General features: G+C 38.0%; 9 protein-coding genes and 2 long non-coding RNA genes across 71 annotated transcripts; 7 read left to right on the forward strand and 4 right to left on the reverse strand.

Moving 5' to 3' along the window:
• Positions 1-14,142: 14,142 nt before the first annotated feature.
• On the reverse strand, positions 14,143-167,209 carry slc2a9l2 (solute carrier family 2 member 9, like 2). 7 transcript variants are annotated; one of them, XM_078948023.1, is made up of 14 exons: positions 163,302-163,432; positions 159,739-159,818; positions 155,903-156,004; positions 143,627-143,787; positions 135,459-135,583; positions 134,940-135,085; positions 121,212-121,344; positions 108,484-108,671; positions 105,135-105,245; positions 95,726-95,827; positions 95,396-95,471; positions 34,212-34,339; positions 18,227-18,288; positions 14,143-14,641 (listed from the first exon to the last, which is right to left on the reverse strand). In XM_078948023.1, the coding sequence occupies exons 2-14, from the start codon at positions 159,799-159,801 to the stop codon at positions 14,602-14,604; spliced, it is 1,437 nt and encodes a 478-aa protein (XP_078804149.1). In that variant the 5' UTR covers positions 159,802-159,818; positions 163,302-163,432; the 3' UTR covers positions 14,143-14,601. The 7 variants fall into 7 exon arrangements, with proteins under 7 accessions (XP_078804149.1, XP_078804147.1, XP_011473394.1 ...); XM_078948021.1 differs by lacking the exons at positions 18,227-18,288; positions 163,302-163,432 and adding an exon at positions 167,057-167,209; XM_011475092.4 differs by lacking the exons at positions 18,227-18,288; positions 163,302-163,432 and adding an exon at positions 166,602-166,917.
• LOC144992319 (uncharacterized) lies at positions 29,067-121,385 on the forward strand. The gene is made up of 3 exons (XR_013656189.1): positions 29,067-29,161; positions 39,634-39,770; positions 121,252-121,385. It is a non-coding gene; the product is annotated as an uncharacterized LOC144992319 (long non-coding RNA).
• A 1,127-nt stretch (positions 167,210-168,336) lies between the features above and the next one.
• On the reverse strand, positions 168,337-180,509 carry wdr1 (WD repeat domain 1). 2 transcript variants are annotated; one of them, XM_078948019.1, is made up of 15 exons: positions 180,304-180,509; positions 179,268-179,389; positions 178,967-179,057; positions 178,683-178,830; positions 178,270-178,450; positions 177,555-177,632; positions 174,717-174,797; positions 173,340-173,573; positions 172,863-172,952; positions 171,882-172,036; positions 170,959-171,043; positions 170,752-170,862; positions 170,398-170,571; positions 170,172-170,316; positions 168,337-169,180 (listed from the first exon to the last, which is right to left on the reverse strand). In XM_078948019.1, exons 1-15 carry the CDS (start codon positions 180,317-180,319, stop codon positions 169,074-169,076), a joined length of 1,818 nt encoding a protein of 605 aa, XP_078804145.1. In that variant the 5' UTR covers positions 180,320-180,509; the 3' UTR covers positions 168,337-169,073. The 2 variants fall into 2 exon arrangements, with proteins under 2 accessions (XP_078804145.1, XP_078804146.1); XM_078948020.1 differs by having other exon boundaries at positions 171,882-172,033; positions 172,860-172,952.
• Positions 180,510-183,270: 2,761 nt separating this feature from the next.
• On the forward strand, positions 183,271-191,799 carry idh3b (isocitrate dehydrogenase (NAD(+)) 3 non-catalytic subunit beta). Of its 2 annotated transcripts, none has more exons than XM_004068864.5 (11): positions 183,271-183,791; positions 184,976-185,149; positions 186,116-186,236; positions 186,358-186,418; positions 186,497-186,629; positions 187,348-187,481; positions 187,612-187,714; positions 187,848-187,994; positions 188,190-188,284; positions 188,425-188,485; positions 190,261-191,799. In XM_004068864.5, exons 1-11 carry the CDS (start codon positions 183,687-183,689, stop codon positions 190,336-190,338), a joined length of 1,212 nt encoding a protein of 403 aa, XP_004068912.2. In that variant the 5' UTR covers positions 183,271-183,686; the 3' UTR covers positions 190,339-191,799. The 2 variants fall into 2 exon arrangements, with proteins under 2 accessions (XP_004068912.2, XP_023810768.1); XM_023955000.2 differs by lacking the exon at positions 190,261-191,799 and adding an exon at positions 189,116-190,128 and having other exon boundaries at positions 183,635-183,791.
• A 350-nt stretch (positions 191,800-192,149) lies between these two features.
• ptpra (protein tyrosine phosphatase receptor type A) lies at positions 192,150-227,681 on the forward strand. 2 transcript variants are annotated; one of them, XM_023954648.2, is made up of 22 exons: positions 192,150-192,623; positions 207,159-207,205; positions 207,381-207,462; positions 209,215-209,634; positions 216,459-216,552; positions 216,725-216,798; positions 217,146-217,282; positions 217,802-217,892; positions 218,117-218,193; positions 218,290-218,326; positions 218,414-218,511; positions 218,677-218,796; positions 219,903-220,069; positions 220,145-220,280; positions 220,364-220,513; positions 220,610-220,703; positions 220,785-220,861; positions 220,998-221,132; positions 221,752-221,877; positions 222,038-222,189; positions 224,158-224,293; positions 224,574-227,681. In XM_023954648.2, the coding sequence occupies exons 2-22, from the start codon at positions 207,185-207,187 to the stop codon at positions 224,646-224,648; spliced, it is 2,499 nt and encodes an 832-aa protein (XP_023810416.1). In that variant the 5' UTR covers positions 192,150-192,623; positions 207,159-207,184; the 3' UTR covers positions 224,649-227,681.
• LOC144992183 (uncharacterized) lies at positions 221,963-223,539 on the reverse strand. The gene is made up of 3 exons (XR_013656053.1): positions 223,367-223,539; positions 223,201-223,292; positions 221,963-222,098 (listed from the first exon to the last, which is right to left on the reverse strand). It is a non-coding gene; the product is annotated as an uncharacterized LOC144992183 (long non-coding RNA).
• Positions 227,682-230,875: 3,194 nt separating the features above from the next.
• On the forward strand, positions 230,876-232,068 carry gnrh2 (gonadotropin-releasing hormone 2). The gene is made up of 4 exons (NM_001104671.2): positions 230,876-231,001; positions 231,312-231,434; positions 231,517-231,600; positions 231,772-232,068. The coding sequence occupies exons 2-4, from the start codon at positions 231,315-231,317 to the stop codon at positions 231,808-231,810; spliced, it is 243 nt and encodes an 80-aa protein (NP_001098141.2). The 5' UTR covers positions 230,876-231,001; positions 231,312-231,314; the 3' UTR covers positions 231,811-232,068.
• A 1,344-nt stretch (positions 232,069-233,412) lies between these two features.
• zmat1 (zinc finger matrin-type 1) lies at positions 233,413-239,040 on the forward strand. Its single transcript, XM_011475096.4, has 7 exons — positions 233,413-233,583; positions 235,167-235,273; positions 235,365-235,436; positions 235,653-235,788; positions 235,899-236,171; positions 237,373-237,463; positions 237,979-239,040. The coding sequence occupies exons 1-7, from the start codon at positions 233,451-233,453 to the stop codon at positions 238,832-238,834; spliced, it is 1,668 nt and encodes a 555-aa protein (XP_011473398.1). The 5' UTR covers positions 233,413-233,450; the 3' UTR covers positions 238,835-239,040.
• A 1,662-nt stretch (positions 239,041-240,702) lies between these two features.
• cd8b (cd8 beta) lies at positions 240,703-245,079 on the forward strand. Of its 2 annotated transcripts, none has more exons than XM_004068972.5 (7): positions 240,703-241,780; positions 242,627-242,977; positions 243,749-243,832; positions 244,021-244,107; positions 244,276-244,309; positions 244,423-244,474; positions 244,555-245,079. In XM_004068972.5, the coding sequence occupies exons 1-6, from the start codon at positions 241,726-241,728 to the stop codon at positions 244,439-244,441; spliced, it is 630 nt and encodes a 209-aa protein (XP_004069020.1). In that variant the 5' UTR covers positions 240,703-241,725; the 3' UTR covers positions 244,442-244,474; positions 244,555-245,079. The 2 variants fall into 2 exon arrangements, with proteins under 2 accessions (XP_004069020.1, XP_011473399.1); XM_011475097.4 differs by having other exon boundaries at positions 240,709-241,780; positions 244,018-244,107.
• Positions 245,080-250,144: 5,065 nt separating this feature from the next.
• cd8a (CD8a molecule) lies at positions 250,145-252,319 on the forward strand. Of its 2 annotated transcripts, none has more exons than XM_004068973.5 (6): positions 250,145-250,312; positions 250,410-250,736; positions 250,810-250,923; positions 251,008-251,115; positions 251,205-251,244; positions 251,742-252,319. In XM_004068973.5, exons 1-6 carry the CDS (start codon positions 250,264-250,266, stop codon positions 251,788-251,790), a joined length of 687 nt encoding a protein of 228 aa, XP_004069021.1. In that variant the 5' UTR covers positions 250,145-250,263; the 3' UTR covers positions 251,791-252,319. The 2 variants fall into 2 exon arrangements, with proteins under 2 accessions (XP_004069021.1, XP_011473421.1); XM_011475119.4 differs by having other exon boundaries at positions 250,147-250,312; positions 250,413-250,736.
• A 13-nt stretch (positions 252,320-252,332) lies between these two features.
• Positions 252,333-283,782, reverse strand: cast (calpastatin). Of its 50 annotated transcripts, none has more exons than XM_011475100.4 (33): positions 283,461-283,782; positions 268,410-268,478; positions 266,991-267,107; positions 266,164-266,289; positions 264,553-264,594; positions 264,365-264,466; positions 264,178-264,258; positions 263,854-263,898; positions 263,049-263,135; positions 262,054-262,185; positions 261,650-261,757; positions 260,567-260,671; positions 260,283-260,396; positions 260,068-260,181; positions 259,891-259,986; positions 259,713-259,805; positions 259,523-259,621; positions 259,313-259,426; positions 259,116-259,226; positions 258,766-258,876; positions 257,730-257,813; positions 257,509-257,607; positions 257,299-257,412; positions 257,102-257,212; positions 256,755-256,865; positions 256,356-256,439; positions 256,135-256,233; positions 255,869-255,985; positions 254,245-254,376; positions 254,054-254,140; positions 253,803-253,844; positions 253,508-253,608; positions 252,333-253,414 (listed from the first exon to the last, which is right to left on the reverse strand). In XM_011475100.4, exons 1-32 carry the CDS (start codon positions 283,506-283,508, stop codon positions 253,516-253,518), a joined length of 3,087 nt encoding a protein of 1,028 aa, XP_011473402.1. In that variant the 5' UTR covers positions 283,509-283,782; the 3' UTR covers positions 252,333-253,414; positions 253,508-253,515. The 50 variants fall into 50 exon arrangements, with proteins under 50 accessions (XP_011473402.1, XP_011473404.1, XP_011473400.1 ...); XM_011475102.4 differs by lacking the exon at positions 283,461-283,782 and adding an exon at positions 282,924-283,296; XM_011475098.4 differs by lacking the exon at positions 283,461-283,782 and adding an exon at positions 279,166-279,338.
• Between the last annotated feature and the right edge of the window lie 4,576 nt (positions 283,783-288,358).

Genomic DNA, 288,358 nt, shown 5'->3' on the forward strand with positions numbered 1-288,358 from the left:
TGTAAGTAGAGAGCCGCGCGCCGGCAAGAGGGAGTGAGAGGCGTGGCACAGGAAGTGAAGGAGAACAGTAATAAAAGGTGATGCAGTGCGATGATGCAGTGCGATGATGCAGTGCGATGACGCAGTGCGATGACGCAGTGCGATGACGCAGTGCGATGATGCAGTGCGATGACGCAGTGCGATGATGCAGTGCGGTGATGCGGTTATCGTCACACCCCTACCTCATCCTATTTTTTATTCATTTCCCTTCAGCTCTTGCCATCTCTGAAACCATCAGCATTTGACCCACAAGAAGTGTCATTTCCCACAGACTTAGTGCTGCTCTAAAGGACGACTCGTAAGCCTGTTTGCGGTGGTAGAATATCCCAAATCCATTCATCGGCATCAGATGTAAGTAGTAATACACTAGTATTAATGATACACAATATGTGGACTTGGAGCTAACGCATTCAGACAACCACGGGCAGACATTTCTCCATCTTAATTTTACTTAAGGGTGTCTCAGGCACGAAAACACACGGGTGACAATGAGCTGCATTGAGACCGGAAGAGAGAGCAGGAGCTTCTGGCAAACAGCTGACTCATAAAGGAGCTATCAGCACTAGGGCCCTTAAACTAAATCCCTGTTTTATTAGATGCAAATGTCAACAAGGGTACTAAAGCTGTAAGCAGCACAACAAAAATGGAATTTTGTTTCATAATTGCCCCACGCCATTGCTGCTGGGTGACTGAGTTCAAATGATCAACTCTCTGGTCAGCTGACCAACAGTGTGATTAATACCACACAAAAACATAAAAGTGCCCCAAGATGCTGGTGTGGGAGGTTGGGCCGCAACAGGTCAATGTTGTGCTGCCAAAGTAGACATTCGTGTATTTTTCTGTATCAATGAAAGTTCTTGAACGGAGTTTGCTTACATAAACTGTAACATCCCTGAAGGTGGACTATTTCTTATATTTAAAGAAACTTTTTCTGTCCGGGTAACTAGGACTTCAAAGAGAGAGGTCAAGTAAAAATATTGCTCATTATTCAACCTTTTATCCTAAAATTGTATCAACATTTTGTTTTCAAGTTCATCTTGAATTCATATTTTTTCTACAAAACTTTAAATGTATTATTATTGTAGTTACACTGTAAGGATTGTTTGCTGTCCAAACAGTGAGTGTACAGTAAGCTTGCAAAGTTATATGTTCTTATTGTATCTTTGATCTAGAGGATTTTTCCAAAAAATCAAAAATGAATCAGCTCCTATGGCGCGGAACAGAATAAATTATAGAAACAGGACACTGATCAACTTTTCTGAAAACATTTACAGAAGAAATCAACAGGAAACACACAACTGGGTCATGTGCTACTCTAGAATATTCATAGTGAATTTGTAGTACCTTGGATTTATTTTTCTTCTCTTTTTACACAAGAAAGGAATATCCTCACTGTATTTGATCATATCCACATTCAGCTCCAGAGAAGCCTGGCTGGGGGGGGGGGGGTATTGCTTGTTTTAGAAGGGGCAGAGTTATCACACGTTTTCTTCCGATATTTTTAAGCACTTTTATTTCAATGTAAATAACATTAAAAAGGAGAATTCATAAAGCATCACTGAAATTAAAGCAAATGTGATGAAATGTCCGCATAAAAAACAGTATGCAGCATGACTTTTTAACTGAAATTTATAATCAGGGTGTTTTGGTGGCACAAACTAAAGAAAGTGCATTTCTTTCCAGAGAAATATTGTGCTGTATCATTTTTGAGGTGCACTTGCTTGGGTTGAATCTGCTGCCATTCTGATGCAGCGAAAAAGGGAGAGGCAGAGCTAATATGGTCGTCACTGAGCTGCACTTGCCTCACCGATGCTAAGTAGTTTTAATAGTTTTATTAACCTTTGTGCTATCAGATGACCCCACCCTTACATTGACGTGTTATTTCTACCATGACAAAGGTGGATAAAGGTGGATAAAGGTGGAAAGATTTCATGTAATCCATGGACACCAGAAAAAAGGTTCAGCGCACTCTCTAGTGGGTCTAGATGTCCCCACTCCCAATATTTAAGTGGCTAGGATGTCATGACACTCGAGGGGGGAGGAACCCAGATGCTGTAACCCAGAAGGAGGACAGGTGAGTGTTTTGGCGAGAAAGGATTTATTATTTCTCCAGAGGTGAAGATGGTTGAAGCTGGAAGGGGTCCGGACTTGAACGTGGCGGGTCGCGTGGCTGGAGGGCTTGATGCGGTTAGCGGGAGCCGGGAGGTCTTCAGGTTTCTTGAGCAGTTGAATGGAAGGTCCACGCTGACGTCACTCGTGAGAGGTAGGTAATCCTGAGACAAGGAGCATAAGATTAGAACGAGAACGAGAACGAGTAAAAGCAAGAGCAACAGAGCATAATTTAGGACCAGGGTTAGTCACCATAAGGAGCAACGAACTTGCGTTGAATTGTGGCGTTGGGTCTCCTTTTGAGCAGCCGAAGAGATGAGTTGAGTGAAGTCAGCTGGTGGCAATCAGGAGGAGCAGAGCTGGAGGGGGGGGGGGGGGGGTCTGACAGGCATCGTGACAAAGGATAGCACAAGGGTTACAGGTTGTGCATTTTTTTTGTTAGCCAAGTTTATTTTCCATTTTTGGCCATTTTAGGGTACAACAACACTGAGTGCAAAGCAGACATGAACGACCCAGGGAGTATTTCAGGCAGGCAACTCGAGCAGTGCGTTTACCTGGTTACTCGTCCCTGAAGGGGGTTCAGTTTAATCAAATCACCTGTTCAGCGTCCTATTTAAGTTCCAGGTGTGCGGTTCATTCCTTCTCTTCCACGCTCTGCGTTTGTCACCCCGCCCTCCTTCCCGGCTTCCACCTGTGAGCTATGTTAGGGATAGTTTAATACCCTAAGATTTCCATGGAGATCTTTGTTTTATGTAACTGAACGGATCCTTATGCCAAACTAAAAGACATATGGAAATAAATTTCTTTACTGCATGAGTTGTCTGACGGAAAAAATACGGTGCCAACCTCTCCTGGGGGAGCCTGATTTGTATTCCAACTCTTTGGTGGAACAGACATACCAATAAAAGGTTGTTGGTGTTACACCAACTTGATCACTACTGATAGTCTTTGCATTGACGATCCAAATCTTGCTTACATAAAAGACTCTAAATGTGTTAAAAGTTGCTTTAATTTGTGATTAAATCTATTTAGTTTGAGACTGGGATGAACATAAGTTCTGTCTGAGAAGAGTTCATTGGCAGCTGTCTGCAACATGAACACCTGCTGGGTTATCACACTGCAAGCGCTGAGTCAGACTACATGTAGAGAAACAAAATGCTCTACTTATCAATGACGTGGCACAGCTGCAGAGTAAAGAGCTTCCTTCGTTGCAAAGTACTGCTATTTTATGAGGAAATTCTGAGAACAACATTTTATGTAAATCTTTCTGTAAGTTTTACTTTTCAAATCAAACTTCAAACTGACAGATTGAGACAGAGCAAACTATCTGCAGACATTAAAAGCTGCTATGGGATAAAAGACCTTTTTATTCCATTGAGACACTGTCAGAATTTGACACCAGTGGATCTCTGTGACGGACATATCAGTGAAGAAAAAAAGACAAAACATTTCTCTGTGGAACAAAGGAGCATGAACAAAATTTCAGGTTTAAGAGATGAACACATCTTCAAACATATAATGGTCACATGCCCGATGAAAGATTAATTAGTTGCCAAAATTGCTCTCCTTTTAACATAGAACTGTGAAAAAACAATTTTTAATATGATTCCAATATAAAACAAAGGAAAAATTCATGATGCTCATGCAAGTTAAGGCTCAGCTGAGGCTGTTTTCAAAAGTTACACCAACAATCTATGTCTATGTGCTCTTCCACAGAAACAAAGAAAACAAATCTTTGATACAGTTTTCAGTGAGATGGGGATTCTAGATTTTTGTCTATAGGGAATATCATGTTCATGTGTGTAAGAATGGTTTTGTTGACCTGTAACTGTCATTCTGGGAATTTGCTCTGGATAAAGGTGCTGTAACTAGGTCAGAGAAGATCCACTACAAAAGGGGTAAAAAAGACTGTTTCTTTAGAAGAGAAAGGAAATAACTGCATTTTTTATCGTCAGTTTTTTATTTTCCTATTGAAATGATGAAAAAAAAAAATTGTTCCAGCACCTTCATTTGAGAAAAAATTAAATAAAGAAGGATATCTGTTATGATACTCTCACTGGAGTCTGGTAGGAACCACAAGCCAGATTTCCGTTCCTATTTTTGGACACAATAGATCTTTGCACGGCCTTATTTGCATGTGAAAATATTGTTGTACATAAAGACACAGGAAAGCAATAGATATGTGTAATTTTTTAAATAAAATGTAACAATGGAAGTGCATTGTATTAAAAAAAACTGGTGATTTTCATTCAGATTTTTTGTTTTTCGTGTTAATTTTTTGAGAGCTTCAAAAGCAAAGAAATAATAAACAGAATGGGCACCAACTTCATCTGCTCATTAAAACCATAAGATGAATTACAAATTGAAAAGCCACAATGTGACAGTGCTATAGACATGTCTTTATTTGCTCGTCACGATATTGCCAGGCATTTACCTTATCCATAAATATTACAGAGAAAAATGTCGGGGAAGTATTAAACATTAACCAGTAAGAACTGTTTATTTTTGTTTGTGGTGCCGCAGAAAATACTTTTTTATTTTTTAATGATTTTCAAAAATCTTTTTTGAGATATTTGTTTTTAGCTTTGAATTTTTTCTGTTTTTTGAGATTTTTCTTTATTTTCAAGATAATTTTTATCCCGGTTTTTCTATATAATTATGGCCCGCAGCAGCAGTCACTGACTGCTTGTCTTCCATATCTGCTTGTTTTCGCAGTTGGAACGGCTACTTCGCCGCCTTTCAGCGAGAATGTGACCCCCGCCGCATGCTCGAAAAGTCACCAAAACAGGCACACACCTCGGATAAATTGCAAATGAATTTTCCACAAAGTCAACATCACCCCCCCGAAGACGATGACATCACGGCCAGCGATCCCGTCAAAAAAATGAATGGGCCGAAAATCGCGTATGGGGCCGAACAAAATGTACTTCAAAATACATTTGTGAAACCCAAACACACATGTTGGGGATATCCCAAAGAAGTTTTGAGATAAAAAGAGGAGAAAAAGCCCCTTTAGTGCCACATACAAACGAAAACTCGTCCTAGGAATTTTTTGCCATTGTCTCGTAACTTCTCAGGCATCCATAACAAGGTGATGTGGAAAACATGTTGGAATTAGAAGTTGTAGATTTTGAACGGCGTGCGCATGGTGGATTCGCAACCGTTGCCATCTTAGCTAGCTTGCACATTTTTTATCGGAATGTCGTAAAGAGAAAATGAGCAATTCCATGGCCCACGCTGAACAAAACGATGTCACGCACGACAAGATTGATAAAGGAATGTGGGCGTGGTAAGCAAAAAACCGTCGCAAAAACATTTGCTGACACGGCAAAAAAAAAGAAAAAATCTGGATTTTATTTTTAAGAATCGGCTAACGAAACCCAGATAACTTTGTCCGGTATACCCCAAACCGGTTTTGAAATCATTACGTGTAGGAGACACGACCTATGGTTTGGCGGCCATTTTGTGCCAAAATCTTCCATTTTGAGATTTTCGCGTTTTTACACAATATGGAAAAATGAACTTTTTTTCGAGCGATTTCATAAAATTTGACTCGCATGTCCCTAGCGTAAGTCTACAATAACCTCGGGAAAAGGCCGCCATCTTGAATTTTCTATAAAAAACACCTTTACCACTGGATTCAATCGTAAACTTGTCGTTGGAATTTTCAGCGATCGTCTCGAAACATTTTGGGCATCAACAGCAAGCTATTCTGGAAAAAATGTTGCAATCAAAAGTTATAGATTTTGAACGGAACGCAAGCTAGCAAAGTGGCGCACTGTTATAAATCTTATGTCTTTCAATGGAATACTGTGAAATTTGAATGCATGCATTCCTGCCTGAAACTGAATACATTAAAAAACACTGGATATGGACATATAAGGAATGTGGGCGTGGTTAACATGAAACCACTGCTAAGTTGCTAAGGACAACCAAAAGTTTACTTTTTCCAATCTGTCTAAACCTCACGTCATTTTGTTCGTCTTCCCGAGGCGACCAAAACATAAAATGGTTGCTATGGAGATAAAATCAACAGAAAAGCCGCCATTTTGAAAAAAGTGGGTTTTTTAATCAACTTCTGACATCCAGCTCTCACCAATGGAGCAATGTGTATTTCTGAGTCAGTTGATGATGTTGATCGCTATGCTAGCACTTTTAACCACATTAGCATAACTAGTATAGTTAGCATAATTAGCATCTACAGCAATGTGTTTTTCCGAGTCAGTTGATGATGCTGATCGCTATGCTAGCACTTTTAGCTAAATTAGCATAGTTAGCATAAATAGCATATGCAGTTCTAACTATCCTTGATCAAAAGTGGCTGGTCAGGGCGGTGGGGCCAGTGAGGGCGGCGGTGGTGCGTAGAGTTGGGCGTGGAAGGCGGGTTGCGTCTGCAGGCCATACAACGCCGCTTGCGGCTTTAATTCTTTCTGTTTTTTTAAATGATTTATTTTTAATTTTTTAGGTTTTTTTATTTTCGAGATTTATTTTTTGGTTTTCTCATGCTTCATTTTCAAGATACAAATACCTGTTTTTTTATTTTTTATTTAAAATGATATGCTTCCAAATAAAACTGAGATCATTGTAAATAAAATGATAACCATAAAACCTCCTTAATGACACATCTCACTTCTGGATTCACAAATAAACTGTTTAACCATAACTTTGAATACAGAAGCATGAATGGAGAATGGTAGTGGATTATTGGATAATTTCTGGAAGCAAAACTAGAATCTGTTTGCCTGAAATCACTGTTACTCTTAACCCTTGTGCTGGACTAGGCACTTTAACATTGGGAGTTGGGTCATCTAGACCCACTAGACAGTGCGCTGAATCTTTTTTCTTCAATGATTTGTGAACTTCACTGGTGGATTACATGAAATCTTTCCACCTTTGTCATGGTAGGAATAACACGTCAATGCAAGGGTGGGGTCATCTAAGATAGCACAAGGGTTAAGACTCATCCCTCTGTTTGTTACACCAGCTGCTGCTACACAGTTTAGCGGGAATGAACATAAATATTTAGAACAAAAATAAAACAGATCAAATTAGGCAAATATGACACATTTTAGAAACTGAAAAGGTTTTGTTTTCCATATTTGGTCAAATAAGGCTTAAATGTCTTTACAAACTGATATTTGAAAAAAAAAAAAGCCAAAACATCTTCACACAGTCTCTATCCTTCCCTTGTGAAGACAGTTTTGGGAGCTTGTGCACCGAGCTCGAGGTTGGATGAATGAATTTTTTCTGAGTGAGCCCAGCCGACAGCAAACGTATGTTAGATTTACACAGCACACCCTCCTGCAGCCTCTTCATAATTTGCATAATGGGAAGTTAATTTAACACACATCCTCAGAGGATATGTAAGTGGCGGCATCGGCACAGTAATTTATTAAGCACCGCACCATCCCGGCACACAGCACCATGTGCAGCATTTGTTGTTTGCCTTTGCTGTTTTCTGTATTCTAATTACTCTCCCACTAGCAATTTTCTGAAAAACTTTTTGTGAATTCTTCGCCAAGTATTTCTGCTGAGAATAAAATACCTCAAGATAAAGATGCTGAAGCAAAGATAAAGGGATAAAACCAATTATTATTCCCCCTATTCTGTTTCCTTCTTGCCAAGCAGGAAATCATCAGGAGTTAAGATTCTCCCCCTCTCTTCTACAACATTGTATGAAGATTTGGACCCCACTTTATCATGGCGTGACTTACAAGCACATCTGCAGCTCTGCAGGCAGCACAGTTTTTAATATTGGCGAGCAGCACTGCATGGTGGAGCAAACCATAGTTGCTGCTGAATGCAGAGCCTGTCTTTTCCTGTTCGGGTCACCTCATCTGCTGGCTCCAGCCATCTGGTGGGAAATAGCTTCAGATCCTTTTAGTATCATTATAGCTTTAAAAAAAATATTACTTCAACAGGGGAAATTAAAAATATAATCCTAAAGGGTGGGTTTCCAGCAACACAGGACTGCTAAACACCTTTACACTGATTTAGTTGATAGAAGCTATCAGGAAGAATAATTAACATATGTGTACATAGATAAATTTTTGTCTGGCTCACCTGAGATAATTTGATATTCACATAGCCAAGAATATTCAGATCTTCCAAACTTTAAATCGTGGCAGAGGGTAGGTCAGAGTGCCAGTAGAGAATCCACTGATGCATAGAAGAACATTTTCTGATCCTTTTTTTTCTACTCATTTTGTTTTTATATATATATATATATATATATATATATATATATATATATATATATATATATATATATATATATATATATATATATATATATATATATATATACATATATATGTATATATATATATATATATATATATGTATGTATATATAAATATATACATATATATATAGGAAAGTAATATTACTGTTTTATTATTGTCGTCACATGATAAAACGGTAGTGGATTAAGATTTCTAAACTTTCTTTGTTCGTTCATGAATAAATATTGATTTGGCGATATATTGAAATATTTCATTCGGTGATACTTTAAAATGCTATCAAGGTGATATTTATTCAATTATTTATGGACGTCCTTCAATGTCTGACTCTCGTTTTACGCCTAAACCCTGACCGCTACTTGGCAGCACAGCCCACTGACCCTGTTTGAGCAGCTCTGCACCGCACAAAACAACTGCGATCTCAGCGAGATCCAGCTCTTGTTAAATATTCAGCCTCCCGGTTTTTGCTGTTATGAGACATGCACTACCTACAGAACCTTATTGTTTGAGGCACATTCACTCTATGTTTTTTCTTTATAGTGAACAACATTTTGTTGTGTAAAATAACTGTTCCCTTTAAGAACAAAATATCTTCATTTACCAAAAGAAAAGCACCATGAATTTGCTTGGGTATGCAACTTGTATATGAGAGACTGTTGTAGTGCTTAACATTGTGATCATTAAATAAAATTATTTTTACCATATCATTACAATGAAAGGTGCATTAATATTCATGTAGAAATGTTTTAAATAAATTTTTTTGAAAAAATATTAAAAATTTGTTCTCGTACAGTCTTTGAATGCATTGCGATCACATTGTGAGACACATTTCGCTATGTGCATCAGGTGCCAGTCTCTTGCCAATACGCACACCTAATAAATATACAATCATGACTTATTTTACCCATTTACCCATTTTACCTTTAGCTTGATAATACCTTGGTTTATTGGGGTCTGATGAAACAAACTACATAAAACCTCAAGATTACTTAAATATAAAACACTGCTTTGCAGCTATGCATAAAGGACCTTTGCTCTTTACAAATTGTCATACACAGACGATTTTTTTTTTTTTTTTTTTTTAACTTGTCCTGTCCAACAGCTAGGCAAACAGATGAGAGCTGAGGGCCTCTTGTGTTGGACATATTTTATTTTAACAAGAGGGGTTATTCATCTTCAGACAAACCAAAGGTATGTCTGAATAAACCCCTTTTGTAATTGAGGCCAAAATTTATTAATTTCAATCATGTTTGAAAATCTTTGGTGTTGGACCGGACGGAAAAGGAAAGAGGGGAAGAAGAGAGAGGGACGTTAGAGAGAGGGGGGGGTAGGAGGGTGATAATAGGAGGGGAAGGGGGGTAAGACCATGAAGCAGCATAGAGCAGACAGGTTTACTGGTTGTTTATCGTTACGGTACGGTTCAAATGTAGTACAAAAAGGGCGGGGCCTGTTCACACACACTCAAATATTATCAACACACCTGCTAGCCGCAAAAATGTCCACATGTCAACATGCACACAAAACAGATAGTGTTCACGAACGCATACCTATGCCTTTAAACCAACTAGTGTGAAATCTTTCATTCATTCAATCATGCAAACTATTAGTGCAAAGGTGAGCTAACACCTGTGCTCAGGTGAGTGTTTATGTTCTTCTAAAATGGATGGTGGAATGTGAAAAGAAGGAGGAGGAGCGCCCAGCCACCCCCACACCCATACCCCCGCCGCAGCAGCAGCGGCAGCCGGAATTCCCCCAACGCCACACGGGAACAGGCAGGGAACAACCGCCCTCCGGGCGACCAAGACCGCCACCCAGGCCAGGGCCAGCAGGACCGCCGCGAGGCCCCCAGAGCCAGAGAGCAGGGAGGCGCAGAGGGAAAGAGAGCGCCGCCCCAGCCCAGCCAGGAAAGCAGCCCCCCGCCGCGCCGGAAGAGCCCAACGCAGGGCCCCACCGGAGAGGGACGCCCACAGCCCCAGACGAGCACCCCACCACCACCCAGGAGTTCCGGGCATCCCCCCGCCCCGACCCCAGGTACGAGCCAGGACCCCCCAAGGGAGACCCGCTCCGCACTCCAGGCAGCCACCCACCCGGCCCACGGTTGGTCCAGGTAGGAGCAAGGCAGGGGCCCGCCGCCCCCGCCCAGGAGGGGGGAACCCCGGGGAAAAAAGGGCGGCCCACAAGGGATGTTATAAATATGGCCCGACCAGGCTCGGCCATGTTGGAAGATTGGCGGGGCCCAGCGCCCAGGGGCAAGGACCAGGACCCACCCCCCAGGGACACAAACACCCCCGGCTCAGGTGTAATATGAACCCCCCCACCGCGCGGAGAGAGCACCGCCGGGCCCAGGGAGCCGGCACCCAAGGGACACGGCCGCCATCGCCAAGGGGCCCGCACCCCCCACCAGGGAAGGGGTAGGGGACAGATGGACCCAGGTCCCACCTTCCTTGTAAAATGTGTGTGCGTGTATGGGTGTTTGAGAGGGTGTTTGTGTGCATGTGTGTGTGTTTATGTTTGAATGTATATATTGAAGGGGGAGGGGTGTGTGTACTAAGGGGGGTGCAGTTAAAATTGGCGAGTAGGGCACTAAGGGGACATCTCCTGATTACTCACAGTGATGTCCCCTCACCCTCCACACCAAGGGGCCCTAAATGTCTAAGGTGCGGTTAAAATTGGCGGGTAGGGTGCCAGGAGGACATCTGCTGCTTGCTTGCAGTGATGTCCAAGCACCCCCCCTACCAAGGACCCTACATGTCTAGGAAGGGGGTAAGTTGGGGACAGCTGGTAGACTGTCCCCGGTGGTCAAACAGCCGTCCCCCAGCCCACCCCCAGCAAAGGGGCCAGGGCCACCCAGCCCAGGGGCCCACCCCCGGAGGCGCCGACACCCCAGGCCCGGCACCACCCACCCCACACAGAGAGAGAGGAGCCAGAAAGCGTCGCCCCCCCCCGGAGCAAGCCCAGGCCCCCACCCCCAGACGCCGGCCCTAGAAGAGCTCTGGTCAGGCCTCGACGGGACCGAGGAGGCCAACCGGCCGAGGCAACCACTGATTGCCTCAGCGGAGACCCCGACCCGCTAGCCCCCCCGACCCGTACTAATAATGGGCCCCCCCTCCCCCCCAGAACGCCCCCCCACAGGACAGGGCCGACAAGCCCCCCACCCCACCCCACCCCAGACCCCGCAGCCGAAGCGGGTGACACCCAGAGCGACCGGGGGCCCCGAGAGGGTTGTCCCGTCCCGCCCCAGAGCCAGGGAAGGGCCGATCCCAGCCCCAGGTGCAGATGGGCAGCCCATCCGGCGCCGCTGGGCCCCCCCCACCCGAGCAGGGCCCCCCGCCAACCCCCCCCAGCAAAGGCAAAGGGACCACCCCCCCAAGCCAAGCCAGACCACCACCCCACCCCCCCCACCACGCACCCCCACACCCAAGCCCAGAGGACCACGCAGCGCCCCAGCCCGCCCCACCCAGGCACCGGACCCGACCCCCCGACCAACGGAGCCCCCCACCGCCCCCGCCAGGCACCGGAAGCCCCGACCCCCACCCCATACCACGGCAGAAGGGCAAGGAGCAGCGACGACCAAGCCCCCCACCCCCTAAGTCATGGAGTCAACCACAGGAGACCAGAGAGACTGAATTCTTTCAAAGTTACTTGAGCTTTGGGCTGACATTTTTTCCAAGCTGATATGATCAAACAGCAGATTTCTGTGTTGACTTATGTTTATATTTTTCTTGTTTTTCCAATTTATTAAAATAGTTTTTTTGGCAATACAAAGAGTTATGAAAATGATAGATGCTAATTCTTCTTCTATATCGATGGCACTCATGTCACCAAGCACACAAAGTGACGGTGAGGCAGTGATTGAAACCTTAAGCCAGACTGATAAATCGGCACATACCTGCTGCCAGAGAGCCTGGACAGGAGTGCAGAACCACAGTGCGTGCATGTAGCTGTCGGGTAGATTATTATCACAGTGCTCGCAAATGTCTGAGTTACTGAGACCCATCTTGAACATCCTCTGTCCAGTGTAGTAAATTCTGTGAAGAGTTTTGAGATGGATTAGCTGCAGATTTGGACTTTTTGTCAGTTTAAAGGTGTTTAGACAAAGTTCTGACCAGAAGCTTTCATCTGTGCTGATGCTCAAATCTGCATCCCATTTTTTTGTTGGAAGGGCAATATTGTTATCTAAATTACATAAAAGTTTGTATATTTTGGAGAGAGTTCTATACATTGAAAAATTAATCAGAGTGGTAACTACATCTGGTAGCTTTAAATCGTCGTCTTTAATTTTATACTTTTTAGTAATACTTGATTTAAGTTGCTGATATTCCAAGAAGTTATTTATTCCATGTTTGTCCTGAAGTTCCTGGGGGGTTATGAATCTTCTATCAATAATTACGTGCTCTAGTTGTTTTATGCCCCCTGCTTGCCAAGCTGGGAAGTGAATCATTTTTTTGTTAATAAGGATGTCCGGGTTGTTCCAGATGGGTGTCATTTTGCACGGTTGAATTGATGATTTTGATATTTTGAGAAATTCCCACCAGGCTGTTAAGGTGGCATTTATATTAATGCTTTTGAAACAATCCTGTTTTTTAACTGTTTGGCTAATAAATGGTAGCTGTGACAGGTTGATCTTTCCACATAACGCCTGTTCCAAGTCTAACCATGAGTTGGTTTCTGGATTATTTTTTAACCATTTTAAGATGTATTGTAATCTATTTGCAAGAAAGTATTTGTGGAAGTTAGGTAATTCTAATCCTCCACAGTTTTTTGCAGATTTTAAAGTTTTTAGACTAATTCTTGCAGGTTTGTTGTTCCATAGAAAGCTTGATATGGATGAGTCTAATGTTTTGAACCATTTTAATGGCGGTTGTGTGGGAATCATTGAGAAGAGATAATTAACCTTGGGTAAGATTTTCATTTTAACCGTGGCTACCTTGCCCATAAGGGACAAAGGCAGGTTGGTCCAGCGTGTTAGATCGTCCTGTATGCTTTTCAGTAATGGGGTGTGGTTTAGCTGCACCAGTTCTGATAGTTTGGGGGAAAAGTAGATACCCAGATATTTGATATTTCCTGTTTTAACTGGAATTGTGAGTCTTTGTTCCATATTCCTGTTGAGTGGTAATAAAACAGACTTATTCCAATTAATGGAATAGTCTGATATGGAGGAGAATTCATTTATGATCATTGCTGTTTCATTTACAGAATGTAAATTCCTTAAAAACAGTAATATGTCATCCGCATAAAGACTAATTTTATGATGGCTGTGTTTGGTTTTTATTCCTATAATGCTCTCATTCTGTCTTATTGCTGCAGCTAAAGGCTCAATGAATATAGCAAAAAGAGAAGGAGAGAGTGGGCAGCCCTGTCTGGTTCCTCTTCCAAGAAAAAACCTGTTTGAAGTCTGTTTATTAGTTCTAACTGATGCATTGGGGTTGTGATATAATATTTTGATCCAATTGATGAATGCTTCTCCAAAACCAAACTTCTGGAGGGCAGCAATAAGGAACTTCCAATTAACTCTGTCAAAGGCTTTTTCAGCATCCAGCGATAGTACCGTCATTTCCTGGTTTTTAATGGTGGCAAAGTCTATTATATTAACTAGTCTACGGACATTATCATCCGAGTGTCTGCCTTTGATGAATCCAGTCTGGTCGAAGTGAATTATGTGAGGAGTGATTTTTTCTATTCTCTGTGCTAGTGCTTTGCAGATAATTTTTACATCTGCATTGATTAGAGAAATAGGGCGATACACAGACGATTTTTAAAAATGAATGACTTCTCTTTATTGCTTCATTTACTTTTCCTGTATTTTGACATAACTGACCTCAAAGTGCATTTGAACAAAAGATAAAACATTTTTATTTTTTATAATTTTAATAAAACATAAAAACAAATCATTGATGTACACATAGACCTCTTTCATACAAAGCAAGTACAAAAGCATGAATTACATTGTCTTTGATTGTAGTCATTAAATAAAAACATTTTTTCGGGTTGTAGCTCTATAGTTAGAGCTAAAAGAAACTTTCCATTTTTGTGACCTCCTGCGTTTTGCCATTCTTGTCAGGTGTAATGGACAAAGTCAGCTCAATTTCATGGCCCGGTGGAGGACAGGGCATTTTGTTGATCCTGGCAAAGCTCAGACTGATGTCCATAAAAGTTTTATTTTTGGTTTCAGGAAGGACAACACAGAGATAAATGGATCCCAAAATGCAGACTACAACAAACACCAGAAAGGCGAAGGACTGCAACTTTTCCTGCACAAACAGAAAAACACAGACAAGAAAAAAGGAAAATGTGACATTTTTCATTATATATTTTTTGATAAAACTCAATTATACAACAAGTCTGATACAAAAGCCATTTAAAAAACTTTTTTCCATTTATTTATCTTTACATAGTATAACAAATGAGGCCGTTTATACCCCGCTTTTCCTTTAAGCCTTCCTAAATTCCTGCCAAGTCCAGAGGGATGTCACAACATCTGTTTTGTCATCTGTGTGTCAAGCTGAGGACAGCATATGCTTTCATTATTCTGCCTTTCCAGGGGTGACACAGACCTGCGTGCAGAATGTAAATCTCTGCTCACATTTACATCTTAAAGCAGCAAAGTTTAAATTATTTGCAAATCTTTTTAGTATTCTTGTTAGCAAATAACTTGAAGCATTCTGTGTTTTACAAAATGAAATCTTTACATGAATCCATTTGTGTGTGAGTGTGTTCAAGCAACCAAAGTATGAAAGCTAACCTCGTCCAGTGAATTATGCCAATAACAGAGATTAGTGACAGATTTAAAAATACATGCAGACTGATAACCCTGAGAGAGATTTAGATTTAATGTGTGTGTGTGCTTTAGGTGGCATGTTTGTGAGTCAGTCGGCAATATTAGGTTGGCACGAGAAATAGAAAATCACAGAGTAACACTAGTGTGTTACTAAGCTGTGTGTCCCTGCTCTTACGAGGACAGGCTTGGTCACAGGTCTTCTGTGTAAAGCAGTACATCTGTAGCCTAATAGATGATAAGATAACAAGCTGGGTCCAAACGACCGTGAATTCATCTGACACAGTTTTCTGCGGAATGTTTTTACAAAAAAGAGCATTATGCAGAGGACCCTGACCCAGTTTCCAAGCCGTCTTTGTGTGACGTAATGTTTTTTTCCTCAGTTGTGCTCCTAAGAAGATGCAGACTTCAATTGATGGCTCTGGAATATGATTCATACAGTTGTACAAACGCTTATACATCCACTCCAATTGTCATTGGTAGAGTTTTTGTAAGCCCAGCAGATTTATGGGAAAAGGCTTTTCTGTTTCTGACACCCGGATAAGCCTCTGATCTGCTGTGGCGACACAGCCAAGGTCAGAGTGGGGCACATGCTAAAAAAACAGGCGGTCCAATAAAAGCCCATCTGCTTCTGAAAACTCCAAACAAGTTAAGATCAATAAAGTGTAAACCTAAGTGCTCACTCTTCATATTAGAGCATGAAGACAAGTGATGACAGTTTTGATATGGTTCATATTGGAAAAATATATATATTCCCATGTCCTAAGGAATAATTGATAGCTCTCGTTTCAAAAAAGGAGTATAACCATAAAATATTAAAAAATACAAAATATAATACAAAAATGTTAAGACAATATTTGCCTCTTAACACACATTAGAGCATCAGAACGGATGAATTATGTAAAAGTTCAAAATACTCATCAGCGTTTAAAATAAGTCCATCAATGTTACCTTTTCAAAAGCTTCAATTTTTATTCTGTCTGTACTACAGAGCAAACCCTCTGAAAACACACAGAGACCTGGAAGATTGTGGACACAATGTCTATTTAAGTTATCAAGTATTTTAGCAATGTTTCATCACAAATATAGTGAAAGAGCTCAAAAAAAGATTCTAAGAAGAAAGAACCTGCCTTCAAATATTAGGTCACTAGCTAGAACAGACAATCATTGTCATCCAGTCTGAATACACCCTAAGTTGTGTTTTTGATCATATTCTGTGCCGTCCCCTGTCAGTCACTCCATGTTGAAGTTAACAATCCACAGCTGTCTTCATTTAGTTAAGTATCCCCAGTGTATTTAAGTGTCTGGTTTTCATTTTGTCTTTGTCAGATCATCTGCTCTGCCTTGCCACCCTTTTGTTTCTATAAGATTTTTTTTTGGTCATATTTCAATTTATTTATGAATGTATTCGTTTTGACCACCATGCCTGCTTTTGGAGACTTCACCACAATTTCCAATGATACAATTAGAAAAACAAAAACTCAGATGCTTAACCTGCTCATTTACCACTTTTTCAAGTACGTGGGAGCCAAATCCATCTTCTGGAAATTGTCAGAATGGAAGGTCGAAAGGAATACACTCGGACTGATTTTATCCTGCCTCTGATTTTATCCTGCCTCTCTTATGAATCTATTGTCTGTTTTGTTTATTTGGAACTGGCACATCGCTTCGAACACAACTGAGCCTGTTTGTTCATGTGTTGTTCATACACATGTAAAATAAAAGTGTGAAATTTGAATAAGTGCAGAAGTAAAAGTTGCAAACTGAAGCAATAATTTTATTCATGCAGCATATAAAACCAATCGGAGTAGAAAATACATGCAAAATGAATGTTTTTGTTTGAGATAACTTGTTACTTTTATTGATGTACTAAGTACCGCCAAGTTCAATGTTGTATTTTCTATTTTTAAGAGTTTTTTTTAAATGATTAATCGGGTCCAAAATTAGCCTTAATTACAATTTAGGCTCCATGTGTGCTGGTTGCGTGAATGGTCAAATAACAGGAAATATGTGGATGCATGTGCAGGCTGCTGCAGCAGCAATGAGCCCTCAGAGGTGCGTGGGAATCTTGTGGTGTGCTGGAGAGAGTTAATTGCATGCGTGTGACTTTTACAGATTGTGCTGTGACTGGGAGACACACTCAAGGGCAAACTCTGTAATTCATCAAAGACAGAAATGTAACCCTAAGATTAAGCTGCCTATGCTGGACTGTTGAACAATTTGTGGATTATCTGGAGCTCAACAACATGAGAACAAACATTTTCAGAGCGCATCAATTTTTTGTTTTTTTCTTATAACAATCCAATCTCATCTTTTTATATCATGGGGAGACACATCCGTGAAGCTGAAAGACTTCATACTCATCAATGTTGAAGCATGTTGTTGTTTCTCACTTTCCCTGTCATGAAATCATGTCATGCATATATCCTTCAGTTAATCAAAAGTTACAAAAGCATAAAAGTCTTCCCCAAAAATGATCAATATTTCAGAGTGCTTTCACATTAAACTGTAGCAGATCTCAGACATTCTGATCAACAGTTTTTGTCTTAAGTCAGAGTAATGTGGGTGACTTTTTCTGTAAGTTTATCCTGTTCGTTTTCATAAAAAATGCATGGCTGGATTGTAATGTGAGCTGAAGGATAATTGTCAGCTTTACATTTTGCTCTGCTTCCAGAGATATATATGGCATGAGAAGGCTTTCATTCATAAATCTGGAATAATGAATGCTACGTCTCTGCTGTTCAAAACTTCATTCCTCCTCCAGCCCCTCCAGAGTATTTGCTCTATTGTGCTCATCACAATGACACAAAGAGGTGAGTTGAAACTTTGAAAAAAATAAAAAATAAAAGAGCAAAAGAGCCCTGTGAAAAGTTTATTACATTTTTAGTGCAGCTGCTGTAGATTTCCCAGTGCAGTGCCATCAAAATGTCTTAACAACAGATGATTGAAATGAGGTTTGTACTGCAGTGGATATTATTTTGTGTCGTTTCTTGTGGAAAAGGTGCAAGAAAGAATTAAACCATGAAATTGTTTTCACTGCAAGTAAGGAACAAAACCTTACATTTTGTGTATTGAGTTGAGAACCCTCAGAGGGATTAGTCGTCTCGCTTCACTTTCTGTTACCTAGAATTAATTTACATTCAATTATTAGTTTTTCAAAACAGTGAAATTTTAAAGTGAAGTTATGTTTCTACCAATTGTCAATGCTATAGTTGAGGAGAATTCCAGTAAAAATCTACAAACTCCTGAATTTTAATATAATGCATTCTCAAATTTATCAAGCTGACAGGTTTATCCAAACAAAGGAGAAAGTTTCAGCTCATTACACAAATGTCCCTCAACATTTCATTTGTCATTGTAAAGTAGAGATTAATATCTGAAAGTTGAATAAGGAAAACAAAAAGTGTAAATAAATTAAAAAAAGATATCATATCATTTAGTAACCGATTTTACAAAAAAAAAGGAAAAAACTTTTCCCTTGGACATCATTTAAATAGGGACAGATTTTACAAACCGAAGTCAGAGTCATATAAATGATATATCCATCAATCAACATTGTTAATTAAAATGCAGATTTTTAATGTGTAATTTTGAATTTTTTTTATTTTTTTTTTTTTTTAGATTAGATGCACCATTAAACCCCTTCAGAGTTTAAGATCCCTTTACCTGTACTTCCTGGTCTGAATCTTTACATAAACCGCAATTTCTAAACCAGAGCTATACAACCTGAGGCTCCATAGTGGCTCTCTGGCTGAAAAAAATAAAAATTATAGTGATTGTAAAATATAAGAGTTAGTCAGTTACTTAGCTTGCATTGGTTTTTAAAATCAAAAGTCCAATAGGGAGCCGCTTAGAAAATAGTTGTGTATATTCTTCACAGACCTAAGTAATTACAAGAGAAAATGCTATTTTTGTCTTGCGTTGTTTCACATTTTTCTTTGGAGTACATTAGCTTCAGTGGAATGATCCTATGAAGCCCTTTTAATTTGAAAAGGAAGTCATACAAGCCTCCAACAAGTGTAAAAAACAATTTCACATTTAAAGAGATTGTTTTTTTCTCTACATTTATTTTTTATTCATGCCAAAAAAAAAATGTAATTTCTGTATCTTTCAAAAGTAACTGATATGAATGTAAAGCAGTATAAAAACTTTTGAAAGGGTTAAGGAGTTTGCGGCTCCTACTAGTATCATTGAGAAACAGGCCCAAATGATTCTTTTAGTATTAAAGGTTAGGGAACATCAGTATCTAACAACGCAGTTTAGAGAAAAATCCAAAGGATTATTTTGCATTGTAATTCATTTTCTTGGCGTTTCAATTCGCTTTATAAAACGTGGATGGAAAGACAGAAAGTCATTGATGATTAAAAAAATACCTCAAACTTCATATCTGCAAAACAATAAAAATGGAAAGACAAACAAGTAGACCAAACTGCAGTCAAAAAAATTGATGCATGATAAAGAAATCTAGACCCTTTTTGCATGAAATGTCCCTTTTCTGCAGCCGTTATCAATGAATCCCTACCCTAATGAAAGCGGTTCTGCAGATGAAAGCCAAGTGGAGACCTCATGGTACTCTGTCATGGCAGTGACGGGATGTGACATTGCAGGAGCGTATTGTTTAAACAGAGGTCAGAGCTTGTTTCAGGTGCAAGTCAGGAACCAGTGAGTCACCGCTGTAATCTTGCTGCCCGGCGTGTCCCTGCGAGTAAGCGGGCTCAGCACATCCCAGTCAACACAAGGAGTACTGGAGTAAATGTGGCACCAGCTGCCTAAAAATATCCACCTGTCACTTCCTGTGTCTCACACTTGTCCACACCATCCTTGCCTCGGCCAGCCTTATCTTCTGGGTTCTTCTCTGAGTCTTCTACAAATTCATTTGTACAGGTCTCCTGGGTCATTACTGGCTTTAAGCTGTATGTTTTTACCATATGTGTAATGCCAAAATGAGTTGTAATTGTCCTTCCTGCTACTTAGATGTGTTGGAAACACTGCCAACCAAATGAAGGTCAAAGACTTCACTCTGACATGTTTCTGCCTTGTTTTATTTCAACACTATAACCACCATACATACAGCTTGGATGCTTTAAATATTCATCACTTTGGATCCACATGTCATTTGAACAGAGAAATCACCTTTCCTATGCTAATATACCTTGATATTGACTAAATCACAGCTGGTTCTCCAACAACAAAGTCTCCCGCTGGACAGTCATCTCCTTCCTGAGTCTCATAGGACCTCACATGTGTCATCTTTTACCAATGATCCCGTTTCAACTTTTGTTCTTGTAAGCCTGCCCAGCAACCACTGCTGTGATGTAAAGTAATGTCATGGAGGCATCTTTGTACAGACAGCAGCTCATGTGTTTCAGTGTCCTGAAACTTAAATCGTGTGATGTGCTTCCTTGTCTTGACATTATTGCTTCCATCTCCTCCATGAGTCACATTATTATAGCACGGATTATTTTCTGCCAGGACATAGGCTACAAACACATGCTTTGTTTTTCTGTCCTTTGAGCTGACCCTTCACACTCTGCCTTAGATTCTTGTTGCTAACTTGCAACACCTTCTTCAAAGCTGAAAACTTAGTGTGACATCTGTAGGTAGAGCATTGAGCTGTCTTCTTAAAGGTCAATCCCTTTAGTTTATTTATGTCACTTCCTTTTTGATGAAAATCCCGCATTAGTGAAGTCTAAATGTAATACGATGTTATCTATATCCTAAAAATGGAGCAATGTAACAAATTCTACACTGACGTCATCATATTAATAGCCTACTATTTTTTGCATTTTAACTCACTGAAAGCTAGCAGAAAATGTTTCTTGGGATATCCATGATCTGCAACACTTTTGAAAAAAAAAAAAAGAAAAACCACAAAAAAATTCATCTTCAAACTGTGGCATTTCAGTTGACCTGAAATAACTTTTTTCTACTCCTGAAAGGCAGCTGAGAAGCTGATTTCAGAACATTTCAGAAGCTCCCTTGCAGTTGGTACCTTGAGTTTTTCTCCAACCCTCACAGACAAGAAAGAAAACAAATAAACATTTTATTACCAAAAGTATTCCCATCCAAATTATTAGAATCAGGTGTTTCTAATCATTTGGCCTGGCCACAGCTGTATAAAATCAAGCACCCAGGCATGTAGACTGTTTTTTACAAACTTTTGTGAAAGAATGGGTTACTCTCAGGAGCGAATTCCAGCGTGAAGTGTCCTAGGATGCCACCACTCCTAGATATTCCACAGTCAACTGTCAGCTCTATCATAAAAAAATGGAAGAGTTTGGAACAACAGTAACTCAGCCACGAAGGGGCCGGCCACGTAAACTGCCAAAGAGGGATAATCGGATGTTGAAGCGCTTAGTGCAAAGAGGTCCCCAACTTTTTGCACAGTCCATTGCTACATGTGACCTTAAGATTAGCCCAAGTACAGTATGCAGAGAGCTTCATGGAATGTGTTTCCATGGCCGAGGAGCTGCATCCAAGCCACACATCGCCAAGTGCAATGCAAAGCGTCTTAGGCATTGGTGAAAGCACGCCGCCACAGGACTCTAGAGCAGTAGAGACGCGTTGTCTGGAGTCATGACTCACGCTTTTCCATTTGGCAATCTGATGGACGAGTCTGGGTTTGGAAGTTGCCAGGAGAACGGTTCAGAACATTTCAGACTGCATTGTGCTGAGTGTGACATTTGGAGGAGGAGCAATTATGAAGGAAAAAAAGCGACCGCCATTGCTCTCTGCCATGCACTACAGAAAAGGCTCAGGAAATCCTTCCCACCAAGTTCAACAAGACTTTTTAATAGAGCTAGGAGGGGAGGGGGCATGAGGAGGGTTCACTGAATGGTCAACTATTTTAATTCTTTTTTATTCTGTTCTTAGTGAGTTCGTTTGAAATTATTTTTATGTTTTTATGATTATTAATTATTTTTAATATTTCTAATATCTTTTTATGATCCTCATATTTAATTTATTGTGTATATTTGGAGCAATGGATGGACATGAAAGATCCCCTCTGGATCGATCTATCTTATCTAATCCATCTTATCTAATCCATCTTATCTATCTATCTTATCTATCTATCTATCCTATCTATCTATCTATCTATCTATCTATCTATCTATCTATCTATCTATCTATCTATCTATCTATCTATCTATCTATCTATCTATCTATCTATCTATCTATCTATCTATCTATCTATCTATCTATCTATCTATCTATCTATCTATCTATCTATCTATCTATCTATCTATCTATCTATCTATCTATCTATCTATCTATCTATCTATCTATCTATCTATCTATCTATCTATCTATCTATCTATCTATCTATCTATCTGGGGTTGTTTTAAAGGACATGGGGCTGGGCTTGAAATGAGCTTTGAATGCTTCCGAATACCAAAACATTTTGGCAATGTCCATAACGACATGGATGACAGAGTCTGGTGTGGATGAACTTGACTGGTCTGCACAGAGTCCTGACCTGAACCCAATAGAACACCTATTGGATGAATTAGGGCAAAGACTGAGAGCCAGGCCTTCTCCATCAACATTAATGTGTGACCTCATCAATGTGCTTTTGGAAGAATGGTCAAAAATTCCTAGAAACACACTCCTCAACCTCGTGGACAGCATTCCCAGAAGAGTTGAAGCTGTAAGAGCTGCAAAAGGTGGACCGATATCATGTGGAACTCTATGGGTAAGGAATGGGATGGCACTTCTCTTCACATGCAAGTAAAGGGAGGTGAGCGAATACTTTAGGTAATATAGTGTATTGTTGAAACTTTCCTTGTACTTTTATAAAAGTTTATTTTTTTATTTAATGACAGATTTTAAAAAAAGAGCCCATAATTTCTTTAAATTTTTATCATGTCTCCATCCTTTAACTTTAAATCTTTTTTTGAAAAACTGTTACATCTGCAACAACAAAAAAACACATTTATTTTCACAGCATCATATCTTATCTATAAAAGACATTATTTGATTTAATTTAAATTTGCATTTATCAACACATAGTTCTATTATATTTTATGGTAATTATATCGTTATTAAAAAAAAAAGCTATTGGTCCATCATACATGGAAATTCAGTAGTCGTAGTTACTGTAAGCAAACCCTCAGGCTTTTCTAGGATGATATGTAAAAATAAAACAAAATAAAGAATAAGCACTCATTCTAAAAAATAACGTTATTTCCCGGTAGGGAATTACCTTCATGATGTTTGATTCAGTGAGGACTTTTCTGTCTATTCTAATTTCAGTTTACGCTTAGCCTCCAACATAACACTCATGGTGACTGAAAAGACTAAATTTGGTTTATCTGGAGGGGCTGCACTAAAAGTAAGCAGAAAGCATTTGTCGGAAGGTCAAAGCAGCGTCATTGTTGCGCCCAGAGCAAAATTTTACTCGGATCTTTAACTGTTGTGCTAAATTTTATCCAAGTGGTTTTCTCTCTCTGTAATGTAAGCAGAACCTTTTGGCTGTGAGTGCTCCTTCAGCGTGTACTCTGTGTGTTTACTGCCGAACGAGCACAGCAGATCAGGAGGCCTGTTCTGCACTGAGGGGAAAAAAAATTCAACTGTTTTAGTGCTGTTCAACTGAACACAGACAATTTTTCTATTGTAAAATGCTAAAAATTATTTTATTTGATAGAATTTTAGGTTTAGCATCTCAATCAAAAGTTCAATAAAAAAAAACAAGGGTTGATAACTCATTTTTCAAATAAATAAATAAAACTGGTTGCCTTTTTGTCATGCTTCGCTAAGGATTGGTGAGCTGTGAAAAAGAGCAGCACGCATTTCCTGTGTAGTTCCACCTCATTAAAGTCATTGATGATCACATTACAGCACATTGCTGAAAATCCTGCATCTACTGCTCTTGTTTCGCGGATAAACAAGGTCGTGCCTAAAACGCAGAGATCTCTGTGCTGAAACTCAGCTGCATGTGAATAGAACAGAATTCAGTTAGCTGATGTCCTGGGAACTGCCTCATGGTAAATCCCTGCATCCAGCAGCTTCACCAAGAGTTTGAATCTCCACCTGAGCACTTGTGATGCCAATCCTAGACTTTTATGACAAGTACAGATCATTTAAAAGCACAAAAGTACTACAGTAATTTGTAAAAAACAGACTAATGTGAAGTTAAAGTTCTATTTCTGAGTGTGTTCTGCATATCTCACCCATCTGTGACAGAGTCTCTAGTGTCCAACTGGGAGGCACTGGGTCCCATTTTTTTATTTTGGCACAACGTGAGGGCAAAAACTCACAAAAAAAGTTTTCATTCAATACATTTTTTTTGGATCCTAAAATGTTAAATAAGAAAACTTAAACTTGAAACAAAGCTAACTTTAGTGTCTGTATGCTTTTTTTTTTTGTTCACAAAGATGAGAATGTCAAATGCTGTTAGGATCTAATGAGGCTGTGACATTCTGACCCAAGGGAAAGTTCTGTCTATAAAAAGAAGGTCAAAACTATGTCCTCATTACAAAATTCAATTATAAGTCAGGCACAGTGGAAAAAGAACCTTACTGCTGCTACGAAACTGTAGAAGTTCCAGTCAATGTAATCCAACCCTCAGACACCAACATCAACCAAAAAACTAAAATTGATCACTTGGCTAAAGCAAGAGACAAAATATCAAAACGCTCCTTTCAATATTTGTTGCAAGAGACGCCAAACATGAGTGGATATGGAAGCAAACAACAGAATAAAATCTACAAGCAGAGCCCCTGGAGGGGGGCACAACAATAAACAGAACAGGATAGGGTGTGTATTCAATGAATCCTTTTGAATCCTCCATGCAAAAAGCAGCTCCATTCTGTGTCAATAAAATGTTAAAAATTCTACAACATTGGTCTTGTGATTCTGAGCATGTCTCACTAGTTTTGAATTGCAAAACTAGTCTTGAAGTCAGTAACGAGGGAAAGTTTTGTGGAAGTTTCTACTCATTATGACCTGCAGCCTTTTGGCAGACAGAAGCAGAATGAGCAGCAAGAACAGTTCAAATCCATCAGGGAGTATTAGGGGACCGGTCTGCTTCAACAATCTATTCTGCATCATATAGAGAAGAAAGAGAGGAATGAATTCACAGCTGGGACTAAACTTTGCATGTGAAAGTGCACAGCACGATTGCAAATTTGCCTTCAGACCTTCAACCAAAATATGGGAAGGTGGGAAGGTCAAAGTCGTTCTTGGTCAAAGTTGTTCTCGAATTCTTCAGGTAGAATACCTGGAATCGCAAACTCTGTGCAAAAACCAATTTGGAAAACAAATTAGGAAGAAACGTCTGAAACTTTGATGACAGAGCACATCAAATACTTACAAAAGGGGTTTGTCAGACAACTCCGAAACAGGAAAAGGAAACTGTTAAGCTTTGACTGTGAAAAGCATTTTTTAAAAGCTTGCAAATGTAAAAAAAACAACAACAACCTCAAAACAGAACAACTGTCATCTTGAAACACATTTTATCATAAAAAAAAAAAAAACTAAGAAAAATCGAAAAATGAAAAAGACAAGCATTTACCCATTCAGGGCTTAAGCTTAAGCAATGGGAAAAGAAAATGTTTGACAAAAAACCTTCTGGTTCAAATATCTAAAAAAGCGTAGCACATAAGGACAGGTTAGAGTCGGCATTAAGAGATGCGCGACATCTGAATAAACAAGAGGTCAAATCCATAAACACATTTCAACTGAAAAGTCCTTCTGGTTTATCCTGTCTGCATTTCAACAACATGCTATGTACATTTAATTTAAAAAAGATAGTTCTGATGATTACTGCATCAGAGCTGTCAATGTAAGCGCAGACAGCAGATATTTTCAACACGTGGAATGTTTTTTCTTCTTCCAATTTTTAAGTCACCAAAGCCTGGCCTTGAGATTAAGTAGAGATAAAACCCATACTCTAAAATGAAAAATGCAGTTCTATATAAAATGACAGCCAGCTGGATCAGAGTTCTGCAGTTTTGATGAGGAAAAAAGCCACTCTGGACCCCTGGCAAGACATTAAAGACTGCAACAAAACATCAAAGATAAAGAGTGTTTCTCCCTTGGTCTTCTCCTAACTTCAGAATACACATATAGAATTCACGCTGTGACACAACTGCAGGGGACTAAAATGTTGAATTACCACTCTTCAAAGGAGTTCATTGAACAGATTTACTGGGTGGAAAGATGCAACGCAGAACTTGTTAATGCGGCAGCTTGAGCATTCCGGCTTTGCAAAACAGAAGATTTCATTATTGCGCTTTGTCTTTACAAAGGAAAAGACTTCTCTAGTTATGACAAAGATAACCACATTGCTTTATGATTAGAAATTGTTAAAGAAACTGTTGACTCATGATGAAAAAATAAATAAAAATAAAGTAAGATTAATGTTTTGTAACCGCTCTTTTGGATTCAAGACAGACATTTAACAAAACAAAAAACTTAAAGTCAACACTGGTTAAATCAGCTTTACATGACTCTTTTTAATGAACTTCATTTTTCATTTTGCATGTCTAGTGACTGGAGATTGTCTGTGTTTTCTGACCACATTGTAGAGCTTATGCAAAAACCTCTCCTGAAATAAAGCACTCTGAAGAGACATTGGATACATTGTTTACTACTATTATGCTTCATAAGACCTATTAGTTTAACAGCACTCTTATCTATGCTCCAAATCTGTCTTTCTTCATCCCACTGTAGGTGTCGTCTGAATTTTCTCTGTAATTCTAAAAATTCTTTAAACATAGACTTCATGTCTAGTTTCCTACTAAAAACTGCATATTTTCTCTTTCTCTTTTCAGTGTGTACCTCAAGTCTTCATTGAAAACAACCAGACTATCTTCTTAAATCATTTGTCTAGGGTATGGTGACATAGCTTTGCAGGTTTTTAGTTTACGTCATTTAGTTAGACTTAGTAATGTTGTTAAACTTATGATTAGTGATCTCTTTTTTTTCTGCCCTTTTTTGTGCCCTGGCAAATCTCTATCTGCTTTTCCCGATTACCAGTCTCTTAAAACACTGTGTAAAGAGAAACAGTTCATTTATTTTAGGCTCGTTATCTTCTTTGCAATTGACACTCCATATCAGTGGCAGTAAAACCCCCAGGCTGAATAAAACCCCAACAATGAATTTCCTCAAAATTATCCTTTTTGACATCAAATCAGCAAAAGATTTGAGTTCAGGTTTAATTTGCAAAACTAATTCTGTGTCACGTCAGTTTTAGAAAATGGTGATGAATTTCTAGGTAAATTCTATTTAGTAGTCTGAAAAGATATTAGAAAGAGAACAGCAAAGGGAATTAGGGATTTAAATGACCTAGTTACTACCAATAAACTACTAAAATTGCCAAAATAGTATTATCTACATACAAGTTTGACTTTTATTTTGATTGCTTTTCCCCCCCGAATGCATTCAGTTTTTAAAAAGCAATTTACCGAATAAAACTATTAGAGACTGTCTTCTGGTAATACTTGTTTGCAGTAAATCTATAGGTAACCTAAATATGTTGTCACGATCAAAGAAAGTAACATTTTTTACTTTTGGCACAAACTTTTCAACATTTAGCCTGGAAAAACAGCAAAAATGTTTATCGTCCCTAAAAGGTAATTATGCCAGGCAGCAGTGCATCCAGTGAAAAAGACAGCTGTGGATATTTTGTTTTTTCTGCTGAAAGTTAAGCTTTCTAGCTGACTTAGAGAACCTCCAAACACCACTATAAGACCTTGTATTATTTATTAATATTGCAAGTGGTTTTATAGGGGAAAACAAGACAATTATTGCGTAAACAAGACCTGCACCCGTGTTCTTTCCACTGTCAATTCCCTTAATAGTAAAGTGATTGAATGTTTGTCTACACAGAAAGTAAAATGTCTGTGAATAAATACATGCCTTAAATTAAACAACCATACAATAACAACATTACATTAAGGACCAAAGAAATGTCAGAACATTCTCACTCCCAATTTGTTGTATATGGACACAGGGCAGGCTCCCTCCACATTACATTGAACCTGCCTGTGTGTCCATTTATGACGAATTGGGAGTGAGAATGTGTTGGATGTTTTAGGCAACAGTTGTAAAGCCTTGCATGTATAGTATACATTATCAATGTTTATCACATAAAGGGTGGCCTTACGAGTTCCTTTAACGTCAAAATGGACTTTATAGGTATGCAGTATATTAAGGGCGGCCATTCATAAAGGAAATGCATAAAAAGAAAACCTCAAGAAATTCAAAATATTGTTTTTATCATGTTAATTTTTCTTAGTATATTTTTATATTTCACTTTTTAAAGATGCTACCAGTGCCTGTCTATTATTGTTTCAAATGTACAAAATAACTTGCATCGTTTCTGCATTTCTTTATAGTTATTTTCTCTGCCAGTCTGATCTTTTGGTCCCATGTATTTATTTAGCCACCAGATAAGTACAGGAAATATAATTAAAGAACTCCTCTTCTAAGAAACAGGTGCTTCTAGCAGTTTTTGATGAACACTCTCGGATGGGAATGTGAGAATGTGTCAGGTGTACCTGGCCATGAGCCCATATTCAGCTGTAAACGTACTGGATGTGTAAAAGCTGCCTTATGGGAAAAGGGAGGAGGGAGCTCTCTCATTCTGGATGATGTGTGTTTTCTGGTCTGTTATAGAAAATGAATGCCTGGAGAATAGACAAAAACAGGAATCTTGCCAGTGCTTTCATACTTGACATGAAATACCTGAAATTAGTCAAACAGCAGGAGACTTATTCTCCAGCATTGACTTTGTTGTGAATCACAATATGTCCTTCTGGGAGACTTTCGGGTGGTTAAAAGACAACATCCTGTGCTGTACCGCCTCACTAATTCTCTTGGAGCTTCTGGCAATGATCTGGGATTTAACCTTGGTCTTCAATGCCTTTATTCAGCATTTTTTTTCTCCTCATTTTTTAAGGCTCGCAGGAATATGCTGTCCTTGCAGACACTTTCATCGCAGCATCAGCCTTGGGCAGAAAACTGCAGCCTGCAAGTCCCAGAGAGTCATGAGGTGTGTTCAAAAGAGAAACGATATATTCCTCGAGGCACGGAACGTTATTTTATCTTTGCATGTTAAAATAGCTAATAGAGGTCAATTATTCACCATTTACATCTCAAAAGAAATCGTAAATTGGACTGTCTTTCCAAAGTTCAGGCTTTTCTGCCTGTGATATTTGGTTCTTTATTAGTGAGGCATACCTTATTTCAGCGGCTAACCCACTGATTTGTGTAAAATACAGACTTAAATTATATACAGGGCAGCAGGGCAGTGATACATCACAGCCTTGTTCAAAGAAATTTCAGTTCAGGAAGTTTGACTCCTTCAGAATATTACCAGGACTATCCAATCTTTTGGGAATTGCCTTTCTGAATAGTCTAGCTGGTATCAGAGGAAGGCATGATTTCCTATCTGTACAGACTTGTAAGAACCTAGAAATAGAAGTCATTTCAGCAGTACAGTCTGGCTGTCTCTCTCAGCTTTATTCTGTACATGCAGCAAAACCCACCAGGAGATAAGACTAGAAGATTGGAGCAAATGACCCAGAGTGTTCCTGCTCTTCTGATCTTTCATCAGAACGCTATAAAAAACACTTTCTGCTGTGCTGAAGCTAAAAATGCCCCAAGCGTTTTGTGATAATGACAATTACCAGGGATCATGTGTGCTCATAAAAAACATTTTTACATTTTTACAATTAAAATAACGTAAATAATCAGGAGATAAAGCAATGACTATATCAAGATGGATACAAATTCAGAACAAAAGAGATTTTGAACAATTGAGACGAATGGCTCATCAACATGATTCTCACAACTGGCTGGCGCCTGTCATTTGTCCTTATCAAGCTTACGTGAGCATTTGTCCTCTTTTAACCCTTTAGGCACTGATGAATAGTTTATTTCAGAGGGTTACGCACTCAAAAATGACATGTTTGCCAAGAAAATTCAACAAGACCATTTGTTCGTGAAGAAGCAGGTGAACACGTAAAGACCCTCTTCAGTTATTTTTCATCTTGTTAGTATTTTCCCGCTCATTTCCTGCAAAGCCAGAATTTTATCTCTCTGATTAGCATGTCTCCAAGATAATGTCTGCATCAATACACAGCAGGATGAATATTATATGTTGTGAGGCTCCCAGAGTTCATGTATTTTTGAGGTAAAGCATCATTCATTTTTATGAATAGTCACATAAACCACATATGGGGATATACATCCAAACACATACAATGCGATGATTCCTCATCTAGTCACCATATCTGACATGAGGGCAATCTTGGTAAGAAAATATTTGTTTTCTTAAAACATGCTTTGCATAAGAAAAAGTGCCGTCAGAGGCTGAAAACTGAACTAAACCCCAATGCGGAGCACTTTGGGATTTTCCTTTTGTGTGACCTAAAAAAGTAATTTGTCGGCTTCCTGTGCAGCACAAATACATATAGTAAATCAAGATGAAGCAAGATTAAAGGTCAGAACTCAAACCTACAGATGCAATGAAAAAGCGTCCCTAAAATCAAAAGTACAAACAAATGACACTTTCTGAAAGCTCGCATTTTAAAGATGATATCTCAGAAAAATTCATTTCATTTTATGGCTGTTTTTCTATGTAAGATATTCAACTATGTTGTTACCTTATCATAGCAGAAGTTACCGATAAGCAAAGTAATACTGACTGACACAGAGCTGAAGTCAGTCCACTGTGAGACAAGAAAATGGGGCAAAAAACAAAATCGTTGCCACTGTGATAATTTTACTTTAAACATAAAAAAGATAGAACACCTGAGTGTGTAAAACTCAGAAGAACAGAGATTACATTTCATGATGCAAATTGAAAAAGCTGCAATCGTTTGCATTTTTTGTGGTGGTATCTCTCAAACGTTTCATAGACCTCAAACCAAATTTTTCTGAAGTAAAATTGAACTGAAGTTTTTGTAGCAGAACATCATGCGGAACTGCTAGACCCCCATACTGTCATCTTTGCTTCCAACCAGTAGTCACGTTACTAAAAATAGTCCCAGGATTGGGTTTCTGACTTGAAACAACGTTTGACACATTTAGGATCATTATTTGCAAAAATGTTTGCTGAATTGAATTGGTCTTTCCTCACATATTTTAATGTAATAATGAATTTAGTCACATCTACCCATGCGGTGGTTGACCCGTGCAGGTACTGCAGGTTTTTAGTTTTTTTTGAGAGTCATAGAGAGTTAAAAAGAGCTTAGGTGTGTCTTGGAATTCCCTTGTGGTTGGCATGGCCACCTTAAGGGACGTCATGTGCTAAGCGTATTGTGAAGTATTGAGGCTAATGTAAGTTGCATGCACTTATGATACACAAGTGATGCTGTGCCCTAACACCCCTCTGGCTCTTTACTGATCGCTCCCAAATGCTGCACGCACTGGGTGTGCACGGGATACGTAAGTGCCCCTAGAGCACCTGGAGGATCCCCACAAAACTACGCTCTGATTGTGTAATTTCCTCATTTAGCAATCAGGCTGCAATCTTGGGTCACGCAAAATTTACTGTCTGGGTCACAATTATGTTTACACCAATGATGTCTTAAGGCCTCTTACCTATAAGCAGAGCTCCAATTAAACATTAAAGAGCATAGTTTTCCTTATGGATTAAAAATAATCATAACATTGCCCCAAAAACTCAAAATTCATTTTGAGACACAGTGAAACAATTTTGTCAGTGAATAAAGAAAGTGAAACCACAAAAAACAGCTTTCAGAAAGAACAGCTAAACAAAAGGATGCAGTCTTGCAGGATTGCCTTGACTTAGAAGTTCCCAGTTTTACCCCTTAAACTCCTGTCTCAGCTGAAGTTTTCCTTCATATTTCCCTTCTACAACCACATCTAGACAGAGGGTGTCAGATGTACCGGTAGTTCATGCTTAAATAGTAATATAAGTCGGCTGGAAGAAACAAGCCCTATTGCCAATTGTGTGTATTAAAATCCCCTGTAACCCTTGTGCTATTCTAGGCACTTTACCATTGGGAGTTGGGTCATCTAGACCCACTAGACAGTGCGCTGAACCTTTTTTCTTCAATGATTTGTGATCTTCACCGGTGTCCATGGATTACATGAAATCCTCTCCACCTTTGTCATGGTAGGGAGAACACGTCAGTGTAAGGGTGGGGTCATCTAAGATAGCACAAGGGTTAAGAAATCTGCACTAGAACCAAATATTTTCAAAGTGTTAACCTTTATAAATATTTTTTGTTTTGTCTTATGAATGCAGAGGAAAAATGAATTCATTCTTGAGCACGTTTTCTTTCTCATAAAAGTTTTCACCATCAAGTAATACTTTGACATTTTAAAGAAAACTTTTTTGCAACTACTGGACTGCAGCCAAATAAAAATAGCAACATAAAATTTCTTCAACAATGGAAAAAGAGCTAAACACTTCTCTGTAATTTCCTCAGTAATTTTCTATTTTGTTGAAAGCGCAGCAGCACCTTTTAATACTAAAGCTATTCATTCCCCACTCTCATCCTGTTTCAGGTTTCAGCTGTTACACCTTGTAAACAAACACCCTGCGGTAAAAGCACGCCAGTGGCAGTGAACACAGCGGTTGACTCCACTATGTACCTGCTCAGCCACATTTTTGATACACACTTAAGCAGAATACAAAACAATGAACCCCAATCAATATTTAGAGGAAAAGTTATTTCTAATAGAAACAAATATCTATTAAAAGATGATGCATTTTTAGACTGTGGCAGTCACTAGGTAAATGCATGAGTAAAAAATTGCTTAGTTTCAACACAGAATAGGTGTTTGCACTTCTATACAGCTGCACTTTATTATCTTTTAGTTTTACTCCCCCTTAACAACTGGGAAAAAGCTGTCATGTAATCCTATAAGAGTCACAGAAACCAAAGCCCTGCAGATCGCTCTCAGTAGCTAAGCTGCTTGACCTCACAGCCACTGAGAGCTGAAGTAAGGATCCCAGGGGTCTCGTGTGGTAGAAGTAGGACCAGACTTTTCATTTCTTTGCTTCAAAAGTTTAGTCAAGGATAACATTAATAAGATGTGCAAAGAGATATAGGGCATGCTAGTATTTTAACAATAGCATATACCGTATAATGTAGCTATCATGCTCAGAAAGGAAAAACAACTAAAGTCTGCCCATGCACACTGCACTCTTTAAATTCAAAGTCTCAAAATGAGTGAAGATTACTAAGCTCCAGGACAGTATTTTACAATGGCTTCTAACTAGGTTATGAAACTCCTGGTTATTGGAAAGACTTAAAAGAGAGAGCTGCCAAAATATTCAAGTAAGTTTTTTGATGATTGTCAAAGTAAAGTAAAGTCAGAATAGTCTGGATAAAAATGACAGCAGGCTGACATTACAGAATTTAAGGTGGTCACTTCCAATCATATAGTGAGATTACATTTATAACTCTTTAACGTCTCACTCCAGCTTTATTTTTCTCTATTTAAAAGTGTTCCTGGGGAACTTTCAATAATGAACATGCATATTTTAACCAAAATAAAATAATAAATAGGCTCCTGGGACATAGGTTCCGCAGAGCAGGAGGAAGTCTGCCTTGGTTTCACATCATCCCTTTTAGTTTACACTAACTCAGAGGCCCTCACAACTAGCAGCTAGCTATCCAGCCATACAGTTCTGAGCCAGATGCCTCCTCAGACGAGGAAAACAAAGATGTACATGGATTTATTTGTTAGCAAGTGGATGAATTAGAATGGAGCAGAGCAGAAAGCTTGTGGCCTGCCGTTGTGGCTTTTACATTACTCCTACAAGCTTTTTCCAATAACATTTCTACATCCGCTCCTGATTCACAACAATTTCAATTAAAAAAATACTCAGAAATTAATTACATTTAATTAATTTTCTCTTATATATGTCCTCCATTATGTTAAAAATGCCACAAGAACATGTTAAATCACCAAAAACAAAATTTTCATCTGAGTGGGTCTTTAGTTCTTTATTTTAGGATGGTGTAGATCATTTTAAAATGTCTCCTTGGGTGTGGAGACTGGAACTGAGTGAACTTCAAAACCTGACAAACTTCAATGCTCAAACAGGTTACAAAACTCACCTGAATGAATGGGAATAGGAGGCCTACAGCAAAGTTAGACAGCCAGTTCACAGTGCCGGCGATCATGAAAGCAGCAGGTCGGTAGGGTTGCTCAAACAATTCCCCGGTCAGCACAAATGGGATGCCACCTGATGGAGAGAAGAATATAGCTGAAACTTTAATTACCAATGGTGACAGCAGATAACAGAATAAATAGCTGAATTAAATTAAAAAAAAAGGTTCTTTAAGTGTGGAGCCCCTAAAGTTGATTAGGATGTTTAAAAATCTTATATGATCACAGTCTCAGCTTCTGTCGTCTGGTCCTCTAATTACAAAAATAATTACTTGTTTTGTGCTAAAGTCTGATACAAAAAACCTAATTTCTACTTCAGTTTGGGTTCCCAGGAGAGTTTCTATTTAATCTCCCATTACATGGTCGCTTTAAAGGTTGCTTTTAATTCAGAAAAGCAAAAAATCCCTGAAGTATGACTAAGTCTTTATTTTTTTAATTAGAATATTGAGTCGCAGAATTAAAAAAAACAGCTGTTTGGTAAAACATCTGCTGCTGAGTGACATTAACTTCAACACATTATTCAACTGTACTCTACAAACAGTCAATCATTTTGAGCAAAGATGGTGTTTTAGCTTCAAGTTACATACTAATGAGATTTACACAAGAATTTTTTTTTACTAAAATTGAGGCATGTTGGTTTATAAATGGCTCTAAAGTAAATACAAAATAATAACTCCACGTGAGTTTAACAAAAGCTTCAAGATGTCTTTAAATAATGAAAGTTGAGTTTTTTAAATTAGGACTTGGCTATATTTATTATAGACTCCTATATCTAAGTGCCACAGTGCCATATCATATTATTTATTTATCATATTATTATTTGCCATAACATTAAGTTAAACAAAATCTTGCAACCTTACTAAACCACAGGAAGAAAGACACATGTGTCAATCAAGGAAATAACTTGGGAAGAAGCTATTCAAGAAAACTGGATGACCTCTGATCCCAAACATGTAAAAGCAAGGCCTAAATTATGCACAAAGGCAGAAATGTGTTTGTGTATTCAGGTACTTTAATTATAAAGTGTGCCCGTTTTTAAGCAATATAAGGATGTCATTTTCTCACTGAAAATTATGTAAAGAACAAAGCATTTGTTTGTTTTTTTTCAGTTCTGGAAGAGCAAACAGGAAAAATAGGGAAACCAGGAAGAAGAACAGGTGATGAAATCTCTAAATTCTGAGGAAAAAAACGCAGTAAAAAGAATGACTGGATCAAACTTACAATCCCAGAGTCAAGGACACCTGCAGCCAGCTTTGCTTGCATCAGAGGAACACATGTGTACAGACGTGCGATAAGCTGATGTTAACTGTGTTTTAAAACTTAAATAGTCCCCCGGAGTTTAATGATTACAATACCAAAACATCTGTAAGATGTTTAATTATTTGCACACACAACTCAGTTGCTTTAGTGCAACATATCTGCTCTTCTGGACATTGATGACCACCTCAGCTCTCCAACCTCTATTTTCTCTTTCTCTGGGTCAACTTTTCTGGGAATCCACAAACCCTAGACTTGGTGGAGCCATGAAGGAATTGCAAATTGAGTTTAAAAGGTGCTTAAAACCTTTAGAAAACCTTCTCCTCACAGCTAGAATTACAATTTGCATCTTTGCCTCCCCCTTCCAGACTGCTAATGGACAAACACCCATGGTTTGCTGAGTTCTGAGATCTGTACATGGTTGAGTGCACAACTCAAGTGAAAATGCAGAGTTGATGATTGGTTTAGCAAACAGTGGTGTAAAAATAAATCCTGCATCACTCAGATCTAAGCAGATTGCATATGAAAACCAGTAAATGAAACATCTGAACACTGCTTTGCTGATGTGGTCATTCTCCTTTGTGCAGTTACTGTCCACCCTTCATCCTTCTGCCGCAGTTAAGGATTTATTAGCATTTTGTCTGATAAATAAAAAAATTGGTTTTCTTAATTTTTAAAGGCGTTCATAAAAACTGATTTAGCTTAGAGCATGTACATCTTGATCAAAACGCAGTAGATGTTTCTTTTAAAACCAGCTCCTGGGTCTCAGCTTAAAAACTGGCACGGCTGATGTTACAATGTCCTCTATTTTTCCCAGCTTGAATTTTGTCCAGATGTGTGTGTGTTTCTGATTGAGAGGCAGATTTCATTGGAGACAGAGCTTTGTCAGACCCTGGAGTGCAAATATGCCCTTTTTGTTTGTATACGATTGTAACAGAATAGGCTCTTCTGCATTGAGTGGGACAAATCACATCCTGCAACTTTCTAAGTAACTTTAGAAAAAGAAAAGGTGCTTATAGTCAGTCAACCATGCAAAGGGTTGCTTAAACATGTCATTCAGGTCTAAGATGGCAACTGTGCCTCTTTAAAGAGCTTAAAACATGCAAAAATGTCCTTAAGAGTCCTGATAGAAGCTCTTTAAATGGCAGCTCATCACTCATCAATCTCATGTCATGCATCAAAGCGGAAGAGCAACATTTGATCTCATTCTCCAGGGAGGGGGATAAACAAAACAGAGATGACAAGCTTCACTGGACACAGGAGAATAACATGGAAAAGCAAAGCAAATGGAGGCTCAAAAGAATAGTACAATGGTCCTCAATGTCATTCTACAGGTGAAGAATAACAGAAAGGTTTATAAAGGCTAATGATTTGATCAAACTTAAACGTAGTTCTGAGACATTTTTGATTAAAATGGGAAAGTCGTGCCTCTACTCACTCTCAAAGTCAGTTAGTTGCATAGTCTGTTAAATTTAGCTTAGTCATGACCCATTCTGTTACAAAAGCACAGGATTTTCAACCTTGCATCTCAAGTGAGTTACGGGGGCTGACTGAAGGCCATGATTACCACAGCGTGCCGTCATCTCTAAAGGAGGAAGGGGGTCCACATTTTGCACATCAACTGGACTGCTTATTAGGTTGGCATATGTTTATGAAGAGGAAACCCAGCATGCATTAAATTATGTTGATGAAAGTATGCAGATTTCTTGTCCAAGTACCATAACACCCACTGATTGAACATGTCTCATTCCAAAGAGTAATCCAATACCTTTAGAGCTGTATTGGCGGAAAGAAAGATCCTTGTAACAGGATCTCTTGACACCCTGTTTTTTGTCATTTTGTCTAATTGTAAGGGTGTGTTGAAATTACATTGCTGCGGTACTTATCGTAAAATAGCAATTTTCAGTATAAAACTAAGAATTCTGTACTTTTTTAAACAGGAAAGATAAACATCACTACCACATCACTATACCTAAGGATGCCTGTTTGAAACAATAAGAATGAAAGCCACAGATATATCACAAAATGTTACATGTAAAGTGTGAGCACACTTAATCCTGGGTCCCACCAAACACAGATGCAGAATGGTCGAGACAGAAAGTGGATCAAATCTTTCTGAAGCAAAACCCTATTCAACGTCACTATTTTTTTTAGCTACCTAGCTACCGAGATCTAGAACAACCTTTATGTGTAATGAGATTTTTTTTTTTTTTTTTAACTGAGCAACAAAGAATGAGAATTCTTGTAGCTGTTAAACATTACATTTTATTAGGGCTGCACGACATGAGAAGAACTTACGATTTGCGATATCAATATTGATAGTGATCAATATTGCGATGAAGACGTAACTTGCAATACACGGAGAAATAGCAACAAAAAAAAACATACTTTCCATTTCACTGTAACAGTTTAATTTAATTACGAGTCAACATAACTTATATTTAACTCCAAATGACCATAGTCTACATAGGAGGCCAGCAACATGACGGGATTAATCCGATTGGTCAAATGCATGAAGGTATTTATTTGATTTGTCAAATGTCAAATAGCGTAAACTTGTAAAGCACTTTTCTACCTTCCTTGAAGTCCAAGGTGCTTTACCATTACAGTCGCATTCCCACAGGGACACGTCAAGGTGGAAATCCAACCTGCAATCTTCTGATCAGAGGTCGACTGCTCTACCTGTAAAATATGCTTTTCTTGCACCTTTTCCATTTTAAGAAAGCATTAAAAGAAATGAAAAAATAGGTGCTAATTCTAAACATACCGGTTTTCATTTCTGCTATATACAGGTTTTTTGTTTTTTTTTTGGCTAAAAAAAGGCAAAAAAAGTAGGCCCCTTGGATCGTGTTACCAAAGTAGACCCCTTGCCAGCCTAAATAATTCAAGGTGCCATAAGATGGTTTTAACACATTTAATGTAACCAATTTTCGCAATTTTCGCCATCTTTTGGGATATACATATTGCAATTCAATTTCAATTCAATTTTATTTATATAGCCCAAATTCACAACAACAGTCGTCTCAGTGGGCTTCGCACCAGTAATTGTGAGGTAAACATACAATCAAAAAGGATAATAAATGCTTAGAATTCAATCGGATAATGCTACAACTTTGACTAAACAGACTAAACTAAACTGGCATCCCTGCCCTTAGACTCCCCTTCGCGGTAAGGAAAAACTCCTAAAAAAACTGGAATCCGGAAAAAACGAAGAAACCTCAGGGGTGCCCACATGAAGGAGGGATCCTCCCCCAGGACAGACAGGCAATGTACCAGAACTCTTAGAGAGAATTCGCTTATCTAACCCTACAATTACATATTTAAAATACAGCAAATGATCTTCATCCAGTTGAAGTTGGGGGACGGCTGGGGGCGCGAGACGAACCGGAGACAGCATCCAATTGTTTAAAGAATTTATGGCTCGAGTTCATGTCCTCTGCTGTTAAAAAATATACAGAAATAATTTCTTTGGAGAAAAAAAATCTTAACTAGGTTTTCCACATTTTTGCACATTTACATTTATGGAAGCCTTTCAAAAAAAGCTCTACTGTAGCAAATCCCTTCGAAGTTGCTCTATGTACCAGCCAATGGTACCACATTGACTGACTGTGATAGTTTCCATTTGAAGTAATTCTTTCTTATGCAGATTTGCTTCATTCTGCAAAACCCAGACTTTCCTCTTTGAGTATATTGGTCTTTGTGTACTGTATCTAGGCATTTTCTGTTATATCCACTGAATAAATAAAAACAGCATTGATCCATGTAACCCTTGTGCTATCCTAGGCACTTTAACATTGGGAGTTGGGTCATCTAGACCCACTAGACAGTGCTCTGAACCTTTTTTCTTCAATGATTTGTGATCTTCACTGGTGTCCACGGATTACATGAAATCTTTCCACCTTAATCCACCTTTGTCATGGTAGGAATAACACGTCAAAGTAAGGGTGGGGTCATCTAAGATGGCACAAGGGATAAATACAGCATTCATAATTCCATTAGAGATATATTGAGTGACAAGATAAATAAAAAAATCCTAATCCCTGCATCCCAAAACAACGCAATACTTTGCTGATATTGCAGTTTGAAGCACATGTGCACTGCCTTCTGTTTCAGCTTAAATTTCCAAAGCCATCGCATTTTCTGTGTGGGTCACACTCCAACAGAATCAGAGCATTGGTTTCTGATGCCACAGGCAGAAACCTGAAGACAATTGAAGTCTAGGCAGACACACTCAGCAGGATCCAGCTACAGTAAGTGAAACCCCTGTTTTCAGCCAATTCACAGGATTTATCATTGTGACTGTCACTGTTTATTTGTTTAAAAAATACACTTAGACAACACACACGGAAGTGATCCTTCACTGCAGTTTTTTCTTTAGTACTATCTTTGCTTTTGTACTGACCAATAACTTTTTTCTCCAAACCTGTGCTTTTAAAAATATCTAACGGCTGTTTATACATAAAAAATATCCTATTAGTTACATAATGGAATAGCCATGGCACCAAATCACCCCCCTCTTTAAAACCTATGAAACATCCATGTGACAATAATAACAGCACTGACAGAAGGATGAACATCTGGATACTGATAAATAAAGCTGCAAAAAGTGCATGTTATGAAATGTGATTAAATGTAATAAAAGGGACATACAGTAAATATTTAACAGCATAAACCCAGTTAGAATAATAAGTTAGAGCTCCAGCTAGAACAGCAAAACAATTCAGGACATTAGTGTGTCTTACTTTGTTTGTGGATTAAAGAGGTTTACCAAAAGCAGGCAGACAGGAGCAGAGAAATGTACTGCACTGCATCATTAACCACGCTAACTAGCCTGGACGAGGACCTTCACTGTTAGACCTAGACCAGCAGAAAATGGGTTTTCAGAGATAGCAACAGCTATCGATTTAAACACAAACACACCACGCTAAACCATTTCGCAATCAGTTTTGAATTTCCTTCCATGCTTGATTTTACCCCACATTATTTGCCAACTTATCAGAGAAAGGCCCTCATGGTGTATTATTAAATATTTCAAATAGGAGTAAAGAGTTAAGTCCTAATCTGTTAAATGTCACGGTTTCTGTTTCTTTGCCCTTGTGGTTTATTTCCTTTTTGTTCTGGCATGTTGTGAGTTACTTCCTGTTTTATTTTGTAGTGTTTCCTGGTTTGTTGTAGTTTTGAGTTTTACTTTGGTCCCCATCCTTCCTAAGTGTTTCCACCTGTGTCTCGTTTGTCTGCATGTATTTAAGTCTTATCATTCCCTTCCTCCTGTGCTGGTCCATAGTTTGTAATTGTGCTGTTCCCTGGTTTTGAGCGTTTCTGTATTTTGAGTCTCTAGCCTGCCGTATGCAGTGGTTTTGTTTTTTGTAGTTTTGTTTATTAAAGCCCCGTTCCCCTGCAACCTCCTGCCTCCGCTCCTCTCTGGGCCTGGGTACTTCCCCTCTCCCCCCGTAACATTAAATGCCCTTTAATGACCAGCTCAGAAATGACATAAAGTCTGTGTGCTCAGCGATCATAACAATCCATACAGTCAATCAAGTATATTTATAAGGGATGTCCCGATCTGATCACGTGATCAAAAATCCGGTTTGATCACGTAGTTTCACACTCGATTGGAATCAGATGTTGCACCTCAAACAGGGTTTGTATATTGATTCTATTCTTTATATGATTAATGCTACATATTACAAGCTTATTATTACAGATAAATACTCTACTGGAAGTCTGCATATCATGAACAGATCATATTCTATTGCCATAAAGCACAGCGAAATAGGGTCACAATTGATCAAATATGTTCAATGGCTCTCAAGATCACCAAGCTTTCTCACATGACCAAATAAATATGTTCATTTTTTAAATGTATTGGATTTGGACTTGGTATCGGAGGATCCTCAAAATCAAATGACTAGGTATCAGATCAGGGCTAAAAAAAACTTGGAATGTGTTTATAGTCTAGTAGGATGTTTACTGGACAGTTACAGCTGCTTCTGTCAGATCATTACTTATTGCTTTCATCTTTGCATTGTGTTCAAACACCTGAGTGTACCAGGGCAACAAACTGACAAAGATGCTTCCATGAGCTTTAGCTCATTTGATAAGAAGCACCTTACTCTCTTCTCTCTGCGAGTGTTTTTTTTTTTTTTTTTTAAAGAAACCTTTGTTTGCATTAGTCATTGATCAATTGTAAAACCTCAAAAGTGAAAGAGGGTCCTCGTTTTTTCTTCCTGACACAGTCGGAGCGCCAAAGACCTAAAAGGATTGTGTTGCCCAGAAATCAATCAGCCTAAAAACACAACAGTCCGTGAGAAGATGAAGAGCCAGCCATGTAATTAGCTGTCTAACCAGGCGTTTCTATTAGCTTTTACAGAGTAGCTAACAACCTGACGATCTGTACACACACAAAAAGGGCTGGTACTGGGAATTTTTATCACTTTAATGTGCCATTAAATTACAGACAGGGGTGTGATCTACAGACTCACACAAGAGCAAGGACTAACTGACAAAACGGTCACATATAGCCTGATGTGCGCTTTGACTCTAATTGAATTTCAGCCAATACTGTTAGTAAAATTAGAGGAATTCAGCCAGCACCCCACAAATACAGTGAAGCAACTCTTTAAGTTGCTCAATGTTTAACCTTACTCTTAAAAAACTCTGGTGAGTGCTTGTGGTGAATTGCTGTTTCGTTGCACTCGGAGCCTTGACCACTTGAAGCCACTTGAAGCCCTGACCTTGATTACATTTGACATTATACAGCAAAAGTTTGAAAAAAGCAAGTTTGTATCTCTGTTAAAGGTTATCCTGGGTCACTCAGCAACTTCCTTAACTTGCTGGAAATTTAAAGCTCGGAATAATGATTGGCAATTTGCAGCTCACAGACAGAATCTGTGAAGCATTAAATTTGAATGTAGATAATTTTATGTTCAGCTCAAGTTTTGCATTGAGACATACAGGAAAGTTTGTATTGCTCAGAAAAGGAAGTCTACATTCATTTCGATTGCAAATTCTTGTCATTCTTTTTTTTACATCAAACCGATATCATAAACTGTTTTTTATTTTTGTAGTGTATTTAGAATGTTTTAGTGCATTTTCAGGCAGGTATTTATTTATGTACGCACTGAAGGGAGAATTCCTGCCCTAATTTTATTGTCCTAATGTGCACTGAACAACTGTGCTATGACAGTGCCCCTTAATGCCTATTGATGCAAATATGCACTTAACTACTGTGGGTACCTTAAAATAGCATCTACATGAAAGCGAAAACATAAGGGAATATTGCTTTTCTTCGTAGCTGCAAATAAATTCTGGGGACAGGGGGTTAGTTTAGACATTTTTTAAAGACTCACTTTTCCACACCTCCTTTTCATTTACCTAAATGGGTTCCAAGTCACTTTCTAAACATCATTTTAAAATTTATTTATTTTTATTTCAAGTTTTCTGTTAATAACATTCCTGTGTAAAGTTGACAAATATGTTTTTCCTCTAATATTTTTAACTTAGTTACATATTGTCCATGAAAGATAAACTCAACAAAACAGCATCTGTGTAAAAGCTTTTAGCATGAAGCATGAAGAATCTGCTAAAATGAAAGCATTGACAGTAGTTTATTAAACTGTCCTAAATTTTGAGGCCAGTCTGTATAACCCTTATGCCATCCTAGGCACTTTACCATTGGGAGTTGGGTCATCTAGACCCACTAGACAGTGCGCTGAACCTTTTTTCTTCAATGATTTGTGAACCTCACTGGTATCCATGGATTACATGGAATCTTTCCACCTTTATCCACCTTTGTCATGGTAGGAGAACACGTCAATGTGAGTGGGGGGGGCATCTATGATAGCACAAGGTTTAAGGAAACATTTACTGGTATTATTTCTGAAGTATTTCACACAAATTTAGTTTTTGACTGTAGAAGTATTTAAAAGTGAAATAATATGCCCTAGCCTGCAGTTTTTCCATCAAAAAAAGCAGTGGTTTTCTTTTTTTGATTATGTACAATTTAACGTAACGTGAACCTTCTTTAGATCCTGGGAGGAGATCAATACTGCTGTCACATAGTGCAAGTGAAAAACAAAACTGTCATTTCATACTTTTCATGTCAGGGAAATCTCCCTTCATGGGAATTATGTTTTGTGTCTTTCACACAGGAGAGCTCAGCAAGAAATGCACGCAAACCCCTTGAGATTAAGTTATTTTTAGGCTAAAATTTTTATGTTCAAATTTAATAAAGTCACATTACTTACAATATGAAATACAGAAGAGGGAAAAACTGAACATTTTGCAATGATTTAGTAGAAGTAAAATAAAAAAGCATGCAGCTCTGAAACCACGCAATCTTGCAAATTAATCAATTCAGAAGCACAGAAAAAAAAGGTTGCTACTCTTGACAGAAAATAATCAACCCACCTTGTCTTTGAGTCTGCATTTCTTTTGCTAGACTAATTATTTTTTTCTTTTATAATTCTTAACTCAGATCACCGTGTTTTACTTTGCCCTGGGGTCTCGTCTTTTCATGTTCTCTCTTTTTATATTTTGCGTGTGTCTTTAGAGGGAGGACGAATTCACACATCACCTCCTGTTTCTTTCTGTTCTTGCTAAGTTTCACAATTGCACGTTGAGTGACAAAACAATTCCCCGATGAAAGGGGATTCATCTTGTTTAGTGCTTTTCTTTTTTCCAGGTCATGTTTTTCTACTTGTTCCTGCTTCTGTGGGAGCCACCGCAGTCCTTATCTTTCAGTTTAAAACCAACAGCTTTAAGTCTTAAACACAATGGAAGATGGGGCAGAAATAGCTGTGCATTAAGTTGATATATTTTTTAAATATGCAAATGTTTACATTTATTTATTTTTTTAAATTAATTAAGTGACAAATATATCAAATCAATGTTAAACAGTACAATCATTGCAGCCATATGAGGGCTCCCTGATTCCACCAAGGTATTGCCATGTTTTTAGTCAATCACTAAAAAGCCCAATAATATTATTTATATGTCTTTTGGAAAAAGTCAAAACAATATTTTGTGCTTTAAAAAAAAGACCTAAATAAAAATCTATTGCTGATTGGCATGCGTTATCTTTACTTCAGTTACAATCAGTCCATTTATGATCCTTTTCAAAGACATATTACTCTGCTTTTTCGTACAGGACTGACTGGACATACCATTACAGAATTAATGAGTTTGTCATTTCCCCTTCAGAAGAGGTTCACTTCGCCTCCAGCCTTTTGAGTACCATTACAAAAGCAAATATGGTTACTGACAAGGGCATTTACTTAACTCATAAGCAACTAGAATGAGCTGCATTTCCAGAAGAAAATGCAGGGTTGAATGCTGTATTGCTGAAAGAAAGCTTAATGTGTAAAATAAATGGCTGAACTGAGCTGAAAGAGATCAACATTTTAAAAGTAAAATGGTTAAAAAAAGTAAAAACCTGTAAAAGAGGTTAAGCACAAGAATTCCCTATGCATTTTAATGGAGCAAAAATCCTGGAAAATCTTGGAATATCTTGAAAAGTTCAAAGATTTGAAGGACAAAAGTCATAGCTGAAAGGAATAAGATGAAAGGGTTGAACATTGTAATAGTAGAATGGTAAAAATAGGTGAAAGTTTGAAGAAGTTTAAAATTGCCTCACATTTTGGCACAAAATGGCCGCCAAACTGTAGGTGGTGTTGCCATCCCATAATAATTTTGAGCCTTATGTTGAAGTCCAAAACCTTGTGAACATTTCAATATTTGAACGGTGTCTCTAGCCAAAAGAATGTTAAAGTTACAATTGTTTAAAGAAGCAAAGGTGTGGCCAATGGAGCAAAAACATTGGAAAATCTGGGAATATCCGGGAATATCTGGAAAAGTTCAAAGATGTGAAGGACCAAAAGTCATAGCTGAAAGGAATAAGATGAAAGGGTTGAACATTGTAATAGTAGAATGGTAAAAATAGGTGAAAGTTTGAAGAAGTTTAAAATTGCCTCACATTTTGGCACAAAATGGCCGCCAAACTGTAGGTGGTGTTGCCATCCCATAATAATTTTGAACCTTATGTTGAAGTCCAAATCCTTGTGAACATTTCAATATTTGAACGGTGTCTCTAGCCAAAAGAATGTTAAAGTTACAATTGTTTAATGAAGCAAAGGTGTGGCAAATGGAGCAAAATAATTGGAAAATCCGGGAATATCCGGGAATATCTGGAAAAGTTCACGGATTTGACGGACAAAATGTCATAGCTAGAATAAGATGAAAGAGCTGAACATTTTCATAGTCGAACGGTTAAAATAGGTGAAAAATTGTAGAAGGAGTTTAACTGTGAACTTCTGAACGAAAAATTCTCCATGTATTTCAATGGAGCAAAAATCCCCGGAAAACCTGGAATATCTTAAAAAGTAAAAGGATTTGAAAAACCAAAAGTCATAGCACAAATAAGCAGAAAGAGCTGAACATTTTAAAAGTTGAATGGTTACAATCGGTTAAAAATTGTAGAAGGAGTTAAGCGGCAAAAAACGGCGGAAGATAGGTGTAAAGAATATACTATAAAAGATACTATAAAAACTAGAAGGAGCTGCATTTCCAGAAAAAAATGCAGGGTTGAATGCTGTATTGCTGAAAGAAAGCTTAATTTGTAAAAGAAATGGCTGAACTGAGCTGAAAGAGCTCAACATTTTAAAAGTAAAATGGTTAAAAAAGGTGAAAACCTGTAAAAAAGGTTAAGCACAAGAATTCCCTATGTATTTTAATGGAGCAAAAATCCTGCAAAATCTTGGAATATCTTAAAAATTTTAATGATTTGAATGACCAAAAGTAATATCTGTAATAAGTTGAAAGAGTTGAACATTTAAAAAGGTGAATGGTAGAAAAATTTCAAGTGTCCGAACCGGGTGTCGATCCGGGAACCTCTTGCACCATAACTTTCCAATGCATTTTAATAGGGCAAAAATTCCCGGAAAAACTGGAATATCTTAAAAAGTACAAGGATTAGAAGTACCAAAAGTCATAGCAATAATAAGCTGAAAGAGCTGAACATTTTAAAAGTTGAATGGTAAAAATAGGTTAAAAATTGTAGAAGTAGTTAAGTGTCAAAAAACGGCGGAAGATAGTATAAATAATAATAATAACTAGAAGAAGCTGCATTTCCAGAAGAAAATGCAGGGTTGAATGCTGTACTGCTGAATGAAAGCTGAATTAGCTGAAGAAATAGCTTAACTGTTCTGGAAAAACCTTGAAAAGTTAAAGGTGCAAAAGTCCTAGCAGGAATAAGATGAAAAAGTTGAACATTGTAATAGTAGAATGGTTAAAATAGGTCAAAGTTTGAAGAAGGAGTTATGCATTAAATCTGAAATTGTTAAAAAATGGCTGAACTGTTGAAAATGTAAAGATAATGCTAATATGGCTAAAAGTGCTAGCATTGGAATCAGCATTATCAACTGACTCCAAAAAACACATTGTTTGAGAGTATCATATTGGTAAAAGCTACATGTTCTAAGTTGATAGAAAATCCACTTTTTTCAAAATGGAGGCTTTCTATTAATTTTATCTCCATAGCAACCATTTTATGTTTGGGTCGCCTGGAGATGAGGAACAAATCAACGTCGGTTTCAGATGAATCGGAAAAAGTAAACTTTTGGACGTCCTTAGCAACGAGCTTTGTTTGTTAACCACGCCCACATTCCTTATATGTCCAGATCCAGTGAATTTCAATATGTTCAGGTACAGCCATGGATGAAGTTTATTGCAACATTTGCTTCAGATTTTGTCAAAAAATGCCCACCAAACAGTAGGTTGTGTTGCCATCCCATAATAATTTCAAAACGTATGTTGAAGTCCAAAGCCTTGTGAGCATTTCAATGTTTGAACGGTGCCTCTATCTGAAAGCTTATTAAAGTTATAATGCTTGAAAGCAACAAAGGTTTTCAAGGATTCTCCATGTATTTAAATGAAGCAAAAATCTTGGAAAATCCTGGAAAATCTTGGAATATCTTGAAAAGTTCAAAGATTATAAAGACTAAAAGTCGTAGCTGAAAGGAATAAGCTGAAAGGGTTGAACATTGTAATAGTAGAAGGATTAAAATACGTGAAAGTTTGAAGAAGTTTAAAATTGCCTCACATTTTGGCACAAAATGGCCGCCAAACTGTAGGTGGTGTTGCCATCCCATAATAATTTTGAACCTTATGTTGAAGTCCAAAACCTTGTGAACATTTCAATATTTGAACGGTGTCTCTAGCCAAAAGAATGTTAAAGTTACAATTGTTTAAAGAAGCAAAGGTGTGGCCAATGGAGCAAAAACATTGGAAAATCTGGGAATATCCGGGAATATCTGGAAAAGTTCAAAGATTTCAAGGACCAAAAGTCATAGCTGAAAGGAATAAGATGAAAGGGTTGAACATTGTAATAGTAGAATGGTAAAAATAGGTGAAAGTTTGAAGAAGTTTAAAATTGCCTCACATTTTGGCACAAAATGGCCGCCAAACTGTAGGTGGTGTTGCCATCCCATAATAATTTTGAGCCTTATGTTGAAGTCCAAAACCTTGTGAACATTTCAATATTTGAACGGTGTCTCTAGCCAAAAGAATGTTAAAGTTACAATTGTTTAAAGAAGCAAAGGTGTGGCCAATGGAGCAAAAACATTGGAAAATCTGGGAATATCCGGGAATATCTGGAAAAGTTCAAAGATTTCAAGGACCAAAAGTCATAGCTGAAAGGAATAAGATGAAAGGGTTGAACATTGTAATAGTAGAATGGTAAAAATAGGTGAAAGTTTGAAGAAGTTTAAAATTGCCTCACATTTTGGCACAAAATGGCCGCCAAACTGTAGGTGGTGTTGCCATCCCATAATAATTTTGAGCCTTATGTTGAAGTCCAAAACCTTGTGAACATTTCAATATTTGAACGGTGTCTCTAGCCAAAAGAATGTTAAAGTTACAATTGTTTAAAGAAGCAAAGGTGTGGCCAATGGAGCAAAAACATTGGAAAATCTGGGAATATCCGGGAATATCTGGAAAAGTTCAGGGATTTGAAGGACCAAAATGTCATAGCTAGAATAAGATGAAAGAGCTGAACATTTTCATAGTCGAACGGTTAAAATAGGTGAAAAATTGTAGAAGGAGTTTAACTGTGAACTTCTGAACGAAAAATTCTCCATGTATTTCAATGGAGCAAAAATTCCCGGAAAACCTGGAATATCTTAAAAAGTAAAAGGATTTGAAAAACCAAAAGTCATAGCACAAATAAGCAGAAAGAGCTGAACATTTTAAAAGTTGAATGGTTACAATCGGTTAAAAATTGTAGAAGGAGTTAAGCGGCGAAAAACGGCGGAAGATAGGCGTAAAGAATAATAAATAAAGAGAAACAGGAAAACAAAGGGTTGAATGCTTTACAGCATTCAACCAATAAATAAAGAGAAACAGGAAAACAAAGGGTTGAATGCTTTACAGCATTCAACCAACTAGAAGAAGCTGCATTTCCAGAAGAAAATGCAGGGTTGAATGCTGTACTGCTGAATGAAATCTGAATTAGCTGAAGAAATGGCTTAACTGTTCTGGAAAAACCTTGAAAAGTTAAAGGTGCAAAAGTCCTAGCAGGAATAAGATGAAAATGTTAAACATTGTAATAGTAGAATGGTTAAAATAGGTCAAAGTTTGTAGAAAGAGTTAAGCATTAAATCTGAAATTGTTAAAAAATGGCTGAACTGTTGAAAATGTAAAGATAATGCTAATATGGCTAAAAGTGCTAGCATTGGAATCAGCATTATCAACTGACTCCAAAAAACACGTTGTTTGAGAGTATCATATTGGTAAAAGCTACATGTTCTAAGTTGATAGAAAATCCACTTTTTTCAAAATGGCGGCTTTCTATTAATTTTATCTCCATAGCAACCATTTTACGTTTGGGTCGCCTGGGTATGACGAACAAATCGACGTCAGTTTCAGACAAATCGGAAAAAGTAAACCTTTGGACGTCCTTAGCAACGAAGTTTGTTTGCTAACCACGCCCACATTCCTTATATGTCCAGATCCAGTGAATTTTAATATGTTCTGTTCCAGCCATGGATGAAGTTTATTGCAATATTTGCTTCATATTTTGTCATAAAATGGCCACCAAACAGTAGGTTGTGTCGACATCCCATAATGATTTCTAACCGTATTTTATGGCCCAAAGCTGAAAGAGTTGAACATTGAAATAGTAGAGTGGTTAAAATAGGTGAAAGTTTGAAGGAGTTTAAAATTGCCTCACATTTTGGCACAAAATGGCATTTAAACCGTAGGTTGTGTTGCCATCCCATAATAAGTTCAAAACCAATGCTGAAATCAAAAGCCTTGTGAAAATTTCAATGTTTGAACGGTGTCTCTAGCTGAAAGCATGTTGAAGTTACAATGGTTAAAGTAAACAAAGGTTTTCAATGATTATGCTTGTATTTAAATGGAGCATAGCTCCTGTAAAATCCTGGAATTTCCTGGAATATCTTGAAAATTTCAAGGATATGAAAGACCAAAATTCATAACTTAAAGGAATAAGCTATAAGAGTTGAACATTTCAATAGTAAAATGGTTAAAAACAGAAGTTTAAAAACGCCTCACGTTTAGGCACAAAATGGCCGCCAAACAGTAGGTTGTGTTGCCATCCCATAATAATTTCAAAACGTATGTTCAAGTCCAAAGCCTTGTGAACATTTCTATGTTTGAACAGTGCCTATAGCTGAAAGCATGTTAAAGTTATAATGCTTCAAAGCAACAAAGGTTTTCAAGGATTCTCCATGTATTTAAATGAAGCAAAAATCTTGGAAAATCCTGGAAAATCTTGGAATATCTTGAAAAGTTCAAAGATTTGAAAGACTAAAAGTCGTAGCTGAAAGGAATAAGCTGAAAGGGTTGAACATTGTAATAGTAGAAGGATTAAAATACGTGAAAGTTTGAAGAAGTTTAAAATTGCCTCACATTTTGGCACAAAATGGCCGCCAAACTGTAGGTGGTGTTGCCATCCCATAATAATTTTGAACCTTATGTTAAAGTCCAAAACCTTGTGAACATTTCAATATTTGAACGGTTTCTCTAGCCAAAAGAATGTTAAAGTTACAATTGTTTAAAGAAGCAAAGGTGTGGCCAATGGAGCAAAAAGATTGGAAAATCTGGGAATATCCGGGAATATCTGGAAAAGTTCAAAGATTTGAAGGACAAAAGTCATAGCTGAAAGGAATAAGATGAAAGGGTTGAACATTGTAATAGTAGAATGGTAAAAATAGGTGAAAGTTTGAAGAAGTTTAAAATTGCCTCACATTTTGGCACAAAATGGCCGCCAAACTGTAGGTGGTGTTGCCATCCCATAATAATTTTGAACCTTATGTTGAAGTCCAAAACCTTGTGAACATTTCAATATTTGAACGGTGTCTCTAGCCAAAAGAATGTTAAAGTTACAATTGTTTAAAGAAGCAAAGGTGTGGCCAATGGAGCAAAAAGATTGGAAAATTCAGGAATATCCGGGAATAAATGGAAAAGTTCAGGGATTTGAAGAACCAAAATGTCATAGCTAGAATAAGATGAAAGAGCTGAACATTTTCATAGTCGAACGGTTAAAATAGGTGAAAAATTGTAGAAGGAGTTTAACTGTGAACTTCTGAACGAAAAATTCTCCATGTATTTCAATGGAGCAAAAATTCCCGGAAAACCTGGAATATCTTAAAAAGTAAAAGGATTTGAAAAACCAAAAGTCATAGCACAAATAAGCAGAAAGAGCTGAAAATTTTAAAAGTTGAATGGTTACAATCGGTTAAAAATTGTAGAAGGAGTTAAGCGGCGAAAAACGGCGGAAGATAGGTGTAAAGAATAAAAAAAACTAGAAGGAGCTGCATTTCCAGAAGAAAATGCAGGGTTGAATGCTGTATTACTGAATGAAAGCAGAAATATGATGAAAAAGCTGAACATTGTAAAAGTAAAATGTCTAAAATAGGTCAAACATTGTAGAAGGAGTTAAGCATGAAAGCTGAAATTGTTGAAAAAATAGCTGAACTGTCCTGGAAAATCCTGGAATATTTTGAAAAGTTAAAGGACCAAAAGTCAAAGGTGAACATTGTAAAAGTAGAATGACCAAAACAGGTCAAAATTTGTAGACGGAGTTAAGCATGAAAGCTGAAATTGTTGATAAAAATTGATGTACTGTTGAAAATTTGAAGATGATGCTAAAATGGCTAAAAGTGCTAGCATCAGCATCATCAACTGACTCAAAAAAACACATTGTTTGAGAGTATCATATTGGCAAAAGCTACATGTTCTAAGTTGACAGAAAATCCACTTTTTTCAAAATGGCGGCTTTTCTATTAATTTTATCTCCATAGCAACCATTTTATGTTTGGGTCGCCTGGGGATGACGAACAAATCGACATTAGTTTCAGACAAATCGGAAAAAGTAAACCTTTGGACGTCCTTAGCAACGAAGTTTGTTTGCTAACCACGCCCACATTCCTTATATGTCCAGATCCAGTGAATTTCAATATGTTCCGTTCAAGCCATGGATGAAGTTTATTGCAATATTTGCTTTAGATTTTGTCATTAAATGGCAACCAAATAGTAGGTTGTGTCGACATCCCATAATGATTTCTAAACGTATTTTATACTCCAAAGCCTTGTGATCATTTTAATGTTTGAACGGTGTCTCTAGCTACAAGTATGTTGAAGTTATAATGCTTGAAAGAAACAAAAGTTTTCAAGAATTCTCCATGTATTTAAATAAAGCAAAAATCTTGGAAAATCCTGGAATATCCTGGAATATCTTGAAAAGTTCAAGTATATGAAGGCCCGAGATTCATAGCTGAAAGGAATAAGCTATAAGAGTTGAACATTTCAATAGTAAACTGGTTAAAATAGGTTAAAAACTGAAGGTTAATATCGCCTCACATTTAGGCACAAAATGGCCGCCAAACTGTAGGTGGTGTTGCCATCCCATAATAATTTTGAACTTTATGTTGAGGTCCAAAACCTTGTGAACATTTCAATATTTGAACGGTGTCTCTAGCCAAAAGAATGTTAAAGTTACAATTGTTTAAAGAAGCAAAGGTGTGGCCAATGGAGCAAAAAGATTGGAAAATCTGGGAATATAAGGGAATATCTGGAAAAGTTCAAGGATTTGAAGGACCAAATGTCATAGCTGAAAGGAATATGCTGAAAGGGTTGAACATTGTAATAGTAGAATGGTAAAAATAGGTGAAAGTTTGAAGAAGTTTAAAATTGCCTCACATTTTGGCACAAAATGGCTGCCAAACTGTAGGTGGTGTTGCCATCCCATAATAATTTTGAACCTTATGTTGAAATCCAAAACCTTGTGAACATTTCATTATTTGAACGGTGTCTCTAGCCAAAAGAATGTTAAAGTTACAATTGTTTAAAGAAGCAAAGGTGTGGCCAGTGGAGCAAAAAGATTGGAAAATCTGGGAATATCCGGGAATATCTGGAAAAGTTCAAGGATTTGAAGGACCAAATGTCATAGCTGAAAGGAATAAGCTGAAAGGGTTGAACATTGTAATAGTAGAATGGTAAAAATAGGTGAAAGTTTGAAGAAGTTTAAAATTGCCTCACATTTTGGCACAAAATGGCCGCCAAACTGTAGGTGGTGTTGCCATCCCATAATAATTTTGAGCCTTATGTTGAAGTCCAAAGCCTTTTGAACATTTAAATGTTTGAACGGTGTCTCTAGCCAAAAGAATGTTAAAGTTACAATTGTTTAAAGAAGCAAAGGTGTGGCCAATGGAGCAAAAAGATTGGAAAATCTGGGAATATCCGGGAATATCTGGAAAAGTTCAAGGATTTGAAGGACCAAATGTCATAGCTGAAAGGAATAAGATGAAAGGGTTGAACATTGTAATAGTAGAATGGTAAAAATAGGTGAAAGTTTGAAGAAGTTTAAAATTGCCTCACATTTTGGCACAAAATGGCTGCCAAACTGTAGGTGGTGTTGCCATCCCATAATAATTTTGAACCTTATGTTGAAATCCAAAACCTTGTGAACATTTCATTATTTGAACGGTGTCTCTAGCCAAAAGAATGTTAAAGTTACAATTGTTTAAAGAAGCAAAGGTGTGGCCAGTGGAGCAAAAAGATTGGAAAATCTGGGAATATCCGGGAATATCTGGAAAAGTTCAAGGATTTGAAGGACCAAAAGTCATAGCTGAAAGGAATAAGCTGAAAGGGTTGAACATTGTAATAGTAGAATGGTAAAAATACGTGAAAGTTTGAAGAAGTTTAAAATTGCCTCACATTTTGGCACAAAATGGCCGCCAAACTGTAGGTGTTGTTGCCATCCCATAATAATTTTGAGCCTTATGTTGAAGTCCAAAGCCTTTTGAACATTTAAATGTTTGAACGGTGTCTCTACCTGAAAGCATGTTGACGTTACAATTGTTTAAAGAAGCAAAGGTATTGTCAATGGAGCAAAATAATTGGAAAATCCGGGAATATCCGGGAATATCTGGAAAAGTTCAAGGATTTGAAGAACAAAATGCCATAGCTAGAATAAGATGAAAGAGCTGAACATTTTCATAGTCGAACGGTTAAAATAGGTGAAAAATTGTAGAAGGAGTTTAACTGTGAACTTCTGCACGAAAAATTCTCCATGTATTTCAATGGAGCAAAAATTCCCAGAAAACCTGGAATATCTTAAAAAGTACAAGGATTAGAAGTACCAAAAGTCATAGCAGTAATTAGCTGAAAGAGCTGAACATTTTAAAAGTTGAATGGTTACAATCGGTTAAAAATTGTAGAAGGAGTTAAGTGCCGAAAAACGGCGGAAGATAGCAGAAGAGGAAAACAAAGGGTTGAATGCTTTACAGCATTCAACCAATAAATAAAGAGAAACAGGAAAACAAAGGGTTGAATGCTTTACAGCATTCAACCAATAAAGAGAAACAGGAAAACAAAGGGTTGAATGCTTTACAGCATTCAACCAACTAGAAGGAGCTGCATTTCCAAAAGAAAATGCAGGGTTGAATGCTGTATTGCTGAATGAAAGCAGAAATATGATGAAAAAGCTGAACATTGTAAAAGTAGAATGTCTAAAATAGGTCAAACATTGTAGAAGGAGTTAAGCATGAAAGCTAAAAAATTGTTGAAAAAATGGCTGAAATGTCCTGGAAAATCCTGGAATATTTTGAAAAATTAAAGGACCAAAAGTCAAAGGTGAACATTGTAAAAGTAGATTGACCAAAACAGGTCAAAATTTGTAGATGGAGTTAAGCATGAAAGCTGAAATTGTTGAAAAAATGGATGTACTGTTGAAAATTTGAAGATGATGCTAAAATGGCTAAAAGTGCTAGCATCAGCATCATCAACTGACTCAAAAAACCACATTGTTTAAGAGTATCATATTGGTAAAAGCTACATGTTCTAAGTTGACAGAAAATCCACTTTTTTCAAAATGGCGGCTTTCCTATTGATTTTATCTCCATAGCAACCATTTTATGTTTCGGTCGCCTGGGGATGTCAAAAAATGCCCACCAAACAGTAGGTTGTGTTGCCATCCCATAATAATTTCAAAATGTATGTTGAAGTCCAAAGCCTTGTGAGCATTTCAATGTTTGAACGGTGCCTCTAGCTGAAAGCATGTTAAAGTTATAATGCTTGAAAGCAACAAAGGTTTTCAAGGATTCTCCATGTATTTAAATGAAGCAAAAATCTTGGAAAATCCTGGAAAATCTTGGAATATCTTGAAAAGTTCAAAGATTTGAAAGACTAAAAGTCGTAGCTGAAAGGAATAAGCTGAAAGGGTTGAACATTGTAATAGTAGAAGGATTAAAATACGTGAAAGTTTGAAGAAGTTTAAAATTGCTTCACATTTTGGCACAAAATGGCCGCCAAACTGTAGGCGGTGTTGCCATCCCATAATAATTTTGAACCTTATGTTGAAGTCCAAAACCTTGTGAACATTTCAATATTTGAACGGTGTCTCTAGCCAAAAGAATGTTAAAGTTACAATTGTTTAAAGAAGCAAAGGTGTGGCCAATGGAGCAAAAACATTGGAAAATCTGGGAATATCCGGGAATATCTTGAAAAGTTCAAAGATTTGAAGGACCAAAAGTCATAGCTGAAAGGAATAAGATGAAAGGGTTGAACATTGTAATAGTAGAATGGTAAAAATAGGTGAAAGTTTGAAGAAGTTTAAAATTGCCTCACATTTTGGCACAAAATGGCCGCCAAACTGTAGGTGGTGTTGCCATCCCATAATAATTTTGAACCTTATGTTGAAGTCCAAAACCTTGTGAACATTTCAATATTTGAACGGTGTCTCTAGCCAAAAGAATGTTAAAGTTACAATTGTTTAAAGAAGCAAAGGTGTGGCCAATGGAGCAAAAAGATTGGAAAATCTGGGAATATCCGGGAATATCTGGAAAAGTTCAAGGATTTGAAGGACCAAATGTCATAGCTGAAAGGAATAAGCTGAAAGAGTTGAACATTGTAATAGTAGAATGGTAAAAATAGGTGAAAGTTTGAAGAAGTATAAAATTGCCTCACATTTTGGCACAAAATGGCCGCCAAACTGTAGGTGGTGTTGCCATCCCATAATAATTTTGAGCCTTATGTTGAAGTCCAAAGCCTTTTGAACATTTAAATGTTTGAACGGTGTCTCTACCTGAAAGCATGTTGACGTTACAATGGTTTAAAGAAGCAAAGGTGTGGTCAATGGAGCAAAATAATTGGAAAATCCGGGAATATCCGGGAATATCTGGAAAAGTTCAAGGATTTGAAGAACAAAATGCCATAGCTAGAATAAGATGAAAGAGCTGAACATTTTCATAGTCGAACGGTTAAAATAGGTGAAAAATTGTAGAAGGAGTTTAACTGTGAACTTCTGCACGAAAAATTCTCCATGTATTTCAATGGAGCAAAAATTCCCGGAAAACCTGGAATATCTTAAAAAGTAAAAGGATTTGAAAAACCAAAAGTCATAGCACAAATAAGCAGAAAGAGCTGAACATTTTAAAAGTTGAATGGTTACAATCGGTTAAAAATTGTAGAAGGAGTTAAGCGGCGAAAAACGGCGGAAGATAGGCGTAAAGAATAACTAGAAGGAGCTGCATTTCCAGAAGAAAATGCAGGGTTGAATGCTGTATTGCTGAATGAAAGCTGAATTTGCTAAAGAAATGGCTGAACAGAGCTGGAAGAGCTCAACATTTTAAACGTAGAATGGTCAAAGTGGGTAAAAAACTGTATAAGAAGTTAAGCTATAAGATTTCCCATGTATTTTAATGAAGCAAAAATCCTCGAATATATTTAAAAGTTCAAAGATTTGAGAAAAAAAGTCATAGCAGGAATAAGCTAAAAAAGTTGAACATTGTAATAGTAGAATGGCTAAAATAGGTCAAAGTTTGTAGAAGGAGTTAAGCATGAAAGCTGAAATTGTTGAAAAAATGGCTGAACTTTTGAAAATTTGAAGATGTTGCTAAAATGGCCAAAAGTGCTAGCATTGGAATCAGCATCATCAACTGACTCCAAAAAACACATTGTTTGAGAGTATCATATTGGTCAAAGCTACATGTTCTAAGTTGATAGAAAATCCAGTCTTTTCAAAATGGCAGCTTTTCTATTGATTTTATCTCCATAGCAACCATTTTATGTTTGGGTCGCCTGGAGATGAGGAACAAATCAACGTCGGTTTCAGATGAATCGGAAAAAGTAAACTTTTGGACGTCCTTAGCAACGAACTTTGTTTGCTAACCACGCCCACATTCCTTATATGTCCAGATCCAGTGAATTTCAATATGTTCAGTTCCAGCCATGGATGAAGTTTATTGCAATATTTTCTTCAGATTTTGTCAAAAAATGCCCACCAAACAGTAGGTAGTGTTGCCATCCCATAATAATTTCAAAACGTATGTTGAAGTCCAAAGCCTTGTGAGCATTTCAATGTTTGAACGGTGCCTCTAGCTGAAAGCATGTTAAAGTTATAATGCTTGAAAGCAACAAAGGTTTTCAAGGATTCTCCATGTATTTAAATGAAGCAAAAATCTTGGAAAATCCTGGAAAATCTTGGAATATCTTGAAAAGTTCAAAGATTTGAAAGACTAAAAGTCGTAGCTGAATGGAATAAGCTGAAAGGGTTGAACATTGTAATAGTAGAATGGTAAAAATAGCTGAAAGTTTGAAGAAGTTTAAAATTGCCTCACATTTTGGCACAAAATGGCCGCCAAACTGTAGGTGGTGTTGCCATCCCATAATAATTTTGAGCCTTATGTTGAAGTCCAAAGCCTTGTGAATATTTCAATATTTGAACGGTGTCTCTAGCCAAAAGAATGTTAAAGTTACAATTGTTTAAAAAAGCAAAGGTGTGGTCAATGGAGCAAAATAATTGGAAAATCCGGGAATATCCGGGAATATCTGGAAAAGTCCAAGGATTTGAAGAACAAAATGTCATAGCTAGAATAAGATGAAAGAGCTGAACATTTCCATAGTCGAACGGTTAAAATAGGTGAAAAATTGTAGAAGGAGTTTAACTGTGAACTTCTGCACGAAAAATTCTCCATGTATTTCAATGGAGCAAAAATTCCCGGAAAACCGGGAATATCTTAAAAAGTAAAAGGATTTGAAAAACCAAAAGTCATAGCACAAATAAGCAGAAAGAGCTGAACATTTTAAAAGTTGAATGGTTACAATCGGTTAAAAATTGTAGAAGGAGTTAAGCGGCGAAAAACGGCGGAAGATAGGCGTAAAGAATAACTAGAAGGAGCTGCATTTCCAGAAGAAAATGCAGGGTTGAATGCTGTACTGCTGAATGAAAGCTGAATTAGCTGAAGAAATGGCTCAACTGTACTGGAAGAACCATGAAAAGTTAAAGGTGCAAAAGTCCTAGCAGGAATAAGCTGAAAAAGTTGAACATTGTAATAGTAGAATGGCTGAAATAGGTCAAAATTTGTAGGACTTAAGCATGAAAGCTGAAATTGTTGAAAAAATGGCTGAATTGTTGAAAATTTGAAGATGTTGCTAAAATGGCTAAAAGTACTAGCACTGGAATCAGCATCATCAACTGACTCCAAAAAACACATTGTTTGAGAGTATCATATTAGTAAAAGCTACATGTTCTAAGTTGATAGAAAATCCACTCTTTTCAAAATGGCGGCTTTTCTATTGATTTTATCTCCATAGCAACCATTTTATGTTTGGGTCGCCTGGAGATGAGGAACAAATCAATGTCGGTTTCAAATGAATCGGAAAAAGTAAATTTTTGGACGTCCTTAGCAACGAGCTTTGTTTGCTAACCACGCCCACATTCCTTATATGTCCAGTTCCAGTGAATTTCAATATGTTCAGTTCCAGCCATGGATGAAGTTTATTGCAACATTTGATTCAGATTTTGTCAAAAAATGCCCACCAAACAGTAGGTTGTGTTGGCATCCCATAATAATTTCAAAACGTATGTTGAAGTCCAAAGCCTTGTGAGCATTTCAATGTTTGAACGGTGCCTCTAGCTGAAAGCTTGTTAAAGTTATAATGCTTGAAAGCAACAAAGGTTTTCAAGGATTCTCCATGTATTTAAATGAAGCAAAAATCTTGGAAAATCCTGGAAAATCTTGGAATATCTTGAAAAGTTCAAAGATTTGAAAGACTAAAAGTCGTAGCTGAAAGGAATAAGCTGAAAGGGTTGAACATTGTAATAGTAGAAGGATTAAAATACGTGAAAGTTTGAAGAAGTTTAAATTTGCCTCACATTTTGGAACAAAATGGCCGCCAAATTGTAGGTGGTGTTGCCATCCCATAATAATTTTGAACTTTATGTTGAAGTCCAAAACCTTGTGAACATTTCAATATTTGAACGGTGTCTCTAGCCAAAAGAATGTTAAAGTTACAATTGTTTAAAGAAGCAAAGGTGTGGCCAATGGAGCAAAAACATTGGAAAATCTGGGAATATCGGGGAATATCTGGAAAAGTTCAAAGATTTGAAGGAACAAAAGTCATAGCTGAAAGGAATAAGCTGAAAAGGTTGAACATTGTAATAGTAAAAGGATTAAAATACGTGAAAGTTTGAAGAAGTTTAAATTTGCCTCACATTTTGGAACAAAATGGCCGCCAAATTGTAGGTGGTGTTGCCATCCCATAATAATTTTGAACTTTATGTTGAAGTCCAAAACCTTGTGAACATTTCAATATTTGAACGGTGTCTCTAGCCAAAAGAATGTTAAAGTTACAATTGTTTAAAGAAGCAAAGGTGTGGCCAATGGAGCAAAAAGATTGGAAAATCTGGGAATATCCGGGAATATCTGGAAAAGTTCAAGGATTTGAAGGACCAAAAGTCATAGCTGAAAGGAATAAGATGAAAGGGTTGAACATTGTAATAGTAGAATGGTAAAAATAGGTGAAAGTTTGAAGAAGTTTGAAAATGCCTCACATTTTGGCACAAAATGGCCGCCAAACTGTAGGTGGTGTTGCCATCCCATAATAATTTTGAACCTTATGTTGAAGTCCAAAACCTTGTGAACATTTCAATATTTGAACGGTGTCTCTAGCCAAAAGAATGTTAAAGTTACAATTGTTTAAAGAAGCAAAGGTGTGGCCAATGGAGCAAAAACATTGGAAAATCTGGGAATATCCGGGAATATCTGGAAAAGTTCAAGGATTTGAAGGACCAAAAGTCATAGCTGAAAGGAATAAGCTGAAAAGGTTGAACATTGTAATAGTAGAATGGTAAAAATAGGTCAAAGTTTGAATAAGTTTAAAATTGCCTCACATTTTGGCACAAAATGGCCGCCAAACTGTAGGTGGTGTTGCCATCCCATAATAATTTTGAACCTTATGTTGAAGTCCAAAACCTTGTGAACATTTCAATATTTGAACGGTGTCTCTAGCCAAAAGAATGTTAAAGTTACAATTGTTTAAAGATGCAAAGGTGTGGCCAATGGAGCAAAAAGATTGGAAATTCTGGGAATATCCGGGAATATCTGGAAAAGTTCAAAGATTTGAAGGACCAAAATGTCATAGCTAGAATAAGATGAAAGAGCTGAACATTTTCATAGTCGAACGGTTAAAATAGGTGAAAAATTGTAGAAGGAGTTTAACTGTGAACTTCTGCACGAAAAATTCTCCATGTATTTCAATGGAGCAAAAATTCCCGGAAAACCTGGAATATCTTAAAAAGTAAAAGGATTTGAAAAACCAAAAGTCATAGCACAAATAAGCAGAAAGAGCTGAACATTTTAAAAGTTGAATGGTTACAATCGGTTAAAAATTGTAGAAGGAGTTAAGCGGCGAAAAACGGCGGAAGATAGGCGTAAAGAATAATAAATAAAGAGAAACAGGAAAACAAAGGGTTGAATGCTTTACAGCATTCAACCAATAAATAAAGAGAAACAGGAAAACAAAGGGTTGAATGCTTTACAGCATTCAACCAACTAGAAGGAGCTGCATTTCCAGAAGAAAATGCAGGGTTGAATGCTGTACTGCTGAATGAAAGCTGAATTAGCTGAAGAAATGGCTCAACTGTACTGGAAGAACCATGAAAAGTTAAAGGTGCAAAAGTCCTAGCAGGAATAAGCTGAAAAAGTTGAACATTGTAATAGTAGAATGGCTGAAATAGGTCAAAATTTGTAGGTCTTAAGCATGAAAGCTGAAATTGTTGAAAAAAATGGCTGAATTGTTGAAAATTTGAAGATGTTGCTAAAATGGCTAAAAGTACTAGCATTGGAATCAGCATCATCAACTGACTCCAAAAAACACGTTGTTTGAGAGTATTATATTGGTAAAAGCTACATGTTCTAAGTTGATAGAATATCCACTCTTTTCAAAATGGCGGCTTTTCTATTGATTTTATCTCCATAGCAACCATTTTATGTTTGGGTCGCCTGGAGATGAGGAACAAATCAACGTCGGTTTCAAATGAATCGGAAAAAGTAAACTTTTGGACGTCCTTAGCAACGAGCTTTGTTTGCTAACCACGCCCACATTCCTTATATGTCCAGATCCCGTGAATTTCAATATGTTCAGTTCCAGCCATGGATGAAGTTTATTGCAACATTTGCTTCAGATTTTGTCAAAAAATGCCCACCAAACAGTAGGTTGTGTTGCCATCCCATAATAATTTCAAAACGTATGTTGAAGTCCAAAGCCTTGTGAGCATTTCAATGTTTGAACGGTGCCTCTAGCTGAAAGCATGTTAAAGTTATAATGCTTGAAAGCAACAAAGGTTTTCAAGGATTCTCCATGTATTTAAATGAAGCAAAAATCTTGGAAAATCCTGGAAAATCTTGGAATATCTTGAAAAGTTCAAAGATTTGAAAGACTAAAAGTTGTAGCTGAAAGGAATAAGCTGAAAGGGTTGAACATTGTAATAGTAGAAGGATTAAAATACGTGAAAGTTTGAAGAAGTTTAAAATTGCCTCACATTTTGGCACAAAATGGCCGCCAAACTGTAGGTGGTGTTGCCATCCCATAATAATTTTGAACCTTATGTTGAAGTCCAAAACCTTGTGAACATTTCAATATTTGAACGGTGTCTGTAGCCAAAAGAATGTTAAAGTTACAATTGTTTAAAGAAGAAAAAGTGTGGCCAATGGAGCAAAAACATTGGAAAATCTGGGAATATCCAGGAATATCTGGAAAAGTTCAAGGATTTGAAGGACCAAAAGTCATAGCTGAAAGGAATAAGCTGAAAGGGTTGAACATTTTAATAGTAGAATGGTAAAAATAGGTGAAAGTTTGAAGAAGTTTAAAATTGCCTCACATTTTGGCACAAAATGGCCGCCAAACTGTAGGTGGTGTTGCCATCCCATAATAATTTTGAACCTTATGTTGAAGTCCAAAACCTTGTGAACATTTCAATATTTGAACGGTGTCTCTAGCCAAAAGAATGTTAAAGTTACAATTGTTTAAAGTAGCAAAGGTGTGGCCAATGGAGCAAAAAGATTGGAAAATCTGGGAATATCCGGGAATATCTGGAAAAGTTCAAGGATTTGAAGGACCAAAAGTCATAGCTGAAAGGAATAAGCTGAAAGGGTTGAACATTGTAATAGTAGAATGGTAAAAATAGGTGAAAGTTTGAAGAAGTTTAAAATTGCCTCACATTTTGGCACAAAATGGCCGCCAAACTGTAGGTGGTGTTGCCATCCCATAATAATTTTGAGCCTTATGTTGAAGTCCAAAGCCTTGTGAACATTTCAATGTTTGAACGGTGTCTCTAGCCAAAAGAATGTTAAAGTTACAATTGTTTAAAGAAGCAAAGGTGTGGTCAATGGAGCAAAAACATTGGAAAATCCGGGAATATCTGGGAATATCTGGAAAAGTTCACGGATTTGAAGGACAAAATGTCATAGCTAGAATAAGATGAAAGAGCTGAACATTTTCATAGTCAAACGGTTAAAATAGGTGAAAAATTGTAGAAGGAGTTTAACTGTGAACTTCTGAACGAAAAATTCTCCATGTATTTCAATGGAGCAAAAATTCCCGGAAAACCTGGAATATCTTAAAAAGTAAAAGGATTTGAAAAACCAAAAGTCATAGCAGAAATAAGATGAAAGAGATGAACATTTTAAAAGTTGAATGGTTACAATCGGTTAAAAATTGTAGAAGGAGTTAAGCGGCGAAAAACGGCGGAAGATAGGCGTAAAGAATAATAAATAAAGAGAAACAGGAAAACAAAGGGTTGAATGCTTTACAGCATTCAACCAACTAGAAGGGGCTGCATTTCCAGAAGAAAATGCAGGGTTGAATGCTGTATTGCTGAATGAAAGCTGAATTTGCTAAAGAAATGGCTGAACAGAGCTGGAAGAGCTCAACATTTTAAACGTAGAATGGTCAAAGTGGGTAAAAAACTGTATAAGAAGTTAAGCTATAAGATTTCTCATGTATTTTAATGAAGCAAAAATCCTCGAATATATTTAAAAGTTCAAAGATTTGAGAAAAAAAGTCATAGCAGGAATAAGCTAAAAAAGTTGAACATTGTAATAGTAGAATGGCTAAAATAGGTCAAAGTTTGTAGAAGGAGTTAAGCATGAAAGCTGAAATTGTTGAAAAAATGGCTGAACTTTTGAAAATTTGAAGATGTTGCTAAAATGGCCAAAAGTGCTAGCATTGGAATCAGCATCATCAACTGACTCCAAAAAACACATTGTTTGATAGTATCATATTGGTCAAAGCTACATGTTCTAAGTTGATAGAAAATCCAGTCTTTTCAAAATGGCAGCTTTTCTATTGATTTTATCTCCATAGCAACCATTTTATGTTTGGGTCGCCTGGAGATGAGGAACAAATCAACGTCGGTTTCAGATGAATCGGAAAAAGTAAACTTTTGGACGTCCTTAGCAACGAACTTTGTTTGCTAACCACGCCCACATTCCTTATATGTCCAGATCCAGTGAATTTCAATATGTTCAGTTCCAGCCATGGATGAAGTTTATTGCAATATTTTCTTCAGATTTTGTCAAAAAATGCCCACCAAACAGTAGGTAGTGTTGCCATCCCATAATAATTTCAAAACGTATGTTGAAGTCCAAAGCCTTGTGAGCATTTCAATGTTTGAACGGTGCCTCTAGCTGAAAGCATGTTAAAGTTATAATGCTTGAAAGCAACAAAGGTTTTCAAGGATTCTCCATGTATTTAAATGAAGCAAAAATCTTGGAAAATCCTGGAAAATCTTGGAATATCTTGAAAAGTTCAAAGATTTGAAAGACTAAAAGTAGTAGCTGAATGGAATAAGCTGAAAGGGTTGAACATTGTAATAGTAGAATGGTAAAAATAGGTGAAAGTTTGAAGAAGTTTAAAATTGCCTCACATTTTGGCACAAAATGGCCGCCAAATTGTAGGTGGTGTTGCCATCCCATAATAATTTTGAGCCTTATGTTGAAGTCCAAAGCCTTGTGAATATTTCAATATTTGAACGGTGTCTCTAGCCAAAAGAATGTTAAAGTTACAATTGTTTAAAAAAGCAAAGGTGTGGTCAATGGAGCAAAATAATTGGAAAATCCGGGAATATCCGGGAATATCTGGAAAAGTCCAAGGATTTGAAGAACAAAATGTCATAGCTAGAATAAGATGAAAGAGCTGAACATTTCCATAGTCGAACGGTTAAAATAGGTGAAAAATTGTAGAAGGAGTTTAACTGTGAACTTCTGCACGAAAAATTCTCCATGTATTTCAATGGAGCAAAAATTCCCGGAAAACCGGGAATATCTTAAAAAGTAAAAGGATTTGAAAAACCAAAAGTCATAGCACAAATAAGCAGAAAGAGCTGAACATTTTAAAAGTTGAATGGTTACAATCGGTTAAAAATTGTAGAAGGAGTTAAGCGGCGAAAAACGGCGGAAGATAGGCGTAAAGAATAACTAGAAGGAGCTGCATTTCCAAAAGAAAATGCAGGGTTGAATGCTGTATTGCTGAATGAAAGCAGAAATATGATGAAAAAGCTGAACATTGTAAAAGTAGAATGTCTAAAATAGGTCAAACATTGTAGAAGGAGTTAAGCATGAAAGCTAAAAAATTGTTGAAAAAATGGCTGAAATGTCCTGGAAAATCCTGGAATATTTTGAAAAATTAAAGGACCAAAAGTCAAAGGTGAACATTGTAAAAGTAGATTGACCAAAACAGGTCAAAATTTGTAGATGGAGTTAAGCATGAAAGCTGAAATTGTTGAAAAAATGGATGTACTGTTGAAAATTTGAAGATGATGCTAAAATGGCTAAAAGTGCTAGAATCAGCATCATCAACTGACTCAAAAAACCACATTGTTTAAGAGTATCATATTGGTAAAAGCTACATGTTCTAAGTTGACAGAAAATCCACTTTTTTCAAAATGGCGGCTTTCCTATTGATTTTATCTCCATAGCAACCATTTTATGTTTCGGTCGCCTGGGGATGTCAAAAAATGCCCACCAAACAGTAGGTAGTGTTGCCATCCCATAATAATTTCAAAATGTATGTTGAAGTCCAAAGCCTTGTGAGCATTTCAATGTTTGAACGGTGCCTCTAGCTGAAAGCATGTTAAAGTTATAATGCTTGAAAGCAACAAAGGTTTTCAAGGATTCTCCATGTATTTAAATGAAGCAAAAATCTTGGAAAATCCTGGAAAATCTTGGAATATCTTGAAAAGTTCAAAGATTTGAAAGACTAAAAGTCGTAGCTGAAAGGAATAAGCTGAAAGGGTTGAACATTATAATAGTAGAAGGATTAAAATACGTGAAAGTTTGAAGAAGTTTAAAATTGCTTCACATTTTGGCACAAAATGGCCGCCAAACTGTAGGCGGTGTTGCCATCCCATAATAATTTTGAACCTTATGTTGAAGTCCAAAGCCTTGTGAATATTTCAATATTTGAACGGTGTCTCTAGCCAAAAGAATGTTAAAGTTACAATTGTTTAAAAAAGCAAAGGTGTGGTCAATGGAGCAAAATAATTGGAAAATCCGGGAATATCCGGGAATATCTGGAAAAGTCCAAGGATTTGAAGAACAAAATGTCATAGCTAGAATAAGATGAAAGAGCTGAACATTTCCATAGTCGAACGGTTAAAATAGGTGAAAAATTGTAGAAGGAGTTTAACTGTGAACTTCTGCACGAAAAATTCTCCATGTATTTCAATGGAGCAAAAATTCCCGGAAAACCAGGAATATCTTAAAAAGTAAAAGGATTTGAAAAACCAAAAGTCATAGCACAAATAAGCAGAAAGAGCTGAACATTTTAAAAGTTGAATGGTTACAATCGGTTAAAAATTGTAGAAGGAGTTAAGCGGCGAAAAACGGCGGAAGATAGGCGTAAAGAATAATAAATAAAGAGAAACAGGAAAACAAAGGGTTGAATGCTTTACAGCATTCAACCAACTAGAAGGAGCTGCATTTCCAGAAGAAAATGCAGGGTTGAATGCTGTATTGCTGAATGAAAGCAGAAATATGATGAAAAAGCTGAACATTGTAAAAGTAGAATGTTTAAAATAGGTCAAACATTGTAGGAGTTAAGCATGAAAGCTGAAATTGTTCAAAAAAATGGTTGAACTGTCCTGCAAAATCCTGAAATATTTTGAAAAGTTAAAGGACCACAAGTCAAAGGTGAACATTGTAAAAGTAGAATGACCAAAACAGGTCAAAATTTGTAGACGGAGTTAAGCATGAAAGCTGAAAATGTTGAAAAAATGGAGGTACTGTTGAAAATTTGAAAATGATGCTAAAATGGCTTAAAGTGCCAGCATTGGAATCAGCATCATCAACTGACTCAAAAAAACAAATTTTTTGAGAATATCATATTGGTAAAAGCTACATGTCTAAGTTGACAGAAAATCCACTTTTTTCAAAATGGCGGCTTTTCTATTAATTTTATCTCCATAGCAACCATTTTATGTTTGGGTCGCCTGGGGATGACGAACAAATGAACGTCAGTTTCAGACAAATTGGAAAAAGTAAACCTTTGGACGTCCTTAGCAACGAAGTTTGTTTGCTAACCACGCCCACATTCCTTATATGTCCAGATCCAGTGATTTTCAATATGTTCAGTTCCAGCCATGGATGAAGTTTAATGCAATATTTGCTTCAGATTTTGTCATAAAAGTCCACCAACAGTAGGTTGTGTCGACATCCCATAATGATTTCTCAACGTATTTTATCGTCCAAATCCTTGTGATCATTTTAATGTTTGAACGGTGTCTCTAGCTACAAGTATGTTGAAGTTATATTCGTTTAAAGAAACAATGGTTTCAGATTTGAAAAACACAAAATGGCTGCCAAACAGTCTCCATCCCATAATGACATCGAATCTTGATGTTGTAATCCAAAGCACTGATCATTTGACAGTAAAAGTGGAGTCACCTCCTCCAGTAGGGAGCATCCTGTCAAATGCTGAGCCTCATGATTAATTCTCTCAACTATGAATGTGCCATTAGTCTTAGCACACTCATCCATGAATAATGGAGAGATATATTGATCATCAGCTAGCAAACTGAATGATACAGCATTTTATTGCCATTTAGACACTAACATATCTGGTGTAAAAACATGATAGTCACTTCTCGTAACAGCCACCTAACTCATGGTTTGGGAATCAACACTTTCCCATGAGCCTTAGCGGCCGTGGGCGGGGCTAAGGCCCGGGTCCCAACGCTTGTCCACAAGAAGGCTGCGGAGCACATGTTTGAACTGCAGCTTCCAGCTACGAGGAGGAAAATAAAAAATACATCCAAACTAACTTAGATTTGCTCCCACTGTTTTTTCTAACATACATTGAGTGTTTGTGCGTGTGCTTAAGCTGCTCTGATCATTTTAACGTTAGAATGGTGTCTCTAGCTAAAATTGTGTGGAAGCTGTTATGGTTGGAAGTAGCAAAGGTTTTCATGATTGAAAAAAAGCTGAATTTGTGGATGAAATGGCTCAACTGTCCTGGAAAATCCTGGAAAATCCCTAAAAGTTGAAGGATAAAAAGTCAAAACTTATGAGTAACCCCAACTCAAAGAAAATTCTTCCATGTAACGAAATCTAATTGAATTAGTCAAACTGAATTTTATCAAGAAAGGCAAGGTAAAAAACCATGCAGAAAAAGTCTGATGCCAGAATCGAACTCAGAACCTCAGTATTGTAAACCTGCTTACTTAGCCACTGAGCTATATGTTTGTGATGACGAAATGCAGCCGGTATAAATAAATAAGGCTCGTATATAATTTCCCAATGCATTTTAATAGGGCAAAAATTCCCGGAAAAACTGGAATATCTTAAAAAGTACAAGGATTTGAAAAACCAAAAGTCATAGCAGTAATAAGCTGAAAGAGCTAAACATTTTAAAAGCTGAACGGTTTTAATAAGTTAAAAATTGTAGAAGGAGTTAAGTGCCGAAAAACGGTGGAAGATAGCATAAGAGGAAAACAAATGTAACACTAGAAGGAGCTGCATTTCCAGAAGAAAATGCAGGGTTGAATGCTGTACTGCTGAATGAAAGCTGAATTAGCTGAAGAAATGGCTTAACTGTACTGGAAAAACCATGAAAAGTTAAAGGTGCAAAAGTCCTAGCAGGAATAAGATGAAAAAGTTGAACATTGTAATAGTAGAATGGCTAAAATAGGTCAAAGTTTGTAGAAGGAGTAAAGCATTAAAGCTGAAATTGCTGAAAAAATGGCTGAACTGTTGAAAATTTGAAGATGTTGCTAAAATGGCTAAAAGTACTAGCATTGGAATCAGCATCATTAACTGACTCCAAAAAACACGTTGTTTGAGAGTATCATATTGGTCAAAGCTACATGTTCTAAGTTGATAGAAAATCCACTCTTTTCAAAATGGCGGCTTTTCTATTGATTTTATCTCCATAGCAACCATTTTATGTTTGGGTCGCCAGGACATGAGGAACAAATCAACGTCGGTTTCAGATGAATCGGAAAAAGTAAACTTTTGGACGTCCTTAGCAACGAAGTTTGTTTGCTCACCACGCCCACATTCCTTATATGTCCAGATCCAGTGAATTTCAATATGTTCAGTTCCAGCCATGGACTAAGTTTATTGCAATATTTGCTTCAGATTTTGTCAAAAAATGCCCAGCAAACAGTAGGTTGTGTTGCCATCCCATAATAATTTCAAAACGTATGTTGAAGTCCAAAGCCTTGTGAGCATTTCAATGTTTGAACGGTGCCTCTAGCTGAAAGCAAGTTATAATGCTTGAAAGCAACAAAGGTTTTCAAGGATTCTCCATGTATTTAAATGAAGCAAAAATCTTGGAAAATCCTGGAAAATCTTGGAATATCTTGAAAAGTTCAAAGATTTGAAAGACTAAAAGTCGTAGCTGAAAGGAATAAGCTGAAAGGGTTGAACATTGTAATAGTAGAATGATTAAAATACGTGAAAGTTTAAAGGAGTTTAAAATTGCCTCACATTTTGGCACAAAATGGCCGCCAAACTGTAGGTGGTGTTGCCATCCCATAATAATTTTGAACCTTATGTTGAAGTCCAAAACCTTGTGAACATTTCAATATTTGAACGGTGTCTCTAGCCAAAAGAATGTTAAAGTTACAATTGTTTAAAGAAGCAAAAGTGTGGCCAATGGAGCAAAAAGATTGGAAAATCTGGGAATATCCGGGAATATCTGGAAAAGTTCAAAGATTTGAAGGACCAAAAGTCATAGCTGAAAGGAATAAGCTGAAAGGGTTGAACATTGTAATAGTAGAATTGTAAAAATAGGTGAAAGTTTGAAGAAGTTTAAAATTGCCTCACATTTTGGCACAAAATGGCCGCCAAACTGTAGGTGGTGTTGCCATCCCATAATAATTTTGAACCTTATGTTGAAGTCCAAAACCTTGTGAACATTTCAATATTTGAACGGTGTCTCTAGCCAAAAGAATGTTAAAGTTACAATTGTTTAAAGAAGCAAAGGTGTGGCCAATGGAGCAAAAAGATTGGAAAATCTGGGAATATCCGGGAATATCTGGAAAAGTTCAAAGATTTGAAGGACCAAAAGTCATAGCTGAAAGGAATAAGCTGAAAGGGTTGAACATTGTAATAGTAGAATTGTAAAAATAGGTGAAAGTTTGAAGAAGTTTAAAATTGCCTCACATTTTGGCACAAAATGGCCGCCAAACTGTAGGTGGTGTTGCCATCCCATAATAATTTTGAACCTTATGTTGAAGTCCAAAACCTTGTGAACATTTCAATATTTGAACGGTGTCTCTAGCCAAAAGAATGTTAAAGTTACAATTGTTTAAAGAAGCAAAGGTGTGGCCAATGGAGCAAAAAGATTGGAAAATCTGGGAATATCTGGGAATATCTGGAAAATTTCAAGGATTTGAAGGACCAAAAGTCATAGCTGAAAGGAATAAGATGAAAGGGTTGAACATTGTAATAGTAGAATGGTAAAAATAGGTGAAAGTTTGAAGAAGTTTAAAATTGCCTCACATTTTGGCACAAAATGGCCGCCAAACTGTAGGTGGTGTTGCCATCCCATAATAATTTTGAGCCTTATGTTGAAGTCCAAAGCCTTGTGAACATTTAAATGTTTGAACGGTGTCTCTAGCCAAAAGAATGTTAAAGTTACAATTGTTTAAAGAAGCAAAGGTGTGGCCAATGGAGCAAAAAGATTGGAAAATCTGGGAATATCCGGGAATATCTGGAAAAATTCAAAGATTTGAAGGACCAAAAGTCATAGCTGAAAGGAATAAGATGAAAGGGTTGAACATTGTAATAGTAGAATGGTAAAAATAGGTGAAAGTTTGAAGAAGTTTAAAATTGCCTCACATTTTGGCACAAAATGGCCGCCAAACTGTAGGTGGTGTTGCCATCCCATAATAATTTTGAGCCTTATGTTGAAGTCCAAAGCCTTGTGAACATTTAAATGTTTGAACGGTGTCTCTAGCCAAAAGAATGTTAAAGTTACAATTGTTTAAAGAAGCAAAGGTGTGGTCAATGGAGCAAAAAGATTGGAAAATCTGGGAATATCCGGGAATATCTGGAAAAGTTCAAAGATTTGAAGGACCAAAAGTCATAGCTGAAAGGAATAAGCTGAAAGGGTTGAACATTGTAATAGTAGAATTGTAAAAATAGGTGAAAGTTTGAAGAAGTTTAAAATTGCCTCACATTTTGGCACAAAATGGCCGCCAAACTGTAGGTGGTGTTGCCATCCCATAATAATTTTGAACCTTATGTTGAAGTCCAAAACCTTGTGAACATTTCAATATTTGAACGGTGTCTCTAGCCAAAAGAATGTTAAAGTTACAATTGTTTAAAGAAGCAAAGGTGTGGCCAATGGAGCAAAAAGATTGGAAAATCTGGGAATATCTGGGAATATCTGGAAAATTTCAAGGATTTGAAGGACCAAAAGTCATAGCTGAAAGGAATAAGATGAAAGGGTTGAACATTGTAATAGTAGAATGGTAAAAATAGGTGAAAGTTTGAAGAAGTTTAAAATTGCCTCACATTTTGGCACAAAATGGCCGCCAAACTGTAGGTGGTGTTGCCATCCCATAATAATTTTGAGCCTTATGTTGAAGTCCAAAGCCTTGTGAACATTTAAATGTTTGAACGGTGTCTCTAGCCAAAAGAATGTTAAAGTTACAATTGTTTAAAGAAGCAAAGGTGTGGCCAATGGAGCAAAAAGATTGGAAAATCTGGGAATATCCGGGAATATCTGGAAAAATTCAAAGATTTGAAGGACCAAAAGTCATAGCTGAAAGGAATAAGATGAAAGGGTTGAACATTGTAATAGTAGAATGGTAAAAATAGGTGAAAGTTTGAAGAAGTTTAAAATTGCCTCACATTTTGGCACAAAATGGCCGCCAAACTGTAGGTGGTGTTGCCATCCCATAATAATTTTGAGCCTTATGTTGAAGTCCAAAGCCTTGTGAACATTTAAATGTTTGAACGGTGTCTCTAGCCAAAAGAATGTTAAAGTTACAATTGTTTAAAGAAGCAAAGGTGTGGTCAATGGAGCAAAATAATTGGAAAATCCGGGAATATCCGGGAATATCTGGAAAAGTTCACGGATTTGAAGGACAAAACGTCATAGCTAGAATAAGATGAAAGAGCTGAACATTTTCATAGTCAAACGGTTAAAATAGGTGAAAAATTGTAGAAGGAATTTAGCTGTGAACTTCTGCACAAAAAATTCTCCATGTATTTCAATGGAGCAAAAATTCCCGGAAAACCTGGAATATCTTAAAAAGTAAAAGGATTTGAAAAACCAAAAGTCATAGCACAAATAAGCAGAAAGAGCTGAACATTTTAAAAGTTGAATGGTTACAATCGGTTAAAAATTGTAGAAGGAGTTAAGCGGCGAAAAACGGCGGAAGATAGGCGTAAAGAATAATAAATAAAGAGAAACAGGAAAACAAAGGGTTGAATGCTTTACAGCATTCAACCAATAAACTAGAAGGAGCTGCATTTCCAGAAGAAAATGCAGGGTTGAATGCTGTATTGCTGAATGAAAGCAGAAATATGATGAAAAAGCTGAACATTGTAAAAGTAAAATGTCTAAAATAGGTCAAACATTGTAGAAGGAGTTAAGCATGAAAGCTAAAAAAATGTTGAAAAAATGGCTGAAATGTCCTGGAAAACCCTGGAATATTTTGAAAAATTAAAAGACCAAAAGTCAAAGCTGAACATTGTAAAAGTAGAATGTCTAAAATAGGTCAAACATTGTAGAAGGAGCTAAGCATGAAAGCTGAAATTGTTGAAAAAATGGCTGAACTGTCCTGGAAATTCCTGGAATATTTTGAAAAATTAAAGGACCAAAAGTCAAAGGTGAACAATGTAAAAGTAGAATGACCAAAACAGGTCAAAATTTGTAGACGGAGTTAAGCATGAAAGCTGAAATTGTTGAAAAAATGGATGTACTGTTGAAAATTTGAAGATGATGCTAAAATGGCTAAAAGTGCTAGCATCAGCATCATCAACTGACTCAAAAAAACACATTGTTTGAGAGTATCATATTGGTAAAAGCTACATGTTATAAGTTGATAGAAAATCCACTTTTTTCAAAATGGTGGCTTTTCTATTGATTTTATCTCCATAGCAACCATTTTTTACGTGTGAGTCGCCTGTGGATGACGAACAAATCAACGTGAGTTTCAGACGAATCGGAAAAAGTAAACCTTTGGACGTCCTTAGCAACGAACTTTGTTTGCTAACCACGCCCACATTCCTTATATGTCCAGATCCAGTGAATTTCAATATGTTCAGTTCCCGTCATGGATGAAGTTTATTGCAATATTTGCTTCAGATTTTCTCATAAAATGGCCACCAAACAGTAGGTTGTGTCGACATCCCATAATGATTTCTAACCGTATTTTATAGTCCAAAGCCTTGTGATCATTTTAATGTTTGAACGGTGTCTGTAGCTACAAGTATGTTGAAGTTACAATGGTTAAAAGGAACAAAGGTTTGCAAGGATTTTCAATGTATTTAAATGGAGCGAAAATCTTGGAAAATCCTGAAATATCCTGAAATATCTTGAAAGGTTCCAGGATTTGAAGGTACAAAAGTAATAGCTGAAAGGATTAAGCTGAAAGAGTTAAACATTGTAAAAGTAAAATGGTTAAAATAGGTAAAAACTGAAGTTTAAAATTGCCATACATTTAGACACAAAATGGCTGCCAAACTGTAGTTGGTGTTGCCATCCCATAATAATTTCAAAACCTACATTGAAGTCCACAGTCTTGTGAGCAGTTAAATGTTTGAACGGTGTTTCTAGCTAAAGGCATGTTGAAGTTATAATGGTTCAAAGGTTTCAAAGACTCTCCATGTATTTTAATGGGGCAAATTTCTTGGAAAATCCTGGGAAATCCTGGAATATCTTAAAAAGTTCAATGATTTGAATGACCAAAAGTCACAGCTGGAATAAGTTGAAAGAGTTGAAAATTTTAATAGATAAATGGATGAAAAATTTTTGAAGTGTCCGAACCGGGTCTCGAACTTGCAACTACTTGTACCATAACTTCCCAATGTATTTTAATAGGGCAAAAATTCCCGTAAAACCTGGAATATCTTAAAAAGTACAAGGATTTGAAAAACCAAAAGTCATAGCAGTAATAGGATGAAACAGCTGAACATTTTAAAAGTTGAATGGTTAAAATAGGTTAAAAATTGTAGAAGGAGTTAAGTGCCGAAAAACGGCGGAAGATAGCATTAGAGGAAAATAAATGTAACACTAGAAGGGGCTGCATTTCCAGAAGAAAATGCAGGGTTGAATGCTGTATTGCTGAATGAAAGCTGAATTTGCTAAAGAAATGGCTGAACAGAGCTGGAAGAGCTCAACATTTTAAACGTAGAATGGTCAAAGTGGGTAAAAAACTGTATAAGAAGTTAAGCTATAAGATTTCCCATGTATTTTAATAAAGCAAAAATCCTCGAATATATTTAAAAGTTCAAAGATTTGAGAAAAAAAGTCATAGCAGGAATAAGCTAAAAAAGTTGAACATTGTAATAGTAGAATGGCTAAAATAGGTCAAAGTTTGTAGAAGGAGTTAAGCATGAAAGCTGAAATTGTTGAAAAAATGGCTGAACTTTTGAAAATTTGAAGATGTTGCTAAAATGGCCAAAAGTGCTAGCATTGGAATCAGCATCATCAACTGACTCCAAAAAACACATTGTTTGAGAGTATCATATTGGTCAAAGCTACATGTTCTAAGTTGATAGAAAATCCAGTCTTTTCAAAATGGCAGCTTTTCTATTGATTTTATCTCCATAGCAACCATTTTATGTTTGGGTCGCCTGGAGATGAGGAACAAATCAACGTCGGTTTCAGATGAATCGGAAAAAGTAAACTTTTGGACGTCCTTAGCAACGAACTTTGTTTGCTAACCACGCCCACATTCCTTATATGTCCAGATCCAGTGAATTTCAATATGTTCAGTTCCAGCCATGGATGAAGTTTATTGCAATATTTTCTTCAGATTTTGTCAAAAAATGCCCACCAAACAGTAGGTAGTGTTGCCATCCCATAATAATTTCAAAATGTATGTTGAAGTCCAAAGCCTTGTGAGCATTTCAATGTTTGAACGGTGCCTCTAGCTGAAAGCATGTTAAAGTTATAATGCTTGAAAGAAACAAAGGTATTCAAGGATTCTCCATGTATTTAAATGAAGCAAAAATCTTGGAAAATCCTGGAAAATCTTGGAATATCTTGAAAAGTTCAAAGATTTGAAAGACTAAAAGTCGTAGCTGAATGGAATAAGCTGAAAGGGTTGAACATTGTAATAGTAGAATGGTAAAAATAGGTGAAAGTTTGAAGAAGTTTAAAATTGCCTCACATTTTGGCACAAAATGGCCGCCAAACTGTAGGTGGTGTTGCCATCCCATAATAATTTTGAGCCTTATGTTGAAGTCCAAAGCCTTGTGAATATTTCAATATTTGAACGGTGTCTCTAGCCAAAAGAATGTTAAAGTTACAATTGTTTAAAAAAGCAAAGGTGTGGTCAATGGAGCAAAATAATTGGAAAATCCGGGAATATCCGGGAATATCTGGAAAAGTCCAAGGATTTGAAGAACAAAATGTCATAGCTAGAATAAGATGAAAGAGCTGAACATTTCCATAGTCGAACGGTTAAAATAGGTGAAAAATTGTAGAAGGACTTTAACTGTGAACTTCTGCACGAAAAATTCTCCATGTATTTCAATGGAGCAAAAATTCCCGGAAAACCGGGAATATCTTAAAAAGTAAAAGGATTTGAAAAACCAAAAGTCATAGCACAAATAAGCAGAAAGAGCTGAACATTTTAAAAGTTGAATGGTTACAATCGGTTAAAAATTGTAGAAGGAGTTAAGCGGCGAAAAACGGCGGAAGATAGGCGTAAAGAATAATAAATAAAGAGAAACAGGAAAACAAAGGGTTGAATGCTTTACAGCATTCAACCAATAAAGAGAAACAGGAAAACAAAGGGTTGAATGCTTTACAGCATTCAACCAATAAATAAAGAGAAACAGGAAAACAAAGGGTTGAATGCTTTACAGCATTCAACCAATAAATAAAGAGAAACAGGAAAACAAAGGGTTGAATGCTTTACAGCATTCAACCAATAAATAAAGAGAAACAGGAAAACAAAGGGTTGAATGCTTTACAGCTTCTGATTCTGTAACCATTTTATTGGTTGAATGCTTTACAGCATTCAACCAATAAATAAAGAGAAACAGGAAAACAAAGGGTTGAATGCTTTACAGCATTCAACCAATAAATAAAGAGAAACAGGAAAACAAAGGGTTGAATGCTTTACAGCATTCAACCAATAAATAAAGAGAAACAGGAAAACAAAGGGTTGAATGCTTTACAGCATTCAACCAATAAAGACATTAGAGCTCTTAAAAAGCATCTTACTTTTAAGAAATCTGTTATCTTAAAAAATGTGATTCCGTGATGTTTCCATTGGCCTTGTAAATATACATGATGATTTGTTACATAAATCTGGGTAGTTGCTTAGTTTTGATCCAGTTTTTATTATTTGTTTTAAATTAGTGTTTTATCACCTTTGCCCTTTTTTTTGAATATTGAAAAGCGGTTTTAACAACATTTCATGTTTTATGTTTCCCAAGGCTTCAGACAAGAAACCTTAGTGCAAACCATTTTTAAGTATTTTATGCATGTAATTCAATGCAAGAAATTGACACATAGTCATCTGTCTAAAAAATGACAACTATTAAATTACCTTTTTCTGGTATGGCGCATCAGAATCAGAATATTTTTATAATAAAATTGAAATAATGTCGTTGTGCACTTCATAATGACAAAAAAAAAGATTCTGATTCTGATACTGATCAGGAACTGACAAAAATAATGTGGGAAAGTCCAACTACTTGCTTTAATTTATTAAAAAAAAATTCTAACAAAGAAAAAGTCAGAACTGTGGCCCATGTTGTAAATTTAAGTGAGAGTTTTCAATTTTATAATGAAAATATATCTATAGTATATTAAATTTCGCACATTATTATTCTGACTTTGTCTTAGAGTTTTAGCTTTAACCTTAGATTTTTGACTATTTTTTGAAGTTCAATTGTTTTTGAGGTTTCTCCCCTTTTGACTATATTTTCACAAATATATATATATACATATTATTTCAAAATCATGGTTGAGTTTTTTAACAATAAAATATAGAGACTACAATGCAGGATACCAGGGTACGATTCCCGGAGGGGAATGAACAATGGGGCAATTACCATATCAATGGCGAACAATTAACATCACCCAGTGAGGGCCCTTGGGCAAGACCCTTAACTCTAATACCTCCTGAGCCTGGTCAGGCTGCATTCCCGCTCACCGCTCCCCCAGGGGATGGGTCAAATGGGGAGAACAAATTTCCCATTGTGGGATAAATACAGTATAATAAAATAAAAAATAAAAATAGGAACCTAATTATCGTTTGTAAACAGATTTGTGACGTTGTTTTGTAATAATAAACATTAATAGCCAAACATTGCTTTTTAAAACGAACTATTTTAAAATATTCTAAAGTCATAGATGTCCTAACTTAATAAATGTACAGGGGTTAACCAAAGTGTTAAGATAATCATATTAAGAAAAACAAACAAAATGCACACAAGAAGCAGCCTTAGTTGTTTGTATTTCATGGTTTACAGTGGTTTAGAATTAGCCATTTTCTTTTGTTACACATTCATTGACCATCAGAACAATGACAGGTTCACCTTAAAATGACAGCGAACAAGTATTTTCCTTTTATCATAATACACTGTGACTGCTGCAGATGCTTTTTCATAATCAGCCCCACACAGCTTCTGTAGAGTGCACAAAAGAATGCCATTTACATTTTTCTCAACAATAGCAGAACTGCATCAGGTGTATTTATTTCTGACCAACATAAAGAAATGTGTCAGCAGAAGTTGGCCTTAGTAAAAACTCAATAAATTCTCACTGTCAATGATAAAAATGTCTATGTGATTAGCTCAAAGGACTTATTTTATATATTTATTGTGAGAATCTTTGACACACTGTTAGAAAAACGAAGCCTAAACAATTTCTAAACATTTAGAGTTGATTCATCCTAAAAACATTAACGTAATTCTTTTTAGAAGCTCTGTAAGTGCTCTCTTTTTTCAAGAGATCAATGCTATCATTTCCTTAAAGTAAGGAGAGCAGAGTTAATGTGCATCCACTGGCACTGAGACCTTCTCAGTTATCCCCTGCATTGATCAGATTACTCTCAAACTTGCACAGAAAGGCTCACAAATCACACATTTCAACAGTGGGCAACCTAAGAACAACATGCAGTATGACAAAATAAAGAGGAAAGTTGACTTCCCACCATGCACTAGACTTTTTTCAGCTCTATTACAGTTACATAAAGTAATTAAAAATAAACTGACTTTTGTGTCACATAAACTTACCGAACGTAATTACACCTGCAAGTCATAAAGCTTACAGCAAGGCAGACATATTTATTTTTGAACTGAAAGAACGACTGTGAACTCATTCAATTATGCATCTGTGAAATGAGCCTAAAATACTCCTTCTGTGGAACTTTATTAGTTTTAGATTTGCATGTGTGAAATGACAACGGAAAAAAAGACTCCAGGAAAATCTTAGGAGCTAAGGATGTTTAGGATTTGAGTCTGAAATAGGAGAACACATGAAATTGATCTTTTTTACCTGATAAAGCCGCACTAAGAGGGACACCAAGCAGGTATTGCGAATATTTAGCAACTTTTTAATTATTACAGTGCTACAAAAGTGTGACGACAATCAGCAGCTGAACCTTCAACTCCACCTGTAAGCTTTGCTGATATGATTGATTATAAACTGGCTGATTTTACAGATGTTTCATCCAATCTCCTGTAAGAAATGCCTACATTCTATCCAAAGTGTCTCTTTTTTTACCTTCATGTTTGTTTAAAACAGAGCCAGATGGTTCTGGGAACAATACTAGAAGTCTGAAAAAACCCATCTGATATATCCCGCAAAGAAACGTTATCAAGAAAATCCTTATAAACAAAAAGATGGACGCAATATAGACATTAAGTTAGTATCAGAACAGACACTTTACATGGTAGAAGCTGTCAAATGAACACTGGAAACAGCCAAAGTTTTTTCAAAGTAATTAGATAAACCAGAATACTTGCACCTGCCATATGGCCAAACTGGCTTTTTCTGTCATAGCTCTATTTAAATATTTGAAAGACTTGATGTCATATAATTCCGGACAGGCAATTATTAATTTCTCCTTAGTGATAACACCTACAAGAGTTAGCACTTCTGTTTTTTGAAAAGGACACTAGCCACACTATTGAGCCTGATTGAGTCTTATGGGTCAAAGTTCCGTGTTTTTGCAATTCAGAAGTCAAAAATTCAACTGGTTGAGCTTCCGGTGAGTGACCAGTGAATGCCCATTTTAAACGTAGAACCAGAGACCGGACTTAAAAACTTGCGTGAAACGCCTGAGCGCAAGATATCTGAACACAGTTGAAGTGGCCTGCTTGTATTTTGTCTGTAAATAATTGTAAGTCAAAAAAGAAAAAAGAAAACAAGTATTTTATCTCTAAAGAGTTAATTGAAACAAACAAAAGAAAATCTTTAAAGCTGTAACAAACCTAAATCCTTATTGATTTTGACCAATTCTGGCTGCTGGATCTGCTCTCAAACCTCAGCCACAATGAGAACCTTCAGAATGTATTTGTTTCCTGATAAGATAGTTCAGCTGTCATCTCATACTAAATGTTTCTTGTAATTATGAGCCATTTCTGTCAGCACAGCTGGATGTTTTTCAATTTTTGCTAGTTTTTCTTGTTTAAAGGAGCCTGAGGAAAAGCACTCCTGACTCTTAAATAAGGGTTGTGCTCAACCGATTTGTCAATTTCAATCCTATCCACCAAGGCACCGCATGGGGTTGTCAAATGCACGGGGGCTCAGATTCCTGCCTGACTGTTTGCTCTGTTATTTCCCTTTTTACAACATGACACCACCCACGCCACCCAGCTGAGTGTCTGTGTGTGTCTTTAACACTGGTTTCTCTTTAGAAGCCTATTTAGGGCATCTACAGAACTCCACAAATCTAAATTTAATCCAGGATAAATCTTGCTGTGTTACAAAAAGCAGCAACATCTTGTGGTAATTTCAAAGATAAATAGGAAAAAACATAAACTGATGCATTAATTTTAAATTGACACACTGTAATTGACAAAGAAACTTTGTCAACGTTTAAAGCAAAACTATCATCAAAAATCTGACTTTAAATAAGATATTCTGCCTGTAGCAGTGGCTGGTTTTGGATGTTCACTACCTCTGTCCTCACCTTTAAAATACAATCTGCCTCACTTCAAATCCCTGTTCTCGCGTTGTGTACGCCACGTCCAAAGTACAGTGCAGCACAAAGAAAAGTCGGATAGCTTTTAGAGTCACAAACTGTGTAGCCTGTGGCCATCACAGAAATCTCAGTGGGTCAGGTGGTTAATGTTTTTGACGCCTCATCCTCTAAGTGCGCAGGCCCATTTTCTATCACTTACTTGACACGTTCAGCCTGGAGGACTTCACACATTATCCCACATTCTCACAAACCATGCCCAAGGTGTGAATGACTTCCAACCCTTTGCTTCAAACTCGATATCACCAAAATTGATAGAGAATCAATCCTCATATGCTCCATTTCTATTTAGGAAAAACATGACTTGTTTGTTTCAAAAGATCTTCCTGCTGTCACCTTAACACCATTATTGGAAATATGGAGAGAGAATAAACAGAGCTGTACACAGACCTTGCCGCTGTATTCAGCATACATTTCTAAAAACAGTATGAAATGAAAATAATGTTGTGTGCTTGAGAACATATACAGTGCTTTCTTTGCAAAAGAGACAAAAAAATAATAAAGCACAGTTTTCTTTGGTTCCAAGGTATCTAAATGTGGATGTTGAAATATTTTATTCACTGTGGGTTTCAATACCACAAACACAAATTCCAAGTCTTTCATCCAAATAAAACATCTTTTAAAAATGAACTAACTATGCGACAGTCCGACTTTGTTGAGCTGGCATGTAGGAAATTAGAATATAAATGCCACTAATTCTTGGTTTATCTTTTTTTTTTTTACCCCAAAAGATTTTAGACAAGCAAAAAAAAAAAAGAAAAGCCTACAGGTAAAAGTATGCTTACTGACAATTGCTGCAGAGTAAAATGCAGGAGAAATAAAGGTGAGAAAACATTTCAGGAGACATTTTTGTCTGTTAAAGATGAATAAACAGATGGTTGGAGTGGAGCTTTGTAGTCTTTCTCAGCTTCATGAATGGAAAGTTTTGATCTTCCTCATATATCCATTTTCCTTTTACACTTCTAGTTCATGATATAGATTTTCTGTATTAGCTATTCCTTTTGACAATTAACATGAAATAGTTTGAATGCCCACAGTTTTCCTGTCATGCTCGGAAACACGCGTTCAAGCGACCATGTAAATGCGCGTGAAAGGGTTTCCACATTCAAAACTTGTGTAGCGAATAGTTTTTTTCGGATACAAAACCAGCCATTGAACGCGAGTTAAAAGTTAAAGCAGTTTATAAACAAAAGATGCAGGTAAAAAGCAGAGGGCGAAAGCTGAAAGACACACATTATAGCGTGAATGATCAGTTTCCAGGCGAGATCCTCCGCCGGCGGAAAATCCTCTTCCCGCTGAGGAGGAAGCACCTGTCTGCTGGAGCCCGCGCGGTGGTTGCCGTTGATAAACTTTTTGTGAATGGCAAGCTGTTCCGGGACCCAGAAGTAACACCCTGGCTGTGCTGAAGGCTTTCAGAGGCGCACTGACATCTGCGCTGCCCAGAAGAAACCCGCAAACTTATTTAATTGAATAGGAAATAATCGGATCATCAATAATCCACACCTCTCAGGAAAAGTGTTTTTTCTTTCTCTCACATTCATGTTTCTGTTGTTGTTTCGTTGTTTTTGTTTTGTTGTTCTTTCTCTTTCCCTCTCTCTTTTCTCTTCCCCCCCCCCCCCCCCCTTCCCATGTCCTCATATGTGAATCAGGTAAAGTCAACGCAACCACGGTGAGTATTTATTTATGCACGGAACGGGCGCGCGCGCATACTAGCGCGCATAAGAGCATGCACACGCGATCCCGCACACACACGTTGATAAACTGCAAAAACCTCACTTAGGCTCACACAGGACGCACGCAACATGTAGCTCACAGCTAAGACACGTTCACCCACAACGCATAGCGCTTGTCAGTGTAGCAGGTACGCACAGCGGGCACGCGCACACGGACGGGCACACGCACTATTTAGCCTTGCACTCTCCCGGTTAGAACAGCTATGAACAGTCTTAACATCGTTAGCTGGAATGTGCGTGGACTTGGTTCTGGGCCAAAGAGATTGAAAGTGTTAAATCACCTGAATGATCTTAAAGCAGATATAGCTCTGCTGCAGGAGACCCATTTATCTTTATCAGCTGGTCATCTCCTGTGCTGTTCCCAGTATCCAGCTATGTATTCTGCCAGTTTCAACTCCAAACAAAGAGGGGTTGCAGTTTTGATTAATAAAAATGTTACATTTACTCATAAGGATACAGTTACTGACCCAGAAGGCAGATTTGTAATCATTAATATATCCATTCAGAACAAGGACTTTTGTATAGCGAGTGTATACGGTCCTAATTTTGACGAATCTTCCTTCTTTCACAGATTCTTCACCTCACTCTCAGTTCACTCTGACTCCACAATCATTATAGGAGGAGACGTCAACCTTGTTTTGGACCCTGAACTTGACAGACTCAGCACAGCAGCAAACCAGCGTACATGGCAGTCTGCAAGTATTCTAAAGCAGTACATGAATGATCTGGGTCTCTGCGACGCTTGGCGCTCATGTCATCCAAGCACTAAGGGGTTCACCTTTTTTTCTCCAGTTCACCATTCACAATCTCGTTTAGATTATTTATTAGTCAGTAACTCCCTTTTGAAAGAAATTAAAAGTTCCAACATTCATCCAATTATTATCAGTGACCATGCACCAGTTTCTGTTACTATTTCAAGGGAAGTACCCAGACCCTCGGGTTCAACCTGGAGGTTTGATACATCTCTGTTAAAAGACCAGGAATTTATTGAATTCTTTAAAAAAGAGTGGGCAACCTTCTTAGAATTCAACGATACTTCTGAAATATCACCAAGTATTCTTTGGGAAGCAGCAAAAGCAGTCATGAGAGGGAAAATCATCTCTTATTCAACGCATAAAAAACGCAAGGAGAAAGCAGATTTATTAGAATTAGGAAATAAAATAAAAACTCTGGATACTGCTTATAATGCTTCTGCACAGGAACACATACTGGGGGACCTGAAAAATTTAAAGCTGCAGTTAAATGACATCATCAATAAACAAACACAATTCCAGATACAAAGGCTTCGACTGGAAAGATATGAAAACTCAAATAAATCTGGCAAATTTCTAGCTAATCAGCTTAAAATTAATAAAGAAAAATCAACAATCACTTCGATTATGGACCAAACAGGGAATGTCACCCATGACCCGGTAAAAATTAATAATGCGTTTAAAGACTTTTATCAAAACTTTTTTTTTTTTTTTTTTTAACAAACTTTATTGTACATTTTTCAATTTACAGACATTCACAGTCACTTACTTGCACAATAAACAATTGTTAATATCAAACACACATATAAGACTGAAAAAACGAAAAATAGTAATATTTTTAACAATGTGTGTGCCTTTTTTTTTTTTTTTTTTTTTTTTTTTTTTTTTATAGATGCTCATATACAAACCAAATTAGGGTGAACAAACGTTATAAATTTTATCAAAACTTATACACTCCACAGATCAATCCATCAGAACAAAGCATCAACTCATTTCTCAACAATATAAACCTGCCCAAGTTAAACGAAGATCAAATCACAAATTTAGACTCTCCGCTCTCGTTGTCTGAGCTTCATGAAGCTCTGTTACTTATGCCTAATGGTAAAGCACCAGGGCCTGACGGCTTTCCTGCAGAGTTTTATAAGGAATTCTGGGAACAACTGGCACCAACGTTTTATAAAACGGTAAAATTTATCAATGAAAGCCAATCTCTACCACCTAACATGAACTCTGCCAACATTATCCTTCTTCTAAAACCAGATAAAGACCCCACGAGTCCTTCAAGCTATCGCCCCATTTCTTTAATTAATGCAGATGTAAAAATTATCTGCAAAGCACTAGCACAGAGAATAGAAAAAGTCACTCCTCACATAATTGACTTTGATCAAACTGGATTCATCAAAGGCAGACACTCGGATGACAATGTCCGCAGACTCGTTAACATAATAGACTTTGCCACCATCAAAAACCAGGAAATGACTATACTATCACTGGATGCTGAAAAAGCCTTTGATAGAGTAAATTGGAAGTTCCTCATTGCTGCCCTCCATAAGTTTGGGTTTGGAGAATCATTCATCAATTGGATCAAAATATTATATCACAACCCCAATGCATCAGTTAGAACTAATAAACAGACTTCCAACAGGTTTTTTCTTGGAAGAGGAACTAGACAGGGTTGTCCACTCTCCCCCTCTCTTTTTGCAATATTTATCGAGCCTCTAGCTGCAGCAATAAGACAGAATGAGAGTATTAAAGGAATTAAAACCAAACACAGCCATCATAAAATTAGTCTCTATGCAGATGACATATTACTGTTTTTAAGTAATATACATTCTGTAAATGAAACGGCAACAATCATTAATGAATTCTCTTCTATATCAGACTATTCCATTAATTGGAATAAATCTGTTTTATTACCACTGAACAGTAATGCGGAGCAAGGACTCACAATACCAGTTAAATCAGGCAATATAAAATATCTAGGTATTTATTTTTCCCCCAAAATATCAGAACTGGTGCAGCTAAACTACACCCCATTACTGAAAAACATACAGGACGATCTAACACGCTGGACCAACCTGCCTTTGTCCCTTATGGGCAAGGTAGCCACGGTTAAAATGAAAATCTTACCCAAAGTTAATTATCTCTTCTCAATGAAAACTTTTAAATCTGCAAAAAGCTGTGGAGGATTAGAATTACCTAACTTCCACAATTACTTTCTTGCAAATAGATTACAATACATCTTAAAATGGTTAAAATATAATCCAGAAACCAACTCATGGTTAGACTTGGAACAGGCGTTATGTGGAAAGATCAACCTGTCAGATCTTCCATTTATTAGTCAAATAGTTAAAAAACAGGATTGTTTCAAAAGTATTAATATAAATGCCACTTTAACAGCCTGGTGGGAATTTCTCAAAATATCAAAATCATCAATTCAACCGTGCAAAATGACACCCATCTGGAACAACCCAGACATCCTCATAAACAAAAAAATTATCCACTTCCCAGCTTGGCAAGCAGGGGGCATAAAACAACTAGAGCACATAATTATTGATAGAAGATTCATAACTCCCCAGGAACTTCAAGACAAACATGGAATGTATAACTTCTTGGAATATCAGCAACTTAAATCAATTATTACTAAAAAGTTTAAATACAGAGACAACGATTTAAAGCTACCAGATGTAGTTACCACTCTGATCAATTTCTCAATGAATAAAACTCTCTCCAAAATATACAAACTTTTATGTAATTTAGATAACAATATTTCACTTCCGACAACAAAATGGGATGCGGATTTGAGCATCAGCACAGATGAAAGTTTTTGGTCAGAACTTTGTCTAAACACCTTTAAAATGACAAAAAGTCCAAATCTGCAGCTAATCCATTTCAAAACTCTTCACAGAATTTACTACACTGGACAGAGGATGTTCAAGATGGGTCTCAGTAACTCAGACATTTGTCAGCACTGTGACAGTAATCTACCCGACAATTACATGCATGCACTATGGTTCTGCACGCCTGTCCAGGCTCTCTGGCAGCAGGTATGTGCCGATCTATCAGTCTGGCTTAAGGTTTCAATCACAGCTTCACCGTCACTTTGTGTGCTTGGTGACATGAGTGCCATCGATGTAGAAGGAGGATTAGGCTCTATCATTTTCATAACTCTTTGCATTGCTAAAAAAACTATTTTAATAAATTGGAAAAGCAAAAAAAAATATAAATATAAGTCAACACAGAAATCTGCTGCTTGATCATATCAGCTTGGAAAAAATGTCAGCCCAAAGTTCAAGTAACTTTGAAAGAATTCGGTCTCTCTGGTCTCCCATAGCTAAATCCGTGACTTAGGGGGTGGGGGGGGCATGGTCGTCGCTGCTCCTTGCCCTTCTGCCGTGGGCCGGGGTGGGGGTCGGGGCCTCCGGTGCCTGGCCGGGGGTGGTGGGGGCTCCGTTGGTCGGGGGGTCGGGTCCGGCGCCTGGGTGGGGCGGCCTGGGGCGCTGCGTGGTCCTCTGGGCTTGGGTGTGGGGGTGCGTGGTGGGGGGGTGGGGTGGTGGTCTGGCTTGGCTTGGGGGGGTGGTCCCTTTGCCTGTGCTGGGGGGGGGTTGGCGGGGGGCGCTGCTCGGGGGGGGGCAGCGGCGCTGGATGGGCTTCCCGTCTACACCTGGGGCTGGGATCGGCCCTTCCCTGGCTCTGGGGCGGGACGGGACAACCCTCTTGGGTCGCTCTGGGTGTCATCCGCTTCGGCTGCGGGGTCTGGGGGTGGGGTGGGGTGGGGGTCTTGTTGGCCCTGTCCTGTGGGGGGGCATTCTGGGGGAGGGGGGGGGCACTATTGGTACGGGGCAGGGGGGGTTGACAGGTCGGGGTCTCCGCTGAGGCCATCGGCGGTTTCCCCGGCCGGTTGGCTGCCTCGGTCCCGTCGAGGCCTGACCAGAGCTCTTCTAGGGCCGGCGTTTGGGGGTGGGGGCCGGGGCTTGCTCCGGGGGGGGGGACGGCGCTTTCTGGCTCACCTCTCTCTGTGTGGGGGTGGTGGTGCTGGGCCTGGGGTGTCTGCGCCTCCGGGGGTGGGGCCCCGGGGCGGGGTGGGCCTGGCCCCCTTGCTGGGGGGGGGGGGGGGGCGGGGGGGGGGGCTGTTTGACCACCGGGGGACAGTCTATCATCTGTCCCCAACTTACCCCCTTCCTCATATAACCTCATAATAGGGTGAGGGGGTGGGGGGCTTAGCCTGCGATGAGCCTTGGGGGGGGGGGGGTTTACTAGGCAGTGGCCCCCCTCCTGTGGTTGCCGTATGGAGTGGGCCCCCCCTCTATCGGTTTTATTTGCACCTTAGACATGTAGGGCCCTTGGTAGGGGGGGTGCTTGGACATCACTGCCAGCAAGCAGCGGATGTCCTCCTAGCACCCTACCCGCCAATTTTAACCGCACCTTAGACATTTAGGGCCCCTTGGTGGGGAGGGTGAGGGGACGTCACTGTGAGTAATCAGGAGATGTCCCCTTAGTGCCCTACCCGCCAATTTTAACCGCACCCCCCTTAGTACACACCCCCCCCCCCCTCAATATATACATCCCAACATAAACACACACACATGTACACACACACTCTCTCAAACACACATACACGCACACACATTTTGCAAGGAAGGTGGGACCTAGGACCATCTGTCTCCTGCCTCTTCCCTGGTGGGGGGTACGGGCCCCTTTGCAACGGCGGCTGTGTCCCCGGGGTGCCGGCTTCCTGGGCCCGGCGGTGCTCTCTCCGCGCGGTGGGGGGGTTCACATTACATCTGAGCCGGGGGTGTTCATGTCCCTGGGGGGTGGGTTCTGGTCCTTGCTCCTGAGTGCTGGGCCCCGCCAAATTTCCAACTGTGGCCGAGCCTGGTCGGGCCATATTTACAACACCCCTTGTGGGCCCTCTTTTTTCCCCGGGGTTCCCCCCTCCTGGGCGGGGGCGGCGGGCCCCTGCCTCGCTCCTCCCTGGACCAACCGTGGGCCGGGCGGATGGCTGCCTGGAGTGCGGAGTGGGTCTCCCTTGGGGGGTCCTGGCTCGTACCTGGGGTTGGGGCGGGGGGATGCCCGGAACTCCTGGGTGGTGGTGGGGTGCTCGTCTGGGGCTGTGGGCGTCCTTCTCCGGTGGGGCCCTGCGTTGGGTTCTCCCGGCGCGGCGGGGGGGCTGCTCTCCTGGTTGGGCTGGGGCGGCGCCCTCTTTCCCTCCGTGCCTCCCTGCTCTCTGGCTCTGGGGGCCTTGCGGCGGCCCTGCTGGCCCTGGCCTGGGTGGCGGGCTTGGTCGCCCGGGCGGCGGTTGTTCCCTGCCGGTTCCCGTGTGGCGTTGGGGGGATTCCGGCTGCCGCTGCTGGTGCGGTGGGGGTCTTGGGGTGGGGATGGCTGGGCACTCTCCCTCCTTCTTTTCACGTTCCACCATCCATTTTAGAAGAACATAAACACTCACCTGAGCACAGGTGTTAGCTCAACAGACTGAATGACTGAAATATTTCACACTAGTTGGTTTTAAGGCATAAGTATGCGTGTGAACACTATCTGTTTTGTGTACATGTCGACAGGTGGACATTTTTGCAACTAACAGGTGTGTTTATAACATTTGAGTGTGTGTGTGGACAGGCTCCGCCCTTTTTTTTTTTTTTTTTTTTTTACATTTAAACCTTACCATAATGATTAACAACCAAACTTGTTGCTTTATGCTGCTTCATGGTCTTATCCCCCTTCCCCTCCTATTATCACCCCCTACCCCCCCTCTCTCTAACGTCCCTCTCTCTTCTTCCCCTCTTTCCTTTTCCGTCCGGTCCAACACCAAAGATTTTCAGACATGTTTGAAATTAATAAAGTTTGGCCTCAATTACAAAAGGGGTTTATTCAGACATACCTTTGGTTTGTCTGAAGATTAATAACCCCTCTTGTTAAAGTAAAATATGTCCAACCCAAGAGGCCCTCAGCTCTCATCTGACTGCCCAGCTGTTGGACAGGGCAAGTTAAAAAAAAAAAAAAAAAAAAAAAAAAAAAAGTTAAAGCAGTTGGTAGTGACGTATTGGTGAACCTTCTTTTTCAAACACAGCAGTACCAACCAATTGATAAGCTATCATGGAGGAGAAATTAATAATTAATAATAATAATGAATGACACCAAGTCTTTTGTATATCGCAATAAAGCTGTGAAAGATAAAGCCTGGAGCTAGATTTGCAAGATTTGCCCGTTTTCAACATTTTGCAGCACGCTTATTCCAACTGTGAGTACATGCGCAAGTATCAGGTAAAGTCCAGTGTGAACACTATGCTAAACACGCATTCAAGAAGACCCATTTAACGTGTTCTTGAACACGCATCACATGCCCGGTGTGGAAGTGGCATCAGAGAAACCTAGATCAGACCCTTTCCAATAGATTTTACATTTTCATTAGCACATTCTTGCCAACAGAGAGATCGTGATAATTATAAAAAGTAGTCAGTATAAGTTCTTCCAAATTTTTACAAGAAAAATGATAAATTTATGTTGTTTCCTAAACTGCCGGTGCACTGCAGAAGTCGTATAAACCTTTTAAGGAAATGTCAACGAGGCTAAAGGCAGTTTTTAATTCTCCTTTCAGAGGGAGCAAAATTAAGAAGTTCTCCATAAGAGCAAGGAAACAAAACAAAAACAAGATCTGCAAATTACAATTCCTGCCCTTACAGATCATAGAAGTGATCAAGTTCTTCATAATGTAACGGGAGGAGGAAAAGCAAAGACAAAGAAGCTTTCCTCACTAATTTTTTATAACCAAGACCTTACCTCTGCTCCTGAAGATGATTTTATTGTGAAGAGTATCTTAATTTTTACCTTTTTATAAAGAAAATATAGTTTGAGCACTAATGGATGCAACAAAAGATGCACTTTGACACAAAAACAGAGTTTGAGCAGCCTTGGAATGAGGCAGTCTCTAATGTCTCACAGAGACACACAGACATTCTTTTCAATGATTTGCTTTAAAAAAAATACATAATCACCTTTATGTCTTCTAGCCAATATAAATGCAGGCAAATTACACGTATCCTAATGGAAGTCAACAAAAATAGTTTAACAAACTTACAAAAAATCCAAAGCACTGTTGGATAAGAATAAACACAGATATTGAATGCAATGACTCAAAGGCATCATGGAAGCTTAACCACAAAGAAAAACAAAAAAATCATTGGGAGCAAGCACAAACCAAGACCTGGGGGATTTCAATTGACTGAGAAAGGAGGAGCCTCTGCGGTGATTGAAACACAAACCAGGTGTGTGCAACAAAATGAAAAGAATACCACAAAAAAGGACAAAGGGGTAAAAAAACCAAAAACATATAATTAGCACAAAATAAACTAAACCAGCAATCGAATCTTAAAAAATAAATGAAATCAACAGAATAGGAATTCAAAAAACTCAAGAGGATCTGTGTGATTGGTGTACATTTCTTCTGTTCGGCTTAGGTTGTGTTACTCTTGTGTTTTGATTTTTGTGTGTTTAAGGTATGCTTCAGGTATTTTATAAAGTTCAACAAGTAATCATAAGTTATTTGTGAAGTCGCTTCTGAAAAATGTAGGAAGTGTCATGTTTTTATATGACATTATTTGTTTAACAGCTCCACGGTCCATACAATGATCACACAACATAGGGTGTTTTCTGTACGACTGATCTAGAGTCAAATGACCTACTAAGTTATTTTCCCTCTCTTCCTCAGATTACTGCTCCTTCTCAAACTCAGAACCACATATTTTTGACCAAAAAAACAAAAACAAATCTTGACCTGCTTCAGTCCTAAAACTTTCACCATATCTGAAGATGACACTTTTTCAACAAATCTTTAGACTTTTACTCAACAGCATTGGTGCATCAATTAGATCCTTTTTCACAAAGGTTTTTATCAAACTACAAACAATTTCAATCTCTTTAAACATCTAAATGCACAGAAATCCAAAAACGAAGCAGAATGTACTTTTTTGCCATTTTAAGAAACACAGTGATAGGATATAAAAATATATTTTTTGACTAAATAGGCTAAATATTATGGATGTGTAGACTCGTTGCATAATTTCCAGTTCCGCTTTTTGGTCCACCACACTGTCATTTTCCTTTAACAGGAGGACAATATTTGAATTTTTTTTCTTTTTTATTTTCTCTAAAAGATAACTTTATGCATTTTTTTTACTTTATAATCCTGTGATTTAGCCTATTCAGGAGAAAAACTTGAAATTTTACAGAACAAAAAAATTTCAACTTCTCTGAAGTCTGTTCAACTGCCTTTATGGCTGCTCTCTCACAAATCCATGCAGTCACTTCTGGGTACAGGGGCGGACGATCAAAGGGACCCAATTAAGCTTGCCTAGACATATCTGCTCACATAGAGACCCACACCAGCTCTGCTGCATTGTCAGCAAATGCATTTCACTTTTACAGGCAGCTTTTCTACACGCCAATCATCTGACTCCCTAAAATCCATGTACAGGTAAAAAAAACTGTCATACATTTCTTGCCTAGAGCTACTGGCTCTCAGCTGTTGTGGGGAAGGAGACGTATATGGCCCATCTTGCAACCCCTGGGTGGCTCATCGCAACATGATGGCTCAAGTGAGTACCTTATCTTCCCACCAGCACAATTACATTTTCACAGCATGCACCCACTGCTGCCACAGGACAGAGCAGCATTTACAACAACTTGACAGGTGTGTTTGAATGAAAATAAGGCCCGTTCAGTTTGGTCAGAGATGTGTGACAATTTATAGCCATTAAAAGATACTGCTCCACTGACCAGCACATACCAGGTTTGTGGTCAGTGGTAAAAAATCAAATAAACATTGGCACTTTATGGCTGGACTGAATGTGTTGTGTTCCAGGGGCAGCAAATGTTGGAAGCACAAACTTTCAATCCAGTGTCACCCAAGAGGTGTGGTCATATTTGCTCAGTAAGCAGACTTTATACTGTATGCACATAAATAGGGGCTGACAACTCATTACAAACTAATTTAGTTAACAGAAGTTATGAATTGTGAAAAAGAAATAACATTAATTTAAAAAGATGTATAAATTGTTAAATGTCTCTTATGATTTTGTACACATATCCTGTCAGAGAAAAAAACCTGCAATGCACAGAGCACTCTGTATAATGGAATAAAGTAGGTATTGAATATAGTTTATGACATAGCATAAATAATTTATAGTTGTTTATTTTGTACCATCGCTGATAATGTTTGATGAACACAGTTACTACTATCATTCAAAAATCCTCAGTAAAAGGTTAATTTTACTGTCAAACTAGAGGTTTGTTAACCAGTTCGTTTGCTCTGATTTATCCTACCACTCAAATGAGTGTCTTTAAAGTGTCATTATCATTATCATTATTATTATTAATATTATTATTTGTATCACATTTTAAAACCTAGAAATGTAATGTCAACATTTTTGCAGTCCTATTAAAGAATGTAAAGGTTCATAAAGACACCAATGAAAACCTGAAGGATTTACCATCATTTGCTTATACTTTGTTGTAAATATTTCAGCCAGAAACAGAAATGCACAAAGTTTTTTCACAGATCAAATTTTAGATGCTTCTTTGACAAATAAAAATTGCACACAATCAAGGTTATAAATTCTTCAAATTTGAAATGTATTTTTTTTTATTTGATTTGAAATGCTTTATTTCAAGCAATCAAATAAGAATAATTCACAAAAACATTACAATCCTTAGTTACACATTCATACAATGGTCATTACCTATCAAACTTAGGATAATTATTAATTATAATTATTAATTTAGAGAAACATATAGAACATATAGAAGTTTAGCAAAAATTAAAATTGAATTAGGCAACGCATGATTGCAGAGAAGTATTGATTTGTTTTTGTTCCCATTTATCATCATGTTCCTTAACATATTTGTATGTAAGAATTCGGCCTCTCAGTCACCACAGGACAGATTTTAAAGTGCTTTTTTTTTGCTTTTTTCAATCATTCATGGTTTGGGGCCAAAGTATACAGTATTTCTAGTCAACTTCAAGCATAGAAACCCAGCAGGGCTTCTGTGTTAAAAATGTGCTTCTTGACAGCTTTGTGCTTTTTCTTCCTTTTTCTTTCTTTACTTTCTTTTTCTTTTGTTTCGTTTCAAGTTTTTGTTTCTTTATGTTGTTGTTGCTTTTCCATGACCCCTTAAAGCCTTTTCATTTGCTCATATGGATGAAAGGTGCTGTATAAATAAATCCGCCTTGCCTTACTGAGTATAGAAGGTGAATATCACTGTGAGACTCCACTTTAAAACACAATGAAAGAAAATTGTTCTCTGAAACTTGATCACTCTGCTTTTATTTTCTTTAAAAAAATAGTTATTTAACGACAACCCATTGAATTGATAATAACTTTTATTTTGAGGTATTACAAAGCATACTTCTTAATCAAACTTTGACGAGGATGCTCAAAAAACCAAAAAGTTTTACATTTGTCTCTCATCTCTTTTCCCCATTTTTTTATATGAGTGAACTCTTTAGATGCTTTGATCATAACTAACAACAACATATGCACATGTTTACTTTGCCAGTATTAATTAAACAAAACCCGCTCTATTTTTTTTCACATATCTTGCTCAGGGCAATTGGTATAGAAAGTTAATTACCCTCCTTGTAACCACAAATTGAATATCTACAAACTGTTGCATTATTCCTGGAAATATTTTCAAATAATAACTTTGCTAGATAGCACACAGATAATAATTATCATTATCATATGTTGAGCAACTTTAAAACAAACAGAATGCATGAAATTTAAGGGGCTTGAGGGAATGCTGATGCAAGATTCCCTCACATACAGTCAGCATAAGTATAACAAACCAGAAAGAATATTTCAGGATGTAAAAGAAGGAAATTAGGATATGATTGTGAGAATAACTCATTTTAACAGGATAAAAACATCTGCAGGGGCAGGCAGAATGCAAATGAAAGATGCTGGGGCAACAATTTTCATTAAAACCTATTTCATTTAACTTTTTCTACTTTTTCTCTACTCTGTAGTGCATCATCCTTCCACTTGGGGCAGCAGAAAGGCTTTTCCTGCTCATTTTAAAATGGCTGTTTCCTTGAATCATAAAAACACTTTTGGGGGAAAAAGTTTATCTACTTTCCAAATCTTTATGGTGAGAACAGGCCATCTTTTGAAATTTTTTTTCTTTTTTCTTTTTTTGTTGCTGCTTTGATTGAATGGGCTGATAATTTGCTGATAATTGATTCTGTATAATACAGTTACTCTATGCAAATAATTTGTGAATCAAATTTGAGACAATGGGTAAATAAAATACTTTTCTCCTGAAAATTCATTTCAACATTTTTCCATCCTAAACTAACATTGCTGTGAGCAAGACCCTGCCAAATGTATCATAATTGATATTATTTATATCCCATAAAAAGTATATTGCTTTTTGTGGTCCCATCAAAGGGTTTATAAAAACAACTTAATTCCAAAAATTATGAGGTATTAACTTAAAGGATTGATTCTGAGAAATAAATATAACTAAAAATAAAAGCCTTAATTCAAAAAAATATGTAAAGATATTTTAACTTGAAGGATCGTTTCTGAGAAATAAATAAATACAACAAAAAATCAAAACCTTTTTCATGGGACAGTCCAGACATGTGGGATTGCAACAAGCCACAGATAAAAATTAAAAAAAAGAGTGCTTTAAACAATAAATATTCCTGAACAACATTCATAAGAATGTATAAAATGAAATCTTGATTTTTAAAAATGAAATTTAAGAAGAAACTGAGACAAGTAAGACAAAAGGAGCAGAAGACAAACATCCTTCACACCCTTTGGCGTGTCAAACAGAAAAAAAAAGGTTTTGATTTTTATACTGCTTCTTTTCAAAAGGAAACATAAACTTTGTCTTTTTGTCCAACTGTGAAATATCTGGGCCATGATTCCCTGGTGAAGCAACTTCAGAGGAAATTTTGCTCTTCATTTATCCACGCAAAGGCTCAAAGCACCACTGGGGCCATCCCTCCCGTGAATATGCCTCTCTCGCCATTGTAGAGAGATGCTTTATTATCTCCAACAGGCCATAAATTATCACTGAGCAGCGAAACGATCTCTCGTCCCTCAGCGATTGAAACAGAACTCCAAATGAGAGAGAAACCTAATGGCTGCAGAGTTTAGACAGAGGGCAGCAGCCATCGTACCTGCTCCTTTGTGTGTGTCGGTATTTTTCCCCCTGGTGAGAGAAATTAAGTGTGCTTCACCTTCTATTCCACGTGTGATCACAGTAAAAGGTCTCATCTCATCCTGTGGGCGGTTTAGCACTTCGCAGGGTGAGCCCTCCCTGGGGTTCTAATTATTCCAAAACGATGTGTGTGGTCACAGAGATGACCGACCTTGACCAAAACAAGTCGCATCCTCCCAAAAAGGCCAATGAAATGCGCACACATAGGAACATTTCGATGTGCAATTGCAGAGTTATGGCATATATTATCCTTTATGGGTTCATTGTAGTGTGGTAATGAAGCGATGCAGCTTTCAGAGAAGATCAGTGATGCACTAGTTTGATGTTTATTCCAGAGCGCACTGGGAAAGTCACATGAAACAAGCAACAGCTGTTTCTCTGAATTAAAAAGTCATTTAGATTAGTTAGATTGGATCTTCTATCTGCGTAGTATTTATTTGTCTTACTGTACGCAGCAGTTTTACCTGGTCCAGAGCAGAAGGCCGCAATCACAGCCAGGATACAGACGTAACTGAGGTAGGGCAGCCATGCCACACTATTCTGAAATGACAACAGCTTTAAGTTAAAAGGCACATTCTAGCTTTTAGTTTCTATTGTTGAACAGAAATAAATCAGTTTTATTTCCATGAGCCATACATAAAAGTTTGAAATTAGCACTTCACATAAAAGTAATACTTTCCTCAGAATCTTTTTTTCTATTGAATGGTTTGGAAATATTGTTGGTGCCCTGTGACCCCACTGCATATGCAGATTAAAAGTTATGCAAAAGATTTCAAATAAAAAAAAAAGCTTACTTGGAAGTAGAGGAAAACTGTGAGTAAGCTGAAGAACACCGCCATGGAGGAAAAACCAAAAATGAGGAGAGGCTTCCTCCCAATTCTCTCAATCACCAGGCCCTGGAGGAGGGGACAAAACAGCATCATTTCAGATGGCTTCTGGGCATTGTAATATTTCTGCATGATGAAATCATTGCACCAGCTAAAACAAAATTGAGTAGTTGATATAGAGGTTTGTTATTTTGTCATGTCAACCACAATGTTTAAATAAGGAAAAACAGTGACTGATTTGATTTTTATGATCTCAGAGCAGCAGCATTATTCAGCTTTTATTAGAAATACAAGGATAGATGGATCTTCGTGGCCTCTGCTTTGAATGAAGTTCCACTAACAATTTGTTGGTACTTCATTCTTCAACTGAAGTTTAAGATAAACCCTGTGGTCAATGGCAATTCAGGGCTATAAATCTCATATTACAGTTGTTAGCTGTATTTCATCTTGTCCTCCAATTTTCAGTACTGTATAAGTCACAGTTTTTTGACACATTTGACATACAACTTTTTTTTATAATTTTTTAACATAAATAGGCTCATTTTCATCATTTTCCCACTAACAGATTGCCCTTTGGCAGTTTTTTTTTCTCCCACTAACAACTGCTAGAGGGCACTGCAGGTGTGTGAATCAGTATTTGATACTGACTGCAATGCAGAAGAAGTAGCACAGTCTAGAATAGACATGAGTTGTGTCTGAATTCCTTCACTACTCACAACATAGTGCACTATATAGCAGGGGTGTGTATTGGCAAGAGTCTGGGGATACATTACGTATCCTGATACGCATCCCACGATAAGGTACGTATCACGATATTACGGTGCTTTACTTGTTTTTATCTGAGCCCGCCCGCTACAAAGCACCGTAATCTGCGTTTTTATATGATATTCGGTTTGGTACCCATCCTAAGGAAAAACCAAGTAGTGCATGCCTCATAACAACAAAACAAGCTGTTTCACTGAGATCTTGTTGTTTTGTGCGGCGTAGAGTTTCTCAAAGAGGCTCAGTGCGCGGTGCTACCAACTACTGGCTAGAGGTTTAAGTGGAAAACAAGTCAAACGCTGAAGGACGCTCATAAATAATTAAGTAAATATCATTTTGACAGTGTTGTGTTTTTAATTGAATTGATACAATTATCGCCAAGCGAACTATCGTGATATATCGCCGAAATGATTTTTTCCAACACCCCTACTATACAGTGCGTTCACCAGAGTGCATCGATGCTCTCTAGATTGGCAAATATAGACCACAATGCATTGCGTTCAAACAATTTTTGCAAAGAAAATGTATTTTTTTGATAAAACATCAACATTTTTAACTTCAGAACACAGCGGATTCATAAATGGCTGTTGCAAAACGCTTATATCAATGAGATTTTTACTTAGTGAATTTGACGACGTCATATTTGCCGTTAGAAAAAAAGAAAAAGAAGTCGTGAGCATGGTGTCCGAATTGCTTTAAAAATCCAGGGCATTCTATAGTTCCGCATTAAATAGTATTTTAGTAGTTAGGGAGTGGGTGGGAATTCAGACACGTCCATGGAGGACAATCAGACTGTTCTCCTGAACTTTATGATATTTTCTTGTTTGTTTTTGAGACATTATTATTCTTAACGTTATTTTTCCATCCTTGGGCTATTGCAACACAGCAAGTCATGCTTCTGCAGTAAAGGATGTAAAAAATCACAGGGAAAAAAAGCTGAATGATGTCATGAACCCAGACATGGAGATGTGTTTACCGATGTTTTTGTAGAGCTCTTCAAAATAAATAAACCCGATCTTTTAACATCATCCGTGTTTTTCATTCATTGTTAATGAGATATACAGTCAATGCTTCCATGTAGCGATAAGGCCAAAAACCTTACAGTTGCATCTCTCACATGCGATGCGAGCATCTAGTGCATGAACACATTTTTGGACAAGCTTTGAGCATCAAGTTTGATGTCCGTAGAAAAGAGGCACGGAAGTGAATTTGATGTAAGAATCGTGTTCGGTGTGAACAGAGCATTACACCGACTTGGCAGATTTGTTCAAAGGCGTAGCGCTTTTCTTCCCACAGAATAACTTACTATGATTTTTTTCTTCTTTATTTTGCTTTTTGTTGTTGTTATTGTTGTTGCTGTTGTTTCTGTGATAATCCGGAGTGATTTATAGTCCAAAAAATATGTTTTGAACAGCACTGCTTGCGAGTTTGTGGGGAAAAGACACTTCTCTCTGTACCATTTCCTTTCCTTTACAGATAGGGCTTCTAAGAAGAGATATAAAGGGAGGGTGCTGAGCCATACCTCAGCATAAGGAAGCCTCATCCGCTTTTCCATAGTCTATACGATTGTTTTCTTTTTCTGGGTATTTCCCCACTGGCATGTCCCAGACTGCATCAGCTTTATATTTGGATTGCCTCTAAAAGCAGTGGCGTTCGCTCAGTACACAATTGTGTCTAAGTATGCATATCTCAGTTGGCTTGCTCCCTGCAGGCACAAGAAGATTCTCTCTCAGCTATACTTCCCACATTGCAGACATATGTAGGCACACAGCAACCAGCAGCAGACCCACAGCTCATTAGGGTCTCTGAAGGTTTCAGACCATGGTTATTTATGAGCCTTTATGCGAGAGAATGAGGGGAAGCCAGAGCAAACATTGGTGAAATGAGAATGGCAGCAGAAGTTTGTCTTTTGCAGGACCTCATAAAATATAACTGGGGACAGAAAAGACCTATGAGACTGGGAAACTGTGTGAATTTGTCTTTCATTCAGTTGTCTACTCTTCAGTGCAGAAAGATTTTGAACACTGTTGTTTCATGCTTATGTGTTTTCTATAATTGCCGATACAATAAACTGGATGAAAAATGACAGCAGTTAAATCTCCAACTGAATGAGACAAAGAAGCCGTTCCATTACTGACAAAAATTACTTACATGCTTCCAGCTTTATGTGTCTTTGTGAGCAAAGACAAGCAGTGAACTGATGATTATGAACGCAGACCTCTAAAGTCCCACTCCGATCATCTTTTGATCGATTGTAAAAGCATTTCCATTGGTCTTTTAATCATGATTATGCCACAAAATGGCAGTAGTTTTTTTGTAGAAATTTGCTTTTGAGTTGTGGGTGGAACTCTTTGCGCAGCGTAAGCCCACCCCCATGTCCTATCATCCGTTTACACGTTCTCCCGCTAGCTTACAACCCCAACCTAAAATTAAGGGTGCAAGCTCAGAAGTGGAAAACAAAGATGTACATGGAACAAGTTGCCTGCATCAGAATGAAGCTTCTACGTCACAACAACAACCTTTTTTTGTCTGTTCCTGATTCACAACAATTTGAGAAAGAAAAAAAAACTCAGACATGCTATGTTAAATATTGTTGTTTTTATGTCCTCCATTATAAGAAAAATTCTACAAGAACACTCAAACACGATTTTCATTAGAGTGGGTCTTTAACTTTCTAGTTGCACACAAGCCAGTGTCTCAATCTTATCCTGCTTCTTGGCAGATTTGACAGAGGTCAGAATGGCAACTTCCGCCCTCACCGTTGGCAGGCTTAAAGTGTCCAGTCATAACGCATCACATCAAAAATCAGACAAGCTGTTACAAAAAACTGTCTCCTCCGGTTCTGCTACTTCTGCAATCTCCTCCAAACAAATGCAAAATTAGGATTCAAAAACATACTTATGACAACAATTAAAGCCAAAGCATACTGTAATAACTACACTGGTGCCCAAAATATTTATACCCCAATGATATGAGTAAGTTCAAGCACTATGAGGTTTGGATTGTAATTTTATATAATCATTTGATTTTACAACACCTCCAGATTCCAAAAAAATTTTTTATTTTTAGAAATTAAATTTGCCAAAAGGCTCTGGAGTGTGACGACACCAGCGGACGAGTTTGAATTAATGCATGGTGGCACAAAGTCCTCGGCTCTTGCTTCTAAGTCAGTCGAATAGTGACAAGTGTGCTGCATTAAAAGGGTGTTTGCCCAGAGGGACACTAGAAAAGTAAGCAGGAGGTCAATGGATAGCATGTTACATTTAGTGGCTCGTAATCGTTTTTTTTCTCCCCTTATCCCTAATGTGTTTTGAAAATAGCTATGGTTGAAAATAATGAAACACATTAGAACAAACACAGCTAGGAGAGTTGATAAATAAGCGAAGCATTTATGAAGCAGTTGACTTTATGGTCAAGGCCGCATGCAAGGGTGAAGCACAAGGAAAGCTTTAATTTACATTTAAAAGGATGTTCTGTAGATACTGTGTGAACAGTCTCTTCTAATCATCTGTTTTATCCGTGTCCAACTTCTAACTGCAAGTATTCAGGAAGCTAAAAAGTGCAGGATTCTTACAGAAAAAAATTAAGAGAAAAAAGACATTTTATTTTTTTAATCAAAGGTTTCTAGATCTGAACCAAAATATAGTTGTTGTGAATACATCAAAGGGAAAGAGTTGGTTATACTTTTTCAATATGAAATATGAACTGAAGAGGAGAATGATAAGAACAAAACACATAGATCATCTTTGAAGATGAGAAGATATTCCACTGAAAATCACAGTAATACTTTTTTCTTCTTCTTTGACCGGCGGTTAACGCGCATTCTTGAACTCACGTTTAGCATACACTGTATGGTGTTCACCCTGCTGTCACCACCCAATGAGGACACATGTACCGACAGTTGGAAGAGGCTTAGTTTGAAATAGAAGAGGTGCAAATCTTAGGAATCTTGCCCCAGTTGGTAGTTTCGAGCCATCCACACGTCACTACCAAATCAGAGTCCCTGACTGGTAAAAGATCTGCCTGGTTTTATGTTTAAAACGCATTTAATGGACGCACGTTTTGTATGCCTAGCCCGAAAATGGTCTTAAAAATATGTATAGCAATGCAAGAGTTTTAAATGTGCATTAACATAGACATTTCATTAAAGTGGTTGCAATGCAAATCCTCTTCCTCTATCTGGAAACTTTGCATCTGTGGTTATCTCCACAGCAGTAGTGATACACTTCATTTATTAAAAAAAAGCCCTTTTTTTATTTTACAGAGGTTAATTAAAAGTAATGTCTGTCATTTCCTCTTCCACTTGAATCTGTGGGCAAACCAGCTGCTTCTGACAGATGTTCCTAAAGGAAGCAGCAACATGCCTGTCATTGTGATTACAGATGACAAAAAAAACCCTCTTTCATAGTCTAATCTGCACAGATAAATAAGAAAACTAGCCAAAAGGTCAATTAAGGTTAAATTTCTAAATTCTTATAAAGCAAACTGTTCCCAGACTCAATTTAGATTTATCAGTGAGTTGGAAACAGGAGGACTTTTAGTATAGTCTTCTCTGGTAAAAGGCACTGATTTTTAACAGTTTGACTGGAGGTTAAACTAAAGAAAATGTAATTTCAAATATGTTAAAGAGTCTTTTTTACTGTGATGGAGACTGCTTCTCATCATTCAAGCGCGGCGGTTACTGACCAGTGTTAGATCAATCATTGAAAACTTTGCACACAAAATCTGAACAAGGTTCAGATAAAGAAAACATTTATTTGGGTGAAGATTCAAAATTTTTATTATTATTTATTTGATATTTTTCCCAAAGCAAAGTTAATCAGAATAGAAAAAAATAGTAAAAGGGATGTGTCATGCATGGAGAAACACTGTCTTGAATGATTGCATATAATTTCACCTTTGGTTGGGAAAAAACATAGGAAAACAGTTATTACGTAATAATAGATGTAACTAAAGTAGAAATTACCATACTTAGGACAGGAAATGTTATATAATATGTTTCCCTACAGGTCTAACTAACTATAAACGCTTTGTGACATAAAATGCAATAAAAACAAAATAAGGAATTTGCAGTCTTTAAAACACAGAAAGAAGGTGGCAACAAAAAAAAAATTACCCCCACATGCATTTACATGCAACAAAAATTTAGGAACTCTAAAAGAACAACCTGGAAAAAATCTTGCAGCTTAAGTTGTTTAAACAGCAGTAGTTTAATTGTATAACTGGGTATTAACGCAGATTAGTGAGGAAGATTAATGCAGAAGTACAGATGGGCAGAACACATTTGTCTGTGCAAAATTGTATCACCAACGTCCACATGGAATATAAATGATGGTGCTGAATTAAAAGCAGGCTTGATTCTGTAACAAAGATTAATGCAGAGACTCAGGAACAGTTGTAGAAATCCCTGTCCAAGCACACAGCCCTCTGCTTCATCCTCTGAAGTCCATTATTCCTCTATCATGCCAAAAAGAATGAATGTGTGAACATGACCCATTAAAGCCACAGTCTTCATGATATTTTTGCTTCTATCATAATTATGGATTTGCAGTAGAGACTGGACGAAAAACTGTCAAGCCACAGTCCTGACCTGTCATCAGCTAAAAACCTTTGGCACATCAAAAAGAACTACCATCGACCCATCTTCAGGGGCCTCCATCCCCAGGGCCTCCGCCCAATGCGAAAGAAAGGCTTAACCAAAAAACGACAAAGTGTTAAACAGCTTGAATTCTATCTCATGTAAAACATGACCCCTTTTTTTTCATTCCTTAATTTTATTCAGCTTGATTGACCATTTAATATAATGTTAATATATAAAGTGTGACACTTTCTCCCTCATTTTTTCTTGAAATCTAATGCTGCTATCAAATTTAGAATGTGGAAACAATTCTTGAGAGATTTATGTTCTAGTTTAAAACACAATGTTTTCTTGCTTTATGAGATTTTAATCTTTTGTTGTTTTGTTTTTAAACATTTCATCTTTTAGTTTGTTACTTTAAAGAATTGAATGACTGTAAAAGAACAAATACAGTGTATGTAGGAAAACAACAAATCCTCTCACCAAATCATGCAACATAAGCTCCTTTTTTCTCCATTTTTCTTTTCCTTTTCTTTTCTATTGTTCTTTGGATTCTTGTCCAGCAGTAACACATTACTGAACATGTCACAGAAGCCCTACAGTGTCAACATGCACACGGCTTTGTTTAAGCCTTATTTTTAGTCTTGTAAAAAGAAGTGAAATGATTGATGTCCAACTACTTATTTCTTTTAATTGCAAACCCCTCAAAGCTTCTCCAGTTGTCTTTTGATTTCCAAATTATGACACACATATTTGTGAACCACTGTTGTTTTTGTTAATTCAAATGTGTATAAATACAGTACATCCACATTTCTTACCATTATAAATTACAATAGAAAGATTAATTTGTTCTGAATTGCTTCTCCTGAAATTTAAAAAGCATGTTTCACTTTGAATTAAAATATAAAATTTTCCTTTTTTTATTTCAGAAAACAAAACCCCAAATAATTTGTAAGAATATTGATGTTTCTGCTTAGCTACCAGTAAAACTTAGGAAGTTAACGTCTACCGACTGGACATTGCTGCATAAATTGCAGTGAACACTGTTGTCTGGATAATTGGAGTAAGATGCCTTTTCAGTTAAGTCACACAGCGGCGTAACCTCTGCTTCAGATCAAAGAGCGTCTTCTGTGGACCTGGGCTAGTTGGAAACTCAAGAATATGTTAGCCCACTGGGGTTCTAACAGAAGTAAAAGAAGAGAGCGGATGGGATGCAGTTTTGTTCAGATTTGTTCTGGCTCTTCTTTCAAAAACAACACTAAATATCAGCCAAAAGGGTTAAAGTTACTGAAAAAAGACCCATAAAAGAAATTTGTCTCTGCTAATCTCTTGTGAAATGTATTTGAGAAATTAATGGTCCATAACTATACCATGGTTCGGCTGAATACTCGATTCTGATTGGCTGCAGGGTGTGGATTAAAAAGTGATAATCCACATACCACACCTAAAAAAGATGTACCGGTCACATCGGCCAAATGTTCTTCATCACTGCGCTGACCTTAACGCCAGATGGTATTTCAATTATTAACATTTTTTAAATAAACAAAAAAATCATGGGGTTGTCATACCTTATAGTTTATCACAAGAACGAGACAGTAGAAAAGACGAGGGATTTTATAGTTTACTTTAACCTGTTTGGTTAATTTGGCCATTTTGAAGACTACAATACAACAGAAGAGAAAGAGAGAAAAGAATCAAAGAAAAAGAAGATAAGACACTTCATGGAAGCAACGCGTTGGACGTTTTAGGTGTCTGTGTTGTCTATTAATTTCTGATAACCGACACCTCATTGGTTATATCCCTTACTTAATTCAAATGTCTTTGTCTGAAGAAAATGGTGAATAGGCATTGTGTAATTTACATTCATGTGCAAAGTCTAATTAAATTCCACAACAATTTTTTTGTGCAAGTCTCTAAAGCAGTGTGGAGGACTAATTTTGCCCAAAATGAGTGCAGCTGTAAACTAAGCAAATGATCAAATATCCAGGCCCTTCGTCTCTAGACGTCTCCTCTGGCTCCTCCTGCAGGATCCCATCTGGAGGTCTGCTACCAGCAGCTGGTGTTCACAGTACTTGTCTGGGAGGCATTCAAGTTTTTCCCCTCAGTTTACTAGTTATGGAAAAGTAAGTCACTTGAAGATATTTGTGTAAATATAATATGTTACGTACATCGATAGCATAGTCTTCACAATTGTTCCTACGTCAGACTAAATGCATAAAATGGCATGTAAACATCAGTTATTGTTGGTTCCTAAAGCAAAACAATCAATACAGAAAACTACAGGTCATGTCAAAGAATTCTGGAAGTTGTTCCCTGCTGTTGGAGAACAGAAAGTGTAATCGGTAGACTTCACCCCCTAAATCCTTATCAAAGAATTCTTTTGGCAAGCATCAAATATTTTTTTTTTACATTTTTAATACTCAGAAAATTGTGTTTTGAATTTGTCTTTCATCATAATAACATACAGCTGTTGTTAGGAGTTTTATCCAAACTTGATATAGGTTTCATTATACTAGGCTCAAATAAATGAGTCACTTAGAGTCTAATTGAAAGCCAAGATGTTGCAGTGAGTAGCCTTAATGAGTTTCTACTAAATATAGAAACACATTCACAGAAAAGTATGAGAAACAACGTTAATCTGGTTTTCTATCAAGTTTTCTTTTTCTACTCTTTATTAATTCCTGAAAAAATGTCCATCTCTAGAGTGTAGAGCATTCCCTGGAGAGGATGAGTTCTAATGCTCAGCCACCATGAAAGCTGGTGAACCAACATGAAAACCCCTTTTTATGTTGAAACCTCACTGTCAGCACTGCCTATTTATGGCACTACATTGTTTCCAACTAAAATACTTTTTTTTCTGTAAGCTATCAAATCCTCAAAAGTTTCACATTTAGCAAACAAACAGTTCCACAACACTATTCTAAACAAATTTACACATGAAGCATTGCAGTCTACCTATCTGTGCTATCACTAACTCTTAAAAGCTGGAAAATCCAAACCACCTCATGTGTGTTCAAATAACACAAGCGTACTTACAGAGATGATGGCAGCCAGAGTTTCAACAGCCCCTGTGCTCAATGTGATATAGGGTAGGATGTTTTCAGCAAAGCCTGCTTCCCGAAGGATCCCATTAGTGTAGTACCAGATCTGCAATAGAATAAATCAACTTAAAACCACCTTCCTTTTTTTCTTTTACCAAGATCACAACCATTTTTTGTTGTTTTTCTGTAAAAGTAATCAGTAATTTAAAAGGACATTTAAAATCATATTTTTCTCACAAAAGTAATATACTGCTTTATATTTAAAAAACTTATTGCTTTAACTATTAGTGCCATCAGTGTCTTCTGCTTTGTATATAGAAAATCATGTTGACAGTGGTGGGACTGTAAAAACTAATCAGTCTCCTTCTTATGCTAGGCTATTATTTGCCATGCAAGCCTAGGAGAAGGGAAGTAGGTCCGATGGTTGGCCAACATTCATTACCACCTAAATGCACTGTAGCACAGTGGGAGCAGGATGATTAAATGTGGAGTACTGTAGAAAAAGAAAAGCCCAATGTCCACAAATCCCCACAAAGAGACACAAAGTCCCTCTAATTTGAGCAATAATCTTTCTTGCTTTCCTTAAGGAATGTTTTCTGTGGTTTCTGAAACAAAGCTAGTTCACACGGTGAGACACATTGATGAACTTATGAAACACATGTGGGTTTTTTTCACAGGTCACTTCTGCAGATGCAGAAAACCCCCAGGGAGGGGGGGTGTACTGTGTGCTGCATGCTGACACACCTGATCCATCTCCTAACAGGCAGTATTGATGTTCTTGTCACCAAAAAGATACTAATGGGACAGTGCATGTGAGCAGTCAGCAGGCCTCCTGTTAAAGTGCCAATAAAATGTTTATGCATTATTGTCAACAAATTGGACCTTTTGGTGTAAGCTTGTCTCACATTCTTAACAGGCTTTGGAAACTAAATTAAAAACAGTTTGAGACAACAGTGAGAATGTTCTTATCTTGCTTAATTTGTATAAGGGCAAGAACATATTCAACGTTTTTGCATCTCAAGATTGAGCCCATACAACTCATGCCAGAAAACGGATAAGTTGTGTAAATATTCAGAAAGATTTTTTTGGAAACTACCTCATAAATTCATGGTCACAAGTCCTTGCCAAGACTTAAAGCACAGTGGGATTCAACCCCAACTCAGAGCTGGAATTTAAGGAATGGCTGTCAATTAAATGTACGCCATGTCTGCCATGTAAAACCTGCCATCTGGCTTAAGCGGTCATTCCTCTGATGGAAAAATCGTGAAAATAAATTGCTCTTGCATACAGCAGATATGCTCACAAGTCCCACTCTAATCTCAAGCTTTTGGTCACACGGTTAAGTGATGAGTCACAGATGGCACAAAATGTCAGTATGGTAGCTGAAGTATTTACTCCAGGGGTGTCCAAACCTTTTGCAAAGGTCAGATTTGGTAAAATGAAACGTGTGAGGGCCAACCAATCGGCCTGCATTCTCTGAACCCTTATAATAACATTATATGCAAATTCACCATTTCATGACAAATGTGTTTTGCACTGGAATGCTTTTCCTTTTTTCACATTGAACAGAATTTTATCTAAATAATTTTTTTATCTCAGGCTGCACGGTGGTGCAGTGGTTAGCGCTCTTGCCTCACAGCAAGAAGGCCCCCGGTTAAAGTCCTGGCTGGGGGACATGAAAAAACAACATCAACAGGGGACCTTTCTGTGTGGAGTTTGCATGTTCTCCCCGTGTATGCGTGGGTTCTCTCCGGGATCTCCGGCTTCCTCCCACCGTCAAAAAACATGCTTCATAGGTTAACTGGCAACTCTAAATTGTCCATAGGTGTGAGTGTGAGAGTGAATGGATGTTTGGTTGTGGACATTCTACCCTGCGACAGACTGGCGACCTGTCCAGGGGGTCCCCTGCCTTCGCCCACAAGTGGCCGGGATAGGCTCCAGCAGCCCCGTGACCCCGAAAGGGACAAAACGGAATAGAAAATGAATGAATGAATAATGTTTTATCTAAATTATTTTAAATAAATGTTGTCTAAAACCTTTTGGCAACATTAAATGCAAGTTCAATTGAAATGTTACATATTATTCACTATTAAATGCTTACAGTAAAATTCTAGTTTTAAATCATGTGAACAGAAAAATAACACCGTAACAGATAAATGTGTGCTTCTTGTTTGACCATTCAGGCTCTGAAGGCCACGAGTTGTTGCATGAGGTTGGTTTATACTTCATAGAGATCAGCCGTCGCATCAGTCCTAACTAGAGCTGCGCTGTCTAAGTCATACTAATGTGGGCTGGTTTTGCTAGCAACTGTCCATGAGAACTACCATGACCTTCTAAGTGGCATTTATACTTTTTAAGCGATTGTCTTCAGCCTTTATTTTTAAAGACATCTGGATCATACACTTATCATACACTGCATCTGCGAATGTGCAGGTACATGAAAGACAAAGGAGGAGTGGTATGTTCATCCACTAAATAGTGGCAGGCAATACGGAGGTGGAAAAAAACTAAAATAAAAAAGGGTTGAATAACATTTTCTAGTGGTGCAAGATATGAGATTTACGATATATTTTTCTAACTATTATAACTTCCTCTATTTTCTCTCTAGTTGTCAGCTCTCTGTTAGCTGTTAGTTGTGTGAAGTTAGCTATTTTCTAACTTCTTCATTTAACTTTTCATTATCTGCAGTGTTAAAAAGACATTTTTTCTGGACAGAGTTGCTACGTGATCCTGTACTCTAATCACTCAAAATAAACCCAGGTTAAATGACCCAATTTGCATGCAGTTGCACTTCAGTTTTAAAATTCCAGTCGCAGGTGATGTCCTCAGCAGGTGTCACATTTTGCGATCGGGAGGATTCCGCTATGATGGCCCCATGGCGATTACAAATCACTTTGAAGTATAAACAAGGTTCACAACGGCTTATAACATAATTTAGCCAATCCCAATCAAGAAATCATAATTGAGGGCCGCATATATGACGGAAGCCTGTGGGCCAGTGGAAATGTGAACCCCGCATTTGGCGAATTAGCCAGACTTTGGACATGCCTGACTCACTGTGTTTGCCATACCACAAATTTAACACAACAATTTGTCTTTAATAGACAAAAAATAATAATTCTCCAAAAGGTCAATTCATTCATTCAAGTCATCAAGGACAAATCGTTAGTTAAGCCTTGACACTGTCAATAATTTTGATTGATTTAAGCTAAAGTTCCCACTTAGCAACTTTCACAAAAAATCAATACATAATAAAAATGAAATCCCACTATAGCAAAGGAGGAAAAACTGTTTGGACAACCTAAAGTATTTCACTATCAAGTGAAACAACTGCATCATCTTACAGCATTGAGGCCGCAGAGCTGATAGCAGGCCATTGTGATGATGATGGTGATGAGCTGCCAGCGAACAGCTGGACTCCTCAGCATCTGTAACACTGAGACAGTGTGTAGGTTGTCCTGAGCTCGAGCCTCCGCATGGACTTCCTCCAGCTCCTGGGACACATCCTTCTTCCCCAAAAATCTCTGAAAAGCTGACACACAAACGAGCATGGCATTAAAAAATATCCAACACGCAGGAACCACCAATAACAGCCATCATGCTGAGATCAAAGTGGAGATTTGTTCCATGACAAATGAGAACATTGTGCATTCTCACAAATTGAGCTATTTGTTGAAACCAGAACATCTAATTAGTCAACCTGACAAATCTAAAGATGCGTCCTGCAGTTCAACAGGATCCCTGGTATCTTTGCAATCAAAAGTCTCTCTGTAAACCTTGAAATATTTACAATTCTTTGAATTCTTTATGCTCCACGATTGAGCACTTCTGATCAAGCAGCCAAACAGAATGTAAATGTTTTTTTCTAAAAACAGACCAGAGGCTGAGATTCAACATTCAGCAAAAAAAGAAATTAATAAGTAAATAAATAACCTCAATTTGATTAATATTTTAAAATACTTTATTGATCTCAAAAAGGATACATGCTTTATAACATGCTCTGGAGAAGCCTTATAAAAACATTTTGAATTAATATGAATGGCACAAAAGGAATAGGTAAACACTTTTCCTTGATGTCAGGATAAATGCTCTATTGGTATATTGTTTGCTTTCATTAAAAAAGTCAACCGAACTTTACATCTTAACTCTTTAACAACCAACTAATGCAATATTATTTATTGCCTTGGGTGAGTAATACACACAATCAATGAATGAAAATTTGATTTCAAAATGTGTTCTATTTTTTTGAGCAGGCAAGCTTAAGGGTGTATTCAGACTGGAAAAATCATTTTTTTCCCGGATCGAGTCCGCTTAATTTGTTTTAGATCGAGTTCCAAACCTTGCTTTGGTCTGTATTCAGACCGGCATCAAGCGGCCCATTCTGTTACGGACCAAAGCTTGTAAACAAAACCACGTGACTAAAGATCTCGTCAGTCATTGGCCAGAATCTACGAGGGCGGGTGAAAACGACTAGAGAAAGACGGACGTGCTGCGATTTACAATCCTTATCCGGACAGTTAACTTATTAAAACTTTTTATGTCGATTATTAGTTTTGAATGTTAGGAACAACACTTTTTACTTGTTACTTTTTTACGGTGGAGGCATCCTGCAAGAAGGTTACTGGCAAGAAGACGAGTCGTGTGTGCTTTAACTCAGAGGATGCTAACAACTGCAGTGATGAGGAAGCATCAGGGATGAAGGCAGGCTGCCAGGTGTTTATGACATATAGATTTGTGGGAAAAACAGTGAGAGGCAATGTGCGTAACGTTAAAGAGGCTGCATTCATCCGACCACATTTCAATGAGTTGCTGTGTCTCATCGCTGTGATGTTAAGTTATGGCATTGTTTTGACAGAATTCTGTTATAGAAACTAAAAGGTAGTTTCAGGATGAAGTCACAGCAGTGCAGCGCAGGTGCCGCGTAACAAGACACAGAAAAGCATGTAAATAGGATTTTTAGCTGTGGTAAAAAAAAAAAAAAACGTTCTAACAAATAAATAGTTGGACCATTTTTTTGTGTTTGATAAAATGACAATAGTTACTTTACATTTGTCCGCAGCTCATTGGTTGCTACATACCTACCCTGTTTACATCATGTGATCACCAGCTACGGTGGCCATTTTGCTTCAGTTGTTCCGCTCCGGGAACAGATTGTGTTCAGACTGAGGAATCTGAGCGAACCAAAGCTCACCTCGTCAGCTGGAAACCAACTGTGTGCAGTCTGAATACACCCTAAGAGTTTTTTTGTTTACAGCTGCACCAAGTACTAGATCAGGGGTCGGGAACCTTTTTGGCCAAGAGAGCCATAAACGCCACATATTTTTAAATGTAATTTCGAAAGAGCCATACAATAATGTAGTGTCTCTTTACCACACTGAGGCATGGAGACTTAACCTCATTTAAGGTTCTTTATTCTGGTTACTGCAGACCGCAACAAACGCCGTACAATTAATTCAGCAACTCCTCAATCTCTCCCGCAGAGACGAGAGCGCTTCTCCCAACTTTATATTCGCTCCTGCCGCGTCAGCCCTCCCATTTCCCTTATTCGGCCCACAGCTGAACCCCATTGGTCCAAACTACCTAACAACAGGCTGAGCGACAGAACTGAGGGCCAATCAGATCTCTGCTTGATGCGTTCATGAACTCCAGAACTTTTAACGCGGCCCAACAGTCATCCAACTCAGTCCGCGACAATATGTTTAAAACTAAATATACAAATGAATGTGTGCATTTGATGTAAATTCAACACTTTTAAAGTACAATAAGTCTGTGGATTCTTTTTAATAACATTGTTATGCTGTTGCTAATAAATGATGAGTATTTTTCGTGGTAGTTTTGCTGATGGTCTAGTCTGGTTGATACGTGGTGAGTAACGTTTCTGCTTCATGCAGGCGTTGAGACTTTAAACGTGATCGTAGGTCTGAATGTTCTTTAGATGTGACAAAGACTGCTCACATGCAGACGTGGAGCCAAACACACACTCACACGCTGCAGTGAGTGACGGACAGCGGGTTTTATGTTATTACAATCCCTGCGCGTTTCACCTGCTGCCTGTCCCCACAACCCCTCAACCCCACTATCTGGTTTCTTCTTCACACCTCCCGTCCCCGCAACTGCGCGCTCTTTATCAGAGACGGGAGCGTGCAGTTTTGGGCACGGCAATTCACAGGTTTCCGGCTGGTACAAACTCTGTGAAATAATAGATAATAGTAAACTGATAGCGCTGGCACAGATTTTCTCTCCAAGCACCGCTACTACTGCGCGCCTCTGGCATCGCATCGCGCCCGAGAAGGACTGGTCTAATGAAAAAAAAGTATAATTAAAGATTTGTCTGCGAGCCACATGTGACCATCAAAAGAGCCATATATGGCTCGCGAGCCATAGGTTCCCGACCCCTGTAATAGATGAACAAAGTTAAGAATTTAGAGGTTATTAACAAAAATATGAGAAAACCTCCTTTTAGCTGTTTACTCTTTTCAAAATAATATAAAACCTTCATCTGAGTTTGATTACCGGTAATTACTTTTAGCAGATTTTTATTTCGATCAGTTTCAAGGTATTTCATCAACCAATGTACTTTTTTTTCACTAACCAAAAGGCAACAACAATTTTGTCTGTTAATTTTAGACTTTTTACGTGAATATAATAAAAATCAACAATAAATGCTCAAATTGCACCTACAGCCTTTCTATGTAATTAGACACAAGGTTTTCAGTGTCCTTCCAATGCAACTGAGTGTAATGTGAAATGATAATGCTAAATGTGAATATTTTCTAAAGGGCAAATGAGCCATTTTAACAATTAGCCTCATTTACCTCTCAAAGGACATTTGTGAGAGCATTAATCAAGGCTCTATAATTTACAGACTCAAGCACCAACTCTATCACTTCAGAATGATGAGGGTTACAAATGCTAAGAATTTTGTCAACATTTGTCATAAAAGGAGAATAAAAAGTAATTAAAAAATGCTGATTTAATTTGGGTCATCTGTTCTGCTTTTTGTTGTGGTTTAGGATTATGAAATGTCAAACCTTAAGCAAAATACCTTTATGTTGGCAAAAACAAAATGGCAGAACAGAAATGTAATTATTATCTAAAAGTACCCCAGAAAGCAAACCTACACCAAAGCATTCTCCCCATCACAGCATGTTTGAAAGTCAAGTGAAGGTCAAAAGGATTAAGATTTAAATCTTTGGAAGAAAGGAGTTACCCATAAATCTATGTTTTTAAAGATGTTGTGCATTTATGCATTAATGTCCAAATATAGACTTGAGGTTGTGCAAAATACAACATAATGTGAAACAAGCCAGGACAGCTCTGAAAATAAAGGCCAATTCATCTTTATACTGAGACAGTTTCAAAGGCTTTGTGTTCCAACTTTTCCGTTTGTTTGTGAGATGGGAAGTTTCAGGTCCCAGAGAGATGACAGATTATTGTTAATAGCATTCTCATAAATAAGTACGGCAAAAAAAAAGTCAGCATTTGTATTCAGCACTGCAGCAGAGGAAGGAAGAGACGGAGACAGACTTAATGATAGATATTATTGGCCTTAGCTGCCCTGGTAAACAGGTTCAAAGTTGCCTTGTATGTTTCTGCTTGCAAATCTAATATGATTTTCAGTGTTATTACATTCTACTATTGTCAGGAATGTGTAAAGATATATGCACATTTTTCTGAATGGTTGGAGAACACTCACCCTTCCTTCAAATACATAAATATGGTAAGACATCAGTCTAGAATGCACTGTGGTACAATTTTACTATATCCAATATGAATATATGCCATACATCACAGAGCATTTTTAAAAACTTTAATATTTATCTTTCCTTTGAGGTTTACTCATTTATTTGTTTGTTTCCACACTTATATGTTAGGGTTAGGAATGAGTCACTCCTCCAAGGGGAGAAGTTTCAGTGTTTTGTTCATTTGAAAGGGAAGAACAGGGCGTGAAATTAACTCACAAATCAGGGTCAGCTGAGTTTGCTTTGTTAAAGTGAGGAGGACAGCAAAGTCAAAACGTGAGACTGTCATACCCTCGCCTGTTGTTAAAAGCTTTTGGGAATGAACAACAGAGCAGGACTGTGGACAAAAGGCCCCCTCAGTGGGTGGCAGCACATTTTTGGATGAGAGATGGGGCTGTAAAATATTTTGATTGCCAGGCGTCATGAATGTGTCAACAGTGCATCAAATGATGCATAATTTAACCCTTGTACTATCCTAAGCACTTTAACGTTGGGAGTTGGGTCATCCAGACCCACTAGACAGTGCTCTGAACCTTTTTTCTTCAATGGTTTGTGATCCTCACTGGTGTCCATGGATTACATGAAATCTTTTCACCTTTATCCACCTTTGTAATGGTAGGGAGAACACGTCAATGTAAGGGTGGGGTCATCTAAGATAGCACAGGGGTTAAAGGGTAGCACATAATGAAACACTCAACTTCACTTCATGTCCATTAGATGCAAAACTTTTTTCAGTGAAAGTTTCAAAAAATGAATTCACCATTAGAATATGAAAGTCCCACTTATAAACACATGGTTCACTTTGGCAGCATGCTTGCATCTACACAATATATATACCGTACAGACCAAAAGTTTGGACACACCTTCTCATTTAAAGAGTTTTCTTTATTTTCATGACTAGGAAAATTGTTGATTCACACCAAAGGCATCAAAACTATGAATTAACACATGTGGAATTATATACATAACAAAAAAGTGTCAAACAGCTGAAAATATGTCATATTCTAGATTTTTCATAGTAACCACCTTTTGCTTTGATTACTGCTTTGCACACTCTTGGCATTCTCTTGATGAGCTTCAAGAGGTAGTCACCTGAAATATTTTTCACGTCACAGGTGTGCCCTGTCAGGTTAAATAAGTGTGATTTCTTGCCTTATAAATAGGGTTGGGACCATCAGTTGTGTTGTGTAGAAGTCAGGTGGATACACAGCTGATAGTCCTACTGAATAGACTGTTAAAATTTGTATTATGGCAAGAACAAAGCAGCTAAGTACAGAAAAATGACCATCATTCTTGAGTGGCCATCATTCAAAGCCAGTGACAGCCACTGAGACAGCCACTGAGCTGTTACTGGCTTTAATTCAGAACAACAGTAGTCAATAGGAAAGAAACCTGCAGAAAGCTCTCCCACCTGTGATGTTTGTGCCAGAACCCATAGCAAAAAATCTTGCCGCACAAAAAAAAAATCCTAATGTCCAACTTAAAAGCTGTCAGTGTGAACTCGGTTCAGAAGTCAAAGGAAAGCACTGAGAACAAAACTAAAGGAACTGGAAGTAAAAATGATATATGGTCGGCAGAGCAAAATGCCAACATTTACTACTGTGATTCAAACATTTTGTTTTCAAGTTGTTATTGTTTTTTTTAATAACTACTAGCTATATTGCTATCAAGAATGCAATATTAGTTAATGATTATTTTTTTGTAGGCCAAGTTAAAAATGTGCGGATCAAATTTGAGATTGTGGGTAAATAAGATGCTTCTATCCTGAACACTCAAGTCAATATTTTTGCATCTGAAACTAACAATGTCGTGAGCAAAAACTCGCAAATCACCCAACGGATCATGATTAATACTACCTGTATCCCGAAATATGGGAATTTCTTTTTGATTTTACCAAAACATTTTAAAACACATCTTAATTCCAATTTTTACTTTTATTTCCTGTCAATTCTTTGATGGGCTTTATAGGGTTAATGTCCATATTTTTGAATATCCAAAATATGTTACCCAACCTTTATGGCACAAAATAACTCCATAATTGTAGACCTGTGTGTTCCCCTGTGGAGAAGACTCACATGTTTATGTTGTCATACCAGAAAATTCCCTCTGACAGAAACAGTTTTTGTCAGTGTGCAGAGATTTAGAGGTATACATTTTCTTTTACACATACACCCTTTTTTTCACTGGTTTGCAATTGGTATTGCAAAAGCGCAAATGTAACTCTCCACTTGCAGTTGTTTTATTTTAAGGTGCACAAGTTTTCTTTGCACAAGCATGTTTTGGCATTCATTTACAATTACAAAACAATAAAAAAAAATGTAGGTCACTTTAAAAGCTAATTCTGTGTGTTCTTCTAAAGTTTAAACAACTTAAATGAACAAGGGGAAGCTAATAGATGGATGAGGTATCTGTCCTCAGTGCACACTTTCAGTTGTATTTTCTCACCAGGTGGCCCTTTCTAAAACAGAGCTGGCATGCCTACCACAGCCAAGCTTGTTGGTACTATGACGGCGTCAGCAGGGGGTCTGACCCAGTCAGGGAAACGTAAACCGGCATAGTGGCACATCTGTTAATCTCATTCTTTATCTGCTAATCCCTCTCTGGTAAAACCCCCATTTAAAAAATGAGGCAGTCTTGGCAGTCATCCTAAACTCTATCATTATGCCTCTAACACTGACTTCTAACCCATAGCACTGACTGGCTGCTGTTTACATAAGAGCCATATTGGTAATACAATTACTCTAAAAGAGCTGGTTTCACCTCACCCACTAACTGAAGCAAAAAATGCCATACCTGATTACCTCATTCATGTAATTTTTGCCACTATAATCACCTTTTTTCTTTTAATCCAGTTTGATCGATTTTTGTGTGGTTTTCCAATTTTATTCAGATAGAATATTTATGCTGCACACTTACTTTGTAATACTGCACCAGTCAAACATGCTATTTTTGGAGCTACTTCTCAGAACACACTTATTTTCCCATATTCTCAAAGAAGTAAAGTCTCCATATAAATGCCAATACAACCACAGATATTATGGAAGAGTTGATTGGTGAGAAATCAAAGTTCTAGTTGTCTCAAACAGTGTCAAATATTCACACAACTGAAAAATAGGAGATCAGTCAAGAAATAGAAAAGCATAATATCAAAAATTAGTGGTCTTTTAAGGATTTTACCATTGTGTTAACCCCGCCTTTATCCAGAGGACCATCTGAGCATACAGCACAGCTCTGTTAACAAGAACCAACAAGCTCAGGGCACTTTTTAAGCACACAGCACTAAAAAGCTTTAAATGATGCTGTAAATTTAAAATCCCAGCAGGATCATATTATTTTTAAGAAACTAAAAAAATTCTGTCAAGAGAAAACCTCATCAAACCTTGGAACTGAAAGGGCTATATTGATGTTTATTTGGCTAAATTGTGTTCTCCCAATTAATGTTTAAGAATAACAAAGGTTATTTGCTATTTTTAATAACAAGTTAAAAAAATCACCGGGTTGAAAATAGCAAAAAAGAAGAAAGAAAAAAAAATAGCAAAAAAGGACTATCTTGAATTTGGATGGAGACATTTAATTTGATCTACCCTGAGCCATGTGGTGGGAATATCAATACCCTGTCAACAAAGAGGCAGAATGCAACTGCTGACTTATTAGCTTCATTAAAAGAGTGAGTGAACAGGAAAATCCCACAAGCTCCTCTAAAATGTAGATATTTGTGGTGCAGCCAAAGCAGGGGATTGAACAAATCATATGCTGAGTTTAAAAAGCTCATCTGAGATAGATAGTTAACAAATAAATATATTTACTGCGGTGCATAATTACTATGCAAGCTAAACTCAATATTTAAGGTAAATTATAATAAAATGAACCTGGGGAGTGCTGAGTGGTACAAAAATTCTATAAATCTTTATTTCTTAATATTTTTTATTTATTTCAAGTTAACATTTTCCTAAGCCCGTGTTCTTTTTTTATTTAAAACAAAAATAATGTTCTACTTCAGAAAACAGGACAAATGCATTTTTTAACAGCGACTGCTTTAAGGGTAACCTTAATGACATGCACTTTGTTCGGAACTTTGACATTTATTGGAAAGCACGTTCTTCACGGTTTCTAATGGGAATTTCTTCCACTCATAAATCAAATGGAAAGTCATTTTCAATTGACAATTCAATATGTAATTTTTTCATGGAACTTGAATATGTTTTCTACTATTGTGGCAAAAGAAAGAGGGTTGGGGTGATTGATCCATCTCCATCTTCCACTCCCCATTTGTCCTGTGCAAGGTTAAGGGGATACTGGAGCCTATCCCAGCCAAACCCAGTGACAGTTTGCTGTTCTATTGTAGTGTTGGAGTAATTGCAGGTTAAATTATCTGTGAAAAATAAGGTACTTGAGAATAACAGTATCACATAACAGCTGCAAAGGCAAAGAAATCTCAGCAGGAAAAGGTAATGAACACAAATTTTCCACATGAAGTTTTAAAAAAAAATCATGTTGAAACTTTAACTTGCATTACTTTTTTATATCTTCTAAATGTTTTGTGCACATCATATAAAACATGTAGACATCTTTCAGTTACTTTAACATCAGTGTGACTGACTGAAGGCTTCTGAGTGACTGAAGACTCCCAACTTTGACATTTTTTTCTCTAAAGGGAATTCCTGAGGTTGAGGAAAGTTCAGGTGGGTAGAGATTAGGGACATAACCCAGCATAGAGAATCTCAGAAAACAGATGGAGACTAAAAGCAGGTCATTACGATGTGGGAGCGGGTTGGCACATTGAGCATACAATGACCACACAAAATAAAGACCTGCCAAGCTGCAGCTAGGTCTGTGCGGTAGACGGAACGAAAACAGTAGAACTCTGAGTGTGTTTTTTTTTTTTGCTAGGCTACTCTTGAAACTACAATAAACTAATGATGGACTCAATTCAGTAAATTTCTCATAGCAACATAACAAATAGTCTAGGAAAAGTCACTTTGTTGAAATACATCACAAAGCAGGAAAAAGAAGTGTTATGATGCCATAACAAATGCATACTTGTCATTATGAAGTTATTAATGAGATAAAAGTCAATTTGCTAAAAAGAAAATGCCTAATAAACAACACGTCTTTCATTCATGTAGCAACCTGAGGAAAAGAGACAGGATTATGGGATGCAGTTTTGCTCAGGCGGTAGAGCAGGTCGTCCAACAACCTGAGAATTGGCGGATCGATCCTTGCTCTCCCCAGCCAGCTGTCACCCCCTGAGCACTGCTCACCGCTCCCCCCATGGGATGGGTCAAAATGCGGAGAAGAATTTCCCCCATTGTGGGATAAATAAAGTCAATCAATCAATTATTATTATTATAATAATTATTAATTCACTTCAGCAGGTCAATAACTGATTCACTATCTCTAAATTGATCTTAGGAATTAACAAACAGGCAAGTACTAATTACGCAATTAGAAAGTACTCAGTATGAAGCAGAACTAATTTGAAGGTGTACAAAAAGAAAATGCTCACGGGTAATCATTTAGTAAGCAGTAATTACTTATGAGCCTCTGCCATGAGACACTGGGACTGTATGGTTGGTAGCTGATCCCCAGCTTTACTGATGGAAGACAAAATGCAGCAACTATAAGTAATAAGTAATGGAAAAGTAATAGAAGTAATGGAAAACCAGCTGTGTTAAAACAAAAATGACATAATGGCAAAATGAGTTAGACTGAATTAAGTTCTAATTCATTAGTAGAACTGAAAATAAAGTATGTTGCTCTTTTGAGAATTATTAAGGGGCCTAATAATAATTTATGAACTGTGCAATCATCCCTGAGACAGGCTAACCATTTTTCATAATTGTTTTTTGACCACAAGAATTGCTTTCATACTAAAACTAGTTAATGTTTTAGTTATGTGGTCATTAAGTAAAATCTAATTAGCACATACACGATTACCAAAAATATTCGCTCACCTGCCTTGACTCGCACACAGTAGCTTCTGGTTTCTTACAACGCACCAAAGAAAAATGCTGTCAAGTGTTACTGTTTATTTAGGGCATGGTAAGAGGTATGAGTCTGTGAGAAAGTTACTAAATGCAGAAAATCTAATTTCAAATTTCAGATCAAATTTCACAATAATAAAACGTATAGCCAGCAGAAGACTATTTTGATGACAACCAAGTATCAAAACCCAAAATAAAGAAATACAGATCATAAATGTGCTGGTGTCATTGACTAACTTATCTCTAAGCGTTTCAGCCTTTAAAGTACGAGTATAAGACCAGTTCAGGCACTAGCGTACTGAGAACAAGCTGTTCTTGTCTGGCACTCTGTGTCAATAATAGGACACTGCTGTGCCTGCCCACAAGGTCTGTGCCCATACACTACAATTCTCTCAGTTGCAGCGCTGCAACACATGCCAGCAGTGCAGAGACACAGCTCCATTCAGACTCGTCCCAGCTAAACGTTGGCTGGCAGCAGCAGCAGAGATGATTTCAAGGGAATCTGGGTTGCTTGTCCTTTAACTAGAGAATCTCCTGTGTGAAGCATAGCCACTTGTTCTGTGCAGGAGCAGAACACTAGAAACGAGCATTTTTAAGCAGAAGTGCACTGTAAATGATCAAGACTTGGGTTTATAGTTTGACCCTAAAATCAATGCTCACAAAGATTAGTTACTCTGCTAGAATGACACTTTTTTAACTCCCAAGAGATGACATTTAAAACATTTGATCATCTTCAGTAAATGCTGAAGACAAGAAAAATTCATTTGCTGAATAGAGCCACAAAGGAGACATGGCTACACAATTAAACATTAAATCAGTAACAATTTTTGGACTAATTATCACACATTATAAAAAAAATATACCTAAACTTTCAGTGTCACTTCATATTTTTTATAAAATCATAATTAAGGTAAAAATTAAACTACTCAACTCCTCAAAATAATTCAAAAGATCTTTCTCATAGATAAGATGTGTCATTGTGAATTGCTGTGCAAAACCTATTAATGTTCTTTTTTAAATCCAAAAATGTTAGGTTGTACGTTTCAATCAGAATCTGAATCGAAAGAATCTTGGTCATAACTGATGAACGAAGTCCCATTTATAGTCTTGATGACGAGGCACACACACTGATATTCAGTGGAATAATAAAATGATCCTGCAGCTTTAAGATTAGAAAGCAATTGGGGTGTTTGTAAGGGAAAAAGAAGCAATGTAAATTAGAGATTTGTGGAAATTAGCAACACATTACAGCTACAATAAAAGCAAATCATTTAACATAAAAATAACATAAAAAACGTAGGAAGACTTTTTTGCATAACAATGATACTAATGTTTAAAATGTATGAAACACAATTAAAAATACAAAATAAAATGAAACAGAAATGAAAGAGAAGCTTGGTGTCACTCAATGAGTAACCTTCTATTCCATCATGAAGAAAAAGAGCAGAGAAATAAATACGTGTTTCATAAACTCACTCAACTCAACTCAACTTCTAATCTGTTTTCTGGAGCTTTTTTTTTACAGTGTCAGTCCTCATGGGCAGGAAGAAGTTCAGATATGGTCAGAAAATTGGATGTGGCGACATTGGCCCAACCAGGACATATCAGCTTAAAAATGATCCAACATGTTATGTTAATGCTAGCTTTATTAGCAGGAATAATACCACATTATTTCCGAAATATGTAAATTTCATAACTGGTTAGATTTAGTAATTTAAAAGAAAAAATGTTTGGGCTTCATTTAAAAGAAATACTACAAAAAAGCTTTATTAGCATGTTAGCTTGTGCTGAATCTTCTTCAAACAAAGGAAGGAGGAAAAAATACATACTTTAATATGTAACTATGATGTTTAAAATCTATGTTAAACTTGTGCATTTTGCCAATGAAATCATTCCAGATGGCTTTTATTTATTTATTCTCAATTTGTTGAACCAACACTATATTACAGTCCAGCATGTTTAATCCATTTTGTAACCATTAAAAACACTTTAACCTGAGAAGCTGCATTTTATTTGGCCAATTCCTGAAACCCAGGAACATGTCTCAGGCATAAGGCACAGCATTTTTATTTAAAAACCTTGCTCAGGTTTTTCATTATATCAAGCAAAACCAATTATTTTTGGCATGTACTGCATGGTTAAGCAAAAACAATGCAGTTTAAAAAAAAAAAAAAAAGAGGGACTCTTTACAAGTGGGCGAGCAAAAGCTATTGTGATGTATGCACAACCCAAAAATCACTAGTGCATTTCAACAATATATGAAGATTATCTTTTTGTTAGAGTGGGTTATAATCCTTAAATGCATCTTTTTCAGACAGTGCCATATGTTCTTCATGTGTAAAATACCCTTTTCTGCTGCTTTCTCATCCCTCTTTTCCATCAGCAGATATCGAGGACTCTCAGGGAGGAAGGGAAGCACGCACAGCTGTAGAATTGCAGGAACAGCCAAGAAGGAAAACAGGAAGTTCCACCTGGACTCCTGCAGAAGAACCATCATCAGATCAAAGAATTAGAAATGAGAGCAGAACATCTTGTTAATCAGGGGTAAATGATAAAATACACAAATCTTACAGCATTAATAAAAAACTGTAATGAATTTGTGTGAGCAGTTTTCCATTAAGGGATGTGATGAGTTACTGTCCAGAAAACAGGTTTAATAAGTACAAACTCAGTGTGGGAGATGTGGTCACAAAGAAAAACAAAATTATGTCTTAATAATTGGTAAAAAAGTTGTGCCAAATGTTATTTAGTTTTACAAACATAAAAGTCTATTGAAACTTTTAAAGTTTCCATCTTTAATACAAATCAATTATGCAAAGTAATTAAAGTTGAAACAAAACATTTTGAGTATGAAATAAACCAATTAGGCAATGGTTGAATGCGACTTTACAGTTAACTTTTTCAGAAAGTGTTGCTTTTATTTCAGTAATTTGGATAAAAATTCTCAAAATCAGATATAAAAAGCTGCTGTTTTTGCTGAAAATCTTACACATGCAAAGAGAGTTTTTCCAACTTTTAAATACTTTGAAGGACACAAGCTTACAGAACACCAATGTACTGCAGTAAATGATGTCTGCACAAGTTAATGCAAAAAATCCAGGAAAAATCTTGTGGTTGAGCAGTCTCTTGATATCCCAAGAAAAATGTCTGTCAAGTTACGGACGGAGTCATGTCACACGCGTTCAAGAACCCGGGTTCTTGAATGTGAGTATAGCCCAAGGTGTTCACACTGGACAAGCAGTAAAGAGCTACTTCTTTTCCTTTACATATCCTTTACTGCCTCATGTCCACCACCTACAGTTGGAAGAAGTGCGGCGCAAAATGTCGAAGCGGTGCAAATCTCGCAAATCCTGCCCCTGGATTTTTCTTTCACAGTTCTATTCCAATAAATGGAAGACTTGATGTCGTATAATTCCAGCCAAGCACAAACCGCAAATATTAACTTCTCCTCCATGATCAATGTTCAAATGGTTGGTTGGTCATGAATTAGAGGGGACGCCATCCATACGACACTTCCAAATCCAAGTCCCTGATTGATCAAAGTTCGACCTCATTTAACTTTCAAACCACGTTCCATGACTGCGTGTTTTGTATGTTTTGTTTGTGTGCATAGATACACGTAAACAAGAGTTTTGACCGTGTTTTGATTAAACACGTGTATATGAAACGCGCATTTACACGTGTTAAGGTAGAAAGTGGTTGCTTGAATGTGCGTTGCAGAGGTGGTATGAACATAACTGAAGTCTTGCTTTGTTGGATGCTAAAGGATTCATCCATATGGCTGCAACACTTAAAGTGATAATGTGTTGAAAATCATTACAATTATTAAGGACAGATGTAGAACAAAGCAAAAAACATCTTTGCTTGGCAATTCTCCTGTTTTAAACTCTGTCCTTCCTAGTTTTGCACTAGAAAGAGATTTTCCAAACAAAACCACTAAGCAGAAAGTGCTTATTTGACCGAAAAATCACCAGAATTAGAGTATTCATACTAATATGTATCCTTGGAGCCGGTTTAGCTCGTGCGGAGCCGGTTTAGCTCGTGCTGGTTTGCGGCGCCTTCCGTCCGTGAAACCAGGGTTCGACTCCGGGCTGCTCCCTGTTCCCTTCTCTACCTCTGTGCCGGTTCCAAGCCCGGTTTGAGAAGGTTGCGTCAGGAAGGGCATCCGGCGTAAAACATTGCCAAATTTACCATGCGACTTGTTCGCTGTGGCGACCCCTGATGGGAGAAGCCGAAAGTGGAAGAAGATACTAATATGTATCCTTCATCAGAAGAGCAGGCTTTAAAGATTGAGAGTGGACGACAACATTTTGCTTGTGGTAAAAAAAACATTCTATGACCTCTACAGGCAAGTAAAATGTCAAAACACAAATAACTGAAGACTCTGACATCCAAACTTCAATTATGAGGAATAAAGTTGCAGCTTTGTTAGTTTCCACACCCAGCACTCTTGTGTAGCTGTGTTAAAACACACTGGTAGCAAATATTCTGCACATTACCAACAATTACCATGAAGATTCATGCCAGGATGCACAGTCCTGCTTTTCAACTCATCCAGTTATAGTATTTGTGAATCAGCAGACATTGGAAGGAAGTGCCCTTTGGATAAAAAATGTCAGCTCCTAGCTGGAAATGAGTATGACTGGAATTCAGATGCTTCATTTTGATAGATGAAAAGACACTACAGTAATACGACGTCTGATATAAAATCAATCAAATCAAACTTTATTTATAAAGCACTTTTCATATAAAAGTATAACACAAAGTGCTTTACATTAAAAAAAAAACAAAATAAATAATGTAAAAACAAGCATGAAAATTAAAATAAACAAAAAATAAGGCCCCTCTCACCGTACCTACACACAATCCCCCACTTGTTTCACACCTCCCAACCCCTCAACTGATGGGGAAAGACAATGAGAAATAGGCGAGGCACGAAAACAAGATGTTGGAAATGCTAATAATTGAAACATCCCTCTCTGTGAACAGCTGCATAGCCATATATGAATAAAAATCCTAAAGTTAGATGTTATGGTTTATTTTTTTTAATGAGCAAAGTCCATATTTACAAAATGGCCAAATGTGAAGTTAAATTTCTATTTCTGAGTGTGAGAAATGTGTTCTGCATATCTCACCCATCTGCGACAGAGTCTCTAGTGTCCAACTGGGAGGCACTGGGTCCCATTTTTATATTTTGGCACAACGTGAGGGCAAAAACTCACAACATTCTAAATTCAGCACAAACACTTAACTCTCTAGACCAGGCAATATTCTCTAAATGTTTTTGAGAAATACCAACAATTTACTAAAAATGAAAAAAATTTGTATGAATAGCATTTTTCATAATATAAGAGGTTTCACATTGTGTGATTAACTATTGCAAACAAATATGAACGCTCAGAATATATTTTAAATAAAAAAGAACTACACCAAAAGAATGACTTCATTTTCCAACACTTATAATTTTGTCTCCTTAGCATATTTTTGATATGCATAAAAAATAAACTAAGAAAAGAAAACGTCAGTGGTTTATTAAAACTAGACTTTCTACACCTGGAGTACCTTGAATTTCTTCATGCATAAAACAGTAGACGGGCTGTGGGGGACTTACTTACACTGAGCAGCTAAATTATCTTTTCTCACCTGAACATGATTAAACAAAGCCTTCATTCATCTGAAAGATTTTTTGGAGTTCTTTGTTTGATTTATATAATCAAAATCTCCAAGAAACGCTGTTTTCCCTTAATTACTTTTTTCTGGTAAAGTGGGAATCTCTGTACTAATCCAAAGTCCCATATTTGGTTTTAAAAAGATATTTCTGAGAAGCTATAGAAGATCATTATCACTTTCACTTTTTGTCAATGACTTCCATCTGCTACAATTAAATGGCACCTGATTTACTCTTTTAATCAAACAGGAGGTGGCGAGTCTGTTCTGTATTAATATGATCTAACAATCAAGGGTGGATCATGACAACATGGAGGATTGCAATGGGTTGGAGAACTGAAAGTCAATAAAAATACATTCAGCTTTTTGAAAAAAATGCAAAAATGTAAACCCCTATTGATCACAAACAATAAGTCCTACAGCTGCGGTGCATGATTTTGATTCATTCTGATCACAAAACTCCAATACAAGTAACAGCACAATTTAGCTTAAAATGTGGAAGCTCCTTCAAAAAAACTGCATAACCTTAACTTTTCAGTGTGCTTTTTAAGACATAAATGCATTATCACAGTAAACAACTCATATTTGTGTATTCTAAATATCTTTTTTTAAATATACAGCTTAAAAATAGTTGCAACAATAACAGAAAAAATGTCAAAATATCCGGTATTGCCTTTTTTTTTGTTTTGGCAAGAAGAAACTGTGAAAACTGGTTAAAAGACCTAAAACAGCTAATCAAAAGCTTAAAGAAAAACCTAATGAATCCTGCGTTTAAGCGTTATATTCAAGAAGCACAACTTCCTTTATCTATCTTTTTCTGCTTGACTCTCATGGAGGACAGATGCTTTTGGATCAAAACCGGACTAAAGGACTCAACCAATAGAACAAACAACTGCTGATACCCAGAAGAATTTTACCTAATCAGACTCCCCTGAGCTGAGATCTGCTGCTCTTGGCTCTACCAAAACACATTCGCTTCTCCAGAGTGTAAACAGCAGCTGTGTGCAAACGATGACACTTGCTGCTGATCCCGTCTTTCTCCCCGGCATTCCCACTACTTACCCCTCCTCCTGTGCATTGTCTGGAGATGCGACTTGCAGCTGGACTCTTGGATTGATCCACAGGCACCCCCCAACCCCCATCCATTGAGCCTCATGTACTGTGTTGTTGACTGCACATGTGCTTCTGTGTTTAAATGGTGTAGGTTGTTTTTCTTGTATCTACACATTGTAGAGAAGCAGAGTTGAGTGTTGAGTTGACTTCTTTTGTCACTGATCCCCCCCCCCCATATTGTAAACCATCTACACCCACGCTAAGCAAGGTGCACCTAACATGGCTGCGCCTCAACCAACTTTGAACTGTACGTGTAGTGGAACGACATTTCGTATGTCAGTATAAGCTGTTCATATGACGATAAACCTCTATTCTGTTCTGTCTAGTGTGGTTTTTAACTGGGTCAGAGTTTATGTGACTGTCCCATCGGCCCTGATCCCATCAGCCTTGGCAATAAATCATGAAGCAGAAAGCCCAGATCTGGCCAGAGGTAAGAGTTGTTTACAGTAAAACACACAAAGAAGACTAATGGATTGTAGCTGTATTCCATGCAGTTTGCCTCTCAGCATTTCCTTCCAACAATGCTTGAGTCTGTGCATCGTTGTCATCTGAATAAACATAAAGGATGTATCCTAGCTCTGATGTCTGTGTATGTCATGGGGGTTATTGTGACGAGTTACTTCACAGACTCAGGTTAAAAATTGGCATGTGGATCCTATCTGCAGTGTATCCAATTATACAAGCCAATGTTCCTTATGTTAGGTCAGTCTTAATTACCTTACCTATGCACCATACAAAGTAGTTAAAGCTAATATTTATTCCCCCGGCTACTGTTAGCTGGAGCACATGAAAATGCTTCTCTGATTTTCATTACAAACAGTCCTACCTGTATCTATCAATGTTTTTACATTTTAAAAGCACATATAACAGTGCAAAAGAACTTAGTAAAACAATGGTATCTCTTTAATGAAGTTTTTTTAGACACTAATACACTTTTGTGGGTACTTTGTTTTTGTCGAACAAGAGGAATTATCTGTCTTCTACTCTTAGTTGTGTTTTTTCACACAACTGAAGCCTGGTTTGTGACAGCAGAACCACAACCTTTGAAATACTGCAGGTGGGCATCTGCCAGGATCAGAAGAGAAGCCATATTATCCTTCGCCTGCAGCTGTTTGTGATGAATGTCACCTTCTCTAAGCCTATTTTTCCTGATGGTCCATCAGAAGAGCAGATTCACAGTTTGCCCTCACAGGTGTGCGCTGTCTCATTCGTAAAATATTAAAGGAACATTATTTACAGTTTTGAGGATGCTGCAGCCACCTGGCAGGAAAGGCTAATGCAGGCTGTTTATAAGGATAACTTTTTTATAATGTTTAATGGTTTAAGCGACAGCTTCTGCACTTTTGCACATTAGGGTATGTGCTGTGATCTTTGATGCATACCTGTAGTTGCCACGGTTATTTTTGTCTGTCCATGTGGATCAACCAAACTTTTAATGAAATAATTTATCTCTGCAGCGATAGAGACATTTGTTCTGGAGGGTAAAACATCTGCTTGCAAAAAAAAAGAACAAAAAATAATTTCCAGGAAGATTTTTTTTGCCACACTTTTTGTTTTAAACTTCATTTTTACAAGTGTTTTGTTTTTGGAGCATCCTGCTTTACGTGAATTAATCAATTATTGCATTTTTCCATCTGGTTGTAGCTAAGTGTATTTCTGTCAGGAACTGGTGTTGGAGGAACCAAAATGCAGGAGACCCGGCTTGGTGACAGAAAATAAACATTTAATAAACAAACTGAAACATGACAAACCTATGAGGGGAAACAAAAAGGTGACAAAGTAGAAAAGAGCAAATGACCTGACACTGTTGAACTGAAAACCAGACACGTATATACACTGAGGGAAATTAACTAAATGAAGACCAGCTGTGAATGAAAAACCTGGTTCTGGTGTGACAGACAGGGCAACTCAGAACATGACCAAAACAGCACAAAAACCAAAGTAAGCAACAGAACCCTCACAATTTCTATTTGCTGTGAGAACTTTAGACCAATCAGACACTAAGAATCAAAAGAAAATACAAAAAAGACCCACTTCAATTAAAATTGTGCTTTTTGGTGTTTTAACCTGTTCTTATAGAATTTTTCAAATGATAGAGGACATGTATAAAAGAATTTAAGATCAAAACTGCATTTCTTACTATCTTTTATTCAAATCGGGATGAATCAGGAACTGATGAAAAATGCCATTTAGGAAATCTCTCAGTTGTGACAAAAAAACTGAAATGGGTGGGTCGAAGTCTCCCTGTTCCACTTCAATTTGAAGAATCCACTTTCAGACAACTAGATCCAAAAACGTCTTTGTTTCCCTTCTCTGAGCTGATAGCTCCAATTTTCCTCGCCCTTTTTGTTGCACTGGTAATGTTATGTTGGGGTTGTGAGGGGCTGTAAGCTAGTGAGTGTAAACAAAGAGATAATGGGATGTCAGTGGAGGCTTACTTCCGCGCCAACAGTCCCGCCCACAACTTAGTGGCAAGTTCCTCGTGAACTCCTGCCACGCTGCACAAACTCTGTCCTAAAAATGACAGTTGTTTTTTTGGTTTTTGCGTTTTACATTATAATAATTATAATTTAAAAAAAGAACAGGAAATGCTTTTACAAGAGATCAAATGATGATTAGAGTGGGAGTTGACATTTTAATCTGATATTTAATGCATTCATTTTCACTCACCAAATTTTTGTCTCCAGTCACTCACAATTTAGTTTTTAGGTTGACTTTTTTGGCACTCTTGGAAACTAATCTGGAAACAGTTTGAGGAGGGTTTGGGACCAAAACCCAGTGATGAATGTATTCATTGTTATTTTCCTCATCGAGAACGAGGGTCTAAGGGCAGAGATTCCCAGTTAAGCTTAGTCTGTTAAGTTTAATTTATCAATCAGAATATTTTTTAACTGGTTTTCTGATTTTCTAATACCGATGTGAAGCCTGTTGAGACAACTGAGTTGTGACATTGGGCTATATAAGTAAAATAGAATTAAATTGAGACTCTTGAGAGAAGATTGTCATTCAAAGTCTTAGGCATGTTTGAAATCCTTGCTACAGTATTGAAATACAATTCCAGTCCAAACACACGCTTCAGAGGTCAGGTCATCGTTGTAACTAACAAATGGGTTATATACTGACTAAACCTTTAACACATAACTTCTTGACTATTTACGCAATTAACGAAACTCCGACGGATTCTGAAGTGGAGGAAAGCAGCTGTAAAGTGTTGCATATCTGCGCTAAGTTGCTTTTCTCCGCCTCAAAATCTGTTGGAATTACGTTAATGCATTAACAGTTGAAGAGTTAAGGCGGATCAAACAATGTTCATTTAAAAAAAATTGCACAATCTGTCAGTTGCCACAACACTGGGGGATAAATCCTTTATTTTTCAGACATGAGGTGCACCCGATCATGAGGCGAAAATATCAATGAATGGTCTATTGTCATAAATAGTTGGCACATGACAAAACAGTCAGAGGATATGACATCACTCTACTACCCAGAATGCCTGGAGGGGTCAATAACCAGGCAATTTGTCAGAGGGGTGATGGGAAGTTTCTAATAGTTTCTTGCTTAATGTGTATTTGTGTGCACCTCTTTTCTATGCATAAAGCAGCCTTTGCGAAGAGTGCAAATCAAGAAATAAGGGGTGTGGCTTTTTACATTTGCAAAGTCGTGCTAAAATATTTTGACAGAATTTTAAGTGCTGTATACCCCATTAAATCAGTTCAGTGTCGTTTAGCACAACCAAAACTCATAATAAAAACACAGTCAATTGTTTTGAAAATTTGAGAAATTGAAGTATGCCTCATGGTCCAAAAAATACAGTGCTTTGTTGCCAGAATGCAGCACAGCATCGTTTTACAATTTCTGCAAAATTTTAGGAACCCCCATCATGGCCACAGGTTTGGGTTGATCAGAGATGGATTCAAATGAGAAATCATTACATTCATTTCTTATATCAATACGTTATGAATGTATGTTTGCTTTACCCTTGAATTTATGTTGCATTAACAATGAATGATTGACCCAGTGATGCTCACAAAAATGGAACATAGAATGTCTTTCCTGCCTATTTATGTCTCCCATAAGTGACACCAATGGACAAACAATGTAAGACAAAGACCAAAAAGATTGTCTCCTCATACAGCGACCAATCAGGTTCTGTTGTTCATCTATATAGGTCTCTAAAGTATAAGACAAGTGTTTTGGAGAATGCAAAGATAAGAGCTCATTAAAGGCCCCAAATCAAACCTTTGTTTGTGTCTGAAGCATGCTGATGGCCTCAGACTCTCATGGGTTTGTAGTGACAGTTTAGCTAAAAGCCTGCTGATGGTGTGAAGCCCGAATAAACATTCCTCTCTAGTGAGAGAAGGTCAGTGGCTAAGCATAAAGGTTACATTAATTATCATTTGTCAAAGCTTATCACAATTTTGCACTCAACAACAAGTGACACCTTGGACCAGCTCTCATTAACAGAAGCTGCCAATGAGAGGTGGCCTGATTGAGTGTCAGAACCAGGAACCCAAACCCATGAAAGTGCTGCATTTATCATACAGTAAAATCCACCTAAGTCTGTAATGAGCTTGTGAAGTGACATGGAAGGAGACATGTTGGAGAACACACATCAGCAGCTGCACGAACACACAGAGCTTCATGTGACATTTAGAAAAGTGGTGGGCAGTTTAAAATGAAAAATGTGGAAAATCAATGCTTATACATTAAAAATGACTCCGCCTTTTGCCAGTAGTGTTGACTCTCATCGCATAACTAAATGTCAGGGCAAAGTCAAGGTGGGGAAAAAGTTACAGCAGAATTATTTCACAAAAAGAGGAAGCAAATGTATAGAAATACATATTGTTTTCATTGAACAAATTAGCAGAAATTAAATGAAAGCCTAAAAAAAGTAAGGGAAGATATTACGTTTACAAAGAAGAGTCACTTGTTTTTTCGAAAAAATTGAAACATGAGATGCAAAAGAATTGTCGAAACAGTAGGAAAAAAAAGACATAAATGGATTCATGACACCTCTCATACTTTGATTTTGGATGGGCACCTCTCCATTGGAACGTTCCAAGATTTCCTGGCTTAAAAAACAATTTTTCTCTCCCATAATTGTGGGAGTGACAAAAAATGCACAGCTGGAAATACACATTCTACACCTACCCAGCACAAAGGCTGAGCTCCAAATGAAAAAGGCAGCAGCTCCAATGCCATCTTTTACTCTGTGTATCAAATGCAAACATTTGCATAAACAAACCAGATGGTTCTGCTTTTGTGTAATCTTCTTTTTATGACAAAATAATACTTCCTGATATCTGTGCTGAAGGTTATGGCCAAGGATTCTTTACAGGGATGGTGGCACAGGATTGTATGTTAATGAGGGTGTCAGTTACTCTGCAAAAATTATGCACAAGGCCAATGAAAGGAAGTGAGTGAACTTTAGAGTTAAGTGAAACCACACCAGAGACAGGAGAGAAACTCCATACCTCAGAAGCTTCATTCTGATTATTCATGTTTGCAAAGAGTCTTTAAAGACCCACAACAATGAAAATTGTGTTTTTGAACATGTTTGCGTAGCATTTCTCTCATGATGGAAGACACATATAAAGAAAATTATGATTAAAATTCCATTTCTGAGTATTTCTTGATTCAGATTTTTGTGAATCTGGAGGAGACAAAAAAAGCAGTTTGAAAAAGATTATAGTTGAAAGATAAAATCTACAGTCGGCAGGCCACAAGCTCCCTGCTCCAATCTATTCCTAAATTGCAGACAAATAGATCCATGAACGTCTTTGTTTTCCTCATCTGAGTTGGCACCTGCCTCAAAACTGTATGTCTGGATGGCTCCAATATTGCTTGCCATTTTTGTTGCACCAATAATGTTATGTTGGGGTTGTGAGGGGCTGTAAGCTAGCGAGAGTGTAAGCAAAGGAATAATGGGATATCCCGGCCAACAGTCCCACCCACAATTCAGTGGCAGATTTCCGATGAACTAACGCCGCTCTGCAGAAAATTTGTCAGAGAAAACGACACAAGTTTTTTGATTTTGGGTAAAATCGGCATAATCATAATTGAAAGACTAACGGGAACACTTTTAAAATAGAAAAAAATAGGAGCATGACTTTAAGAAAACTTTTTAAAGAAAATTTTTTTGTTAGAAAATCAGCGTTTTCCTATGCACAATTCATTTGGAGTTCATTTTTTAGCCATTTACTTTTAATGTTTTCCATAATCTCATATTCAACTGAAGAAGTACAAGAGCCAACAGAAAGCACTGCACGGTATAAATACTTTAAATTGATTCAAGAAATGCATATTCTATTACTCATTTTTAAAAACAGCGCTAAAGGAAATTGCTGATATTATTAGCTGTCTTGAAGCAGCATAACTGATGGTCTTGCAATGGGTATGTGCCTGAGGCGAATGTCTGTTTTCAGCCTTGAAAGATAAAGTGAGAATGTTGCACATAAATAATCAAGTGTGAAGATGATGGATCCCTGTCATGAAAATCCATCGGCATCAAGCCAGATAAACACAAACCGGATATGTGTATGTAATGGACAATAAGGTGGAATGGGACTAACATTTCCTCTGGGGTTATTAAGGTGTGATCAAAAATTCCTGAGTAATCCAATAGAAATAAAGAACAGAAATAGTCCTTTATTTTCAATCATGGCACTAGGAAGAATACTTTTCTTGTCTTCAGGTGGCTGATGGGCAAAGTTTTCCCAGGCAGAGTAAAAATGGAGAAAAATAATTAAGTGTGTGCTGCAAGTTTTTTTTATTTTTTGTCTCTCTTGAGTGCCGGCTCAAGCTTGAATGTCAAGCTGAAATGGACCTCACTGCGGAAAGTTGAACAAGTCTGTCCTCAGACACAAAACCTCATCAGTTAGAGATGTTGGCATTTAAAGTTTTGAGTTTGACTCTCACCTTAATGTCGCAATAGTCATGGAGAGCAACCGAAGTTTAGACAAGTTGTGAGGTTAAGGTTTGACTTTAAGAAAATAGGAGAATAGAAATATGCAAAACCTAACTGGTTAGAGGCTATACAGTTGACTTATAAGACAGTAAACATGCTGATGTAAGTTAGAAGTCAAACCTGCACAATGTGCAACAATTCTCGAAAGCAATAATCTTTTTAAACAGCAAGAAACCAAAATAAAAGATTGCCGTACTTTGCCATGGATGCTGATTTATTTTGGAGGATGGTTGGTCGGTCAGACATTTACGGTACTGAAATTACTTTACTGACTTTCACCTTTTCCATGTACAGTGATTTGGGGGGATCTTTCAAGAGACCTCAAAATAATAAAAATAATGAAATAATTAAATAATGATGCATACTATAAATAATCAAAACCTTGCAAAGCCGCCCTGCACAATGTCACTTTCTTTAGCATTTTGAAAGAAGTCTACTGATCCTAAACAATTTGAAATACACATGTAAACAGATAAAAAAAAGGAAAGTGCCGCAGTTCAGTTAATAGAATAAAAAAAAAAAAAAAAGGTAAAAGCCGCTCTCTTGATCGTGTTCTCAGCTCCTTTCCATGCATGACGCCGAGCTCTCCATAGCCTCAGTCTTCTCAGACAGACCGTGTGTGGTTTTTAATTATAAGACTGAACCGACCTTAACCTTGATAACTGAGCTAAATACATCTTGGTTTATGCTTTGTTGATTAAACTTTGATCTATAACTAGAAAAAAGTCTTGCAGCTCTGCAGAACTATAATTATTCACCTGCAACATGTTCAGGAGCTTTGGTGTGAAAACTTATTTTCAGGCATGAAAATCGCTCTCTTTCTCTGTCTTTTTCATGTTTTGAAACAAGAGATGGGGTTAACCATTGGGCCAGATTTTGGTTTCCTTATTGATATATTTCATTCACTGTCAGAAAGAGAAAAGATGACATTAAGATGCATCTGTCTCCTTGATATTTACTATTAGCAGAAGGCAGTGAAGATAAATCTTTCTTTTACATGAGAGTGTAGATATTAAATATGAAGACGCAGCATTTAAAGTGAGTCTCAGGGTAATTCATGATAAAAATATGTAACGTTCAGACAACAAAAGGAAAACAAAATATTTGCGGCTGGAGCCTCCCATAATTTCCTACAGTAACTATATTCTAACTGACTCCTGCAATTATCTCTCTGTTACTGTCAGCTTTGTCTTAATGGATCATTAACTTCACATTAAGGTTTATTCATTTGCATCTTTAAACTGATCACTAAGAATATATAAATGAATTACAAAATGCTTAGAGTAAATTATTTTCTGCTTACATTTGTAAGATTTGGTGCCGATAGAAAAAGAAGACGGTGGTGAGGTATTTTTTTCCCCATTTGTACTAAACATATAGGCTCATAAATTTTATTTTTGTACTTAATAAACAAGTTATAACAAAAAATATCAGATAAGTCGGTATACCTAACATAGTGTCCTTGAAAACTTTGTCAGTTATTGTATTTAAATCTAATTCATGTCAAATAGGTTTTTCAACATAAAACTTCAAATACTGAGTTGCTGTTGGTAAATAAAACTTTGGATTTAAATAAAACAGCCCATTTTTCTGTAGCTGTTAAGCTGGGACGAAAAACAAATAAAGAACGTAAACTTTTTTTTTAGATAAATCTAGAAATTCCCTGTTGATAATGAGAAAAGTATTGTAAGTTTACTTTCAAACATTGTTAGATTCATATGTGAACACAAAAGAGCTCCAGTGCAATGCAGCAAAAACATTAATTTATACTAGAAACTCAAATTTCAAACGTAATTCTCGTGTATGGAGGGGTATTGTGTTAAAAGAAAAAAGGTGATCTACGTTCTGATTTTTAGTGTATAAAAAATGGAAAAATTACATCAAATTCCCACTTTCACTCATTTTCTGCATCACCACAAACAAAAATAAACAGTTCATTGCCCATAAACTAACTGCAACTACATGTTTGAAACGTGTAGCAGATGGGCTTCATCCAGATGGAACTGGGGGACAGCTGGGGGCTCGAGACGACCTTGCAAAACTTGCAATTATAGAAAGATGCAAACTACAATATACAATTGTTAAATATCCTGTAGGTAGTGGCTTTGATTAGGATGTGAATAACTAAATGAATCCTTATAGTCAGTCAAAACTATTCTATTCGCAGAATTCACCCAATACTTTCTTGTGGTGTTTTATTTATTTATTTATTTTAATAAACTAAATAAAACTCTCAAAAGCTGCTGCGGTGCAACCGCTGGTAAAGAAAAAATACATGTAGGTTTTTGCACACAAAGGCTGGTGTGCAATGTTTCACAGTCACTAACCTGACCCAGGAGCTCAGGCAGCCCCAGTACTTGTCCTGTAAACACTCCTAAGCAAATCAGGATAGAGTTGAACTGGCCAATGAAACCTCTGATGTGTCGTGGAGAAATCTCTCCCAGGTACATTGGGAGGGCACTGAGAGCTACACCTGCAGGACAAAGGCAGGGACAGCAAATTAAGATGCAGTCCACACTTTTCATGTTTATACAATCATTTTTTGAACAGATTCTGTTCAAATTAAGATATAAACCTTGATCCTATGTCAAGCTGCTCCGCTTAGAAAAAGTGGAAAGTGTTTCCCTGAGGCTGTGATAAGTAATTCAGGTATCCACATTTGTTTATTTGTTTGGAGGTTTTCGGATCTGTTTACCTCAAGTCGCTTATCCAAATTTTTGTTTATATTATCATCATTTACATAATTACATGGTAATTCATTTTGCATTCCACACTGCCTGTTGTTGCAGTCTGCCTGATGATGAGTGGTGAATTTATAAACATGCTTTACCAAATTGCACACTTACCCGAATTCACTCCCATAACGATCCGGCCAATGATGAGCATCTCGAAAGACTTTGAGATCTCACCCAAGGAGAGCAGGAGTGCAGCTATCACAGCAAAGATGTTGTTCAGCAGCAAAGTTCCCCTTCTAGAAGTCAATAATATGATTAAAAATTACTTCAAAGAACAGCATTAATGTGAGGAATCAACTCTGACAACTTTTTTTTTAAACAAGAACAGAATCTTTTTCAGTGAGTCATGCCTTACATTAATGTCTCATTCCAATCCTATTTTTATCTATTGTAAAAGTGTTCCCAGTGGTCTTTTAATTATGATCATGCTGTTTTTAGTCATTTTCTAGGGCATTGTTTCTTGTGGCTTGCATTTGTAGGTGCTATGTCACACCTATAAGCTGTTTACATTCATATTCCTTCATGTGCTTCTAAATCTCAGTTTAAATAAAGAAATGCTCAAAAATGCCATTTTAAGCTAAATTTTCTTTATATACATCCTCCATCATGTAAAAAAATGCTACAAGAATGTGATAAAAACACCAAAAACATATTTAAAAGTCTTTAAAAGGTTTTATTATTAAGGAAAGAAATCACCAGACTTCTGTCACAATATAAATGAATAAAACAACAATATAATAAGATAAAACTGCATCGATAATGGTTTTGCATGCAGTGGGACACTTTGAGGACAGCAAAGAATAAAAAATTTGTTTTTTTAAAGTCAATTTTTTTTAAAATAAAAACGTTCCCAGTGGCGTTTTAATTATGATTATGAAGCTTTAAGCCAAAATCCCACAACCTACAGGCCTCTTAAAAAGACATATTTCATGTTTATCTGAAGCCTCTGTTGCCAAAATCTCCTCTACATGGGCGTGGTCATTGCTGCTGAGCTGAGTAGCTCCGCCCTCGATTCCCCCTTTCTGCAAGCTGCGTCTTGCATGTCTGAATAGCTTGACACAAAAGGGGGGGGGGGGGGGGGGGGGGGGTTAGGGGCCATAACCATTCGTCGTACAACAACTGTTGAGGGTCCTTTCGACTGAAGATAACCTCCAACTACGGTTACCCCACTTGGACAAACTATGCAGCATGGAGATCTGCTCGGGCTCTACATATTTTCATTTCATGTTTCCTTTTGTAACCTAAAGTTCTTTTCCCTCATAAGTTGTGTCTGACATTATTCTTTATAATGCTCATAGAGAGATTTTTCCACAACCCACTTTGTAAAAAGATCTGTGGCTGTTAGAATGAACCTGCTGCTCCACACAAGCGAACCGTGTCTCTGATCAGAGCAGCTGGAGTCTCGTAGCTTCGTGTTCACAGGCAGGGAAGGTGCTTTGTTGTCGTGTGCGGTCGGGTGAAGGGTTTAGACTGCAGTCCGTTTGGCTGCAATGCACTTAATAATAATAATCATAATAAAAGCACATTTAGAAGATAATCTCGCTCTGTGTCGGAGCTCTGTTTGTTTACAACGGACCACATAATATCTTCTTCTATGGTAGTATAGTAATTTGTCCAGATCAATTACTATCTGATACGTCATTGGACCAACGGACAGCCAATCACATAATGTGACGTGAGCACTGGTCGAAGGACCCCGAACAGATGTTGCAGGCGGAATGGTTATGGTACCAACAGGGGCACAAATGACAGTCTAAGAAATTGGTGAAATTTGTTGAATTCTCTTGCACAGCAAATAAAATGAAATGCCAGAAAGAAAGTGACTTTTCCCATGTAATTTTCCACAAACTATATGTGCAGAACTTTTTTCTTGACCTCACAGACCCAAAGGAAGGGTTAAGTTTAGGATTATGGGTTACAGTTAAACTGTGTTCACAGCAAACGCGATTTGAGCGGCAGAGGCGGCCAGTTTCAATGTTAAGTCAATGGTACAGACACGATCTGAGGTTGTGCGACGGCAGCGACGGGTGCGGCACAAAGGTCAGGCAGCAGCACTATTTTAGCGGTGCAATTTGGTACCTGTCTGAACCAAATCGTCCACTACCCGTCCCGCCACTGTTGGGCGAAGGCGGGTACCCCCTGGACGGTCTGTCACAGGGCCCATGGAGCTGGAGCAATTGGAATCATTATGCTGGAGGCAAGACAGAGACTCGCTGCGGGATGGGGAGCTGGCCTGCTCGGGCTTGCTGAACTATGATATTTTTCTTATTCTTATCGAAGCAATAAAAGAAAAACAAAAAAAAAGGTCCCCTGATTTTATTCTTGTTTTTATTATTACCCTCTCTGGTTAGTGCAGGACAGAAAGCCTTCAAACTCGGTCAGAGACAGAACACAAATGCAGAGAACACATTTGGGATTTTCAGTTTAATTTTAAATAGGTGCAACCAACAACACAATCCAGCATTGGATGGACTCAAAATACGTGTGGGCAACGCAGCAATGTATCATCTGCATTTTTCTTGCACTTGAGCTTGTGAGAAAGAACAGGGGGCTTGTGCAATGTGCATACGCTAAGCAATTTAAAAGGACAAATACTCAGAAATGCAAAAATTAAATGATTTCTTAGCACATTTGTTCTCTTTCATTAAAAAAAAATGCCACACGTACCTGTCAAAAACTTAAAAAACATCATTTTCATCGGGAGGGGGACTTTAAGGAGAAAGGTCATGCTACCACTCAATTGGTTTACAAATGCTGAAACATAAGGCACGGAAACTATCAAGTTCCAAAAAGTCACAGATATTCAAATGCTTATGTGCAATGACTAAAATCAGATTCAAATTAATCATGGAATGGAGCAATGTTGGTAAGTAATTGTCTCCTTGGAGAACTACTGTAGTAATGTGTAGCTGCGTATTTACATTAAGCAGTGACCTTTTGCATTTGGCTGAATTCCAAGCCAATAAGCAAACTAAAACCTTCTAATGACCTTCTGGGTTTCTCACTTCCAGTTCAGAATCTAAAATGAACCTTAAAGAATTAAAGAGGCAGGCAATTTAAGCTGCAGAGTGAAAAATCTCTGCACCCTTTAATCCCAAAAATGTCTAATCAAAAGTTAGGATCCAGCTCCGTCTCACCCCAATTTATATTACTAACAGTTATCTGTCTTCTCATTTATTTATTGCAGCAGTATGGATGACTACCCAAGTAAACCATTATCTATCTTCTTTATGCATTTACTGTAGTTAAACTCCATAGGAAGGAAAAGAAATAAAAGAACTGAAAACATTTTTCCCTTTCTGTTGGTCTGTTACTTATGAACTTTCTGTTTATAGCATTTAGCTTTGATAGACAAACCAGACAAGACTTTTTACTGACATTGTAAACAGCTTAACACATTTTTTAAATGATGCCACATTTGTAAGGAAACCCGCATCTATGAGATTTTTGCGTTTGTGGCTAATATTTTACCAACAACACCAGTTTTTCTACCATTGATGGCTGTTTGTTGCTTTGGGGATTGAATAATTACATTCATCAGCACATATTAAAGAACCATGTGAGGATCTTCTCCTCAGTTTGATCATGATCCAAAAGTGTTCAACGGGGTCAGGACTGCTCGAAGGTCATTCCATCCACTTCACTTCCAAATTTTGGAGGTAGATTCCATGGGAGCAAATTTTTCATCTTCAAAGAAAGAAATCAACCCCAGACTGATGAGATGTTAGTTTGCCTCTATAGTTGCAGAATCTCTCTGTATTGAGATTGCCTCCAATGATGACCAGCCTTGCTTTTCCATTGAGGAAAATGCTGTCCCACGCCATCACATCACCTTTGGAGATGCTCCAGACCATGGTGCAACTTGCTTGTGTGGAACACCAGCCTAAATTTGCATTATTGCAGCATTCAGGTCAGTTAAATGTGATTCACTCAAAATAATTATAAACTGGTTTCTGAAGATTTTACAAAATTAGTCCTTTATTCCAAATTAGTGTTTATAACATGTTCTTGTGGCATTTTTCTGATGATGGAGCATAAATATATGGAAAATTAAGCTTACAATTCAATTTCTAAGTATTTCTTTATTCAGATCATCACATTATAAAGTTTGTGGTTGTGACGTACAAGCTCCAATCAGTGAGCCACAAACTCCCTGCTGCGCTCCCTTCTTATGCACCCAGTTGTAGGTGACAAGATCCATACACGTCTTTGTTTTCCCTCTAAAAACGGCATAATCCTACTTAATGGACCACTGGAAATCCTTTTGAAAAAGATGATCAGAGTATAAAGTATCCTGTATGCAAAGAGGAACATAAAGTGAACTTAAATCACAAAAACCTAAACAAACCTTTAAACTGCAACCTTCTTTTTGCAAAGTTCATGAAAGCTTTTATACTTTCTTTACCTTAGACTTGCATACACACGCGCAAACTTTATCTATCCGCTAACAACATTCTGGCAAGTTTTACGGGGGGTATTTTTTTCATTCACAACCTGATTTAGAAAACATTTCATTCCTGAGGATGGTGAAAACGGATTTTTGCTGTCATTCAAAATCCCTTTTGTAAAAACCTTTGACTGCAATGTGTCAACAAAATGAATCAAGAATTCTAAAACTGACTTCATGGATATTTATGCGCACATTTGCATGCAAAACAGCCACGTACCCAACCCTCCTCACTCGCATACTTAGACAAAACATTTTTGAAAGAAATCTTTGAGGGAAGACGCTGCAGGTGAACAGGCTCAAAGGGAATGTCTGTTGCAGGATTAAACAGGAGAGATTCACGCTCTTGTGCCAAGGGTCAAAAGAAAATCTGTTTTCCATTGCCAAACCAAGTTTGTTAGCAACACAAATTGTCTCAAGGGTGGCCCCTCTTACATCACAGCAGAGTAAGAAAATGAACAATTAGTAGGAATATATTCATATCACATCTGCATCATGAAAACTTTACGCTGTAAAACAACTCAGTTAAAAAAAGAACATGGCTTCATTTAAAAACTTTTAATGAGCTACTTGATATTTCTATGAGTTTTTTTTTTTTTCTAGATTTGCCCATGTGTCCTTGTCTGCTGATATATTCTGCTCTTCTCTCTGACACCTGATTGTAAGCCTCTTCAACTCCGAGTTGAACTACCAGATAACCCACAGACGTCAGGATGAAAATGTGGAAGGTGGATTAATAATACCTGCCATCCTAATCAACACATTAAAAAGTTGCTGCTCGGATCATCCAAGGTGAATCAGAAGTGCATCTTAATTATCTGAAATCCATCTGAGCTGAAGCCTAATAGCTCAGTTTCCTGCTCTGACTCTATCATCTTCATAATTCTTGCATAATTGATTCCTTTGAATATATGTACAATTATGAAACTGTGTGATGATCATGCCAGAGTTCAGGTGGAAGGTGGGAGGATGCTGCACAAAAGTAGGAAAAATACTTTTTTTTTTAAATTGTCAGCAAAACTCCAGAAACCCATCTAACTGTTGGTAAGATTGGATCTTATAGCAGAGAAAGTTGTCAATTCACTCCACCAGACCAGGGCCAAAAGATTTCTCCCTTGAGCTTGCACTAGATATGTATGTCCTCGAAGTCTGTACATAGATAATAATCCATCGTTTCATTTCCTACCACTGCTGCATCTTGTTGAAGCTCTTGGGAGTCCTATCACAGCTGTCACCAGGTGAGACACAGTACCTGCAGGTAATAAGCTAACTGAGAAAATGTCCCTTTTGGAAACACAGCGTCACATGAAAACTCTGCATGCGGGTTAGGCAGCCATGATGAAAGAGCGTGGACTCCGTTTTGACTGTCAGCACTTAGCAGGAGCAGCTGTCTTGTTAACTGGGCCTCCAGGGGAAAACAAGTATAAAAATGATGTAGTTGTGTCACACTGGATCCTCTGTGAGCCCTTAATGAGGGAAATTAATGTAGTTTATCATAATGAACACCATATGAATGGCTGATCCTAAATGTTTGAAGTGCACTTTGAGGACAGATAGATGATTCTGACAAAGTCAGGATTGACCAAAATTCAGAGATTAGAAAAAGTGATTAAAGAAAAGTACAGAAGGAACCAGCAACAAAACTATTGTGGAATTAGGATTCACTGACTTCCACTGACAATGTCAGAACAATTATTTAGGATGTTTTCTGATTGAAAAGGACTACTTTTTTTTCAGACATACCTACAGTTTTTATTGCACTTGGATCAGGAGCCTTTTTCCTCAAGACTCGAGAAAGGAACTCCCTCTTTTGAAGTTTTATGAAAAGCCTTGGAAAGGAAGGATGTAAGGCGCCATGTACCATCATATCTTGAGTGAAAACCTCCTACCCTCTACCAGGAGGCTTAAAAGGGGTCTTCCAACAGGGTAATAACCCAAAATATACAGCCAAGACAACCAAGGAATGGCTGAAGTAGAGGCATATCAAGATCATAGACCTCCAAGCCTCAATCCTAAAACCTATGGAGAGAACTGAAGTTCATAATTGCCAAGCAACAGCTACCAAACTTTCATAATTTAGGAATCATTTGAAAGAAGAGTTGACAAAAATTCCTCCTGATGTGAGAAACTTGGTCATCAACTGCAAGAAAGGCCTGACCTCTGTGCTTGATGAGTAGTGGTTAAGCCACAAAGTATTAAGTCATTCCAGCAAGAGGGTTCAAATACTTATTTCCCTCAATGAAATGCAAAAAAATGTATATAAATTTTGTAAAGTGGATATTGTGATTTCCTTTGTGATTTTCAATCTGTTACTGTTCAATTGAACCTACCACTAGGATGACAGACTGTCAGTTTCTTTTTAGGTGGGGAAACCGACAAAATTAGCAAGGGATCAAATACTTTTTTTTTTCTACACTGCATATTTTTTCCTTCTTGTCACTTCGATTAGGTTATTTTCCCTAAAAAGTGCAAATCAGAATGACGGCTTCAGCAGGGGTAACTTTATAAATCGGTTCGATATAATTGTGTTTTTTGTGGCAGAGGCTAGAGTGAAAAGCTGCAGAGACACCGAGTTTAAAATACATGAACCTTTTCTAATGCAGAGTAGGAAGCTCACACGGAGGGTACCAATATTAAAATTAAACAGCTGAAATATACCATAGTAGACCTGTTAAACAGATGGGTAAAATCCTCCCCTCCTTTCAATGTCAAGGAGTTTATTAAATTATTGCAACCTAAGCTAAAATTGAACAAAGTATGTAAAAAGTGTTCAAAAACGCAAAAAACATTCTTCTAACTAAAAACATTAGGATACAGAAGTAATAGAATCATAAAGATGTTTGCAATTTGCATCATTGTGAATTTACTTTAATGCTTGATGAAAAAACAAGGAGTCAGTGAAAGGGAACTGAAGTGTAATTAACTACTAAATAAAAAAGAGAAAAGATCAAATAAATACATAACGGTGTACAGTAGAGAGTGAGTCATGCAGTTTGGAGAGGTGAAAGTTGCTGGCTATGGGAGGGGGGTTATATACAGGGGGGACTGGGCGGATTAGAGAGAGGAAAAAGCTGTTCGCGAGGTGAAAGGGTGATGGTCCTGATGGACCGGAGCCTCTTGCCAGAAAGGAAGGGCCTGAAACAGTACATGTCTAGGGTGAGTGGGGTCGGCCGTGATCCCACATTTTGCATGAGAATGAACTTAATCTTCGACCAAGAATGAAATATTTACCTAATGACATTTCATCAAAAATCCACTTTAGCTTTGAATTCTGTATAGCTCCAGCAAGCTCTTTGTTTGAGTCAAGGTAAAACTGGTTTAACTCTCCTGCAGTCAGAACCTGGGATCACAGTTCACTCCCCATTGAAAAATAAATGAAACTAATTACTAAAAGAAAACAGGATACATTTGGTCCAAATTAGTATTGTTGAGTGTACATTTAGTTTTGCACAGTACAAAGATTTTATTTTTTTATTTTTATATATATCCTAGGCAAAAATCTTCATGCTACTGCCTAACTATGTAGCCACAACGAGACCCAGGTCTGGGTCTCCCGGATTAAATTACAGTGGCAGTTCTACAATGATTTATTCACCGGGCATGATGTATAATTAGCAGACCACTTTCTTGGGCCTAAATGTTTTGGATCTGATTTTGATCATACTGAATTTGTACCAGGGCACCACAGGCTGTAAAAGTTAAATGTGAGTTAGTCGGGAGATACTGAATAAAGTGGGTTAATTTTAAAGTTGGCATTAACCCAGGAAAGATCATAGAGCAGCAAAAGTGTAAAGAAGTTTATATAATATCATAATAATGTGAATCCACTCACCTTCCTACTACTTTGATGATAAAAGACACAGACAGAGCACCAAATAGGCCTCCAATGGCAAATATAGAGACAGTGATGGACCAGAGCATGGTGGCAGTCTCGGCCGGAATAGGATTCCCGTATCTCTCAACCCAGGTTTTGTTGTAGAAAGCTTTAATGTACTGCAAAACAATAAAGACAAAAACATCCAAATGTGTCATGTTTATAAAACTAGTACATATATTGTAGTAGAAGATTATTATTTATATTTACAGTAAAAGACTAATCAAACCAGGTGTCCTTCTGATTTTAGCAGGAGCCACGAGTCTCCACAAGCTTTTAAATTGAATTCATTTAGAGTAATGTCTGCATTTCTAACTTCAATTCTTGTCATTTCTAATTTTTATTCATTTCAAACCTGTAAAAAGACTCATAACGGAAAAATGAAACAATTATTGCATAGACTTTGCTGGAATGACTGTCTTTGCTGGCATTTTATAAAACAGTCACTGTTGTCAAATAAAACAATTCGTAAAAGATTAGAAAAAAAAAACAGACCATTTCCCATGAAACCACCCATATTAAAAAGATATTCTAAAGAAATCAGCTATGATGTTCAAGTCAAAGGATACCTTCTAATCATGTTTTGCTTTATGTGCCATCTTTCTATCAATTAAGAAAGGTCATGAGTGATGTAAATCAACATCCAAGTTAACGCGATATATGCCACATAAAATCAGAAGAAAAGACTGCACCTTTTCTGTCAGCAGCTCAAATCAAAATACCCTCTGAAGCGATTTAAGAACTTCCAGGGTTCAGTTCCTGTTGTTCTCACTTTAACATTAACTCCTGCCAGAAATAGGTCCTCTGGCAACCTGTTATTACACACCATCACCATGAAAATAAAACATTTCAGAAAATCAGTTGAGCTAATGTTAATAAGCCTGCTTTTTCACAACCCCTAGAGATGGATTTTGTACTTAAGGTTCAAAAATGATCAAATTTACTAGACAACTTCTGCATGTGCTCAGGACCTTAGCCAGAGCACAGCATCAGAAGCACAGTGGACATTTCCAGTTAGTTAAAGATTGTAGTGTTAAGAAAAAGGGGGAAAGTGTGATCACCAATTAAAATAAATAGGTTCTACTTGCAAATACTCTTTGCACTAAGGCAAGATTTCAACTGGAACCTGTAAAGGAACACATATGCAACATCCCACTGTTCTTTAAATTGCAACTAGAATTTTTGATTGATTGAATTTTGATTGGTAGGAGGAAAATGTGATAAGGAAAAAAGCACAAAGGAAAAGGCTGGATTTGTATAATAATTAGATGTAGTTTATGAAAACAAATAAAGTGAATCAGAATGTTAAATAAGTATTTTTTTATTACAGTGTCATGTTGTCAGTTTGTTATGAAGCAACATTCCCAAATCCTAAAATATAATCTTTAAAGTGAAAAATGATGCAGAAACTAGTTGATAAAAATGATTTTGACATGGTCAGGCATGAGTTATAGAACTTTTAGATTGCAGCTGTCAAACCATTTTAAACAACAGAGATTAGTTGATTTGATACAAGCAGATAAGCTGCAGTTGAGTAAAAAATAATTCGACATGATTACAAAAAATGATTCCCTTCATATCTGCATTTAATATTGCATGATTTACATAATGGCTGCAGAATGGCCAATTCTAAAATAATAGTAGTGAATTAAAAGAATTTTTTTAGGCAGGCAAACTGATTGTCTTCCATGCTGGGGATTGGAAATAGAAGGTAAATAAAGCTCAGTTTCTCTGGAGAGCTTCATGCTAATGTGTCCTGACACTGAGACTGTGAAAAAAGAGAAGAAAAGTTGCAGAAACCAGCACATTGTGCTGACTGCAGTGAAGCATTATCTTGTTCAAACTTGAACCAGGTATACAAACAGACAAAAACTCCCAAAATGTCAAAACTCAGCTGCGTATTCTTTGCATTTTCGTCTGCATGTAGTGGCACCATGCTGGTCTTAGATATGAAATTCCCAGATCCCACAGCCTGTGATGTATTAGAGTAGAATATGTGTTTTAAATGTCCTCTGTATGGTGCTAAAAGAAGTAAGAATTGGATTTTTGAATCTCATGTGCAAAGAGTTTCACATAGATTACATTTCTCTCCCAGAGATTCTTCACAAAGTCGGCAAAAGCTTATTATGGAGCTTAAGGCTAAGAAGATGACACCTAATCACATATTTAGAGTGTGATGTCTTAAGAGCGTGTTTATTATGATTCATTAGGAATGCATAACTGACACTTCATGTAATATTCCTTTGCTATTTCAAATATCTCAGTGTTGCAGATGAGAGTTAAATGCTGGATAATGCATGCGATCATCTGACATGCAGTTTGTAGACACTATTGTGGTTCAAATGGACTGTAGCTAAAGAGGCCGATTCAAGTCTTTGTAAAACAGAGTGTATACAGCCATCTAGTGTCGCCCAGTCATTTAAATCAACTGTGACAACTGTCTTTTTCTGTTGTCGGTTTGCAGCTGAGCTGCAGCTGGGAGACAGTAAGCTCCTTTGTGACCATTAGATCCTGGCGTAGCAGAAAAACATACAGAAGTCAGTTCATTTAATTTTTATGAATTATGAAGAAAGCGGAAGTACTGATGGACCCCTCAGTGGGGGCCAGAAGCCAGTGCTACATTAATGATCAGCTCACAGTCCTGGTGGGCGGCAGCTATGAAGGAGAATAAACAATAAGCGATGGCTCAGCGTGCTCTTATACTGGAGAATTAGCTGTGGCTACCAAAGCTGAGAGTTCAAAGGGAAATTTTAGCTTTGCTGCAGCTGGTTTGTTAGAGTGTGATCTCAATTTCTGTTTTATTTTGCATATATTTTCTATTGTGTATTTTATTTTGAAAGTGGCTTATGTTATTTCCTATTTTGTTTCTTGTCCAGGTGTGTTGGATTAATCAATACAGGTGTGTCTAAATAAATGAGGCGATCACTCCCAGCTGTGTGTTGGCTAAGAGTGAAGTCAGAGAAAGAGGAACTGTTTGGTGTGACTTATTTGATTCTGGAGGAATGTGTCCATGTAAAATTGACACGGTAGTCCAGGTACCATGCAGCACCGCAGTGCAGTTACTTACCTCCTGACATGGTTGTTTGTGATACTCAACAACGGTAAGAAATCAACACAGAAGAAGCTGGTAAGAAAACCTCAAATTTGCAGAGCAATGATGGGAATACCAGAACAGAAGCTAAAGATGATACTTTAGAAACAGAGTTGTTTTTATTGTCATTACAATAGTGAATTGTAATGAAATTAGAGCAGCTCAAGACTGTGAGGTTCAACAAGGAAGTGAAAAAAACATTAGTGTGCAAAACCAAGGAAATTACTGTTTAAATATGCACTAAATAAATAAAAATAGCAATAATTAAAAAAAAAAAAAAACAGGAGTACACATTTCATTTACACTTGATTATCTTGCAAGAAATACAAGGAATCTGGAAAACTTCACCTGCACTGTTCAGTACCAGGTATTTATGTCTGAGTCACACTGGTGGAATTTTTGGCAAAAGATGTCCTGGATTGATTTTAGAACAGTGAATTGAACAATTCAAAATGGACCAATATCCACTATGAATTGTATCGTCAGTCACAAATTATGAAATGATTCGAAGCATTTAAACAAATAGTTACACCCCTACTCCATAAGCATCAAGCACCTCTGTTATAAGTTCTTATATACATCAGCCACATCCAATTGTAATTTTTTGCAAGAGCAGCTGGAGTGTTTTTGTTGCTTCTTCCCCCATTTTCTGTCAGCTGCAGTGTGTCCCTGTGGCCACTTTTAAAGTGTTAGTCCAGATCCCAAACATCCCTTCAGAAACCCAAAGGTAAAATCTGCAGTTCTTGCACTTTATGAGGCAAAACTATCATCTGCCTCCAGGGAGTTTAGTGATTCTGAAGGCAGTGTAGCTGTTTCCACAAAGCTCACCAGTGTGAATGTATGTTTGGCAGTGAAGCAAAATAACTAAAAGGCAAGTCTTGCACTGACTTTAACTACAGGCACATTATCTGGTTCTCTTCTTTTTATTCAGTCAGTGCCGTGCTGCATTAACACATTTCAAACAAAGCCTACTTCAAAATAGTTGAAATTCATATGGGAACTTGAGAAGATGCCAAAAGAATTTCCTTTCAGGTTGACCATTTCATTAGGTGGAAATACCTTGGTGTATAAGAGTCAGCTTTTTGATAAAAATAAAAAAAAAAGTGCAGAAAGACCAGAAGACTTATAAGGAAGATGAAAGATCCTCTGGCAAACTGGGAGGCGGCTGTCACAAATCTCTCAAGTTATTTCCACTATAGTTCATTCCTCAATTTTTTTTCTTTTTAATAGAGATTCCTTGCATTAAACCTTAAATTAGATTTATTAAAATTCATGAAATCATTTGTATTTAAAGCATTTTTGTTCTCCTCTTAGTACAAACAAGCTTTCCATGTGCTTAATTAACTTTTGGAAACTTAATTGAGCATTGCCTACAGCAGATGAAACAATTAAGAAAGACAGAGAAGCAAAATATCACCGTCAAACAATGAAACCAAGCGGTGAATTAGAAGAAAACGTCTTTGTAATTCAACAGTGAAAAAACACAACCATTGCCCTTTCATTCAAGGTAACACTGCATAAATAACACACTGACAAAGAGCACAGAACCAGTGAAATGCCTTTTTGTAAACCTGTAAACCATGTGATGTCAAACAGATTACATTACAACTTTGAAGAGGTTATTATCTAAACCCATGAACTCTTTCTCAAAGATATCCTGACAGAAAGAAAATGCATACCGGAAAGGTGAAGGTTGAAAGCTCATTTTGTTTGCCCTCTACATATAAAAACACTGTATTAATTAAAAATATACCAAACAGAAATATCTCTCAAGGGAATCAGAGCTCCATTAACATACAAGACTGCACACTGCAAACTACTTAAACACTGATAATTTGTCACTCTGATCAAAATGAACTACAATTGGGTACATAAAAGCAAAACAAAAATACAAATTAGTTTCTTATTATAGCATACAATATTGGGCTGTATGACATTTGCTCTACCAGTTAGCTTTTTAAGATTACTTTTCCCTTTTTTAATGCTTGTATGGAACTAGATTTTGAAATCTTATAAGAATTCTTGAAAAGTAATAATGACTTACTGCATTAAGAGATAATTATACCACTTTCTTGGGATTTTCTTCTTAAATTTTGTATTCTTTCCTATTTTTAGGCTACCTCTTTATGCATTTTAGTTTTGTTGTTTCTTTGTATTTGTTTTCAATGATTAAGTAAAATATTCTTGTTTTGAACTGCTTTGATAATGCAGACAGTTTGGTCTAAAAGAGAAATTGATTGAAGTAGCTGTCAAAAAAATTTGCAAGATGTCTGATGTTCACTTCAAACATTTCCTAAGTCTCAGAACAGAATGTTCAACCCTGTTAAAACACTGAAACGCCCGGCTGAAGGTAAATCTTCTCAACCTGAAGATGGAAGTTACAGACAGCACATTTCTCAAGCGCAGGTGCTGGAGCAAACTGGGGAGTCTGAATGACAAACCCAATTGTTTGAAGTCAAATCACTTTTCCTCAGTAGGAGGACTACTTTCCATTTTAAATTTCTCATATCTTTGTTTATTTGTATTTTTATTCCATAAGAACACAAAGCCAATGTGTGGATGGAATTTAGAAAATGTGATTTTTCATTTCAGAACAGTGTTATGCTTCAACTTGTTAGCAGTCTGTTCCTTTTTCAGGAACATACACTAGAAATATGGTCTGATGTGGCAATATCTATATTTTATGGTGCTTCCTTCGTTGCTTGATGATATGTTTGTTGCTCCCTGTGGAGATTAGAGATGGAAACAGTGTTTTTTAGCTGGAAAGGTAAACGCTTCTGCTGCAGGGCACACTTCCCAGGTCAGGTTCTCATTAGGGGCTGAGCACTATAAGACGTGACTTCTCCAACAATCTGAAGGAGGCAATTCTAAAAATAAAAAAATAAATAAAAGCTATATGACCTTTAGAGGTAATCAAAACAAAAGCTGTTAAAATACAATAAAAAATAAACAGTACTCTCACTATGGATACTGACTAAGGAAGCAACAATCCAATGTAATATGTGAATGTAGAATATAAACATTTATAATAAAATTATGTTTTTCATTTCTACTGCAGTTTTTTCAACAATATCTAAAGATTTAGAATAATTATGCACACATTTAAACACCAGTTTCTACTCTCCTTCCATATGGACACATAACAGCAGAGACACACAGGCTTGGGGGTCAGAGTGACCATTTTTTTCTCGTTTTTCTATCATCACCACTCACCCTCTTCCTCGTTCTGCATTCACCCCACAACAGTAGTTAGCATCAGGATTTCTGGTTTGCCCAACTCATACAGATGGGATAAAATGAGATGGGGTTTTTTTTTCCCTCCGTGGCTGCAGTTCTCTCATGACTGCAGTGGAGGAATGAGAAATGTTTTTTCTCCCTTGAGTCTAAGGACACAATTAAAGCTGATAATAATGCAATAATGGGGCTCTTTTAAAAGGTAATTATGAGAGAGAGAAAAAAAAACACAAGTACTTTGACAAGTAAATTTTATGTGTGAAACATTAAAAAGGGAAATTGGGCAAAAATAAATATAGAAAACTAAGACAATAATTAAAAAAGGCTTGTTCATATCTCCTAATATACATTGATTGTTACAAAATAAAATATATGTTTTTCCAATACTTTCAGCCAATTTCTGTAACTTTCTACTTATTATTTGGTTCTATTAATAGCTCCCACAGCCAACCCACAGAGGATTTAAACTGAATGTGGGATTATACAACAGATGTGGAAGGAGTAGCAGGGTTTCAGCACGACACTTGGCCAGCGCTGACATGACAGGAAAGACATGAAGGACTGTCACCACTGGCCATCTCTGTTATTGCAGTTTTCCAAAATTGTGCCTGAACAGCCAAACAAAGAGCACTTTGTTGTGGCCACAGCAAAGGTATTTTTTTTTGTTTTGTTTTTTTTACAAAGGGTTACAAATTTACTTTTGCATTTTTCATTATAAACTGAAATTCTGTTATTTTTCTCCAGCATCACCATTCCCTACACTAGTATTGGCAAAACTGAGTGCTGTATTTGTTGATTTTGGCTTCAATGACCAATGAGGATATAAGACAAAAGACTTAAAATGCTTTCTACTACTCAACAGCAGCGCGGAAATTATCAAAATATGAATTGTAAGGGTGGCATATAGTCAACATTGATTAGCTAAAACAATAAAAGTAGCATGTGTGATGTTGCATTGTTGCATTGTTGGGATAATAAAATTAATTCATTCATTTAGACTCTGTAAATAAAACTTTACAATTATGTTTTTGTGTGGGGCCCAGAAACAAAGCATCTTCTGCCTATAAGCTAATATTCATGATGGAGGTTCACAAAACTGCAACTAAACAAACCAGCAGACCTCTGAAACTATGTTCTGTAGACTAACAAGGTCATCCGGGACTAATTTCGTCGAATGCCTTGCATCCAAACCCAACACAGAATGTCAGCAAAAGCTTCGAAAGGATCTTTGCGCCTTGCAGTTAGTGAGTCAATCATAAACCCCTATAAGGGAAGATTTGAAGCCAATAGAGCACATCTGTCCATCAGTTAAATTGTGGTCAAAAACAGGGCCATGTAGCAAGAGAGTGGTCCAAAGCACAGCAACAAACCTGTATCAGAAAGATCAGGAAAAATAAAAGAATCAACATAATTTCTTAAATGCAGTGGTGGGAACCCAAGAGAGCTGTGCAAAAGTTAATCTGCAGCAATAATGCATAAAACAAATCAATCACCCAAACTTCCCCTCTGTGGGTTTTGTGTTCCTGTTTCCACTTCCCACAGTGTAAACTCCACTCCTTTGGTTATTATTGTTATGGCTCTGAGCCAATGGAATCTCTCTTTTTCTTATGAGCCAATCAGCACTCTTCTTTTTTTAAATTGTATCTTTCTTTCCTTGGCTTCCAGGCTGAATAACATTGTTAAGTACAAAGGTTCAGACTTGAGTCAATTCTGCTTTTTTTGTATTGTTGATTTGAGTTTGTTTTTTAATTCACAGACTCATCACACATGTAAGAGCTGGGGCCTGTTTCAGAAAGGAGGTTAAGTGTAAACTCTGAGTGCATTAACCCTGAAATCAGGGAAACCCTGGGTTTTCCGTTTCAGAATGGGAGGTTTGTTAAACCAGAGTAAATAGAGTAAGTCAAACCCGTTTCTGAAAGAGAGGTAACTTTTACTCGGAGTCAGTATCCATGGTTACTTATGCTGTGAACCTAACCTGGTCGGGAGCAGGTTTTATTCTCCAAACTCAAAGTTTATGCCGGTCCCCTCCCCTTTTTAAAGACGAAGCGTTATTTTTCGCTTTAACCTTCATTGCCCAAATGTCCGTCACACAGAGACGGTCTAAGTGACAAGAATGGCTTGTTCTTTTTTGGAGGACCCAATAGACGAGGAGGCTGCATTAATTTGTAGAGAATTACATTTACGAGGATTTTGAGAAGACTCGATTTTTTTTTTTTTCACTTTTAGCTGCTGCCATGTTCTTTTAATTCCTGCAGGATTGCATCTACATGAAAATGAAATCAGGGACATTGAATTAGATTAATGTAACAATTACTTTTTGGAAACACAATTTGCTAGCACTGCTTACTTTCTTAATCCCATATAAACCTATACCCCTTGATCAATACAAGGGTAGTGTTGCAGCGTGTGTGTGCTGAGCGGGGTGCGAGCCACGAGAGACAAGGGGAGGGGCGATTGCAGGTGCAGATGGGGGGGGGGGGGGGGGTGAGCACGGAGCAGAGGTGTGTGCGTGGAATATATTGTGTGTTCGGAGGACGGAGCACTTAGTTAAATAAAGAGAAGGTGTCATTCCCAGAATAACTGTTTTGGAGTCATTCTTAATCCGCTCTGGAGGTTGAGGGTTTCGAACGGGAAGTGAACCCCGAAGGAGAATTCCCTTCGGCCCTGAAGGAAATCTCCCCTGCGCTTTTGACCACGGTCGGAAAGACGAGAGAAAAGAAAGGAGAAGTCTTCGCGCAGCGAAAGGTTCAACAGTAGACAAAAGTTCACTTTGAAAAACACAATTGCATGTATTAATATTAAAATGACCAACGTTTGCAAGAGGGGAATGTTAACAAGAAAGTCCTTTAAACATTACCGACGTTAAATGCATTTCCCCCCAGATTGGTTCTGTACACTATGCAGCATTTCATGCATTTACACCAGGAATAACACTTCAAAAGTACTCCTAAATATCCCCATTTTTTTATTTCACACCGTACGCTATTTAAAAAATTATTACAGTCAATATTTTATGACAATGATTTAAATGCAAACTTAGGCATTAACTTGAGCAGCTATGTTTTCCCACGCTAACTGTCTCTGTTTTGCAGATGCAGCGGTGTTGCTTTTCTTCCGGAATATGTGCTCATATTCACTGTAACTCTGCAGCAGCACGTCAAGTTCAGCTGGCGAAAAATACGCAGACCTCTTTTTTTCACGGTTGCCATGGTGACTCGTGATATCTGCGCTCCATTGATAATGGCTTCTTATAGTCGCGGTGCTCACGCTCACCTCCGAATCAGTCCACTCAGAGTTGATTGATCTTACTCGGATCAGCTTCTCTGAAACAGAAAACTCAGAGTTGTTAATCTCCCGATTGACCAACTCGGAGTTCAAGTTCAACCTCAGAGTTGGTTGGACCTCCTTTCTGAAACAGGCCCCTGGACCGATCAACCTCGCCCCCTAACTTTCCAAACAGCAAGGCTCCAAGAAGGCAAAATCCCGTAGAGTTCTATAGAGAAATAAACCGCTAATACTCATTCATTCTATTTGTCAGAATAACCATTCTTCCTCATACCTTTTATTTACATGTTGTGGGTTTCTTTTCTTTTCTTTTCATTTTATCATTTTATTTTTCTGTAGTACAAGTCATGGAAGTTATAAACGGACCAATCAGATGTCTTGCTAAAACCTTGTGGTCTGACGTTGAACGTTCGAAACATTTGATTAACAGATTCTCCCTAGCCCACTTTCAAGTGGTAGGGGTGTGGACTTCTAACAAGGTCAATTCAGAGTGGCGATAATGGTTGCCTTAGAAATGTTGACTCAGACTGACTCGGACCAATCACTGCTTGATGACAATGTCTGGCTCCAACAAGCTAGCGTCCATGTCCCAAAAAAACGTCGACTGAATTGCTTTCATTTTGATGGAACCAGAAGCAAGTAATACAGTCAATGGTCACACAAAAGTAAAGAAAAGATATATACAGGATGGTTCAATAACTCTGGCCCACCACGAAGAAATGGACAGCTTGGTTTTTAAAATAGCCGTTGATGGTCACATACAAAAATGTTTTTAATTTCACATTCTTTTCTACATCAAAAATTAATATTTACCGGTACCTTTAAATTCATTTATTTGTGTTCAGTCTTGAAGCTCTGTGTGATGTGAAAAAACATTCTGAAAATAAGGCAGAAAGTACATCTCACTTGTTCGATAACATTCGAAAAATTCATATTATTTAACAAGTTTGATTAAAGGATCTGCACTGGTAAGATGAAAGTGTTGCATATCAAAGCATCTGACAACTGAGTTGCATCTAATTATAAAAAATAAGTATTTAGTTGTAGAGTATGCAGATTACAGCCAGAGTGGAATGTAGGCCTTTAACTTAATTGGTCCAAAAGGAACCCAGACATCCCAGATCTGTATCACTCTTTGACTCTTCAAAATTCTTGTCAATCATGGACAAGATCACAACATCCCCCAAGTTGATGTGATTAAGTGAAAATAAATGATGCAGGATAAATGAAGAGCGTGCATTAGTCTTTTGGGATTTTATCTCACTTTCTTTGATTTTGTGCTTTTATGTATCAAAAAGGGCAATCACACAACTGATATATTATACTTTGTAACAACTTAGGAAAAAAAAGTTTTAGGTAAATGTAAAAGACAGTTTTTATTCCTTCATTCATTCATTTTCTTAACCGTTTTTCCCTTTCGGGGTCACGGGGCTGCCGGAGCCTATCCCGGCCACTCGTGGGCGAAGGCAGGGGACAACCTGGACAGGTCGCCAGTCTGTCGCAGGGTAGAATGTCCACAAACACACACCCATTCACTCTCACACTCACACCTAGGGACAATTTAGAGTGACCAATTGACCTTGTGGGAGGAAGCCGGAGACCCCGGAGAAAACCCACGCATGCACGGGGAGAACATGCAAACTCCACACAGAAAGGTCCCCCGTGATGTTGTTTTTCACATCCCCCAGCCGGGCAGTTTTTAATGCTAGTTTTTTTTTTTTTTTTTTTTTTGTCTCAAACATATCAGAAAAATGTCTATTTCTGCATTTCTGGACCAAAACCTGTTTTTATGATTCAAGGACATCTTGTTACCTTCACACCTATAAGAGCTACAAGTACAGCCATCGCTTACATGTGGTCACAAAACAGTTCCACTGCAGAAACTGAGGCTTAGAGTCTTGCCTAAGGGTACCACAGAGGGGTTCTATCATAAACACACAAAAATGACGATGCCAACTGTTGGCAACAAAAAGCCAGCATCTGAGATAGGAAGTCCCACACACACCCTTGCCGATGGTTATTTACGTTTGTAATGATAGCATCATTGCAGATGTGTTAAGATTTCAAATTAACGTGTGCTTCCCTCAAGATGAAGCCTTTGTCAGAGCAGTTCTTTTATTTCTTCCACAAGACACTACAAAAACATCCCAACTTCACAAACCTTTACAAAGGGAAGCCTAACAAACAAAAGGGCACAGCTCGCAGTCTACAGCTGTCAAGGACAAAAATGTTGAGCATTCTGAAGTGAAAAAACATGACTGAGGCGAGCGCTTCTTCCTGTAGAGCTTCAGGGATGTTTGCAAAAAAGAAGGAGGCCAAATAATGTCTAAAGCACTTTGTCCTTTTAATAGCATCGATGCCTGAATGAGTTGTGAGTTTGTCTTCAATGACAGACTAAAATTCTATTTGGGCAAAAATCCAAATCAAAAAGATGTGTGTAGTCTGTTCTGTGACCACTAAATCAACTGTTGGTTTCTTGAAAACAATGTTTTGAGACTGAAACCTTGTGTACGTTCACTTATCTCATCTATTGATTTTTAGAAGTGCCAACACTTTGAGAAAACAAGGGATCAATAGTAGTCTACCACAAAGGGGCTTCCAGTCGGCCCAACACAGTGACTCACCAGTGCAGGCGCATTGACCACTGAGAGGTTGTAGCCATAAAGGAACGACGAGCCCAGGGCCCCGAAGAAGGCTGCACCGAGCAGGCATGCTGTGATCGACTGCTAAAGGAAGAGGACAGGTGAAAGATTAGATACAGAGAGACATGCTTGTTATACAAAGGCATGCCTTGTCAGTCGCAGTCACATCAATGTCAAGGTCAGACCAAACCCAGGGGTCTATGTAGGTCTGCGTATTCAGGCCAGTAAACTAGGTTATTCACTTCACTTTCTCCTTGAGGAGATCATTGCTTTTATATACCAGCAGCACAGCGCCAAGCCGGTGTGTGGCAGGTGCACACTCTCCTTGACACAGTAAAGTGCAGCCAAATACATTTTTTGAATTACTTGTTGAAATCCAAACATACTCATACATAAATACATTTTAGTAATGCATGTGTTTACACATAAAAGCACCACATTCTGACAAAGCTTTCTTAAAGTGTTAATGCACTAAAACTAAAATTTCAAAAACTTTCCCAAAATAAGATAAAGTATAAAATGAATAAAAGTCAATGGATGCAACAGAAAAGACTTTGCTCTTCAATGAGTCACTGCAGCACCTTGTTTCGCTTCTTTTTGTACCACTACTGCTAGTTGACCTAGTTTCAATTAAACATTAAATACTCAAAAGACCACTTTATTCGGGTGGTTTTATTATTAACAAACAGATACTGCAGGATTACCAGGCATTCAGAGATAAACAAATACAAATAAAAACAAATCATTGTACCTCCACCGCCATGCTTGATACTTAGTATAAGATTGTTTTGCTCTTCTTTATTTTTTTTAACTCCGCAAAGTTTCACTACGGTCAAACATTTCCTTTTCATTCATTTAAAATACTGTATCAAATGTGTTTATTTAGATTTAAGTTCTGACGTCTAGTTATTTTAAGATAATAGATCTGGCATCATTTCCCAACAACTCAGGATTGTGTCTTTAAAGCCCTTTAGTCAAAGGCCAAAGCATTAGATTGCAACTGTTTTTTTTATTATTATTTTTTAGATTATTATTAAGTACTTTTGGCTTAAACTACATTGGAATTTTTATTACTGTCTTTTTCTAATAGTTCTGTTTAGAAACTTTGGACAGTTTTAATGACCTGCAGGAAGCCTGTTGAGCCTAACTTACAGCTCTTATCATTTTACTTTTTTCCAAAGCACTTTGTTGTCCAACTCTTTCGGAAAATTCCTGGAATATCTACTTTTAAATTTGCTTTTGTTTCGATTGTTTTTTTTCATTTTCGGACTTGTGCAGGAGTTGAATTGGCCTTAGAAACTTTTGAAAAACTAAGTATCAGAAAAGCACAGTGTCGGCCAATTTATAGCAATAAACAGTGACTACCTAACATCCTCTCCTTCATGTAGCAAAATATTCAAGTGTTTTTAGGAAAATGCCGATCAAATTGCAAGTTTGCTTAATTATATTTTAGGGGTCAAAAATGATCTAAAATTGTTGTCTCATAAATGTGATTTGGAATTTTTTTATTAGCATTTGCAGTCTTTTAAATGTTTTAACTATATTTTAACTTGTAAATGATTTTGATATGTGTCACCACGTTGCAGCATGGCAGAGTAGTGGTCAGTGCTCTCATCTCACAGCAAGAAGGCTCTGGTTCAAAGCCTGGCTTAGACCTTTCTGTGTGGAGTTTGCGTGTTTTCTCCCACCGGTTTTCTCTGGCTTCCTCCCATAGTTCAAAACATACTTCAAGGGTTAATTGGGGAATCTAAATTGAATCGGTTAGTTCAAAAGGGGCCCAAGTCCAAGAGGTTTGTTTTTCCAGGAAATGATTTTAATTGCATAGCTTAAAGAGAGGCTACACCAAATGATTAATACTTTACCCAGATTTAGCACCAGTTCATAGCTTACAAATGCTTTAATATGAAGCACCTCACTTTTGTAATTTCAGAGGGCTAGCAAACTAAAGTCTCTGGACTTGGCCCCTTCTTGAATTAAACAGGGGCGCTGCCATATTGGATAACTAGTGCTGCCATCTTTGAGATAAAGCAAAACCCATGCAAGAGAGACCAGAGTCCAGGAATTTTGCACCTAATGCATTTTAAATGTCAAGCATAGTCAATACGGACTTGGGACTTTTTTGCACATAATCAGATAGCTTTTCCCTCGAAGACCATAGAACATATAATATCTCCATTTTGAAAAATTGTGGACTTGGGCCTTTTTTGAACCAACCGATTCAATTGTCTCTAGGTGTGAATGTGTGTGGTTGTGTGACCCTGCAACAGACTGGAGACCTGTTCAGGGTGTGCCCCGCCTCGCCAATAGTAGGTGGGTTGGTTCTGGCAGCACTATGACCCCAAAAGGCATTCAGCAGGTTCAGAAAATGAATGAATGGATAGATAGATGGATGTTACCATTTTTCTTTAAAAAAGAACTGTGGCCACAAATTGGGATTTTTTTGAGATGGTATTTGCATTTTTTGTCACTGTTCTGTCTCATGTCTCATCATTCTGTCGATGATAAAATTAAAGGCCAACTCTGTTATTCCTGCTTGGAATTTAAATTTCTGACTAAAGGGGGAAAAAAACAAAAATAAATTTAAAAAACCATTACATTACAGTTTTCTTTGCCATTTCTATTTAAAAAATTCAATGTGGTGCCTGGATTGAACAGACAGTCATTGCAATGTTGACAAATAACAGACTGTAGAAATTTGTGCATACAGCTAAAGCAAACTCATCCAATAGTAAATGAAGTGTGCGGTGCATTACACCTTTTAGTTGTAATGTTCTAGCTGCTGCAAAGTTTAAAGAATATTTTTTGTCTTTTTTTATAAGTTTCCATTAAACATTAGACTTTCAATTTCCTGCTAAATTTGTTCCACTTCTGCGCATATTCACTTGATTGTGAAACTACCTTTTCAGGAAAATACTGTATAAAATGTCCTCAAAAATAATTTTTTTTCTATTAAAGATTACCTAAAGTAATGGCACGTATTGGTGAGACATCAAAACAAAAACTTATCCTTATTAAGCAAAATAAAGTACGACAGGTCCAATTTAAATTTTACTCTAACTTTTGATATACTCTAACTCTGACTAAACCTATTTTCTTTTCAAAATGAAAGAAAGATAACAGTTTGTTGTAACGCTATTGGTTTTATTGTTTAAAGAGTTTGATGAGTTTAAAAAGCCAAGTCCTGTATTCTTCTAATGAATACATATTTTTTTGAATAAGTATATATATATATATATATATATATATATATATATATATATATATATATATATATATATATATATATATATATATATATATATATATATACATACTGTTTGAGTCTATAATGTATTTGATTTAAAGACTGACTGATGCTGATAAACAGAATTGCTAAATTACTTCTGATTGTCTGAATTTTAAATAATATATATTTTTATGGTCATTGAACTTTTGATTTATTTTATAGAAACATTATTTATGAGGCTGGCATAAAAATTGCACCATCGTAGGAAATGTGTCTGCAGCATCCTCAGAAAGTCACAACACAATTTCCAAGAACAGGAAACCATTTGATCCTTGTCCAAATAGCAAAGGTCATTTGTTTATTAAATGACATGCACTTTTGTTACTCAGCGCTGATATGATGCCCGTTTGTCATAACAGAGGGCAAATGGATGACACAACTGGCAAATAACAAAAACACTACCACATTATCAGAACAGAGCATCCAGTCCATACACGGTACCAGTTCTACATAATTACCCATGAAAAGATATAATTATGTTCCATTTGACACTTGTCTGACACAGATGTTCTGAACAATGAACCAAACTAACCTTTTCAATGCCCGGGTCTGAGCTTACTTTGTGGTCATCATGCCCCCCTTTTGGTTTTTTCATGATCAAGCTTCAGAAACCTAAAATGAGAAGAGAAAAATGTAAAACATGGAACTTCACAGCTAGACTGGAAAGCAACACATAAATCATTTCACAGCAAGGATGCAGAATAGGACTTTCTGACAGAAAACCGACGAGTAAAACATCTGCTAGAAAGGAAATGACAAAATCCTGACATGCTGACAAGCAACACTGGTCTGAAAGCACACAGAATTATAGATCTGAGTTTGGTAGCAAGTTCAGAGTTTACCTAAAAAAGCGCATCTCAAGAGAAGGCACTTAAATATGTTTAACTATTTTTGAATCAGGGTAATGTGTTAACCACAGACTGAAGTATTGAGTTTTTAATCCATTATTTTTACTAGTTAAAGAGTGACCTGGGCTTTGTTTTCTTTTACATTTGAGTGAGAGTTCAGTAAACAGACAGAAGACTAAGTCTGCCACCTAGTGCTTATAAAAATAATGGAAAGATTAGAGCAGAAAGATAAAATGTAAAATGGGAATTCTTTTCTTGCATCCCGGTTGAAGGTGGATTTTTGACATTCCTTTTATCTTTGTATTGAAATTGTTTTTGTGGCATGAAAACAGTGAGTCTTGAAATGAATCCTGGATTGTTCAGTAACCTTTCCGTGGCATAATCGGCAAGAAACAAGGATGTTGTTGAATGAGAAAACCACTTACTAAGTATACAGGGTTCACATGTGAACTAAAGTCCCCTGGTGTTTCCCTCTAACACAGTCGACAGCATTTAATTATCTGGTAAATATGAAGTCCCTGATGGGATGCAAATGAAAATCCGGAGGACTCCAAGTCACAATGAGCAGCTGTGACATCCCAGACCTAAAGCAGAGAACTAACCGCTTCCTAAAATCAAGCTAAACACCCATAATCCCCCAAGTGCTTTACATCTGAAGTGGGTGTGTAATGACTCACAAGACAATGTTGGAATAGAACTGTTCACTTCAATCATTACAGACCCACTCCTATGAAAATCATGTTTTGTTGCTTTTAACATGTTCTTGTAGCATTTTTCTGATGATGGAGGACATATAAAAAGAAAATTAAGCTTAAAGCTGCACTTCTTATTTCTTTTTTCAAATCGTTGTGATCCAGGAGGAGACAAAACAATGTTATTTGAAAAAGCTTGAAGCAGTCATGTAGGTGCAACAGTCAGTGGGTCATAACCTCTGCTCCATTCTGATGCCTCCACTTCCAGATGACTAGATCCATGAACTTTTTTGTTTTCCTCGTCTTAGCTGACGTCCAACTCAAACCATCTACGGCTGGATATCTCTGATATTGCTCGCCATTTTTGCTGCACCGCCAATGTTAGGTTGGAGGATTTAGGGGCTGTAAGCTGGCAGGAGAGCATGAAAACAAGGATGATGAGATGTGGGGGCTACTCTAAGAGCCCCGCCCATACCTCAAAGGTGAATTCCTAATGAACTCTTGCCACTTTGCAGAAACTATGTCCTAACAACAAAGGTTTTTTTTTCTTAGCTAAAAACAGCACAATTATAATTAAAAAAAACACTGGGAATGCTTTGAAAATAGATCAAAAGATGATTGGAGTGGGTCTTTACAGCTGGCTACCAAGAACAGAGCTAAAACATACTGTGCTGCTAAAGGAGGTGCCATCCTTCCCTTTTCTGTGCACACTCTTTAGGATCATGGCTCTGACTGTACTTTCTTCCAGCAATCTCTGAGTAAAGGCAGGAAATGCCTCAGACAGGTATCCAAGTCCATCACAGGGTTTGTCTCAAACAAGTGATTCAAGGTAAGGAGTATTCCTTTTAAAACACTGTTCTTGCGTCACATGTCCTCCACATAAGGTTTTGTCACGTACATGCAGTGAATGTTTGTTTACAATGCAGCAGAGGGTTATCAGAGGCACAAGTTATTGACTTTTGACTTTGGGCTGCGGCCTACGCCCTTAATCATATACCCCAAACATAATGATGCTTTAAAAAATGGTAATAAAGAAAGTCTTCTAGCAACAACTGTAAATGCTGAATGATATTTAAGGAGTTTTGTTGCCTTTTGAGCAAAACGAGGTCAATAACTGCACCTAGTAGGGTTTTGGCTTAATAAAAAATGCAAAAAATTAGTTTTCACAACATGACAAATGCTCTTCATTTTCCAAGTGTCATCCAGTGCAGACTCAACTATATACAACTGTGAAACAGAATGTTTTCACAACTTCTGAAACTCCTCTTGCAACATTCTGCATATCTGCAGCTGTTTGAAGCTTGTGCCACAGCCCAGGAGGCTTGCAAGATTCAGAAACTCAATGTAGTGCTGGTCACTCCTCCAGTCCACAGTTTTAAGTTTAAAGTTAATCTGGTAAGTTTCCTACAGCTGCTTTTTCATAGTAAGACTGACGCTGATAGCAGCAATCCCCTGTGCTGCCTCCCATTCTATGACGGGCCACATGTGGGGTTTTGAAATCAGCAGGGCTTTCCACGGCTTCTAGGTCGGATTACATCATTTGAAACTAGCTGGAACATTTACAGTAGGGACTAAAAACAAGAACCCAAAAAGGTGTTTCCGGCTTTGAACCAAAAAATTGCTTTTCTTCTGGGGCCGTGGCATCTCTGGTGCCATGTCATGTAATAATATCCTCCCACTTGGTTTGAATGTGGGCTGGCTGGCAAAAAATGCACCACAATTCTTTCTTTGGAAATCAATCACAATATGGAACAATGTTTGTCCAAAAAAAAAAAACAGTGAAGAGACCTGAACACATTTCAAAGCTAGCCTGAGGTGCGTGTTTTTGGATTGTAGAAGAAGGTCAGAATTGGGATTGTAAATACAAACTCCTTGCTGTCAGGAGTGGAAGTGTGCAGCTGCACAGCCTGAAAAAATCCCATCCCCAAAAGTCTGAGCACATTAGCTGAGAACTAAACCACTATCAAAGTGATTACCAGTTCCAGTGGTGCGAGAACAAAAGCTCAGTGCCGATCAATTCAATCAGGCCTCTGCTCCTGCAGCTGTTACACTGTTTGGAACCGCATAAGCTCAGATTGCATCTCATAAGACAGCACAAAAAAGGAATATGGAAACCTGCCAAGCATTGTCAGTGAGACTGAAATTGTAAACAACTGCAGGTGATTTTTGACGGTATATTGCTTTTGCTAAAATTAAGAATTAAAGAAAATGTTGTAAGTCTCCTTATGAGTTATTTCCTTTTAAAGCCAAATTATTAACCTGTTGAATACTTTTTCCGTGAGTAGACCCAAATAGCTCCAGTCAATATCTACTTAACACGAAGAAACATTTTCAAATTAACTGTTTTAGCAACTACTTATGTTACTCGAGAAATGAAAGGACAAGTAAGTCCCCACCTGCAGGAAAACAATAGTAAGAGGACAACAGCAGACTATATAAAACATCAGTGAGACTCCAGCATTTGCATCTGTTGTAATTCTGCTGGAACGCTTTAGTCAAAAGCCATCGCAGTACTGAATACATGAATTAAAAAGAGTCATAGTAGGCATGCTTACCAGCGTGATTAAAGCCTGTGTGTCCAGTGCACAAAGAGATACAACTTACTGAACAATATTGCCAAAAAAGCTGAGATAAGACTGAGAAATTATTAACTCCGGTGGCTTCGTGCCTTCCTCCCTTTCTTATGTCATCATAACAGTCAACTCAGTCAAACTCCAGACAAGAAACGTCAAGAAAAGAGACTTAAATTGTCAGTACTTCTATAGTTCTGGCATCAATTCATTATGACTTCAAAATATGACGACATTTGGGGAAATATTGATCACACAAGATTTTTTTTCACTTACAGAACAAATAGAAATAGTGTTAGATTTTTATTTCCTTTATTATTAAATTTGGCTACACATTTTTGCAATATTTCAAAGGTTTCTGTTTGTTTTTTATTGAGTTGGGGCCCGTTTAACTTTATTATTTGCCATTTTGTTGGAAGTTACATTAAGGAAGATGAACAAAAGGTGAAAATTCATTTTTCTTGACCAATTTACTGTACTGCTCCACTCAAATTTACGGTACATTTACCTTTCAGTCAAAACTGCAATCTGAAACTTCTCTTTAGTAATACTAATCCGAGAAATAACACCTAATTTGTTGAGCTGCTGAGCATGTCAACAAAGAAGAAAATTCAATTTCCTTTGCAATATTTTGGCCTCTTAGTTAAAATACTAGGGAAAGTTAGTTGAAATAAAAGTAAGTTAAAATAAAAATTAAAATATAGGCAAAACACTTTTTTTAAAGCTTTGTTCACCTCATAAGCAATATTGAATTTAAAGAATGTTATAAACTCATCATAGAGCCAGCTTTCCAGCTCAAGTAGGTTACATTTTTGTTGTTTTTATGTATTAAAACTTACATTCCTGCCAGACTTATTTAGCAAAATATAGAGATTTGAAACAAGTTTGATCAAAAAATTGTTTCATTTGGTGTTTTTTTAGCTTTTATAGAAAAAAAATACCAATCTATGTTTTTCCCCCATTCTTTCCCTGAGAAACACCTACAAGAACATGTACATAACGAAATGTTTGCTAACCCATATTTCGTCACGTGTTTTCCTAGAAAATGCAGTAATAGATCTACAGCATAGACATTTCTGAGTCATCAAAATTAAAGCTTGAAACAGACTGATAATGAAGGCTCTTTCTACACTGGAAACAGCAAAAACACAATCTGCACAAAGTTCTGAATCAATGCAGTCGTCATCCATTGACAGACACAGATTACGTCAAAAAGTCACTTTCTCGTGTGTTTTTCATGTTAGGCTAATTGATTGCTATTGCCTTCATTCTGCTTGTGCAATACAGCAGCATAGAGTTTACAACAGTCGCAAACAGCTTTTCCTCTGCAACAACAATTCACTTAATTTTTTGGACTAAGTGCATCACAATAAATTTATGAAGATAATATTAATGGAAAATTATTTCAATTATATTCAACTATTCCTGGCTTTGTAATGACACAAATACGGTTAAAGACGGGACATTTTAACATGGCAAACTTAAGAAAACTCCATCCATTTTCTAAACCTGTTTTGTCCCTATCCCGGCCACTTGTGGGGTACGGCAGGCTACACCCTGGAAAGGTTGCCAGTCTGTCACAGGGCCATCACACAACCATGCACACCTAGTGACAATTTAGAGTAACCAATTAACCTATGAAGCATGTGGAAGACTGTGGTAGGAAGCTGTAGTCCCCAGAGAAAACCCACACATGCAGGGGGAAAACCTACAAGAACATTTTCTTTAGAAAACTGCTGTTGTCAATTGTTTTAAAAATATCCCTGATTTTACTTCAAATCGAAGCAGCATTTGCTATAACTCCAACAAAAGCATCGCAAACAAGTTTTGCTCATTTTAATAGTCTGTGTTCAAATTTTGAGTGTACAGAGTACAGAAAAAAGTCACAATATTTGCCTCACCGATGCGGCATCCAAAGTGCCCCTTGTGTTCGTTTGAAGCTTGAAGCAGGTTTTTACCCAGAGTTTTAAAAAGGGTTTCATGCTGTTGCTCTTCTGGGTGCAGCGAGAACTAAGTTGCACCATTTTCTAACTTAGCAAAAACTAATAACAGACTATTACGATCATCAACAGGAACAAGACTGCAGTAGGAGTTTCAGAAAATCCCTGATGATGTTCACAAACAAAAAGAGAAAAGATCTACCAGAAGGGCATGTCAATATTGCAGTCAGACATGAAGACGAGGTCAAGTAAAGACACTTTTGGATCAGAGCTGGCAAAAATATCGAGTCACTCACCTCAAACAGTGTAAATTAAGTGCATTCTGTCAGCAAGCAGAGTCTCCAAGGTTTGAAATGGTGACTGCACAAAGGCCGTGATGACAGGATGACAGCTTCTCCTAACATTGAAGTGTTTCCTCCAGCTTACCCATCAGTCATTGTTCTGCTTCATTTTTTCTCCATGAGTAAGCCTGAGCAACAACTTCGTCATGTACCGGCCAAACAGCGCAGGCTCAGAATACCTCTCATACAGAAAAAGGTTGAAGGCTGACTTCCCAAAGCAGAAGAAAATAGGTTTCTGTAAGTGACATTTTTTTACACTCTTGAGCACAGTTACTTATTACATAGAAGTAGCACAAAAGTCTGTTCTCTAATCCCTAAAAAGACTTGCTCCTCTGGCTGCTTTTCCTCTGATCAATGGTTCCTTTCTTCTCCACCAGCCTGACAATGATGAAATTCTCAAAACCACAGCCTGGTGGCCATCTATAAAACAAGCTATACTTCTGCAGTGTGAACACTGCTGTAAAGAATCCCATCAGTGTGAGGACTGGCTGCTTGGCTTTTGCTAGATTTAGCAACTATCCTTGCAGTTTGCCTTGTCAGGAGCTGCCGTGAGAGAAAAAATTTCCTTCAGTAATGAGACTCGGGGTTGTAAGCTCAACTTCCCTCCGCTGGGATATCTTTCTTCAGCTTTGGAGTCGGGGTAGAAGAAGTATTAGGTTTCCGAGTGTGAGGACAAACCTTTCAGAGGGACATTCAAATTTGCCTCTTATTTTGAGCTTGCTTGTTTAGATTAAATTGATGCGGGATGCCTTTTTATGCACCTTGTTAGATTCTGTGCTGTGATAAATAGATGCACAATTAAAGCCTCTCCTCAGCTGCTTCTGCTAACACAGCAAAGTTCTCCCCTTAACCCGTGTCCTAGATTTCATTTATCTCTACATCAGTTTTACAAATTGAATAGAAGCTGCTAAGTTACACTCTGACTTACAATAGAACACTGCAGAGGCCTGATGAATGGCACCAATAAAAGCTGACTATGAACAAAAATAAAACTTTAAACTCACCAAACACTCTGGAATATGAGCGTCCAAATGCAGGACTATCCTGCAGGATCCTCAAACAAAGCCACTGTGGGCACATTTAAGTGGAAAACACCATGATCACATGAGAACTTGTAGAGTAACTTAATTTGCTGACGCTGGACTTCACCCAGATAGTGAGCGGAATGCACTTAATGAAAACCACCTTCTTCAAAGTTCTGACTATAACATTTCAAGTCATTGTGCAGCTTTTCCTGCTTTCAAGCAGCAAAATGCTTTACGTCCTGTTGCAACCTTATTAACTATTAACCTGTCTTCACTTTAATACTGATCCATTACATAACAGAGTCTGAGAACTGCGGTGTACATTGGTAGTTCAAATCCGTCATGTTTCCACTTTGCAGCTTTATTGATCATTAACCAGAATGTGACAACAACTGTATGAACATGCGCAACTATTTTTTTATTTACAATCTTACCTTGTAGTAGTCTCCACACTCAAAAAAAAGCATTCAAAAAAATAAAAATAAAACTTTGGTGGATTTTATTTTCAGACATATCTCAATTTTCTGTTCTGTATTGTTCAGTCATCCAGGGGGCAGATCATTGCTTGACTGCCCACGTACAATGTCAGAGGGAATGTGGAATAAATCATATATTAACCTTTTATCAGTGTCTAGATTGTCTCTTCTGATAGCAAACTGTGCATAAATATTCAGAGAAATTCAACCTACAGGGCTACACCCAGCTGTTTCATTTTCCCTACAGCAAAAACAGTTCAGTCAGTTTTACCTAAATGACCCCAGTGAGCCAAAAGCCCATCACGTTTTACTGTGAGCAAAACAGCAGCTGAGGCCCAAATGCTGCATCTGCACAAGGTCTGAATGAAAACACCATGTACTGATTTTGATGATAAAAAAGTCCACTCCGGTTTTTTTTGTTGTTTGGATGAATGTAGGCTGATGTGAGCAGCAAAATTCAGACTCAGAATAAAGTTTGACATTTTTAATGCCAGTCCTGATTATGGGACTCTCCAGTGTATTAACTATAGTTTGTATAAAAACATTTATCCCTGAGTCAACTTTCACCAAGCTTCAAATTCATTCAGTTCAGCAGATTGTCAGCATTTCAACGAAACACTGTTGCCTGTTTTGAAAATCTAAACAGAGACAAAGAACTGAATTAAATGATTTCTTAAGTTTTATGTCACTGAAGGTTCTTACAAGTCCGGCTTAAATTAACTGCATAGATTTAATATTTATTTCATTGCTATGACATTCTGAGTTGTCTTGTGGTAGTTTTATTTGTAACATTTCTTAATTGTTTCAAGTTACCACGTTGATCGCAATTAATTACAGACAGAAATACCGCGTTATTTAAGATCACATAAATCTAATTTTTAATTAACTATACAACTATTATGTAAAGGATTATTCCTGACAAGGTGTTCGTTATCAGAAAGTCCATTCATTTCTGATAATGGACACCTCAAAGGGCATTATCTTGCTTACATTTTGGTTACTTATAAAAGTGATAATAATAACCATAAATCTTTTTTTTTTTGTCCGAGATTGAAACAAATAGCTCTGGATGGTGTTAAAGTAAGGTTGGAAGTCTTATGATTAAAAAAAAAAAAATGTGGATTATTTTTCGGCGATTTGTTCGCTTTAAGGAGCGTGGTCTAGGTTATCAATTATCGCTGAAATATCTGGCTTAGTTGGGGAAGTTATGTGAGCAGAAAAATGTTTGACAAGCAGAATTAGAGGATCAAAATGCATAAAAAGTTATTTTATTAATGAACAGCTTCCTCTATGGAAGCAGACGCATAAAGACATAGAAAACAAGAGAAGGAGAGAAACAAGCAAATGCACAGAAACAACACAGCACCTCCAAACCCACCAGACAGTTTTTTTGATCACCCACACACCGTTCTTTCAGAATTCCATTATTGCTCCCCATTCCAACAAGAAGAATATTGAATCCCAAGCATCAAACTTGCAGAAAAAAAACACTTTCCTCCAGGAAAAACTTAGAAAATGAAAGAAAAACAAAGACAGCTGCAGCTGGGAGAAGTTACTGATTATGTTAGGAATGTAACCAAAACGTTTCAATTCATTCAAATATGGTTTTGTTTGATTAAATAAAAAGGAAAAAAAAGTTTTTGGTTCATTCTTTAAACCAGGATACATCCATCCCATCCCAAGCAAGCATTTCAATTCAAAACAATCAGATGTGGAATGATGAGCTTATAAATGTGTATTTGGGTCCATGAACAAATGAAAAGCACTCAAGGTTACATGTCATATTCCAGCATTGTGTCTATGTTCAAGTTACCTGCATCAATTATAAGCCATTCCAAAAGAGAAGCATTCATAGTTAAAATGTTTACAGACGGCACAGGTCAGTGTTTGGAGGAAAAAAATAAAGAAAAAAAGGAAAACACTTGAATTTTCCAGTAGTCCTTGTCCCCTGGAGGTGCGAATGATTGCTTGCGTCTCAGTATGTAATCGTCCACAGCTTGATGCTGGCGTCGTGGGAAGTGGTGGCTAAGGTGTGCTCATCTATCCAGGCCAGGCTGCTGACATGGTGCAAGCGATGAGCATCTGTAGACATGAAAGAGTGAAAAATTAAAAGTGCTTTTTTTTTATTTTTGGAAAATATGATTCATTAAATCAAGACAGTTAAGGTGTTCTTACACAAAAATTATCTTTATATCAACTAACATTCAAGCTGCAAATCAACAGACTCCTAAACCCAAGAGGTAGTAGTATAACAGCAATTAAACTCTTGCTTAAAGTCCCATTCAACTATATTTTTTTCCATTTTCAAAATGTTCCCCGTGGTCTATTATGATTATGCTGTTTTTATCCATGATCAAAAAAATTTACCATAAAAAACCTAGCATATAGTACCAAGCCCAAGATAACATTAGCATAGCAAAAAACAAACAAAAATAAATAAACAGCAATATCAGAGCTATCCAGCTGTGCTGTTTTGAGCCAGATGGCAGCCCAGATGAGGAAAAAGACGTACACGGATCTATTGTCTACAAGTGGATGCATCAGAATGTAGCAGAGCAGGGAGACTCTCCCGCCCTTGGCAGTTGCTGCGTCACAAACCCGAGCTTTTTCAAATGATGGCTTTTTATCTGCTCCTAATCTGTCACGATTTGAATAAAGAAAAACTCAGAAACGCAGTTTTAATCCTAAATTATTCTATACCTGTCCTCCATCATGAGAAAAATGATCCAAAAACATGTTAAATACAGAAAAAACTATATTTTCACTGGAGTGGGTCTTTCTTTGTCTATGACTAGTTGGAACACCTAATGAAATTTTAAAGGAAATCTATTTTCATAAAAAGGTCATGTGATTTTAAGTTCTAGATAAATAAAATTCCTCAAAAGGGGGCTCGTCCGATTTTAGACAAGCGATATCCGAGTTGTCTTTTCTAAAACAGCGAAACTGGTTTCAGAGTTTGTCGCACAATCTAAAATGACATTTTATCACATCTGTGGAGCTTAGAAAATGCTGGTAATAAACTCGATGCAGACGAATGAGTGAAGCCACACGCACTAAACATTTCCATACAAACCTGCAAGTTTGATCCTGCGGTCTGGATCACTCAGTGTCCAAACGTAGACCATCATATCCATCCCTCCAGTAGCAAAGTGCTCATTATCAGGTGACCACGCCAGGCTCACTGGTTTTGCATGGTGCCCATAAAACTCATTTTTTACCTGGAAAAAAAATTAAATAAAACGCAATGACTAAAGACTGAAGATCTATGTAAATGTGTGAAAAACAGGAAAATGTTTTACAGAGTATCCATCAGGCACGCTGTAGGCTGTAATAGCTTTCTTCTCATCAATGACAGCCAGATAGGCTCCGTCGTTGGAGTAGGCCATGTCTGTGATGGGCCCTTTGGCTTCCAGAGTTTTACCCTCATCTTTGAGAGTGTTGCCTTGAATTGAGTACAGCCGGATTTTCCCATCCTGGACAAAAAAAACAAAAAAAAACAAGCAGAAGCATGTACTATTAGACTGGCATCATGATCCTTAGTGTAAGAAAAGTTAGATCTAGATCTAATTGCCTCATGAACTAAAAGGGATTTCTAAATGAGCCCAACAGCTGACAACCCAACTCATGTTTAGCAGGAAAATCTGCTCTCTTACTGTTCCTCCCACTGCAGCTGTGGTGCCACTAGGATGGAGGGCTCCAACCTCTGCTTCATAGCCAAGATTGTCTAATGTGAAGAGCTTCTTCTTATCCTTCAGCAAGACGACCTAAAGAAACAAATGTACAATTTAAAACTGCGTACAATTTTACCAAACCTGAGAGAAACAGAAATGGTGGATTCTGCTAGGAAAAGATGGCGTTACCTGTCCGATGCACACAGCCAGTGATATTCCTCCAGCTACAGACACACTTTTGGGCTGGAAATCCATCTTTACCACATCCGATGCACTAAAGCCAAAGAGATTAAGGACTTCAATATATAAAACAATCGATTTGTTACCACAAAAAAAAATAAACAAATAATCCCCTACAGCGTTCCCACTGCGTATTCGAGTTTCACTATTTGCGGTTTCGTGTATTCCCAGATTTATTTATTTTTTTCAGTCACGTTACTCCTCCGGTTCATCACAAAAACACAGTTCAACACGCTTGTATGAGACTTTTGTGTCTGAAGGTGATGCTGCGGGGGAAGAGAGGATGAAGATGAAGAGCATGCCGGCCCGTCAACTTCCTTGCCAGCTGCTAAAGAATATTTCACGGCCATTTCCACTGGAACCGAAATTTGTGCCCATGCATGAAGACATAACATCAGCTGACTCCGAAGCAGCCGGAAAATATCCTAAAACGCCGAGGAAGATAATCACAGAGAATAATTCATCATCCAGAGCAGGTGTTTAATCTGCATGAAACTGGCCTCTCCTGGAAAAAGATGCCCTCTTGCACTTAACTGATGAAGGAGGGAGCACAGGCTCCTGGTTTTAAGGCACAGAATGACACACCTAATGTGCATTATGAAGTACGCTACAGTACAGACTATTGATCTGAATTGAAAAAAAACACTTTATGTTGAGCAATATTCCAGTGTTTTTCTATTAACGTTTTACAAAGCATCAGAAGTGTTTCAGAAGAGATTTTAATGAGTAAAGGACTGGTGACGGGCATTCTTCACCCATGGGGGTGGGGGTGGTTCTCCGAATTTGTGCGTCTCCGGTCCCTAACCCCCACGAATATGGGGGAAATACCGTATTTAGTTCATCTTCATGCAGGAACATAGAACGACTATTACCTGTACTCTTTCTTGTCGAGTTTGGTGTAGCGAAGTGTGTCATCCATGCTGCACGACACCAGCTCGTTGGCTGCGTTGGTCACCATTTTACTCACTTGGTTACTGTGGCCCTTTCCTGAGAAACAGTCATTTTGGCCAGTTTCAGCATCCCAGTAATGTGAGACAGGTGTTAAGGAGAGAAAAAAAAAAAAAAACATAGGCATGGCTAAAACAGATGGAAATGTTTTCACTGAACCATTTTAAGATTATTCCTGAAAACACCTCAAAAGGAAAGATCCAGAACAAAAGTGTTTCAAACAGTAGTTGTGCTTTTTAGGTCACAATCGTGTAAAAAAGTACTGTTTTTTTGCCGAGTATAAATCACAATCTCAGAATAAATAAACCATATCTCTCAACGCCATCTGTGTCTTCCCTGCTTTGTAAATGAGATGTACAGTCTATGCTTCCATGTAGCAATGAGGTTCAAAACTTGACGGTAGCTCCTCCCACATGCAAAAGGAGCGTCACATTTACAAACACATTTTTAGACAAGAACTGAACATCGAATTTGATGCATTTCAAAAGAAGAAGTGTGACTTATACTCCAGCACAGAAAGTCATCGGTTCTATCAAGTGTGGAACTGGTGCTGGAATCAAACCAGCTGGCTTCACTACACAGCCATTGGTTCTGAACATCATGCAGGAGTACAGTCCAGAACCAAAAAGCATCCCCTTGAAGTTCTTTGTAGCACAACAATTCATTTTTAGAGGCCAAATTCTCCAGAAGCATAGACTTCATTCCAGAAACACCTTCTCTCTCCTACAGCAGCTGACACTTCAGCCTTTGCCAGGTACCTTTGTCCTCAACCCTTTGTTTACAATAAGATTGATATCTGGCCTGTCAGCTGGCTAAACACCAAGAAAAACCTGACCGTGTGGATCTAATGTCTTTAAAGCATCCAAGCTTCTGTTTTTTTTTAACCTTATCCACAGTGAAAGGATATTGATGTGTCCGTCATGACTCCCCGAATAAACGAAGGATCGCCCGTCTTTTTTGTGAACCGTCAGACACTGGATGGATTTGCTGTGACCCTGCAGAAGTAACAAGAGTATCCACACGTTAGGAAATTATAAACTCAAGCCATAAAAATTCATATATCAACATATTCAATTCATTCATTTTACTAAAAGGACAGTGACCATTTTGGATGCCCCTGTTGCTAAAGCGATGCACATTAATAAAAGGAATCTATTTATGTGACTGGGTCAGCTTTTTCCAATGCCTAAAAATGTGAAAACAATAGGTAAGAAGAAGAAAAGACATATCCCTATTAAACTTGGTACACTTGAAACAGTTTAAAACATCTCTCTGCAGTACTGAAGAGGTTAAAATAAGGATACTCTGGTTGGAAAGTCATGTCATCTTACTGAAATATGTGACACCTCTCAATAACTCTGCAATAAGGACCAGAGACTGACCTTGACTGTCCGTATGGGTCGGTTAGGGTTGTTCTTGTCCAGGTAGTTGATGTATCCAGACAAGGAGATGCTGAGGAGGTGGTCTTTCTGCCAAAGGCAGCCCAGCTGCTGGTCTGTCACATCAGAGCCCAGGTTAAAAGTGGTGACAGCCGTTCCTGCACCAACATCCCAGAGCTTCACAGTCTTATCCCCAGAGGCGGAGATCAACTGGGAACTGTCAGGACTCCAACTGAGCTGAACGACACAAGGCAGAAAAAACATCTAAACAATAAGGCAAAAATAAAAACACAAATGTTGAAGTGACTTTAGAAAGAATGAAGGCCTCAGGAAACACAATCCCTTATTTACATAGGGAAATGAACGCGTTTAAGCGTTTTGGACTTCTGCATTCCAAACTCATGTTCACACGTAACAACGCATGTCGTTTCTACAACTGTTTTTGGCTCTACATACTAAACGCACAGCCACTGAACATGCCTTGCAAGTTAAACCAGGTCAAACTTTGACCAGTCAGGGACCTGGATTGGGTAGTGCCGTATGGATGGCGTCCCTCTTAAATGAATTAAGTGAGTTAAAAAACTTTTATTCATTTCATTCATTCATTTTCTTCCGTTTAGACCCTTTTGGGGTCACAGGGCTGCCGGCCCCATCTCAGTCACTTACAGGCGAAGGCGGGGGACATCCTGGACAGGTCGCCAGTCTGACGCAGGGCCACAACAACACATCCATTCACTCTCACACCTATGGACAATGTAGAGTTGCCAATTAACCTATGAAGCATGTTTTTGGAGGGTGGTAGGAAGGGACACCCCAGAAAAACCCATTCATGCACGGGGGGAGCATGCAAACTCCACACAGAAAGTTCCATGATTGTTGTTCTGTTTCAAGTTCCCCAGCTAGGACTAGAACTGGGGGCCTTCTTGCTGTGAGGCAAGAGCGCTAACCACTGTGCAGCCCTTTTTTTTTTAATAATTCATTTAATTAATTTGAACATTGATTATGGAAAATTATTTAATAATTTGGTTTTGTGCCCAGCCAGAATTCTATGACACCAAGTCTTTTGTATATCGGATTACAGCGACATTTCACACCAAACCTCTTCCATCTGTAGGTGGCGGACATGTGCTAGACAACAGTTAAAAAAAATTAGAAGCAGAAGCCCCTCCCTGGTTGTCCAGTGTGAACACCATGGGCTCAACATGCCTTTAAGAACACGTGTTTAGCGCAATCTTGAAAGCACGCCACATGCCCACTGTGTCTGTAATTTTAGAGAAGCAACAGAGGTTCAGGAGACGGAAGTGTTATTAGAGGCTACAAGAGGAAGTGACAGTTATAAATGTGTCAGCTACACATGCGTGTTCTTATAAACATCCTTACCGCGTAAATTCCTCCACCGTGAGCCTTCTCGCCCCCAAGAGTTCCAACACTTTCACCAGTCGTTCCATCATAGAGAAAAATCTGAGAATTTTCCAAGGGGACAGGAAAAGGAACACACACAATAAGCCACAATCCATGAAAAAAGCCAAGTCTATATGTTTACGCTGATAAAGGTCTGGATACACAGTTGGTTGATATATTGAAACCTTTTTTCTCCAATTCCCTTAACAGGGCTCGACATAGCCATTTGTCCGCTGGCCCGGTCCTGTTTTTTGAGCAGTGCGGACCACAAGACTTTACTTTTCACTTGTCCGCTCGGGCCACTAAAATATCTAACGGTTTATATATTCTTCACCTTTTTCAATAAAGTAAATTTTGCGAAAACGTGTAGATTTACCTCGTCTTCATAATTTAATTTTTCTGCTAGTCCTGTGTTCAGACTTCAAGGGTTTCTATGGGAAACCTTTGATCACTTCTCCTTCTCTCCCGCCTGCGCGCGCTCGGCTTTCACTGCCGAGCACCACGCGGCACGCGCTCACTACTTTTTTTTTCAAACTTTATTGAATGTAACAATTCAATACAAAACAATGTTAAACAGCAACAACGAAGGTACAAGCCAGTGGGTTATTATTACATTTGATTATAAATCCGACACCGTCACTGAAGAGAGACTGAAGCATGTCAGAGATGTGGAAGACATGGCAGGAATAGATAGGAATATGTTAGATGGAGTAATGGGTATAATTAGTACTATGGACAGCAAGATATTTAATGAATGCATTGAAGATGAAACTGTATGCACTAAGCTTTAAGCTGAATGTCAAAGAATTAAAGGCAACTCCAAATACCTGAATCTCAGACTCAAATGCAGTAGAATGTTAAACTACTTAATTTTGTTTTTCTGTACAACACTGTAAGCAGTAAGTATTTCTAGTTAGCTGAATGATCTCAGTTAGACCTGCACAATATGAGGAAAACTCGCGATATGCGATATCAGAGATTAAAATTGCGATAACGATATAATTTGCGGTATATAAACAAACAGCAAAATAACCAAATAACCATTCCCAGTTTAAAAATTATACTCCAAATGACCCACGTTGACATAGGTTACAAACATCTAACATAACAGGGCTCCATCTGATTGGTCAACAATGTGAAGGCGTCCATCCGATTGGTCAAATGCATTAAGGGATTTATTTGATTCGTTAAATGGTTCAAGCTGCCATTAGATTGTTTTAACACATTTAAGGTTTATGATTTATTGCGATATTTGCCGTTAGAAGCACCATGAAAACTTCTGAACTAGTGTTACCTACTACAGTGCTCTCTTCAAAACATCTGAAACAGACTAGAGCAGATTTAAGTTTGATATGGTCTATTTTCAGTCATTGAAAAGTGTAGAAATAAGTGATGTCCCCAGAATGCACCAAATTGCACCATATTAAAAGTTTCCGGGGGGGCATGCCCCCGGACCCCCCCTAAAGTTGCAAGCACCTGCGGAGCGGCGGGTCCCGCTATGCGCGGTGTCGGGCCAGTAACTTTCAGGCAGGGCCAGTAAGTTTCAAAAACTACTGGCCCTGTGGGCCAGTGCAAATTTCTGGGCTATGTCAACCCCTGCTTAAACTAAAAAAGTCATAAAAGCAGAGTTGTTCAGTTATATATGGAGGGGAGTGGGGGGGGGTGTCTCGGGCATCTAATTAGAAAAAAAAAATCCCAACTCCATTGGTGTCCTCTTATGATAACGTCATATGACAGCATTCCCTCACTATATCGTGGTTCAATTTTTGTGGTCTCACCGTGTCCGCTGATTTTTTTTTCAGCGCCATTTTGCATGCTCCATTTTCCTTACAGCAGATGTTATGAGTCCTGATTGGCTATGGACCTTGTCAATCTCATCCATGTTGTCTCCTGTACAGGATCCATTCAGTTTGCCACATTTACAAAACTCTTTGATCACCAGCAGGTCTTTGTTTTCGTTCAATAATACTGGATTTGTCTTTCTGCAAAAGTTTGAACTTTAAGAGTTTAAAGGTTTGTGTCTGAAAAGTGTAAAAAGTGTCTAGTGACGGGTTTTCCAGCCTTAAAACGTCTATAATCCTGCTTTGAGGGTTTATTTTGGAACGCAATCCCTGTGATAAACGAGGGAGATCTGTACATATAAGGAAGAATCTATAGAACGACACTGAATAGACAAAGTTCAGTTTATGACACTTATTGAAATACTTTTAACTAGTCCTGGTTCTGCATTCCAAAAACTGCCACCAGTCAGTTCAAAACAGTATGGGTTCAGAGTCCATACAAGAACAACAAAACTAAAGCCACCAGGGTTTTGTGGCAAACAAGTGCAAATAAGTCATTTTAAAAAAAACATCACAGTCCCACAGAAGCCTGCTTTATACCGGCCCTTTTACGTTTCACTCATCTCTTTGCATCTATACTGAACCAGTGAGATCTTGCAACTTATTTGAATATTTTCAATAATGCATCACTAGCTGAACTTCTCAACTTTGCCAAGCTGCTCAGTTTTCTACTGATTTCTTCTAGTGTCATCATTTCCATCATAAACACCTCTAAATTTCATTTTCTTCAATATTTTTTGGAGAATCCACAAGTGCACCCATCTTCTAACATTAAAGTCTCAAATTTAGGCCTTACTAGTAGCCAACTAATTTGAACTTATCTTTATAATTTCTCATTAGAGAAACCACAAACCTGACAGGTACTGCAACTTCACAACATTCGAGTATGGAAGGGTGCTGCATTTCCAGTCAGTAAATGTCCAAAGGTTTCAGTTTGCCAGCTTATCGAGACACCCATGTCTGACGCCAGACCCACCTGACCATCAGCACCGGCTGTGGCGAAGCGATTTCCATCCGGAGAGAAGCGGACACAGTTGACAAACTGGCTGTGGTCCTGTAGTCAAAGAGGCAGAAGAAGAGAAAAACAATGAAGAATTGATCAAAAACAGATTTTTTTCCCCAAATGTCTGCAGCTGACATGAACATACATAAAAACAAACCTAACCATTACCAAAAAAGAAAAAGTGTTTTCTGCATTATTCATTGAGGTTTCGTTATCCAATACATATTTGGTAGACTGGGAGTGAGATTTTACTTTGACTCCTTTAATTTAAAAGTAAAAGCTTTGTGCTAAAACAAAAAAAAAAACTGCATTGTAGCTTGAAGGGAAAAGGCCGGCTTCAGGAGTCTGGCTCCCTCATTCTCCAAAAACGTACGGGGGATGTAGGTTATATAACACAAAACGAGAGAAACAAGGCCCCACTGTCAAAAGCCAGTCGTGTGTGTCAGCTCAGAGATGACCAGAGCGTGTTAAGAGGCTGCCAACTTAAACCCAAAGTCTTAAAGCTACGGCAAAACCTCCTCCCAAAAGTCCAGGTTAAAGAGGGATAAAGGGTTCGCACATGCAGGAAAAGCTCTTAGCCAAGGTCATTTGTTTCAAACCAAATACTTATTTAAATAAACCTCCTCAAATGACAAGACTGGAGTGTGTGTGTGTGGGGGGGGGGGGGGGGGGCAGTAGTGCAACTCACCCTCAGTGTGAACTTGAACTTGAACGGGGGTCCTTCGAAGAAAGATCCGCAGGTGTCATCACTGGCGGCAGCAAGGCGGTACGGACGCTTCTGCCTTATGTCCACACTGTTGATTAATTTTGAATGGCCTGAAAGCTCTCCCACTGATGAACCCGAGTCCCACAAGAACACTGCACCAAACCTACGACAACAAACAAAGACCCAATTGTTCCGGTCTGTTAGAGGCTCAAAGACGGGCAGATCTGCAACAATAAAGTGACGTCAAAAGAATGCTCAACGAAGGAATTACAAAGTTAATTGACTTTTTTTTTTTAATCTGAAACTTGTTTTCCACTTTTAATTGTAATTATAATATTTTATTAAGAAACACACTTCAGATGCTGAAAAACAGTTGAAGTCCCATTGAAACATACTTCTCTCGTCCATCTCCGACAACAGCAATCCTCTTGCTATCTTCTGTCCATGCAATGTCCTTGATCTTCCCTGAGATAGGGGTGTACTCATACTTGAGCATGTGCTCCTTCTGGGTGGTGTCCCAGATACGGATTTTTCCTGATGCATCTAAAAAACAAACCAAAAAAACACCAATAAATAAATATTTATTTTTAAAATGTAGATAAAAGCGACAGTATTGTTAAAATGCTGCTATTCATGGACATCAAATGCACGGGTCACCATGTTCAAATGAGTCCTGTACCTCCAGATGCGATGTAGAATCCGCTGGGAGCATATTTGGCCACGCCCACTTGATGTGCGTGCTCAGTGTAAATGTCGGCAATGGCCGGGTTCTTTTAAAGAGAAGAAATACGAGAGATCCGTATGTGTCGATACTCCAAATGAAAGAATATTTAAGAATACATCTGCAAGTTCCCCAATAGTATTTTTATAACCTTACACTTAAAAACTAAAGTAAGATCTAAATTCTTAGATGAAGACAGTCTGTTACTGATATGACACACTGGATAAAGGGAAAAAAATAAAATTAAAAACCTTCTTACGTCAATATTTCTGATGATGACACATTTCCCATTAGTGTAGAGGAAGTTGTTTCCTTTGGGATCGCCACCGATCACCTTGGCAACTCCCCTCTCCATCTGTGGGAGGCTGGCAAATACGTGCTCTAAAACCACGTTGTTGTTTTTAGTAAAAGAGGGGGAAAAAAAGAGAAAAAAATGAGACAAATGGACGACCCAAAAACACAACAGTGGAAAGTATCATCATCGTTATTTTTAGCAGCCTTTAATGCAAAAGAATCTGTTCTATCAGTAAAGCAGAAACCTTCTTCTTCCTGAAAGAAGCAGCTATGCATTCAAAATAACTAAGTATAGTGTTCTATAAGGAACTTAAGATTTTCAAACAAAATAAATCAGATTAAAATTTCATTCCAATCATATTTTGATCCATTGTAAAATCTTTATGCAATTTTTTTATTTGAATTGATTAGATCTGCAACATTATCATATCTTTTCAATCCTCCTTACGAGCATGGAATTATTAATGCAAATAACACTTAATATTAATATTCAATAGTTTCTGCTGAAATTAATGCAAATAACACTTCTGTTTATGAAATATGCATTCTTTTTATTTTACGTAAGTAATTTTAGTCTCATTTTGGCTCAAATGTGCTTTAATTTTGGGAAGTGAGATTTCGCAAGCACTGACAAAGGCGAGCTTGTCACAACACAGTTCTATGAAGCTCAACTATTTCCTGAATCAGTGAGTGACGTTAACAACTCCTTTCAGCAGCTGTAGCTACTGTAAGCCGCACATGGACACCCTGAGCATCTAATTTTACCCTTTTTTTAACAATTCAGAGCTTAAACGTCAAGCATGAACTCAAATGAACGGAGCTTTTTAGCTTAATTCGTGTTCAGGAAGAAATGCCAGAGCCCCACACAGCAATGGGCGAGGCTAGCTAGCTAAGCTGTCTGGTCTGATGGCTAGCCGGATTTGCAGACTAGTCTTGCTATAAAAAAATAACGTCTTTATTTTTTTGACTCTGCAGTTGTTCTATGGATGAAACTAACTTACTGAGTTCGTACGGCATTTTCCTCGCTGGTCTTATTATCCCGTCGTTCCTCTCGCCAATGAATGAAGCAGCGCAGGCGGAGACCCTCCGATCACACAAACACGGAAGCGTCTGCAGAGCTCGGCTTGTCTGGCTTTGCCCATATATAGTAAACTCACGCTGGAGCTGTCAGCCAGTGGCCGTGCCGGGGAGACGTTCAGGGTATAATCCTCCTTCAAAGCTCGGCGGTAACGCCTATATTCATAATGATGCCTCAAATGGCAAAAAACAAACAAACATGTGAATGGTTTGTTTTTCTTTATAATAAAATAAAAGTAGGTCACAGTTAAGTACACAAACCCCGCTCAGAACCGATATGTACATTTCGTGCACGATCAACTTTGACTCCGGGAAACATTTTTATATATGTTGAGTAAATTCCAAAACAGCCAGTGTATAAAAGGTGATAAGTAACAAGTTCCAGAGGAACTAAACATGTCAAGCAGCTATTCTTTAAATCTAACGTCAGACGGAGCATCACCTGCCCAGAATAGACATGGGAAACTCCCTGATCCATTCGAGAATGCGCATTAACAAGGAACCGCTCAGCTTGTTATGATAAATTAAATTAAAAAAAAACTTTTTCTCAGTGTTTGAGAAGTTAATTTTATTTCTACAATTGAATATCTGGCGGTGGATTGTTCCAAGTTCCATTTACATATATATTTACATTTTTTGGGTCATTACAGAACTGGATGATGTTTTTTTTGATGTTTTTTTTTTATTGACAAAATTCAAAATGACAGCCTTTTTTCATTTGGAACATTCAAATCTTTCCCTTGTCAGTTATAATTCCTAAATATTGAATTTCCTTTTTAATGGGAACATTGTGAATTCTTGTTTCATTAGTGTCATGAATTGTTATGATCTCACACTTGTTGTGTAACTAGTCTTGAGGCTTGGGAGAACAGAGACAGTGTTTTATAGCATTTGGGATTTCTTCTGTATTGTTTAACAGTAACCCAGTGTCATCTGCTTGCTGAATTAGTTCAATTGGATTTTGGATCAGTCGTGTCAGCATTTCCGTTGCAATAATGAAGAGAAGTGGACTGACTGGGTCACCTTGCCTAATTCTTCTTTTTACCTGAAATCTGCCTGTAGCTCCTGTAGGAAGCAGAACTGCACCACTTATGTCCTTATGTAACATTGAAATTGGGTCCATGAAATGAACTTTTGGCCAAATCCAAAATGTTAGAGGGACATCAAAATAAATTGATGTTCCAGAGTATTAAAGGCTTTGAAACTAAATCTAAAAATAAAAGAATTCTATTATCTTCAATTAAATGTCCATAATCCATTAAATCCAGAACCAGACGTATGTTATTATGGATTAATCTGTTTGGGAGAAAAGCAGATTGAGTTTTACTAATAAAATTGGGAGATTCCATTTTTTAGTCTGTTAGCTAAGACGTGTAAATAACTTATAATCAGCAATCAGTAAAGAAATTGGTCTCAAATTTTCAATAAATGATTTGTCTTTGTTTGGTTTAGATATTAATGTTATTATTTCCTGTTTTGTGGCTGTCAGAAGTGAATTATTCAACATATATTCCTTTAAATCTTCTGATAGTAACTCTCTAATATAATTCCAGAAAAATTTATAAAAGTTTGAGGTCAGAGCATTTTGACCCGGAGCCATTTTCTAGACAACATTACCAAGTTCCATAATAATAATTTTGTCACATTCCCTTTTTAATTCTGTATTAATTTGAGGAATAAACCTTTCTATGTTGCTGAAAAATTTGCTTGAACATGGTTCTGAGAATTGTAAGGAATACAATTTCTGACAATTCTTTCTTTCTGAACTTTCTATCTTAGGAGCTAAAGTTATTGAAATCACACAATGATCTATGAAAGGAGCTGCAGAGGTATCTGTATGCAAGATATGACCAAGAACATTCTGAGAAAACAGCCACAAATCTGTTCTTGATTTAGTATTGTCATTTGAACAAATCCAGGGAAAAATTTTGCATTTGGGTTAAAATGTCCAAAAGGGCATTATTTAAACAAAAATCATTAAACAATTGGTTTTATGTGTGTGAGGTATATTTTGTGGGGAATCTATCCATCCATTCATTTGTATCGGCCAAAACCTTTAATAAAAAGGTAAATGCTGGCCTATGCTTTTACTAAAGGCAGCTTGAAATGTCAGACACAAATGACAAGCTTGATGTCTGCAATGCTTGTGAAGCAGCAGTGATGTAATGGTGCAAAACAATCTTTTTCATAAACATTACAAATGGAAATAAGGGTAATTATTATTAATTGTCGCTATGGTGGCCGAAAACCATATTTGTACAAGCCACACCTGCATTTTTTAAAAATCCCAATACCTGTCCATCTTGTTGAGGTTCCCACATTACACAACAAGCTGAAAGCTGAAACAGTTGGATTTAGCATTTGCAAACTAATCCACAGTTTGGTTAAAAGTACCTGCAGTTGTCATTGAGAGCCCAATGCGGAACCGGCAGAAATCTAGCAGACGTCTGCTTGTGAGAAAGAAAGTTTTGCATTAAGAGGGCTGATGGTCCAGGTGAAATTTAGTGGTCAGCTTCTCTGTCAGAAAATGTTACTTTAATGTAAAATAAACAACAGCAAACAAGGATGATGTGATGTGGCATGTGTGTGTTGTGGATGTGTGGATGAATATTTCTGGCATCATTTAGCCCTTTGCTGGCCTTGTTTGCAAATTGAAGTGGATCCATCTGAGGATTAGCAATCTTGGTTATTGCTTTTTTATACAATCATTTCCAAAGCCATCCTGACCTGAAAGGTTAAAGCCACAGGCATCTGGTCATTCAGAATCATGGTTAAAACCACTGTTTGGGACACAAATCAGTCAAATATTTCCATCTGTTGCAGCTTATGGGGTGATAGGGGAAAAAAGTTATACAATTCTCAGAGTCCTCTCACAGATGGAATATGGGACATTTTTTTTTTTTTTTTTGGAGAAAGGTCACAACCTTCTTTGTTCTGATTAAGTTTGATATCTTTGACTTCAGTGATTGAAAACTAAGTTCAAGGGCTTGATTTTCACAAATCCGGTGTTAAAAAAAGCTGAGGTTATTTGAAAGAAAGGTTCTTTTGTGAGATTCGACCAGGATGTGCTTAGCCAAACTAAAATTGGTGCTATCCTTCCATAGAGTTATTCCTTTTGCAATCAAATACATAAAAAAATGCAGTAAAAAATTATGGAGTTTGTTGGAGAAAAACTGTCAAATGTAAAAATAAAATAAAAAGAACAAAGAATCGCATCACAATGTTGGCTCTAAAGACAATCTGGAATTCTCCAGGTTCCATGCGTGCTGTAATATAGCATCTATCCACCAGGGGGCAGTGCTCACCAATGCCACAATCCCTCACTTTTCACCAACGAAGAAGTGGGAACACTGCTGTGATGTCTGGGACCATGGCGGCCGCCCTGAGAAGAAGCTTCTCCCCGTTTGTCAAGGTGAGTGCTGGAAAAACTACCACGGCCTCACCGACGTGACAAATGAGCAGAAAACGAGCTGTTGAGATTTTATAATCAAAACCGAAGTTCGATTAAGTCTCGCCTGTGTCTTATCGGAAACTCGTGTTAAATTCATGGCTAACTCCTAATAATGGATCTGTCTGATGCATCATTACGTGGATGATCAAATATTTATTTAGTTTTACCACGTGTAAGAAACGTGGTTTCCCGTTAAAAGCCCATATTTGTACATAATACATCAATACAATACACATAAATAATGTTTAAGTAGCTTAACTTGTCACTCTGGTAACAGTTACCTCCATGTCTGCTAGTAAGAGAGGCTACATTTCAGTGTCTTTATTTCTGTACTCTCATTTTCCAGATACTTTAATATTTAATAGGTCATGCTAGCCTTTTGTCAGTCAAGATTTAACAGAATTCTTCTTATTGTTGTTGTTTATGTTAAAGTAAAAAATAAAGTTTTATAGACTGCAATGACACTATTGAATACATGAGAAGTTGTTATTATTAAATATGTAGTTGTACCAAGGAAAATATGTATATTTTAAAATGTAATCCTAATTTTAGATTGTTACAGAATTCTACAATAGTTTTGACATTAAATATGACCTTCATAAAATGATTTGCACCGTGTTGTTTTAACTGTAAATGTTAAATAGTTCAAAGGTTTAAGCACTATACACTTTAGAAAATAGTTAAACATAATAATAATGAAAAATAAAAGTAAATTGCTGTATTTATAAAAGATGGCTCCAGATGTTAAGACATGTCTGATAATTGATCATTATGGTAATAATTTGGTATTTTTCAGGTCTGAAAAAGCAGATGAGTATAAAAAGAATTCTGTCTACTTTTAATATCTTACTTGGGCAAAAAAAAATCCCATTTTAATTTACTCAGACCTTCAGAAATATATGATTTGTTTTATCATATCACCACTGTCAACATGTGAAAATAACCCGTAATTAATGAGAACTGCATAAATAAGACTGTAAGTGGAAATCCAAAACACCAACAAAAACTCTCAGATATAGTTTATTTCCGTTTTGTGGGTGCTAGAGTGATCAGATCTGTTGGTATTAGGAACGTTCACAAACTTCAAATGCTGTTCTAGAGGATCAGTGGGTCTGAAGGGTGCTCTGTATTTTGCGGTGCCGCAGGGTCTTGGACCTTCCCGGTGGCAACAGTTGGCGTCTCGACAGCTGAGCTTGTCCCACGGTCTCTGTGGTTCCGAGTCCCCACTAGCTCGAGCTGATGCCATCTTCAAGGTCACCATGATTCCAGGGGATGGAGTTGGACCAGAGCTAATGACTGCTGTCAAGGACGTCTTTAAGGTATTTCACACTGGAAAAAGAACATAACAACATAACATAACAAAACATTTATGTTAGCGTCAGCAAGGGTTACGAAGAAGTAGAGGAGGTTACAACAATTATTCCTTTATATTTTTGTGTTTTGTCCATTTTTAAATATCATATTAAGATTACAGATGCAATTCCCCATATAAATATATAAAGATTAAAGCTTTGATTAATGGATGTTTTGTGCATTCAATAGTTGGTAAAAAAAAAAATATTTGCATCAGTTATACTCTAAAGTACACAAAACGTAGTAATTGGCTACTTTAGATTTGGTTTCTATGCTTTATACTATAACATATATTTTTTTCATTTATTTGTGCCTCTGGCTTTAAGTGGAGAAATTTCACATTTTATTTGATTATACTATTTTTTGAGTTTTTTATGTTTATAAAACCAAAGGAAATTTTTACAAAAGTTCTCTTAATACAGGAAAACATGCTCACCTCTAATGTAGAACAAATGCATCATGGTATGTAGTTAAGTGGTAATAAACAATAAAGTCCTTCACACCAGGTCTCACTGTCTATACTGGGGTTTGGCTGCTCTGTGACCACCATAAAAAATTGTTTTAAATTGGAGTGGTTCCACAAGAAGCTCCAGACTTGTCTCAAAGGGGATTTTCCATATTGTAATCGCTCAGGCACAGTCCAGCCATGGAAAATGCAGATGTGCACGGAGCAGACTGAGCTTTACAGGAAATTGGCATGGAAAAAGGCATGGCAATCTGATTTATTTTCAAAACAGAAGCAGCCTGACTAGAGCCAGATTTCTTTTAAAACTTGAATACATTGTGGAAATGTAGTCGCCTTTGAAATGCATCCAGTAGACGAGTTAATTTAAAACGTACTATTCAGAGCTTATTTTGAGCTGAAAATGCATAGCTCCAAGTGTGTGGATCTGATGAGAGGGCTTCATATTGAGTTTTATGGTATGTTGTAGGCCGGTGATATCCCTGTTGAATTTGAGGAGTTTCACCTGAGTGAAGTGCAGCACATGGCCAGTGAAGACAAACTGGATCACGTCTTGTCTTCTATGAGAAACAACAAAGTAGCTATTAAAGGTAACTATTGTTCCCAACTGTCGAGGTTTTACTTTCACTGAATAGAAGCTTTTGTATCTTCAAATATTTGGTTTAAAATGGGATGGATTTGTGGTAAACATGAATTTTTTGTGTTGTCCAGGGAAGATTCACACACCCATGGAGTATAAAGGAGAACTAGCTTCATATGAAATGAAACTGAGGTAAAAGACAGAAGAAAATGAAATATTTCATGCTTTTGCAAATGGCGTGTTTTAAAGTTTCTGCACTCCCCTCGTCAGGCGTAAACTGGATCTGTTTGCTAACGTGGTTCACGTGAACAGCCTGCCTGGTTACAGCACACGCCATAATAACCTGGATCTGGTCATCATTCGTGAGCAGACAGAGGGGGAGTACAGCTCCCTGGAGCATGAGGTAAACAGCAGTCACTAACTAACTAAACCACCTTTTTTGTTTTTGAATAACATTTTCTATAAGAGTTGGGACATCCTAATAGGGTATATGTGATTTAAATTATCCTGTGGGATCATTTGAACTTATTAAACCTTTCTTAGGGGTCACTTTTGCACCTTAAAGACTCACTCCAAGGAAAAAAAGTGTTTTTAACATGTTTTTGTGTCCTAGAAAACAATTAGATTTTGCTGGAAAAAAAACCAAAAACAGCATAATCATAATTAAAAAAGACCACTGGGAATGCTTTTACAACAGATCAAAAGATGCTCAGAGTGGGTCTTTAACCCTTGTGCTATCCTAGGCACTTTAACATTGGGAGTTGGGTCATCTGGACCCCACTAGACAGTGCGCTGAACCTTTTTCTTTAATGATATGTGATCTTCACTGGTTTCCATGGATTACATGAAATCCTCCTCACTTTTATCCACCTTTGTCATGGTAGGGAGAACATGTCAATGGTCATCTTGACCCCATACGATAGCACAAGGGTTAAGGAATGGAAGGAAAAAGGAAATATGTTTAAGTAGAAGTAGAATAAAGAAGTTAACAGTTTCCCTTGAAAATTACAAATAAGGCCAAAAGCAACATTTTTCTTCAAAAAGTCTAACAGTTGTGTCCTCTTTTTTGCCAATTCCTATGCTTTTTTTGCGAATGAATGCATTTTTCTTGTTCGTTTAAGAGTGTGCCAGGGGTCATTGAATGTTTGAAGATTATCACCAGAGATAAGTCACGGCGCATCGCCAAGTTTGCCTTCGACTACGCCACCAAGAAAGGCCGAAGCAAGGTCACCGCTGTCCACAAAGCCAACATCATGTGAGTGCATTTGGAAGAATGTCTTCTCCTTTTGGTTCCTTCCTTCTGTTCTATTTGAGAAACTGATATTTGGTTGTGATTGATGTCACATTCAAACCAGAACATGTTTTGATCTTCTGTGCTATTTCAGGAAATTAGCAGACGGCTTGTTCTTGCAGAGTTGTGCAGAGGTGGCCCAGCTGTACCCCAAAATTAAATATGAGAACATAATCATTGATAATTGCTGCATGCAGGTATGGACAGACTCAAAAAGACCCAAGTCTGGGCAGGAATATTTATTCTTATTGTGTGTGAAGGATTTTCAGCGTAGTTTGTTTGGTTTTCCTGTTTCCAAATCTGCCTTTACCTGTCTTTTACAAACCACAGCTGGTCCAAAACCCTTACCAGTTTGACGTGCTGGTGATGCCCAACTTGTATGGAAACATAATCGATAACCTGGCAGCGGGGCTGGTGGGAGGAGCAGGAGTTGTTCCAGGAGAAAGCTACAGTGCAGAATACGCTGTTTTTGAAACTGTAAGTGTCTCTGAAGCTTTCAGAGCCGTCCTGCAGGTTTAGAATTCTTAATTCTTGTGTAGATGAAATGACAATGGGAAACATTTGACCCAAAAAGCTGATGGAAAGCAGTAACATACAGTATTATGTGTTTTTTGTGTGATGCTGTGAGTGAACTGGAGGTGACACAACGGCTTTTTGTTCCCCTTTTTTCAGGGAGCCCGACATCCCTTTGCCCAAGCCGTAGGAAGAAACATCGCCAACCCCACAGCCATGCTGCTCAGTTCTGCTAACATGCTGAAGCACCTCAAGTGAGTCCGTTTTGGAGGCTTGGATGAAGCAGTAGAGCATTTACGCCTTGTTTTTAGTCACATTTTCTGTTCTCTGCTGTCGGATCTGAAAGTTGCTGTGGACAACATTACAAAACTGTTGTTATTGTGTTGTGTTCCAGCCTGGAATATCACTCCCAGATGATTTCAGATGCTGTCAAGAGGGTCATCAAACAGGGAAAGGTACTTTTACCACAACATGCTACAATAACAGCACGCATTAGAAATAGATTGTCTTTGTCTTGCAGTTCTTATAAGTGAAGATCATTTCAGCAAACAGAACTCAGATTTTTAACATCCTCTTCTCTTGTTATGCAGGTCAGTCACTGCGAAGTGCATTATAGTGTTGCTAAATGAAAACAGTAAACACTTGTGCTATTTTAATTTGCTTTGAACACAAAAGCCAAATTTGAATCATTGTCTTGGATCTTAATGCCAGCAGATAAGCTTTCATCTTTGCAGTTCCTGACCTACACATGTTGTAATGTAACAACCTGCACAATCTGCCGCTGTGTTAGAGAGCCTCTGATGTAATGGACCTTTGAAAGCATGTGTACTGAAAATGTCGTCTGACTTCATTTCTTTTGCTTTTCTAACATCTTTTGCCTGTTCTAGTGTCTCTCTGCTGACAATAGCATGCACTAATGGGAAGCTTTGCCCACAGATGACTGTTAAATCACCTGCAGGCTGCTGCTACTCCTGCTTCTCTTCTTCAGTTCCATCCTGTTGTGTTTTTGAAACCATATACCTGTTAGTGTTTTAGTGTTAATGGTCGTGTGCGGGTGTATGTATGTGTATTTGTGCACTCCCCAGGTTCGGACACGAGACCTTGGGGGGTACTCGACCACTGGAGACTTTGTGCATGCTGTAGTGGAAAACCTGCGACACCGACCGGCTCACTAAGACGTTTTTCCAGCCCCACTGATACCCCCCCCCCCCCCCCCCCCCTGAGTCCGGGACAGTGATCACGTTAAGACTCATTTCCCATCGTTGAAGTCAGATGTGTGAGCCTGTGTTGTCATTTCGGGGGGGGGGGGGGGGGGGGGTTGTGTTTGGCTGTCGGAATAAGTGGACAGACACTTTTGTTTCGTGAGAATTTCTATCAGTCTGCTGCTTTCTCTCAGGATACAGCTCCACGTTCACCTCCCATCAACTTTCATTTGCTTCTTTTTTTTAATGTCTGATTTGTCCACATTTGTAGTCAAATATCAGTAACTTTCCATAAAGCAGCTCATCTGTCATCTGTTCATATCAACTTTTGTCTGGAAGAGACTGAAACTGTAAATGTTTCGTTAGAATTCACCAAAAACGTCTGACGACTACTAACTAAGTGAAACTCCTTCCCCAACAGGATGTTTATTGTTGTTCTGTAACTTTTAATTACAAAGTGCTATCTGTGCTTCATTGAGCAGAACACAGATTCATTTCCGAAAACTAGATCCTTTTATTTATTTATTGGCACATTTTTCTATCCTCCTAGTTTCCATTAGATTGTATGAACAGTTGAATGAATAGATCTGTAACATTGTTTGACTTGGACATGATAAAAATCAGACCTTAAAGAAAGCTGTGCTCTGTCAGCATTTGACATTCTTTAAAAGGACTTCACATTTTAAATTTGTATGCAAGAACAAGGAGAAACGCAGAGCTGCGTAAAGAGAAACATTATGCCATCAAATTTAAAGTTTTGATAGACTTTTTCGGGGTGCTTCTGAACAGCTGTTTTTTTCTCAACACATTTTAAATACATATGTGGATGGAAAACTGAAATATGCAGATTAAAAATGCCAAATAATAAAGAAAGAGTCCAAATTCTTTTAAGGGAAGCTTCTCACTGCAGTGTCTGTCCTGTGAGTACATTCGTCAAAGGCTCTCTAACATGCAGGCCACGGCGCTATGCATACATGTGTTGCTGCAGCTGTGCATACAGTAACCCGTTGTCCTTGTGTTTGCAACAGGTGCGCACTGGAGACCTGGGGGGATACGCAATGTGCGATGAATTCACGCGGGCTGTCATTGCAAATCTGTCAGTTTAGCTTTTTATTTTCACTTTTTTTCTGCTGCCGTCAAACAGACGAAGCTCACACACTCCATGCATTTCCCACAGTAAAAGGCAAAGACAAGAATGCTTCACATATTTTGGTTTTCTTTTACTTTTCTTTGAGTCGGCTGCTTTTTCTGCTGCATCTCTGGTGCCATACCAGTGTGTCATGTTCTCTTTGAATGCTGGGAATTTCTGCCTAATAGTTTTCAGTCAGGAGATTACCCAGCTGTCAAAACATATATGCATATTCCATATTAAACTTTTGACTATTGCGTCCTCATTTGACATGAAATCTGCTTAATAAATTATTTAAAAAAAAAAACAGCATGTGTGTGAAATCCTCCCATGGCTTAATGGAAGAGTTCAGACAGATTTGCATTTATGATGACTTCTGGTGAACAAGTTTGGCTTTAGAGAGGTGACAGGCATGTGATCTTTGTATAAATTGATTGCATAATCTGTATTTTAAAACTAAAGGATTCTGGTTTTGCCTTTTATCATTTTTATTACGTTTTAGGAAAGGGATAAATGACTGATCTTTTTTTAATTAACCACAGAATAAAATAGATAAACTTTTTTCTTCCTAATGTAATTGTAATAAACTGTTCATGCTATTTAGATCATTTTAAAAATGCATTTTCCAATTTTCTTTTTTTTTGGGGGGGGGGGGGGTGCCTAAACTGCAACAATCCTATTTTAAAGTGTTTTTTCACAGAAGTTTCAACATGGCTAACATAAAGAAGTTTCAAAAATATAACGTATTCAAACTATCTCTGATTCTTGAGAGTCGAGACAAAACATGTCCCACATAGGAAACACTTATTAAAAACGAATAGATTAAAAATGATTGACATACTGAAAATGAGATCTAAAGGATTTGTGAAAACTGGGGAGGTGTTCTAGCATTCATAATTAATTTTTGTGGGTATTTTTGCTTAGATAAATAACTTCTTGTAAGTCTTCCCATCTTATTTTTCAAACCGTAAATAGCACTGCCAGATGTTTTTTGGGGGGAGTTTATAAAGACGATTTCTTCTGTTTTTGTTGTTTAAGCATTAAAGGATCATCAGATTTTGCATTTCATTTACCAGTATTGATTATGTACTTTGAGTGTGTCTGATGGAGTTAACATAAATCAAGACAGTAAGGTAAACGTGAATATGCCAAAAAATAATTTGACATCCTACCAGCACCTTCAGTCATATGTAACACTTGTCAGTATAGTATAAAATAATTTGAGTTTTTCTGAAAGTTTTTGTCCCAACTCTCTCAAGTCTCAGTGGTATATAAAATACTCGAGTTTACTTCCTCCCAATACTTTTAAAGCAAGTAATTAAACTCCTTTTGAAAAACCTAATATGTATTGGTTTCAATGTGCCATGCATTGTATGGTAAAGTGTAATTATGTCTGCTGTCTTTTTATATTTGGCACTAAATATACATGTAGTTGAGTTATTGGCATGTGGATGTATGCATATTTATATTTTCCAATCACTTGATGACTAATAATGCGAGCTTTGATAATGTATAGATGTATATTTGTTTTCTTTTCTAGTCTTCTTTAGCTTAGTTTTTCCTTTGAATTCTTAAATTAACGCATTCCAAATCCAACAAATCACTCAAAAAATTGAGAAATTCGGCTAAAAAGCATTTTTTTTTCATTGTAGGTTCTTTTTAAATCGAGTTTTCTTGCCTTTCCAACTGCATTATTCACTTTGAAGGACAAGGTTTTAGAAATCAGCGTGAATTTTTTTCATTTTTAAATATCGATTTTTAAAATGGTTTGCCGCGCTGCCAGCAGGTGTCGCTGTCTCCTTTTACGGAGCCTGGTGGAGGGAGAGATGGGGCCTGGCCTGGGAATTTCAGCTCGCTTCCCATTCTTCCTATGTAGACAGACACAACATGGCGGACTAGAATAGTCGGCCGACGCGCCCGGATACAGCGGATAAACTGTGGGATTTACCGCCCAGGGAGGCAAGGGGGAAAAAGAAAACCCTCCATTTTGACGGGCGAATCGCTGCTTCGGCAGGTTATCCTTCCCTTCAGGACGGAGGGGTTTACGGAAAGCGGAGTGTCTGAGTGTCCCAGCCAGGTCGCGCTTTCCTCCTCCTAAATCAACCAAGTCCCCCCCACCCCACCCCCCATCCCGCTCACGGTTCCAGGGGTGTGGAGGCTGGGGCAGAAAACGTGGAAGAGAAGGAGCCGGGGGCAGAAAAGACCCTCTCTGGGTTCAACTCGTGTCTTTCTAGGGTCTCCCTGGGCGCCTCGGGGGTTGCGGTAAGTTTTTCTTGTTTTTGCTGCGCAGAGCCTAATCACACTTGTTACAACAATGCGGCGGCGTTCACGCATGTTTCCTTCTGCCGGAACGTTCAAGAACCCCCCCACCCCCCCAAAAGAGAGCCCCCTGTTTTTTTTCAGTCTGGCGAGGAATAACAATTTCGGGGTAACTAATGGTAGCGTCAGAGTCACACACGGACGTTCAGGGGTAACATGGAGACTGATAGGGGAATTCTGACGATGGGGGGGGGCTCTCGAAAAGGGGAGGGGGGGCTTGAAGACGAGAGCTCAGTCAGAAGAAGCCAGAGCTCGGTTTGCTGTGCCAACACGGATGCGGTTATGCTGGACAAAAAAATAATAATAATGGGGGGGGGGGTCTGTGGACTACCCCCCCCTAGAAAGTACACAGTATTGATCAATGCTTTGTTATTACATGTTCAGTGTGTGTGTGGGGGGGGGGGGGGGGGGGGGGGGGTCGTGGGGACCCACAACAGGAATTAGGTCACCCCCCAACATTAACATGTGTGCTCTGTCAAATCACAGCAGCTGCTTTGTGCGGCACTTTCCTCAGCTTACCCCTTATTTTAGGCCCCCCCCCTCCCAAAAAAAAGTAGTGCAGCTTTGTGTTCTGCCCCCAATAAATAGGTGGAACCCCTCATTGCATTCAGTTTGTTAGGGTTTAGCACTTCCAGCTATAGGGTCAAGAAGATAAACTCTCTCTCTTTTATGCAATAAAGATAATAGGCTTGAATGCTCATCGGGCATCTCGGCCCGGCCCGGCCCGGCCTGTCATGTCTGCAACATACCAGCCCCTGGAGCCGAACGCCCAACATCTGGTTCCATTCAAACAACTGCAGCTCGTTTTGACGCGATTCCTCGGTTCTCCGCCTCACTTCCACCGAGGATTCCCGTTTCTTTGTGAATGTAACGACGACGCGTGTTGCTGCAGAAATCGTCCTGGTCCAGGCTTACCTTGACCTCTGCTCTTCAGGCCTGAACATGTTTGCTTCTTCATCCGAAAAGGCATGTTGCGCCACTTCTGGTTGTCCAACGGCAACAGGCCGTCATAGTTGGGCTGTAAAAGACAAGAATGTGAGTCTGGCTCAGCAGACAGAGAAAATCTGAGTTGTTTTCATCTTGATCTGTGTCTTCTGATAGCTGTTTCAGGAAAAGCAGACCTATTTCAGGCTAAAATAGGCCTTTTACATTCAGAACTGTGAACCTTTAACCCCACATAGTTATTTTGTAAGTTAATTTCCAAATAAAAGGTTGATATTGCTTCAAAATGGCATTTGAATAACATGTGGCCTGTTTGAGGGGATGGTTAACTTTAGTGTTTCACAATTTCAAGGCTCCAAGACAACATTATGAGTCGGCTGTTGGGTGGGGCTAGAGGTATATTTTTGTTTCCACCTGTAGGCCAACATGTTTTTCCTGTGGAAGAGCGCAGCAATTCAGCCTCCGACAGGATAAACACACCTACTTTTTAGAGGATTATGAAGCAATGCAGCCTCATTGCTGCATCATGTTATGTCATTTGACCCTAAATGACAAATTTTGTATTTTTCCACAATAGTGGAAATGATCTTGTATCTTAAACCTACGAATCAAATCTTCTGTCTTTGGAATGGCTGATGTTATTTGCAAGTATTTACGTGCCACCAGCACAAAAATGGATGGAAATTCATCTTGATGCGCATTGCTGCACCCAATGTTGCATTTTGTTGTTGGCCGCATGTATTTAAAGTCAAACTTAAAGTTAAAGTCCTATTATCTGTCACGCAGCGAGGTGTGTGAAGTGTTTTCCAGCATACACTTTCTCCTGCAACTCCGGTTCAAGCGGTTTGTGTTCTACGTACAAAACGTGTGTCCGTTGAACGAGCGTTGAGAATGAAACCAGGTTGAACTTTGATCAGTCAGGGACTCCGATTTGGTAGAAACTTTGGGATGGCCTGCTTTTTATTTTAACGGAAGTGCCAACTGTTTGAACATTGATCATGGAGGAGAAAAATGATCAAAGCTGCATGTGCCTCTAATGTTTCGTAATAGAGCTGTGAAAGACTAAGCCGGGAGCAAGATTTGCAGCGCTTTGACATTTCGCACCAAGCCTCTTCCAACTGTTGGTGGCGCACATGCACTAGTAAACAGTAGATAAAGAAAAGAAGAAGGATCCCCTTTTGCTCGTCCAGTGTGAACACCAATGCGTGTTGAACATGTATCACATGCTCGCAGTAAAGTTAGCATATTATGCAATAATTATTATTACTTTTAAATAAAAAGCAACAATTGCTAGAGGGCACTATAGGTTTGTGTATCGGTATTTGTTACTGACAGCAACACAGAAGAAGTAGTGCCGTTCGGTCTTACGCCGGGCTTGGTGGAATTGTTCCAAAGCGTCACATGATGTGACGATGAAGAATTCGACAGATTTAGTGATTTGAAATGATATAAAGAGTTTAGTTGACTGGTTAGAATGTCCTTTATGCTATGTTTATCTGAATAATTGTGTTTCGCTTAATTACGAGATTCCTTCTATGTATGTCATTTTGTTCCTGTATTTAAAAAAAAATTCTTCCCAAAAGTGCGACTTGTACTCCAGTACGAACTATTTATGATTTTCTTCTTCTTTATTGTGCTTTGTTTTCACATTCCTTTGCACTTTGTACTGACTTGTGGTTTAAGAAAAATACAGTTCTACCCTATCAATTCTCTTTTACAATTGATTTTAGTGTCTTTGTTTACAATGTTTTTCTAGAAATCGCTCTTAATTGGTGCTGGATTTCCTTTTTTTTTGTGTGTGTTATTTTCATTTTGTTTAAAAAGTTGCCACTTTTGTCGGCTAAAGCTCCAGCTATCATGCTGTATGTTTGTTTATGTGGCTGCAATTCACAGGCTTTTAGTTTTTTTTTTCCCTTTTCTTTATTGTGGTTGCAAAAAGTCCTCTCATGGGTGAAAAACTTTGCGTTTATTTTTCCAAACAATGTCTCAGCAAACCTGAGCTGTGTTAAAAAACCTTTCAGCTTTGCAGTTATAAACATTTGGGAGCCAGACTTCCAACAAGCATTTACATTAGCTTGATGTCTTTGTTTGCATCGCCCAACATTTATTTTTTCTTGGGGGGGGGGACTATTTTTTGTAAGGATATGTCGCCTTCAGTCAGAGTTTTGATGATTGCCTTGTGGACGACCTTCTTATCTGTCAGAGGAAAAGGAGGGGTCAGGCGCAGTGGAGCAGCCACCTCAGATAAAACTGTCACTTTGGTTTGTCGTTGTTGTGGAAACGAAACGTCTCGAGCGAAGCCAAAGCGTGCGACGAAGAACAGGCGCCTGCTGCGCATACAGCTGAACGTCATTTCAAATGCTCCGTTTGGACGTGAGCTAAACTCCATCCCGTCACATTTGTTAACCATTCAGCAGGCGTTTCTCACTTAAAAGATGTGCAAAATCAATAGACTTGAATCAAATCATTTTTACCTTTCTTTTATCTTGTGTTTCTGCCTTTCACAAGAAGAACAGATCAGATTGTTACAAACCGTGTTTCACCCCTAATATTCTTAGTATTAAAGCACACAGACTAATGTTGTCTGCATGGTAATGCTAACCTTAGATTTGTTTGCCTTTCAGCTCATGACATTAAAGGGTCGGGTAACCTTTCATTATTTTACCATTTCATCTGAAAGGCATTCGGAGCCGGTTTAGCTCGTGCTAGTTTGCCTTCCGTCCGTGAAACCAGGGTTCGAATCCGGGCTGCTCCCTATTCCCTTCTCTGCTTCTGTGCCGGTCCCAAGCCCGGATAAATTGAGAGGGTTGCGTCAGGAAGGGCATCCGGCGTAAAACATTGCCAAGTTTACCATGCGACTCCTCCTCGAAAGGGAGGTTGTTTCGCTGTGGCGACCCCTGATGGGAAAAGCCGAAAGAGACAGAGATCTGCAAGGGCATTCATTGATTAATGTAATATTAATGAGCTGTGATCAAATTCCACACGCTATAGTTTGAGTTCCTCACTGCACATCCATATGAAACACAACTATGTGTATAAAAATCTGTTTGTCTTTACTTTTGCTAACAAGAAGTGACTAGAAAAAGGACAGAAGTAGTGTGTATTTCTCTATTTCATCCATACCATTCATATATAAATGAACTATAGGGCATCATTTCTTTTTTATAATCACACAGCAGTCTAGGTGATTGTTGGTTGGACTATTTATTTGTTGCTTAAAATATTTCAGTTGTTGATGTAAAACAGTTTTAATGGTTGACATAGGCGTGTTAGATTTAGACGACATCTTTACTGGGAGGCAAACCTTCACTTAAAGTCCCACTCCAGTCATCTTTAGATCTATCATAAAAGCGTTCCCAGTTGTCTTTTTTAATTATGATTGTGCCATTTTTAAGCCAAGCCAAAAGACCTGTGTTGTCTTCTAGGGCCTAGTTTCTGCAGAGCTGTTTTCACGCTCTCCCACACAAAACCCTCTACTGAACATTTTTTATCCAACCTTTTTATTATATATACCAAAATTGATTAAATGAAGTAATGGAATGTCAGCTCCTCTTTTAATCAAATTTGGATTTGTTGTCATTTTCCTGTTTTTTGCCAACTAACAAGTTTAATTTGTGAATAACTAAATTATTTTAATGAATTAGGGAAAACATTCATAATATTTTAACAATTTTGTTTTAAAACAATCTCGACTAGCTTAATACGGTGCATCAATGTTTTCTCACCTTTAACAAGAAGTTCTGCAAGGAAACATGTTTGTCAGTTGAAAGTTTCTTCAACCATCGGCATTAGCGATCACAGCAGCACGCCAAACACGTTTTACCAGCGCCGTGTGTTCATTGCTACTTTTTATTTGTCACGCCTTTTACAATAGTTACACGAAGACCTGTTCTTTTTTTTCTTTTTGGTCCTTCTTTCCCATCTTTGGATACTGACTCCTCAGACATTTCAGGCTACAGTGCAACTTGGAGTTGTTGTTTTTTTTTTTTTTACTTTTAAAAAAAGAACTCAACAGAATGCAATAGAAAACTACTCAAAATCTTCTAAGAGATGATTTGTGTACTTATATACTGTTTAGATACTGGCAATCATGCTTTTTCTCTTCCTTATTCATGCTAGGTTGCAATTATTGGGGCGTTTTTTCCTCCTTTGAGGGGATTTGATGGAAGCAGCACAAAAAGTCAGTAAAGTCATGGTTTCTATATGGAATCCCATTTGAAATGGTGTGCTTGTGTTCAAAAGACTTACCGGTAAGTTTGGACCAACGGATGACGTGTACTGGGAGTAGTTTCTGGGAAATAAACTATTTGGTACATTTGATTACTTCCACCTGTGGCCATACAGCATAGTATTCCATCTGTTACTCTAGTAAAAAAAAAAGACAAAACATGAAATCAACTTTGCATTTTTGTAATTTAAATAAAAAGTCAGACCACTTGAAAATAAATGGGAAAAAAAAGAGTTTTATAAGTAATTTGACGTAATATTAAGCACTAGGTATCGGTGAAATTCCCAAACTTCTTTAATTCAGATTTACAAAATTCTGGTTTGATTAAACTGTTTTCAAATTTTTGTATCCTAAAATAAAGTTTACTTGGTTTAGAAAAAAAAACAAGAAACTGCATTGAATTTTATAATAGTAATAATATTTGTCAGCAAATCTTGTTTGACAAAATTAACTGAAACATTTGAAAAGATTTTTATAAAACTTAGCTTCAAAGATTCAACTTCTGTACTGCATCTGTAGTGGAAGATTTTGTATTTACTTGTATTGCTTTTGGAAATAATGCCAGTAGAATGTGCGTTCTTAAAAATAAAAAAGAAAGTATATTTATAGCAATGTGTTGTGCACCATTTTCATTTTACATACCTAATTATTAGTATTTTTACTATTCAAATATGAATATTTGCATGCTTGAGTCTTTTATTTTTACATGTTGTAACTCATTAAACTATAATTTAAAAAAATATTTCTGATTAAAAATAAAAGTATTCTTTTGTTTTCCTAGGAATATAAAGACACACATTTTATTCTCTAAAGTTTGCATGCCGAACAGTCCTGTTTGAACCTCTGAGGGTTTAAATTAGCTAAGTCTTTGGCACCCTCAGGACTCTGGAACTTGCATCAAGCCGTTAACGCATCTCAACACATTCGGTTTGTAGCCAGAATTGCTTTGTGGTCTGATGTTCTGCCTTAGCAGCAACTGCATCTGAAGATCCGTTATGGTGCTTGAATTTCAAAGTACCAGAAGTGATATTGACTCAAGTTTCATTGTGGCCCTTTAGCTGTTTGTTTGGCCCCACAGCACACTTGAAGGTCACAGTGGCTTTTGTGGTGAGGCCATGCTTTTGCGCCTCCAGATCCTTTCTGTCTCCAATGTGGGAAAGCTTAAGAGGCCCTGGCATCCTCTGTGAGAAACCCCACAACACAGATACGGAGCAGAGCTCCAATGACTCACCGCTTTGACCCATTGAAACAAGTGAGTTTTCTTAAGCCTCTCCCTCCCTCCCAACGACCCAAATCATCATTACAGCATCTTTACCACACACAGTGGTCACTCTTGCCCTTGTGATGAGCTTGAATACCATCCTGTCCATCTTTTTGTCTTTTCATCAACTCACCAGCTTATAAATGAGGCCAACATGAACACAAACCACACCAGTGGGAAGTAGTATCCCTCAGAAAAGGAAGTCCAGAGGATCGTGGCTGTTGTATGTGGCACTGGGGACGTATAATTTGTGGTCTGTTTGGGAGCAAGAGTCCTACCGGCCCCGAAGTCGGGCCTACTTTAGCCTCCTGTGAAGAGAAGCATTCACAGTATTCCTGTAGTGCCAGACTCCTCCCTCCAAAGACATAGAAACAGTATTAATATGCCATGAATGGAGACAGACAGACAAGCATTATGTGGCACTGCTGCAGTTGGGGAAGCAGGATGCCTTGCGAGATAGCCAGAGGAAAATATTTCTCTGCATGAATGGTGAAGTTCCCTTGACTACTGCTGCTGCTGAACTGTCAGTGAGCTTTGCATGGTTTTTGATTTACGTGCTTGTAGCTGTTCTACATTTCTGGAGGTAGTTTGTCCCAAATTCTTACTCTTTAGACATTAAAGAGTAAGAATTATTTTTGAATTAGTAAGTTTAGTTTTTTATTATTTTTGTTCATTTGTCACAGTGTTTATACCAAACCTGCTTAACCCTTTAACAATGGAGATGTCGCTGGCAACACCTAAACAAAACACACTCTTTGAAATACCATAACTCTTCAACTATTGACGCAAGAAATGTTAATCAGCTGATTCGGAAGTGGAGAAAAGTGTCTCTTCATATCACCTTTGCACAGATATTCAATACATTACTAATGTAAAGCCTTAATCACATGCGCCCGTATGTGTCCATCTCCATACAGGTGCGGTGGGGTTTTGGGTTGTCTAGGCCCATAAAGGGTTGTAGAGGAGGAGCTGCATCTGCATAGAACTTAAAGTTTGTCCTGAATAGACATTTTAAAAGTAAATCCATATCAAATTGACTCCTTTATTGATCTGATATGTAAACTTGCGAGTCAAGCTTGAATCAATTCATTATTTTGTACATGTTGGTACATGTGTAGTTTATCCTATGAGAAGATTACTTTTAGTGCTCTGAAGATACTTGTATTACTTTGGCCACCTAGGAGAACAAATGGACCACAGAAAAATACTGACAGGAATCGGCCTAACTTATAAAGAAAAAACACTGTACATTATTTTGGACTTTTGGTTGTCAAAGAGATATAATCAGACTGCCCATTTTGTGTGTAATATTCAGCATTTCAGTGACATAAGAATATGGAAAAACCCTCTGAACTATGTAAGTTGACCTCTGGAAAGCAAAGAAGGACCAGGATTGGTTATTTGACATTGTTGAACCTTAAATTGTGCCACTAGCATAATAGACTTTCAATGATTTTGCCTTTGGTGTACAGTATTCCCCCTTATTCGTAAGGGTTAGGGACCAGAGACATCCATGAATACTGAGAACCACCCTGAACCCCGCGGCCGAAGAATACCTGTCACAGGTCCTTACTCATCAAAAACATTTCTGATACTTTGTAAAAACATTCATTGAAGAACATTGGAATATTGCTAAACATAAAGAGTTTTCTTTCTTTTTTTTTAATTCAGAGCAATAAACTGTACTGTAGCATACTTTAGAACGCACATTAGTAGTGTCACTCAGTCACTCTGTGCCTTAAAACCAGGAGTCCGTGCTTCCTCCAAGTGCGAGAGGGCATCTTTTTCCAGAAGAGCTCCGGTCCGAATTATATTTATTCTCAGCGATTATCTTCCTCATTTTTCTGCCCCCTTTTGAGTCAGCTGATGCCATTTCTCCGTGCAGGGGCACAAACTTCGGTTATAGTGATTCAGTAATAGGTGGAAATAACTGTGAAATATTCCTTAGCAGCCAGCAAGGACGCCGACGGGCCGGCGTGCTGTTTATCTCCACCTCCTTCGGACCAAAAAGTTTCATACAAGCGTCTTGGGCTGTATTGTTTTATTTATTTATTTCTTATTATTGAGTTTTTAATAAATAAAAAAAAAAGACATTTTACTTAAAATATTAAATTTAAGCCATAAATTTAAATATGAGATACCGCCTCCAGTTGCAGGATCTTTCAAAAATAATGAATCGGTAACAGATTCCCCTGTTGTGGGTAATATGGAGAGTTGTGTCTAACAAAATCTCTTATTTGCAAATAAAAAAGTGTTAGGTAAGTTATTTGAGCTGTGTTTTTGTGATGAACCAGAGGAGTCACGTGACTGAGAAAAACATCTGTGAATGTGTGAAACGCGAATATGTGGGGGCAACACTGTATTGTCTTATGAGCTAAATGCTGTTTGTTCAAACATGTTTAGGCTTTATGTGTCCAATCCTCACTATTCTATCCAAATAACTAGCATCTACTCTGACTAGTCAGATTTAACTTTGATTGGCAGATCGATCAGTAACTTTACACGCCTCCAGCATCCAGCGAGCACATCTATAGTTTTATCCCCATGATCAGTGTCAGTGGTGTTTGTGGAAAGAAAGGCAGAGCCCATCATGTCTCTGCTTTGTGTGATTTACACCTATCAGTTAGACAATTGATTTTCATGTTGCACCGTCGTGGTCTCTTGAAACGCTGTGGGAAGTTGCACGTAGGCCGAAGGACTGTGGACTCCTAACAAAACAGCAGTTTTCCAAGCGCTCCCTCCTCTCATAAGTACTATCTGCATGACTGCACGACAAAATTAAGGCAAGAAAAAAAGTCTGCTACAATCTTTGGGGTATTCATCACTGGATGGGATTGAACATTTCACTATAAAGAGGGGAAAAACTGTTAGAAAGTTAATTGATACCATTTGAGGTGTGGTCACACGAAGATGTGGAGCTGGCAGGAAGAGCAGAGGGGAGATCATTTGTCAGTAAAATGTAGGAAATTTGAGAACATGTTAGAATGCACTGTTTCTTATTCTGTGGTTTTGTGTGCTTGAGATAGTTGAAGTTATAACCAAGGCTTTGTGGGGGTCTTGGTAATGATTAATGCTGAGGACGGAGGTAAATAAAAATATAACTCGAGAGTTTGAAGAAGGCTAAGCAAACACAGACAATATGTGAATTTTTAGTGAACACAACCCTCCACATCACGATGTATAAATCTTTTCTCTTACAGTCAAGTGTGTGCGACATACAGTACACTCAAGTGGAAAGTTTTATACTTTCAAAATGTCGTTCCCAATACAACACATACCCATAAATCGTCTTTATTTAGCACTAAAAGCTACTCGCTTATGCATTTTCTGTGAGTGTGAATTACACAGATGCATAGACTGCCATGAAAAGTGGGACAAATAGGAGCACTTACCAAGGAGTTCCTCAATTAATAATGTCCGTCCGTCCCTGGCAGAAAAGTCAGCTAAAAAAGGATTGCCTGTATGCAACACAGGTTTATAGAGATGTGGCTTTTAAAAGGCGTCATCACGGGACCACCACACACGAAGATGCCATCTTCATTTTCTCGGGTTGCATTTGTAAAGTTAAGGTTAGAAAAGAGGCTTTTTTTTTCTCCTTCCCATGTAGAGTTCTGGAGTTGAACATCAGAACGATTTGCTGGATGAAGGATGACTCATGCTTCCCTCATGAAATGTCACCGAAAAACAAGATTATGTGCTTTTTGCACATAAAACATATCCAGAACCATATTGTATTTGCATGAGGTAAAGGATAAGATGGAGATACATGTTGAATTACAGAGGAGCAAGTCTCTGGAAAAAGTTTCAGCCAGAGGTAGGAAATGAGCTAATGAGAAATTTGTGAAAGCAGAAAAATACAAGCATAGCTGACATTCTGCCCTTGACTTTGCATCTGCTTTCCTGTTATAAAATAAGTTACCGCCAACCCTAAACTCTTAAGAAAATGAATGTTTTGTCCATGTAACCTTTATGTTTGCCTGGAAAATGAATATTTGAGCTTTAAACGCCATAAAAAACAAATACAATGTTAACAACACTGTAAAATCATTTTATTTTATGTATTATTTATACACCCTTCTAGCATGTAATGTTTAATGAGGTTTGCTCGGATTTTGGTTGTCAATTGTTTCAAAAGTTAGATAGTGACTTCACAAAGAAGGGAATGCAATAATCAAATCTATTCGCTACTTAGTCGTGTTTTAAAAAAGAAACCATGAGCAAATTCTACTTGAAAACTGCCCAAAACTCAGCGCAAGTCAGAAAAGAAGAATTAAATTATTATATATCTTTTACAGAACGATTTGTGTATGTTTAGTCTGTTTTAATGTCATAAAGTTCTTTTTACAATCTTTATGCTTTGTGGTTGTTTGTGGTAAAATACGTCCACACTTTAGATGAGGTGCTGCAAAACAATTAATAAACTATTAACAGAGTTAATTAATACATTTGTAAAGCTTATAAGCAGTTTAGTAATATGGATTCAGAAGACAATGGTCTGACTTTAGATGTTAATAAATTTTATTAACACTTTCAGGTATTTGCAAGACATCTATAATGCTAATAAATATCTTACTAGCATCTGACATATTAATAAAGCCTATTAATTTGTTAAGTTAGTTAATAAAACTTTCTAAACTTATGAACACTTCGGCTTGTGTCAGGTATCTATAATGCTAATAAATATCTTACTAGAACCCCAAACAATAATAATACTTCTTAATTTGTTAACAAAGGTTGTTAATAAATCTTATTAAGCTTATTAACACTGACACATTTGTTAGGCACCTATAATATCAGTAAATGCATCATTAGCATCTTAAAAACATCCTAATAATAATGCTTGTAAATGTGTTAACTAAGTAATTTAATAAACCTTATTAGACTTATTGTACTAATAAATGTCTTACTAACACCTTATTAATTCATTTATAATGCTTGTTAATGTGTTAACAAAGCTTGTTAAGGAATCTTGATATAAAGTGTTACCCAAACCTGTACTGGGCAAGCAGTTGGCCCACAGGAAATAGGTCATAGATCTCTTGGTGAGCCTGTAGGACAAAAATATTCATCCGCATTTTTACTATGGGCATGCTGCAGGGTACAGGTCATAGCGAACACTTATACAACACGTAAGGGTAAGACGCAGGCGTGTCATACGAACTTTTCATTTTTATTTTTATCCCCCCAAATCGAATGGACTGCGCAAAGAGCTACTTAGTGTTGTACAAGTGAAAAGGGTGCATTCCTTGTGGACTTTTTGCATGCTCCTTATAAATAAATACATTTTACTTTATTTATCCCACAATGGGGAAATTGTTCTCCGCATTTGACCCATCCCCTGGGGAAGCGGTGAGCTGCAGACGAGCCTCGCTCGGGAGACGACATCTGGTTGGGGAGAGCAGCGATCGAACCGCCAACACTTCGGTTACTGGACGACCTGCTCTACCGTCTGAGCCACTTGTCGCCTATGCATATGCCATATGCAGCCTGATTGTTAGAATTAGAGTGTGTTAGAGCAGTGTTTTTCAACCTTTTTTGAGCCACGGCACACTTTAACCTTGACAAAAATCCCGCGGCACACCAGCACCCCCCCCCCCCCCCCCCCCCCCCCCCAAAAAAAAAGCAGAAACTCATAGTCTGTTTTGATCTACAGCCCCCCCCCCCCCCCCCCCCCGCGCCAATCTAACGTGCATTTTTGTGATAATTGTGGCAGAAAAAGCAGGAAGTTGCAGATGTTTTTTCTAAAAGATGTAATAAAAGTTAAGTTACATACAAACTGTAACAAGGACGACTCATTGTACGCTAAGGCGCTGTCCCTTTAAGCCAATGCATCATGGGAGATGTAGTGTGAATACGGCGAGAAAACGGCAGAAACACTTGCGTCTCTGAGTTTCATGGTTTTGTTCACTTGTTCCACGGTCTGATACCGGATTCTGTGGAAAGCTACACCGCTAAAGACGAGCTTTAGCTGGTGTTTTTGTTGGAAATGAGTGAGTTATGAGCTAAATTGGAACAAGGAAGTTTAGACTTTAAACACTTCTGATTGGTCAGACTGATGACATGTGATTAAGCCTTCAAGAATGATTGGTGGAGTCGTGGAGACAGTAAAAGCTGCGGGACTTTTCAGAAAACAGTTATAGCTGCAGGTAAATCGCGGTGCCGCCATTCTTATCAAAATGTCTTTAATAGAATCAGTTAAACACAAAGAAAAAAGTATTTTATGATCTTTCATATTCCTAACTACTCAGTGTTTTATCAGGACCTGTTTGGATGAACAAAGAGCTGATTTCCTGGAGATGGTTAATGTTTTTAGATCAGTTAATGAGGGCAATTTTCCACGGCACACTTGACCATCTCCCACGGCACACTAGTGTGCTGCGGCACACTGGTTGAAAAACACTGTGTTAGAGAATCAGAGTGTGGTTTGTGTCTGCATCCTACGGCCGTCCTATGGGCCCTTGCATATCACCTGCCCACCCAGTACTTGCACCATAGTGAATAGAGTGTGGCATAACGTTTTAGGGGAAGAGCATATTCTCTGACTGCATAATTGTTCTTCGTACCACTTTTTTGCCTGCAGTTTGTTCAAAAATGTTCTACTTTAAAAGCTAACTGTCAGAAGCACACAGAATAAACTCCAAAACATCAGAGGATTTGCTATTGGCACTATTAGAGCTTTTAACACCCAGTCCATCCGTTGCCCACTTGTGCAATAATCCGTGATGTAAAGCATTAGTCCGTGAGGCAGCTTTGCAGTGTTTGGCTCAATGCGATGTTGAACTTGTTGATGTATCACTGTAAGCAAAGGCAGGCAGACTGAATTATGGCAGGGTCGGGACCACAGGATTAGACTCTGGGATTATCGCAGATCATTGATCCTCTCGGATTATGCAAATGACTTGGGAGTCAACCAGACCGACCACTACGGTTTCATCAGACTGTCTTTTTGGTTTTTTATGACCTTTAGTAGAGCACCCTCTTATCAGCGAAAAGTTGAATGGATTTATTTTATGAACACAGGAGAGAATTTCTGCTCAGTTTAAGAAGCATCATAGTTTGGAAAAGTGTTTCTCATTACTTAGTCTAAAACAAACTAAAATCACTATCCCATAAATATACTTTTAAAAATTGCCTGGACATTTTCACATCTAATAGCATCACAATTAAAGTGAGGGACTTTTCGTCCACATCTGCAGATCTACTCATGTGTTTGTTATGGATGTGTTCTTCATTTTCGTTGTTTAAAGTCCCACTCCGATCATCTTTTTTGATCTATTGTAAAAGCGTTCCCAGTGGTATTTTAATTTTGATTTTGCAGTTTTTAACCAAAAATAAAAAAAAATAACTGTCATTTTCTAGAAAATAGTTTCATACAGAGCAGCATGAGTTGATTAGAAATTCACCTCTGAGTTGTGGGCTGGACAGTTGGCGCCTCCTTCCCATCATCCATCCGTTTACACTCTTTCCCGCTAGCTTACAGCGCCTCACAGCCCCAACCTAATATGACCAGTGCAACAAAAATGGCGAGCAATAATGGAGCAATCCGGCCGTACAGATATGAGCCAGATGCTGGCTCAGACCAGGAAAATGAAGCCGTACTTGGATCAAGTCGACTTGCTGTCTTTCAATGGTAGTTGCTATATCACAACTACCACCTTTTCCCAACAGCATTTTTTTGTCTGTTCCTGATTCACAACTTAAATGAAGAATTACTTAAATATGCAATATTGATCTTAATTTTCATCATATTTGTCCTCCATCATAAGAAAAATGCCACAATATACATGTTAAAAAACACAATTTTCATTGGAGTGGGTCTTTAAACAACAATGAAATTACACCAAAAGTATAAATCCAGCCACAATTAGGACCTAATACACTAACTTTTTTAGAAAAAACTTTGTAAATAGGGACTCTAAACTAAAACACCAAACCCAGGGTTTTTATTGGAGTGAGTCTTTAGGGTTTGTGTTGTCCTGTTCAAAGAAGCACAGTACTATTATTTTCACAATGCTAAATGTTTTGTTCTTTTCCATGTCACTTCCAGAGCCAGACGGTGCGAATGAGGGATTGATGAGAAATTCGCTTGTTCAGGTAAATATCCTCTAATGCATTTTAGATTATAAATTGGTTTATGTCATTTTATATAACACATGATAGGAATTGTATTTAGTAGACTTCTTTGTGCCTTGGATTATCAGACAACATTGATAATATTGTTTTGGTTTGTTTTCAAATCGTTGTGTGTCTTTTTGTGTTGTTCTTGTAGGGCAGAATGGGTTTGTGTCCCCTGCTCCTGCTGCTTGGTGTAGCTGTCTGGGCATCAGCCCAGGATCAAACCCCCGTCACAGGTGTGAACACATTTCCTCTTTCACAACAATGAAAAGAGGGTCTTCTTTTATGACCAAAATAATTTAAAATATTAGTCATTTGAGACATTTCTATTCTATTTTTGTACTGCTACAATTATTCAGTACTTTTACATTTAAACCATTTTTTTCTTATCAAAAGCTTGAAGGTTTGTATATACTTGTAAGATTTTCTGTAGTTTCTCATTCAGCTTTTCGACATCAAGGCAATTCATGCATTATCTACCTAGGAAAACCTTACAGAAATATAATATATTTAAAGTAAAAAAGTAAGCTTAAAGATTTTTAAGAAGTGATTCTTTTAGCTGCTTTCTGACTTACACCATGCTTGACAAAACCACCTTTGCACTATTCAGTGTCTTGGTAAATGTATTTTTTTAACTGTTGACATATGTTGTGAATTGTCCTGTTACTTTAAAAAATATTTCAATGTAACAGCCAGAATGAAATAGCCATAGTTAATTGACTCTATGTTGTTGCTTTAGAGCAGCGGTCCCAACAAACCACTTTTAGGCCACGGACCAGTTTCATGGCAGACAATTTTTTCATGGAGCGATTACAAGGGGTCAAAGTTAACATTTGATTGTCTTTCATTCATTTATTTTTAACTTTCGGTTTCTGAAAAAAACTGTTTTTCAAATTAAAATTCCACGACATGAATTTGAAATTAAAAGTAGAAGTGAAAGTATGTAGACACTATACAGATGATTAGGATATAAAGCAAAGTTGCTGTTTAGTAGATGTTTTTTATTTGTAAAAACTCAATAAAAGCAACATTACAGGGTTTATATTCTGGCTCAGATTATATTTCAGGGAAAATAGATTAATCATATTTTGTTTTTAAATAATTCTTGATTTATTGTATGTTTCTCTTGAACACAGAGGAGTCATTTCTGTGCTTAAGTTTCTGCCTAATTTAGCTTTGCTGAAGGAAAGCTAAATTAAGTTTCTACAAATCAATAAACAACTTCCACAAATCAACAACTTTACTTTATTGAATCTTCTTTTTCTGTTTAATATTTATGTTCGGTTTAAACTTAGCTTTGTGTATGACCCTTTAAAGAGTTATGTAGAATTTTCCTTAAGCAAAATGTAGCAAACTTCCACTTCATCCAACTTTTAAGGTGTGACGGATAAATAAAGTAAAATAAAATGACACAACCTTCATAAAACTGGTATTTTCTAAATAACATATTAAACGTGCATCAGCATACGTGTAACATAAGGGTCAACCACCTGCATATTATGCAAACAGGGCTTGGTGCATGGGAACAACAACTGTTGCAATAAATCCCTATTTTCGAGGAATACTCCTAGTTTTTTCTGTAAATAGCAGATTGTTTTTTAAGTGGAAGACTCTTACTCCCCAATGACTCCATCCAAAGACATTTTTCTTAAATTAACTTTGTCATCTTAATGTTCATCAAGACTAAGGCATAAACAAATCTGGTGAACAGAGTCTACTAGATTTCCAAAATAAAATTTCCTTCAGAATTAGAAAATAAACAAAACAGAAATATTCTAAATTACCGGTACTGTGTATAATGTTTTGGTCTGCGGACTGCTCCCAAGTGACCCACTGACAGGTACAGGTCCACGGCCCAGGGTTTGGGGACCACTGCTTTAAAAGAATGATAAAACAAAATGTTCTGGTCTTATTTGGCCATAATAACCTTTTTAATTGTTGAAAGACTTCCTATAACCAAAAGTTTGGCTTTTTTTTTTATTTTCCAGGTCCTCCAAGTGTCACTGTCAAATCCACAGACCCTCCTGCCGCACCCTCCGTCAACCTCACAGTCTCTGCAAAATTAACCTCAGCAAGTCCGCCCACTACACTTCCCCCTGTAGTTGTCCTGCCGACTACAGCAGTAACCACAGCAGACACAACCACAGCCCCGAGCTCAGCTGAGGAGCATGATGCTAAAAATCCAAATGGAGATGCTGCAGTGCGGGTGTTACCCATTTCTGAAGCACCCCCTTCAGATTCTATCGAAGCTTCTCCAGCAACTCCAACCATCCAGCCGACCTCTCCCCCCATTACTGAGGTTAATAATGTGTCAACAGCTACAACTGAAGACAGCTCATGGATAGACACAGAAAGGACTGTTACCACTACAGAAGTAAATGTTTTAACTTCACACAGCCCCCCAGAAGGTGAGTTCTCCATTTTATTTTAGGAAAACCACCTTTTACAGGTTGGATTCAGTCTAAAGATAATTAAAGTATGACTTTTTCTGTTTTGGCAAAAGAATGAAAAAGGACGTAAATCAACAACAGGATAGTTAATGCATAAAAAAGATTTCAGAACTTCCTGCTTTTTTTGCCGGTGAATGCTTCTGCTCAAATGCATTTTTTGTTTTTTGAGGAAAAAAATGCAATCATCACTATTTCAGCCTTTTTGGAGCATCATCTAGTAGAGACATATTAAGACACAGAACCTCAGGAGACACTTATGTTAGCCAAAAAACATGATGGCATGCTGTTATGCCCAAGCATGAGTTGGTTATTATGCCGTATATCAACACTGGAAGGAGTCATTTTTACTTTGTTTTGAGGTTACATCTTCAGTACAAGTAACTTGTTTGTTAAATATTGTACATTCATCCATTGTTGAATCAATCGCATATGTGTAGGACAACGAAGGAGCGGCTACTTGAAAAGCATTTTAAGGTTCTGGAGTGGTCTAGTCAGTCTATGGACCTCAATCCAACAGAGAATCTATGGAGGGAGTTGAATGTCGTCCAGCAACTGCTCTAAAGAAGATCCACATGGAGTAATGGACCAAAGTAGCAGCCACAGTGTGGGAAAACCTAAAGATTTACAGGAAACCTTTGACCTTTGTCATTGACCACCAGCGTTATATCACAAATTATTGAGGTGAACTTTTATCATTGACCAAATACTTATGTAAGGCACCAGTAAAGTCTTTAAAAATCAAACTACGTATGTGATTTCCTGGAAAAAACTTTTACATTGTCTTTCTCACGGTTGAAGAGTATCTACAATAACCATTTTAGACCGCTATCGTCCTTTTAGATGAACAGCCAGCAGAATTGATGACAAATGTCATTTTGCCCCACTCTGTGTTTATTGTCAAAAAGTGGGTAAAGGATGTGTGTATTCAATTGAATTGGACTGATCAGTGGTTTCCTAATCTTGCCTGCTTGTTCATCAATATCAATGCAGTTAGTTTATTTTGTTACGGTTATTTTTACTTTTTTGAGAACGAAAATTATTTTTTACCTTTAAAGATGAGCACACAGTAAGAAAATGTAGGGCCTGTGGGTAATCTTTGTTTGTCATGTCATCCTGTTTTTGGCACAGATTCTCCCAATTTACTAGATTTGTCTCTAAAAAGTACAAAATTAACTTTTCTAGTTCACACAAAGTAGCGTAGCATGAAAAGTATGCAGAGAATTGTTGAGACAACCAGAGGTAATATAACAAACTTCTTCAGTGCCAAAAGCTTTTTGTTCTTGGCAAACGGTAAGTCCCACAGCTGACCCGCCAGAGCAGGCAGCCAAACTGAGGACAGTATTACATGTAGTTTTCTCAGAGAAGCACAGTAGGTTAATTCTGTTTTATTTCTTTATTTCTATGTACATGTTTATTATGATGAACAAATTGTTAATCTATTCAAACAGTTAAAGACATTTAATCCAGTTAGTTGTTAAAAGTCCAATTTTAGGAACTAAACCCTAAGGATTTTTTGTCCTTAATATTCCCACATCTGCTATTTTTATTGTTTCTAAATTAGTTATACAGTTCTTAGGTCAAGCAGATATTTTGATGTTGTTTTTATTGTTTGTGGCTTATTATTGGGGACTAATATAATGAATGAGAGCTCTTTGACCAAAGCGGAGAGGGAAACATTAGAGTTTAAGTCACAGACATCCTTTTTGCTCACTTCATTTTTAGGGGATGAGGATCATGGGATGATCTGCTCCTCCATAAATGGAAGTATGACAAGTTTCAACTTGATGACTAATACATTCTTAAATCAATCGCTGAATCTCTAAAGAAAAGAGCTGGCGTAAAAAGTGATCCTTATGAGTGGAGATCTGCTTCTCTGGAGGCTTTTCTCACATTCGCTCTCCCTTATTTTCTTTTCTTACCAAAGTCTGTGTGTCATTCCACAAAGCTGTAAAAGCTTCCCCCCTGTAGATATGCTGCTCCAGGCTGCAGCTGCCGCTGTAGATGTCCTGTTGATTTGCCTTAAAAAAATTCAGAGAAGTCAGACTACCTGTCACAGTTGGTCAAGCTCAAAATAGAGACCTGCAGAGCATCGGCAGATGTCAAAGGAACTTTCTCTTTACAGTTTAAAGTGGCTTTGTGTGTTTAATGATGGACACCAGCTAAAAACAGAAAGTGATTGAAGCAAGTGAGCTCTTGGATAAGAGGTCAGCCTTTAATATTTTAGATAGTTGAACATTTTTATGCTTTCAGACTACATTGTAGTGACGCTGGAAATATCCCTATGTGAAAAGATTTTTACCAGCCGTCTAGAGGAATCTCTCACAAACCAGATAGCCTTCTCAAAATCCAAGACTTTCAATGTTATAAACTAATTTTCCAAACCCACATAATCCCCTTCGGGGTATCACAGTCGCTGAAGCCTATCCCAATTACTAATAGGCAAAGGCGGAGCATATCTTAGACAGTTTATCATTGTGTTGCAGAGGCCAATGTTAAACAACATTTATTAAAAGTTTTCAATCAAATAAGTAAAGCAAAACAAGCAGAAATCCATCTGCATTAGGGTCAAATGCTCGTGGACATTTATATAGTGTACACAATGACTATACATGAGAACTGGACTGAGTGACCCCTCCCTCTCGGGTCCCAAACAGGAAGTACCACATGAGGCAAGGCAAGGCAAGTTTATTTGTATAGCACAATTCGTACACAAAGTAATTCAAGGTGCTTCACAAAACAGAAAAATGCATTAAAATCACAATACATCATAGAAATAATCAACATAAAATTTACTTTAAAAGAAAAGAAAAAAAAAAAGAGATTTAAAAAGAAAGGAAGGAAAGAAAAGTGCAGATAGGACCTTTCAGTCATATACACGGCTAAACAGAAATGTTTTAAGTCTAGATTTGAACATGAACACAGGAGAGGCCTGTCTTACAACTCCAGGGAGGCTGTTCCAGATTTTAGCTGCAGAATATTGAAACGCTGATTCCCCTTGTTTAGTTCTGACTCTGGGTATCAACAGGAGGCCGGCCCCTGAGGTCCTCAGAGTACGAGATGGTTCATATGGCACTAACATGTCAGAGATGTACTTTGGTGCTCGGCCATGGAGAGACTTGTACACAAGCAGAGCTGCTTTGAAGTCTATTCTTTGAGGTACAGGGAGTCAGTGCAGAGACCTGAGCACAGGACTAATGTGATCATACTTCCTGGTTTTGGTCAGGACTCGAGCAGCAGCATTCTGGATGTACTGAAGCTGTTTTACAGCTCGTTTGGAGAGGCCGGTGAGCAGGCCGTTACAGTAGTCTAACCTACTGGAGACAAATGCATGAATAAGTATCTCCAGGTCTCGCTTTGAGATTATGTTTTTGATTTTGGCAATGTTTTTCAGGTGGTAAAATGCCGCTGATGTTACTGACTTGATATGGCTGTTAAAGTTCAGGTCAGAGTCCATGATTACCCCTAGATTTCTGACTTGATTTGAGGGTTTAAGAGACAGAGAATGAAGGTAGCTGCTGACAATTTCTCTTTGTTTCTGTGGGCCAAAAACAATAACTTCGGTCTTGTCTGAGTTTAGCTGGAGAAAGTTGTTCTGCATCCACGCGCTGATCTGTTGGAGGCAGTGGTTGAGAGAATCCACCGGCCCATATTCACCTGTTGTCAGTGACACATAGATCTGAGTATCATCTGCATAGTTGTGATAAGAAATGTTATTACTGCGTATTAACTGCCCTAGTGGCAGCATGTAGAGGTTGAACAGAAGGGGTCCCAGGATCGATCCCTGGGGCACACCACAATTCAAGCCCATGTAGTCTGAGACACAACTCCCAATTTCAACAAAATATTTCCTGTCTTCCAGATAAGACTTAAGCCAACTTAGGGCAGATCCAGAGATGCCAACCCAGTCTTGGAGTCTGTGCAAAAGGATCCCATGATCAACAGTATCAAAGGCAGCGCTCAGGTCTAGCAGGATTAAGACAGAGACTTTTCCATCATCAGTGTTCAGGCGGATGTCATTGGTTACCTTGATAAGAGCAGTTTCTGTGCTATGATGGGGTCTAAAACCTGACTGGAAAACATCAAACGAATTGTTTAATAAGAGAAAGTCAGTGAGCTTTTGGTAGACAACTTTTTCAAGGACTTTTCCTAAAAATGGCAGATTAGAGATAGGTCTGTAATTATTCAGTACAGTGGGATCAAGACCGCTCTTTTTCAGGAGGGGTTTAATGACTGCAGTTTTTAAGGCCTCTGGAAATATTCCAGATTGAAGAGACATGTTAACTATTTGAGTAATTGATGGCAACACACTGTTCAAGACAGACTTTAGAAATCTAGTGGGTAACACATCAAGGCAGCATGTAGACGAGCTCAGACGGGTGATGGTCTCTTGGACAATTTGGTCAGTGACAGGTACAAAGTGAGTCAGCTTAGAGTGAGTAGGTGGCCGTTGGATAGTTATATGTGTTGTGGAGTTGATGGCTTTTTTAATGCCCTGAACCTTGTCATTGAAAAATACAGCAAACTCATTACATTTGGGTGTACAAACCAGTTCTATTGGTAGCTGGGTTGGAGGGTTAGTTAATCCAACATGAGTCCACAAAGCCAAAATCCCATAGACTTCTATCGAGAAATCAACAGCTATTACTCAGTCCAGAATAACCAATCACCAACGATTTCTGGTTTTAACATAGCAGCGTCTGTGTCACGAAAAAATGGCAACTGAATTGACTTAATTTTGTTGGAGCTGGAAGTGAGCTGTTTTCTATGGTGACATCACCTCATCACATCAGTCCAGTTCTCATATATGGTCAATGGGTGTACATAGAATCCCACATTAATGAAATGAACCTGTTTGTTTTGCTGAAAGATAACAAAAAGTGAAACTTGATCCATTATTTTTCTGTAGCCTGTTGTTGTCTTTTTAAATAAAATATAATTCCTTTTGCTCACATTTTACTTCAATCATACATTTTACGATATTTGAGGGGAATTCAGACTGTGAATATAAATTACTGTAACATGCAAGTTTTTAGTTTTTCTGCAGGAAAACCTTTTTCTTAGTGGTATAACGTTGGAGCTTTTGATCAACATCATCTTATCAGCATCGTCTTCCACTCCCATCTTGACTGTGGAGTGAACCTATACATAGGGAAGGCTTTACATTGCTTGGGCACTTTATTAATCTTCTCCATGGACATCGGTGGGCTTGAGCACAGGACTCCGAGTAGTTTTAAAGGGCATTGGACCCTTGGAGGCTGTGTCAGTTCCACATGACACACAGCATGTTGTGCTCGTTTCAATGTACATATTGTTCCAGAGAGAACGCTGACAAATCCAGGGGTCGGTGCGTAAAAACGCAACACGACTGGGCAACATTCCAAAATACCTTCCCTGGAAAGTGCATGTAGGGAACGGCGTCAAACGCTGCATTATTTGCAGCGTACTTTTGTAAAGTGAGGAACGATCCTGAATTTTTGTTCACTGAGCAGCTGATTTTGTTTGCCTGCTGTGGCCGCCACAATGCAGCTTTCCAGAAAAATGTGTTGCTTTGTTTCATTCCTGTGTGTCTTACAGAACAGTCATCAGTGCACAAACAACATCAAGTTTTGTAAACCGTTGTAGCTTAATTGTTCAAGCTAATCTCATATCATCTGTTATGTGTACAGCTTCATTGTTTAAATTCTTCTTTGGCCCCATGAAGAAAAAGCAGTTTGACTGTAACAAGTTTTTGCTTTTTTTTTTTTTTTTTCTTCAAGAGCACAGCAGCAGATCCACCCACTCACGGGTTTCTGACAGAAACATTTTACACCTCAGACTTGAATTATTCATTAAAAAGTCACAGCAAATGTTTTAAATATTTCAGTGTGTTGTACCATCGTCCCTGAGTTTGCTGTCATCTTAGATTAACTTCCTGAGCTGGAACTTCTGTTAAAATGTGATTTATTTGCTCACTCTAACAGGCAGATTGTTAAACTCTTTTTTGTTTTTGTTTTATTAACTAAATAATATATTAACATGCAGTTGTACGCGGCTAATGGTTCTTTACCTGATTAAAATACTAGAAAAAATGCCCAATTTTCTTCGCAAGAAAGTTTTTCAATATCAATAAAATAAACATGTCTGACCATAATATTTTTCTTAAAGTAAGAATTCTTAGTAAGATTATTTTCTTCATTATATTTTTGTTGCTTTTTTGAAGAAAAGTTTTCACATTTTTGGAATTTTTGACTTATTTCTGCCTAAGGGGGCCTGTTTTTGTTGTAGGAATAAATGCTTTTTTCAGTTTTTGATGGACCTAAACTATTCATAACATGACTAAATTTAAATGTAAATTTTTCTATTTCTGTGGATTTTCCTTCAGAGCACTTTTATGTGGGCAAAGAAACACCTGCTTGCATTTCTTTAAATGGACCACCTGATCTGGGCGCGTTAGAAACGATGTCATGACAGCTCTGACAGTAGCTGCATCGTTCTTTCATTGAGGGATGTTAGCTGTAAATTAGCAGCTATTAATAGTTAAGTTTCACAGCATTTCAGACCAGTAGTTATTTTTATAATTTAATTACATCATTTGTTGTTTGTGTGGGAGAGACTGTTACCATAGAAACAGTGAATGCATAGTTGATATGGATTTTGCACATCAGCTCTTCTATAGTTCACCTTTTATAAGCCTATATTTTGTTTGATGTTACTGAGGGACATATGATTGAAAATCAATAGTGCTCGTTGTTTTATCTGGTCTTTTCTCTCTACATGTGTCCGTTCTTCTGTCTCCCACACAGATGAGTCTGGTGACATGCCCATCATCGCTGTAATGGTGGCCCTGTCCTCCCTGCTAGTCATCATCTTCATCATCATCATCCTCTACATGCTCAGGTCAGGTTAATTCTCTTCCGATGCAGCATCCTGGCTTTAAGAGTTAAGATGTCGCTTCTACCATGACAACGGCTGACGTGCCAGCGAGCAAAACAAAAGCAAACGGAACGTGTTTATGTGTGCATGCATGGGTATGCCAGATGTATAACTACGCCATTGTTTCCCCCCCCAGATTTAAGAAATACAAACAGGATGGAAGCCATTTGAATTCTTTTAGATTGAGCAATGGCAGATCAGATGAAACAGGTGAGTCACTCAGATGTGCAACATGTACATGGACAGTTTTTAGGCAAATATAAGACAGCTTGCCCAAAGTTGTTTCAGGTTTATTGTTTCCCATAATTCTCAGCTGATTGTTCTGCCTCCTCAGCTGATACCATTTCACAGCACCACTCTTTGTTTGCTGCTGTTACCTAATCTGAGGAAATGCTCTTGGTTAGCCTGAGTTCGTTCTGTTGTCTCACACCGCCCTCTGCTGGGCGTTCCAGGAACACATGGGAAACTCAATAAAGTCATATCCACTCATGTCCACTTCTTACCTTCATCTGCTGTCTGTGTCTCTACCCCTCCTCCCCTTCTGCTTGTTGGTACAGAATTCCAGAGTGTGCCTCTATTGGCTCGTTCCCCCAGCACAAACAGGAAGTACCCACCCATTCCAGTAGACAAACTGGAGGAAGAAATGAACCGTCGCATGGCTGATGACAACAAGCTCTTCAGAGAGGAGTTTAATGTACGGCACACTAAAGCGTACATGCAATGATAATACTCTGCTGCTGCTGCTGCTGCTTTGTAGCATAAACTGATCATTCAGAAGTGATCACACTGCATTTCTGAAGAACTACGCCAGGAATTGAATCAGTAAAACAGGGACTGTAACTATCAAAGCTTCTGCATAAGCATGGTCTTTAAGGATGTAGTAAAACTACAGATCCCCCTCTTGCTGCCTGCACTGATGCTCTTTGCAAATGTGTTTTTTATTGATTCAGAAATGACAGTACAGTATAAGGAAAGGCAGGCAGGGTTTTTTTATTTTACTTGGCACCTTAGACGGATGCAGTTCAACACACTTTACAGAGATGCAAAAGCTTTAAAGCGTACAAAAATAATAATGACATTTAAAATATGAAAAAATTAAAATAAAAGTAGAAGAATTGAAACTGAGGAAGGAAGGTGTTATATGAGTACATAAGGCAGATTTGCATCTGTTTCCTTCCCTGTAATGTGAATTGTGTGTTTTGTTGTTGTTTAGGCTCTGCCAAACTGTCCCATCCAGGCCACATGCGATGCTGCTTCCAAAGAAGAGAATAAAGAAAAGAACAGATACGTTAACATCCTTCCATGTAAGTGATAACTGGAGTGGGCATATGGAGCTGTTAGCTTTTACTTTTTTGTTATAACTTCTGTCAGCTTTAAATCATAGCTCATAGAACAGAGCGGCAGCGCAGGCATCACCATATGTTAGCTTAGCTCCACTGTAGGATGCACTTACCTCGTCTATTTTATTGTTTTAATTGTTTGGTTTTTTTTTTGTTTTTTTTTGCTCCTTCTTCTTTTTTCTTTTCAGATGATCATTCCAGAGTTCATCTCTTATCTCTGGAAGGAGTCCCTGATTCTGACTTTATCAACGCCTCCTTTATAAATGTTTGTATCTGCTTCATTTTTAAATGAAAAAAGAAATGTGCCATACATTGGACTGTGTGCCAGTGACACTTGGATATTTCCTTTTACTTATTGCAGGGTTACCAAGAGAAGAATAAGTTTATTGCAGCTCAAGGTGAGATTAGTGGGTTTCCTGGAGCAGTGTGTGTTGTTTGTTTATGAACTTGGCCTTTACTCCTCTCGATTGTTTGATCTGTCTCAGGGCCAAAGGAGGAGACGGTAAATGACTTCTGGAGAATGATCTGGGAGCAGAACACATCCACCATTGTCATGGTGACCAATCTGAAGGAGAGAAAAGAGGTAGGACAAGCAGAGGGAGGAATACAGCCGTTCTTACAGTGAAATACTAGGATTTAAAACCCCAGCTTTAAATCTCTTCTTTAAAATCACAAATTACCGACAACAACAACAACACATGCACTCCTTCGGATGATTTTTCAATCTCAACTCCCTCTGGTTTTTTAGTGCAAGTGTGCGCAGTACTGGCCGGACCAGGGCTGTTGGACATACGGAAACATTCGTGTGTCTGTCGAGGACACAGTGGTTCTGGTGGACTACACAGTCCGCAAGTTCTGCATCCAACAGGTACCTGAAACATGTTAACGGTGATCCTAGTTTTCACTCACTTTCAGAGGGTTTTTGGAGGATAATAAGAGTAGCTGTGGTTGTTTTTGTTGGACTAAAACGTGGCGTGTTACCTTTTAATAGTTGACATGCTTGCTCCAATTTTGGTTTTACGAATATTGTCCAGTTTAGCAAAACAGGGTATAAGCCTTAGTCACAACTGGCCTTACGGCCGGATATGAGCTGTCTGTGGGCAAAACATGGGGAAACCTGTAAGGGGGGGACACGGGTGGCCTGCAGGAAGTATCAAAGTCGTAGACCGCTCTGTAAGACCAAAGAGCCAAAGGGTTTATCCACAATTCTTCTATGGGCATGCTGCGAACAAAAGGTTGTAGCAAACATTTAAACAACATGTAAAGGTAAGTAACTGTGAAGTAGGTGAGACTCAGGCACGCCACAATGATTTGTCATTTTATCTGTTATTGCAGTGCGCGCTCCTTGCAGGCTCCTTAGATGCAGCCAGACAGTTTAAAACTAGGAAATGAGGCAATCCGAGTAGTTTTTGTGGGCATCCTACGGGCACTAGCATATCACCTGCACACCCTGTGCGTACGACATTCCCGGCCAGTACGGGACCATATTAATGACATCCCTTGAGGCGGCTGAATAAGCCTCAAGGGAACACCTGCACTCCCTTTAAGATTTGTCTACGACACCTCCATCGGCCCGGATAACCCAAAAACCTGCAGCACCCGTATGTCCATGTGACTAAGGCTTTTAAATGTTTTGGATAAAGTGCTTTAAAATGCCTAAAATAATAAAGAAATATCTCTGTAACAACGGTCTGATCAATTTGTGTTTATATATTCGGACTAAATTCTGAAGCTGTAACAAAAGTGTTGATCTCAACTTGAACTCATTTTTCTTTGCTTCTATTTCAACACAATTCCTTTGACTTTTTGTGTGTGATGGGAATATTTTTCCTTTGAGCAGGTGTTCATTTCTTAAGTGATAGAAAATCTTAAACATTTAACTTGGAACTCCTCTAAAAGTGCTTGAAAGCAGCATAAAAAGTGTCCCATTCAAGCACTTTTTAAATTATTATATTTTTATTATTTGCATCTCAGGTGGGAGATGTCTCCGGCAAGAAGCCTCAGAGGCTGCTGACCCAGTTCCACTTCACCAGCTGGCCTGACTTTGGGGTTCCCTTCACTCCCATCGGCATGCTCAAGTTCCTCAAGAAGGTGAAGAACTGCAACCCTCACTATGCTGGAGCCATCGTTGTTCACTGCAGGTAAAAGTTTGTTAGGTTTTAGCTGCCTGTGCGTGTGTCTGCCACACAAACATCTCACAAGTGTCTGTCTGTCAGTGCGGGCGTGGGAAGGACGGGTACCTTTATAGTGATTGACGCCATGTTGGACATGATGAACGCGGAGAGGAAGGTGGACGTGTTTGGTTTTGTTACAAGAATAAGAGCCCAGCGCTGTCAGATGGTCCAGACTGATGTGAGTGCAGCGACGGCAACTCATGCGGCTACTAGTCCACAACTATTTGTGCCTGAGGGTGTTTGGTGTTTTCTGTCTCACAGATGCAGTATGTGTTCATCTTCCAAGCCTTGTTAGAACATTACTTGTACGGAGACACAGAGCTGGAAGTGACTTCGCTGGAGTCGCACTTAGCTAAGCTCTATGCCCCCTCACCTGGAGCAGGCTGCAGTGGTCTGGAGGCTGAATTCAAGGTCTGGATGGGCATTTTCTCTATAGTATATGTACATTTTAGTACTTTTGGATCATCTGTGTTTGTGTTTTGAGTGTCTACTTCTTGAAATCTCCAGAAACTAACATCCATCAAGATTCAGAATGACAAAATGAGAACAGGCAACCTGCCGGTCAACATGAAGAAGAACAGGGTCCTGCAGATCATTCCATGTGAGGAAGACTCCGTCTCTTTTTCCCTGTCACATGTCAAAAATCAATTGAAGTAAAATCTTTGTAAAATGCTTTTAACAGATGAGTTCAACAGAGTGATCATTCCAGTCAAAAGAGGAGAGGAGAACACAGACTATGTCAACGCCTCCTTTATCGATGTTAGTAGGAAAAAACAAACCATTTATTTGAATGGAAATCATTGATCAGCTGCTTTCTTTGTCTCTCTATTATTGTTTGTTGCTGAATTTATCCTTTTTCACCCATTTTCTGTTCTCTTATACCTCTGCTTTACAGGGTTACCGTCAGAAAGATGCGTACATAGCGAGTCAGGGGCCTCTGCAGCACACCATGGAGGATTTTTGGAGGATGATCTGGGAATGGAGAAGCTGCTCCATAGTCATGCTGACTGAGCTTGAAGAGAGAGGACAGGTGTGTGTTTCCATCTAAGACATGGGAGGAATATGTGAGGTCGATGCTTATTTCATGTTTTTGATTTATTCCACATTTCTAAATGTTTTTCATCAATATTTTAAGTCATCAAATTGGAGTAATTTCAGCAAACCTTGGTGTAAAAATATGGAATTGTTTTAATCGCATTTCGATGCACGGGTTCCTGATTCTAATAAATTTGTCATTCAGGTTGATTAAATTTGAACCTTTTTCTATACTTATGATTATGAATTGTTTTCCTTAAAACTAGCTGAGCAAAGGCAGACTTTTCCTGCATAAATTTAGGAAATTTTACATTCAAAACTTGCATTTTTGTCTTTTGTTTGTAAAGAAACAAATGCAAAGAGAATTGATTCATGAATTTGAATAATTGACTTTGATTTTCTAAGTGCATATAATTTTTCTTTTCTCGTTTTGTTTGTGATTTATAATTTATGTCACAGTAATGACTTTGATGCCTCAGCTTCATGCATTTCATAAACAGTTAGACATTTAAAATGTCTTTAAACTTGAGTTGGTAGCTTTTTCGTGCTTTCGCATGTCAGCAATAACAGATCTGACTGATCAGAGCTGACTGTTCCCCTGGTGTGTCCAACAGGAGAAATGTGCTCAGTATTGGCCAGGTGATGGAGTGGTGGTGTATGGAGACCTCTCCATTGAGCTTAAAAGGGAGGAGGAGAATGAAAGTTACACAGTGCGGGACCTCCTAGTCACCAACAACAGGGTAAGGAGGAGCAATGGGCTGTTTCAAGCAACATGATGTCACCACTGAACCACCACTGAGCTCAAGCACAGGCTCTCCTTGCTTGCTTGCTTTCCTGCAAGTGATTATCAGTCTCTGTGACTAAAACACTCCTGAAAACCCACAAATTCCCTCTGTCCAGGAGAACAAGGCTCGATCTGTGCGTCAGTTCCATTTCCACGGTTGGCCAGAAGTGGGGATCCCTGCAGATGGGAAAGGCATGATCAACATAATTGCTGCAGTGCAGAAGCAGCAGCAGCAATCTGGCAACCATCCCATCACTGTGCACTGCAGGTGAAACATGCACGCTTATCCCATCTGAGACACAACACACACATATTTCTACCAGTAACAAGCATTCGCACACATCAATCAATATTGGGTGAAGGTCGTGGGCACAAAGGCTGTTCTCTCTTAAGCCTAACATGAACATTTAGTGAGAAAAAAGGTTTGATCCCGTACTGATTTTATAAACTATAATCACTTTTCTGACATGTTTCTCTTAAAAATGAGAAATGCAATATAGAGCAAAAAAATCTTTAAAGGGGTTTTTAAATATTAAAAAAGTTTTTTACATTTTCATAAGGGAAGTTTGCTCACTTATCAAAAAGTGAGATTTCTATCTCTCAGGTGTCTTTCAGACTTGTATTGAATTAAGATGAGGATCCACCCTAATAACCGTTTGTAGTCTGTTTAAAAGACGCCAAACATCTGTGTCCTGCAAGCTGCTAGTTACTCGGATCAGTATTGTTCCGTCATTTCAAACCTTGAATCATCAAGGTGACAGGTAGGATTAGCTGGAAAAAAGCTGGGTGGCAGATCTAAAGGAGCAGGATGTGGGGGAAGTATGTAGGCCAGTACAAGGCTGGAATGGTACCAACGGTTTTTCCTCACCGTGTTCCTTAAGTCCTCCAGCCCTGCATGTTTTACCCTTTAACACCTGAAATGCTACACCCAAATAACTTCGGCCATTTAAACGATCAACATAAATCAGCTGATTCAGACGCTGAGAAAAGGAGCTTTTTATATCTGCTATGGACAGATATGCAACGCATCGCAACGTGAATTGTTGCTTAATGGCGCAAAGCCCGCTTTTCTCTGCAATAGAATCAGCCGATTTACTGCATAAGCACTTCACAACTGTAAAGTGTTGCATATCAGTGCAAGGCTGCTTTTTTTCTCTGCTTCAGAATCCACTGGAGGTGTGTTAATTGCGCAAATGGTGGAAGAGGTAGTCGAAAGAATGTAAAGACTGGAGCTAAACTCTGGCGTTAAAGGGTTAATTCAGCTCTTTGTCTGACACACCTGATTCATATTTTGGAGACTCTTTATTAGGTGTCTGCAGAGTTGAATCAGTTGTATTGCACACACCCAGGGGCAGTCAAACCAGGGTTGGTCTACAAGATCAACCAGCTTAGTTAGTTGGTAATTGAAGGAACACAAAATAGTCGTCAGGGCTGGCCAACCCTACCTGATTTTTCTGGTTCTCAGATGGCTGCTGATTAGCTGACTCAAGCGATTCCTGAATGACTGAACACTCCTGATTTAGGCAGTCCAGGTAGAGCCGGCAAACAGGCCAGGGTGGTGGCTCTTAAGGAGCAGCATGGTCTAGGGCAGAGGAGTCATACTCCAGACCTCAAGGCCAGGCCTCCTGTTAGTTTCCCAGAAATTCTGCCTTGTCTGCTGCTGAATACCTGGAACAGGTGTGTTTAGCCAATAAGGAGCTTCAATGGCAGGTCGGTTTAATTACATGTTGGACACCGGCCGTCGAGGCCTCTATTCTGACACCCCTGGTCTAGAGCTTTTGTTCATGCCATCACCATCAAGGATCATGAGAATAGAAGTGATGCTCCAGTTTTTTTGTACATCTAATGACTAACTATTGTGTCGGGGACTGATTTATACATTCAAAGATATGTTTAAGGGACATAAATTAGTGAAAAAATAGTGATCTCATGAGTGGAACTGCCAAAAAATGATCTAAATTTGTTTAAAAACCTTTTTTAACTTTTTCAAAATTGAAGTTGTTTTAAAATACAGTGACAAGTGTGTATTTTGTGTATAATTAAACATAATATTAGAAATGTAGTCAGTCAGCCTGAAAACAGTTGGTAACATAATACACTACGTATGCCTGATGCTCCGCCCACAAGGCCCCCCGGCTAAAGAAAGCAGACGTAGAGGTCTGTCTGAAGTCTACTGTGGAGAGCAGCACACATGGGGGCGGCATCACAGTGAGCCCTCCGCTCTGTGTGTTTGCAGTGCTGGCGCTGGCCGTACTGGCACTTTCTGTGCGCTGAGTACAGTTCTGGAGAGGGTGAAGGCCGAAGGCATCCTGGATGTCTTCCAGACCGTAAAGAGCCTCAGACTGCAGAGACCCCACATGGTGCAGACACTGGTAAGGCCTCTTTAAACCTGCATGAACACGCCCAGCAAGTGATGCATTTGGGTTTTCTTCATTCATGTCTACATCATTTCGATTCCTCAGAATTTACTACATTTTTAAGTCAATTAAAGTCAGTTTATTCCTGCAATATTCTAATGCATCAAATAACCCATTTTTGCTGATATTTAATGTAAATGTATTTGTTTTATGCTCTTTTTAAAAAAAAAAACAAACCTTTTCTGAAAGCTGTTATTTGTACAGTGACCGCGACAAACTTGGATTGTCTCCTCAGGAGCAGTACGAGTTCTGCTACAAAGTGGTCCAGGAGTATATCGATGCGTTTTCCGATTACGCTAACTTCAAGTAAGGACCTGCGGCGGATGGATGGATGATTGCAAGCATAAGCCCATACCAGAACTCATCCATACGTGGCCATGAAGAAAGCCGCATAGTCACTGACTGGTGGATGGTTTTAGAAAGACAGGTCACAGCTTGATCTGTGGACGAGACGGACTGTCCACAGGAAAAGGGATCAGAGGTCAACGCCTGTGGAGGCAGTACTGTAGGATACGGTCGATATCTGAAATGCCTTCGTGAATATTTTGTACTTATGTTAATACAGCCCGTCACTCTTATTTACTTCACTCCCAATATGTGTATATAATTACTGTGTTGCATTTTCAAAACTTGGGTTTTAGATGCAGCTTTTGAGTTTGGCCGTGTTTTTGAGCTGCACCTGTGAAGGTTTGGTGGCTAATGTGCAACATTAGAGTCGAGGTGATCTTTGGGTTATTGTTTTTTTTTTTTTTTTTGAGGAACAGAGACTATTTTTGACTCTGCCTGAGCCTTGCTGTAGCAGCTTGTGTTTGTGTGGTAGCAGACGTTTCTACATTAACTCCACAAACCCTTCAAACCACACATTTAAAGCCATTTCTTTCAAACAAAAACAAGTTTCGAGGCCCAACACCCTTTTTTGAGGTTGGCGGTTCACATGCACTAAAATCAGGAGCCATTTAGCTGTTTTGGAACTCACGTGTAAACTGGAGTGTAAGCTGGCAGAGAAGACGACACAGTCTTCAGTCCACCGTGTGCCAAAGTCCTTCACCCATTTAGCTCACATCGCTGATAATTCCAAACTAAGCTTCACCAATCATAGATGGGTTATTTACTGGATTATGAGAGGGGTTTTGGTTAAATGTAACACACATCAATGCTGATTGAGATTCTTTTTTTCCTCTGTAACATTTTTTAAGTCTTTTTACAGTATTAGTTGTGTTTAGGAGCCACAATCCCAACTCTGTACTGTGTCATAGAATTTAGCAAACACCCAGCATGTTCAATGTTTACAGCTGTGTTGTTTTGGATTGTATGAAGCACTTCGTCTCTGTTGGTTTGCTTTCATTTTGCTGGGAAACTGTGTTCTGTTAAGCATTTTGTCACTCCTTCAGACAGAAAGATTCCTTTTATTTACTAGCAGTGAATGTTAATGCAGAGGAACACTTTTTTTCTCCTTTTTTTAATTCAAGTGCTGTTTTTCCCCCAAACCTGTTGCATTGTTACTTTCATAACAGAGCTTATTCCACAATTGCTTGGCATTTCTTGCTCTTCTCCTGTGAGGATGCCAGTGCTACGACGGGCCAGCAGAGGTCACTGGGGAGGCCAAGGCCTCTGGGATTTGAAATGGTAGATGGATGACAGTAAACTGTGAGGTCAGCCCTAATTCCTGCTGAGTCAACAAAGGAAATGACTGATGCTAACGTTGTTTAACTTTCGGTAATCAAACTGCTTCACCCCGAGAGAGCAGTTACAGCTCATGCCATGGCTAAGCATCTCAGACCAAAAAGAAAAAAAGGACTTCCTGTTGGAAATTTCATACTATGTCGATTGTTTTCGTTTACGCCGAAACTCAGAAAAAACCTTACTTATGTGCACAATCTAATAACACCTTTAAAAAAAAAAAAGGAATGAGCACAATCAGGCTTGCTTTGTTGATTGTGTGCTGAGTTTAGAGATTGTACGTTTCAGCTCATTTTGCACAAAAAGTAAAGCCCTTAAAATGAATAACCAAATAACAGATTAGATAGAAACTTTATTTAAACTTTTTCAGGTTTTGTAAATCCCAGGTAAGGGGCCCTTTACAGGCTGTTGGTTTGTGTCCAGTACATTGTCACGTCTCATCTCTCATTCGTCAATCATCACAAGTGCCCGCATTCGTGGTCAAGTCCCATCATGCTCTTCCTCCGTCTGCGTTGCCACCTTCACATTCCTGTAAAGGAGGAGGGAATGCGGTTCCCAGGTCATATTTTATTTGTTTTGTGTGGACTTATGTGAGTTCCTGTTGGCTTTGTGTGATCAGAATGTCTCACTGCTCGTTTGACAGCCAAAATAAGACGCTGTGCCAGCTAACAGGAAACCCCCTTTATTCAAAAATAAAGTGCCTCGCTGGAAGGTTTTTAATGAATTCCCCCAATCTTTTATTTCACTCCACCATCATCCGTTCCCATCCGTCATGTTTACTGTTTTGCTGGCACTTCCACATTTTTCTGTTTCAGATCAGGATAGATTTTTTTCTTTTTTATTGGGTAAAAGTGGGAGAGCTTAACCAGCACTGGGTCAAGTATTCTTTTTTTTTCCACATTCCCTCTACTTGTGCAGGTCAGAATAGCATTGAGGCCCATTTTAGTGTTGGAGCTATGTAACGTCATATCGGTTGAATGTGGGTCCATAATAATTAATCAGTTGTGGGTTTCCTACATTTTTGAGCAAAAATGTATATATTTTTATCCCAGCACCAATAGAACAGCATTTTCTTTCCACCCATACACCTGTTGTTCCCATTCTTGATTTTTTTTTTTTAATCTTATTCCCAGAGCAGCATTTTAAATGCAAACTCAAACTTTATTTAAAAAAGACTGCAAAAAGTCTAATGGCCATTCTGTTACTACCCTATTTCTTTACATTCTCTACCCAATCGTTTTCAAAGCTTTTCACTCATTTTTTTCTTTACTTTTAACTGTGGATTTTTTTTTTTTTTTTTGGTAAATGGCCCCTTTTTGTACATATTGTAAGGTTATTTATATTACATTCATGTCTGCTGCCTTGTTTGTTTTAATTTCTCCTCCCCCTTTATTTTAAAAAAGCTGTATATTGAAGTGTATTGGGACCATTTTGAAGCCTATTGGATGTTTGGTTTTGGCCATTTTTCATTTGATAAAACTGTCTTAAACAATTTTTTTTCCCAAATTGCGTAAGTTTCTTTCTAGTGTTTTGTTATTCAACATTTGAATATATGTATATATAATTATATATATGATAAAATTATATATAATTATATAATGCCAAATGGCCTTTCTAAGCAAGATACTGTATAAACCTAATAAAGTGCTTGAGATTTTAACAATTGTTTGAATTTACTGTCTTAAATTACAAACTCTGCAATTTCACATAATGAGAAAACTAATGAAGTGTAGAGTCAGTGAGAACATTCGTAAAGGATTTTACTACAACTAACTAAATTGCTCTTGGTTATGAGGGGAAAAGTCTTCAGCTGAAAGAACTAAACCCTTTTAAAAAACTTTCTGCCGTGGAACCGTCCGGCGTGAATGAGAGTCTTCTCAGATACACTACAACTAAGAGTCCTTTTCACAAAATGTGACATTTTCAAAGAAATGCTGTTGGACACAAGTGAGCAGGCTATAAATAAGTGTTGCAGGAAGTGAAAAATGAAATACTGCTGCACATGGCATAGAATGCTTTGAAAATGATTTTCCGGGCTGTAGTACTTTGTTAAAAAGACAAGACTTGATTATTTAGTTTAATTTTTTATTTGTGTAAAAGTGTAAGGGTGAGAGCAAGTACTTCTTGTTGTCATGTGGGTGTTAAATGAGTATCCTGGTTTAATCCAATTCTTTTCTTTTTTTATGGCGTTGTCTACAGACAAAACTGAAGAGGAGCAAAGCCTCAGCTGGGATTAGAAGTGGTAATTTTCCCCAAAAAAAACTAAGAAAAGGATTTTATCCTTCCACTTGTCTCTTTTAGCATGAAACCTGAACTGTTTGAAGGCAAGAAAGAAACTTATTTCCAATTCTTTGTGAATTAAAGTAATAGTATAATTTTGTTCAGTAGAGACCATATGCTCCCCTTTATAGCACATCCTGTCAGCTTTCACACAGGTGGTTTGGCAGAGATTTTTACGCCAGATGCTCTTCCTGACAAAACTCTGTATTTTATCAGAACTGGGGACCCTGAGATCCAGACTTGAGCCTACATAGTAATGCAGTAGGGTAAAGCTCGGATCAAGTTTTTCACGCCCCTGGGAAACGAACCTTGATGTCCTATTTGCCATTTCTGCACTTAACCAAGCTGAGCCATCTAGCCGCTCCATGTGTTTCCCTTTATAGTAACTGTAGCTTGTTTAAATGAAGATAATTGTAGAGTGACAACATTGATCCCTTTGTCTACTTTAATATATTAATTTTTACATTTCATGGATTGAAAATAAATGTTTTATTTAATATTTCAATGCAATACAATATGTGTTCAGACGCATCACCATAAGTGATGAGTCAAACTACAGCCAGGAAGTGGAACGCTTGGAGGGCTGGTGCAGAGACAACAACCTCTGCTTCAACATGAAGAAGGCCAAAGAGAAGATTGTGGACTTCAGGAGGGACAGACAACCTGCATATCGGAGGGGTCGCTGTGGAAGTGGTTTCAAGTTGGGCATGCACATCTCCTATGACCTCACCTGGAGCACCTACACTTCCTGCCAGATCAGGAAGGGACATCAGGCTCAGGTGTGCTGGGATGGGGAACTTCGTCCTGACCTCCTTCTGCAGGTGGAGAGTGTCCTGTCCTCCTGCATCACTGTGTGGTGCCGAGCAAAAAGCTCTAGTCAGAGCTAGGTAGTCAGGGCTGCACAGATTGGCACAGAGGACTGTGGGTTGCAGCCTGCAGACCACTACTTACATCTACAAAGCTAGATGCAGGAAACGGGCATCCTGCATCCTGAAAGACCCCACTCATCCCTCACACTTTCTGTTCACCCTGCTCCCCTCAGGTAGAAGGCTAGTGAGCATCGGATCATTACCTGAGAAGAACCTGGACCCATTTTTCTTAAAAATAAAATTATGTTTATTTTACCACAAACCAAGAGGACTACAGAATCCATTTTGGATATTTTTTGTGGACTGCATAGGAATCGTAACCGGTTCAAGTTATGTTTGTGTGTCACATTGATACGTCTTTTATTTCCTGTCATACTCGTACTGTGAACGACCAGAGTCACAAATTTTGTTTCATCCCTGTGGTGAAATGACAATAAAAGATCCTTGAATCATTGAATCCCATAAAGAAAAATGTGCGCTTCTGAAATAATGTGGTTTCAAACTAAATGAGGGAAAGCATTTGTAGCACTGAGTTTTCCCTGATGAATAACAGCTTATCTCATTTTCATGCTCACCTTTGTGGACGTTTGTTGACAAAGTTGAGTCTGAATTGGTCAATTAAATAAAGAGCAGAATACAGCCTTTCATAATTTGTGTTTTCAAACAGGAAAAAGCGGTAACCTTGTTAAAGAACAGAGCGACGGGTACATAGACAACACTACATTTCCCTACAAGTTTTAGTCTTTAGTGTTCTAAAACACAAAGTTTTACATTACTGTAGTTGTTGTAAAGATGCTCTGTTGAGTTATTGATTTGCAATGGTTGTAAATGGTTACTACAGTGTGTGCAAAGACCATTTCAAGGGGACAGCACTGTGTAAAGTAAAAGAATAAGCTTAAAAATAAACTGGGCACAGCTTGCTAGTAGTGGTTACATCCACACTTCAATTTATTTTAACATCAATTCATGTGTTTGTTGCTCTTTTGATCCATTTCATGAGTATCTTTCTTAATGAGTTTAGGTTAATTCAATACATTTTTTAAAAGTGTCACATCTTCCATCCATTTTCTTAACCCTCTGTATCTTTTGCGCCCACGGGGCTTCTGGAGCCTATCCCAGTTCAAATCTTGTATGCTGAGAATGAGTGAGACAGCAGAGCTTCTGTTACAATAAAATATGTGTTATGAAATAGAAAAATGTCTGTTACAGCTTTTATAACCTGATTAGAAATGTTAAATTAGGAATAGAGGGCGAACGATGTAAGTTTATGCTTCTTTATGCTCTTTTTCTAAGTATATTTAGATCCAATAATATACTGTCATACATATTTCAATGAATGGAATAAACATTTTCTTTGCAAAAACAAGCAAAGAAATTATGCAAAACATTAGAAAGTATTGAGAAAGTAGTGGAATCCATTATCAGGGTAACACTAGGAATGAGTCACTGTTCCAGCAGAAATAGATGGTGAAAATCAAACGGGTCAAATTTGGGATGTCATTGCTGTTTGAGGGCAGTAATTGAAATCCGTTCAATCTTTTGCACCCCTCATCCCCTGGGATGATTTATTTCATTCATTATTGACCCCTTGAGCACCCAGCCCAGGGGATCAATTATGGATGAGACGTGTGTGAGGAAGGGGGGACTCCCAGGGTGGCGCATATATACTGAGGAGAACGTTTTAGAGGAAGCCCACTGTAAAAATGCTCATGAAACTGTGAGAAACAGTAAAACACTTTAGCACCTGATCGACTTGACGAAAAGCTTCTGCTGTTTCTGAGATTTTTGTAGTTGCATCACTGAGTTGTTTGAGACTGTAACCACTCAGACTAAGGTAAGACACCTCCTGTGGCTAAAAAATGTTCTTTGTGAGGTTTTTCTGATTTAAAATCTGATACTTTTTAAATGACCCTGGCAACACTGCTTAGGTCTTTACCCATGTAGCGGGACACAGTGAAATATAAAAATTGAATTTAAGTTTATAAATGAAGGAAATGTTTAAATGTATTAGTATAAATAATACATTTGTGCTTTGTGAGGTGTTTTTTTTTGTTGCTGACATAAATTACGATAAATTAACAGATATTATCTTGGTCAAAGGTTAAATTTTAAACATTTTACAGCAGATTCATTTGTGGTTTTAGGTAATGTCTCGGCTGGTTCTACTGCTGGGGGTGCTCTTGTATGTGGGGGCTCAGCTATCCCAGGCTCAGCACTGGTCCCATGGTTGGTACCCCGGAGGGAAGAGGGAGCTAAACTCCTTTGAGGTTGTAGGAATATCTTCTCAGTGCAGAATTGAGCCTTTCTGTCATATTGCACGGACTTCATGCTCTTCTTTTGTATCTTCAGGTTTCAGAAGAGATGAAGCTTTGTGAGACTGGGGAATGCAGCTACATGAGACCTCAGAGGAGGAGTTTCCTTAGAAATATTGTTGTGAGTAAACAAAAAAGAAACTGTTCCCATTTGTCTGGAAATACAAAAGTTTAAATTAGGCTCCCAGCAAAGTGTGTGGCACATTTACTTGACACAAAAAATGATTTTAGAGGCTACCCTTTGAAAATAATTTCTCAGTGTTATGACTTCATGATACATTTGTTTCCACAGCTGGATGCCTTGGCCAGAGAGCTCCAAAAAAGGAAGTGACCCTTCACCTGTCATGCTGCTTTTCTACACTGCGACTCTCTTCCTTGGTATTTTTGTTTGGGAGCAACCCTGTGATCTTTCGTCTTTTTTTGTTGTTTTTTAGCATTGCAATATTGTTCTGTTGCAAAAGAAGTGTCTATTTTGGATAACTTTATACTTTGTCATTTTAGGATCATCTAAGCACAATGTTTCTGTCCTGTTTTTCCACTTGAGTTCATTGTTTAAGTTGCTTTGGTGATTAAAAACATGGAGGAAAACATCTCTGGATAGTAGTCTTTATTGTGAGTGCTGTCTGTTTGGGACAGTTCTTAAATTGTTTTTCTCAATAACAGAGTGAGATTAAAAATAAATATTACAGCTAAAAAATTAGAGCCGTACATAAGTATAAATAATTCACATAATTTACTCCAAATGAATTATTTTAAAGGGACACAAAGAGTCTTGAAAGTACATGTCATCTATGATTTACTTTACAAAAATATTCTGAAGACGTTTACCATTTGTGTGAGTCCAACTTTTCGTCACTGGAATGAGATTTCATAAACTTTTTCAGTTTTATAAGATGCTCATATTTGATTGTTACAACACTTATTATTATTATTATTGTTGTTGTCTTTATTATTATTATTAGTAGTAGTAGTAGTAGTAGTAGTAATGGTGTTGCTGTTGTTGAAGTAAAGATCAAGTATCTTTGGTTTAATTTTTTTTACAAACTTTATTATGAACTACAGGCCAGAAAAAAGAAATACTACAATACTGTGCAACCTGCACATCAACAATCAACATTTACTCTCCAGAGATTTACATTATATTATTAAAAATAGAATAGAAAAAAATTAAAGAATGCAGTTCCTTTAAAGATTCTTATAGCCTTCATAATTTACATCTGTTCTATTGTTTTATAATATTCTTTAAAGCCCAGATTTGAATTGGACCAATTGCATTTGTGAATGTGAAATTTAACAGAAATGATAAACAATTAAATGACAATTTTTTTCATTTTTGGACAAACCATGTAATTAAAGGTATAACATAACATCAACAATATTAATTCAAATATTTACATTCAATTTACAAATCAGACCAAGATTTATTTGTTTTCATAGAATTGATCAAATACATCTTACTTGATTGGCAAAAAACACAAAAATCCTCTGTGTTTATTTCATATCTTAGTGTATATTTAACTAGATACATTTTATGAAAACTTTCAAATGAAACTTTTCATTATTATTATTATTGTCATCATTAATAATAATAATAATAATGAAAAGTTTCATTTGAAAGTTTTCAATACTAATAATAATAATACAGTGTTTATAAAGCAACAGTATTAGCCTATTTAAAGCACATATAGAAGAATACCGATAAAAATACTCTGCTTCACTGCTTTTAATACTCTACTTTTCAAATAAATCTATTGGTGTATCCTTTCCTTGTAATTTCCTCATAAACAACTATTGATTTCAGCTCCATTTTCTGTAAAAAATAACGAAATACACATTTTTATAAAGAATCTTAGAAGAATGTGTAGAGATTTCATCAAATACAATTCCCCAGTAGAAATTCTGATTTTTATTTCCTATATCCATTACGTACGCGACTGAAACTACGCATGCGCTGCACAGAGAAGGAAAATAATGGACTCGAGTTTCGAGTGTACTCCTGCTCTGTCAGACACTTCAAATAACACTGTCAGTTCCCCAAATGCGGCTTCTGTCACAGATACTGACAGAGTAATAAACACAAAACATGATAGTGTCCATGTAGAAGGTGAGTTGTGTTTAAAGTGTGAAGTTTCAGTCGTCGCCTGCCTTACTGCGAAACGGTGTTATTAGCTTCTGAGCTAACCGGCTAGCCAACTCTTTAATTTGGGGAGCTATTTTAGCCTCCTAGCTAGCTGAAAAGGCTATCACCAGCTGTGAGAGGCTGGTTTCAAGATGATCATTTTTGAGCTATTTATGTAAATTCTGCACGCACAGGCGTTTTAAGGGAGGGTCATCATACATTTTGACACCTGATCGTCCTAGTAGGAAATGAAACCAAGCTCATGGAATTTAGCGACGCGAGCTTAACGACGACCGTGATGGAATCCGGTATCCGGGCTTTGCCACACGGCTTCTCAGAGACCACAAAGGAGAAGTGGGTTAGTCTGTTCCCACTTAAAGCAATTTAGTCTAATCGAGCCACAATTAATTGATAAACTTAATTACAGAGGGGATAAAAGGAACTAGCTGATCCCTGATTGGGTCTGATCACTAATGAGGTTAAAAGAAAGAGGAGAAGAAGAAAAAAGACATCGAGTTAAGCTAACTTTTATTTTGAAATGACTCATTTAATTTGAAACAGCCAAACGCCACTGTGGTAATCTAAGTACAGTATTTTAAATGTATAAACAAAAAAGAAAAAAGCACAATTCAGGCTGTGTTGGTGTTATAATTCACCATAATTACATTTGACGTCGAAACATAGACTTAAAAATCTTAATTTGTAATCAGCAAAACCACAATAAACATTACATAAAATGTCTTCTATTTGGCATCAGCGAATACAATTTTGAATATATTAAATATGACGTAATCCTTTTGTTTTTCTGTTTGAAAAAACAATGAATAAAACTATTTGACCTGTTTTTCATTTTAAATATAGAATCAATTATCTATAATGACACTTTAGGGTCTTGTAAGTTCAAAGAAATCGCATTATTTTCCGAATAATGTGAGCCATTGCATTTCAAATCTACTGAGAACATTTCAACTATATTAAACATTTAATGGTATACAATCATGTGTCCTGTAATGGAGATATTTATTCTGTTGACATTTGTTATTCAAAATAACAAATGTAATATTTTGTAATGCATTTAGTGTTTTGATCAAGCGACTAGAGTGACATGAGGACAATCACAAAAAGGGAAAGGGTTACTTTGAGTGACAAGATGGTTCCTAATGAGAAACAAATACATCTCACTTGAAGAAGCAGAATAAAGGCGAAATAACAGGTTTTCCAATGTGGTAGAACCATCATTTAAAAATGATTATAACATACTTCTATGATAGTCTTGTAGTTAAAAACCGTAAGTGCAAAAAAATAAAATACACTTTTTTTTTTTACCAGTGTTCCTACAAACGAATTGTACACTAATACTTCAATTTTGTTCAAAGCAATGTTTTAACAAATTTACATTTAAAACATTTAAGTGTGTTTGTAAACAAGTTTTTAGAATTTAAAAGGAAAGTAGGATAAATTGCTATTGAGTCTCTGACGTTAAGTGTAGTCAGGACATTATAATCTTTGTTGTGTTTTGTGTATCACATCACTTACAAACCTGTCCTTTTCTCCTCCCTTTCCTGCAGGAGAAAAGAGCGACGAGCAGCTGCTGCAGGGTCTCCTCACTGACACTTACTGTCACGTCTGTTCCTCCAAGCTGCTGTTCGAGTCCCACAGACTGTCCCACTATGAGGTGGGACATAGCTTTGTTTTTTTAAGGGTTCCAGTAGCAGAGATGTCGTATGAATTTTTTGAAGTAACGCTCACATTTCCTCCGACTGCAGGGAAAGAAGCATGCACAGAAGGTCAAAGTGTACCTAAAAACATTAAGAGGAGAGAAGAATGCAGAGGTCAAGGTAAGTGCTGAGTTCCAGATTATGCTTTTTACCTTTAGTGCACCATTTTTACTAAATGAAAATCAAGGCTGAAGGTAAAAGGTATAGTACACTTACGACCCTATTAAGGAAGAATGCATTAGATTTGATCTTTTCTTAATTTTTTTGCAACAAAAAAAAAGATATTTTCTGTATATTTTCCGCCATGCTTATCTCTGTTCCTCCTGTTTTTACCAGCGGACATTGCAAACTAATAAAAACCGTTTCTGTGAGCTGTGTAACATGGTGTTTAGTTCGGATGTGGTGGCAAAGTCCCACTATGAAGGCAAAACTCATGCAAAAACTCTACGTAAACACACTCTCCACCCTCCAGGCAAGTGTTGACAGATCCAAGTTGCTGTTTTTATTACTTTCATGAACCAGTTTCTTCAATTATGTTGACTAGCAAAGAGAAACTAGCCTTAACTTCATCATTTCTTGCAGACCAAAAATCTGAAGAGCTTCCTTCGCCAAATCCTGCGGGTAAGATTGAGCAGAAAGCAGCCTCAGATGTTGGCACGGAGCTTCACCTGGACCCAACAGCTGCCACAGGCAGCACAAACTCCAGCCTGAAAGACCCTGACAGGTACTGCTCGCTTTGTGCTGCGTCCTTCAACAACCCTCAGATGGCCCTGCAGCACTACAACGGACGGAAACACCAGAGAAATGTGGCAAGGCAGGAGCTTCTCAAAGAGCTGGGAGGCGATGGCCAACAAGGTACTAAAGCACCTTCTGATGACAAAAGATCAGACAGTCGTACACTACAGGGAATGAAGATGTTTGACCATATTTTCTGGAAACTTGTCTTCTTTAGGAATGTTTTATCTGCATTGAGATTCCCATTTGTTTCCAGAAGAAATACTTGCACGGATCAATGTTAGACCACTTATCATAAGGCAAAAAATACCGACACGATCACAAGCTGAGAGGTACACTGCAAAAACATAGTCTTGAGGACGTATTAGACCCTTGCTTCAAGAAAAAATGTCTTATTTTCTGTTTTGCAAGGAAAAAAATCTTATCAATAACGTTTTTCAAAAGCAAAACAACCCTTGTGGTTGGAAATTGTTTTCTTAAAGTAGGAATTCCTGGTAAGACCATTTATGTTTCCACATTGGTAGATTTATTTTTGGCTTATTTAAAGAAAATCTTTCAAATTGTAAGAATTTCTGACTTATTTCTAGGGGGCCTGTTTTTGCAGTGTACAATTGATGAATCCAGCTGTGTTCGGTGGGTTCAAAGCACTGCTTTAGCTGGCCATTGCAGAATTAAAACAGAGTCAAATGACAGGAACGTAGCTGATAGACTGAGAGTGAACCGGAAGAAAGAGAAACTCTCCTGCAGACATGAAGTCTGCCTTAAAGCAGACAAAAAAGGAGTACCTGTAAATGCAAAACAAGTCATTTTCAGAGGGATGTTCAAAACCAAAACACACCAACAGACATTTTTAATTGAGTGGAATTCACGTTTGTTTTTGTGCATCACCTGCTGGTGTATTTGAGCATACTAATGTTCAGTTTATATTGTGTTTGCTCTCAAAACACATCTGTCTAATTCACTTTTTTTATAGTAATATAAGTAGTATTTTATAGTAAAATACTGCATCAGATTTGTCTATTATTGTAAAAGGATTTCTTTGTCACTAAGATAAAACAAGGAATTAATTTTGTTTTGCTGATCGTCCTGAAACTATGAACAAACGTTGAGGGAAAACATCCGTCAGCCATGATGCTTTCGCCCTTTCACAGACCAGCTGGGTAGTAGGTTATAATGAGGACGTGTAGCTTTCTGGCAAATCCTTTTAAGGTGGAGGTAAAAGTTTGAAGATTTTGAGATTAAACTGGAAAATGGAAACAGGTCAAAATCTTGTGTGTTTTGCTTTTGTAGTTTTAACCTTTTCACCCTCGTCCTCCTCCAGCCAACTCCCTGATGTGTCAGATATGTGGCGTGCCGTTCGACTCTGTGGAGATGTACCAGGCTCACATGCAGGGAAACAGACACCTGACCAGGTAAGACCTGGGCGTGGCATCTGCGCTCCAGACAGCAAGGCTGAAAATGGAGTTTTGCCACATCACTGCAATATAATAACAGATTTATTTCCAGTAAAGGCCATCTTAGGTCTTTTTTTTTCCATCTCATTTAGTTGGTATGTAAGCCTTTAAAAAAACCAGTGGAGCCAAGATAGAAAGGAGTAAAACTTGATTCCATTAACAGATAAAAGTAAGCTTGTCTAACAGTTATTTATAATTCTTTTGATTTCTCCTGTTGGAGCTTTTCTAGTACAGCTATAAAAGTCACAATAATAACAGCATTCAGTTAGTGAACCAACAAACCTTTTTCATCTGCAACTTCAAGGAATGTTTTTCTTATGAGTAACCAAGAACATTCTTCAACATTTTATTTTGATTTGGTTTTCCTTTCCTTCCTCTTAGTTTTGATCTTTAATGATTCAAATGGTTTATGTTTTATTTTTCTCTTTACTTTAGCGATTCATAATGCAATTTGTTTCTTTGTTTTTAACCAGGGAGAAGAAGATTAGCGAACTATTTAAATCCCAACCAAAAGTCTACAACACATTTGCAGATGAACTTGCAGATTACATTCAGGTCCAGAAAGCCCGGGGAATCACTCCTAAGACCAGTCAAGGCCTTGCTCAAGGTGATGCAGCAAAGGGGGACCAGGAGGAAGAAGCCCAGGAGGAGTCGGAGAACTGGGAAATGGCCGGAACGATCCCTAACCCTCCTCATCCCCCTCAGTCTGGAACGTGGCATCCTGTTTATCCAGGATCCTCCTGTACTCTCCATAATTCTGGATATAACGGTCCTCCTCCACTTCTCCAGTGCTCGGATCCTTCACAGTTCATCATTGGTCCCACAGAGAGTGGGCAGTACAGAAGACATTTAAGCTCCCCTTCATGCAGCATGTCATCCTCCTCCTCATCTTCCTCCTATAGCTCTCACACAAGTGACAGCGATGGTGGTGAACATGAGCTCAAAGACAGGAGGACGAGCACATCAACGAGGAAGAACGGATACATGAAAAGAAAAAATGAAGGGTCAGACAAAGAGGGGAGGAGGCTGAAGCGCCAGAGGAGAGGAGGAGAGAGGAGGAGGAGGAAGAGGAGGAGAAAAGAGCAGGCTGTAGAATCAGAGGATGAGGGGAGAAGAAAAAAACAAAGAATTTCTAGTGATAAAAAACCAAAAGACAAAAAGCAGCAGAGCAGTGTCATGGAGGAAGAAAAAGATCCTCATTTACAAACTACTGAACACGACAAACAAGCCAAACTCAAATACGGAAAAGAGAAGAAGAAAACAAAAGACAAACCGGATAGAAGGACAGAGGAGGAGAAGCTCTGGGACGACTCCATTCTGGGTTGTTGAATTGGCAAGAACTGATTCTGCCGAAATGTTGATGAATGTCAATCATTAATTTATAAAACGTTTGTAATTTTTGTAAATTTAACTTTGACAGCTCATTGGACACTCTCGGTGTTGGCTAAAGCAAATAAATCTTGTATTTTTTTTAAGTTTTTTGTGAAACTATCCTGAAGTCATGTGGACACAAAACGAAAACCTTCCTGATCAAATGTTTCCCCTTCTTTCAAAATGGTATGTAATTCCTTTGTCTGTCTGGTGGTGGCGCAGTTAGAGCTCAAGAAGCCGCTTGGATGAGCAGCAAAGCCTCTTAGATCATCCGTCATAGTCCAGCTGCTGTGAAGAACAGAGTCCTGTGAGAACATGAGCTGAGCAGACACGGGGCAAACCTGAGTCCACTTCAAAAGCCCTTTATGAAAATCCTTGACGTTTCTCTTTGAAGGGATCTCAAATGTGGGGCATCTTTTTGCTGCTCTTCTTCGGCTTTGTGCGCGCCGATGTGGGGTTGGGATGTATTGCAGATCCTAACATCACATGAGGAGTTTTAGGTCAGACAGGTGCAAGAGTTCAAACGAGGACAGCTCTTTACAAATGTCAAGATTCATCTATAGAAACAGTTTACAGCTATTCTTGGAGCAGCAAACTGAAAATGCAATGAAAGGTTTTATAAAAGTCAAAACTGCTCCAGTCTAGTCTAGTAGTTGTACAAAACACACCAAGATTCAAAAGCTTTTTTTTCTCTTTTCAAATTGGGTAAAACTACAAAGCTGCAGCTCACGACTTCAAATTTGAGACCAACAAAGGCCTCGCCGCTCTGCCATGTGTGAGGAGCCTCTCTGAAGCCCCCTGAGATCTCCTGTTTTCAAAGACTCCTGTGGTCTCGCTCCTCTCGCGCGGATCTGCGACCCCCGTACAGCGTTCAGCTGCCCACATCCTTTAAAACTCCTGCGAGACCTCTCTAAGCCTTACCTACATACAGTTACTTTGAGGCTCAGTTGAGCAAACGTTCCTCTTTTATTTTGTAGTAACCGTGTCAAATTTGACATTTGAAATGATTTTGCTGTTGTTTTGTTTATAATAAGCAGCAAAATAGCAGAAAGGTTCATAGTGCCGTAAAAACAAAGTACTCTGATATTAAATTTTATCTATTAAAAAAATGTCATCTGAGAAAATTCTGTAGATCAAATGTTGACAGGATTAGTTTCTTTAATGAAGAACGAAGCACAAATCCTTTGTCTTTCTGGGTGTTTTATGGTTGCACTGTCAATGCCGCATCAGTATTTCTTCAACATTAAAAGATTTAAGATTTTTTTCTACCATTTTTTTTAAATATAGGCCTATAGTGACATGATATTACAGCAGAATACCTTGAACGTTACTTTAGAAATGCTAAAATAAAAGGTGTTTCTGCACAGACCTATCAGAAATATCTGCTTGGCCAAAGAAAGGATAAATGAAATGGCCATTTTAAATATTTTCCCATTTACTAATAATCTGCAGCCCAGGTTGTTTATTTCTTTGTTTGGTTCTAGTGTTCTTTAATTCAGCATGTCTTTAGCTGCAGCTTGCAGTTGAATTCACTTAAAACCTTGTGTTTGTTCTGCTTTTTCTATTTAAATTTATTTCAATGTTTACATTTTTTTACAGTAAAACTTAGATTTTGTTAAAGAATGTTTTTACTTTTGGGCTTTCAGGGAGTTATGGGTTTCCGTGGAAAAATCCTGATCATTACATATTTTTTTAAATAAATGAATACATTTGCTCTAAAATCCTCTTAGCCTGTTGTTTAAGTGCTTTTTTCCTGTTTATTTTGCACTTTTGTCTCACGTTTTGAGCGCTGATATGAAACAGAAGCCAATCCACATGCAAACAATTCATTTTCTGGAGTAATTCTTAAAATTTTGGAAACACATTTGCCATATTTCCAGTGAATATAAAGTGTACGCTCACATTTGCACATTGGTATTCCCAGTCGGTGCTCTGCAGTGAGACCTAAAGCTCAAGTAGGTCTCTGCTGAGCTCGAGGTCACACACCTGGGAATAAAGACCACAGAAATTCAAACAGTTGCTTTTTTTTCAATTTGATATGCATGTTTAAATATCTGCACATGTGGCACATTACCATTTGTTTACAGTAAAATGACTATCTACCTTTTTCTACTACATCTTTGGCCTTCATCCGGGACGTGAAAACTATTTGACATTTAAGTTTGTTAGATTTAAAGATGTCAAAATTGGTCAAAACTAGTTCATTCTTATGTAATATCTGTTTTAATTTTTTTGTTTTCTTTCAATCTTACATGAAAATATTTTTTCTTTTTTCTTAAACAATATTGAGAAATTGTGCTGAATAGCTGCTAAATAGAAGTGGGCTGAATAAGAGCACATTTATGAAAATGATATGACAGATTTTGGAAGATTGAAGCAAAAAATGATGATGCAAAAATGCATTTGCATTTTTTTTTTTTTTAATTAATCAGTTTTTTGGTTGCAGCAAGATGTGTTGAATCAGTCTCGTCATCCAGATTATAAAGCTACGAACATTTAAATTCTAAAACGATCATTTATCTGCTTCTAGTTTAATGTTCTGATAGTTCAATGAGGTCCAGTTCTTAACACTGCCTGTGCACAGTTTTGTACCTTTAGGGACAATGAAGCTACCACTAGGCTTGGCTTTTGAACCCATCAGTGTAAGCATGATCTCATGCCCTTTGGCTGGAGTGTGGGCCAATCAGATTGGCCTCGTGCATGCTACGCTGGGGGGGTTACCTTGAAGCCTGAGATAGCAGTTCCTCCCTTCATCTCTGACAGATAGTCAGCAGGAACAGAAAGTATCAACATCTTGAAGCTGACTCTCACGTCTTGCTCACACAGCTGATCTCACATTAGCAGACAGGATGATCCCGCTGGGCCCGGCTTGGATTCTGATGACAGTGACAGGCTGGACATTTGGTAAGATTCTGGACTTCTTACTTCTCCTCTCACTGGGCCGCAGATGTTATGAACGCCGTTCTCTGTCTGGGGCCTGTAGGGTGGGATGGCGCTCTCGTTTCACACTGATGTTCGTCTCCTGCTACTTTATGTCTTTAATTATCATTAGGCAGTAGTTTATGGTGGGAACTTAAAGGTATTTTTTAAGTCCCTGACAAAAGCTTTAAAAAATTGTTTTTAACATAAGGATGTTTCTGTCTCATGTTGGGGTTTCACATGACGCTGTTTGGAATATTGTTTTGACCCCGATGCCACATTCAGCCTGTCACTGTTTTTATTTATTCATAAGAAATGCACAGCAGAACATGCTTCATCAGACTAACACATCAGATTGAGGTGTTCAGATTTATTTTAGCTCTATTCCTTAAATTCCAAACATTGTAATTTCTGATACGCTATCCAGCATTAACCCATTTTTAATTGTTGTTGAGAAAATCACCAACACCCAACAGATTTCACCTGTCAAATCAGGTTAATCCTAAAATACAATTTAAAGGTTTCTGTTTAATTTTCAGAAAAGGGCCTTCTGGAAAGTCGTTCCTAATAAGTGAAGCTCAGTTTTAAAGACTTTTTCCTGTTGAACGGCTTTTAAATTTCTAGTCTCAACTCTAACTTTGAATACGATTAACTGAGAACGTGAATTTTAGATGTTTTTTTAAACACCAAATGTTACACATTTAGCAAAGTTTATCTCTATAAGAAGAAACCCACAGAGATCAATCTAACTGTCTTTATACTTTCAAAGTGCACAAAATGGGATTTTTCTCAATGGAATCCCAGTAACGCTCTCTTATCCACTTCTTTTAGGTCCAATTGAGGCCCTGCCAGGAAAAGATTTTAAAGTTCTCTACCCCCCTATCAACAGCAATGAAGCTGTTGACTGTCAATGCGAGCCATCCACATGTGACTATGCCTTCTGGTTCCGCACTGTTCCTGACAGCAGCAAAGTAGAGTTCCTGGGCAGATGTAACAATGCCGATCGTGTTAGCGGTCCGTTTAAAGATAAAGGACGATTCAAGTTCAGCAGGAAGGGTCTTTCCTTTGAGCTTCGCATCATTAATGTGACAGCAGAGGATGCAGGGATTTATTCCTGCGTTCTGAGCGACAAACAGCTTACAATTGAAACGTTTCGGCCTGGAACTCTTCTTCTGCCTGGAGGTTTGTATGATGAAAAGTCAAAACTGTGCAAATATTATGTGCATGTAATATCAAGTGTGTCCGTTTGAACTGCTTTGTGTCACGGCAATCCAAAGAAAGAAAGAAAGTAGATTACAGCGTACGCAGAGATTTTTGATGTCCTCTGCTGCATAAAAATCTCTGCTATCAGAACTAATTTTAATGATGCAAACTCAGAACAAACTAAACAGCAGCGATAATTATAGGGGGATAAATGTAGTAAATTCAAATCTTCTGTCTTCTGCAAATGAATTTGCCTTTTTGAATAAGACTATTGATGACGAGCACAGAACGAGACTCAAAAACAGTTGAAAGATGTGAGCCATCTTTTTGGACGTGATTTATCCAGTTTATGTTTTTGAGGAAACAAAAAGAGAAAAAAAAATAAAATCACATTTTCTGCTGGTCAAACTTTGAGTCTTGTGCATAAATCTGCATGTCACATTATCTGTCACGCACCCAGGTGTGTGACATTTGTTTGACCCTTCCCCTGGGAGAGAAGTGAGCTGCAAAAACAGCAGCGCTGAGAAACCACTTGGTGAATTAACCCTCCAATCCAACCCCTTAATGCTGAGTTTCAAGCAGATTTTAACTCACAACCTTCCAGTCTCAGGGCGTACACTCTACCCCAAGGCTACTGAACTGGTCAAAAACAAACAAGCTTTAACTTAAGATTTTGGTAAAAACAGCATTTTTTTGTGCAAATAATGCAATGTTTCTATCTTCAACCCTGCTTCTGTATCTACCGGACAGTGAGCCCTCCAACATTGCCTCCAACTACAACCACTAAGAAACCAGTCAGATCTCCATGCCTTTGCAAAAAGAAAACTTCAAATGGTATGTCATAATTCTACAGTACATTTTATGATAAAAGGAGTCCAAATCACACATGGTCTAGTAATTCAGTAATTAACCTAGTTATTCGTTGTATGTGATTTGGGAATAAAAGCTATCCAACATAAAAATAAGAAGTAACATGTTTCAAAAAGTTTACTTTTCTAAATATTTTCTGTTTGCTTCAGAAGTCTGTGACTCCCGGGTTCTTTGGCCGCTGGTTGGAGTTCTGGCGGGCTTGGCCCTGACTGTTTTCTGCACTCTGTATTACTTCAGCCGTAAGTGATGTCCTGACTTTACAAGCAAATTAATATGAACTCAGGCAGGAGAAACATTCAAGGGAAACACCTGTTTTCTTTTGCTTTTTATTTAAAAAAGTGAGCATTTCAGTTTGAAAAAGACAGGGTTTTTTTAAACCTTTTTAACATCTATCTAACTAATTTCAGGGCTGCCAAAAAAGTGTCACCACCACTTTGTGAAGTAAGTGTAATATAAAATAAATAAATAAAAAAACAGTATTTGTAAGATTCTTTAATTCCGTTAAAGTTGCTTTACCAGGATACTTCAATTTCTGTTTCTTCTGTTTCTCTCAGGAAAAGGCTAATGTCCTAACGCCTTTCATATTTGTTAATCATTTGACTGAACGTAAGTATCTTAAATGTGCAATAAAACCTTTGTTCCATAATGAAGCTGTCAGAGATTGATACCTGCTGCTGTGGCCTCAGATGCTGATGTTCTTCCACGGAGTCATGCGCTTGTTGGATCCAGAACAAAGTGAAGATCCCCTCCGCTGATGGCAGCATATCATGTTAAATATGTTTACCATTGAAGCAGCCATGTAACATAGAATTTTGTTGTATATTTTCTTTTGTTTGTATTTTTTTGTCACTTTTTATTCAAATGGGAATGCAGATCAATGTTTGGATCTTTGAAATCTAAAACTTTTTAGTTTATGAAATCGTTTCGGAATAAAAGAACTGCACATTTGAGGGCTTACAAGACTTCACTGCGGTTTATGAAACTGGTTTTCATGCTAATCTAAACATGAAAATTTTTTTGGAAACGTAACTTTACAAAAACTTAGAACAATTGGACTGAAATGTTCTTTGTTTTTCATTTAGCTTTTTCTTGTATTTAATTATATTTTCGTCTGTCACTGTGTTACAGGTATGTGTTTTATCACTCATGTATGTTAGAGAAAAAGCATTGTTCTGTAAATCTGTTTAATAAAGTTGCCTAATTTCAACCAATGAAGGAGCAGTGAGGTGTTTAAAAATGTTTCATATTGAGCAGTGATAAGTTCCTGAACACACTTTCCCTTTGTGAGATTGTGGCCCTTTAGCACCACCCAAACCATCCAAGTATGGGGCCAGGAAAGTTTCTAAGAACACAGGGGATCCGACGTAGATAACTTGGGTTCTGAGAAGTCCTCTGCTTCAAAATGTGACATGACTTGGTTTTACTGTACTCATAGAAGGGGGTGTTGTGCTTCTATCGTCAATATTGTGCTCAGCGGAAGTTGAGTAGGTGAATGACGGGGTTAAGGTTCTTCCTTTACATACATTTGATGTATAAACATTTTGTTTCTATCAAAACGGGTCTCAAGTACTTGTGAGCAAAAAACATTTTTCTAATTTGTGTGTAAAATGTAGTCATTTTAAAGACATTTTGAGTTTGAATTGTGTTTCTAACACACACATTTGGCTGCACACCTGTGTGTGTGTGTGTGTGTGTGTGTGGGGAGGGCTGAGTGACAGCGGCGGTGGTCCTGGTCTAATGCAGCGTGCGCAGCTCTTTCCTGTGTGCTGGAGTGAAAGAGGAGAGACGGAGCCATGTTCCCCGAGATGCTATCGCCTCGCTCAGCTTTGAGCTCTTCATCTCCTCTCTAAAACAAATCGACCACAACAGATCCCACAGACCCAACCGCAAGCACTTACAGGGAGACACAGAAAGAGCACTGAAAAATGAAAACAGACTTGACAGAAAAAATAAAAGACAGTCTCAGGTAAAGGGTGTTTTTGCTCATTTTATTCATGCAGAGCATTTCATTCCACAAAATGTCCTCAAAAATACAATACAGTGTGATGAATTCTGGCAAATAGGAGTAAAGTCATTTTACATTTGAAGTCAGAATTACATCAGACTGCCAGTTCTTCTGCTGTAACGTGCTCAATCAAAGAAATGTAGACAAAGTTATCACGTTAGCATGACCTTGGAGCATAAAGAAGCTTTAACATGCATCAAACCACTTTGGCTCAAAAATTACCTTTATCTAGCATCTACGTAAAAGCAAAAACAGAGGAGAATTGTTTTTTTTTTCATAGTTAGAATTAAATTCAGGTGTCAAGGGGCTTAAAGGTTAGAACTAAATGTCATACATTTTTAAAATCTAACATGTAAAGATGGCAGAATCTTTCATAAACTCCTTTTGCTTAATAATTCAGCTTACTAATTGTTTTCAAAAGAACTTTTTAAAGAAAATTTGAGAAAGCATGAATATAATGTATGAAGGGTTCATCCAATGAAAAAAAAAAAAACATTCAGTGTTTTATGGAACATTTTGAAGTCGAAATGGTCAAATCTAAGCCTACCGGTAAATTTTGTTGAAAGGGTTTTGTAAAACATCAATGGGGAATGTAAACATAAAAATATACATTATCCAGGCTTAAATGGATAAAACTGCATTATAATAACAATGTGTTGTTAATTTTAAAAAGTGTATTTTTGCTACCTATTTTTGTAAATGGACGGTTAGATGTCATGTACCCGCTCTTCGTTTAAAATGCTTTCCAGAACTTTTCCCTTCTCCTGTAAGAGAAAAGCTTTCTATAAAAAGTAAAATGTCCATCCTAAACGCTAAATTCAGATATTTATACACAGACAAACATCAAGGTGGAACGATTAGCTGTTTGATGAAAGCTGTAGGTGTGAAACGTAAGGTATTCGTGTTTTTTTCTATGACTGAAAAACTATTCGATTAGACAGAGAGAAGATACATATAAAAAATGGGAAAAATATACAGAAATTATGTGGTGATAACATGATCATATGAAAACTTTTAAGGGCTAAACTTGTCTTATAAATTCAAACTTCAACTTGATATAAAAAATAAGATGCAACACAGTTTTAAGATCCATCATAAAAACGTTACAATCAATTGCTAAGGTAAGCACACAAAGCCATCAAAAGTATAAAGAATAGTTTTTAACATGTACAACAAAGACTGATTTAAATGCTTTCGGTTGCTTTACTGTAACTTACTTGAACACCCGATTATACCCAATGGGAAACCTGAAATAAAGCCCTGATCAATTTTACACACTGAAGGTGTAAAGAATTGCAATTATTTAAATGAAAATTAAATGTTTACAAAGAACATTACTTTAAACTGCTTAAAAATCAACAATCAATGTAACACTATTTATGCAACTTTAAATTAATTTAAAATTAAAATTGTAGAAGGAAATATTTCCCCTCTACAAGAGTGTTTGTTCTTGAACATCCTCACAGGAAGTCTCAGCAGAAACATGGTGAGCAGGCGTGTTCCTGTCAGCAGCTCTTTGCTTCTGTTCGATTCCCCCTTTTCTCAGATCTCCACTTACTTCTAGGTGCCTTCAGTTCCAGAGAGACTTTGCATCCCATAATGTTTGGCGGTGCTGCATCACAGTGGCGGCGGGCCAACAGGCGAAGAACAGGAGAATGACGAATGACGGTGATGTTCCAACACTTTGACTGAGAGTGCTGCCATTTTCAGAGTGAAAGGACGTGTCTTCTGAATGTTCTGTTTTTCTCACTGGCTTCCCCTGGTCACCCACTTCATCAGCACACACACTCATGAGTTTCAGGTTGGAGACCCCCTGTGTGAGTAAGACAGGGAAGCCCATGCAGGTGTGTTTGTGAGTGACTCATCCCTGAAACAGAGATGTGGAAAGGTGGAGTGGGCCTGGTGAGTGCTGCTCTGACTGGGTCTTCCCTCTGATGGAGCATCAACAGAATCCCCTGCTTACTGAAAACCGTATAAGCACCAAAGCCAACCTGGTTTCATCTCCGCTTCACAAATGAAGATCTAAACGGGTTTTTTATAAGGACCATTTAAGCAATAAAAATGAACAAGAAAGAAAATCTGACCAGAGAAATTAACGAGAAACAGTATATGTTGATTTCCCTGTTGCCTCAATTTAGTTGCCTTCTCGCCATCTCCTCCCACCCATGGAACAGATACATCGCCCCCAGAAGAGCGAAATGTCAGAACAGGCCTTACTAAAGAGGTACCTTTATTTTCCATCAAAGAACAGGAAGCATAAGGGGCTTTGAGTTGTATCAGCAGCCAGCTTTCTCCTCAGTTAATCTAGAGTTTCATTTCAGGAGGAAGAATACAGAAACCAGTCCAGAATATGTTCAATAGTTTCAGCCAGAAGCTGGTTCCGCTTCTAAACCAGCTTCATCTGGAATTGCTTGTAAAGATTTAGGTTCCTGAGGCTTTGTTCTGAAACACAATTCTCACCACAATTTTAAAGGAACCAACAGTGAAGTGCTTCTGGTCCTTCTTTCCCTTTTGCAAGTCCAGTCATGCACTGATACCACAGTAGATGTTTTCCATCAGGTCTCCTTCAACTTGTTTTTGAAGGGGAACACCCATGGTGTTAAGGCAAAAGTGCGGCCCACAACTCAACAAATTTTTAACCATTGTCAGCTCCTGCAGAGAACACCTGCAGCTCAATTTGGAGGACAGATTTGGTGATACACTCCTCAAACACAGCTGTGGATCCCACTTCTGCCATCTAGAGGTTCACAGCTAACCCTGCTGCACTCTGAACTATCGCAACAAACGAAAGCTCTTTTTTTAAGTTTTAGTCCAGAGGTCTGAACCTGACGCTCCAGAGCCACACGTGGCTCTTTCATCCTCTCATTGTTGCTCTTTGGCTTTGAAGAAAACCGCCAACAATTTCAATTAATAATAAATTTGACAATTAAATTTTCTCATTTTATTTTTAGACTTCTAGGTGATCTTACTAGAGGGGATCTTTTTTGTTTTTTAACGCTATTAACATCACACTAAATCAAGAGGAATTGAGCACTTTCCTCCAAAATGCAAACATGTCAGATAACTAAGCAATGATGGTAAGAAGTTTGATTTATTAGAGTGGTTTACCATTAGCATAAGCAAATGTCCTATTTTATGTGTAGTTGGTGTCAGAGACAAAGTTCTTAAAGTATAATTGCAAATCTACTGCAGTAGGATCCTTTTTGACACAGGATGCATTTTATTTTGAAAGAAACCTGTGCAGTTGTCAAAGTGAAATTACACAGTTCATTGTAAATTTTTAAAAGCTATTTTTTTAAATGGCTTGATGGCCACAAAAATATAAATAAATTGTATTTTTCTGAACAGTAAAGTGGGACTTTGTGGCTCTCAGTGGGTTTTGGTCTGTAAGAAACTGGACCACATGGCTTTTATTTATAGGGTTAAAGGTTGCAGACCCCTGTTTTCTCTATAACACAACTGCAGTTCCATTTCAAAGCAATTACGATGGTATGAAACTGGCTCCAAAAAAGAACATACTGAGATGGAGAAAGACAGATTCAGAGTCCGTTTGTCAATTCAAAGAGAGACTTTTCACATATAGGACCAAGACATACGACCACTTTTCTAAAAGCATTTTGTAAAATACATTTTCAGATATGAAGTATTTTTTTATTCATAACAAAAAATATCTGTTTGGGATATGTTAAGGCTAAAAACTAATAGCCCCCTTTATTGGAAAATTAATTGTCTTATGCGTAAAATAATTATCCCTTGTACTATCCTATGGGGTCAAGATGACCATTGACGTGTTCTCCCTACCATGACAAAGGTGGATAAAGGTGGAGAGGATTTGGACAGTGAAGATCACAAATCATTGAAGAAAAAAGTTCAGCGCACTGTCTAGTGGGTCTAGATGACCCCACTCCCAATGTTAAAGTGCCTAGGATAGCACAAGGGTTAAACCATGTCAATCATTAGATTTGTAGAAATGGATGACAGCATGGGTCAGGTTAAAGTTCAACCATCAGCGCAAAGCTTCTGGAAACGTCTTCAGAGGAGCACTAACAGCTCCTTTTTCCACGCGCACTCGTTTCCCATCACTGTCAGCGCGCGTACTGGCTGCCACCTTTGTGTGCCAATAACTTCAGGATGAAATCGCGTTGCCTCGCCTGAAACCAGAGGCAGCGCTGCAGCTCGGGTGGGCTCCACTTCAAAACGAGGCGCAGACCACGAGTGCGTTGCAGGAGGCTCTGCAAACGCTCCGGTGCAATGATCCCATTTGACGCAACAGAGAAGAGGCTTCGCAGCTGGGGCGTGGCTTCATTTCACATCGAATGATCTCCTGGCAGCATCCAAAAAACACCACGGAGACGGACTGCACAGCTGTTGTTGTCTGGAAGATTCAATTATGGACCAAAGATGGATGAAGATCCTGCTGACTCTTGTGTTCTACCTGCGTAAGCCAGACCAAAACTTTTTTTTTATTTGGGTATCTGTATGGTCATATCTACCTGCCTGTCTTTGAAACTTGGACTAATGTCTGTTCTTTCCAAGTAGAAGTCACCACATGTGCTGATAGGACATTGCAAGAAGGATCCACTGTACATTTTAAGTGTCAGATTCCAGAGGGGACCGTGGTCTTCTGGTTCCGACTGCTGGATGGCTCCAACATGGAGTTCATCGCATCCTTCAGCAACACTGGCATGGAAAAGAAGTTTGAACAGCAATTCAAAAACCTTTTCAGTCACGAGAAGAAGGATACATACTTTATTCTGACTCTGAAGTCCTTCAGCGCTTCGCGCGACAGTGGCGCATACGTCTGCGCCGCTCTTGTTAAAGGAAACATGCTACAATTTGGAGAAATTGAGCGCGTGCATGGAGGTAATTTTCGGTTCCACAAAGTGGATTTTAAGGTTTTTGCGAAACGAAATAACCATGTACTGTTTTTGTAAAGAGAAAAAGCGGGAAACAACAAAAGCTCCGTCGATGATCTTTACCCATCCACCAACAACTGTCTCCACACGTGCATCCACCAGGAGCTGCGCCTGCTCGCACATGCCGGCTGCAGGTGTCAGGATTCATCACCATTTTTTACTAATAATACTCAGGAAAAAGACAGACAGAAAATACATATTTTTATTTCTTTTTGCAGAGAAAACAAAACCACTCTTGCCTTGTGATCCACTTATACTGGGCTCTCTAGCCGGAGGCTGTGGCCTTCTTCTTCTGCTTCTCATCATCATCACGCTGTACTGCAATCGTACGTTCAGAAACCACAACATTCTTCACACACTTGAACGTTTCAAACAATCTTATATGTGACATTTATAATAATTTTTTTCTCCACAGGGTTGAGGACACGAAGATGCCCACACCATTACAAGAGAAAGTAAGAGGTTTTTTTTAACTAAATTACATTATAATTCCTTTTTTATGTTGTAAAATGACTAAAAGCGGCAAATAACTTTTCTAAAGGTTGCCTTATTAATTTAGGCTAAATCTTAAATGTTAAAATCACATCAAATACATTTAAATTGTATTATTCCAATGTAAACAAAATATATTTTCATTAATATTTTTACTTTATACATTTTTTCTGCATTGAACTTTAAAAAAAACACAACTGCTACACTTTTCTCTACCAAACCATTCGTCACAATGGTTAAATCTTAAAATGATACTTTTCCTTTTTTTAAAAAGAAAAATGTAATGTGTAGCTTTTGAAACCACAAAATACATTTAAATTTTCAAGAAAATGCTTAAAATATAAAGCTGTCACTCTGTGTGTGTGTTGTTTCTTTTTTACATCTACATTTCTTAAAAATTCCAGATTAGAATAATAAATGTTGTTCCTTTTTTTCTGTTTGTTTTAAAAAAAATTTGCAGGCCAAGGGTTTTGGCTCCTGAAAAGCAAATGACCAACGCACGCATCTGATTGAAGAGTTGCCATTTTACTGCTGAACCCATCTTTTGAACTTTAAAAATAAAAGTGAATTTTATTGACATTAATCTTAATCTTAGAAAATGTAATTTACATTGTGGCAAAAGCATTTTTGTCCTTTTTTTCTCTTGAGTTTGATGGCGAATAACACTGTGTTGCAAAACCTATTGACATTTGCTTTTTTCAGCTCTTTTGCTTTGAAATTGATGATGCAATCATTACACAAAACCAAAAATAATAAACAGTTTTTAGATTAATTCATACTGTAAATACCATTTTTTTAAACCTGTCCGTTCACAATTTTTACATTTTTAAATAATTTTTACTGCTTGTGCGTAAACCTTTTCTCACATCCAAAACTATTTCTAAATGTACTGTATGATGCTTTCTAAAGATGGAAAGTCCTTTTTAAATTTTTTTTAAAGTTATAATGCCCATTTAGAAATTTTACATGTGTACATATTTTCTTTGTTTTGCCGTTTCAAAAACAGTTTTTAAATAAAGAGATAAATACAAAAGATAATTCACTCGAGATGTTTTCTGATGTAGTGAGTTGTGATGTCCTTTATTAGTTTGTATCTTTTGCACATATAATAACAATCTGTTGCTTACCCATCAGTCACAATAAGGTTTTTGGAACAAAACTGTATTTGATAAACAGACATTTGTTTAAACATTTGTCAAAAGGAAGTGGGTTGCTTCAACCGTAAGCCGAGTGGGAAACCACGCATCGGTACAAGAAGAACAATTTTTTTTTATTCTTATTTTAACACACAAACACTTACATTTCCCTTGCACCTTAAAGATTTGCCAATTATCTTGAAGCTTACAGTTTGTATGTTTTTCCACTAAAGTGTCTCTTAATATTAATTACACAAATAAACCTGCAGATTTTACAGTGTTGTGTTCTGCAAAACTGTAAACAGAGGCAGTTTACAATGCCTGTAAAAGAAATCTTGATTTTACAAAGTGCACTTGCTGAGTGTTTCTCTGTAAGGCTTCACAGATACAACAGACCCTTTCTTGGACAGATGTTTTTCTTTCGACAGCAGGAGAACGAATCCCGGATATCCTCCACACGAAATAATAGCTTTGTTCAAAATATATATGCAAACTCTGCTGTACATTAGTCTCTCAACGACATCTGAGCACAACATTAAGATTGCACAAACATTCCGACACAAAACACACACTCACACACACACACTCCATACTGCTCCCACACGTGCTGACAGCCCCCCACCCCATACACCACAGCCCCACCGTGCTGACATAACCGGTGTGTTGTCATATTAGTGTGTCACTTAAGATTGCCATCTGAGATGTAGATGCAAGATTTGCAGCTCTAGAAATATATTTGTTTTATACTCCCACCTTTCAACACAATTTGTTCTTTCGTCACTCATCTTTTCTGCCTGGGCTGTTGTGAAAGACCTAAAATCTCATATGAACTCGAAAATACCTGAACTCTGTGATAGAAAAACTAAGGTGGCACCTACAAATGTGTTGGGGAACCCAAGTACATTTGTGACAGCTTAGAAAATAGAATTACTACGCAAAAAGCAGTTCCGCCAATGATGTGCCCTCTGTGCCCTGGAGGACAGACCACGCCCCCAATCTGTGAAGCATAAGACGTATTTGGAGATCAATCAACAGAGAAAAACATTTATCAAATTCAATAAAAATATAAATAAATAAGAGTGAATCTTACCAGGTGAACTAGCTCTTGCCTTCCTTTTTTGTGGCCACAACATCTGAGGTGAGCTGAGCTGAAAGCAGGTCAGCGGCAAACGCCTCCGCTTCAGCTTGCGTCTGAGAGAAAAGGTTTACGAGAATGTATAAAGAAAAACAAAAAGCAGCAATTGTGTAGAAGCAAAGCATGTCAGAGTGTGGAGGTTTCGTTGATGAAAGAAGCAGTTTCAGCCAAGGTAAAGAAAGAAAATTTAAATCAACTCGTGCATATTTAAACCTATTTTAGCCTGTCATGCAACGAGCACTTTGCTTACTTTAGACTTTGACTTGCTTTTAGTCTTTGACTTGTTCTTACTCTGCAATAAAGTGGACAAACTTTTTAGCTGCTCTGGAAAGTGACGAGTTCTCCTTCAGTAGTTTCCAGAGAACCATCTGCAGGGGGCGCCATGTAACAATACACGTAGAGCAGGACATCCCGCTACCCCTTTTGTAACATACTTAATCCTGAAAAAGTTCAGTAACACGAGGAACTCCAATTCCCATCATTCCTGGATCATCTTTTTACCTTCAGCTGCTCCGTTTTAGTTTTGGCCTGGAGTCCTTCTGGTAGCAGCGTGCCAGCCAAAGAGTCCAGAGTGCCACCAGCCATTGGCTAGAGAAGGAGAAAAACAAATAAAAGACAATAAATAAATATTATAACTGGTAAATTTAGAATTATTGTCTAAAAAAGAAGCAGCATTATTTTTCCTGTGCTACCTTCAGGGGCTCTGAGTGCAGCTCAGGGGGCTCCAGCTTTGTCGTGGTTGAAGGAAGTGGTGCAGGAGGCTGGGCGGGAGCAGAGAAGTCCGCAGAAAGGAAGTCCTCCACTGTTTTGTCATCCACAGAATTCTACAAGTCAAAAAATGAACATCTGTCTAAATATATACAGCCATTCTGTACAAGTGGTATAATTTTTGTAGATTGTAATACACGTTTTCCATCTTTAGGTGTGGTAGCTGCACCTTCCTTTGACTGTGCCGTTTACATTGAAACAAATATAAAACAATAAAGATAAATGTAGAACACAAGAGAAATGAGCATTTATTCACCGACGTTAAGTTTAACATCTGGGGCAGCAGCGAAAATAGATCAAGAAACAAAAAGTTTGGGAAGAGCTTGACTGGTGATGTTCACACTAAAAAACAATGACCTGAACAATATTGGCACCAATATTCTCAGCTCTGTTGGGAAAAACTGCAGGGATAAGGCAAATCTCAAAGATTATTTTGGATACATATTAGGAGATTAGAAACATTTTCATTATGACTGCAATACGTTTTGTTTTTTTTCATTGTTTTTTTAATGCATCAAGAGAGGAATCTTTGTAGCACATGTCATAAAAAGTGCTATTACTGAAGGCACTTTTGCCTTATTTGCCGCATTTCCTGAAGTGATAATTAGCAGGTTCCAGATAAAACTGCTTTGAATACAGGGGGGGGGGGGATTCATATAATCATCCTTTTTAAAGTCCCACTCCGATCATCTTTTAATCTATTGTTAATGTGTTCCTAGTGGCCTTTTAATTATGATTATGCAGTATTTCACCAAAATAAAAATAAAAAACTGTGCTGTGTTGTTTTCCAGGACATAGTTTCTGCAGCGGGAGTCCATCAAAATATTGCTTCCAAGTAGTGGATGGCCCTGCTTCCCGTCATTCATCTATTTACATGTTCCCCCGCTATCTTAAAGCCCCTCACCTAACATTATCAGTGCAACAAAAATGGCGAGCAATATTGGAGCCGTACAGTTTTGAGGCAGATGCCAGCTCAGACGAGGAAAACGATGACATATATGATCTATTTGTCTGCAAGCGGATGCATTGGAATGGAGAGGAGCAGAGAGCTTGTGGTTCGTCACAGTAGCTTCTCCGTCATTGCTACAGGTTTTGTTCAACAGGATTTTTTTCATTTGCTCCTGATTCACAACAATTTAAATAGAGAAATACTCAGCAACCCAATTTGAATCTTAATGTTCTTAACATATGTCCTACCTAATCAGAAAAATGCTACAAGAACATGTTAAAAACCATATTTTCATCTGAGCCGGTCTTTATACGTTTTTTTTGTTTTGTTTTTTAATGAAAACAACAAAAATAGCCAAAAATGGTTTTATTGGTGCCAACATACGGATGTTTATGACACAAATTAACAATTTTCAGGTATTGATATGGTCTTTATGGGTGTACTGCAAATTCTTCTGTAAAAGATGAAGTATAAAAATTAAGTGGAAACTCTAAATAATATGACTAAATTATTGGCGTTCTTGACTGCACGCACAAGTTCTTTCGTATCTAAAAAAAAAATATTTTATTAAGTTATAAGGAAATTTATCCTGAACTCACGTCTTGTTTTAGAGCAGGCTTCTCTTTGGGCTCCTCTTTATTACGTCTGTATTCTGGAGGAAGCGTGTCATCCCGATCACCAACTATCACACCTTTCTCCTTTATGACTTTTTCCTCCTAAAGTGAAGAAAAAGAAATTTGGAGCACATATTTTAACTTTTTAAAATGTATCTTTTAATCACAAAAAGAGCAAAGCATTGTTAATTGAGAATACAAATTGGTGTATTTAAACTAAAATACATTTTGTGCGTTTGTGTGTCCCTTACTGTAACAACATCCTTAGGTTTGAGTTTGGGGGGTTCAGGTTTTGGTTTATCGGCTGCTGGCAACGTGTCACTTAGAGCGCTGAAAGCATCAGAGTCATCCTGAGGACAGAACAGTGCAGAGAGGCTGTTTGTAGTCTGCTGTCTCTGAGCTTTTTTTAAGGTGAGTCACAAAGAATGAAAAAGCCCTTTCAAAATAAAGTGTCTGATGGCCTCACAGTTACCTTCTTCTCCTTGGGTTTTGTTTCTTGTGGTAAAGCAGGGAGGACGTCAAGTGTGATGTGTTGCTCCATAGGACACACTGTTTTCTACAGAGACACAATGTTAGATAAGTACACAACCATAAACAATGACTGCACCTCAAGGTTTAGGTCACACTGTGTGTACCATATATTCTCATCCCCCAGGTAGCCAATTGAACTAAGCCATTTTCTGTTGACTCTATCACACCTATGATGTTTTTTTTTCATCTATATCTTTTATTTTCTATTAGAGCTCAAACAACTACATATTTTTACTGGTGTGTTTTTAATTGCAGCCTTGGAGACCCAACATGATGAGGCCTGTTGTGTTGGAATGAAAACGAAATACCAAAACCAACTTGGTAGAGTCGCACACATTACCTCTGGTTTCTGCTTATTGGGAGCAGGAGCAGATGCCTGAACTGCAGAAGCTTTAGATGAAGCCACCACATCTGCAGAAAGAAGGTCCACAGCTGAAGATTCCTTTTTTTTCTGGAAAACAGTCAGGAGATTTTTTAAATAAATAAATGAAAAATCTTATAGCACAGCATGAGAAGAATTTTCCAAACTTGAAAATATTTTAAGACTCTAACAATAATGCAAAAGAAGCTTGAATATGGCTGCAGAACCTTCATTTTTTTAAATGAAAGTTTGTATTTGAATTCTCTTTAATCAAACAAATTTGGCAGCAAGCTGCAGAATGAATCAGAAAGAGTTCTGTAGTGTACCTGTGCAGGAAGGTCTTTAGGGGCTACAGGAGCTTGGACTGATGGAGCTACTGAGGATGAGGTAAAGTCTCCAGACAGAAAGTCCAGAGCCTCACCTGGATCCAGGCTGGGCTGTAGGACACACAGAAACAGCTGATCAGCACCACAGACTCTTTAGTTTACATTTAAACCTTGGAGTGAGCTCATCTGCATCTCACCTCAGGTTCAGGTGCAGGTATGTCTTTGAGATCTTCCTTATCAAACCTGTAACCTGGAGGAAGAGGACACTTGTTCCCTCCAGTAGTCACACCCTCCGTCGCCTTGATGTCCTCCTTAAGAAAAGACAACATCAAAAGCCATTGGCTGCTGGGGGAGCTTTTCATAAAGCATAGATGTAAGGAAAATCATGACACTTTTCCTGATCTTACCTTCACAACATCCTTAGGTTTGAGTTTGGGGGGTTCAGGTTTTGGTTTATCGGCTGCTGGCAACGTGTCACTTAGAGCGCTGAAAGCATCAGAGTCATCCTGAGGACAGAACAGTGCAGAGAGGCTGTTTGTAGTCTGCTGTCTCTGAGCTTTTTTTAAGGTGAGTCACAAAGAATGAAAAAGCCCTTTCAAAATAAAGTGTCTGATGGCCTCACAGTTACCTTCTTCTCCTTGGGTTTTGTTTGTTGTGGTAAAGCAGGGAGGACGTCAGGTGTGATGTGTTGCTCCATAGGACACACCGTTTTCTACAGAGATACAAAGACAAATTGTAAGTTAGGATGATAACAAACAAAAAATTAGCTACTATACAACCATAAACAATGACTACACCTCAGATTCTATGTTCCTTATCAATTATTTCCTTTGAAAAAAGTGACAACTGTGACAAACAAAAAATTATTTTGTAGCAGCCAGCAAAAAAAACAACAACCTGCAAATACAGTTTAAAGACCTTTAAAAAAAGTTAAGCTGTTTTTTTTTGTTTTTTTACTTTCACTGAGAATAAATTCCACAAGTTTTGAGACAATAAATGAAAGTAGTCCTGGTATGATTTTAATTCCCATTCCGATAATCTTTTGATCTATTTTTATAGCAGTATTGAGCCAGTTGCCCGCTCAGGCTAGGAAAACAAAGACGTACATGCATCTATTTCTCTGCAAGTAGATGCATCAGAGTGGAGCACAACAGGGAATTTGTGGCCTGCTATTGCAGTTTGTATGCAATATATACAGGCTTTTTCAAATGGCGTTTTTTCATCTCCTCCTGATTCACAATGATTAAAATAATGAAATACTCAGTAATGCAATTTTCTGCTTAATTTGCTTTGTTTAGGTCCTCCATCATGAGACAAATAACACAAGAACATGTTAAAAACAACCAAAAGATTTTCTTTTAACAGAGTGAGTCTTTAAGACACTGTGTTTTTTTAAGTCAATCTGTAGGTACAAAAATTGCAATTCCCCATGTGACCCCAGCAAGCAGGTTTACGAAAAAAGCACATTTCTATAATGTTGAAAAAGTAACTTTACACTAAAAGGGGTTTAAATATTATTGACATCCCTATGGACCCATCAAATTCTTACTTTAACTTTACTCTGTCCAAACTTTGCCCACTTCCACTTGCAGTACAGATGTGGCCTGTTGTGTTGGAATGAAAACAAAATACCAAAACCAACTTGGTAGAGTCGCACACATTACCTCTGGTTTCTGCTTATTGGGAGCAGGAGCAGATGCCTGAACTGCAGAAGCTTTAGATGAAGCCACCACATCTGCAGAAAGAAGGTCCACAGCTGAAGATTCCTTTTTTTTCTAGAAAACAGAGTCAGGACATTGTTTAAATAAATAAATGAAAAATCTTATAACACAGCATGAGAAGAATTTTCCAAACTTGAATATATTTTAAGACTCTAACAATAATGCAAAAGAAGCTTGAATATGGCTGCAGAACCTTCATTTTTATTAAATGAAAGTTTGTATTTGAATTCTCTTTAATCAAACAAATTTGGCAGCAAGCTGCAGAATGAATCAGAAAGAGTTCTGTAGTGTACCTGTGCAGGAAGGTCTTTAGGGGCTACAGGAGCTTGGACTGATGGAGCTACTGAGGATGAGGTAAAGTCTCCAGACAGAAAGTCCAGAGCCTCACCTGGATCCAGGCTGGGCTGCAGGACACACAGAAACAGCTGATCAGCACCACAGACTCTTTAGTTTACATTTAAACCTTGGAGTGAGCTCATCTGCATCTCACCTCAGGTTCAGGTGCAGGTATGTCTTTGAGATCTTCCTTATCAAACCTGTAACCTGGAGGAAGAGGACACTTGTTCCCTCCAGTAGTCACACCCTCCGTCGCCTTGATGTCCTCCTTAAGAAAAGACAACATCAAAAGCCATTGGCTGCTGGGGGAGCTTTTCATAAAGCATAGATGTAAGGAAAATCATGACACTTTTCCTGATTTTACCTCCACAACATCCTTAGGTTTGAGTTTGGGGGGTTCAGGTTTTGGTTTATCGGCTGCTGGCAACGTGTCACTTAGAGCGCTGAAAGCATCAGAGTCATCCTGAGGACAGAATAGACTCTTTATTATAGATCTATTGTATATCTTAACAGATAATAAACATCTGTGTGAGCAAAGAAATTCGGCTTCACACCTTATCAGGCTTTGCTTTCCCTCCTGCTGCTTTTTTAGCATCAGGAGGAATGGGACACACAGCCACAGGAGGAGGCGCATGAGATTTCACTTTCTGCAGACAACACCAATCACACAATTTACAAACTCTGAATAATTTCATTTAATCTAGCTCAGATGTTCAACATCCACATCTTTACCTTGGCAGTAGAAGCAGACAGTCCTTCCTCCAGAGAAAAATCACCAGAAGAGGTTTTTGTTGCATCTTTCTTACCAGCAGGAGGAGCAGGAGCTTTCTGTGACATCAAAACAGGCATTAAGAACAGTTACTGGAGCTTTCCTAGTATGCTACCGGCAGTGATGCATGTGCTCCATACCTGTACAGGTGCAGCGGATGAGGACACAACAGGAGCTTGAACAGTGGGAGCAGCTGATGAGGTCATGAAGTCACCTGATAAAATGTCCAGAGCATCACCTGACTCCATAGAGGGCTGCAAGATGATGCAAATCAGAGGAAACCATTTTTTACTAATATATTTCCTATTAAAATAATACATTGTAGCTGATAAAAAAAGACTTCAATTTTTCTCACCTCAGGTTCAGGTGCAGGTAGCTTTTTTAGATCTTCCTTATTGAACCTGTAGCCTGGAGGAAGAGTGTCCTCCCTCTCTCCAACACGCACACCCTTTTCCGCTGTGATCTTCTCCTGGAAAAAATCAACCAAAGAGGTGATTTATGGGTAATAGGCAAAACTTATCATTAACAAGAGTTTCAATTCGGCGGGACAATTTAACAAAATGAATTGTATTTATGTTTTTCTAGGATTTCTGATTTAAAGAATTGCTTTTTTTTTTAAGAGTGGGTTTGTTTGCTTACCGAGACAAAATCTTCAGGTCTGAGTTTGGGAGATTCTGGTTTTGGCTTGTCCACGGGCAACGTGTCACTAAGAGCGCTGAGAGCATCAAGAGGTGGGGAGCCACCCTAATGTCAGGACAAAATCATGAAAAGACAATTGGTCTTCTAAAAAAAAAGGAATATGTTTTCAGGCTTTACTTCATAACAGGAATAGATGCTGGAAAGAAAATGTCTTCTTCTTTTAAAAATCCCACTTCTATGAAAATCGTGTGTTGGTGTTTTGTTTTTTTTGATGATGGAGCACATATAAACAAAATTAAGAAAATAAATATAAAGACAAATTAAAAGTATTACGCTTAAAATTGCGTTTCTGAGTGTTTCTTTATTCAAATTATCGTGAAACAGGAGCAGATGAAAAATGCTACAATTGTAATATAAAAATACACTGGTGGGGGCCACAAGCTCCCTCCGCTCCATTCTGATGCATCCACTTGCAGACAAATGGATCCATGTACGTCTTTGTTTTGCTCGTCAAATCTGTGCAGCTGGATAGCTCCAATATTGCTCCTCATTTTTGTTGTTGCACCAGTAATGTTGGGTTGAGGTTGTGAGGGAATGTAAGCTAGTGGGAAGACAGAGACCTCTCCGTAATGGGGAGGGGAAGGGGGACAGCGTTGCTCCACGCCAACAGTCCCGCCCACAACTCAGAGGTGAATTTCTAACAAACTACTGCTGCAGATAATCTCTTTAAGCTTCAGTTTTGTTTATTATTCCTAAATATATGAAACTGTTTAAATCCTAAATATTTTTGGGATGGATTTTAGTGTAAAGTTTCTAAAATGCTTTAAGAGAGTGCTAACTGAATGTACAATGAGTTCTATGAAATCTTTTTAATCACCAAATGAGACAGAATAATAATTTAAATAATAACCTAAGGAAACACATTTTGGCTAATCCTGAAATGAAGAGCAAAGCCTTCTAAACCAGGCAGGTATGGTATGATATTTAAGAGCACCAAAAAAGCAAATGGTCAACACTTGAACATGAAAACTTTCAAGTAATTGTTTTGGATTCCATTTTCAGTGAGAAATGTTGAGAACCAACCGTGGAGGCAGCAGGAGGTGGGCCAGCCTTAGTAGGTACTTTCTCCACCTTGTTCTTCTTCTCAGGGGGGGGAACCTGACTCACAGAAACAGCAGGAGGAGCAGCTTTCTGCAAGACAGATGGTAAACGGAAAAAGAGACTCTTAAACTGAGCCTCTAAATTTGACCCAAAACATCTCCATAAACACAAATTCATTTCAAATATATATGTTTTTCTATTTTTATAATATGTTTTGAGAGACATCCTTAGAAATATGTTTTCCACAAAAAAAATTTGCATTTTCCTTCAAAAAATCATGACAGACATCCATAAATAACATAAAGCTGGTTAATAGAAAGGCTCCATGTTAATTTTTTTTTTTTTTTTAGAACTTAAGAGTAGAATAAACTGCTTTGGAAAAATACCACAACGGGAGGTGATGCTTCTGCAGTTTTCAGTGAGAAATTATCTGAAACTTTCTCCATCTTGGGTTTTTTATCAGCAGGAGGTGAAGGAGACACAGCAACAGGAGAAGCTTTAGCAGGAGTTACATTTTTCTGCAACCAAGAAAAATTCAGAGAACAAAAGTTAGAGTTTGTCCTGTCTGCGCCTTTAGAAGGACTTTGGAAAGACTTGCCCTTTACATGTATTTGTATATTTGATACAGAAAAAAGATGTATTAATTAGAAAAAAATTGCTGAATATCTCAGATTCACACAGGAAAATCTTTTATAAAACTTTTTAAAAAGACTGAAAAATTTAAAGGAACAGAGAAAGATCATATATTCCAAAGAAGAGGGGCTAACTCCCACTGCTCGTCCCCAATTTGTTTTTTTAACTTGATAAATTTAATATATGTCCAATCTAACTGACCTAAAAGGCAGTTAGACCTAAAATGTAGATTTTTAAATTTTAACCTGGTTTTTAATTTACTAAATCTGACTCAACACCAATTATTATTACAATCCAAAGGGAATCCAGCTTAAAATAAACTCTTAGAAATGAATAAAACTTTAACCCTAGTACTTCAGTAAGGTAAAATGTTTAGGAACCCTTAGTAAAAAAATAGTCAATTTAAGAATACTACAAGTACACGGGTGTATTCAAAAAGTGAAGCTGTGTACTTAAATTTGTTTTGTACTATCTATAAATTGTAACCTTGAAATGTTCCAGTTTAGTCTGAAGAAGTATTCTGTTAGTTTTCTTACATGGGCTATAGTAGACGTGTACTCAGGTATAAATAAACTTCAAGTGTATTATTTTGTAGTATTTTTTTTAGATCCAAGAACATTTGCAGTAAAGGTGGAAGCTTAACTTTAACAGCTGACATGCTAAAGTGTGTGTGCAATTTCTAGATATAACTCTCAGAAAGGAGTGAAAGATAAACTAGCAAATAGGTGCTGCATGCTTGAAGGCTGACCTCCTGCTTTTGGGCTGCGGGTGGGGCAGTGGATGTCGTGAAACCCGCTGAAAGAGACTCCAGGGCGTCGTCTGTGCTCAATGGTTTCTGACAGGAAGAGAAAACACATCACCTTTCTGATTACAACATGCACTTTCAGATTTATTTTTTGAAGCTTTCTTTCACACAGACGTAGGATCCTCCACTAGAGGGTGTGTGTTACTTAGACACAAACCAGACAAAGGGGCAAAATAATGCAAAACAGACTACATGTACCAACAGTGAGTGAAAAGTACAGGACACACCCATCGTCACATTCCACTTAGGGTAAAAAGTTGCAGCAAACACTCTTTACAGACACATAGAAGACAAAATCAAACGTATTACATAAAAACTAGACATTAAAGCCAAAAGGGAATTGTAAGAAATCATAACACTGAAAAAAATCCTTGACATCTAAACAGGGACAGGGTAGGACTAGTGGGTGTGTCACAGATGACCCAACAGCCCAACAGATGCATCACGTCGTGTGTCCTTGCGCATGTACATGTTGTGGGTTTGGTCAGGCAAGAGTCAGCGAGCTCTGTTACGTGAGGCAGCTCCTGCCCTTTTTGCAAAGCCAACACCCATCAGTGCAGTGCAACAGTCGTCAGTACTCAGAAGTCAGCAGCTTATGCAGGGAAAACTGAGATCCTGTCAGCTTCTGGCTGTTAGTCTGTCTGGACTTGCTTGGAGGAAGTTCAATTCCATTTTGACTTTGTATGAACCTAAAACTATCAGAGTGCATCTGGAATCAGAAAAAAATATTAAATATTTTTCAACTCACAGGCACATCCTTGGGTTGTTGTTGAATATTTGCAGTAGGTGGAGTCTGGAAACACAAAATAAACTAGAATTACTAAACTTTAGAATTACTAAAAAGCAGAAGGGTAATAATAAGAGAGGATAAGTGATACTAGAAAAACCTGCAAGTAAAAAAGTACGGCTCAGTAATACTGAAAATAGAATATATTTTGTAGGTTTCTACGGGTGGGTGGCTTCAAGAGGAACAAAATTCTCTCCAAACCTTTTTGCCATCCAGGTCAGGTCAAAATGACACGAGCACAGAAGGGCAGCAAGAAAAAGGAAACAGAGAGTGTGACAAACTGACCACATTTTCAGATCTGTAGCCTGGAGGCAGCGTGGACTCTCTGTCTCCACACCTCTGACCTTTCTCAGGTGTGATGTCATGCTGAGACACATGCAGCACACATTAAACACACCGGATCCATGCAGCATACCATTATCTTTCTGCATAAACTACCACAAAAAAACACAAGCAAGGGCTGCCCAGTTACCTCTTTGACCTCTGGCCCAGTGAAAGAAGGCTGTGAGGGGGTAACAGGGTCAGATGTTGGTAGGCTGCTGGCCAAGGCGTCAAATGGATCTGCAGCAGGAGCCTGCAAGCAGCACAACAATACAATGAGGGACAGAAAACAACACAGTTCTAAACTCAAACCAGCTGAATTCTACCGAGTATCTGTACCTGTTTGGCTACTGGTGCTGCAGAAGAAACTTCCACCTGAACCTGCAGGACACATCCACATTTAGCTGCAAATACTGTGTGAACGATTGGAATTTGATTAACATTTAACTAAAAATAAAAAACATGTTTTTGGTTCCACTTTCTTCAGCTAAAAGGCCATATTTTCTAAAAAATAAAATTGTGTTTTAATTGAAAAATAGAATCATTTTTATTAAAGCATTTGGCAATGTTTAAAATCCCTGAAGGCATCACTTGAGGAAATCTACTCTTTTCCTGAAGATTTCAATGAAATCACAGATTACATCTCATTAACCAGCAGCTTCCATGGATGTACCAGAATATTCAGACATGTTTCAAACCACAGACAGAGCAGCTGCAACTGACTTTAACGTGTTCAGCAAGACAAGAGGAGGATTCTTAGGTTCAAATCGGTCCAGCCACAATACCTGCACCACCATGCTTGGAGGTTAGTGTAAGGTATTTCCACTTACATGACAATTTTTGTTATGGGTTTTTTGTTTGTTTCTTTTTTTCAATTGCATTGCATTGCAATTTGCATTGGTAAAAACAACATTGGTTCATCTTTGTCTTTCTGTAGAACATGCGAGGGATTTGTGCTGAAAAAACTTTTGCCAATTAGTGAACTGATGCATACAGAATCTGAAAGCTAGCTTTTGAACATTTCCATGTCCCTTTTGTCTTTTACATCATTTTTTGCATCTTTTGTGTAATCTTCTTTTCTCAGAGTATTTGCAATGTAAAAAAACACGTTTGAGCACAGGTTTATCCAGTTTACAATTGTGGAAAAAAAGAAGTGTTAATGAGCTGCTTCTTAGCCAAACATCTCAATACTTGCAGGTTCCTCTTGCCTGCTGTAAGATATGAGGTTTTTTTATTGCAACCAAACAAAAACATTTATGACAACAAAATTAGTCTTAGTCACAGGGCAAAGATTTTACTAAATAATAATGTACAATAACAACAACATATATTAGAATACAGCACAGAGAGAATCATTTTCAGCAGAGAAAAACACTTCAGCAGCCTAATGTTCACTAAATTGACAAACAAATGATCAGCCTGGAAGCCTGTCCCAGACTCAGGTTTGAGATTAGAGATGCGCAGCGGAAAAAAAGTTACTTTACATCACCTGAAAGTAGAAATGCACTATGTACCGTATGCCAAAGTAGAGAGTTGCTTCATAAAAGCTCCTGAAAGATTGTCCAAAGCTAAGTTAAAGCCCCATAAAATGTGTGAAATTATCCCTCCTCATTTGACCTGTCCCTTGGGAGAGTGCTGAGCTGCAGACACAACTGCACTCGTGAACCATTTGGTGGTTTAAATTCCCATTCCAACCTCTTAATGCTGAGATAATGCTCAGAAAGGCTTTGGGTCTTTGGTATGACTCGGCCGTGGATTTGAACCCATGACCTTCCAGTCTGAGGGTGGACACTCTACCATAAGGCCACTGAGATTGCAAAGCATATATAAATTTTTCAATTTGAAAAATTCAAACGACAAAAGTCAGAGAAGAGAAACAAAAATGGAAGACACCCAAAGAAATGCCAAGAGAGCCATCAATCAGGAAAGGCTTGCAGAAGTCAAGTCTACCTTGGCCGAGTCTTTGGGCGACTCTTTAGGTTTTGTAGAGGATGCTGCTGCTGTCGTACCAGAGACAGCTGCTGATCCAGCTGTAGGAGAAGGAACTGTAGCCTTGCCCTTGACTTGAGATGCAGTCTACAAACACGCAGTCAAACGATTATTCATGGACACAAGCATAAAAAGGATTCACAGGAACTCTAAAGAAAGTATAAGAAAGTCATGGGACTCTCACGTAGGCACAATATCAAGAAAGGTAAAAGTAAGCAGTTTTTAAAAGCAAGCCTGGTTAGATCAGGCTAAACTAAAACTCTTTTTTTTTCTCATTTGTGTTGGAATCCAGACAGAGATTTCCCCAACAATCAACAAATGTTTCAGTATAGGTGTTTTCCAGCTTTTGGTCCATTATGGAATTTTTAAAAAGCTTCAGGTCATGACAGCATCTTTAAGACCAACGTTTGATGATAGCATGTCAGTAAGAGTTTCACCGGTCAGTGTAGTGTTAGTCTTTGGAGAAGTAGAATGTGTTTGAAAAAAGTTCATGAATTTTAGAAGATAGCATGGGATTCCTCACAAGCCCGATGATGGAAGAGCTTTCAAGGGATGAAGCAGAAGTTTTGCATCCAATGAACAGAAAAATGCCAACAAGAGTGACATTACTGGAAGCATCACATGAAACAAAGAAGAGGTTTAACAAATGCAGTTTAGGCAGAAAGACGGAGGTTCAAGTTCTCCCATGATGAGCAAACTGAAGGTTTGAATCCATGTGAAAGAAGCCGTGATACACCAAAGTGCCAAAAGCATCCCGACTTTTGTTCAGTCTGCCAGGAATAAACTACCTCTGGTTTAGCTTTAGCCGTCTGTTTCCCTGCTGCCGGCCCACTTCCTGTAGCATCGCCTGTTGCTGTGGCAACCATCCCAGGCTTTGCAGCCATGGCAGATCCTGATGATGCCTTCTGCAACGCACCGGATGTAGTAGCTTAGTAACAACTTTTTGGATGTTTGCATTGTGGGCCACCTCAGCATTTTGTACCATGTGACTTCCTACAAGACTGCTATGCCATTTTTTATTCACTGAAGTTCTGTAATTTTATAAACAAAAGACTTACTAAGCATTCAGAGGATGGTGTAACAATTTTTTTCAAATTATAAACATTTTGCAATTATCACAGCATTATTCTTTTTGATAAATATAAAGAGCACTTTGATGAAAAAACTCAGTAAAGCTAATCAAATTTGGAATGAAAAGGTAGCCCACTTTTAGTGTGGTACAGCATAAAAAAAGAAATCATGTGACTTTTAATCTAAAAGAAAATGAAAGAAAAAGTCTCTAAAATCTTTAAATCTTTTCTTTTGGTTTAGCTTTGTCGTTGCCAATCAATCAACGGATTCCACTCAGAACAAGTATTACCATCATTCACATACACACCCTCTACATCTTGCTAAGGGTGACCAATATATACAGTATTTATGCACCCTTTGCATTATGGTTGAGTATTTAGATTTAAAACCTAAAAATAAAAAAAATATTATATTCTATATTCAATAAACGTTTTAGCCCTAAATCATGCAAACTGTTGGAGCTGTATCCTGAAAGTACATAGTCCAAAATAAGGTTGGGTTGATGATTATTTTTGACCAAACAAGACTCAAAAAGACTGAAGAACATTTAACAAGCATGATTTTTGTTTTAACTATTATCTGCACACTAGCTTTTTCTTTTACTAAAGCATACAATGTCTAAGCCTATTTGTTGAGCGATAAGTGAAAACACTTAACGCGAACGGTGTTGGTTTATTCAAACAGTGTCGGCGAGGAAATAAAACAAAGTCAGATAAGAAACTCAGGTGTGTTGCAGAATAATTTCAGACAAAAGTCATGCTGGTGTAAATAATTATAGACAGAGAAATTCTTCTTTGGGTACATTTTTGGGGAATTTATACAAGCAATGCTGTCATTTTGAAAAGTATCTGTGTACTTCCTGAATGTAAACATTTTTACAATCCATTGTTTCAGGGCAGTTTTTGCTTTTAAAACTGGGTGTTACCTCCAATGTTTTTAAAAGGAAACATGGGAACACAATACATTTCTGAGAACCCACAAGCCCCATTCCAGCTCTCTGCTCAATATGTTGCAATTTTCAACAGAGGAATGACACAGGAAAGTAACAAAAACAACTTATAATGAGAGGTCAGAGAGACAGGAAGACGGAGGCAGAGAAGGAGTTGGACGGTAATATAAAAGGAAATCTTTGAAACCTCGAACTGCGCAGGCTTCCCAGCAGAGACCTGAGGTGTCGGTTTGGGTGTTGCCTGACTCGGCTGCGACTGCAGAGAGAAGGAGAGAAAACAATAGGGAGAGGAGGGTTACATGTGCAGATCACACAATAAAAAACATCATTATCACATAACAAGGAACCGCATCTGTTTCACAACAGCATACATTGCAGAAAAAAAGACTCAAAGTCCCATCTGGTTGGAGGAGGAAATATTTTCATTTGTCACCATGAAGGCAGACCAAGAAATATGCAGCACAGCTTTGAAGAAAGAGGACAAACAGATCCATAATGCTCTGAGTGGTGAAGGGTGTCTCCAGCACCACATTCCAGCACAAAGGCCATAACTGCTTCTCGGTGTTCTATTATGAAATCCTCAACAACCCGGACAAGGCCTGCAGTCTGGCTAAGACGGCGTTCGATGAAGCCATTGCTGAACTTGACACTTTGAACAAGGATTTTTACCCTGTTGGTGGTGACAGCAGCGGTTCCCAAGTTGGCTCATCTCCTGCTGAGGTCGTAGGGTGAAAAATAAACTCAGACATAATTCACGTTCATTTTCAAAGCAAAGAAAGGTGAGCCCTTAGTGTACTCTTGTTCCATTCTCACACAGGGTGTGATATCTGTGCTGCACGAGCAGTTCCTAACTCAGCTAAAACCAATCAGCTGTTGCCGCCACTATGTTCTTTGATTTCCCTAAGATAACCTTTGCACGAGACAATGTTGAGTGACCTCGTGGCCTAGAATGACATTTTTACATTAATATGAAATCAGATAATCAACAACAGCAAACTTGAGGTTAACTAATGGATGAATACATGCAGTTGGAATTTTTTTTTAGCCCCCCATTTTTTTTAAAGCATACATTTTGGTTTTGAAGACCCTTCATACATTATTAAAACAATTTTAGTGAACTTGAAGCTGATCACTTATATTGACTTCTGTTTTTGCAAAAATGTAAACTCATAATTCAAATACAAATCCTAATTCCAGGGGGAATTTTTTTTAGGCCAAATGTGTTTAGACCTGCCAGAACCGACTTAAAAAACATACTTTCATCTAAAGAAAAAGACCTGAATCTCGATAAGTTACATTCCTTCAATCTGGTTTAGAAATGAAAGTCTCAAATTGCAGCAGTTTTTCGGTAAATGCTTCAGGCGTCAAAATCCACTTAAAGGGGTAAGATTACATATTCCTGTGTTGCCAGTGTTTGATAACAGAATAACAAAGTATTTATTTTGAAAGCACAGAAAACTCTTCAGGTGAAGCTGTTAGGCCCAGCCCAGCTCTTCAAATGAATGCAGAGGCCTGCATACCAGGGAGGGAATGCAGGTGCTTTCACATCCAACCCAATCCATTGCTTCAAACTAGTTTGTTGTACTTTGATTATCTGCTCACCCGAGTTCAAACATTCACAAACACAATAAGAACAAAAGCTGAAAACGTGTGTTCTGTTTCCAGTGTTGTAACCATCACATACGTGACAGTTTTAGCATCTGTTGAAAACGTCGTGAGAACTAAAGCTCTGATTGGAAAAATAATGATGAGTCTGCCCAAGCTTTAAGCTTGGAGTGTGAGTTAAACGTCAAGATACATGCAAGCAGAGAAAAACAACAGAAGGGGAGAGATGTTAAGAGATGGAGAACAGAAGGTCTTACTCTACTTTGAGGCATCTTCAATGTGGAAACTTTGATTTAGAAAGTCACAACGCCTCTGCAAAACGATTGCTTCACATCAGAGTGCTGCATTTAACACAAACTACTTCTCATCTTGATGCAACTCGATCAGAATTTTAGACCTCTGGAAAAATAAAGTCAGTTTAAAACCTTCCTGACTCGTGACAGCCAAAAGTAAATGTGTTAGCTCAAACAGATACAGAACTTTTCCAGAGTCTCCGTCTTTTTATCTCTTTCGGAACATTTGTAATAATATATATTTGGAATCATCTCACTGCTTCTGGAAAGAATAAATATTGTTCAGAGCAAAGAGTGAAGAGGAAGTGTGAAATGAGAGAAAGGTGAGTGAGGTCACAGAGAGGTGTTAACTCAAAACAATTTCCTATAACATTTTTAAAGACACACTCCAATGAAAATTGTGTTTTTGGTGTTTTTGACATGTTCTTGTGTCATTTTTCTGATGATGGAGGACATATATAAAGAACATTAAGATTAAAATTGCATTTCTGAGTATTACTTCTTTCATATTGTTGTGATTTGCAGAGGAAAAATGCCATTCGAAAAAGCTTATAGTAGTGACATAGAAGCTAAAATTGTCCGGCTGCAAGCTCCCTGCTCTGCTCCATTCTGATGCATGCACTCAGACAAATAGATCCATGTACATCTTTGTTTTCCTCATCTGAGCTGCCATCTGGCTTCAACCTGTACACCTGGTTGCCATTTTGGTTGCACTGGGAATGTAAGGTTAGGGTTGTAAGGGGTTGTGAGGGGCTGTAAGCTGGCGGTAGAGCGTGGAAACAGGTGGATGACAGGAAGTAGGGGGAGGCTTACGCCACACTAACAATTCCGCCCACAACCCAGAGAATTTCTAATAAACTCCTGCCGCTCTGCAGAGACTATGGTATATCGTGGAAAATGACACTGCTTCTTGACTTTGGCTGAATTAAAAATAACTGAAAGGGGACGCTTTTAAAATCTATCAAAAGATGATCGGGGTGGGACTTTTAAGAAAAAATAAATAAATAAAGATCTGTCTAAGTGAATTTCAATCGTATATTTGTCGACGCACAACCTTTGAATAGAGACTATGACTTGTACTTAGGCCCGGTAAACATTTGATAAGACACATTTAATCTTCACTTTGTTCTCATCTACTAAAAATCTGGATAACTACACGTGTTTTTGACACTTAAAATGATCCTGACCTGAGAAGAAATTATAATTCAAAACAAGTTCTGAAATGTCTCATTTACCGGTAATAAATATGCATAAAACAACTGAAGGCAAGGATCTACAGCAGGATAGAATGCTTCATTTTATGAATTAAGACAAATTCAAACTGGATTATTATGTTTACCTGTAAAAGGAAGAAATGACCATTGATGCTAACAAGAATGTAAATACAGCATCACCTTAAATGGGGTTTTGCCTTTAAAGGTCATTTGTTTACAAATGCAATAAAAAAATAATTAATAGGAAAACAAACTTTAAGCTGCAATTTAAAAAATATACACTCCACTCTCAGAAAAAGAAAGGCTACCATAATTAAATGGAAAAAAAACAATGAACTATAAATCAAACTGAAGCAGTTTTGATCCTTCAGCTTCTGAGCTTTAGTCCCCAAGCCCCACCAGATGTTTGTTATGTCACGTCACAGACCTCTCTGTGCAATGCCTCAACTAGACACTTTGAGAGTTTTTTTTTGTCTGTCATTACCTCCGGCATTCCTGCATTCCTGCATTCCTCACTTCTCCTGTGCGCGGTGTGCTCTCAGAGATTTGCCACAGATCATACGCTTACAACAACCACTGATGGAAGCCCCATTATTCCATTTTAACCAAGGACACGTTTCAGTATGTACAGTAAATTAAGAAATGAATGGATGTCAGATAAGCATCTGCGCCAAGTCAACCATAGGTGCTGAGCTTACATCTCATTTTTGATGTGTGAAAATGTGTGTTACAATTAACTTAGAACCTTATTGAAGAATTATTTAAAAAATAAAGTTTGAGCTTTTTACAAGAACACTGTTCCACATTTACACTCAGGGTTTTCCACCACCACATCCTCTTTAGGGCCACTTTGAACAGCGCCGCTGAAGTAACTGAGGTCAAAGCCTTTGTTAAAGGCCTACCACAGAGAGTAACAATAGTGATCTGAACACTATAGGCATCTGTCCTTCCGTACATTCCTGCTAGAACAGCTCTTGAACCAGCAACCCTGTCCCCATATCACTACCCACTAGACCACCAGTGCCTTTCAGCATCAGGTCTCTGAAACGTTTTCTTCTGACAAAAATCAGGAACTTCTTCGCTTGTGGTCCCCAAGCACAACCCCAGCTGGTTTGTGGTTTGAGTGACCGATGAGATGCTTTCCCCTCAACAAGCTATTTTTGTCTTTAAATGTCGCCATTTTTGTGACAAGTCATCATTTCTGAATGCCAAGTGCCTCTGCTAGCGCGGTGGAAAGACTTGACCGTTTCCATGCATCAGATGTTCTATAGTCTGAGCGCCACCCTGAGCATTTAAAGGTACGTGGCAGGAATGTCCCTTTAAACAAGTGTTTCTAACATAAATCGGGTCAGGTTTCACCTGATGAAGAAAAACATTTAGCTTCTTCTGATGTCAAATTTACTAAAATACTGAAGGAACTATATAAGCAGTGAAGTCTGATCAGATTTCCTATATTCTGTGGAAAAACAGATTTCTTTGTGTCTGCACCAGCAACCAGTGGAGACAGTAATGAATGTGTTGATCCAAAGGCACTGACGATCATACTGGAAAAGCTGGTATATCCATCTGACTAGAAAAACCAGTGATGGAGCAAAGAGACAGTGGAGGTATAATGGTCATCTTTCACTTTGGCAACCATGCAGAGCTGCATGTTTGCCATTCTTGCATTAGTTTGATCAATTCCTCATATACTTCAGTGAGCTTAAAGCACCAGGCTCTGCATGATGTATTTTTTTTAAATATGAATGGACAATGCAATGGGTATTCAGGCCTTATCAAATGACAGCAATGAAAAGCCTGTCCCTCATTTAGAAACTGATGACTAATGCTGTGCCCCACCCAACACCACAAGCAGGCATATGGCTGAAAAGCAGTCTTAACCAAGCTGCCAACTTGACTTTGAATTAGCAACTTTCTGAGCAGCCTGTGATCACAATTTCCTTCCAGTGTGGCAATGAAGAAAGCTGCAGTCCAAACGCCAGGAAAATAACTCAAAAGAGAAGTTAAAGTATTATGTTTTAGCAAAAAAGAATCTTTTCCTATTAATGCAAAGTCTTCATCATCAGTGCATCATCAGATGTAGATTTAAGGGTGTAGCTGCCACTGTCAAACTAAAAAGTTCCAAAAAGTTGATTCACAGCAAGACCTTTACTCTCATCTTCAATCCTAATTTGCCATTACCTTGCCGACTGCTGCCCCTGAGGTTCAAAAGAGCAACAACAAAACTGAAACAGAGAAACAATAGTTGTTTTTCAGGTCACTAATTCTTTATGTGGCAGCAAATCACTCAGGCATGACACAGAGGACCACTGCACGACACAAACTGCCAAACAATTCACCAGTTCAGCTCATTGAAAGGAGGCACCAGGTCCAAAAGGAAGCTTCCACACAGAGCTTCACATTCAAACAAGCATAAAGGGGAAATGCAGTCCAGATACGTACCATAGGTTTGACCGTGTGTATATCCTCTTTGTGTTGCTGTATATCCTACTCAAATGCTCTCAGATGTCTGATCACACACACCCTTTCAATCCACACTGTGTCTCAAGCAGAGACTTTCACGCACACACAAACAAACAAAAACACACAAGCACACACACTTAGTGCTCACAAAAAAATGTTTTTCCGCCCTCTTAAAACTTCAGCACAGGCTCCACCTTTTTTGTCGACAAGGCAGCAGAGCAGGCTCAGTCAGATTGGACGCACGGAGACCCACCCACCACAGTCTGTGTCTTTGAGGAAAAACTGCACAAAGCTTGCAAAAAAAACTAATGCTGGGTTCCTGAAGGAGGGGTGTTGGGGTTTGATAACACACACGGTGGTGGACATCAAGCAGGAGGAGGTGAGGAAGAGTCGAAGGTTGAGGCTCTGAAATTGGCTGAGGCAGTTTTTTGAAGGGGATGGGTCTGTCTGATAGACTCACGACTTAGGAATCTAGACTCTAGAGGCCACTTAATCAACAAAGACAGTGTTAGAGAGCCCAAAAACAGAAGGGGGAGGAGAGTCACATGTTGTTGTGCATTCAGAGAGGAAACTGTTCCTGAGAAGTGACGGACAAAGCACCCAAACTAACAGCAGAGTCAAATGTTTACATGGAATAATACAGAAGTCATGTTTTCAGACAGCTCCCCCTGCTGCTTTGATGTAGCTAAAGCATCTGCAGAAATGCACACAGGAGAAAGTTGCTCTGCTCACGATGGTTATCTGTGAGTTTTTACTGTGTCTGTCAGCATGTGATCTCATGCTAAACACACACAATTGGGCATACGAGTCTGGTGTTTGTTTAGTCTCCCAAAACCTGACATCATACAATCAGCTGTAAGAGAAAAAATGCACAAACAGACAGGTGAACTTTCTCTTCTGCAAGACCACAAAATCTTATTGAAGATCTGAAATGAGCCAGCATTTAGTATCATCCTCATAAGGGTTCAAATAAATGATTTTTTCCAAGGCAAACAGAATACATTTTAACCAAATGTGTTGTTTTGAGGGCAGGAAGGCAACTCTCTAGTGTTGCACACAGATATTTATATCTGTTTGGGACCTTCGCGAAAAACAGTTAGATTCACAAACACACAAAGCAGTGTTTTAACTGGGTAAGTGACAAAGTGTCTCAGAAGGAACACAGGTCTACAAGCATGCTGGACGCCTAACTTTGCATCCCTTGGTTACATTTATACAACATGGACAGCCATTGAGTCGAAGCAGTCCCGCCCCTTCAGAGGAAAGGGCCAATCAGAGCAGAAGCTTTCCAGTAGCCTGAACTTTTCTAGCTTCGGGGACATCTTCAGCAAACACATGCATTACGAGGCACTTTTACTGTCGGGCTAAAGTTTAAAGAATAATGGTCTATAAAATCGTGTTTTACCTGTCACCGTAACCTTGACATCCAAAGCTAGTAAACCTGATTAAAACAGTGGACTCTGGCAAACACTGAGGACTTTGAGTAACTGCTTTTGCTGCAAAAAATGTTAAAAATTCAGATAATAAATCAAGAAGAAACAAAGTTTGTAAAAAAAATTTTTAATTTAGATTGAAAACATTTTTGGCCAAACCTGTCTATGCTACATTTAGATTTCGTCATTTAGCATTGTGATAAAAAATAATGTTTTTTAAAATGTTCTTGTGGAAATTTTTTCTCACGATGAAGGACTCATACAAAGAAAACTACACTTAAAGTTTCATTTCTGAGTATTTCTTTATTCAAATCATTGTGAATCCGGAGCAGGTGAAAAAATGCAGTTGGAAAAAGCTTGTAGGTGTGACATCAAATCTAAAATGGGCAGGCCACAAGCTCCCGGCTCTGCTCCATTCTGATGCATCCACTTGACAACCAGATCCGTGCACGTCTTCCTTTTCCTCATCTGAGCTGGCATCTGGCTCAAAACTTTACAGCTGGATAGCTCCAATATTGCTCACTGTTTTTGTTGCACCAGTCATGTTCGTTGGGAGTGTGAGGGGCTTTAAGCTAGCGGGAGAGAATGTCAACAAATAGATGACAGGAAGGAAGGGCAGGCTCACTCCACGTCAACGGTCCTGCCCACAACTCAGGCAAATTTCTAATGAACTCCTGCCGTTCTGCAGTAATTATGTCCTAGAAAATAACACAAGTTTTTTTTTCCTAAAAATAATCATAATAAAGAGACCACTGGGAACGGTTCTACAAGAGATTAAAATAGGATAGGAGTGAGACTTTAGGGAGATTAAGAAGTCTGTGCTACGGAGAAACTGAAGGTCCTCCAACCAGTTCATTATGTTTCAAATCATGCCCTTATGGTGACCCCCCCAATCAGTCTCTATCCTGCCCTACATATGAGCATTAAGAAAATCAATGACATACTGTAAAAGAGAAAACATACTAAAAAGAAATTGGCTGAATCCTTTACAAGTCTATGTCCTCATATATACATATATGAATGACAGTGTTGGGATTAAATGGGGCAGTGTTACTTAAAACAGCAATGGTTCCAACATGTGAGTTGTCACATGACAGTCAACTATGGGGTGTTCTTTGCTCTGCGTTGAAATTCTTCTAAATTTAGCTCTGCATGTGCTCCCTGCTTTGCCAACCCATACTTCACTCTACAGCAGTGACAAGCAAGTCGGAACAACAAACAGCATCTCTTGTCTGTGCTTTGTCTGCACTGTCAGGCTGTAGCTGACACTGCAGACAAACAAGGATTATACAGTTTTTACAAAACCAACTGCATTGCTGCTGTCACTCCAACCTTTAGACTACTGCTCCTGTGGAGAGTCAGAGAGTAATCAACATCTTACATTACATTTTCTGGTAAACCTGAGTCTGCAGGGCCTATGCTGCTGACCCACCGATCTTCAAGACAAACATCACGAGACTCCAAACACAAGCCTCCCCTCAAGCATCACAGGCGTAAACAGACCGGAGCACAAATGTGTAAACAGAGTTTGGTGCTGCCTTGAAGCTCTAACAGAGCGGGTTTCACAGGTGCGACATCATTTGGGTTGGCAGCCAAATACAGGGCTAGCTCACAGTGACATGAGGGAACTGACAGCTCACGGCTGGATGAGTGCAGGGTCATGTCACAGTCTGACGATGAGACACAAAATCTCCTTCCGTGATTGATTTAACACGTAATTGCACAAATATTACCTTGTTAAACAAACACCTAAACAAAAGTGACTGGCTGTAAAAAAAAAAAAGTAGGACTCATCTTCAAAATAGTGATGAGAGAATAAAAAGTAAGCATGAGTCCAGCTGCAGCTAAAACAAAAGTTCAGGTTGAAATCTTCTGGCAGCAGATCCTCAATGTTATTAAGGATGCAAGACAAAGAAACTACCTTAACAGAAGCAAAGACTTTGGAAGGCCCTGTGCACTGCCACGTCAACTTCACATAAAATATTAATCAGTACTTCCCCTTAAAGCTGAATGTTGCTTGAGGAGATGCCACTAAAGCAAGCTTGCTGTGCGTAAAATAGCATCTTCTTTACGGAGAACACCTAAGATTAAAAGCAAATATCGAATGAAGCACTGATGCATAACCCCTTAGGCAATTTTCTCACGTTACGTCATAAAGGCATAACACTTCAGATTAGGCCTGCACAATATACCGCAAATTTATCGTTATCGCAATATCCAGCTCTGCAATATGCATATCGCAAAAGACGGCGAAAATCGCAATAAACCGTAAACCTGAAATGTGTTAAAACAATCTTATGGCAGCTTGAACCATTTAACGAATCAAATAAATCCCTTTATGCATTTGACCAATCGGATGGACGCCTTCAAGTTGTTGACTAATCGGAGGGAGGCCTTTTATGTTGGATGTTTGTCACCTATGTTGACGAGCGTCATTTGGAGTATAACTTTTAACTGTTGCAATGAAATGGGAATGATGGTTTTGGTTATTTTGCTATTTATTTATATACCGCAAATCACATCGTTATCGCAATATTAATCTCTAACATTGCATATCGCAAGTTTTCCTCATATAGTGCGGCCCTAGTTCAGATCATAATTCCGCACTTATGTGAGGGTGAAGCATGCCTGTGAAGGATGGATCCAGCTTTAAATATCGCTTCGCTGCATGTTTCACCTGACTGAACACAGCAGCAGCTCTGACTGGTTCGTTACAGAGGAATGAGTGCTGCTTCTATCCACTAAACAACCTTATCTTTGATTCAGCTCTGTGTACAAGAAGCAACGTTTATTAAAGAATACTTTCATGGAACGTGAATCCACAAAGCAGGAATATTGGAACAACTTTATTATAGCTAAGTGAACATCTAGAGGTATTGTATTTCATCTGATGGACTAATAAAAAGCCTTTTTATTAAGCTGAAATCAAGAGCAGCTGTTTTTATCTGAGATAGAAGCTTTGAAGGTGAACCAAAGCGACTGATCACTGAAACGCAAGTTTTAGAGAAGACCTCACACTCTATTTCTATAATGGCTCCAGTTGTGTGTTGACTCTAAATCATTTCTCTATAACTTTCTCTTTTACTTGTTTTGCAACATTACAGTAAAATGACAATGGACTGTGAACTGGTGAGGTACAGAAGGGGGCGGGGAGTGGGTGGGGTCTTCTGAAATCCAGAACACAGCAAATGTTTCAGGAATCCAACAATCCTAATTTTCCCAGGATGCATCTAAATGCTCCTTGTTTCCTTCCTCCCACTTCGCCTTTTTGACCTTTAACACATAGATTGACTTTGAGCAAACCAGCACAGCCCTGATAAGACAGCAGTGACATGAGCCCCGTCACATATCACCACTCAATCACCTTCTCTGGCTGACACCTTCGAGCAGAGCAGAGGATATCAGAAGTTTGCAGGTCTTTACCCAACACTGTGTCCAAGCTTAATGTAACTCTCCATTTTATCAGCTACAAACCCAACAAAATGCGTCATCTGTTTACCCAGAATACCTCATGGGAGTGATTTTTTTTTCTCTAGGAGTGGGAAAAAACTTTTAAACTGAAATTTCTGTTTTTGTTTCAATTACTTTGGATGTTTTAGCACAAAAACCCTCCTTTAACTCACACATAAACCCAAAAGATGGCTCACTTTTCTGACTCCTGTGGATCCTCTTGGCTAACTCTGCAGGCCTCTGAGCGCCTGTCTTGGTTTAATGTCTCGCTCGGAAAAGCTTGCAGGCTGAATTCTGAGCAGCTCACACATTCCAGCAGACGAGGGGGAAGAGTCACAGACGGCTGATTCCCCTTTAAGCTCTCTGCTCAACGCGCAGAACAAACTAGACCGGGGATCCGACTAAACACTTTCACTGACTTTTGTTAAGAAAACATGACCTATATGAATTAGTTAGACACAAACACAGACACGTTTGCCACAGACCTGCTCCTCCACAGACGCATCCTGCAGGGCCGGGGCGTCCCGTGGGCCTCGGATCCAGCTCAATAGCTGGCCCATGTCTGATTGCGTGTGTGTGAGTGTGCTAGGCTGAGAACCTCTGCCTTATCTGTGGGCTTGCAGCATGTTTCCAGCAGGCAGGGAAGGAGAAAAAAAAAAGAAGGGAGGGCAGCATGAGAGGAGGAGGTGTGGCCACAGAGCAAAGAGGGATCAGATGTGGAAGTCACAGGAAAGCAGGCTAACTTTCAGGGCTATAAAGGGAAGTTAGATGACTGTGGACTGACACCCACCTCACAAGGGGCCACATCTGAGCAGGTTCTCAATAGTTCACCCAAAAAAAACAAAAAAAAACAACAGGACATAAAAACGTGAAAGAGTGTATAAACTATTATTTACAGCATCAGTAAAAGTCAGTGTTTCTGCTTTTATCAGCATGAGAACACCCAGATCTGCAGCAATAAAGAGCTAAATACAACTTGATTTGATCACTCATGAACGGTTGGCAGAACAAAAAAGATTTATGATTAGTACTGGCAGCATAATTCCCTTCAGAGCCAAACCCAAGAGGCAAAGCTGAGTTGAAGCCTTTAAGCCTATTCTTTGCCACAGCATGGTCAACTGAACACCATAACGGCTGGAAATGGACTTGATTGCATTTTGGTGCTTTCAACATCTGGTTGAGACAAATAAAACTGAACTAATTGGAGCAATGGGAATTTTATCATGATTTTCCGAACCAGAACAGCTTGAACTCCACCAGCAGAAATGCTTTTGATAAGCAGGAATGCAGGGAGTGTTTCTGTGAACACACGGGCAGCAAACTTGCAGAAGCTCAAGGCATGGGAGTTGTTTTACTGAGGCTTCACGTAATGCACCAACTTTTCCTTTTTCTGTCTTTTTTCTGGAGGACATTTTCTAAAAACGTTTATGCAAATGTGTTTCTTTTGGGACAAAAACACCTTGAATTCCTACTTATCTCAGAACGTGGGTGTGCCTTAAGGTTCTCGTAACTTTCAGACGTGACCTCTTCTATGCCACTGAGCAGTTCATGGGTGGGGGTGGATGAACAATAGAAGGCCTTTGTATGAGTCTGTGTGATGAAATCAGTCAGACAGCTGAGTTGTCTCAATTTTTTTTTGGGTGGAAAGCATTTTCGTTAACATTAATCTGTTTAAAGCCAACATCTTTTTGAGATTCTCATGTGCAGAGTTATTAACACAAAAACAAAATAGCTTCCATTTATAATCATGTAACAAACATCTTTAAATATTACTTCTTTTAATGAAAAATGAAGCAGGAGTCTTTATTATCCTAATTAATGTAAAACACTCCGAAGATAGAATAAGAATAGGCCCAAAAAGTGTAACATTTTCACAGAAAAAAATGTTTTCAACCCCCACTGTCATATTAGAAAATTGAGCTGATCCTTGCCTGGTGACCTGTGAAGGATGTACCCCGCCTTCACCCAACAGTGGATCAGATAGGCTCCAGCAACCCCATGGTCCTAAAAGGGATGAATGGAAGGAGCTGAAGCTCCTGTCTCATCTCTTTAATTTTAAAGATCTGGAATATTATATTTAAAACGGAATTTAAAAAATAAAAAAATTCCCCACACACCTTTCACAAGTGTACGAGCCAATGCACACATCAGAATGGAGGAAACAAAATATATGCGTAATATTTTTGCCAAAAAAAGAGGATTTCTTCTTTAAATTTTTAAAATTACAGAACCAAACTAACATCTAAAAGAAAAAATGTTATGAAATATAGATTTCTAGATTGACTAGGTTTCTGCTTTTCCATCAGCATGATGAAACAGTGAGTGTTGAACCTCCCCTGTCTGTTTTTTTCAATGCATTCTCACAAATTGGAATGAAGTCACACTAGTTCTTTCTCCACACCTAACAGGTAAACATGACAAATCATGTAAAGCAGAAGTTAATGTTAGCCTTTAAGATTTTTTTTTCGTTTTGAGACTACTGCATGCTCACACATGCTCTGTGCAAAATTTGAATTGGTGAAACATTTTCTTGGTTAGAAGACACACCTTTGCCATCCCAAAACCCCACCTGAGCCTGTAAAACTGGCAGGATCAGAAATTAAACATTCTCAGATGTAATCTCCAAAACCTGAGCAAGCTACTAAAAACATATGAGTGGCATCTCAGGAAAAAACAACGTTTGAATTCATTTTTACCTGCAGAAGTAGTTCACGAACAGGAATTAAAAAAAAAAATGTCAACAAACTTGTAAAAGTGTGGGAAGATTTCATGTAACTGGACACCAGAGTAAACAAAAGTTTATCTTAATTTAGAGTCTGCTGGACTTAAGCCATCCACCTCTTTAACAGCCTTCCTCATTTTGCTGTATTAATTTACAGCTTATTCTGACACCTGTCGCTGAGCGTCAACATGCAGTTATTTAAATGATGAAGAATAAACGAACGGAGCGGGATGGTGGATGAAAATGAAAATCATAGTTCTGATTTAGATTGATCAAAATGACTTTTTTCTTGTCGAGAAAGGATCAGAGTAACTCTAAGTCAGCAGGTTGACAGGCCAGAAGAGTCAGCTCGTGAAACTGAGAACAACTCCATCCAGCAGAGGGAGACAAAGACACAGAAGCTCTTGCAGATTTCCTCTTTTAGAACAATGTGTAGGTACATGTTATAAAACAAATCAAAAGGTTTTTATTTCACACTTTCCAAAACATCAGTTTAAAAAAAATATTTTGCTTTTAAAGCTATTTCTGTGAAAGCATCAGGAGAAGAAGCACAAAGTCTGACACTGCAGTTTTTAGTGAAATGTCCAAACAAGCACAGTTAGTTTGTATATCCAACAATTCCTTTTCCTGTTCGGGTCCTTACAAGTACCAAATAAGGTCTAAGGTCTTCACTGGCTGCCTGTCTCCCAGAGGATTGGACTGTAAAGTTCTGCTGCTGGTTTATCAAGCTTTGAATAGTTTAGCTCCAAAATACATGAGTGACCTCCTGAACCAGTATGTACCACCCACACCTCTCCAGTCATCGGAATCCAGGTTTTTGTCAGTTCCTAGAGTCCAAATAAACAAGTGTTGAAGCTGCAATCAGCTTCTATGCTCCATCTGGAACAGACTTACAGAAAGCTTTCGATCAGCGGAAACACTCAGTTTATTTAAGTCCAGGTAACCTGTTCTCAGCTGCATTTGATTAGTTTTCATTCATTAACTATCTTTACATTTTGATTTTAATAATCACTCCTTTCATATTTCTTTTGAATGTTTCTTTAATGTTTTATGTAAAGCTCTTTGAATTGTCTTTGTACATGAAATTTTCCCCCTTCAAATTAACTTGCCTTGCCATAAAAAAGTTGTGGATTTTTATAGAGTTTAAAATGGTTTAACTGATTTTACCCAAAAGCAGATTGACTGCTATCCATTTCAGCAAAACAGCTGATATTTAAATGACTTATCTGTTGGAAATTGTCAGGATTTGTGTCACAGAAAACCAAAAGGAAACATAAACTTCAAAGCTGAAGTCTCCACTGTGAACAAGCTTCTGTTACATCTCCCTCAGGAGATGTATAGCCCTGTGCCAAAATGTACAGTATCAAACAGATGCTTTCAAACTAGTTGAGTTGGTTTTTCTAATAATAATTTTGATGCAGCATCTTCTCAGATTCCTTTGAAAGTACTTGCATTAAGTGTGTTTCCTGAGGATGAAACGGAAGACAGAAGGAGGGGTTGAAGACCAGCAGATTTACTCACAAGACTCATCCAGTACGCAGCATACGCCATGAGGAACCAAAGGTGAGCTCAGCCCTACAGCAGTGTCTCCAAAACTCTCAGCCAAAACCTCTTCTTCTGTCTCTTGACACTTTCATGCCCAAAGCCTTAAGCGCCACACCCCGCAGCCCCACCGTCACTGATCCGCGCGCTTCATTTGATGCAGTCAAATTCCAGATGTTTCACAACATTCCACACCTTCGCAGAACTCAGAGGAACTTTGTGCGCACACGACGGAGTTTCTTGTAAAACTTTGGCGCGGGCTTGGGTTAGATCACGGTCTTGCAAAACTTTGGTAAAACTTTAGTAAAACGAAGCGCACATCATGGTTCTATGACCATGAGGGGGAGCTGCTTCAGTAAACATCCCATAATATCCTGTAACTATTTTCCCGCACGCTTCTAACAATGAAGGGTCACCTATCCTTCTACTTTAAATAGCTCATGTCCATTTTGACCAATAACACACACATGACACCACCACCACCACCACCCATGTTTGCATGACAAAAATCCAAACCTGTTTCGCGTCTCTGTGGTGACCGTGGGTTCTCCTTTTGTGCGGCATCCTCAAACTTTTTTAGTTTTGTCGGAGTTGTCTGGTTCAAGCTTGTCGACCTCCTCTGAGTTGCTCCTCCCGAGGCAAAAACTTGGATGGCAAAAGAAAAAGAAAAGGGGAAAAAAATGTTTCACCGATCAATTCAGCATTGAGGTGTTCAGCATGTAGACTCTTGTAGGTGTTACTTCATTCGGGCAATGATCTCAATGAGGCGTTCTTAGATAGTCTGTTTGCGCACGCATTTATCCACCATCATTTAATTTATATGAGTCATACGATCAACAGTTACTTTGTGCAACTTCGAGCTGACTTAAGAGTTTGAAGTTTTTGAATGTAGGGATAGTCACATTCCTGCGTATGACGCACCTGCCGTTTCTGTTTTTTCTTTGTTTTCAATTTATTTATTTTTATTACAGGTTTATCTAAGATTGTTTTCATGGGACACACCCTTCAGCACAAGGGAGAGTTGACTCACCAGTTTCCACCCTTTTTTCTGGAAAATATTTTACAACCCAATGCTGCCCTCAAGTGGTTAATATAGGAACTGCTCAGACAACTCACCTTCTGAGGGTCTGCAAGCAGAATAGAATAGAATAGAATAGAATAGAATAGAATAGAATAGAATAGAATAGAATAGAATAGAATAGAATAGAATAGAATTAAGCGCCTTTATTGTCATTGTACTTGGTAAAATGAAATTCAGGTACAGTTCTCTTCAATGTGGACAGTCAATACAGATAAAATAAATAGAAAAAGAACACCTTACATAACTAAAAAAATGTGCAAAAATCAGACAAATGTGCGGGAAATAGGGCAAAATGTGACTGAATATGATTTATACTGTCAATGTCTGCAACTTGATGTTCTGGAGCCACCCATATGTGGCTCCTTAGCTTTGAAGAAAAATGGAAACGATTTGGATAAATAATAAGTTTATCAGTTACTAAGTTTTTTTTTCATTTATTTTTAGATGATTTAACTGAGGTAATCTTACATGCCTTGCAACAGACTCGTTACCTGTCCAAAGTGTACCCAATGGTTTGCCCAACAATAGCCAGGTTAGGCTCTGGCAGCCCCTTGTCCCTGAAAGGGATACAGCAGGTTAGGTAAATGGATGGGTGGATGGTGATCTCATCTGTTTAAGTGGGAGAACTTGCACAATTGGTTGCTGACTAAATACCTTTTGGCCCAGCTGTAGGTGGTAAAGGGTTTGATTTACTGTCAGAGTGGTTCATTATCATAATAGGTTTAAACTCATATGATTAGCTTATACCCAGATGCAGTTCAGCGACAAAATTTGCACAAAAGTTGTGTGATTGCAAATCTACTGTAGTGTAGTTAAGGTATCGTATTGACACAGGATACATTTTATTTTGAAAATAACTTGTTTTTTGTTTTTTTATTGTTCTTTCTCATTGATTTACTGCATGGAAATGGACAGGGTGTCTACTCTCAAAACCCAAACAGGTTAGAGCTTGGATGAGAACCCACCTGGGACTGTCAAGTGCTTTCAGTAACTGCAGCCACAGGGAGGAACTCTCAAGTGTTTCCTTGTGCCGGTTCCTTGTAAATGCAGTGGGTGGGGTCAAGAAGGGTTTCTGCCATAAATCTGAAGCCAAATTGCATTAGCAAGTCACTGTCGAAACCACTAATGGATGTAACTGAAAGCAAAACAATGTCTTGCTTCACTACTCACTCGATTTGGGGGGATTAATCCCAAAACACTTCACTGTAATCTCTATCACTAACTAAGAAAATTCATTTTAGAAATTGGAATAATTTGGATTTTTGTAGATTTGAAACATATTTAAATGCTTAGAATAGATTTCATTGTAACAGTTATACTTGATTTGACTACAGTGAATTAATGTTTGTGTGTGTTTGGCTGCAAACTGGAAACGTGTGGAGCAGTGATGGAGAGGAGGTCACTGAACAAGATCTTGTCCATAATGGACAACCCAAACCATCGTCTTCACCCTGTTCTGGACAAACAGTGGAGCTCATTCTCCAGGAGGCTCAGACAGCTCCGCTCCAAAACTGCCAGATACTGGAAATCCTTCCTACCCAACACAATTCAATTCTACAATATCTCACAGTGTAGCAGATGACTTTTGCACATTTTTGCACATTGTTACCTGTTTACCTGTTTGTAAATAGTCTTTAAATTATACTGCCTTATTTGTTTACATCTCTGCTACTTTTTTACTTTTTATGTTTTTTTACATAATTTTTTTTATATTATTCTACATTCTCTTATTCTTACTGCTATGGCAACGCACAAATTTCCCATGTGTGGGATCATTAAAGTACTTCTGATTCTGATTCTGATTAAAACATTTGTGATGAATTATGATCAAACTGTATATGAAAAGATTTTGGGGGGAAAAGGAAAATGGAAAAACTGACCAACTCTTTCAATATTTTCTCAACAGCTATAGACATTAGCTCATAGCTTTGGTCTGCAACCTTTAGCCATGGAGTAGCCATTAACTTCAGTTTCTTACAGACTAAAACCCAGCGAGAGCCGCCAAGTCCCACTTTACTGTTTAGAAAAAATATATATTTTACATTTTTTTGTGACCATCAAGCCATTTATTTCTGAAATATGGCTTTAAAAAATACAAGCAATTAGTTGCTACAGTGTGATATTACTTTTATCTAACCTTTGACAACTGCACATACAAGTTCTTTTTAAAATAAAATGTGTCCAGTGTTAATAAGAGCTTAGGGGTGTTCATTCTGAAAGTTTATTTATTAAATTAATCCAAAACTGTCAAACACAGTGTAGATTGAATTTCTGTACAAATTCCTTCATTACTCACTACTTGTTGCACTGCGTAGGGCATTCACCATTTTTGGGGGAGGCCGCTTTAACAATTCCAAAATTCCTAGCCCTGCAAATTTACAAGTTCTCTGCAAAAGACTTGTGTGCATCGATGCTCCGTAGATTGGCAAATATAGACCAAATTATATAACGTTTGAAAAATTTGTCATCTGAAAAAAAAATGTATTTAAATCATGTTTAAAAAAGTAGTGAGCATGGTGTCCAAATTGCATTAAAATGTAGGGCACTAGATAGTCCTGCACTGTATGGATTAGGGACAGAGCCTGAGTGATTTTTTTTTTTTTTCTGAAATTCAAAATAGAAAAGTACAAAAGAAACAAATTCACAAAAAACAAGACCTAGCTAAACCCCTAGGCCTCATGCAAAGACTTAAGAATTTTGTTTCCTGGTATTCAAGACACTGACTGCTCTAATTTTAGCTGAGCAGAGTGAAGAATGACTCCGGACCGCCACACCAAAGTCAAGATCCACCATGTCCACAGATGCCAATCTCTCTGACACCAGAGTGACATTTTCTCAGCAGTTGCTTACAGAGGGTGACATTTGGACAATGCTGTTCAGCTTTTGCAATCAAATCTTCACCTTTATTTTCCTTTTGTTTCCAGTAACACTGAGGATATCTTTCAAGACCTTTGTTAATAAATAATTCCCAGTTTTCCTTTTCAGCTGTCATATTACAACTCACAAAAAACAAGCAAAATAGGTTTGCGTGTGGAAAGAACGAGCTGTGGAAGGAGGTGACATTTGACACAACTTTGGGACGAGCTGGGAATCCATCAAATCAGTGTCTCACTGTAAACAAAAACAACAATAATACGACGTTCTCAGTTAACAATGCATAAAAAATGCATTTGAGCCCAAATTTCACAGCACATTCATGAAACCGCTGTAATTTTAAGATTAGATTCAACAGTTATAGTGCAGCTGTCATGTGATCTCCACGCTACAGAATGGGCTGCAGCGTATTTATACAACAGAAGCACATCTTCAACAAACTGATCCCATCAGCTCCTCAGGAGGTTTTAATAGGAGAGTTTCCTCTACAAAGTAACAGTAACTCAGTGGGATTGCAAATCAAATTTGATACACTTTTAAAGTTTGTTTTTATACAAGACCTCATCTGCTAAAGGGACTGTTTAAGACTTTTCCTTGCAAACAGCAACCAAACTGTCTGATTCTTCTTAAAAGGCACAAGGTTTTACTTTGAAAAGCACATTAGAGCATGACAAGTCCTTTAATAATAAGATTGTATGACCTTATATTAATGTTAAATCTGCAATCAGAGGAAGATGATTTACAACTGTTTCATGATTTACATGCTTTCTGTTACTCTGTAGAATAATTAACTTCATACATGTGTTCAATTCTGAATCACACCAGAGGAGTTCTTCTTCCACAAAACGGCACACATGTTTATGATTCATTTAGCAAGAGTGTTTTTTGACAGAATTTAATAATTATATTCAATTGAATTCTGTGTTTTTCCTACATAATCAGTAAAGATGGGTATCTTCTTAGTACACGTCTTAAGTTTTTGGCCTCAAATAAAAAAGTGACGCAATGTAGGATCACACATGCTGTTGTAAATGAATGACAGTGTTTACAACCTGCTCTAAACTTGTTTATTTGGGATTTCAGATACAGAAAGAGGTGAAAATTATTTTTCCCAACTAAATTGTTAAATTTTGATATGAGATCATATCTCTCATGTGCAAAGGATGATGCACCTAAAACCAGATGAATTATTAGAATCAACGACAGTAAAAATAGCTACATGGTAAATGCTGTGAATGTTGTCACTGCTGAGGTGCCAAACCTAGAAAAGAGGAGGAAGTGCAGATAAATGCTTCATATCTTTTCACTTCCATTTCATTTTGCTTGAATGGTCATGTGCCGAGGCTGCTGTTTATCTATCTGCCACGTCTTCTTCTGCGTCAGCCCCTAGTTAAAAGCTTCCCCCGCACCGTTCTGCAACTGGAAAAATAATTAGTTGGCAAAGCATGTTCAAACCTCT

The sequence above is a fragment of the Oryzias latipes genome, chromosome 5 (genome assembly GCF_053564925.1).
Source record: "Oryzias latipes strain Hd-rR chromosome 5, Olatipes_Hd-rR_3.1".
NCBI lineage: Eukaryota > Metazoa > Chordata > Actinopteri > Beloniformes > Adrianichthyidae > Oryzias > Oryzias latipes.

Excerpts from the sequence above, each read along its gene's own strand:
- cd8b (XM_011475097.4), top strand. The coding sequence starts at position 241,726 with ATGATCCCGCTGGGCCCGGCTTGGATTCTGATGACAGTGACAGGCTGG. Across the intron at positions 243,833-244,017 it reads CAAAAAGAAAACTTCAAATG|AAGTCTGTGACTCCCGGGTT; the intron begins GTATGTCATAAT and ends TGTTTGCTTCAG. Across the intron at positions 244,108-244,275 it reads CACTCTGTATTACTTCAGCC|GGCTGCCAAAAAAGTGTCAC; the intron begins GTAAGTGATGTC and ends AACTAATTTCAG.
- cast (XM_011475098.4), bottom strand. The coding sequence starts at position 279,240 with ATGGGCCAGCTATTGAGCTGGATCCGAGGCCCACGGGACGCCCCGGCC. Across the intron at positions 264,595-266,163 it reads CGCCCAAAGACTCGGCCAAG|GTTCAGGTGGAAGTTTCTTC; the intron begins GTAGACTTGACT and ends TGTGTCCTGCAG. Across the intron at positions 259,987-260,067 it reads CATCCGCTGCACCTGTACAG|AAAGCTCCTGCTCCTCCTGC; the intron begins GTATGGAGCACA and ends TTGATGTCACAG.
- zmat1 (XM_011475096.4), top strand. The coding sequence starts at position 233,451 with ATGGACTCGAGTTTCGAGTGTACTCCTGCTCTGTCAGACACTTCAAAT. Across the intron at positions 235,437-235,652 it reads AGAAGAATGCAGAGGTCAAG|CGGACATTGCAAACTAATAA; the intron begins GTAAGTGCTGAG and ends TGTTTTTACCAG. Across the intron at positions 235,789-235,898 it reads ACACACTCTCCACCCTCCAG|ACCAAAAATCTGAAGAGCTT; the intron begins GCAAGTGTTGAC and ends CATTTCTTGCAG.
- wdr1 (XM_078948019.1), bottom strand. Across the intron at positions 179,058-179,267 it reads TCATCATCAGAAATATTGAC|AACCCGGCCATTGCCGACAT; the intron begins GTAAGAAGGTTT and ends TCTCTTTAAAAG. Across the intron at positions 171,044-171,881 it reads CTCGACAAGAAAGAGTACAG|TGCATCGGATGTGGTAAAGA; the intron begins GTAATAGTCGTT and ends CTTTGGCTTTAG.
- ptpra (XM_023954648.2), top strand. The coding sequence starts at position 207,185 with ATGAGAAATTCGCTTGTTCAG. Across the intron at positions 218,194-218,289 it reads TCAACGCCTCCTTTATAAAT|GGTTACCAAGAGAAGAATAA; the intron begins GTTTGTATCTGC and ends TACTTATTGCAG. Across the intron at positions 222,190-224,157 it reads CCCATCACTGTGCACTGCAG|TGCTGGCGCTGGCCGTACTG; the intron begins GTGAAACATGCA and ends GTGTGTTTGCAG.
- idh3b (XM_023955000.2), top strand. The coding sequence starts at position 183,687 with ATGCCACAATCCCTCACTTTTCACCAACGAAGAAGTGGGAACACTGCT. Across the intron at positions 185,150-186,115 it reads CTGTCAAGGACGTCTTTAAG|GCCGGTGATATCCCTGTTGA; the intron begins GTATTTCACACT and ends GGTATGTTGTAG. Across the intron at positions 186,630-187,347 it reads ACAGCTCCCTGGAGCATGAG|AGTGTGCCAGGGGTCATTGA; the intron begins GTAAACAGCAGT and ends TGTTCGTTTAAG.
- cd8a (XM_004068973.5), top strand. The coding sequence starts at position 250,264 with ATGGACCAAAGATGGATGAAGATCCTGCTGACTCTTGTGTTCTACCTG. Across the intron at positions 250,313-250,409 it reads GACTCTTGTGTTCTACCTGC|TAGAAGTCACCACATGTGCT; the intron begins GTAAGCCAGACC and ends GTTCTTTCCAAG. Across the intron at positions 250,924-251,007 it reads CTCGCACATGCCGGCTGCAG|AGAAAACAAAACCACTCTTG; the intron begins GTGTCAGGATTC and ends TTCTTTTTGCAG.
- gnrh2 (NM_001104671.2), top strand. The coding sequence starts at position 231,315 with ATGTCTCGGCTGGTTCTACTGCTGGGGGTGCTCTTGTATGTGGGGGCT. Across the intron at positions 231,435-231,516 it reads GGGAGCTAAACTCCTTTGAG|GTTTCAGAAGAGATGAAGCT; the intron begins GTTGTAGGAATA and ends TTGTATCTTCAG. Across the intron at positions 231,601-231,771 it reads GTTTCCTTAGAAATATTGTT|CTGGATGCCTTGGCCAGAGA; the intron begins GTGAGTAAACAA and ends TTGTTTCCACAG.
- slc2a9l2 (XM_078948021.1), bottom strand. The coding sequence starts at position 159,801 with ATGAAAAAACCAAAAGGGGGGCATGATGACCACAAAGTAAGCTCAGAC. Across the intron at positions 135,584-143,626 it reads ATCATCAAAGTAGTAGGAAG|AAGGGGAACTTTGCTGCTGA; the intron begins GTGAGTGGATTC and ends ATTGACTTCTAG. Across the intron at positions 135,086-135,458 it reads CGTTATGGGAGTGAATTCGG|GTGTAGCTCTCAGTGCCCTC; the intron begins GTAAGTGTGCAA and ends TTTGTCCTGCAG.